We start from the raw sequence: 288,358 nt of genomic DNA, 5'->3' as shown, positions 1-288,358 counted from the left end.
TGCAACTCATGTTACGGAAGCTTAAAGCTGAGTGTCCACCTTGGAGGATGATGTGATCGTCCTAAAAATGGCAAGTCTCTGTTCAATCAATCAATCAATCAGTTTTTATAAAGGGCAACTACTTACCTGTGAGGGTCTCAAGGTGCTGGTGGTGGGTCTGGGCCTCATTTGAAACTCCATGTCTTGAGGTTCTTCCTGAAGCTGGTGAGTGATGGGCTTTTTCTGAGGGGCGTGGGTAGGTTGTTCCAGCTCTTGGCTGTGAGGTAGATGAAAGATCTTCCTCCGGCGGTAGTTTTCCAGATACGTGGAATGGTGCCTAGAGCCTGCTGGGTGGATCATAGGGGTCTGGTGGGGTTATGAAAAGAGATGTAATGATTCAGGTAGGTTGGTCAGATGTTGTGAAGGGCCTTGTAGGTGTGGGTGTGTAGTTTGAAGTTGATTCGCTTCTCCACCGGGAGCCAGTGGAGGAGTCTCAGGTGTTGGGAGATGGGTTCCTGGTGGGGGAGGGTCAGGACAAGTCTGGCGGTGTCGTTTTGGATGAGTTGTAGTTTCCTAATGTTCTTTGTCGTGGTGCCGACGTTGAGTGCGTTGCCGTAGTCAAACTTGCTTGTGGCTAGGGTGTGGGTGACTATCTTGTGCCAGTCGTCTGGGATCTATTTCAAGATTTTGCAGAATTGGCGGAGGGTGTGCCAGCAGGAAGAGGTGACTGCGTTTACGCGTCGGGTCATTGTTATGGAGAAATTGAGGATGATTTCCAGGTTGCGGGCATGGTCAGTCAGAGCTAGTGGGATGCTGAGTGATGTGGGCCACCAGGAGTCATCCCAGGCTGAAGTGGAGTTTCCGAAGATGTTGAGCTCGGTCTTGTCTGAGTTGAGCTTGAGGCAGCTCTCCCTCATCCAGGTGGCGGCAGCTTTCATTACGGTGTGAAAGTTCCTCTTGGCTTTGTCTCGTTCTTCAGTGAGGGATATGATGAGTTGCCTGTCACTGGTGTATGACACGATGTTCGTTCCGTGGCCTCTTACGATGGCTGCAAGCGTGGGCCATGTAGATGTTAAAGAGCATTGGGCTCAGGGAGGATCCCTGAGGGACTCCACAGCTGACTTCTGTTGGTTTGGATATGAAGGGTGGGAGCCTGACTCTCTGGGCCTAATTCAGACTTTGACGGGCGGCCGAGGCTGCCCGCCAAAGTCCCGCCGACAAATGACCGCACCGCGGTCAAAAGACCGCGGTGGCCATTCTTACATTTCCGCCGGCCCAGCGGAAATGCCCCTGCAACGAGGATGCCGGCTCCGAATGGAGCCGGCGGAGTTGCAGGGGTGCGACGGGTGCAGTGGCACCCGTCGCGATTTTCACTGTCTGCTTAGCAGACAGTGAAAATCATGGTGGGGCCCCCAGGGGCCCCACGACACCCGTTACCGCCAGCCTATTCCTGGCGGTGAAAACCGCCAGAAACAGGCTGGCGGTAAGGGGGTCGGAATCCCCATGGCCGCGCTGGAAGCAGCGCCGCCATGGAGGATTCCCTGGGCCAGGGGAAAACCGGCGGGAAACCGCCAGTTCCCCTTTTCTGACCGCGGCGTTACCGCCGCGGTCAGAATGGCCCAGGAAGCACCGCCAGCCTGTTGGCGGTGCTTCCTCTGCCCTCTGCCCTGGCGGTGTTACACCGCCAGGGTTAGAATGAGGGCCTCTGTGTTCTACCGGTGAGGAAGGAGTAAATCCATTGCAAGGCTTTTCTGCGGATTCCTGCGTCGTGGAGTCTGGTGCATAAGGTGTTGTGGGAGACTGTGTCGAAGGCTGCTGAGAAGTTGAGGCGTATGAGTGCTGCGGTGTGGCCGCGGTTGAGGAGTCTGCGGATGTCATTGGTGGCTGCAAGAAGAGCTGTCTCTGTGCTGTGTTTGCTGCGGAAGCCAGACCGGGAGGTATCCAGAGAGTTGTTATCTTTGATGAATTGTCGCAGCTGAGTTTATCGCTTTTTCAAGGACTTTGGCCGGGTAGGGTAGTAGCTGGACTGGGCTGGAAATTCTGTAGCTCTGATGGTTCGGCTGTGGGTCTCTTCAAGAGAGGGTGGACTTCTGCATGTTTCCATTCATCAGGGAAGGTGACTGTTTTGATAGAGCAGTTCAGTGCCTTGTGGAGTTCAGGGGTGATGGATGCACTGGCTCTGTTGTAGATGTGGTGAGGATAGAGGTCTGTGGGAGCTCTGGAGGGAATGCTGTTCATGATGATTTCAGTCTCTTCTCTGGTGAGCGTGAACCAGCTGTGGACAGTTTGGGTGGGTTCTGGGAGGCTGGGTCAGTTGTAGGTTCTGATGCTGCGTGGGTTCTGCGGGAGGAAGCTGTCATAGATGTCTTTAAACTTGCGGTGGAAGAAGGTGGCCAGTTTGTCACAGAGGTCTTGTGATGGGGGATGTTGGTGGCTTCGGAGGGAGGATTGGGGAATTAGTTGTTTACAGTGAAGAGTTCTCTTGTGTTGTGTTGTGTGGGGTGGTGTTGATGTGTTCCCGGAGTACAGCTTTTGTTGCATTCTGGATGCATCGGTGATGGGTGGCAGTGGCGGCTCTGAAGGAGATGAGGTCTTTGCTGGTTTTGCTGTTTCTCCATTTCTTCTAGAGGGGCCTGCAAGTGTGCTTGGATTGTTGGAGTTCGGTGGTGAACCAGCTGGCTCTTTTTGGGATGCGCTTGACTGAAGTTGATCAGAGAGGGGCGAAGGAGTTGGTGCATTCGGTGATCCAGGTGTTGAGGTTGCATGCTGTTGTGTTTGTGTCGTCGGTGAGGGGTGTGGGTGATTTGGCAATGGTTGTGGTGAGTTGCTCGTCTGTGATTTTGTTCCATTTCCTGTGGGGGGGGCCCTGGGGACACAGAGGCGGCTGATCAGTGTGGTGATGGCGAAGAGTAGGCAGTGATGGTTGGTCCAGTCCGGGATGGAGAAATTCTTGATGGTAATCTGGTTGCTTGAGGTGAACATGGAGTCTAGCATGAGCCCTGCGGCATGCGTGGGTGCGGTGATTAGTTGTTGGAGTCTGAGGGTGGTGAGATTGTCGAGTACGGAAATGGTGTTTTGGTCGTTGCGGTCCTTGAGGTAGAAATTCAAGTCGCCATGGAGGAGGAGGTAGTTAGTGGATGCCAGGGCATGGGGGGTGGCGATGTTTACAATGGCGTTGATGAAGGCTGGGCGGTGGCCGGGCGGTCTGCAGTCCAGGATGTCGTGGAGGGAGGAGTTGTGAGTGGTGTGGATCAGGAAGTGTAGGTGTTCCATTGTGGGACAGTGTTCCTCCTTGTTGACCGTGATACGGAATGAGGACTTGTGTATGATGGCCAGTCCTCCACCCGGACGGGAGGGCCGGTCCATCCTTAGGATGTTGTATCCGTCTGGGATTGAGATGGTGATGTCTAGTCCGTAACTAGGGTTGGTCCAGGTGTCGGTTAGGAATGCGATGTCTGGACATGTGGAATTGATCAGGTCCCAAAGTTCTGTGGTGTGCTTATGGAGGGAGCGTATATTTAGAAGGAGGTAGTTGATGAGGTTGTGGTGGGCGTCAGTGGTTACAGGTTTGAGGTCGTCCGGTTGTTTGTTGTGGCTGAACCTGAGGTTGCAATTCCGGGAGGAAAAAGGTCTGTGGCTGTCCTTAGGAGATGCGGCAGGTGCTGAGACGTCCGGTGTTCAGGTGGTGGAGGGTCTTGGTGTCATAATGTAGGAGGGCCAGGGAATGGCTTGTCGGAGATACAGGGTTCCTGGCGCTGGGCGTGAATGGGCGCAGACAGGCTTGAACTGCGGCTGCCATTAAGAATTGGAGAGAGGGGGGGGTCTGGTCAGCTGGGAGTTGGGAGGGTGGAAAAAAATGCTTCGTGGGGGAGAGGGGCAGGCCGCAGGGGCAGAAGCAATGCAGGAGGAAGAGGGTCAAAGAAGAGACAGAAAAAGAAGAGAAACAATAGAAAAAGAAAAAGAAATAAAACAAAGGGAAAAAAGGCAGAAGTATAAAAGCAGGAGAGACAGAGAGAGATACTAGGCCACCAGGAATGAGGTGCAGGCAGGAGGCTGTGGGTGGAGGCGGGCCACGAACTGAGAGTCAGGCAGGCTCTCAGTCATGGACGTAGGAAGTGTGGGGGACGCTGGGTATTTATCCCCCCCAGATTTTGGAGGTGGGGGGACCCAGGGGACAAAGGTCGGGGGGACAAGGGGGACAGACAACCCTAAAGTTTAAAAAGAGACAGTGCTGCAGTCCCTGTTTAAACTCCATTCATTTTTCAGTGCATCAAAAGCATAGAAACTGAAAAACGAATGAAGTTTAAATGGGCTGCTGACTTAAATACTGCAAGGCTCTTTTCCCGAATCCAAGCGCGCAACGCCTATTGCTCTACAAGTGCTCAGATCCCCTGCCCCACCCGCCTGCTGTGTTGTAGCTCTGGCTACTGCAGCTTCCATAACACAGAGGATCCTTATCTGATCTGTGACCTGGATTCTAGTACTTCACAGGTCATTTAAAGGCCTTTAAAATTAGAGGAGTCTTTGTGTTTTTATTTAATTGCTTCTTGTGCCACCTGCAGGTCTCGCGCTAATCTGGGGTAAATGGCTCCATTAGCATATCTTTCACCCTTTGACAAATACACTGCATTAGAAGCTTGTCCCACATTAAACTGAACATGCTTGGAGGTGAATATAAAGGCCTTTTACCTGCTTGAAGCACTAGGGCCCAAATTTAAGAGGGCCTAGCACCATTCCAATGTCACATTAGCGTAATTTTTTTGACGCTAATGTGGCGTTGGAAGGCTAAAAACTCTGCACCATATTTACAGAGTGGCGCAATGCTTGCATTGCACCACTTTCTGACCCCTTGTGCCACATTATGCCTACGTCAGGTATAATGTATACAAGGGGGGGCGTTCCGGCACTAGGGGGCCAAAACAATAGCACAAAAATAAATCTAAGATATTTCTTAGCGTCATTTTTATTGGCATTTTTAATGCCTGCTAAGAGCAGGCTTTAAAGGGAGGCTCCTATTGTTTTTATTGGGCCTCTGGGTGCTTTGCAGCATTAGCGTCATCATTTTTTACACTAATCCTGGGAAGCGCCGGGCTAGCGTAAAAAATTATGATTCTAGTACCCCTGACTACCGCCATGGTGCGGCGTATCTTAAATACGGCGCACACATGGTGGCGTTAGGGGGGGCACAAGAAAAGTGGCGCCGCACTAGGTGCAGCACAACTTTTCTTAAATCTATCCCTAGATTTGCTCCTCTGAAGGCTGGTAGCCTTCATATCACATTGAGCATTAAATTGGTATTAATGAGGTGAAAACTTTGCCCATACGGTGTTAGGATGTGAACAATTGGCTATATCATGAAGTAATACCAGCACAAATAGTATCACATTATCCAGAATAATGTGCTTTCTACTGCTGCATAATTTAGTCAGTACTGTCACATAATTAGGTCTTCCTGTCACATATTCCCTGTGGCCCTGACTACAGCAATAACTACATGTAAAATATAATTGCAGACACCTTAAAAGAAAAATAAATGCAAGATAAACTAATCTGTGAGAAATGCATTGCTCGGAGAGTAAAGCTCAGTTGTTTAACATGGATATGGGTGATCCAACAAATTTCCAGGGCAAGAGAGTCATAGCTGAGCCCAGGCTTGGCTCTTAGAGCTTGTGCACAAGCTGAGCCCTTAAAATGTTTGCAATGAAAATCACAGAAAACATCACTTAAAACATGATAAATTCTCTTCAAAATCCAAAAAGTTTATTTCATTAACATGTGGAAGTTTTGTCGTCAATATGTCATGGTATAGCGCTGCACTGAGAAGTATTTATTAAAACTGATAGTTTTCAAACATGAACTTAGAACCATTCCTGCCTTGAAAGGTGTCATGTAATGCGAATCCTTTATAAAATCCACATTCTTATTAATAGAGCAACATTACAGACTGTTAAATGAAACACAATAGGTTTTATACAGCTGGTACTCTGAACTCATGTTTCTGAAGGTCCTTTCAAAGCGATACTGAAGAAAAAGAAGATGGGTAAAATAAAACTAGTCCCTAAGATCACACAATTTGGTTAAGTGAGGAAGCCATGATTAATCCAGGTTTCCTTATTTCACTTTGTACAAATCAGCACTAAATTGGTATTTGTCTATTTTTTACGTCAAATATTAATGTTTTCTTATTACCTTCTATGCATGAGGGTAGAGTGAGGCTGGCAGGCAGAAGCCACATGAAAGCTCATCTTGTTATGGGCTTGAGGTTCCAACTGAAACCCGATCTGAGCCAGGCTTCAGGCTCAAGCCTGCTTGAGCAATCTGTGGCTGGTCCACTTCTACACCTCTAGGTTAATATGATTACTACAGATATCTGTATATATAACTGGTTGATGCACTGGGGACTAGTGACATGTGTGTTCATAGACCTATGAGGTCCAATCCTGGGAGTGAAAGCACTATGGCTGTCATTACAACCCTGGCGGTCAAAGACTGCCAGGGCTGTTTCGTCGGCAGCACCGCCAAAAGGCTGGCGGTGCTTCTCATGGAATTACGACCGCGGCGGAAGTGCCGCGGTCGCACCGCCGGGACTGACGGTTTCCCACCACTTTGGTCCCGGCGGTTGTAATCCTCCAGGGCAGCACTGCTTGCAGCGCTGCCCAGGGGATTACGAGTCCCCCTCCCGCCAGCTTTTTCATGGTGGTCTGAACCACCATGAAAAGGCTGGCGGAAAGGGGAGACACGGGGCCCCTAGGGGCCCCTGCCACGGCACCATGGGCTTTTCACTGTCTGCTGAAAAGCGCGACGGGTGCAACTGCACCCGTCGCACCGCTGCAACACCGCCAGCTCCATTTGGAGCCGGCTCCCGTGTTGTGGCTGACATCCCCGCTGGGCTGGCGGGCGGAAACTAGGTTTCCGCCCGCCGGCCCAGCGGGGATCTCGAAATTGCCACCGCGGGAGTGCGGCCGCATTGGCGGCTGCACAGCGGATACAACTTGGCGGGCGGAAAGTTGTAATGAGGGCCTATATGTAGGACAATTTCAAAATGTGTTACTGCACACAGTATAAGATAGACTGAAAGTATGAAGAAAGACTCAAGGGGAAATTTACTAAACTTTTTCACTAAGTTTGTGCCACAAAAACAGTGACAAAAACCAAGTGTTATGCTGGAATTTACTTTCAAACACACATCCTGATTTGCATTGCAAGGTACCCTAATCAATCAATCAATCAGGATTTATAAAGCGCAGCTAATCACCCGTTAGGTTATCCAGGCGCTTGCAGGTCCCTGAGGCTTATTCAAACAGCCAGGTCTTGACGGCCATTCGGAATTCCTGAACTGAGGTGATGGTCTGGAGGTGCATGGAGAGGGCGTTCCAGGTTTTTGCTTCGATGTGATAGAAAGAGCGTCCTCCACTTCTCCTTCAGGAGATGCAGGAGTATGGGCAAGTGAAAGGGAGGCAGAGTGTAGTCTTCTTGACGGTTGGTAGAAGTTCAGACGTGGTTAATGAACGCGGGTCCTTTATTTCTGTAGAGCATTGTGTAAGTGGGTCACCAGCTTGTATTGGCATTTCTTCTGTATGAGGACCCAGTGGAGTTGCCAGAGGTGGGGTGTGATGTGGGTTTGTTGGGGAAGGCCAAGGTTGAGTCTGGCTGTGGCGTTCTGTATGTTCTCTAGGAGGTATGCAGCGATTCCTACATAGAGGACATTGTCGTAGTCCAGTAGGCTGGTGATGAGGGCCTGTGTCACGTTGCGTCATGTGTGTAGGGGTAGCCACTTGAGGGTCCTATGTAGCATGCACAAAGTGAGGAAACAAGTGGAGGAGATGGTGTTGATCTGTGATTTCACAGTGAGCTTGTTGTCAATGATGATTCCAAGATTTCTGGTGTGATCGGAGGGAGTCGGTGCGGTCCTAGGTTTGATGGCCACCAGGAGTCGTTCCATGTGTTGCTGCTGTTGCCATGGATCAGTACTTTCGTCTTCTCTGTGTTCAGCTGCAGACAGTTGTTTTCATCCAGTCAGCAACGCTTGTCATGCATCTGTGGAAGTTGGTTCTGGTTGTGGAGGGGTCATCGGTGAGTGAGAGGATGAGCTGGGTGTTGCCTGCGTAGGAAATTATATTGAGACCATGGGATCTGCCGATGTTGGTCAGTGGGGTCATACATGCGTTGAAGAGCGTGGTGCTGAGGGATGAGTCATGGGGAACACTGCAGGTGATCTCCTCAGTTTCAGAAGTAAAAGGTGGGAGGTGGATCCTCTGGGTTCTTCCAGTGAGGAAGGAGGTGATCCATCTAAGCGCAACCCCTTTGATGCCGATGTGTTGGAGTCTTTCGATCAGCATGTGGTGGTGTAGTGTGGTTAGTTTTACGTATCCTTTGTGCATTAGCTTCAGGCTTTAGGCCTTTGTGCACTTTGCCCTGGATGTATTTTATTCATTTGCTTGCAGCTTAGAGCCTCTGTGCACTTTGCTCTAAATGCTTTTTATTAGGCTTCGTACTGTTATTTTTCAAATAGCCAGTTCTACGGTCTTGTTTTTTATTCATATCACACTGTTTAGCCTACTTCAGCACTGGAGTTCTCCATAACACATTCCTGTTCACTCTGTGCTTCAGTCAAGGATACAGTCTGGTACATTGCCGATAGACGTGGTAGGAGTTTAGTCTTTGGCATTCCTGCGTAGGGACATTTTGTGATCACGCTGACATGTTAGTTATAAAAACACTTCCTTGTCCCAGTACACGCAAGAGGGAGATTCCGACCAGGGAACCACAACTAGACGCTGACTGCCTTGTTGCAGATGCTGAACCAAGATCACAGGCCTTTGCTCAGGTATGAGGGCTGATGTCTCCCCAGGGATTCAGAAAGGCAAGTTAGAAGCTTAACATGCTGTGCTCGAAATAGACCAAGCAGAGGGAGAGTAGAAACTATTAGATACCATGATAGCTTTGTTCTTATGTTTTACTCTCCTGGTGACTATTTCAATCCTACGGTGTTGTATGGTTCTGGTTATTGCGGCTCACGCCTTATTATCTAAAATGCAGTCGTTTTATTAAAACATTATATAAAACTTATACTGCCTTTGTCATTTGTATATGAGATCATACTGTAAATGAGAGAGTTGGTTTGGATCTGAGTGACCACGACTTCCCTGAGAAGTTCCAAAGATGTCATGCGCTCGGCTGCCCAATCATCTCTTCCCCTTGGAAGAAATGAGGCCCTGCTAGTTAGCCGGAGCAAAAAACGGATTTAGGGTGACAGAGTTCCTTACACGTGGGTCCGACTCAGTCCCCCACACCGTGATCGATCCTTCTGCCTAGAAATCCAGTAGTCTCATTTAGGATAATGAGAGCCCACGCGACAGTGGGATACGATGTTGAAGACTGCTGAGATGTCAAGATGGATCAAAGCTGCTGTTTCTTCTCATTCAAGGATGGTTTGGTTTGTCATCAGTGGCTGCAATCAGGGCAGTTTCGGTGCTGTGATTTCTGTGGAAGCGGGATTGGGAAGCGTAGGTTAGCTGGTTCTGCTCCAGGTGTGTCATGAGTTGCTTCCTGATGATCTTTTCCAGTACCTTTGCTGGGAATAGGAGCTGGGAGATTGGCCGGTAGTTTTTAGGTTTGCTGGGGTTAGTGGGGGGTTTTGACTAGTGGTCTCACTTCGGCATGTTTCCAGGTTTCGGGAAATTGTTGAGGTAGTGATAGAGGTGCTGATTCTTTGGTTTCCAAAGTTGAAGATATGTTGCAGTCATGTGTCAGTGGGAACTCCAGAGTGGATGAATTTCATGGTGTAGGTGATGTCCTGGATGGAGACTATGTACCAGGTGGTCAGCGTGTGGTTTGTGTCAGTTACAGTGGTGGTGTATCTGTCAAGGAAGTCCGTAGGTGTGGTTTGGGATCAAAGATTCTGAATATGGTTGCGATCTTGTCATGGAAGAAGTGGGTGAGGTATTTGCACAGTTCCTGTGAGGGTGTTATGTTTTTGCTGGCAGTCGGGTTGGAGAATTCCTTAATGATGTTGAAAAGTTCCTTGGTATTGTTGGCGCTGTTTTGATGCATGCAGGAAGGCTGTCTTCTTTGTTTCCCTCAGCAGGCGGTGGTTGATGGTGAGGGAGGTCTTTAAGGCTGTGCTCTTTTGGGGGTGTCCATGCTGGTGCACGATCTCCTCTTCAGCTTGTTGCTGTCTCGTTTCTCTGTTCCAAGTTCCTGGTTGTGTCTGCTGGTCTTTTTGAAGGATTTTCTCTGGATGTTGCTCTTGATGGGGACAATGCTATTGGTGCAATTGGTGATCCAGGTTCAAGTTTTTCACTCCCTGTTTGAAGTTATTGGCGGTAGCGGGGTTGGAGGTGTTGAAGACATCCACCCAGCTAGTCTCTGAGATTTTGCCCAGGAGCCTACTGGTGCAATCATTCTGCGGCCTGCATTAAGTAGGTCCTGGGGTGGGTGGGGCTTCTGTTGGCAGGAAGAACGGTGAGTGGGAAAACCCAGTCTGCCAAATGTGGTACGTGCAGAGAAAGACATGACCATGTCATACTTAGTAGATATGGTCTACTCCCTCCTATTGATGCGGGAAAGCATCTTTTGTTACTGTGCTAAGTTGTATCTAAAATTACAACTTTGCCCCTCAATGTTTAAATTCTTACAGTGGTTATGAAAATATTTTTTTTAGTACAACACATTCAGACTGTACCTAGTGCAAACCTTTCCAGGATTGTTAACAACCTAAGAGTGCTTTTCAAAGAAAGAATACCTGATACGAGAAAGCTTCAAATGATTCTATGATTTAAAGCCGGGCTCCTTAGAAGACCTTAGATTTGCTTATTAACTAAGCATCACCCACACTCATCTCATTCTGCATATTTCACTAGACTGAATTTCTGTGAGCATCTTGGAAGCTGGTACCACAATTCTAATTGTTTCAAGCATCTTATGATGTAGGCTACTCTTTGTCTCACACAACAAGCTTCATGCATTTGTATGTCTTGTCAAACACACACTGTATCTTGTGTTGGCAAACTTTACACACAGAACACCCACAAACACACACACACACACACACAGCATCTTGTTTGAAAACATCTCACATACTATGCCTTATTTATCTGTTTCTTTCACATCAGGATTTTTCACATTTGTAAAGCATCTATCTCCAAAACAGACACTGTGCGTCGCATTTCGTGAGCATCTCATACAGAAGGCATGTTTTATGTCATGTTTGTCTGCATCGCCAGCTATTCGTTTTGTGAGCACTCTACACTCATGGCATTCATCTGCACTTATTCTTCCTGCAGATTAGGCAGCAAAAGTTTAAAGCTTTTTTAATGTGTTATATATTTTAGGTGGGCACACCGTGCCTCAGCGTCCACCTTCCAGCCACAGGAGAGCAAGCAATACACTTTAACAGTATGTACTAATATCCTCAACCCCCCTCCCAGCCCTGTGCAATGCTAAAGTAAATGGAAGCACAGTTATATGATGAAAATATAATTCAACACGGGCTCACAGTTTTCCAACAGGGAGGATGTGAATAATAATCATTTTTCCTGGTTCCACATTGCCCACAGCACTGCAGGTATGGTGGGGTGAGTTCTGATAAAAATGCCCAGATATTGCCTTCATAGACAAATGGCACTGTTGGGAGCCCTGTACAGATTTTAACGGAGTGGTTATTGCATCATACTTTTATTGAAAAGAAGAAGCTGAGATTAGAAATCTAATAATTCCTTGACTAAAATTTACACACAGGACCACATTTAGGAGAGTGGTGTTGTCTGTTACTCCAGTGAATTGCCAACCGGGGATCTGGTCAAGGTTTTTTTTAATAGCATTGTTTCTAAGCTCTATCATTCTTGACAAGCAGATGGTTAAGCCTCTTCTAGAGACCTTTGGTATTACTGAATGATTGACACTGTAAAACATTGCTTTTTTGATTGAGTGCAGTGAAAACCTGTCTCAAGCGACAACCAAATCCTGATCACAGTGAATCACAAAAGTTACTAAATTAACTTGTGCTTAACCCTCTGATGGCCTGGCATAAAAGCAGCCAGGAGTAACTTAGAGGCACTGTATTAAGTATTTATGCAGCACACAAACAGTAATAAAGTGAAAACTCAACACAAGAAAACCCGACACCAAGATAGAAAATACAGTAATCTTTAATAAATAAAATGAGACCAAAATGACAAACCTCCAATCAGTAGAATCAGAGATATGCTATTTTAGAGGTTTAAGTAAAAATAGCGCCAAGACGTAGAAAGCGCTTAACTGGCCATCTGGTCACCAGACCAGGACAAAGTCACAAGTTCAGGCCAGCCACAATGGAATGCGGGCCAGATACTGGGACTAGTTTAGTCCAGCTGAAAAGGTTACCTTTTCAAAGTCCTACGCACAGAGTTCAAAGCTCAGGATTTCACTAATGGCAACCAAGAGTCCAGGTACTGGGGAGGCGCCTCTTGGGGATCAGGAGCACACTCCAGCAAAGACCAACAGGCCTCAGGCAAGTCCAGACATGTCAAGTTGCAGGTCCAGGCAAGGCCAATTGCAGCAGATCAGCTGGACAGTTGCAAGGAGGTCCCTGAAGCTAGTTGTGTCTCTGTAGCTCAGAACAAAAGGTCAGCTACCTGACCATTGGAGTCACTCTGGTAGTCCTGGGTTCAAGGAGATAGTCCTCTCTCTTTCAAGCAAAAAGGTAGGTCTCAAGAAGCAGGGCAGTCCTCCAAAGAACAAGGCAGGCCCTCAAGTAGCAGGGCCATTCTCTGCAGAAGAAGGCAGGCCTCAAGCAGCAGAGCAGTCCTCTGGTAGCAGCAGGGCATTCCTCTAAGAATCAAAACAAATTTGAAGCAGCAGGATAGTCCTCTGAGAAACAAGGCGAGCCTCAAGCAGCAGGGCGGCCCACTGAAGTACAAGGCAGTCCTTCTGCACGTCTGATGATACAATATTTATACCCAGTACCAGCCTTTGAAGTGGGAGAAATCACTAGACTTCCCCCACTTCTGGTTCTGGAATTTCCTCCCTTCCCCTACCCAGTCTCCAAGGTTTCTGGGGTCATAATAGACTGGTGTCAAGTTCTTTGTGAATGTGTAGAGACAGCCCCTTTGAAATGTAATTGGGCAGGGGAACAGCTCTGCTCCTTCAACCCTGCCAACACCTAATCCACCTTTGTCTCACAGTCTGAGGGGAATTCACAAAGGTCAACTGCCAACAACACCCAGTCCTGTGACTCAGGACACAAGTTGTAGGCACCAAATAGTTAGGACACGGATATGCCAACTTTCTAAAAGTGGCATTTTCAGAACTGTGACTTAAAATCCAACGTCACAGTTTACAAGGGGTTTAAAGTACAATTCTTTAGACACCAAACTTGAAATTCCTACCTGTTCCCAATTGAAAGTTATCACTTATTACATGTAACAAGGTAACCCAATGTTATCATATGGGAGAGGCAGGGCTTGCTGTAGTGGAAAATAAATTTAAGAGTTTTTCAGTACCAGAACATGTAAAACTTGAAAGCACATGGCCAACTTTTTAAATACACTTCATCCTGCCCTATTAGTCATTTTGCACCTATCCTGCATTATAAATGAAGGTTTAGGCCTGGCAAAAGGTTTATTTTGCCAGGATGAAATGACATTTTAAAACTTCCCTACAGACTTGTATGGCAGGCATGAGACATGTTTTAGAAGTCTGCTTAAGTGGATGACACAATAAGTGCTGCAGGCCCAATTATAGCATTTAATTTACAGGCCCTGGGGAAATGTAGTACGACTTTTCTAGGGACATATAAATGAATTAAATGTGTCTATTTGATGTAAGCCAATTTTACCATACTTAAAGGGGAGAGTATAAGCACTTTACCAATGACTAGCTCTTTTGCTCCCACCCTTGTTTGCCTGGTGCATCAAGATGCAAGCTTCATGTTTTTTACATGTTTTCTAATTACTTTCCAGAATGTAATTGACAATAAAGCATAATTACAGTCTGTGACAACGTGCCATCCTTTCTTGCTATTTCACTTCAGAAATATGCAACAGTATGCATTTATCGAAGCATGTGGCTCTCAGATGACGGGCACTTTCTATAGGGTCAGTGAAAAATCTGCAAGGCTGTCAGTGTCCCCCACCCCAGGAAATTTAGTGTCTCTTACACCCCCGCTCTCAGTTAATTCCCAAAGCAAGGCAGAGGCAGCAGCAGCAGCAGCCAGAGGAGCTGGGGAGGGCAACAGACGCTGACCAGTAAGCCGTGAGACGCCCTCTTACAGTGCTGTGGCTGCCATTAAGAAGGGAAGGGAAGGGAGCGGGGGAGTCTGGTCAGCTTGGAGGCAGGAGGGCGGGAAAAGCGATTTGAGGGGAGCTGGAGGGTGGGGCCGCAGAGGCCGCAGCAGCACAGGAGAGGGTCAAGGCAGAGACAGAAAATGAAGAAAAACAATAGAAAAAGAAAAAATGACAAAATTAAGTGAAAAAAGGCAGAAGTATAAAAGCAGGAGTAAAGGAGAGACAGAGAGAGAGATACTTACTTGTAGATGGCCACTAGGCCACCAGGGATGAGGCGCAAGCAGGAGTCTCTGGGTGGAAAAGGGCCTATAACCGAGAGTCAGGCAGGCTCTCAGTTCGTTCCCAAGGCAAGGCAGAGGAAGCAGCAGCAGGAGGAGCTGGGAGGGCAACAGATGCTGACCAGGAGGTCACTGGAGTTGCTTTCCTCTAACTCCACTGGCTGTTCTGCTTTCCTCCACAGCAGTTCAGGAAGAGTGGGCAGAAGACACTAAAAATTGATTCTGTCACAATATCCTTTGGTGTGTTGGGTTCCTACAGGGTTCCAAAGCCTTAAACACCTTGGAATTCCTGGATGACTGGCTACATTCCTAGGACCTGGTGACTGTGCTTTCCCCATGGTTTGTGGTAGAACGGGCCCATAGCTCCTTGGCCTAGCGACCTCCCACAGAGCACCAGTAGGTCCACAGATTGCAAGAATACTAAGGGGGTCATTACAACATTGGCGGTAAAAGCTGCTTACCGCCGTGCAGAAGACCGCCAACACACCGACGTGGCCTCGGAATTCCGCCACAGCTATTATGACCCACATCCCGAAATCCGACAAAATTCAGACACCCACAGAAGTCCGCCACACCAAAGGTCAGTGATAAACTGGTGAAAACAAAACCTCCACCGTCACGGCAACAGAAATACGCCCATGCTATCACGACCCACGAATCCACGCAGCGGTCTTTCAACCGCGGTATTCCATTGGCGGTACACACCGCTGCGCTCAAAATACACACACATCTCCAAAACACCACCACATTGGACAATTCGAAAGACACACACCTGATACACATACACACACCACTCCCACACACTCAGTACTATATAAAACACACACCCACATCACCCACAAACCCCTACGACAAAAAAATCTGAAAGAAGGCCAGAGAGAGACACCACCATCCACAAACTAGCAGCCACAGGCACTCAACACCATCACCCACACTACTTCCACGCACAAAACACCACACACCACTACATATCACCACACTTATCACAACATACACCACCCCACACATCACCTACACCACCCCATGGCACGGCAAAGACACCCCAGGTTCTCGGAGGAGGAGCTCAGGGTCATGGTGGAGGAAATCGTAAGGGTAGAGCCACAGCTATTTGGCTCACAGGTGCAGCACACCTCCATTGCCAGGAAGATGGAGCTATGGAGAAGAATAGTCGACAGGGTCAAGACAGTGGGACAGCCCCCAAGAAATAGGGACGACATCAGGAAGAGGTGGAACGACCTACGGGGGAAGTTGCGTTCCGTGGTCTCCAGACACAACATCGCCGTACAGCGGACTGGCGGCGGACCCCCACCTCCTCCCCCACAACTAACAACATGGGAGGAGCAGGTCTTGACAATAATGAATCCTGAGGGCCTCGCAGGAGTCGGTGGAGGAATGGACTCTGGTAAGTCAAATCTTAACTATCATATCCCCCACCCTACCTGCATGCTCTCACAGACCCCCACCCTCGCCCCCACCCCTATCACTCCAACTCCTCACAAATGTACCAATATCACAAACCACCCATCCCAACACCAAGCCCTCCATGCAAAAACAAAGCATGGACACCCATCACTAAAGCATGCCCTCTGCACATACCCATAACACCCCCCTCAACCATCATCACACAAGCCCACACACAGGAATGCCAGCACTGGGGTACACGGTCACCCACCCATTGCACACCATGAAACACACGGATGCAATAATCATGCCTTTCCACCCCTGCAGGACCACTACCCAACGTCACCAGGCAGGAGGGTCCAGACATCTCCACCCCACCCACAGAAGAGGCCCACAGTGATGACAGCAGCTCTGTCCAACGGGACCTAGATGACCAGCCCGGACCATCGTGGGCCTCGGGACAGTCGGTTCCCCTCACACAGGCACAGCCCACCACAGACCTTCCACCCTCTGGTAACACCAGCACAGCACCCACCCAGCGGGTCCATACCTCCGTCCCCAGGACATGTCATTCAGCTGTGTGTCCACCACTACAGGGAACCCAGGATAACCCACCACCCCAACAACAACAGAGACCTGGGGGCAGTGGTAGTGAGCACACGGTCCAGGGGACGGAGGCCCAGGAACACAAGGGAACTGGGAGGGCTGCCGTGCGACAGGGGGCGGACAGGCCTAGGGAACCCACTCTCCACGAGGCCCTCTCCTCCATCATGGGAGCATACCACCACTCCCAGGAGACAATGGCGACGGTCCTGGCCAAGTTTCAGGAGACCCAGCGCCTGCAGGAGGAACAGTATATGGGCTTCAGGGAGGAACTCAGAACCATCAGCACCGCCCTGGGCACCATCGTAGGGGTGCTGAAGGAGATACTGAACACTGTGGCACTCCAAGAGGCCCCTGACACTAGCCAGGACGATGAACTGCTCACCACCTCCGCCTGCGCTAGTGGACAGGAGGCACTGCCACAGGACCACCACACCAGCACCCCACCCCCTGCAGACGGAGAACCACCCCGCAAGCGGTCCCTGAGAACCAGGAACAAGACAGAGCACGATGCCAAGACCCCCGCCAAGAAATAAGACCAGCCTGATTGTCATCCTACTGTCCCACTTTGTAACCCTGTCCATATTGGAACTGCCCCAGCTCCACTTCCTATGCCCATATGGGCAATGCACCTGTGAGACTCATAGACTGGACTCTGCCATGGACAGTCCTCCACCATCACCCCTCACCATTTTACAATCCCCCTCCAATATTTAGCACTTAAATAAACACCCTTGAAGCACAAAACAACTTGGAGTCAGTCTGTGATTTAGAAAATGTATTATAGCAATGACAGTGACAAAATGTGTTCTCAAATGTAATGTCAACATACCTATGTCACACATCTCAAGTCCATGAGGAATCTAAGCAGATGACACACGTTGGAAACCACACCTGTGAAACCGTAATGGAAATGTACAGCTCAGTTACCATATACTGGTTGAAATCGACAGACAGGATAGAGGTAGAAGTGTGAAAGTACCTGTAGTAGGCAGGAATGTATTCTCACCTGTGTGTCACTGGATGTATTGCTGGATAACTGAGTCCCTGTTGTCAATGTCTTCTTCCTTTGCTTCCTCCTCATCACTGTCCACAGGCTCCACAGCTGCCACAACACCGTCATCTGGACCATCCTCCTGCAGAAAAGGCACCTGGCGTCACAAAGCCAAATTGTGAAGCATACAGCAGGCCACGATGATCTGGCACACCTTCCTTGGTGAGTAGAATAGGGAACCCCCTGTCATATGGAGGCACCTGAACCTGGCCTTCAGGAGGCCGAAGGTGTGTTCGATCACCCTCCTAGTCCGCCCATGGGCCTCATTGTAGCGTTACTCTGCCCTGGTCCTGGGATTCCTCACTGGGGTCAGTAGCCATGACAGGTTGGGGTAACCAGAGTCCCCTAATAGCCACACCTGGTGCCTCTGGAGTTGACCCGTCACATAAGGGATGCTGCTATCCCGCAGGATGTAGGCGTCATGCACTGAGCCAGGGAACATAGCATTTACCTGGGAGATGTACTGGTCTGCCAAACATACCATCTGTACATTCATGGAATGATAACTCTTCCGGTTCCTGTACACCTGTTCACTCCTGTGTGGGGGGTGGGGACCAAATCTACATGGGTCCCATCAATGCACCTATGATGTTAGGGATATGTCCAAGGGCACAGAAGTCACCTTTCACTGTAGGCAAATCCTCCACCTGAGGGAAAACGATATAGCTCTGCATGTGTTTCAGCAGGGCAGACAACACTCTGGACAACACGTTTGAAAACATAGGCTGGGACATCCCTGATGCCATGGCCACAGTTGTTTGAAATGACCCACTTGCAAGGAAATGGAGCACTGATAGCACCTGCACTTGAGGGGGGGATTCCTGTGGGATGGCGGATTGCTAACATCAGGTCAGGCTCCAACTGGGTACATAGTTCCTGGATTGTGGCACGGTCAAACCTGTAGGTGATGATTAAATGTCGCTCCTCCATTGTCAACAGGTCCACCAGCGGTCGGTACAACAGAGGATTCCGCCATCTCCTCACATGTCCCAGCGGACAGTGCCTAGGAAGGACAACAGCGACCACAGAGTCAAACAACTCAGAGGTATGTACCCACAGTCTACACAGAACACAAAACATAATCCAAAACGTTGCCTGTATGCGTGTTGAGTCTAGGCCTAGGTATTTGTGACGCAGTTGAAAATGAAGCCATGTGGGCCCCTGAAATGGCGGCTGCCTGACCTCTAAACTGGGACAATGGGATGTGAGGTAACTGCGCTGGCATTGTACACCGTCGCGGTAGGCAGTCGAAGACCGCGGCGCAATGCTGCATTGGTTAACATTGGACCCTATGGGTCCCAGGAGCCAATGACGAAGTGCGCCGGCAGTGATGGTATACACCGCCGCGGACGTCACCGCCGCGGGCATGACCGCCATTTTCTATCTGTTCAATCACTCCATACCTGATCTTCGACAGGAGAGGACCTACACTGCAAGTGCTGCTGTGACCTCGGTCTGGAAGAGACAATGGCTTGTGCATCTGGGGAAAGGGCCCCTGCCTTCACTGCACAGGAGTTGGAGAAGCTCGTGGACGGGGTCTTCCCGCAGTACACGCTACTCTACGGTCCTCCAGACCAACAGGTAAGTACAGAGGGAGCACGTTGTATGGGCTATGCCTGAGTGGAGAGGGCTGGTTGTAAGAAGGAAGGGGCCACGGTTCTGCGTGCATGATGGACTGTGAATGCATGTGCCACATGGGAAGGATAGGGATGTGGGCCACTCACTTCGACGGTGCAGTTGCTAATGACTTCTCTTCTTCCCCTGTACATTTCATTTAGGTCAGCGCCCACCAGAAGAAGGATATTTGGCGTGCCATCGCCAAGGACATCCAGACCCTGGGGGTCCACCACAGACGGAGCACCCACTGCCGGAAAAGATGGGAGGACATTCGCCGCTGGAGCAAGAAGACGGCGGAGGCTCAGCTGGGGATGGCCTCCCAACGTGGGAGGGGTGCCCGTCGCACCATGACCCCCCTGATGTTCTGGATCCTGGCGCTGGCCTACCCAGAGTTGGATGGGCGCTCGAGGGCATCACAGCAGACACAAGGGGGTGAGTACAACATCTTTCTGCGGACTTTGCGCACAGTGAAGGTGTCTGGGTGGGGGAGGAGGGCTGTGGGTTTCCCTAGGGCAGGACGAGTTCCGTAGGCTAGGCCCCTCCGTAATGCAGGCCATGTGGCACTCCACCCCACCTCTGTAGAGTGCCAAGTACAGGTATACATGCCCCTGTGTCATCTATGTGTGCAGATGTTGACCATAGCCATGTAGGCCATATCCCAGGAACTGCATCTGTAGAGCCCAACAGCGCGGCGTAGTGCAGGGGGCTGCTGTGTCTGTATTGTCCGCCAACGGTAGCGGTAAGCCATGCACTCAACCTGTCTTTCTTCTGTCGCCCCCCCCTTTTTGTGGTCTCCCTGTTCTTGTGTGCATCAGCATCATCAGGCGGAGGTACAGTGGCACCGGAGCATGAGGGAGCTGCATCCGACATGGCCATGGAGGGCCACACCACGGACTCAGAATACACCAGTGGGACGGAGGGCGAGGGGAGCTTCACAGGATCTGCAACCAGCGACACGGACTCGTCCTCCGATGGGAGCTCCCTTGTGGTGGCGGCAAAATCCGTGCCCCACACTTCTACAGGTACAGCCGCCACCCCCCCTACCAGCACCGCCCTCCCAGCAGCCCCTCTGCCTTCGCCCCATGCCCGCTCACCCAGGAGGGTGGGCATCACCTTCGCCCCAGGCACCTCAGCCCCTGCCCCTGTCACCTCTGCTGCCCTCAGTGAGGAGGCCATTGACCTCCTCAGGTCACTCACTGTTGGGCAGTCTACCATTTTGAATGCTATCCAGGGTGTAGAAAGGGAATTGCAACACACAAATGCATTCCTGGAGGGCATTCATTCTGGTCAGGCTGCCCTTCATCGAACCCTGCAAACTCTGGCCTCAGCACTGATGGCAGCCATTGTCCCTGTCTCTAGCCTCCCCCCTCCAACTTCCTCCACCCAGACCCAATCCCCTGTACCCCAGCCTATCCCAAGCACACCATCAGACCAGCCTGCACACACCTCACCACACAAAGGAAGCTCAGGCAAACATAAGCACCAAACATCCCACAGGCACTAACGCAAGCATCACACACATACAGACACACCAACATCCACTGCCTCCCTCCCAGTCTCGTCTACACTCTCACCTGCATGCACTACCACTACAGCCACTAGGTCCCGCACAAGCACACCCACCACCACACCCCGTTCACGTACACTCACCACCCCCACTACCATTTACACGTCCCCTGTGTCCTCTCCCAGTGTGTCTGTGACGCCCCCTCCCAAAGTACACAAACGCAGGCACACAACCACCCAACATACATCCACCTCACGACAGCCTCCAGCACATGCACCTGCACTCAAAGCCACAAAAGTTACACCTCCTACAACCACCTCCTCTTCCTCCACTCCCAGACCCCCTCCAGCTACCCGTCCCAGTGTTCCTAAGAAACTTTTCCTGACCAAGCTTGACCTCTTTCCCACCCCCCCCCCTTCAATTCATAGGTCCCGTACTAGCACCTCAGCCAAAAAATCTCCGGGACCAGTGGTGCCTGTTGTTAGAGGTATGTGGAGTGCACCGGGCACTAGGGCAGCCAGTGTGACACGGAGCCACAGCACAGCCAGTCCCCCCCCTGTGAAGCACCAGAAGTTGGACAGTGCCCGGCGGGAGTGGGGGAAGACTCCAGGCAGCAAAGCCGCTCACAAGGGTCCCGGGGGGAATGTCCACTCAGCTGTGACTCCTCCCAAGGTGGGGAAGGGGCAGAAGAAATCACCAAAGTCTGGGAGGAGCAGCACGGCGGAGAAGACCGCCATCATCCCCGCTGCCCAGGAGGCCACCGCCAGCCCAATCGTCACTGGCCAGGAGGCCACCGCCAGAGTCAGTGCCCAGCCCAATTGTCACTGGCCAGGAGGCCACCGGCAGAGTCAGTGCCCAGGAGGGCAGCCCGATCGTCACTGGCCAGGAGGCCACCGCCAGAGTCAGTGCCCAGGAGGGCAGCCCGATCGTCAGTGGCCAGGAGGCCACCGCCAGCCACAGCCCAGCTGCCCAATGAAGGACCGCCAGCCCCAGCCCAGCTGGGCAATGAAGGACCGCCATGGCAAGTACCGCTGACAGGGCAAGCACCGCTGAAAAGGGCAAGGACCGCTAAACAGGGCAAAGACCACCATGGCAAGCACCGCTGAACAGGGCAAGGACCGCTAAACAGGGCAAAGACTGCCATGGCAAGCACCGCTGAACAGGGCAAGGACCGCTGAACAGGGCAAAGACCGCCATGGCAAGCACCGCTAGCCCATGAGCGGCAGGGGCAGGGACGCAACTGGGACCGTCACGGGGAGAGTGATGCACTCTGGGCACCAGTCCCCCTCCAGAACCAGTGGAGATATGCATCCACTACCTCTGTCCTTCACAGGATGAAGCACTCTGGGCACCAGTCCCTCTCCAGAACCAGTGGAGAAAGTCATCCACTACCTCTGTCCTGCACAGGATGAAGCACTCTGGGCACCAGTCCCCCTCCAGAACCAGTGGAGATATGCATCCACTACCTCTGTCCTGCACAGGATGAAGCACTCTGGGCACCAGTCCCCCTCCAGAACCAGTGGAGAAAGGCATCCACTTGAGAGACGGTGGCTTTGCACTCCCCAGGATGGTACAGTGGGCAACCTACCCACTGTAGAGACTTGAGAGACTGTGGCTTTGCACTCCCCAGGATTGAACAGTGGGCAACCCACCCACTGTAGAGACTTGAGAGACTGTGGCTTTGCACTCCCCAGGATACATCAATGGGCATGGAGCCCCCTCGTGTATCTGGCGTGGTGCACTCATCCGGCTGAGGTGCCCCCTCTTCCCTACCCCCTGAGGTGCCTGTTGTATTTGTATCTGATGCCCCATCAGTGTTCTCTCCGTTTTGATCAGGTATCTTGTGTGGGCCTCGCCCATGCATTTTGGGCCCAGTGGTCCACGGACAATGACTTGTGCATTACCTGCACTACTAATTGTGGTGTATATTTTGTTTAATGTGTATATATATATATATATATATATGTATATATATATATATATATATATATATGTATATATTTGCTTACTGTATTTTGATATATTACAATGGTTCCACTCATTTGCTTTTGTCTTTGCATTCTTCCGGGGGGGTTGGGGGTTGTTAGTGTAATGTTTGGATATTCATTGGTGTGTATGTTGTAGTGGGTGAGGGTCGGGTGGGGGTGGTGAGGGTGTTGCGTGTGTGTGTCCCTGTCTTTTGCTTCCCCCTCCCCTATGTCGTAGGTGCAGTACTCACCGTTGTCTTCGCCGCCGGCGTTGATGATCGTCGTACAGGAGCAGGAAGACTAGTGCAGGAAGGATATGGAGTTCTGGGTCCATGGTGTCGTCGTTCCTCGGGGAGTGTGTAGAGGTGAGCGTTTTTTTATCCACGGTGAATCTGCCCCGGAAAAGGTGGCGGATTGGTAGGTTGTGATACTGTGGGCGGTACATTGTCTTCCGCCTGTCTGTTGGCGGTGACTGCCGCGCTGTTTGTTTGTACCGCTGTGGCGGTTGGAGTGTTAAAGTCGCTGTCTTTGTTGGCGGTTTCCGACACGGTCATAATTCCAATTTTTTTACCGCTGGCCTGTTGGCGGTCTTACCGCCGCTTTAACACCGTCCGCCAGGGTTGTAATGACCCCCTAAATGTCAGAGACACCATCTTCTGAGAGGCCCTTAACCGTACTGACCTCAACTACGAAAACTCTTTTATAATATAATGGAGTTTGAGCGTCAAAAAATTACGCTAGGTTGGTTAGAGGCAAAAAAAATGCTGCCAACCAGCCTAGCCTCATTTCCTGTTGCACAACCATCCATAACACATGGCTCCTTTCTTATAAAAGACAGGAGTCATGCCCACCACCCCACTGGCCAGCACAGGGGACAAGGGTTCCCTGGGCATGGCCACTGCACCGAGTGCCATGTAGTGGCCCCCAGCACTTAAAACATTGTTTACAAATACTTACCTATACTTACCCTACTTACCTGGGATGGGGTCCCCATCCCCTGGTGTCCCTCTGGTGTGGGTGTTCCTGGGCTTAGTGTGGCAACCCATGGGCCCATTACACGGCGCTTAGCCATAGATATGGGTCCACAGGTCCCCTAATGCCTGGTCTGACCCAGGCGTTAAATAATGGCGTTAGGCTAGCTTAGTCCCATTATTTGTGTCCACCTCCCACCCATTGCGTCATTTTAGCAGGGGGGATAAATATGGCGCTATGGGGATAGCGTCATTTTTTGGTTGGGAATGCTAACCTTGCATCTCGTTGACGCAAGGTGGGTTCACGCAGCCAAGAAATGGTGCAAACTCCAATATTTTGACGCTAGATGTGTCTAGCATCAAAATATAAACATGGAGTTCAGTTTGCGCCACATTTGTGTAAAAAAAAAGATGCAAATGTGGCGCAAACAAAGTATAAATATATCCCTATGTGTGCTTAATCTCCAGTACATGCTCCTTTTCCCTGCAAAACTGAAGGTGTTTTTCAACTAGCAAACCTACATTTTTGAGATTCCTCTGCAGGCTTGGCAGTGGGCAGAGGAGAGAATGGGCTAGCGAGCCGTAACTAAGAGGGTGAGTCCTGGAGAGATGCAGGACCATGCCATGGCCTCACCGGCCACAGTCCGAAGCCACAAGGAAGAAACATACATGCTCTTATGAACCTCGCACCCATGCCTACGGCAACCTGACTCCTCGGGCTTACAGTCAGACCATACCATCATTGGAGGGAATATAAATGGTGAGCAAAGTTCCAGAAATACGGTTGCCCCTGGTCTGGGGGTCGAGGTTTCTAGGAACCACCTAAGTTGAATGCCTGACTGGTGCTTCCTCAGGGTGTGGGTGGCTACAGTCCTGTGATGGTCAAAGCTCACTGAATACTATGTTGAAGCGTTATATCATGGATGGAGGAGGTCCGCATACATTGCCTACACTCTTGTTTGATCTCTTCTTTTCATGGTTTTTGGTGAAGGATACTTTGAGGGAGAAAGTATGGGGTGGGGGGAGTTGGAGGGTTGTGGGGAGCTTGTTGAAATGTGTGTCCTTGTACTACACCATATCCACAGGTGTCCACGTTAGTTCCCTTGCTACAGCACACACAGTCTTAACCAGAAGCTGCTGTCGATGGCGCTCTCATCACCCCTGGCTGGTTAAGATTGTCGATCACTGGCTACCACAATAAAGGCCCACATGCCTCCCTTTAAGCTGATGTCCTGGAAAGTGAATGGCTTATTAGACTGTATTAAACGCTCCACAGTTTTGCCATATGCCAAGCATTTCTAATGCCCTGTTCTCATGTTGCAGGAAACCCAGCTATTAGGCATTCACTGTCCCTTCTTCAGATGGATCGGCTACAATATACTATATCACACTGGGTTTGTCCGAGGACCCCAGGGAGTGGCTAGTCTACTGCACAGGGGGTTCCCTTTGGCAGTCACTAGTACCCAGGAAGATCCCGAATGCAGATACATTGGGTTGAAAGACACCCTTAAAGGCAGACAACACAACTTTGTATCAGTATACATAACCAAATATCCATCCTCCTCTACCCTGATTGCGCTGACCACTGTGCTGTCCAGCTTACCCTTCAGTGCTACTGTTGAGGGTGGAGACTTCAATGCAGTGCTCAATCAAGAGGTAGATGAGACTGGCCCCTCTACCCCGGGAAGGTGTCTCCTGCACTCATCAGCTTGCAACCTGGGCTGATGCCCTGAAGCTCTGTGACGTGTTGTCACTTCCGTGACTGCACCTACACACACCTCTGCATCCACAAGACAGAGTCCTGGATAGACCTCCTCCTTCTACCTTCCCTAGACGTCCACCAAGTGACCAATCCTTATAACCTCCTGCAGGGAATTTGTCCCTCTCAGCCTGACTAAGGGGAGTCACAGACCGTGTCCAGAGGCCCATGTGGTACCTCTATGCCTGGTACATTGTTAACTCACACTGTACAACCTACCTAGAGTCCGAACTTCACTCATATTTTGAGATCAACCAAGAAACTGTGGACTCGGTGGGAATGCTCTGGGCAGCTAGTGAACCTGTAATTAGAGGGCTTGTGAAAGGGTTTATCTATGTTTAAGAAAGAGAGGAATTGGCACAAGTTACTGCTTTGGAGATCTGGTATGGTGCCCTAGAGCATCAGGGCATTGGGACAACCTTCCCTCGAGTTCGCTAGGCGTATGGCAGTGGCTACAACCCAGCTGCAACAGATTTAGTTGGACGAAACCAGCCGGTGTGGGGCATGGACGAGGACAATATTGGAACACGGAGATAAATCCTGGAAATTCCTGTATTGGTTGGCCACTCAGGATGTAGATTCTGGAATTACACCCTAGATCAAAGTTGTGGGAGGCCATCGACAAACATGCACTCCTGACATTCTGCAGGCGTTCGCTGCCTTCTACAGGGATCTCTAAGCCAGTAGACCGCAGCCCCCACAGGAACTAGAGCATCTGTTGCTGGTGAACATTTCACTGCCTTCGACCCCTCCTTTGCTAGCCTGAGACCAATCAACCTGTTACTGTAGATTAGATTTAAGCCTGCACTATGTGGCATGTCGATGGGCAAGATGTACAGTATTTACGGATTTCTGTAGAATATTATAGGAAATTCTGCACTGAACTGAAACCCTTCCTGCTTGCTTTATATGAGACCTTGCTGCTAAAAGGGCCTTTCCCTTGGGGCTTCTCATGACCTCCCTTGTGGTTATTCCTAAACCAGGCCACCCTTTCGGCCAGTGCTCCTCCTGTAGAGCTATTTCCTTAATTAACTCTGAGATCAAGATATTTGCCAAAATTCTAGCAAAACATTTTCAGTGTTATCCTGCCCTACTTGGTTACAGCGATCAGTGCAGCTTTATGCTGGGCTGCAGAACTTAGCATTGCATCAGGAGAGTCCAGGTGGCACTTTCATGTGCATCCCACTACTGCCGTCTGGCCATGTTGCTCCCAATAGACTTTGAGAAAGCCTTTGACACTGTGGATTGGTCCTTCCTACATAGTATCCTGAAGCGTGCCTGGCTGGGGATTCACCTTTGTAAACTCACTGGGGTCTTCTATTGCCAACCCCCTGTGCAGGTCCAAGTCAGTGGGTCCCATTCCAATCCATTCCTGATCTGTAGAATCACCTGCAAGGGTTGGCCCCTCTTTTGTTTGCCTTAGTATTCGAACAAGGCTATTTCGCTCTGATGCACAGTTTTGTGGATGGTCCTAGGATAATGGACCACAGGAAAGAACCGCGCTGTATGCCGACGATGTGTTGCTTTTCCAGACCGACTCACAGGCCTCAGGGCCCCGATGTCTAGCTCAGCTCAACGTATATAAAAAGGCCCCCTGGCTTCTGGATGAACACCTCTAAATCCCTACTGGTTCCAATTAAGGGCAACACTAGTGTCCACTCCTGGCAATCTGACATTCCAATGCTCTGTCTCTCCTTTAAGTATCTGGGGTCGATATTTCTCTGATTCCAGAGCTTGTGCACACATTAACTAGGCACCTCTAGTGACAACCATGAAACTTGACATTCAGAATTGGGCGCAGCTTCTGCTCCACGTTTTGAGTTTTATAGCCTTTTTAAGATGATCTTACCCTGTTTTCAATAAACTTTTCAAAAATGTCCCCTCCTGATTCTGAGCAAGTGGTTTCACGATCTCAATTCCAGCATTCGTTCATTTCTCTGGTCAGGTGGTTGCGCCCGCATCGTTTTTGCCAATGGTCAACAGTCCCTGTAAGAGGGAGCTCTAGGGATGGTTGATATCCACTGCTACTACTGGGCCTCACAGATGATAGTTATTAATGGTTGTGCAGCGGGTGGGACGACACATCCTATTGAGGTGAACTCTTCCTGTTGGGCCTTGCCAATATCATGGATGTACTATACAGTGCACCCATATTTCAGTCCCTACCGGATATTACCTACCTGGTCTTCTTGAGTCGGAGATCTTCTCTCCGCTCTGTTGGCTGGCACTGTAGAAATGACGCAGCTAGCCTCCCTAAAGAAAAGCAGATGGTTACATCACACAGAAGGCCTGGAGGGGTTTCACAAATGGGATAGTGTAGGCATAACTGTTCTGGGAGCGTGGGGGCAGGAGACCATATACTGACATTCCAGGAGTTGCAAGACCGATACCAAATCACCCAAACACAGTTTCATAAATATCTACAATTGTGTCAAACTCTTACTGCCAACATCCCTCTGAATATCGAGGTCCCTGAGTTCAGTCCCCTAAAAGCCAGATTATGACCAGGCGTATTGCCCAAGGCACCATTTACTACATTTATGTCTCCCCAATTACTAATGCCCCTCCTGGCCGCTTCAACTCATTTAAACAGCGTTAGGAGTAATGGATTGGGGAAATAGATGGCATACACTGGAGGGTCGCTACAATGGCCCCGCGGGTGCTTGATATCCCACACACTTTTGACTGACCCAGCTAAACAGTCTCCAACTGACGAACATGCCCCCCCATATAACTCGATTGCACCTGGAAAATACCCCGGCCCACTTGCTTAAGTTGTTCTCCACCCAAAGCCGCTTTTTATCATGTGGTTTGGGCCTGCCCTGTGATTGGTTGCTATTGGCAGGGAATACAACAACACCTCTCATGAGTACTGGATCAACTTCTGGACCTCTCCCGTAGAGTGGCCCTACTGGGCATACTGGATGGCCTTGGTGGCCCGCAGGCAGACCAGTCATATATTATGGTCACATCTCTGGTTGGCAAACATGATATTGCCCGTAGGTGGGACTCGCACACAGGACCCCACCTTGGCGGAGTTGAGATCAAGTGTGGACTGGTGCCCCCAAGTAGGAGAAGCCTAAATATGCTGCACGAGGCTGCCCACAAAAGCCCAAGAACATCTGGGGGGATGGGGAGAATATTAGGGTCTGTATTTATAACTTTTGGCTATGACATGTGTACTGTGCTGCTAGTGCAATGATTGTGGGGTACAGATTTTATTTACGTTTTTGAAAACACGAAAAACATGTTTATAAAAAAAAAACATTGACAAAGTCAGTAGATCTCGAAGGCAAGACCTACCGGCTTTGTCAACACTTATTCTTCTCTGGTTCCTGATCCATTACCTCTTCATCTATTTTTCCCTCCATCACCACCATTCTATACAATCCACTTCTGAGTCACCCTTCATATCTCAAGAGCTGCATTAAGGCTTCTGGGAGTTTCATTACAAATATTCACTAACTTAATGTTATGTAGCAGATGAGTAGGATGTACTGTCCTTATCTGACTATTGTGTCTCCATCAGGCGTGATTGGCTTGTGTAGGAAAGGAGACAGGTGGTAAGAAGGTGAGGGCTAGAGCCAAACAGAGCTTACAAGTTTGGAGTGAATAAAATGCTCAGATCAGACCTGCTTTGACTTGAGACTTGTGTGAGGCTGAACTTGCCTTACATTAATAAGAATCATATTGCCATTGTTCTTTATTACCAAGCTGCATCTGACTGGCGAGCTACAACGAGGGAAAAAACAGACTTGGGATGTTTGTGGGTTCAGAGAGGACCTTGCCTGGCAGTTCAGGATGGATTGTTCTTATAGAGGCAAGGTCAAGACTGATTTGCATATGGCTGGGTCCAAACTAAGTTGGGCTGGTGGGTAAATCAACAATGGGTTGGGAATGCTCCCTTAAGCAATTACCAGCAGTTAAACTTATTGCAACTAAACACTCATCACCTTTTGTGCGTTCGATGTAACAACCTACATGGTCAGGGGTATGCCTAGACGTGGGTCCTGCTCTCACTGTGCCACTGGAACTAAGCTGCACTTGACTGTCAAACCCCATCTAGGGCAAAGCAAGTCTTGGGTTCTTAGTGTTCTGGTTCAGAAAGGATGTGGCCTGGCAGTACGCTCCGGACTGTTCCTATTGAAGTATGCACAAGACTGCACATAGCTGGTCCAACTTGAGGTGGCATGATGGGCAAAAGAATGGTGGGTTGGAATACTACCCTGAGTGATTACAGTGATTGACTTATAACAAGCGTTCCACCCATTACCTTTTCTGTGTGTTCTTTATTAAAGAAGCCCAGCAGTTCCTGTCTGTATCAGTTGCAGACGTTGCTGAGCACGCATCCAGTCCTTCATTTATAGTGGGACTGGATAAAAACATACGAGACAAGGTGGATGCTGGAGGGCCATGGGGACCACAGACACATCCGTTCTGCAGAATACTGTGTCTTTTCTGTGAGGCCCGGTGCTCTTCAGATGGGAGCAGGGGACAGCACCGTCTGAAGCAGGTAGTCAATGGGTCAGAAACATGCACTGAATTTACTACTGATGAATGACTGCTTATCAACCTCCTTACTACATTTCAAGTCGGTGGGTGTTTACATAGCATGATTATTTTATATGTGTAGATATGTATGATGTAAAATAATTTTCTTAATCTGTAACAATACTTTACAGTATTTAATATACTGTTTTGTAGGTATATATAGAGGTATTTGTGGGTTTGGAAGTATGGCTTGCATTGTATACAGTGGGGCTCTATGGTGTCAAATTGTAATGGTACTGGGATGTGGCCAAATTTCACACTACTTGACGGTCTCTCCCAAAGAGGTCGCAACAAGCACTGGGCTTAGGTTCTGCATGAAGCAAATATCTGCATTGTCTTTAAATGTTAAGTTTCTCTAAAAAGACTGGCAAAAGGCACTTTCCTTTTGAGCAAAATTTAAGAATGTCGTAGGTTTACATCAACAGATTACATACTATCACCAACAAATCTTCACCCCTCATACATTCTCTTAAAATCCTGCATTGAAAAATTGACCTTGAATAAACTTTCTTTTTCTCTCCCTTTTTTATTTTGAATGAACCTCTCCCCTTCTACCTTAAGCATGCCACTTCTGTACATAGAATACTCTAAATTTGCTTGTTTGTCTTAATTTCTCTTTGTGAAACCTCATCCCTGCAAACTAACAATATTTATTAATTTCCGCATGCATCTGCTTCCCATATAGCCCCCTCTAATGATCACACCTAAACATACATGCCAACATTTTAGACGAGTAAAGTGGGAGATTTTTAAAAAATAATCAGAAGAATGTAATTTCCCCATTAACTTCTACTGAAGCAGGGGCGATTTTCGGTAGGAGACAGCCAAAATAAAGCTATCTTTGGCTTGAAAAATCAGGAGTATCCCGTCTGTATCCAGCCTATTGGCATGTATGAGTAAGCCATTAATGCACCACAAAGAAACTTGAGTAAAAGTAAATGGAGTGGTTTCATTTAGCATACAACTCTAACCCCAATAGGCAATGGACTGACCACTAACTTTTGGCTCTAGGTAGGATGCTACTTGCCGTTCAGCAATCCCTCTCTACGTTGTCATCATGTTCAGAAGTGAAGCGCGGGTGTAATAAAATACGGACACTAGTCATTGTTTTCCACTTTCATCCATTTGGAGCATGTATTCGAAAAACGCTGAAAACTGTTAAAATGATAGACTCTTCCCATAATAAGGCCCCTCGCGCAAAGCAGATTAACCGAATACTCGGAGCACTTCAGAGAATCTTATGTCTTCCCAAAAGAATATCACAGGCCCTTCCATCTGGACCTAGACGCTCAGGTTTCTAGCCTTTTGCCCTCCTTTATACCTGGTGCTTACCCTCTCCCAAGATGGCGTCGTGGCCTAGCCGATAATTAAAAAAGTCCGTCTTTTGTTTCAATGCCAGCACGTCAGTTTTTCTGTACGTTTTTCCTTTTCCCCATCGTTTCCGATTCTAAAATGGCGACGCCCTTGGGTCGTGTGATGTGCAGGGAAGGCTCAGGGCTGCGGAGGGTGCTGTACGGGGGACATCTCATGGTCATCCCGAAAAGGGGTAAGCAGCAGCGGGTACTGGACAGGACCTATCGTTTCAAGAGCACCGACATACGCGGTCTAACAAGTCGATTTTTAAAGCAGCTGGCAAACGGGAAAAGACATTGAAAACAGACTGTAAAGGTGCCAAAAGTAGAAAAAAGATGAGTGCAGTAAAGGGGCATAGGAAGAAAAGATAATGTATCAATACGATTAACTTGTGAAAACGGCAATGGCATGGAGCTTTGAGAGGAATGAGGAGTAGAGCAAGTAGAGTCATCACACCAGTGGCATGGGAGCACATAGCCCAACAGAGTCAGTGGCATAGACCCAGAAGCGACTAGAAGGAACCGTGAAGGGGCTGAAAGGCACGCGTCACTTTACGAAAATGAAGAGACAGAAGCTGGCACCATTTAGGCACAGCCTTTGGGAAACTGCGAAGAGGCATAGAGAAGACTCACAATAACAGTATTTTGTCGGGTACACTTTTTAGCTAGTTATGTATGTCTTTTTAGCCAAAGTTCAGTGCAGGATTGGATGTGTAGTGTTTTTACGTTATACGTATCACCCTACCAGTATGCAAAGTGCTGATGAGTAAAAAACATGGGTTGGACCATGGCGTGGGATTTGGCAACTGTTGTTTTCGTGCATATAAAAGGAAAGAATCATCGATTCTTAAAGTCAAAAGCCGGTATTTATACTTTCCATTGTAGACTGTGGCAATTGTAGATCTCTGCTCTGAACCACATCGGACATGCTGGCTTTGCTTTCCCCAATATGAATATTTTACCATAGTGGGCAGGGCTCTTTGCTCCTCATATGGGACAGAGAGAGAACACTACCAATTTGTACTAGCACTGTTGTTTTTGTTGAGATTATTTTTTTAGATCCCGCTCTCCCTACGCAAAAACATGACGAATCTGTCACTGCATTTGTCATAATGAATTCCCCCCTCCCCTTACTGCTGATGATTCCTTGCTAGGTAACATGCACAACTACTATATGTCTTATGACCCTGCTACCCTAGGTATTTTAGGATCTCCACTTAGGGTAGCTACTTCCCCGCTTTGGAACAGGTGCCTTTAACCTCTTATTTTTAAGTTCGGTTATATGAGTCCAGGGCCTCTCAGCATTTGACTGCAGGGAAGAAGGATCCTCTTGCAGCGTAATTTATAATCCTACCCCTTTGTGCGCAGTGGTCGGTTGTTTGTAGCTAGTTCTGCACTTCTGTGTACATACTGCAATAATTGCTGGACATATGACATTTAAACATCATAGATAACTGAAGACATCCGAGTGAGTCTAATACAGCCTTCAAGGCGTAATATTTTCTCATTACTTGTGAACATATTTTTAGTGGGAGAATCCTTTCAAAATCTTGCTAAAAAAGCCACGTTTTTGCCTTTTGTTAGCACAACCATTGGTCTTCAGCCAAAATTCAGATATTCTCCCACTCCTTTTCTTTTGACCTTTCCTAAGGAGGTGCTCATGGAACAGCAGTTAAAATGAAAAAGCAGTTTTTAGCTCAGACATACATTTTATAACTTAACATCACAAGCTTGATAATAGGTTCGTTTGTGGCTTTAATTCACACACGCTACTGAGGAAATTAGCAGGAAAAAGATTGACATAGCATGTGTACACGATTTGCAGTTTATATCCTTTTTGACCTCCGTGATTATCTTGAGCTATTTGACCAAGTAATCAATATGTCAAATGTGACTATCCCATTTGTATACTAGATGAAAGATAAATGGCAAATGGATCAAATGTGTAGCTTGAATAAAAACTACAGAGAAGGCAGCATTTTCTAGCAGAAGATTATATTAGAGGACCCACAATATAAGATTTGGGTGATCATTGAGGATGAGGCTGGGATGTAATGGTGTGGTGGTCTGGAAATTTAAGGGCACGATCACTACATTAAGAGATAGTCTGAAGTAAAGAATCACAAAAAAACAGAGTGGATGTTCAGGAGCAAGAGGTGACAGAGTGAGAGTAGATGATTAGGTGTAAAATGACGATGTTAACATTTATACAGTGCACAGTACAAAACATACCTAGATCACTATGTAGCCTGGACCTGGAACTGATATTACAGAACATCAGTTCAGAGAAAGTGTTACGAAGGATTAAACAACCGGAGATGGAGTAGACAAAAGCAGCTATTCGATGAAAGAAATCCTATGCCTCTCACAGCGCAAGAAAGAAGTTAGGAAATGTAACTTAATAAAACTGGCATTTCTACCTATGATGATTTCTTTTGTTTTGCAGACATCCGTTTCAGACTCGACGAGAAAACTGCCCACAGTAGTCTTGATCTCATCAAAAAGGACACAGGTGTTGTATATCGGATGATTGGGATTGATCCAACCAAAGTCCCCCAGAATCCTGAGCGGTTCCGCGATTGGGCTGTCATTTTAGGGGATACGGCTTTGAGTGGAGGAAAACATTACTGGGAAGTGACCGTCAAACGTTCTAATGAGTTCCGGGTTGGTGTGGCAGACGCTGACATGCCGCGTGACGAGTGCATCGGTGTCAGCAGCCGCTCCTGGGTTTTCGCTCATGCCCACCAGAAGTGGCATGCCATGCTAGGTAACAAGACCATCCCTATCACCAAAATCGGCCACCCGGAAAGAGTGGGCCTGCTTCTTGATTTCGATGGAGGAAAGCTCAGCCTAGTGGATGCAGAGAAGCAACAGCTGGTCCACACTGTTGGGGCATCATTCCGGGGCCCTGTGGTGCCCGCCTTTGCCCTGTGGGATGGTGAGCTGCTCACCCACTCTGGACTTGATGTACCGGCTAATCTTTAGGGATTGGTGTCGACATTTCAACTGTGTGCCTCTTCACCTAGGAAGGCCTAACTTAAGTTCGGATAAGCTTTGTTTGGAAATCTTCCAATTCGCAGGATAATGGGGCGGGGAGAAGTGCATTATTGTATTCAAATCACCCACATAGTCGGATTTCTACAGCATCCTAATCTTGGACCCATTATTTTGTGTGGGGCTGACTTGACAGTAGTGGTGTGCAGTGTTCTGAAGCTCCCAATTATTCATGCATTAACATATGTTTGTGAAATGGACAATGGCAGACACAAACTGTCTTATGAGCTGATGTTCTGTGTGATTGTCTCGAGACAATGCTTACATATCCTGAGAGCCATCAAGGTTTAGAAAAAAAGCCACTGAGAGTTAGCACACACTCATTCTTCTTTTGGAGTTACCGGGCATTTAGTCCAGAATCCTTGCGGTGTGTGATATGCAAGCAGCAGCAGGCAAACTTCGAGCACAGCCAGTAACAATCTGACAGAAGGCTAAAGCTCTACTGTGCTTCAAAAGTTCTAAATTGAGCGGGGTATGGGTGATTAATATGTTTACATGTTTGTTGTGTATTTTTGTATCAGAAAAATGAAATAATATATATTCAAGTAATTTGGGCGATTGCTACAAGGGTAAAAATAACTACTATTAAATGTAACAGCAAACTCTGCCCTTAGACTCTGTGTCTTTACACTAAGCAATCCCACGATTTAAAGGCAGACCCTATTTTCCTTCAGGCGCTAATTACCCATCATAGCTAAAATTCCATGAAAAGGAAAAGTTACTTAACTTTAACAGTAGTTCTTCATCAACGGTATTTTACCGAGTCTCATAACTTTAAGCTAATTCCCATCGATAGATTTAAAGAGCCAGAATGGCTGCAGCAAGCTATTCTAAGTAAATGCAGTAGGGGAAGATTTCTTGTGGGAGTACTGATTTATTGTCCTCATGGTGAATTACAAGGAAATTATCCGTCTCTTAAACGTGGTCTGGGGGCTGGCAGACATCTTTTAAAGACAGTGCAGACTTGATTTCATTTCTGGGTGAGTTTAAACTGTAGATAACTCTGCCTCTCAGAGCCCCGGATCTCTGATATTTGCATGCCACGTATTGGACAATCCAGCTCCTTGTCTTTCTCGTGAGATTTCAGCCCAGGAATGTGCTGGACGCTCCCTGTTCTGGACTGTGTACGCCCAGCTTCCTATTCTGTGGTGGCGCCTGGATGCCATGATTGGGTTCGAAATCATGTTTACACTGCCCTTCTTCAGAATGATAAACAACAAGCAAGGCTTATATTATTGAATCTTGGCAGCATCCAAACTTAACCCAGAGACTGTTCAACTAAACAGGAAACTTTCAGCTGCTGGTGGTCTGTGGTAAAGCAATAATCTTCTGCAGCAACATCCAGACATTTTCATGGTTGCTTAGTTGTCATAGATTCACAAGCCCAAAAAAGGCGGACTGTGGTTTAATAGTGAATTCGCTACACTCCTGCCTGTTATTAATGCAGGGTCTTGACTGTGTCTCCATTAAGTTACTTCCAGTGGTAGAAGTGATTCCCAGGTCTCTGGTATGCTGGCTTTTCACTGCCGTCAATCCAAGTACCCAACCCCGTGCCTCCGCATTACCAGCATTGTTTAGAATTAAATATGTCTGCAGAAAGGGCAACTGACTAACAATATCCCAGCACCTGTTCACACTGTTTTTTTTTCTGGCTGCGGGCTCATTGCTGTTGGTGGTGTGCTGCTCTTTTTGTGTGCAGAGCATGCGCTCCGTCGTTGTGCTTGATAAAGTCGTCAGTAGTAGGAATAGTACAGCAAAGCAATGTGCCGTTTAGTAACCAGTATTATGTGGTCCAACGTTCATTATCTTCAAAGTGATGTCATCGCAGAGGTTGGCTGTTGAAAATTCGGCGGAATATGCGTATCAATAAAAAAAAAATATATATATATATATACACACTATTGTAAATTAAGTTTTTTTTCATTTTCACTCGTAATTGTAGATGTAAAAGGAAAGTGATATTTCAGGAAGCATGTGTGCATACATTGCCTTTTTTTCTCCTTTCTTCTGTTCTCCATTGCCTTGGCATCACTAGCTAAAACATACATTTGACCAGAATGTCATCTGGTTGTCTATGGAGCCACCGGATCATCTGTTATTATGTAATGTGAAGAGGTGAGGTCCCCTTAGGCTCAGAACATGTTCATGTCAATTATAGGTAGGTCGTCCAGTCTTGGTTTTTAAGTTTGGCATTAGTCAACTATGTTGCATTATATATTCGTGGTCCCTCATTCCAGCAGCGTGGCTTTCTGGGACTTGTAGTTGTTGAATATAAATAAACAGTAATATACATAAATTTGTCAAATTATTACATCAGAATCGACTTCACAAATAATTTCATATTGAATCTTTGTGTTATGAAGTTGCATGACTGAGTTGATTAGTATAGGATCATTGCATAAATAGAACCTTCGCCATGAGACTGACCACCTGTTTATGCACAATGATTCAATATGATATTATGAAATGTATATCAATGTGGATGTTTTATTTTCGACTAATTTATGTATATTTCTGTTGATGTATTTTTAACTGCTACAGGTCCCAGAATGCCACACTGCAGGCATGACTGGCCATGAGTACATAATGAGACGTAGTTAACGGACTTGCCAACAGTGGCAACGATTGTGAGGGTCGGATCGTGTTGGTGTTGTGCCCGGAATAAAAGGAAATTACTTTCCAGTTCATAGTGCAGCGGATTATTTCTGTTAAGGAATATCTATATTATTATGCTTATAGAGAACCATCTTCGTTCATTGATCTGCTGTTGTTTTTCACATTTTTCTTTATCCCACTATAACATGGGGCAGTGGTTCAGCCCAATTTAGCTACTGATTGATGTCACTGTGTATGATGACATTCTGTTATAACTACATGTGATTTTTGAGACTACAAATATTTTTGTTTCTAGCCAGTGTTTAGTTTATATGTGTGTTTTTTTAAATTTTTTATATATATATATATATATATACATATACATATATAATCTACATGCGGCACTGCAGCAGCTCCCAAACAATGATTTTTTGTTGATTTTTTTTTTTTTAAATAAAAAGAACAAACCAGACATTGACAAAGGTAGAAGGCTGCAAGCCAGCACAATCCTTGTTGGCTTGGCCAGTGCTTGTCTTCTTTCACTGTGGAAGCCATTTTCATTTTTATCCCTTCAATGCAGATTACATGTACCAGAATGCAACAAAAATAGCAGTGGGTGTATTACTTGCCTGACATTGGCAGCTTGTATTTTCGACCTTCTAGATTGGACTAATTTTGCTTGATGTAAGCATTAGCTAGCCTGAACATCTGGCATGGGACATGCATAGATTAAGAGGAGGCTTTCAATGTCCATATATACACTGGAACTCAGTACCTGTCAAGATTTGGAGCGTTTACAGTTCAGAAGAGAGGTGAAAACATGGTTGTTCCCAAGAAAATTGCATCAGCCTCTTACTGAGAGATCAAACCTGCAATGATAACACGTATACGAATATAAACATATTACAGAGCTATTGAACAACCCCAATCAATTTTCCATAATACATGTCACCATATAATATCCCACAACTGTTTCTTACCTGATCCCTCATCATCACCGGGGCAGGTGTAAAATTTAAGAAATGACCTGTGGGTCATTGCTGGTAACTTGGATGGCCCAAATACAAGATAAACTATACTGCTTAAGTTACCACTCAATACTAACCAGGCAGGTCTGCCAAGACCTGCGATTTGTCACAAACTACCCCTGAAGGTCCCAAACTGTGACATACTCTGAAATATGACATCCTATAATGGGGAAAAAGAATAATTATAAAGCAGTTCATCTTGCCAAATATCTTCAGTTGACATCTCACAATTGCATGCAAATAAATGAGGACTGTAATGCAGACTAGTTTGGAAGCTCTCTGATCCTGTCTACTCTTTATTGATACATGTTACCTCTTGTGGGTGTGTAAGATCAGACTGGACAATGATCTACCACAACCAGCATTGAAAATCAGACTGAGAACATAAATGATGAACTACCAGCTCAGTAAAGGGACCGACCGAGCTCTTCACAGCTGCCAGCATAATACAAATTAGAACAAACACAGGTAAGGCCATATGGTCTGGCTTATAAATGAAAGTGACTTTTGTGTCATTGATGGGTTTAGGCACTCAACAAGTTATCATACGTGGATTCTGTCACTCATCTTTTCACTCATGCATCCATTCATCCACCCACTCATTCATACATTCACCCTCTGATAAAAGCACAGTAAAACACACACAAACTCAACAACATATACTAGATAAATTAAAAGAATACATGTAGAAAAAAGAAAACATGCTGCTGTCTGAACATGGTGGGCATATGCTTGCAATGACACTAAACAAAGCAGCATGTGTCAGTCTTGCAGTTGTAATGTGCATAGTCTGTGTTTAAAGTTCCAGTATGGCTTCCACATTTAGAACCAATGTGTTGTCCATTTTGAAATGGTAAAACAATGATTTGCTATGAACAGCAGCATTCCACAATGATTCCCTGGTTTACAGGAAGTGGCCAAAAGGGATGCACTGCAGATGAAATGGGCCGCAAGTAAGCACCCCTTGGCTCTGCCTGGGGAGTTGTATTATCCTCTTAAGAAAAATTAAAATAAAAGGAAGAGAAGCAAATAAGGGAAAAGGGAAATGCAAAAGAAGAAAATGTAAGATTAAAGGACTGGTCAACCTACCCTGACACCTAAGCATGCTTATTTTCAGGTGGATGTGCATGTGATTATAAAATGACGTCATTCACAAGGCAAGAGAGCCAATGAGGCATGTGGGTGGAAATATTACCCAATGTAGTAGGCAGTCATGGATGCAAGCACAGTGCACATAATACTTAGGCCATTGTCAGTAGAGAGCTGACCCCAAAGCCCTCTGTATTTATATGGATATATATGTAAATGTTGTTTAATGATTTGTTTTAATACAATATCCTGGAAGATGCTGGAAAACGTTAGTACAGTGCAGTTCTTTTGCCCCCAGTGTTTGTCAAATGGGGTACCAACACCAAAATCCTTCCCTACAAAGGTAATCCGTGAATTTGATTACAATTTCTTACTGTAGTATTTAACTGTAGGAGGCTGGCTTGGCTTGTAGTGGGTACCAATGGTACTTACACCTTGTGCCAGGTCCAGTTATCCCTTATTAGTAGAATAGAGGTGTTTCTAACAGCTTAGGCTGATAGAGGTAGCTATAGCAGAGCAGCTTAGGCTGAACTAGGAGACATGCAAAGCTCCTGCTATACCACTTATATCATATAGCACAATATCATAGGAAAACACAATACTCAGAGTTACTAAAAATAAAGGTACTTTATTTTTAAGACAATATGCCACAAGTATCTCTGAGTACCCTCAGTAAGAAGGTAAGTAATATACACAAGTTATATGTACACAAACCAAAAACAGGTAAGTAAGAGTCAGAAAAGTAATGCAAACAGTGTAGAATTACAATGGGTTGCAATAGGCAAACATAGGTCTAGGGGCAACACAAACCATATACTCCAAAAGTGGAATGTGAATCACGAATGGACCCCAGACCTATGGGAGCTTGTAGAGGGTCGCTTGGACTATCAGAAAACAGTCAGGGTGTCCAAGATACCCCACCCCAAGACCCTGAAAAGTAGGAGTAAAGTACACCTACTACCCCCAAAAGAGCACAATAGTAGTGATAGGGGGATTCTGTAAGAACAACAAACACCAACAGTGCACTAAAAACGGAGTCCTGGACCTGAGGACCTGCAAAGCAAGGGGACCAAGTCCAATAGTTGCGACAGTGTCCAGGGGGGGGCAGGAGCCCAGGAAACCCCAAATGAAGTTGCAAGGAAGCTGCCTCCGGATGGAAGAAGCTTGGAGTTCTGCAACAACGAAGAGGACTAGGAACTTCTCCTTTGGATGGAAGATGTCCCACGTCGCGATGAAGGTTGCAGAAGTGTTCCCACGCAGAAATACCGCAAACAAGCCTTGCTAGCTGCAAGGGTCGCGGTAGAGGTTTTTGGGTGCTGCTGGGGACCAGGAAGGACCAGGATGTCGCCCCTTGGAGGAGGAGACCGAGGGGGCGCTCAGCAACTCAGAGAGCCCTCACAGAAGCAGGCAGCACCTGCAGAAGTACCTGAACAGGCACTTAGAAGATTTATGAACCAGAGTCCACGCAGAGTTACAAAGGAGGGTCCCACGACGTTGGAGGCCAACTCAGAGGGTTGAGCACTGCAGGACAGAGTGCTGGGGACCCACGCTAGGCTGTGCACGAAGGAAATCCTGGAAGAGTGCACAGGAGCCGGAGCAGCAGCAAATCACGCAGTACACAGGTTTGCAGTCTAGCGTGGGGAGGCAAGGACTTACCTCCACCAAACTTGGACTGGAGGATCACTGGACTGTGGGAGTCACTTGGATAGAGATCCTGTGTTCCAGGGACCACGCTCGTCAGGATGAGAGGGGACCCAGAGGACCGGTGATGCAATCTTTTGGTGCCTGCATTAGCAGGGGGAAGATTCCGTCGACCCACGGGAGATTTCTTCTTGGCTTCTGGTGCAGGGTGAAGGCAGGTGACCCCCAGAGCTTGCACAACCAGGAAACATTCGAGAAAGCCGTCGGGATTAGGCGCTACAATGTTGCTGGTAGTCGTCTTGCAACTTTGTTGCGGTTTTGCAGGCGTGCTCGAGCAGTCATCGGTCGATCCTTGGTAGAAGTCGAAGAGGGAGATGCAGAGGAACTCTGGTGAGCTCTTGCATTCGTTATCTGCCGAATTCCCCAGGGGAGAGACCCTAAATAGTCAGAAAAGGAGGTTTGTCTACCAAGAAAGGTAAGAGCCTATCAGAGGGGGTCTCTGACGTCACCTGCTGGCACTGGCCACTCAGAGCAGTCCAGTGTGCCCCCAACACCTCTGTTCCCAAGGTGGCAGAGGTCTGGTACACACTGGAAGAGCTCTGGTCACCTCCCCTGGGAGGTACTGGTCAGGGGAGTGGTCACTCCCCTTTCCTTTGTTCAGTTTCGCCCCAGAGTAGGGCTGGGGGATCCCTGAACCGGTGTAGACTGGCTTATGCAGAGATGGGCACCATCTGTGCCCATCAAAGCATTTCCAGAGGCTGGGGGAGGGTACTCCTCCCCAGCCCTTCACACCTATTTCCAAAGGGAGAGGGTGTAACACCCTCTCTCAGAGGAAATCCTTTGTTCTGCCTTCCTGGGCCAGGGCTGCCTGGACCCCAGGAGGGCAAAATCCTATCTGAGGGGTTGGCAGCAGCAGCTGCAGTGGAAACCCCGGAAAGGCAGTTTGGCAGTAACCGGGTTCTGTGCTAGAGACCCAGGGGATCATGGAATTTTCCCCCCAATACCAGAATGGTATTGGGATGACAATTCCATGATCTTAGACATGTTACATGGCCATGTTCGGAGTTACCATTGTGACGCTATAGATAGGTAGTGACCTATGTATAGTGCATGCATGTAATGGTGTTCCCGCACTCACAAAGTCTGGAGAATTTGCCCTGAACGATGTGGGGGCACCTTGGCTAGTGCCAGGGTGCCCACACACTAAGTAACTTTGCACCCAACCTTCACTAAGTGACGGTTAGATATATAGGTGACTTATAAGTTACTTATGTGCAGTGAAAAATGGCTGTGAAATAATGTGGACATTTTTTCACTCAGGCTGCAGTGGCAGGCCTGTGTAAGAATTGTCTGAGCTCCCTATGGGTGGCAAAAGAAATGCTGCAGCCCATGGGGATCTCCTGGAACCCCAATACCCTGGATACCTCAGTACCATATACAAGGGAATTATATGGGTGTACCAGTGTGCCAATGAGAATTGGTAAATTTAGTCACTAGCCTGCAGTGCCAAATTTGGAAAGCAAAGAGAGCATAAACACTGAGGTTCTGGTTAGCAGAGCCTCAGTGATACAGTTAGGCACCACACAGGGAACACATACAGGGCACATACTATGAGCACTGGGGCCCTGCCTGGCAGGGTCCCAGTGACACAAGGACTAAAACAACATACATACAGTGAAAATATGGGGGTAACATGCCAGGCAAGATGGTACTTTCCTACATTAACATACTGCAAAAACAATCCATGCCTCAAAGGCCTTCTGGACTTAACATATGTGTTACAAAGTAAATAAATCAGGCCTACTGCCTTTGTTTTAACTATTCATAATAAACAGAGCAGAACTATGGTATCTAAAATACCGTTTCCTAGTGAACCAAGCAGGCCTATAGCTATTATTATTGGCATGTCACCACCTTCTATGTTTGGCATAAGCTACTCACAAGGCACCGTCAGGAATACCATAATAAAATTACAAATATTACAATATTGCAGTTATTAAAACAATATAAAATCACTGCTAAGAGAGCGTCATAAGGATTATTGTAGTGCTCATCTTCAATCCTCCCCAGTGTTTGTTTAGGTGGGTCACCAACACCAACACCAAACCCTGACCCATTATGGTAACCTGTGGGCTTCCATGTAACAAATTACGAGCATGTAGGCTTTAGCGCAGTGTAATAAAAGTCCATCCTTAAAACTATATTTCCTTAACACATGGTTTTCACAATGCGTAAATCGGGCCTACATGCTTAGTCATAACATGTTACAATACAGAGATCAGACATAAGAATCTGGCTTAATGTTTCTTAATTAACCGATAAAGCCTATTGCCTTTACAAGTGGCTTGATGCCATGACTAACTCAGGCCAATTCAAAGTTCACATTAACTGGTACCCATAATGCATACAGTTGTAAAATAACAAATATGTATTCAAATAGAAATTTCAAAACAATATGCAACCCTTCTCAATAGGGACTAACAGGAATCATCACAGAGCAAACCCCCAGATAACCCTCACCTCTGGCATGTACCTAAAGGAGGTGTGAAGCTATTTCTGGGGTAAGGCTACCCCAATTGTGAGCTATTTAAATGACATCCTTTTTGCAGTGTACATAACATAACTGTTCTTCAACTTGTGGCGTCACCATAATTCAAGAAGGCCTCCACACCTATAGTGCGTATGAGGTGTTTTCTGGGTGCATATAACCCAGGTTTGTAGGCATCTCGTAGATCTACATGGTGCATGTAGCAGCCATTTCTAGGGTGTTCTGTTTTCTACATAATCAGTTATTAAGTGCTTTCCCACCAGTTTAATTCTTGGTGCCAGAATACATAAACAGATATGCAACAGTCTGTAAAGTGTGAACATGACCGGTGCATGCAGCCATGTTGTTATTTTGGGTAAGCAAACATGCATCCACTTCTGGGTGTACATATTACAGACACAACGCAGGCCTGTGGACAGTTAATGTATATAGCAACTTTCAGGGCGTACGTTCTCAAATTGTCCGCCTTGGGTATTGAAATAACTGGTTTTGTGATTAACCATCAAACTATTAATAAAACGGTGTTCCTTTTTTAGGTCTAGCGCTCTGGCCCGTTGTAATCTATCTGTGGGCTTTTAACCACGCCAACCGCACGCCCATCACTATCACTCGTTCATGGTCTTGACTTTAAAAAAATATTTATCATCATTGGTAAATGCTTTACATTTGTCCCTCCTTGGGGCGGTTTTGTTACCGCCTTGTTAATATTTTTAATTAAACGTGTTTTAGTTGGGGCTTAGTCGCGTCTTCCTTTTTAACTTGTACCTGACACTTCATACTGTCATTTCGCCCCAAATGCACCTCATTTTGGCAGATGGGGTAACTGAGAATCGGGAGGAGATGTGGCCTAGTGGCTAAAAGTGCTGAATATGGAACTGGAAAAACAGGTTTGAATCCCTGGTTCGGCCTAACATCCTGTGATTCTGGGGAAATCATTTTATCTCCCAGGGCCTGAAAAATGTGTAATTAGTCTGGTTCTTTTGTAAAGAAAGCCTTCTTATGTGCTCGAGCCAAATTTGGACTCTATAACACTGAAAAAATACCCGAGACAGAACCAGTTAAACTGTCTTGCCCAGGGTCAAGTGCTTGTAAACGAGGGTATTTGTGATTCAAGGAAGGCTAAATGGGTTGCACGCTTGACACAATTTAGCCATCCAAACTCCCACTCGCTTCTGGTCGGTTTCAGGCTCCAATACACTTCTGTTAGTTTAAATTCCTCTCCCCCGTATAAGGACTTTTAACAAAAATCCAAAAAAACACTTAGCAGAAGTAGGTACTGCTGCCAGCTGTTCCCCGGGCAGTTCCTCACAGCTGTTTCGTCTCTGTGTCAAGAATTATAGTTTTTAATCTGGTTTCAAGCCTTTGCCGTATTGTCGTAGCTGAGCGCACACCCATGGGCTGACCATGGGCCACAGGCTGTGGCGCAGGCCCAGGAAGTATGAAGGCCTGTGAATGATCAGGACGAGATGCAAATTACCTGAGAGACTTTAACCTGCCAGCGGCCCCCAGCCCCACAAAACACATTTTTCGCTATGTGATGATTCGTGGTCTCTCTAGAAAAGACCACAAACATCGAGAAATGCATATGTTACCAGCCGTTATGGCGTTAAGCATGTACCAGACCTCAACGCGCCACCCCCCAGTAACGTGATCCAGTTGGCTAGGATGCCGACATAGGTGACCTATGATTTAATATTTGGTGACATCTTTGTCATGTTAATTAGTAATTTTGAAACCTTAAAAATAAGATTTCTATTTTTGGTCACAAAATGTGGCCAGTTTGCAGTTACCTAACCACGCCTAAAAGTGTTTTGTCATTGTACAAAAATATTGCAATTCTTTTAGTTCAAGTAATAAAATCGTCTCTTCGCCATCTCACCTCTTCTGCAAATTTGAGTGAATAGAAATAGCATGAGTACAAACGTCTTTCCTAATGCTCCTTTCTACCTTTGAGCCCCCTTGTTCATAAGTGTAGGAATAAACGTCACTGTTCCCGACAGACTGGATAGAAGCAAGCGAAGTGCTTTATCATTCGTGCAGGCGCTAGTCTTCTTGTAAGAGCCTCCACTGATGGCAAGAAAATTGCAATTTTGAGGCATTTTTTGCAGTTAAAGGAAATTATTTGGCACATTATGTTGCATATTATTTTGATGTTAAGGCATGTTTGACAAATATGAGTTACAAAATCAGTCCCAATGTTGTACAAAAAACGATGTTTCTAAAAAGTTAAAATACTATGAAATTCCGGTTGCTTTTATCGTATTGTTGTTGGTTTCCCCTAGGAAATTAACAGAGCCGCTCTCGCTATTGCTTTGCAAAGGTAAAACAAGCATTGGCAAAGCCAATAGGCCTTGTATATGTTAATGCCTTTTAGCCAAGAGCACACAACTTAAGTGTGTAAGTAAGTTTTTGGTATGCTACAGAAGTGACTTGCTCCTTTATCAAAACCTGCCTGGACTTAAAAAGCATGCTAGAAGGTGTAAAAATATATTATAGTTCATATAACTTCCAAGTCATCAAGTAAAATGTTTAACCGATTTCAAAGATAATTTCCCCCCAAAATGCAAAAAATTAACTACCAGAATGTCGAGTTTACCAATCAAGTGTTTAAACCACGAGCAGCACATTAAACGCATATCTCCCAAACAGCAGACCTCCAAACCAGCTAATGGAATTTACCAGCTAAAGTGAGCGAGCAAGAAAAAAACATAATCAGGAGATGGTGCAAACTTCTTGGAAAAGGGAAAAGCAAAGAAGGAGCCTACAAACTGTTTAAAGCAAAGACTGTGTGTCAGCAGCTGTTCACCAGGCATTTTCCGGTTAAAAGGCATGCGACCGAAAATTTGCATTTGAGGACACTGGTGGAAAAGTTATGACGAAATGAAAGAAAAAAGTTATAACTGCAAAAGAAAAGAAAAACGTTTTTAACAATTAAAAGAAATGAAGAAAAAATAAAGAAGCAGAGTGTTGTGTTTAACGAAATACTATAACTAATGAATATAAAGCTGGAAGCTGCAGGCTAGTAAATTATTTAGCAGCCTACATGTCCCCATCCCCCTCTCTGCTTCACAGTTATGAGGGCTGTTAAGTTACGAGGCCATGAATAAAGCAGTCTTGAAAATAGTGTAGGAGGCTGGCCCTCTATGTAGTGTACAAAATTAGGTACAGTGTGTAGGGGGTCCAGGCAACCACACATTGGTTTTCAGAGGCAAAACTGAGATCATCTAATGCTCCAATTTTTGAGGTAGCTGGTCGAGCAGTTAGACTAATCCAGGAGATGTGCTAAGCATTTGTTGTACTCACAATATCAATCATGCACCACACACACTTAATGAATAACTCGAGACAAGAATTTATAAAAATACTTCAGATTTTAAAATAATTTTAAAGACCAAATGGTTAAGATACTTTAAGTACTTTTTGAGTTATGATTTTTCAAACTTTTAATAAAGTTAGTCTTTCTGTGCGTAATTACGCACCATAGGAATCAATAGGCAGTCAATTTTAAAAATGCATTAAAAATCGTAGTTGAGTTACCAGTCTCTTCTTTTGCAGGATGGTCACTGAGGGTGGTGGGGACACTGTGCCAGCTGGAGAGCCTGGAGCAGCTCCCGGTTCCGGTGGGAGTGGAGCTAGAAAGTCTCTAGGCACAGAGCCACTCGGAGGGGCCACCTGGGAAAGGCGGTGGTTTGCAAGTTTAAAGGTGGTGCCTTAGGGTCCCCTTGGGCTGTCGAGTTCAAAAGGGGTTAGGGACCAGTGGCACACAGCTGGTTCTGCGATGCAGAGCTCAGGGCGACCAGATGAAGGGCGAGTTGGAGGTCTTTGAGGCTGTGCGCACTGGAGCCCTTTGCAGCCAGAGGTAAGTCTTCTTCTGGGGGCCTTGCAGGATGAAGAAGGCGCTCTGGTGGGAAGTCTTGGGTGTGTTTTTGAAGTCCCTCCACTAGGCCTTCCTTCTGGTCCAGTTGCAGCTCTGGGAGAGCTGTTTTTACTGTAGTCTGATGTTCACTGACCAGTACCTGGGGTATTGGCACAACTCAGCCACGGGAGGGTGCAGTGCCACCAAAGTGGGCACACTTGTAGGGCTCTTCTGGGCTGTCGTTGTTGTGTCATCGGGTCCGGGTGCGACTTCGGTTGTGGGTATATCGGCCGGTCGGTGAAGTGACCCTCTCCGGTTTGCTGGTTCTTGCTGGGATTTTCTTGCTTCTTGAGTGGTGCCTCCACTCAGGAGGGAGATCTCAGGCTATCTGCGAAGCCTGGAGGTCCTCTGAGTCTTTTGAGGTCGGTTCAGTGGTCAGCTCCTCCGCAGCGCCGATTGTCGGGACTCTGGTGCAGAATGCAGGTGTCTTGGAGCCTCTTCTGATGCAACAGATCCTCTGTTCTCGTGCTGTCGGGTTCTTTGGTGCTGCCTTCTTTTCTTCCTGATGAATCTGATTTCTTGGTCTAGGGGAGCCCACTAAATACTGAATATAGTGGGCGTTTTTAGGGGGAACCTGGTAGTGTCCAATGGGCCACTTACCCTTGGGTGGCTACATCCACTACAGTGACCACTTCCTTTGGGGAGGGTCACTACCCTAAACCTCATTGGCTATTTTCCTGTCATCCAACATGGAGGGAAAGGAAATGGAGGGTCCCCTTCACCTGCAAGCCCCTAGGGGTGGTGTGTGCTCAGTGAGACCACTCCTCCTACCCTTTGAGTGGTTTCCTGCCTTTGCTCCAGCCAAAAGTGGGGGTTGACAAATGGGGAAGTCATCTGGTGCTAGCAGCAGGCCTGGAGGCTCGGGTTTCAAGGGCAGTAGCCCTTTGAAGCTCACCACCAGGGGAATGCACATTCCTGAGGGGAGGAGGTGCTAGCTCCTCTACCCAGGAAGGGCACTGTCTTAGAAACCAGAGAGACAGGGCTCTCCCCCAGGGTTTGTATATTGGCTGTCTGGAGGTGGCATGCTGGATGGAAACAGTCAGCAACCATGCCAGTTAGGTTAGCTTTTGCACTGAGCACCTCTAAGGTGGCCCTAGGTACATTTAGGGATAAATCCAATACTGGTACCAATTTGGATTTTGAGTTGATACCAAACTACCCAGGGTGCAGATTGACCATCATGTAGCTGGGGAACACGTTTTTGACCAGTGTCCAGCACATGCATGTAAAACGGCTGCTCTGTTTAGTCACTATGTCCCAGGTTTGGCAAGAACACAGTGGGGGCATAGTGCTCCTGCTTCTTTGCTCTCACATTCAATATGGTGCACCCTGCCTTAGGGCTGAAAGGCCTACTAGAGGGGTGGCTTACTCATAGCATATGCAGTTTAGGGTTGATAGGTCACACAGGGCGTGTGCTATGTTGAAATTGTCTTTTTAGGTTTGCACCAGAACACTCAGCCTGCAATGGCAGTGCTGAGTGGATCTGGATGCAAGGCTCTGGAGGTGCTGGAGCTGCTGCCCTCAGGAGCCTACCCTTAATACCCTATGCCCCGGGTACATGGGTACCCATTTACTAGGGACTTACATTGATAGTTAAGAGTGCATTTAACTGTGCTAAGCATCCCAACAGATTTAGGGAAAGAGCTCTGGCCTAGGGAACCTGGTTAGCATAGTCCCTGGACACTAGGATACATCAACATCAGGCAAAAAGTGGTGTGCTAACCATGCAAAAAGAGGCCTCCTCTCACAAAGAGGGTGAACAAAAATGTACTACAGAACTGTTCCATTGTGCGCATACCACACATTTATCTACTAGGAACAGTCTTGGATAGGATGTGGCCTTATGGGCTGAGTTGCCGACATTGAAACTGCGGAACCAGGTTCTATTCTTGGCAACCTCTTGTGATTCTGGGAAAATCACTTAGGGGCATATTTATAAGCCCATAGTGCCACCTTGCGCCACGTTAGCGTCATTTAAAAAAATGAAAATATGGCCTAAAGAGGCCAAAATGCTAGCGCTATATTTACAAAGTGGCGCAACGCATGCATTGCACCACTTTGTAACCCTTTGCGCTACATTATGCCTGCCAGGCATTATGTATGCAAAGGGGGCGTTCTCCCTTTAGGGGGACGAACAAATGACACAAGGAAATTCAAGAGATTTCCTTGCGTCATTTTGTATGGCACTTTTAACGCCTGCTCAGAGCAGGCGTTAAAAGGGGGCTTCCATTATTTATAATGGGCCAATTTGTATTCTGCAGGAGTAGTGCCAATATTTTGGCGCTACTCCTGCATAGTACATCAATAGCGTCATGAAAATTGACGCTATTGCCCCCTACCCTGCACCATGGTGTGCCGTATTTTAAATACGGCGCACACATGGTGGTAGAGGGGTGCTAAGGGGCGCAGGGAAAGTTGCTCTGCACTCGATGCAGCACCACTTTCCATAAAACTGCCCCTTAATCTCTCTGTGCAAAAAACAAAAATGTATGTTATCCCCATGTACTGTAACTGGTGGTCATGTAAAGCACTATGATTCCTTTGGGTCACGTTTGTGCTGTTTAAAATTACAAAAATAAATATAATAGTATGATGTGCCCCTCAATTGTGTGGCACACCATGCATGATGTCGCCAATGTTCAATTTTAGAGCAATACTTTGAAAACAAGGGGTGGGCAGGGTCAAACAAGGACAGTGGTGTGGGGGAGGGTTTACAATTCGAGATATGATGGGGGTCAGAGGGAAGCAAGCAGCGATGGGAGTTGGGAGGGGGCTTGCAATGACAGGAGTAATGTGGGGGGGATGTGAAAAGACAGCATGTCTTATGGAGTGCTACACTGGAAAGTAAAACAAGTAGAAGGGGAAGGAACCATGACAGCTGTAGAATACGTACAAGCAGCAAAGAGGGAGGAAGTAGAGGGACGGGTCAAGCCGTGATGAAGGACGGGGTGTGGGGACTAGCAAGCAATGCCGGGACATTATTTTAAATGAAGGAATACTCTCACTTTGAAGTCAGAGAAAGAAAAGTACACGTGCCCTCATGAAAACAGCATTTGACATTCGACCTTGGTGTTTGGATGAACAGCAAAAGTGACAAGATAAGAACAAGATCAAAGCGAGTGAAAACACCAGCGCTCATGTTAAGTGCTCTTAAACAAAGAAAAAAGTAGTGCCTAAAACAGTTCCTAAAATGGGAGTAGTAGATGGATAGTAGTAATTGGTCCATGCTCTCTGGGAGGGCTAAACAGAGGAAGTGGCATGATACATGCATGCCATGGACAAATGTGGAGAAAGTACACAAGAGCGACCATGGAGCCAGCAAACGGGAAGCCTGTGGGCAGGCTGGAGCCCACATATTGAATAAAACAGTCTCTTCAGGACAGCGCAGTACATGCAGTGTCTAGCTGAGACCTAAAAAAACAAAAGCTCAAGAAATATACATGCAAGATTTTTTTGGGCTTTCCGTGTCAGGAGGGGACTATGACCAAAAAGGCCCAGAAAGTTAGCTTCAGGTGAAAAACCACAAACAGTGCATTCTTCACCACTAGATGGCAGAATAGTCAATGTTTGTAAATTTATAACTCCTGAGGCTACAAAATACATTTTGCAAATACTGCATGTCTCCGGGGGCATGTTTGTGTACCACCCATACAATATTGCACTCAGCAGAACTCAAACCTAAGTGTACATATTTCTTGAAATAATAACAATGCCTTTTTTTTTTTGCACATCCCAATATTTTTTAAAACCTGTCTTTTGGATTGCGTTGTGGGGTTTATTCTGTATTCCCTCTTTCCATCAAAAACTGCTCGACAGAACAATGCCATATATGCCAACATTTCGAAACGGGATAGAGAGATAAAAATGGGGGAATTTTATTTTCCTTCTTGACTAATATTGAAATAGGCAATTTTGCGAGGAGATAGCTACAACAAAAGCATTTTTGCTTTAATAACTGGGAGTCTCCCACCTGAATCGGGTCAGCTGGAATATGTATGTCATATGTTTGTTAAGCAAGTGGTTCACTAAGAACTATTTTTGAGAGTCAAGACATTGGAGCATGAAAAAGAAATGAAAAATGTTTGTATACAAAGAATCCCCTTAGAATAACTGCAGCTTTAGGAATATTGCAGTGGAAATCAGAATTGCAATCAAGAGCGAAACTAAATATTTTTGTGACGAAGAGTCACTGGTTCTTGGCATTTTCTTTTTAGGTCGAGCGTAAGCGAGTAGCCTCTTGTATACTTTAGTATACTTCTGTGGACTTAAAGTAATTTCATTTGTTCGTTTCAGTGTTATTTAAAAATCCTTGCTTGCTAGTAGTCAGTCATGCCTCTGTGTCCCTCCTTTTTCTCTTTGGGAACAGGAACTATCTACTGTATAATTACGCTTTGTCGTGTTTATCTGTTCTTTGGGGGACTTTTTTTTTCTTGGTTTCCTGCTCGTCTTCGGCAAAGCTTCCCTTTTCATTTGCAGAGCATTCGTGCTCTCAGCTAATGTAGCCATATTGTTCCTGTTTACATTTCACATGCTTTACTTAATCTAGCATTCTCTATGAGTGTTTGCTTTTTCCAGGATGTTGCTACTTATTTTTTTTCAGCCAGTGTATTACTCTTTTCTCTCCTTCCTCATAATCTGAATGCACAGCGTAAAACTTTTCACAAAATGGGCGCCGCGCTTTATTTTTCAGCACAGTGCCCAAAATTAATTGGTGATGAGGTGAATTCAAGATTGCAGGATGCAGTCCCTTATACGCCCAAAAGAGGTACCAAGGGGCACCTAGGGACAACCTGTGGTACTGCACCGTTTCCCTGCTTCGTGCACATTAGAACGGTAAATGTTGCAGATTTTAAGCTATAAGTCGTCCAGCACCACTAATTCACATAGATAAAGAGCTTGAAGTCGCTTTAAAATGTATACCCTGTCATCTTTTGTGGAATGGAAAGGTGCTTTTAGTCAGGTATGGTGCGGTGTCTGTCGGATTTCAACAGGAATTTTTACACACAGGCAAAAACGCATCCAAACTCTCTCCCTCTCTCTGTTTGGAAAAACGTAAATTTTTTTGGTCATTTCATAAAGTAATGCGCTTTATTCCACTTACTATACCTACAAATCTGCATTCCTTTCTCTTTCCGCTGTCCCTTAAGCCCCTCTCGTGCACCCTGCTTACCTTATAATAGTATGTTTCAGCCACTGAAAAGGGTGAATTGAAAGAGTGTGTTTACACAGATTAGTGCTTGTTACGTTGATTAAAAGCCACCCCTCCAGTTCCAACTTCTTTTTAGTAACAGCAGCGAGGAGATGTTAGCCATCATGACTCAATTTTGCCCCATGTAAAGCTCCATTTCTGTTGTAAACTCTTTGGTGAATGCTTTTCAGGAGAAGAACCCTCTTCATAAGCTCTCCCAGCTACCAACAACTGCCGCCTAATCCACTTCCCTACTTGTGCAACCACATTTATCATACTTTTGCTCTTGTTCTCCCCTGGGGCATCTTAAGGATTTTGGGGGCCCCTGTTCGTAACAGATTTAAACTTATGATCCAGTTACAGCTTTCTCACCCCCTTTGGCCAGGTCACTGACAATGCACAGGCATACCTGTCCAAATTCTTAATGTGTTTACATCTAATATTCAGCAGCTCACTAATACTGCAAATAAGCTCTGTGACACCCACCAATTTCTCATATGTGAGGTCCTGTTCTGGTCTTAAAGTACCTTTTTTTTATGGATGCTGCATGAAACAAGCAACATTTATCTGAAAATGTCAGTAACAGTCCTTCACATATCACCCACATAAAAAATGAATTGCAAGAAAACGGTACTAAAAGCAATCTAAGAAATGTTCAAGGTCATCGGGGAAAGACTCTCTGCAGTAAATGGAAGTGCTTCAGTTATATGCAGGGGCACTACAATTATGTGACCAAATTATGAGTCAAGGTTGACACATTTATGTGGCAAGAAGAGTCCAGGTACGCATTTACAACGCCAATAGCTCTAACTCAAGCAAATGCGAGCCTTATTGCATTGCAAATGCTTGTTGTACTTGGCACAAACAAGTCTTCTGTGAGACTTCCTCATGAGAGTTCCACGTGGTGCACATTTTCTATTGAAATCATTTCAAGTCGTATCTTTTAAGACAATTTCTTGCCTTCATTGAGGATAGGAGCATTTTCTTCCATGAAGAAAGTCCATGGGCAGCTATCTTGCACCTTTGGTCCCTGCCATAATGGATCTGCAACTTTAGGCATGTCCTGAGAAAATAGAGTTACAAACAAACTTCTCTGGGTGTGTAGTACCGCTTCAAAGGAACTGAGGATGAGCAATCCTCAGAAAAACCGAACCAGGGCAGAATGTCCCCTGCCTTTCAAGGATCCAGTGCAGGGATGTCCTGACCTATGCCTGATCTTCAGGATATCTACATGAAATAACATCCGTATGCATTGTAATATTTGCATTGTCGTTATCCTGAAAATATGGAGCAGATTTTCCTCTCTTGGTACTATATTGAACACCTGTGGTCTAGTGGTACACGTGCACTCTTTCTAGTCTGGGTGCCCTGGTATGGGTGTGGATGACTTAACACATACATGTGTTGCTGGTGTCATGAAATAACACTGCAATTTTACATGTGGGTTTGAGGCATTCCATTAAAACAAATGTGTGAACTACATATGTGCGCTGACTCTTTTTGTGACAGGATATAATGAAATGGTGATTACCATAGAAATTCTACATCATAAGGTTTGCGTATTCCATGCTCACCATAGACTGTGTGCAAGTCAGTTCTCCCTAAGGAAGTGTCAGGGTCTGTTCGTCATGATCAGAAATAATCTCTATGCCGCCCATTCAGACTGGAGTCCTGAAACCCTCATATTCTGATTCATGGTTAGTACAGATGTTTGTCCAGGTGGGATTTTCTTCCTCTTAAGCACCAGGTTCCTTGAGTCTAGTAAGGACATTGACTGATTTAGTTGTGGAGTGGTCTTTTGATGCCGGAGGATAATACTGCTATTTAGTGTTGGATCAATAATTATTACAATATTAATCTTAGTGTTTTTTTGGTAAAGGTAGTTGTCAATTGGGGAGTTTCTGTAATTGTCTCTGTGTTGTTGAGGGGCAGCTACATTTTATCAGATTTGTTTTGAAGCTGCCACTGTATATGTGTGTCCTTTGTGTGTCAATTTTTCAGCCTCTTTTGGAAACTGGATTAAAAAGTGAAAAACTATACATCCTCCAGCTTCAAAAATATTATACATCAATAAACTTGTGTACTTTGCAAGCATGAACCTGTTATGCGCATAGTCCAGCATTCTGTAGGTTAGGTCACTTTTTCCAATTTCACAGTTGTATTTAAAGCACAGAAGTGTTTCGGGATCAGGGACGCAGACTTGTGCCTCTTCTTTGAAGCCTTGGTCACTATCTGCTTACTGGGTTGAGGAGCATTTATGTGAGCTTGTCTGGAGACGGTGGCCATCTTTGCTCTTCCCATTTATCCAGTTTCTAAACTGAAGATCAGGTGGTATGATAGTTTTTTGGGACTTATCATTCAGTTTAAATTAATACATTAATCTTCCTCTTCTTTGCTTTCAAAGCCAAACCCACCTTCCGTGGCTCAGTCTGTTTTGTGGCCAGGTGTTTTCTGTAGAACCTCCTCACATACTTAGGTCATCGATGTCTGCTCAGATTGCATCATCACTTGGTTAAAATACATTATTAGCACAGTTGAAGAGGCCTATTAATCATTGCAGCACTTGTAATGTGAACACATTTTTAATGAAGAAATAACTACCATTTTGTTATTTTTATACACAACCATGAAAGCTCTCAAGTTGGGAGCCAGGTTTGAATCTTGGTCTTGGCTTAACATCCTGTGATTCTGGGCAAATCACAGAATCTCCTCTTGCCTAGAAAATATGTAGAAGTAACATTCTCTTGCAAAGCAGTTTGCTGCCTTCGTGCCAAGTTTGTGCTTTATAAAACTTCAAAAAAGGCTGCTGCAGTATACAACTTTGGTGAAGACACCCCCCCCATTAGAAGTTGCGATGAAATACAAAAACAGCATTGCTTGCTGTTTGTATTCCTAAATTGTATCTCTAGACAAAGCAAAGTAATTAGATGGTTTTGAATTGACAGGGAGTTCTTATAATGTCCATGGATCTCATTACAGATGCTGCGGAATTGACATTCACTGGCATGTTTGTTTGTGTGAACTTATTGATAATATTCTGTATCCCATCACTGGAAGGCAGGATTTTGGAAAGCATGTTTTAGAGAGCAAACATTATTAATAAAAATGTGCCACTAAAATATAATGTGTAATAACGTGTATTAAAAGGCCTAACTGAAAAACGTCTGCTATAAAAATAAACATGCAGCTTTCAAATTGATTGTCATGGTTGCCACCTTAAAGAAGTGCTATGAGAAATCATAAATGGTAATGAAAATGAGTTGTGATTCATTATAACTACATGCATTGACAAAACATGATTAATAATAGGTACTACAAAGCTAATGGCTGGACATTATTAAGAAATGTTTTATTCTTTGTGTTTAGCATTAGTTAAAAGACCCATGTTTTAGTATTTTCCAGGAGCACAATGTTTAAATGTCATGTTGATTTTACTTATTAGACATCCTTGCAGTGGAAAGCTAGTGCTTTCCCTGTCCTCCTTGTACTGCATTTCCTTGTGATAAAAAATGTAAGTTTTAACAATAGGCTTTCATTTTTGGCAGGAAGCAACATGCCATTTTTTTGTGTTGTTTTAAATTGTAATGTTTTCATGGAAGCTGTCGACCGGAGAGGAGCGTGATCTTGAAACTATCTTGGAAGGAACAAAGAAGAGATACAACTCAGGCACAGATGATATTTTATTGGCTGTGCACTAACCCAACTCATAGTCTTACCCAATAAAAGCCTAGCTAGTAACGTTTTGGGGCTTTAATATAGCAAAACATTAGGTGATGCAAGTCAGTTTAGTTTAGCTTTTCTTTCAGTTCCATGTAGTTCTGTTTTTCCATTCAGCTTTTTGTAGTTTGCTCTTATTTAACAGTTCATTTACTTTAGGCCCAACATTTCTGAACTGTTTTCCCTTTCATGTTCCTTATGCTGACTGAGGACCTGCTGCTCCTGCGCTCTGCTGATGAAGGCTCTGCAAGCTGATATCTCATTTAAGAGAGGTATAACCAATGTGCATTTATTTTTCTTTTGCGGGTTTTCCCCTTTAGAAAATCCAATTGCATGTTTTATTAGGGCCAAAGTTAGATGTTTTCCAAATTAAATGTGGTCTTATTTTTATATTTGCATGAGGCCCATGCATGCTTTTCAAATTAGAATTTGGTAGTTAGGGTGTCTGACACAATATTAATTTAAATGTTTATTAATTGTTTTTGATTCAACTGCAATGTATTCTGCTCCTATTCTTCAAATAATTCTGTTCTTGTTCTGCATGATTCATTTGGAGTGTTTAATGGTAATTGTACTTAATAAACTGAGAGTCATCAGAAGCTATGGCCAGCCTGTGTTGTTTCTATATTGTTATCAATTGGTTTTGAGCATTATTTGCGTGACTTTAGTATTGTCAATTTAAGGGCAATAAATGTTTAAACGTTACTGAATTGGTGTGGTGATTCATGGCCACATAGGTCATGGTGTGTTTGAATTACTGACTCATTGCATATTTTGATTTTTTGATGGCTATTGATTCTCATTGTTTAATTGGATGATTTCATACTCCTGTCTGAGTCAAAAGATTACGTGCCACCTTATCATAATAATATAAAATAATATAAGGTCTCACGCCCACACGTGTAAATCTGTAACAGGTTCCTACAACAAAAACCCATCTAACCTTTGATGCCACCCTATGCTGTCTGAGCCATTCCATTCAGTGTGTAGCCCAAAGCTTTGCTCAGAAGCCAGTGGTTAGTACTACTGTATATTGGAGTGCCGAATATAAAAAATTGGGAGTCTTCATTCCACATCTTGGTTCTTTAATCAACCACCAGACATCCTCTGCCCCTTCTCTGGACTCTTGCAGGCTCTCTTCATCCCTGCTTTCTCCCTTTGTCACAGTTTCGACCTTTCTTTTCCTCCTCCTGTCCCACGTGTCCGTTTTGCCTCTTTGCTCTCGGTCAAAGTCTGAAGAGGAAAAATAAGTGGGGTTGCCAAAAAGAGTGCTGGTGGGCCCCACCTACAACCACCAACTTAAATTAATCACCAATTCCAACCCTCAGCAGATTAAAATGTGGTACATCGTGCCTTCTGTTTATTACATAGTACAGATATAAATTATAGAACAAACCTCCTCCCAGCTTAGGTGATTGCAACAGATAAACTGGGTCCAAATAAAATCTTAAATTGTATCTCCCTGTAGTCTGGTCTTGCCAGGATTGCCTGTTGCATGCTCTCATTTCAGGTTCATCTTTGTCGATAAAAAGGCATGGTAGCTAAAGCCTGCATTTAGATGCCACTCCTTGTTGCACTGTGCGTATATATATGTGTTTCCAGTCGATCTGTCAGATACAATATACACAGTGGCGAGATTATGTGTTTCGTCAAGACAGTGTTCAAGAGTCTTATATGTGGATGGAAATGCCAGTGGGAAGGCTGTGCAAATGCAGCAGTGATTGCTCTCACACTGAAACGCTCTCTGGTAAGAGTTCAGCAGTCCTAATCATCTAGGAGTGGATTCCTCTCAGACCATGCTTTCGAGGTTCTCCTTCGAAAGGTCCTCCGGCTTGGGCAGAGAATGCTCCTTGGTGTAGACCTCCTGGTAATCACGCAAAACTTTCACCACCTCAAGATGGTCAAACTGTATGGCATCGTGGAGGGGGATGTTACCCCATCTGTGGAAAAGAAGACAACACTGTGACATCTGCACAAGGAGAAGAGGTTTCTGGATAGTGATGAGGGGCACTGCTCATTTGAAAATGCCCTTTCCAGAAATATCAAGTTACCCCCCAATATGTCAGGTGGGAGAAGTTAATCCAGTCCAAGATTTTTTGGTGCATATTTAACACTTGTTCTCCATGACAACATACTTTGAGTATTGAAATGCAACTAAAAAACAGGGACTGGGTGAGGTACTTGCACTTGACAAAAGGCACCTTGAGATACCCGGACTGGGAGAGTTATTTGCGGGAAGCTGATAATCATGGATGACACACAGTGATCAGTTCAGGTAACATTTATTCTAATAGAAAAATGTCCTTACACAAGAGTGCAGCCAGCTCCTCACCCACCAGCGTTCTGTGCCAAATGTCTTTTTCAACCACCCCCCAACATCCCAGCATTCGCTCTCTCTCTCTTTCTCTCTCTCTCTATATATATATATGGAAAATGTCACTTACCCAGTGTACATCTGTTCGTGGCATGTTCCGCTGCAGATACACATGCTGTGCATTATTCCTGCCATCTAGTGTTGGGCTCGGAGTGTTTCAAGTTGTTTTTCTTCGAAGAAGTGTTTTCGAGTCACAAGCTCGAGTGACTCCTCCTCTTCGGTTCCATTGCGCATGGGCATCGACTCCATTGTTAGATTGTTTTCCCGCAGAGGGTAAGGAAGGAGTGATAGAGTATATAGGTAAAAGATGAGAGATGTCCATGCTAATGCAAATATATATATACATATGTACAAATGTTTGTAACTTACACGGCTACAGGCTCCCAGGGAGGTGGGAGGGTGCATGTGAATGTGCAGTGGAACATGCCACGAACAGATGTACACTGGGTAAGTGACATTTTCCGTTCGATGGCATGTGTAGCTGCAGATACACATGCTGTGCATAGACTACAAAGCAGTTTGTCCTCCCACAAAAAATAGTGGCGGTTAGCCTGTAGGAGTTGAAGTTGTTTGAAACAATGTTCTGAGTACTGCTTGGCCTACTGTAGCTTGTTGTCATGATAAAACGTATACACAGTAGTGTTTAGTGAATGTATGTGGTGTTGACCAAGTGGCTGCTTTACATATTTCGGCCTTTGTTATATTCCCTAAGAAAGCCATTGTAGCACCTTTTGTCCTTGTAGAATGTGTTTTAGGAGTAACTAAGAGTTGTCTTTTGGCTTTAATGTAGCATGTTTGGATGCATCTTACAATCCATCTTGCTAAACCTTGTTTTGATATGGGATTGCCTGTATGAGGTTTTTGGAAGGCTACAAAGAGTTGTTTAGTCTTTCTAAATGGCTCAGTTCTGTCTATATAGTACATTAAAGCTCTTTTGATGTCTAATGTACGTAAAGCTCTTTCTGCCACAGAATCTGGCTGTGGGAAGAAGACTGGCAGTTCTACTGTTTGATTTATATGAAATGGTGATATAACCTTTGAAATAAATTTTGGGTTTGTTCTTCAATAGTAAAGGCTTGGATTTTACTTACTTTTCTTAAAGAAGTAATTGCCACTAGGAAGGCAACTTTCCATGTTAAGAATTGTATTTGGCAAGAGTGCATGGGCTCAAATGGTGGTCCCATAAGCCGCGTAAGCACTATATTTAAATTCCAAGAAGGGACTGGTGGTGTTCTGGGTGGAATGATACATTTCAAACCTTCCATGAAAGCTTTAACGACAGGAACTCTAAATAAAGAGCTGTGCTGTATATTTTGTAGATATGCTGAAATTGCAGTAAGATGCATTTTTATTGAAGAGAATGCTAAATGTGATTTTTGCAAATGAAGTAAATAGCATACAATGTCTTGTATTGATGCTGTAGGAGGGTCAATATGTTCAGATTGACAGTAATATACAAATATTTTCCATTTGTTTGCATAGCACTGTCTGGTAGTGGGTTTTCTTGCTTGTTTAATTACTTCCATACATTCTGATGGGAGTTGTAAATATCCAAACTTTATGACTCCAGGAGCCAAATTGCTAGATTGAGTGATTTGGGTGCCTGATTTGGCCTTTGTTTTGTGTCAACAGATCTGGTCTGGTTGGTAGTTTGGAGTGTGGTACTACTGACAGGTCTAATAATGTTGTGTACCACGGTTGACATGCCCATGTTGGTGCTATGAGTATCATGTGGAGTGAAGTTTGTCGCAACTTGTTGACTAGAAATGGAAGGAGTGGGAGAAGGGGAAAAGCATAAGCAAATCTCCCTGACCAATTGATCCATAGAGCATTGCCCTTGGATGCGGGATGTGGGTGTATGGATGCAAAGTTTTGGCATTTTGTGTTTTTGCTTGTGGCGAACAGATCTATGTTTGGCGTTCCCCATTGTTAAAAGTATTTCTGAAGTACTTGAAGATGAATCTCCCATTCGTGTGTTTGTTGGTGATTTCTGCTGAGGATATCCGCTAATTGATTGTCTATCCCTGGAATGTATTGGGCTAACAGGTGAATTTGGTTGTGGATTGCCCATTTAAAAAATTTCTGGGCTAGAAGGGAGAGTTGGAATGAATGTGTCCCTCCCTGTTTGTTTAGGTGATAAATGGTTGTCATGTTGTCTGTTTTGATAAGGACATTCTTCTTTGTGAGAAGAGGTTGAACGGCTTTGAGTGCTAGGAAGACAGCTAGCAATTCCAAGTGATTTATATGTAGCTGTCTGTGTTTGGCGTCCCATTGCCCTTGAATGTTGTGATTGTTTAGGTGGGCTCCCCAACCAATCATTGATGCATCTGTTGTAATTATGGTCTGAGGCACAGGGTCTTGAAATGGTCGCCTTTTGCTTAGATTTGTGGAATTCCACCACTGACAGGACATGCATGTTTGGCGGTCTACCAACACTAGATCTTGAAGCTTACTGTGTGCCTGTGCTCATTGTTGTGCAAGGCACTGTTGTAAGGGCCGCATGTTTAGTCTTGCATGTGGAACAATTGCAATACATGATGCCATCAATCCTAAAATCTTTATGACAAATCTGACAGTGTATCGTTGATTTGTTTTTATTTGTGTGATTACATTTTGGAATGCTTGTATCCTTTGTGTATTTGGACATGCTTGCGCTTGCTGAGTATTTAGTATTGCACCCAAATACTGTTGTATTTCTGTCAGTTGTAGATGTAATGTTTGGTAATTTATTTAGAACCCTAGTGTGTGTAAGGTTTGTATTACGTAATGCGTATGATTTTGCATTGCGTATGACTGTTTGATTTTATTAGCCAATCGTCCAGTTATGGAAAGACATGTATATGTTGTCTTCTTAGGTAGGCCGTGACTACCGCTAGGCACTTTGTGAATATCCTTGGGGCTTGTGTTATCCCAAAGGGCAACACTTTGAACTGATAGTGCTTTTCTTGAATGACAAACATGAGATATTTTCTGTGTGCAGGATGGATGGGTATATGGAAATACGCATCTTTGAGTTCTAGTGCTGTCATGAAATTGTGTTTTTGGAGTAGTTGGATAACATCCTGTAGAGTTACCATGTGAAAATGTTCCGACAGGATGTAAAGATTGAGGTTCCTGAGATCTAATATTGGCCTGAGGGTGCCATCCTTTTTGGGAATTAGGAAATATAGGGGGTCATTCCGACCCTGGCGGTCATAGACCGCCAGGGCCGGGGACCGCGGATGCACCGCCAACAGGCTGGCAGTGCATCCAGGCCAATTCTGACTGCGGCGGTAAAGCCGCGGTCAGAAAAGGGAAACCGGCGGTTTCCCTCCGGTTTTCCCCTGGCCTGAGGAATCCTCCATGGGGGCGCTGCAGGCAGCGCCGCCATGGGGATTCCGACCCCCTTCCCGCCAGCCTGGTTCTGGCGGTTTTGACCGCCAGAACCTTGCTGGCGGGAACGGGTGTCGTGGGGCCCCTGGGGGCCCCTGCAGTGCCCATGCCAATGGCATGGGCACTGCAGGGTCCCCCTAACAGGGCCCCACAAAGATTTTCAGTGTCTGCATAGCAGACACTGAAAATCGCGACGGGTGCAACTGCACCCGTCGCACCCTTTCCACTCCGCCGGCTCCATTCGGAGCCGGCATCCTCGTGGAAGGGGGTTTCCCGCTGGGCGGGCGGGCGGCCTTCTGGCGGTCGCCCGCCGGCCCAGTGGGAAACTCAGAATTACCGCGGCGGTCTTTTGACCGCGCTGCGGTATTCTGTCGGGGGAACTTTGGTGGGCGGCCTCCGCCGCCCGCCGAAGTCAGAATGACCCCCATAGTGAGTAAACTCCTTTCCCTATTTGAGATTGTGGTACCAATTCTATTGCTTGTTTGAGTAGTAGAGATTGGACTTCTTGTAACAGACTGATGTGTTCTGTGGATAGTTTGTGTGACCTTGGTGGTATATTTGGAGGAGTGTGCATCAGTTCTAGGCAATAACTATTGTGGATAATTGATAGTACCCAATTGTCTGTGGTAATGTTTTGACAATTTGTGTGGAACTGTTGTAGTCTCCCCCCCCACAGGAGAGGTGTGGAGTGGAAGGGATTGAGAAAAGTCAATGGAGGTTGCTTAGAGGTTTGAAATTTCCCTCTAGTTCCAGGGTACTGTCCTCTATTTGTGCCCCTAAAACCACCTCGTTGGTATTGTGGTTGGTAGGTTGTTTTTGCCTGTAATGTGGATGCCTCTGTTGTCTGTGGTCTGAACCCACCTCGAAACTGAGGTTTCCGAAAGGATCCCCTGTATGGTGTGGAGTATAGTGCGCCCATTGCTTTTGCCGTGTCTGAATCCTTTCTTAATTTTTCTATCGCTGTGTCAACTTCTGACCCAAAAAGATGCTTTTTGTCGAATGGCATGTTTAACACAGCCTGCTGTGTTTCTGGTTTAAAACCAGAGGATCTGAGCCATGCATGCCTGCGTATTGTGACTGCAGTATTGACACTTCTAGCAGCGGTGTCTGCTGCATCTAGGGCAGATCGAATTTGATTATTAGTAATGGCTTGCCCTTATTCCACTACTTGTTGTGCCCTCTTTTGGTGTTCTTTGGGGAGATGCTGGATTATCTCTTGCATCTCGTCCCAATGGGCCCTGTCATATCGAGCTAACAGTGCTTGTGAGTTGGCTATCCTCCACTGATTTGCTGCTTGGGATACCACTTGTTTCCCTGCAGCATCTAATTTCCTGCCCCCAGGAGGGGGCGCATCTCCTGATGACTGACTGTTTGCTCTTTTTCTGGCAGCGCTAACGACCACAGAATCTGGAGGTACCTGATGGGTTCTGTAATCAGGATCAGAGGGTGGAGGTTTATATTTTTTCTCTATCCTGGGTGTTATTATACATGTCTTAACAGGTTCACTAAATATGTGATCTGCGTGTTTTAACATGCCCGGGAGCAGGGGAAGGCATTGGTATTTAGAGTGTGTTCAGGATAGGGTGTTAAACAAGAAATCCTCTTCTAGGGGTTCTGTATGCATGGTGACCCCATGGTATGCTGCAGCCCTAGCTATAACTTGATTGTAGACCGTGCTATCCTCAGGTGGTGAAGGTTTAGAGGGATAGCTGTCTGGGTCATTACTAGGAATGGGATCTGGATCATAAAGGTCCCATGGATCTACATTGTCCTGTTGTGCGTCAAAAGAGTGAGTGGGTGACTGCACTGGTGTAGGACTAGTAGGAGGAGAGGTAGGCAGATGTGGAGAATGAGGAGAAGAATGAGGAGGAGAAGATTGAGGAGATGGTGGTTTCTCCTTCTGCTTTGGCACTTTTGCTGGAGACTGCATAGTGTCCAATTTCTCCTGAAAGGCTAGCTTTCTTTTTGGTTTCAGAGGAGGTGCTGTCTGAATTCTGCCTGTTTCTTTATGGATGTGGATCCTGGACTGCCTTTCATCCATAACTTCAAGTATTGGTTGTACTTGATACTCCTCTTCAGAGGTCTTTAAGTATTTTTGAAAGTCCATGCTACTCTGTGTATGCTGACCTTTTCGGCTCCGAAGCAGGCTTTTTCGGGATCGAAAAAGATGATGCTGTCGATGCTCTCAGCTCCGAAAGTGATTTTCAAATTTTCGACTCCGAAAAATGATGTTTGGTGGAGTCGGACACGGAGCTCTTTGTTGCCTTCAATGTTTTAGGAGGAGTGGCCTTTTTCGGTGCCGAACTGGTAAGTTGGTCACTGGTAGTCTTTTTTCGGACCGAGCAATGGCCTTCTGGCAGTGGCGTACCCAAGGCCTTATGTTTTTGCTTATGTGAGGGTACAGGGGCAGACGTACTCACATGTTGTCCCACTGTGACCGGTCTGTCTTCTTCTGATTCCTGTTCGGATTCGGAATCTTGAACCGAGACCGATGTTCGCATCATTTCTTCCTCCTCCACGTAGAGATGTTCGCTGCTTCTCAACACCATTTCCAGTCGTTGTGCCCTCCTGTCTCAAGGAGTCTTTTTCGATCGGAAGGATCGACAAGCCTCACAATTTTCTTCCCGGTGATCCGGGGTAAGGCAAAGATTGCAAACCAGATGCTGGTCAGTATACGGGTATTTCGCGTGGCACCAGGGAAAGAACCAGAATGGAGTCCGATCCATGAGGCTTCCATGCGGTCGGCCCGAATAGGCCAGAGTTGGGCGCGTGCGCCCCGAGGGGCGAGTAAAGTTGTTTTTTCCTGACGGTACCACTGTGTCAATGGAAGATATAAACCTGATCGATACAATACCGACGAAAAGGGAGTTTTTCAAAGCTTTTCTGAATCGACATCTCACAGCGACAGGAAACACATCCAAACCCGACGGCGGAAAGAAAACAATCTAACAATGGAGTCGATGCCCATGCGCAATGGAACCGAAGGAGGAGTCACTCGATCTCGTTTCTCGAAAACACTTCTTCGATTAAAAACAACTTGTAACACTCCGAGCCCAACACTAGATGGTAGGAATAATGCACAGCATGTGTATCTGCAGCTACACATGCCATCAAACACACACACACACACACATATATATATATATATATATATATATATATATATATATATATATATATATATATATATACACATACACACACACACCACCCCACACACACACACACCCCCAACAATAATATTTCGAAGACACATTACCATTTCATAGACCTCATCAGGCATTCATTAAACAGAAACATTCTATAAGGGATAAATCACCCTCTGCAATACATTATAAGAATATTGCAAATAACTGAGGAGTTCCATACCCATAGAAAAGAATGAGGCTAAGGGCTGAGATCCTTTATAAGGTTATGGAACTTCAAGATAACTTTCAATATTGTACGGCAAGGGGTATTGTATCTCATATATTGCATTGCCACGCCATCACCTTCCCACAAACTACTTAAAACTTTGGTGGGTACCTCTTTCACATGAAAGACCAAGCATGTTTGCAAACACGAAAAATAAAAGTAAAACCTCTAGTGCTGAATTAAATACATAAAAAACGGTTTAGATATTTGTTGCAAACAGATATTAGGAACAGTTCAATGCAAGTCATTTTTGCTTACACAAGCTGCAGTAACTCGGAATGTGTATCTAAGTAGTGCAAAAAAGAAACATGTTCTCCCTGCTTGTCATTGTAAGCTAGAAAAATAGAGCAGAAGCAAGAAAAGCAACATTCTGTATTTGTTGCTTTTAAACAACTGCTTTAATAATGCTCAGTGACTTGACCTGCCTTTCACCTGAACTGCTGGCAGCGGGCATTGTAACATCAGAACTCAACTGTAATAACTTATAATTAGGGCTCCCAGTTTTCTGCTTTTACCGATTTTTACTGATAAATACAGACAGAAAAATATTGCCCTGTCTGTATTTATTTTTAAATACAGAATAATACGGAAAATGGGGCTTCACTAGATAATTTATTTTGACTGTCAATCATGAGTGCCAGGACTGTAGGTGTACAGACTGAAAGTAAGGGAGATGAAAAACAGGAAATACATTTCCTAGTTAAGCTTATGTGCAGATCTACAGTCATTTATGTTATTATACAATGCAAGTGTTTTGCAAATAACGTTACTGCACCATATGATGCTGAAACCTTTTAGACATTCAAATACGAGTATACATTTATCAGTTAAGTAAATTTGGAAACATACCTATTGCAACTTCATTTATACCGTATACACAAAATAAAAATGGATAAATACAGAACAAAATAGCAAATATATATATGATAAATACAGATGCAAATGTTGAAAAAATAAATACCATAAGACAGGGAGCCCTACTTGTAACAGTTGAGTCCTGATTTCTTTTCCCTATAATCGGTGACCCGGTGAGTCACAAGTGGCCGATTATAAAGAAATTAAAGACAGGCATTTATACAGGGATTAGAGAATCCCACATATTATACAACTATAGTCACATGTGACATGTGTCAAACTGACATCACTAGCGTAGATAAGCTTCTCATACTGGTCAGTGGACTGCTTAAGATCTTAGTGAGGGAGAGCTAGTTACACCAGATGTAGGTCAGGTGGAGACCTATGGACTGGATGTGTGTTGTGATTTATTTACAATACAATATTGAGACTCATGCTGCAGTGCTCAAGCCTCCCTTTCTGACTCATGATCTTTGATTGTGACCCTGTCAATATTCTTTCTGTCATTTATTGATTTATTATTTGTATTTGCACTCCAGCACTGACAGGTGAATTGGAGTCCAGATTTCCCAAATGTTGGCCTTGTACCTGAAAAACAGCAGTAACCTTTGCTTCAGGGAGCTCAAACTATCTTGGTGGGTTCCAGAAAATAAATAGGCAGCAGTCCTTTTAACAAAGGGAGTTAACATTTGCATAGTCAGCCATGTTTAGTACATGTGGCTAACAAAATCTGGATGAGAAGCAGTCCTCTAAAGGGCAGACAACAAGTGGATTAGTAGTAGCCATTGACTAACGATATCTACATGGATGGTGGTCTTTCCTACAAAAGCCTAACAACACTTGAAGGGCAGACTCCCTCAAATTCTGGGCCATTATTCTGACACCTTATTAAGGGGTCCACAGGTCCAGACATCTGGTGTGTATCTGAAGAAGGATATCTTTAGTGCCACTCTTGTAGACACCCATAGCATCTGATTAAACAATACAAGAGTTGATAATAAGGCCAAATACAGCATCACACTTACCTATCTTTCATGAAGGGGTTCACCTTGCAACCTTCAATCAAGAACATGACAACATCCAGACGCCCTGTAAGCACAGTGAAAAGAGGGCATTAAACCCAAGCCAAGCAAGCCAACGAGGGCTAATGCACATTTCCACTTTTTATAAAGCCCTGGCAATTGGGGTCAGCCACATTTTAAGTATTCCCTACATTCTTACAAAATGGAACAGAAGCAAAAGGGAGGCAAAGTGTTTTGTTCAAAATCACACAATGCATTCAAGTGGGGAAAATGGGGATGACAATGCATATGTACCGGTTGTGGAACAGTGAAGCAAAGTACTAATGACTATGTTTTGGCGCAATGCAATGACCAAAATTATGTCAAAGTGTGAAAGAAAAACAGTGCAGTTTCTATTAAAAGAGCACTGTTTTTCTCCCAATGCCTTGGTGCACTTTAGCCTAACTTGCACCAACACACACAACCTTGCACCGTAGTGCAAGGGTGTGTGCACTCCCAAGGGCCCTGGGTCTCCCCCGGGAGCCTGAATGTTGTGTCTTCTGGGTGCCCCAGGTGAGCACCACAGGACTCACTTTAGGCCCCGGGGAATAGGGTCCATGAATGCTTGGTATTGGGGGTTGTGCTTTTCCTGTGTGGGGACCTGAGGCCTATAAAGGCATGGGGAGGGGGCTGCATGTCCCCTTCTCCTTTTTAATGAGTGTTGCCCTTGGGGGCTGTGCGCCTCTCTCCTTAAAAAACACACACACAACCCCTGGGGATGGGGTCCCCAGGGCCTGGGGTGGCTGCAAGCCCCCACACCTCCATAATTTGAAAAATAAAAAAAATATTTGCCGGCTCTTGCCAGCACCAAGGATAGGTGCTGGCAAGGGAGCTAGTAGGGCTGCGGGAGCCCTGAGACTTCCCCCATGGTCCCCAACACAGTGTAAGGATTTGGGTGCCCTAGGTGAGCACCGGGTCACCCAAAATAAAAAGAAACAATAAAGGAGCATTAGGATTTGATCATTTATTACTTCACTAGATCTTGCCAGGGGTGCTCCATAATGCCTTGCAAGGGCTGTTAAAACATTTTTACAGCCTGATGTTGCTCCTAGAAGGGATACCAAGCATTTTGTTAATGTTGTGGGGGGCTGCAGGGAAATCAGCACCCCCCAGCAACTTAAAAAAAACAGTAAGGCCCATATTTATACTCAGTTTGCGCTGAATTAGCATAATTTTTTTGACACTAATTCAGCGCAAACCTAACTTCATATTTATACTTTGGCGCTAGACACGTCTAGTGCCAAAGTTATGGAGTTCATGTCGTTTTCTGGAGGGGAAAACCAACCTTGTGTCAATGAGATGCAAGGTAGGCGTTCCCGCCAGAAAAAGATGATATGGCCTTTACGCCATATTTATCCCCCTGTGCTAAAATCAAGCACGGGGGAATGGGGGCCTTAAATAATGGTGTAAGCTTGCTTAGCGCCATTATTTCACGCCTAGGTCTGGGCAGGCATAAGGGGACCTGTAGGTATACTTCCATGGTCTCTGACCATGGAAATTGCTCCCAGGCGCCCTTCCCTGGCCCAAGAAACACCCCACACACCCCACCCACACCAGGAGGTCACCTAAGGATGAGGGACCCATCCCAGGTAAGTCCTGGTGAGTTTTCTTTTTTTTTTTTACACAACATCTCTCAGGGACCCTGAATTGGGCCCCCCTGCACGGTGCTGGCCATTCGTCCCCTGGGCATGGCCATTGGAGTGGTGTGCATGGTTCCTGTCTTTATTAAGACAGGAGCCATGTCCATGGGGGTTGTGCACCAGAAAATGACGCTACACTGCTTAGAGGCAATTTTTTATTTTGCCTCTAAACAGTGTAGCGCCATAATTTGGCGCACAAGCCCCGGTTCCCCCTAGCCTTCCCGAGCCCTGTTAGCGTCCTTTCCAAGGACACTAACAGGGCCTTAGCGACGTTCCATAAATATGGTGCCCGGCTGGCGTCATGGAATGGCGCTAAAGCTATTAGACCCACTTTATATATTTTGGTATTCTGACAAAATCAGTAGCTCTGTCATACGTAAAATAACACCCCTTATATTCAGCTATGTGTATACGCAGGAGTTTGGGTGCCAGGCCTTCAACCCAATCTCTTGCTATGCATGGCTTGGGCGCTGCAGATGGGTTGGGCATGAGCAAGGGTTGGGCACAGGACATGGCCTTCAGCCAACTGCTCCCCGCACACGGCCGAAGGTGGTGTTGGCTGCCCATGAGGAGTTGCACACAGGGACTGGCCAAAGGTCAGCCATGTGCAACGTGGAGTAGGCTGCCCACGAGGGGTTGATCGCAGGGTCTGGCTGTTGGCAAAGCCCTGCGGCCAACGCTATGCGGTGCATGGCCGAATGCTGTGTGTGGGGTGTGGTTGGCTGGCCACAAAGGATTAGTTGCAGGCCCTTCCAGGAGTTGGGGTTGGTGTTATGTATGGTAATAAAATACTACTTCACATTAAAAAAAACTCAGAAGTTCACTGAAAAAAACAAAGGTTAAAGTGATGTTAAAGTTAGGTATGGTAATAATTTCTTACTTTCCATTAAAAAATACTTCAAAAAATACTGAAAACACAAAAAAGTTAAAGGGCCATTATAGTCAGGTCATAATGTCAGTTAAAACATACTGTTTTAAACTAACAAAACCACTGAAATTCACCTGTTATAGTTACCTAAAGTAACTGTAATTTGTGCCCTAAGGTAGCCATAACTCGTGCCCTCGCCATGCACTGCTAATTACCCCACATATTACATCACTCATACCCTCATTAATAACATAACTGCAACATCTGAAAATACATCTTTGATGAAAACACTGTACATGGCGGGAGCAAGAGTTATAGTCACTTTAGGGCACGAGTTATAGTTTTTGATAGTCTTTCTAGTTTCCTTTAACATTTTCGTACATTTCGGTGAAAATTGCAAATAACCATATTCTAAGTCCTCAGATACCAAATTGCTAGAATGAGGGTCTTGAGATTCAGATGGAGCAGTTGGCTATATTGACCTTTCCTAGAGAAGAGAGTACTACTGTTGACAAGCCAACATTTGAGATATGAATGAGTGACACTGGTGCTTGCCTCATTTTCTGCAATAAATACGGGATCACTGGATGTGAGGGAAAAGTGCATGCAGGTGCCCCTGACCAGTCAAGCCATAGTGCATTCTGCAGAGACTAGGGGTGAGCGAAATTCATGTAATTTCTGTTTGCCTAAATAGTGGAAATTTGAGAAACATTATGTGAAATAATGTGAAAAGCAAATCTGTTATTTTACACTGTTTAGGTTTTGCACAAAATGCATCGTCATTGTAAAAGTTTACACAAGGAGGCACTTTGCACAGCAAAGGCACAAAAACACAAGTGAAATGAACACGAGACACTTGTTCAAATTCTCCTGCAATGGGATTTGTTCACCTGAGTGATCCCCGATAACGTCATGTGACACAACTACTATTATTTCACACAATTTCACGTAAAAGGACGAAATGCAGGAAATTACGTGAATTATATACTGTAACTTAAATTGTGTCCAGGCTTAGTGAATATTTGAAGGGAAAGCTTTGACATTTACATGAGCTGCAAACAGATATGTGTTGGGAGCCCTCAATGGTGAAAATGTAGATGTCGAATCTGATAAATGATCACCTAATCATGCATCTCCCAATGTTTGCTTATGAGATTGGCAAAGTCACTGTCTACTCCTGGCAAATGCTCTACAGGAAAGTGCATGTAATGCTGTAACAGCCAAGCCAAATCGCTTAAGCTATGCTAGACAGCTGTGGTCAGAGTGACCTCCATTATTGAATGTACTGCATAGCGGAAAGGTTGTCTGCTCAACTTTAGACCACCTTGTTGTGCAGCTCTGTATGTAAAGCTTTAGGGGCTAGCTAAACTGCCTGCAATTTCAACACATTGATGTGGTGGAGACAATCCTGACACGCTCACTGACTTTAAATAGCGAAGCCTGATGTGGGACTACAATAATCTAACTATTGAAAGATGTGGCCTGTTCCATCACTGTAATTTATGATGACCTCTGGACTCATCAACACTAGATCCTCCAAGTCGCAAATTGCTTGCCACCACTGGCTAAAATTTCTGCAGCAAACCTTTGAGTAATTGACCACTGGGCAACAACATCATGCATGATGCCAGCATTGGAAAAAGTTTCATTATCATTGTCAGAGGACGTCGTAACGTCTGATAAACTGGAAGTGATTTCTGAATTTCTGACAAATTGAGTGTGGTGCTCAGAAATGCATGATTGTTGAAGATACAGCCAGGATTTTTAAACATTGATTGTGAAGCGTACATGGTAGGGAAGAAAAACTATTGCGTGTTGGTGAGATACTGCGAGTCATCTACTTGAACAGTCAGTCATCCAAGATAGCATTACACAAGTATTTGTAGAAGAGATTTAATTTTACTGCAGCTAGACATTTGGGCTGATATTTATACTTTTTTTGCGCCGCATTGGCATCATTTTTTGACGCAAAAGCGGCCCAAACTTACAAAATATAATGGTATTTTGTAAGTTTGCGCTGCTTTTGCATCAAAAAATGACACAAATGCGGCGCTAAAAAAGTATAAATATGGGCCTTGGTGACTACTGCTGGGGTTGTGGAGACCCCCTAAAAGTTGGACTTTAAATTGATAATCTGTTCCACTTGCCATGAACCTCAAATTCTGTTAATGCACCCAATGGATTGTAAAGTGGCAGTAGGTGCGTGTTTGTTGTGTTTGTTTGTAGACTCCTTTCCAGAACAGGTTGTTTATTGTCAAGGGGCATGTGTCGCTGCTTTGTTGTAAAGGCACTCATACTCTAGTCAATTGTCGGCCTGGACAACCATTACCATGGAAATAACCACAATTGACTTGCCCTTGTTTATAATGCTTGTTGAGTTACACGGGAAAGGGAGGTTTCAGGCTGTAAGCCTCAAGCGGACTGGCTGTTCCACCTCTAGGTAAGCTGTTGTTTTGTTGCGGTGACAATTAACTTTCTGCTATTGGTTTAGGGCACCCAATGCCTTCACTGCCTGTTTCTTTCTTGATCTTCCCTAGAATCTGTCCAACTAGTGAGTATGTGCTTATCATCAAAAGGTAGAGCAATGAGATGCAGGTGGGCTTCTGGGCAAAACCCTGAAACAGTTATTAGGCATCCAATGTGCAGCAAATGGAGATTGCTTTGCAATCCTGGACAATCTTTTAAGCCTGTGTACGGTAGGCATGTCTTTAACACACATGGGCCCATATTTATACTTTTTTAGCGCCCCAATAAAAAACGGCGCAAACTTGCAAAATACAATAGTATTTTGCAAATTTGCGCCATTTGTGCATCAAAAAGCGGCACAAATGCGGCGCTAAAAAAAGTATAAATATGGGCCCTGCTGCGTGGTACTCCTAATAAACTGACCTAGGTCTCTTCTTTTAAGAGCTTATTGGTATATTGTCACTCTTCCTACTCAGGAGTTCCCTGACATCCCAAAGATTAGTACGAAGGGAGCTCACTCACGTATTGTGACATGTAATACGGTGGGCATGTGGCATACACTGCAATAATTCCTCCATCTTTTTCAGTGGTATCTGTTCATATCTATCGAATCTTACCATCAGGGCCAAAGAGTTGATAATATGCCACTGATTGCGGCATCAATGGCACCCGCTTGTGAGCTGCACTGGCTTTTTTGCTTCCTTTATCTAGAGGTGGGCTGTAACCTGTCCCTTCACAAAGCCATTTTCATTGCTGTGAGCACCACCAATGAGCTGTGCACCGGCAATGGGATGCGTGGGGCGTTTAAGTATTGCATGTGATACAGTATATCACATGGAGCAGGCTTGAACGCCTCTCAACATGTGGCGTGATCACTTGTGTTTGACAGCATCTTAAAAGTTCACTTTGCAGACTCTCTTAAGCAAATGCAAGAAATGATTAGCGTTTCAGTATGAGGGTCTGTATAAGAAACTCATCCTCTTCCTCCTCCATTTGTAGTAGAATATTTGTCTGTGTGTTGCCAAGAGGATAACTTCGTGATATGTTGCTGATTTATCAAGCGGAAACGTAATTATAGGGCACAGTCCCAAAGGTTCCACATGCTGGGGACTGACCTTTTAACAATGCCATAGTTCATCTCACCCTTCAGCTCTTCTAGCTCGTAGTGCAGAGGAGCCATAGACATGTCACTCTCTGTAGGAAGAGTTGGCTGTGGGGAAGCTTATGCTGAGACAGTAGTTGTATTATATTTTTAGGAATTGCCAAAGCCCTAATGTCATGAGATCTATCCTCCTCAACTGTAAGAACGTAGTTTTTAGGTGGAGTCTATGACACCACAACTGCCTGGTTGAAATATACCTACCGTCAGCTTACTATGAATTTACTGGGGGCTAAGGTCAGGCCACTCCTTAGCATTGGCTGGCTATATTGTCACTCCCACATACTTGCTTCTTTTTGATGGCTTGGCTTGTCCATCCTCTGTTTGTCCCTCCCCTGGAATATAGCCTTTTCACTTGTGTGCATCCATTGCTTACTTTTAGGGAACTACTTTTTCCATTTTTCTTAACCTGTCCCTGAGACAGCATGTGTTTTCCAGTTGTCTCCCTCTTGTGTTTCCTCTGCAATGCGTGGTTCTCTTTCATCCGTGTGCTTCCCTTCCCCCCGCACACTGTGTTGCTCTCTTTCAACTGTGCACTTCTCTCTCTTCCCACGTGGTCCATGTTGCTCTTTCATGTGCTTCTCCCTCCATCCTGTGTTGTTCTCTTTTGTGTGATGCTTTCCCGCTCCCTTGCCCACTCCCTGTTGCTTCCTATCCCACCCACTTTTCCATCACCCCCCACACACCTATTTTTTTTCAATTGCATTTAAAAAAATATGTTTAAACTTAATCTTTTTTAAAAAGAACTTTTGCGCTGCTACTTTTTTTTACTTGTATTTACCACTCTGAAACAAGAACAATAAATGACAGAGGCACTCATGTCATTTTAGAAACGCACATGCATAGTCACCCTTACGCTCTTGCATAATGATGCCTGTGAGAGCATACAAAATGACATGGTCATCAGTGGTTGGCTAATCACATTTATTTCTCCCTTTATTCATACTGTATGGTGTACATCATGAGTAAAAAACTTTGACAGAGCCAATCGATCTCAAAAGTGAGACCTATTTGCTTTGCCAATGGTTGTTATGATGTGGTGTCCATAGCAATATCAATAGTTGATGGTCATCGGGTGACATAGGTAGATCATATTCCTCCTCTTCATGTGCCAGTATTGTTGTTGTCCAAATGTTCCTCCTTCCCGCTGAATCCACATTATTGTTGCTCCTAGACGTCTTCAGCAACAAGCAAGGTGGAAGACCCCGCAGGATCTTGGCACTGCATCAGGGAGCAGTGCACCCACCTTCTGTCTGTTCGGTGACGAACTGTATTTTTTAGATTGCAAGGCCTGGCCTGGCAAGCTGAACACACACTCTTATGGTCACTCGAGCGACCAAGTTTACTGACCCTGTGTTGGTACAACCACATCAATTTGATGGTGCAACTGGGGCAAAATTCAAATTGTGTGTTTTTCACCACTGCCTCATAAACGAGTGGTCTAGGCTCCCGGTATTTAGCCTAGTCATGTCCTGGATAATGCTGGACAGGCTGCTAGATGCTGCTGCCGATCTTCTTGGTGTGCCTAGTCCTCCAGAGCGGCAAATCTTTCTGATGTGCAGCTCTTTGTGCTACACTCGACAGGAGGTCCAAATTACATGGTGGAAAAAACACTTTGAGGTGAATACTGTGCCCTAGCGCATTGTGGCCCATATTTATACTTTTTTAGCGCCGCATTTGCGTAATTTTTTTACGCAAAAGCGGTGCAAACGTACAAAATACAAGCGCTGTTTTTGCGTCAAAAAGTGACGCAAATGCGGCGCTAAAAAAGTATAAATATGGGCCTGTGTATTTTGAGTGAGGTGTCACGAGTCACCTCGCAACCAAAAACACTTGTTTGAAGGACAAGGGGTTCTATTATTTCAAATCCAAACCCAGATGGCAGGAGTGTGCACATCATGAGATCTAGAGCAGCACACACAGCAAACAAGTTATTTGATCATTGCAAAAAAAATCTAATATGCAGAATAAAATAACACAGCTGCTCAAATATGTTTTTTTTTGTATCTTGTTGTTGTCCTTCTGGCCTCTACCTGTGCTCTGACCTTCCTAGTTGTTTGTTTCTCCCTTAGGCAGAGCCACATATCCAAGAAGAACAAGCAGATAATCTTGGGCTGGTCACGCAAAATCATGCTTGGGGTGCCTCTGTCTCTTTGGACAAACTCTTCACTGTCACTGAGCACATTTGGGCGGAACGTCTCCTAGCTTTGACCCATCTGAAAGGATAGTGGTAGGATGAATCACACAATGCTGATGTAGGTCCTGGTGTGATGTAGCACTTTAAAGTTCGTGCTGGGGACAGGACCCTGGTCTGATCTAATCAGAACAGATGCTACTTTCACAATTGTGCTTTAAACGTAAGAGAACAGTGATCGATTGCCAGGCTTTTCTTTGAAACTGGTTCACTGAAACTGTTCTAAGAAAGAGCTGGACTTTATTCCTGCTCTCAGCAAAATAACAGGAAACATCTTCATTTTTCAAGAGTACAGAAAAGGTATACTTATTCCTCAGTCAAACTGCCACCAACTAGGCATACACCCACAGTCAACACTAATGATAAAAGGAGAAACATTATAGGCAGCAGGATTAAAGTCTGATGTGTGGCACATCAAGATTTATACCTGGGTAGTCTTATATCTGAAGATCATTTGGTTAAACCACTGCAAAGAAAATTATATTTCATGGGTAATAGTGGCAAACCACAAGGTGCTCTGGTCTTTCAGTCCTATAATCCACAATACCTGGTTTTCAGGGGAAACTCTATTTTAAGCGTTCCCAACCCTATTCTAGCTTATTAGTGCACACAGCTTTATGTTTGGTTGCCAGGAAATTCTGGTCCTAGGCTTTACTTTACATCTCAGACTGTGTCTTGTTGTATGTTTGTAACACTTCCTCTTCTGACATACCTCTATTGTGCTACCCTTCTGTGTCAATCACTCCTAGTAAGGGTTCCTCTCCACCTTCCACCCCTGGAAGCCCTCAATCTGTTTACCAATTTCACCCTATCTCCTATACTGCTTTTGGCACATAACCCAAGCATAACTGTTACCAAATCAAGAAACAACAATTCACCACACAGAACTCCTCAGTCCGAGCCGCTCACAAAGCAGCCCTCGGCAACTACCACTGGCACACCAAGGAAGCCAAGAGAACAGTCATCACAGCCTGCATCGATATAGTAGCCAACCATATGAAAGAACTCTTCAAAATAGTCAAGGAAGTATCCATCCTACAGACACGGAGAACACAATCCACCCCTCTCAAGAACTCTGTGACACCCTTTCGGACTACTTCAATGACAAGATTCTTACCATCTACAACAACTTCGATCCCCAAAAAACAGCTCTCAACCAACCAGCACACACCAGCCAAATGATCACCACTTGGTCCCCGCTCAACACCCAGACCACCACGGCCTTCATGTCATCCATTCACTCCAGCACACCCACCGATCCCTGCCCCCACCGTTTTTCATCCTTGGAACAGACGCTATTATCACAGAACTCACCACCATCATCAACACATTAATCATCATAGCAGCCTTCTGGGACAGTTGGAAATACGCACAGGTCAGACCCCTCATAAAGAAACCCTCCGCTGACCCCAGCGAACTAAAAAATTATCACCTTATCTTCCTGCTCCCCTAACCCGCCAAACTACTTGAAAAGGCCGTCAACAAACAGCTTACCGAATACCTGGGACAAAATCACCTACCTGATGCTTCCCAATCAGGATTCCGTGCCAACCACAGACTGAGATTGCCTTGATCGCTCCTACAGATGACATCAGAACCCTGCTCAACCACAGGGAGAGGGTGGCCCTGATCCTCCTTGACCTCTCTGCTACTTTCAACACTGTTTCCTACCACACCCTCATCAACAGTCTCTCTACAACATCGGCATTCAGCAAACATTCTTAAGTGCATCACCTCCCTGAATGCACGCAGAGCATCTGGCCGCCTCCCTTCACCGCCAAACTCAAGGACATCTTATGCGGCATACCCCAAGGATCATCCTTCAGTTCCACCTTGTTCAACACCTGCCTGACCCTCCTCACAGACATCGTCAGATCCCACAACCTCAACATAGTTTCCTATGCAGACGACACTCAACTCACCCTCTCGCTCACCAAAGACCCCTCCACCCCCAGAATCAACTTCTGTGATGCCAGGAGCAACGTAGCCAAGTGGATGAGCGATAACTGCCTTAAACTCAACTCTGACAAGAAAGAATTACTGATCTTCGGGAAGAATACCTCCATATGGGACCACAGCTGGTGGCCAGCAGAACTTGGACAGACACCCAGACCCACAGACCATGCAGGCAACCTAGGCATCATTCTGGACAGTGAACTGACCATCAAACGGCAAATCAACAGAGTCAAATCCTCCTGCTTCTACATCCTTCGTACGTGCTGTAGAATCTTCAGATGGGTCTCAGTCAACACCAGAAAGACTGTCACTGAGGCCCTTGTCACTAGCCTCCTCAACTACAGCAACGCTCTCTATCATAGCTCCTCAAAAGACTTGAGAAGATACAGAATTCTGCAGCCAGACTCATTCTGGACCTCCCCAAAAGGACCCACATCACCCCCCACCTCAGAAACCTTCACTGGCTCCCCATCCAGAAGAGATGCCAGTTCAAGGTCCTCACGCATGCCTACAAAGCTTTCCATGATCAAAGACCGGCCTACATCAATCATTGACTGAACTTCCACCTACCGACAAGACACCTGCGCTCCTCCTCACTAGTATATGAGTAGCACTCCTCGTGGTCGGCAGGACGTCCCCTAAATGCACTCTCTTTGAAAAGGTGGCAATGAGTCACACATGATATTTCAAATTTGTATGTAATTCTTTGAATCAGTATTCCACATTTCAGATCTGAGCTTCAAATAAAGGTTATATTTATTCCTTGATCATGGTACCTTCGTCTTCTTTCCGATGTATACAATATAACAACATTACATTGGGCTGGTCAAAGTTTCAGGTCACATCTTTCCATGCATTCCCTTCTCCCAATGCATTTCGGGCCTAGCCCTTCATCAGGGGAATAGGTTCCTGTAAAATAATCCATAATCAACTGGTTTATAGAAATAGGAGCGCGTACCACCATACAAAATGATATCTTTAAAAAAGAATTGCCTATATTCAGGTGAGCTAGCTGTTGATCATGCTACGTGATTGTCAACATATCAAGATGTAAACAATGCCTCTAATTGTGCTTAGTTAAAACCCAACGTGAAACAAGCCATGTGGGATCAGCCACTTGCCTAAAGTTTGTGTGTTCAGGTGGGATCACATAAGACGTGAGACCAGTGGTAAAACCAGCCATTTTCTGTTTATTGCACTTATTGATATACAGATAATCGTTAGGTAGTAAACCGTAATACTAAAAATCACTTCTAACAGTTGAACGATCAACACCAGTGCATAGAATAAGATAGTGAACATAACTATCATTCTGTTGACAATCTCAATTGCAAAGTCTGATGAACGTTGGTATAAAAACACCCACAAGATTATCATGATGCTAAAAGGACCCATTACACCGAACGATTGGGTGGACGCAATCAGTGTAAGGTAAATTAACGTAGTGAACATAGCTTTCTTACTATTGATAAACTAGTTTGTGAACTGAAATAAGCCAGCGTGGCTTTCCTGCTGTTAGTAACATGTTGACAGCAGCGCATATTATTGTTCCTCACTGCCTGATCCAAAGTATTTACCATCTGTTTCCCTTACCTCAAGGAAACCTGCACCCGCATGTGTGTAATCCCTCTTAGTGTCCATGATGGTCGCCATATTGTCCTTGCTATTGACCAGGAAGGTAAACATAAAGAACAAACCATCCTACGTTTTATTATACATGTCATCTTTAAACGGGGTAGATGTAGCGTGATATATGGCCCATGTATCCAAAACATTGCCTAAACAAGGATACACCTGTTGTAAACTGTATGTATTGCGCTTTGTCTCTGCTTATCGAGTCTAACAAGTGCATGGTGCTGAATGGTACCAAAATGCAGCCCCACCCCATTAGCAACACTCAGCTGACCTTACGCTCACGAATCAAATAACTTCTTCCCAGCCTCAGAAAATCACAAAAAAAAAATTCAGAGCATGTAGTCACAAGCACATGATAGGACAAAGCATCTGTTGACCTGTAAAAACGTTAACTTGTGAATCATTAATCTGAAGATACACATCAAATGTTAAGCAACATAAATAAATAAGAGATCTTCAAAGATAACAACTAAATTCCATGTGGTCATTTAAACCTTTGGGAATGACAGTGTCAATTCTTTTGATCCAGTATAGTTCTCTCCTAAGTAAGTTCTTTCTGTTGTCACATTCATCTCTAATGGGTACAGTTTCTAGGACCAGAAATCTCAATTGGCTGACAATATGGCCATAAGCATTGAAGTGTATGGCTATTGTGGACTTGTCATTTTTGTTGCGAATATTACTCTTATGTTCTATCAACCTAATCTTAATCTTCTATTCCATTTTTCCCACATGAGCTACCACGCATGGACATTTAAGGAGGTAAATGACATTCTTGGAGTCACAAGTAGCTGTGGTACGCAACTTGTTGGTTCCCTGGGACGGGTGAGTTATCTTGGTACATTCTATGATATTATTACAACTGCCACAATTAAGACAAGCTGACGTTCCCTTATGTCTTGTGTTGTTGTTAGGGACATCTTTACTGTTCAACATTTCTTTGAGGTTTTTGGTTCCTTGGTAGACAAATAATGGAGGTGAATTAAAAATTCAGAGGAAATTGTTTGCAGTCTGGAACATGTGCCAATATTATGCTTTTCAGTCTAGCACTCCTAGTTGAATATTTTGACACAAATACCATTCTTTCTGAATCCGTGTGAGTACTATTACATGTGAGAAGCTGAGTTCTATCCTTTGTGTCAACCCGTTCAATGGCTTCCTGGATGACTCTGTCGGGGTAAACTCGGTACTTAAATATGGTTACCATGGTGCCCTTTCCTGTATTGTAATGCCTGAGGTCAGATGTAATGCTCTTCATTCTTAATTGCTGAGAATAAGGAAGATTTTTTTAGTGAGTTCTGGTGAAATCTACTGAAGTTTAACAAATTGTTGCGATCTGGGGGTTTGTCATGTATGCTGGTTTCTAAGAAATGACCATTTGTGGTCACATTCACGTCCAAAAAAGTGATCTTACTCTCACTGATGGTTTCAGTGAAACCTAAGCAGTCATCAGTAGTGTTGAGTTTGTCACTGGGTGCTGCCAATTTGACTTTGGGACCCCTCCATATTAGAAAATATCATCAATGTATCTCCAGTTAGTAAGTAAATGATATTGCCATTCTGGATTGCTAATGATGTTATAGAGTTCAAACCTGTACACAAAGAAATTTGCGTAGCAAGGGGCCACACAGTTTCCCATGGATGTTTCAGTCTTTTGTAGGTAGTACTCATTGTTCAATGTAAAATAACTGCGGTATAGTGTGAAATGTAACAAGTCCAGTAAAAAAACTTTGAGATCCTCATTCATGTCCGAGCTCAGTAGAAACGACTCACTCACCTCTAATCTCAAATTATGTGGAATGGAGGTGTATAAAGACTTCACGTCCAAAGCACTCAAAATAGGACTGCTGTTTTCTTCAAACTGAATTAAAGAAATCTTACTCAAAAAGTCAGTTGTGTCTTTTGGATATGTGCTCATGATGAGTAGGAGGGGACGTAAGTGGCAGTTCAAGTATTTCCCAACTAGTTCATTTCTGGAATCCGTGTTGACACAACAGGTCTGAATGGTGTATTGTGAAGAATTGTAAGCTTGGAGTTTTGGGGTTGCTTTTTGTGAGGTATCGGAGATAGTTCCCACATTAGTGGATCTGTTGAGAATGTCAGGTAAGAACTTGGAAAATTAATTTGTGGGGTTTGACTCTAATTTCATGTACGCAAAACCATCTTTTACATGACTGTTGATGCTCTCAATGTAGAAAGAACTGTCCATGTGGAATATGGCACCACCTTTATCTGCGTTGCAGCACTTTATATCATCATTTATGGTAGTTTGTCTTATGGTATTCTTCTCTTTCATGGTCAAACTGGAAATTATGGGAATCTTACATTTGAGGAAGTTCTGAAATTCTTTCTGGACAATTACTTCGAATGAATACAACACCTTGTAGCTTACAGGTGCTAAAAAAGTGCTCTTCTTTCTTAAACCCATTAAAGTCTCTTTTTCTTTACTGGACCTCCTCTCTGCTATGTTCTCAAAAAAATGGTGTAATCTAAGATTCCTCATAAACTTAAACAGACTTATCTCTTGTTCAAGTTCATTAGAATGATATGTGGGCAAGAAGGATGTACAATTCTGTGTTGACCTGTAGTATTGTAAAATGGCATTTAGAAATATTAATAGCCAAGTTATCAGAACCTACGCCTTTTGACTCCTGGTAATTATCCTTTGTTCTTTTGCAATCAGTTGGGTCTTTCCTTTTCTTGCCATGTCCCCTCTGGCTTCTATGTTGATATCCGGGCCGTGTTCCAAAAATTAAGATGCACTAGAAGTAGGGGATGGAGCCCCAGTGTCATGTTTTTATATATTCAACTTGTCTCTTTCATTAGCATTTCTCGTTCCTAATCCCGCGTTGCTATCTGATGACGAGGTCTCTCTTTCTGTGAACTGTTAGAGAATGGTCTTTCTTATCTCCTCTTAGCATATGCTTCAGCCCAGCTGTAAACTTCACCGAGCTTATAGTTGATAGTATCACGTTTGAACTTTCTGATCTTTCATTAATCTCTTTTGTATATATCGGTCTACTTGAGAATTAATGTCATTTAAAGTCCTGGCCCATTCAACTTTGTCCATTTTACTAGATAGTTTATGTTTCAATTGGTTATTTTTCTTTTTAAGTCCTCCAATAACCTGGATAGTTCTTCTACAATAACAAGGATAAGGTCGAGTGAACACTTATTTAAGATGGCATTCCATTGTTCTGTGAACTTGGGCTTATTTTTACACAGTGTAGGTTTGAGTGAAATCCTTAAGCCTCTGGGTATTCTTTGGGCCCTGTGATACTTAATAAGGGTACTAGCATGTAATCTTTGATTGATCTCTCTCTAAGTGACATACAATAACTGTTTAATGTTGCTTTGTATGGATCCTGTGCTGTGGTTGCGGTCTCCATTTCACTAATCAGTGAGTATATCCGTTGTGCTTCTACTGCTGACCATTATGGACGCCAAGAGGAATTACACGCAAGTGGGTGCACGTTTCCTTGCGGTAAGGGAAAGAGATTTTAAATACTTTGGATTAGGCAGTGGGGAACAATAATATGGGTCGTTTTCAACATGTTACTAACAGCACGAAAGCCACTCCAGCTTATTTCAGTTCACAAACGAGTTTATCAATGGTATTAAAATTATGTTCACTATCTTACTTTACATTACACTGGTTGTGGCCACCCGTAGCAGAAAGTGCTCGTATTTCTATACTCTGGATGCTTATTGATTATTTTTCAGGAAACTATTCCCCTGATGAAGGGCTAAGCCGGAAATGCATTGGAACACGGGAATGCATGGAAAGATGTGACCAGAAGCTTGGAGCAGCCCACTGTAATGATGTCATATTGTATGATAGTACCATGATCAAGGAATAAATATAACCTTTATTTGAAGCTCAGATTTGAGATGTGGAATACTGATTCGAAGATTTACATAAGAATTTCACTTGTGAATCAATGCCACCTTTTCAGAGAGAATGCATTTAGGGGCATCTCTCCCGACCAGGAGGAACGCTACTCATATATTTCTGACTCATGCCCACGATCAGAAGGTGATTCCATGATGCACCCAGAGAACCTTTCGAATTAATTACAATTGATCAATTACATTGGTTTTACTGAGGAGTACAAACGTCTTTTTCTTTGATACTGCTTCTCACTAGCCCATGCGCGCACTCCCTGCATCTGCCGCAGCGGGGGTCGCTCCTTCATCACTGCCAAGACCAGGAACGACCTAGCCCGCCAACTTCGAACAGCACCCTCCCTGGTGGATTTCAGGAAGAAACTTGAGACCTGGTTCTTCAATGAAGATATCACACCCACAGCGCCCAGATACCCCTAGGGGTGACAGAAACACAATATACAAATACAGATTGATCGATTGATTGAAGTCCCTTCCCAATTGCCCAGGTTCCTCATCTTGATTACACTCATAAAAGACACCCTGCATATTCAACTTCTTCCTTTGAAACAATATATTTTCTACTTCATCCCACCTTTGCTACAGTTTCCTGTCAGGGTCACAAAAGGCAGAGAGTTTTTCATTTTTCATAGTGAGGGTCATGGTTTACAATGTATGGTACCTTCAGCAGCTGCAACATGCAAAGCTGTGCGCGAATCATAGTCCTTCTGCTCCATGTCCATTGCAGACAGTGCAAATCTGGTGGGGACAGAGAAAGAAAGAAAATAAGCACATCTGTTACAACCTCAAAAAAGAACAAAAACAAACAAAAAACACAGAGAGGGTGTTTTCTGTCCAGGTGGCACGTCAGTGCAATACCCAACAGGCAAATGTCTCTGAAAGGCGGCTGGGGGTAGTGCAGAATCAGTTGCTGGAAGGTGCAAAAATGACCTGTGACTGACTCAGCACAACCCCTCTACCCTTATCACAGGTTCAGAATTGTTTGGAAATGTCCCTGTTTTTTACTCTACCTCTGAAAATTGACAGTATACTCATATGAACCCAATCCTATTCTCACGCCTAAAATCCATACTTGCAATTTGTTTTGTCTTTTTCTGAGAAAAAAATTAATTGATTTATTCAATTTCATGAAAAAAAACAGCATCTGAGTGTGATGGCTCACAAAGAAAGGAAGAAAGGGAGTGTGTGTGAGAAGGAGAAAGGAAGAGAAATTCTCTATTCCTTTCCTTTTGGAATGAAGGGATATCCTGGATTCCCAGCTTCTCCTGCTCACATCTTACCTCCTGAGGGCAGACACGTCCCCACTGTAGGCAGCAAAAAGCAGGTTCACCACAGTCTTGTTCTGAAAAAAACAAAAATAATTTAACTGTCAGCTGTGCTAAAAGAATGGCTCCCCTCCATGCCCAATAATATATTTGAAGGCATAACATTATTCAGCCTGTGCAAAAGCACACTTGGGGGCATATTTATAATGCCCTAGCGCCACCATGCGCCACATTAACGTAATTATTTTTTACGTTAATGTGCCCAATGAGGCCGAAATCCCCACGCCTTATTTACAGAGCGGTGAAATGCATGCATTGCGCCACTCTGTGACCCTTTGCGCTACATTATGCCTGTGCCAGGCATAATGTATGCAAAGGGTGAGTTCCCCCGTTAGGGGAGCCAGAAAAATGACGTAAGGAAATCTATGAGATTTCCTTGCGCCATTTTTTATGGCACTTTTAACGCCTGCTCTTGGACAGGCGTTAAAAGGGGCTTCCATTCTTTAGAATGGGCCCTATCTACTCTGCAGGAGCAGTGCCACTATTTTGGTGCTACTCATGAACAGTACATCAATAGCGTCATGAACAATTATGTTATTGCCCCCTACCCTGCGCCATGGTGTGCCTTATTTTAAATACGGCACACACATAGTGGCGGTAGGGTGATGCTAAGGGGCGCAGGGAAAGTGCCGTGCCACTTTCCATAAATCTACTCCCTGGTTTCCAAAATGACACTGCTGCCACCACACAAGCTTTTAACCTATGAGAGGATGTGTACCACAATGAGGCTACTTAGCCTGCTATATATAGGGCCTGATTACAACTTTGGCGGAGGGGGTTAATCCGTCCCAAATGTGACGGATATCCCGCCCACCGTATTACGAGTTCCATAGGATATAATGGACTCGTAATATGGCGGGCGGGATATCCATCACATTTGGGACGGATTAACCCCCTCCGCCAAAGTTGTAATCAGGCCCATAATCTGTTCAAATTTACATCAGGTTATATAACCGGCAGAGGAGCACAAGGTATCCAAAAGTGGCAAGTGTCACAAGAGTCCCCAGCACAGCTTGTTCCCAATGGAGTCGAGCTGCTGTTAGACTATGGACGGATCACAGTGGATAAGGCAAGGAGCTAGATCATTTACGCTCCAAAACATTAAAGGAGCTTAGCCAGGTGGTGACTACAGCAGATATCACAGAGTTCCACCACTTCTTAGAAATTGCAGAGTTTCTATAGGATGGAGAAATACAGATTTACACCCAGTCCACAAACATTAGAAGAAGAGGCAGGCATACACAGGCCACTCGCCTTGACTTGGGGAGTAAGCCAGATGTGTGTACTAGATTTTTAGAGCATCTGGCAGTCCGGGAACCTTTCCAGATGCCATAATACACCAGTCCACCAATGACATCACCTTGTTTAACAACTCTCCCATACTTACCCTAACATCGCCTTCCTCCCGGCGTGGGTCGAGCTTCCAGGGACAGTGCCGCAAATTGTCATAGTTATGAAAGTTGAAAAGAGAAACGAGTTCCTGAGGAAAAGTGCAAGCAAGAGTCAAGACAAACAGCTTGCATCCAGGTTCTGGTACAGGACTGTCCAATGCACGTTTATATTTGTGCTAAGGCTTGCAAGTGTATAGAAAGATGTATGAACAGCTAGCATGTGCACGGACATGGCAGTATAAGAAGCACACTGGCATATTGTACATCCTAAAATAACGTCATAACACAGAAACAACAGGTATGCAAAACTTTACCCACAATTCCACTGACACCGCCCTACTGACATCTCCAGGAAGAAACTGTTGTTGCGGCATGATCTGAAGAGGGGCTCTCAGAGTAAACATACTTCTTTTCATGTATATACCTACCTTGCAACAACGAGCGTTTGGAATCCAGAAAATATACTCATGCCTTTAAATCAAAATATGTGTCAACCCGCTTATAGTTTAATCTCAATGAAAAAAAACTTTTTTTCTCCCTACAAACATTTTACTGGCAACATCCAAAATTAAGGGCCTAATTTCGAGTTTGGTGGACGGGTTACTCCGTAGGATATAATGGGATCATAATATGGCAGATGGGATATCCCTCACGATTGTGATAGAGTAACCCCACCCGCCTAACTCTAAATGAAGGCCAAAGTGAATTACACAATTCCTGCGCTAAAACCTTACCTGGAGCCATGTTGAGATTAATCATAAAAATTGTTTAATATATTTGTGGATGCCACGGTGCTTAAACAAACATCTACAAACTATACGTGGGCAAGTGATAAATTGTGTGAAACAGGCATATTAAGTTTGTCTGTATTTGTGAGTGCACAAACTGTATTATCTGGGCAGGTGTGTAAGCATATGCAAATAAATGCCTGTGCATATGAACCACAAGGAAGAGCACAAGCATGCTGATTTTTGCATGTAGGTGGGGATACCTTTCTACAGATGTGTATATGCATCTTCACATAAATGCAGATGTGTTAACATGCATATGCAAATCCGTGCAGCATGCTGACACATCAGTATAATATCCGGGTGTACTATTTGTTCGTGAGGATGTTTACATGCATGTGACATTTGCACACACCTGGCTGAACTTGACTCCTCTCAAACTGTTGCCAACTTTATCCACAGGCGGGGACCAGCAGAAGACCCCCATCACGTTGGGCACCACCAGAAGCACAGCCCCAGAGACGCCCGACTTGGCTGGCAGACCAACCTGAAAGGTAAAGTAATATCATAAGGCATTGTTAGTGAAGGGTAGGTATCTCTGGGAAGCCACCAGGCAATGTAAGTGCAGGGTCTGTATCTAAGTGCAGCCATCAGACACTGTAAGTGCAGGGTCTGTGTCTCTGTGGAGCCATCAGACACTGTAAGTGCAGGGTGTGTATCTCTGTGGAGCCATCAGACACTGTAAGTGCAGGGTCTGTATCTCTGTGGAGCCATCACACTGTAAGTGCAGGGTGTGTATCTCTGTGGAGCCATCAGACACTGTAAGTGCAGGGTCTGTATCTCTGTGGAGCCATCAGACACTGTAAGTGCAGGGTCTGTATCTCTGTGGAGCCATAAGGCACTGTTGGTGCACTGTCTGTATATCTGTGCAGGGATGAAAAGGTGTGCATACATGGAAAGTGTGCCCTCATGCCCACCCACCATGTATTTTTCCCCAGCAGACTCAGGGCCATATTTATACTTTTTGACGCAAAACTGCGCTAACGCAGTTTTGCGTCAAAAAAATTAGCGCCGGCTAACGCCATTCTGAAGCACCATGCGGGCACCGTATTTATTCAATGACGTTAGCCGCCGGCGCTGTCTGGTGTGCGTAAAAAAAAATGACGTACACCAGGCAGCGCCGGCGTAGGGGAAAATGGAGCTTGGGCGCCAAAAAATGGGGCAAGTCAGGCTGAGGCAAAATTTGTGCCGCAACCCGATTTGCGCCATTTTTTTTTGACCCCCAACCCCCATTGACATGACTCCTGTCTTAGCAAAGACAGGAGTCATGCCCCCTTGCCCAATGGCCATGCCCAGGGGACTTATGTCCCCTGGGCATGGTCATTGGGCATAGTGGCATGTAGGGGGGCACAAACCAGGCCCCCCATTGCCACCCAAAAAAAAAAAATACCTACCTGAACTTACCTTAAGTTTCCAGGGATGGGTCCCTCCATCCTTGGGTGTCCTCCTGGGGTGGGCAAGGGTGACAGGGGGTGTCCCTGGGGGCATGGGAGGGCACCTCTGGGCTCCTTCCGAGCCCACAGGTCCCTTAACGCCTGCCTTTTCCAGGCGCTAAAAAACAGCGCAAAAGCGGCCGTACGTCATTTTTTTTGTCCCGCCCACTCCCGGGCGTGAATTTTGCCCGGGAGTGTAAATACGGCGCACATGCCTCGGAGTCAATTTTTTAGACGGGAACGCCTACCTTGCATATAATTAACGCAAAGTAGGTGTCCACGCTAAAAAATGACGCAAACTCCATGGACTTTGGCGCTAGACGCGTCTAACGCCAAAGTATAAATATGGAGTTAGTTTTGCGTCAGAATTGCGTCAAAAAAACCGACGCAATTCCGGCGCAAACAGAGTATAAATATGCCCCTCAATATCTGTGATCTTTTGGAGGTGTTCGCCAGCAGAGGACAGAGTTTGTTGTCCCGGGGAGGACATCTAGAGCATATCTCCACCCACAGCAGGTGGTAACTAATATTACTCACCTAACTTCAAGGAGGCTGACTGCTGAAAATTTTTTAGTGAAGGGCACATACCTTGATACTTGCACACCTGGAAGAGGAGCGTACCTACTTCAGGTGTAACTGTTTAGCTTCCAATAACTGGAATCTTTCTCGTCCCCATGAGTGTGTGTTGTGTTTACATGGGTGCACATAGAATCCAAGTGAGTTATCAGTGGTGACCACTGGGAAGACGTGGCATGTGGCAAAAAACTGTGGTTCCCTGTATGCTTTTAAGCTACAGGGACTCTTATGTCCATGGTACAGCCTTGGGGGATAGATCTCAGAGACCCTATGTGGTGTATTGCCGCGTGCAGCCGGTCTCCACAGAGACGCTGAGTGTGTTTACCTCGAGCGGTCTCCGCAGAGAGTGAGGCTCGTGGGGAGGGAATGACGTGGCGCCGGGAACGACGGTTGATGGAGGTCGGATGGCTGGGGAAAGAAGTAATAAACAAGTGATACTTAATCCTTTGCTGAAACTTGTCCGTGTCTTCGGGACCCCATTTCACATTTAGGGGGTTATTCTAACTTTGGAGGAGGTGTTAATCCGTCCCAAAAGTGACGGAAAAGTCCATTATATCCTATGGAACTCGTAATACGGCTGGTGGTATATCCGTCACTTTACCGTCACTTTTGGGACGGATTAACACTCCTCCAAAGTTAGAATAACCCCCTTAGTGTCCCAAATGAACTCCTTTCCCTTCTTTAAGAGTCTTCTCATGTTCTCCGTCTTCTCTGACAAATTCCTGATGTATCTCCCATAGTACTCTACCATCCCCAGAAAGGAACTCACTTCATCCTTGGTTTGAGGACTTGATAATCTTTTTATTGTCATAACCAACTCAGGTTATCTTAAAGACTATGGGGGTCATTCCGACCCCGGCGGTCAAGGACCACCGGGGCCGGGGTCGGCGGGAGCACCGCCAACAGGCTGGCGGTGCCCCGCAGGGCATTCTGACCGCGGCGGTTTGGCCACGGTCAGAACAGGAAAACCGGCGGTCTCCCGCCGGTTTTCCGCTGCCCTCAGGGATCCTCCATGGCGGCGCAGCTTGCTGCGCCGCCATGGGGATTCCGACACCCCATACCGCCATCCTGTTCCTGGCGGTTCGCCCGCCAGGAACAGGATGGCGGTATGGGGTGTCGTGGGGCCCCTGGGGGCCCCTGCAGTGCCCATGCCAATGGCATGGGCACTGCAGGGGCCCCCGTAAGAGGGCCCCACAAAGAATTTCAGTGTCTGCTTAGCAGACACTGAAATTCGCGACGGGTGCAACTGCACCCATCGCACCTTCCCACTCCGCCGGCTCCATTCGGAGCCGGCTTCCTCGTGGGAAGGGGTTTCCCGTTGGGCTGGCGGGCGGCCTTCTGGCAGTCGCCCGCCAGCCCAGCGGGAAAGCCAGAATGGCCTCCGCGGTCTTTCGACCGCGGAGCGGCCATATGGCGGTTCCCGCCAGGCGGGCGGCTAACGCCGCCCGCCAGCCTCAGAATGAGGCCCTATGTCTTAAATTGATTGTAATTGTTCTATGGTATTGATAGGATGGTTTACTTTGTCTTTTTTAAGGGATAGTATTGCATTCTCTAATTGAGTGTGTATTGTAATTCTGTATGTATGTAACACAGTTTTTAATGTTTAATGTTTGTTATTATAAAGGGGGAGATGTGTGGTGTATTGCCGCGTGCAGCCGGTCTCCACGGAGACGCCGAGTGTGTTTACCTCGAGCGGTCTCCGCGGAGAGAGAGGCGCATGGGGAGGGAATGACGAGGCGCCAGGAACGACGGTTGATGGAGGTCGGATGGCTGGGGAAAGAAGTAATAAACAAGTGATACTTAATCCTTTGCTGAAACTTGTCCGTGTCTTCGGGACCCCATTTCACACCCTATACCCAAATGATCCTAGTCTGGATTTCTGACTGCAATATACAGTCAATCCAGAGAAGCGGGAGGAAGCTATGATGGGTTGAAAATAAATGGAAGAACATAGTCCTGCTGGACAATCTGATGACCCATTTCTCGGATGTGATGGATTGCAACCCTAGGAGAACATGTTAGATCCTGTCTCCCATAGGGCGGGTGTGCACTACTAAGGGCACGCAAATTGGCTTGGGGCAGGGTTGGACTGGGACAAAAAAAATGGCCAAAATAAAAGTGGCCCTCGTTAGTGAGACCCATAACTAAAAAGATGATTCACTTTGTAAACTATGTCAGTTTTTAACTTGTAAAGACACGCTGCATGGGAATTTTGCAAGATTTTGGAGATTGCATGCATTTGTGTTTGCTGCAGGCAATGTTTGTGGCTAAATCAGGAAAATTAACAGTAAAAATCAGTCCAACTAGCCAGAAAACTGAACCACAAAATGCTAAAATAACAGCCCACACATTGATTTGTCAGACGAGCCCATCAGGCACAGCCTGCCTGCCATATAGGCCACTCTGCCCCTGGTTTGGCAAAGATGTTGCAGGGGACGGGGCTGGGAAGATTGATGCCCCTGGTGACATACATGTTGCCTGCCTGATTCCCATTGCCATCCACGAAAGCATTGGGATCTGTCACTGCCTTTAAGCCAAATTTTTGGAGTACTCTCAGAATGGGTGGAACAATAGTGAAAACTGTCTGGCAGGGGTCAGAAGGCCAAAACAATGCACAGTGGCCCAATGTTCCTTAAAGTGCTCAGGGTCAGAAACACCTTTTCCACCAAACAGGTGTGATCTACCAAAAGGCATATCAATAATGGATGCCTGCACATCCCCAGAAAGACCTGTGGATGGTATTCATGTTGGAGCATCACACTAGTGCCAAGTGCTTGCCCCAAACAATTTTATTGTCCAGATCAGCCCAAATCACATATATTTGGCTGCATCCTACCATATGAACGGTTTAAGCCAAGGAGGTCCTAAACTCTTCCAGGAATGCTGTCAAGATTTTGCTGGTCATGTTCCATAGTGCATGCTTGTAATGGCCTACTAGGCAAAGTGCCCTGACCGACCTCACAGCTAGGCTGGCCAAACTAGAACAATCTTTTCTCAAACAACTCAATCCTTTTTGACTTCCTGACCGGCGGGGTCATGGGGAAAGAATTAGGATTCACTTTGCTGCTGGACACTTGGACCACCAGTCTGTGGTGCCTGGTAACCTACCTGTTCACCAGTGGGTGGGCAAGAGCAAGGCTTAGACTAAATTCCCATAAAAAGTGTCAGTTAAGGCTTCGTTGAATGGGAGCAAGGGTTCCAAGGAAGCAGCCCCAGGTTGGAGAACGTCTGTAAGGCAGTTTCGCTTAACTTAACTCAACAGAAGGTACTTGTAGGTCCAGAACTGCATTTCTGATTACTACAGCAAATGAAGCACCTCTTCCACCGGCAGCCCTGTGGGGGACATCATCACTCTATTAGGGGACGTATCAAGTCCATTGTCCTCCTGTAAATCCATGTATAAACTGTTATCATCATAATGGTCGGGTAATTCATTGTCATCTCCAAGTGGGGGCAAACTGGTCAGAATCTGAACCAAAAAGCTGTTGGAGCCTTCAAAGGATGGTTCTGTGGTAGGGCAAGTGCATTGCCTGACTCAGGCTCTCCAGGAACGGGGAAGGTTGGAGTGCAGATGGAGCATCACCTCAGTCGGGTCGAGATGGATTTGGCTCGGCACTTGTGCTGTCAAGGAAAGAGGGACCAGTACATGTATTGGAGCTGGAATGAAGTCAGCACAGGAGTTGGTGCAGAACCCAAGGTGGAATGTATGGGATCAGATGGCACAGAGGAAAGATCTGCTGGCAGTAACCTAACTGGAAACCTCTGCAGATCCTTGGGTGTCAAAGGCTGCACCAGTAGGATCAGCTCCTCAGCTGTAGATTGGGGTGAGATTTAGTGGCACCTTAACCCCCTTATGACTTACCAGATGACTTTGTGAGGAAGACAAGTCTCGAGATCAGCCTCAAGAGTGGAAACAGGTCAGTGCCCTTAGCTTGGAGCTGGACTTATGTGAGGTCTGTGACTTTTTTTTAATGTTCAGCAGCCTACATCTTCACTTCACAGTCCCAAATAAATTTTTGGTACATAAAGACACATTCATCTCACAATTTGGAGTCATGCTCCTGGGCCTAAACACCAAAAGCACACCTCAGGCGAGTCCATCACCAACATCTGTTTTCAACTGACATTTCATGGTTTGAACCCTGTAGTCGTAGGTGGGGATATCGTTCCCCTGCACACTGGAACTGAATTTGAAGAACTCAACCAGAGGAAAACGAGAAAGAAGCTCCAGATCTTCTTTTGAAGGTGTAGGAAGAAAGGAACTGATGTAAGCATGCAGGGGTAGCACTCAAATGCAGCTCTGCTCCATCACTTCAGGGGTGGAATGAAGCCCATGCAGAGTTGCACAATGCCACATAGCAGCACACCGGGCCATTGCTATGAAATTTTCCGGATCCAATCTGGCACCTGTAGAATATTCTAAAGGTGAGGAATCTGCAGTTAGAAAAATCAATTACAACAGGTTGAGCCATGGTTGCCCCATGTTCCAGGAGTCCCCTGGCTCATGAACAGCCATTCACAAGATGAGTCCCCGAAGTTGGTACCCTCAGGAGGATGTGGTGGCTACAGTCCACTTCCAGCACCTGAAGTTCCCTGTTGAATTTTGACTTTTAGGGACTAGCCAGGGCAGCAACCAGTGACAAACAGAGCCCTGTTAAATGGAGACTGCGTTTTTGGCTTTGGACCAAATCATTGGCACACAAAATGATACATTTTCTGTGGGCATGAATCACTGTTTTGTTGGGGAGAGAGTTTCTGGGCCTTTAAAACGTCATTGTTACTGTTCCAGCAGTCACAGCTGCATGCACTGCAAGCCCGACCCCACACCACATGGACAACTAGGTAACTAGATACATTTTCTAAGTCTAAGTAAAGATGAGCAATTTTTAGATGTGATTACTGACTGCATCACACTCTATCTAAGTCCTAAACCTACTACTGCTCCCCTAGAATAAGTCTTGACTGCTCACCCACACTACCCTTTGAAAGTCAAGCGAGTGAAAGGGAGTTGGTTGGTTATCCAAATGGATAGCAATGGTACTTGAGGCTCTAGGACACCAGTGCCGAATGACAGTAACCACCAAAAGTGCCACCCAGAAACCACTGACTCTGGTATGCACTTCAGTGTCTGTGTAGCTTCTCTTTTGCCACCAAGTGTTTAAATGCCATGAGGCAGCGAGCACCTGTAGTATAATAAAGTCTCTACAAAAGGCAGCAGCAAAGACATAACAGTACCTGTGCTTTGCTTACTCCTCAATGTGCTACCTAAAATCAGAAAGACTCTTTTTGTGCTTGCATCGACCCTGCTGTACTTCTGTAGGTGGGAGTAGGGGACAGAAGGAGGGTTGATCACAAATTGTTGAAAGGAGACACTTAGTAGGGGCTGGCTAGGAGATCTCAAGCAACCCGGCTGAATGCTACTCGCGCACCTATCAGCACTGTGAACATGAGCTAGGCGGACACACAGGCAGATGATACAGATGCATAACGGACAGATTGATTCACTGCCATACACACACACATATATATATATATATAGAGAGAGCTATTTTATGTATTCATGTTTCACCCACCACAAACTGGTGCCTCAGAGCTCTTAATATTAGGTGTCTTATTTTCAGCTTCTCCAAAGGCAAAGCTCCCCACAGACGTACATGGCCTGCAACTTACATGGAAGGCAAACTGTCCTGAGAAGTCGTACAAGCCACAGGAATGCATGAGACTTAGGGTGTTGCGGACTGCCTCAGCGCTCAGCACCTGCTCCCCGGTGATGGGACAGATCCCACCATTGGCCAGCGTGGCCGCCATGACGCTACCAGACTCACATGTCACTTCAATGGAGCAGAGCTGAAAAACAAGGACAGAGGAGACAATATGCCTAAGCATAAAATATATATCTTTTAATACAGTATTTGATTCCTATCAGCGAAACGCACTAAGGGGTTCTTGCTATCCCCAAACCTGCCAGCTCCATCTTACATCTTACATGGTAAGCTCCAATTCCCTTCATGAATGGTGGCACACAGGAGCCAGTTCCATAGTGCAATCTATGTAGAGATACACGATTTGGAGAGAAATACTTACCTGTAATAATCCTCCTCTTTGGAACCCACCCTCAGATTCCGTTGTTTAGAACATCTCACAGCTGCCTTGCTAGGCCACAGAACACTTGCAAAAACATTTTAAGCTGTAAACTCAACACACAAATTCTGTCTATTAATGATAATGTAATGTCTATTAAACATGACTTTCTTGAAACAATCAAAGTTGAGGTATGTTGCCAACAGTACAAAGAAGAAGGCAATTTCAGGAAAGGTCCTTGTTGAAACATCCATCCCTCAGGCATTGTGGATGCCAGTGTGGAAAAATATTGTAGAGTTTAACAGCTGATGAGAACAGTTTACCACTGTTAAAACCACAATTAATGTTACGGATTGTAAAATAAAATACATAGTTCCCAATTATGACACGGGCTGGTAAATGTGAAGTTACAAATTATTCTGCCTTGTTCTCTCTCTCTCTCTCTCCCTCTCCCTCTCCCTCTCCCTCCCTCCCTCTCCCACCCTCCCTCCCTCCCTCCCTCTCCCCCTCTCCCTCTCCCTTCTCTGTGTTGCTCCCAGTCCTTACACAACTTCAGCTCATCCTCTGTTTTTTTCTACACAGATTTGTTTAGAAATTGTATTTGATTACCATGGCCCTTATGTCAAGCTCCTCTGCTTCTCCGCCGCTAACTCCTCTTTGCTCCCTCATTTTGACTTCTTCTCCCCAACCACGCCCTTATCTGCTTCTCTGTTCTTCCTCATCCTTCCTGTCCTCAAATTACTTTCGGGTGGCTAAAAGCTGCAATTTTCTGCCAGGCCCAGACTGGGATACGGGCCTAGCAAAAAGGTTTAAACCAGCCCTGATTTCTCTCTCATCACTCTCTCATCTCTCTTTCCTTTATCCCTCTCTCTCTCTCTCTCCTGAAGCCCCTTGTCCCCCATGCCTGCTATAATTACCAAGGGAAGCTGAAGAATTTGAAAGAAGTAGCAGCAGCAGCTCCTGCCCGTAAAAACATCTTCAAAGGCTTGATCCCCCAGGGAAATTAAAACAACAGGCAGAGCAAGCCTATTTGCATGTGGGCCACCTTGATTCAAAATAGTGCTTTGCATAAGTGAAAATGATTTGTTTTTTTTATTGCTTCAGTGGCATCCCCTATCTTAGAATTATAAAAAAAAAAAAAGAGCAGCGCCATCCTTCTGCTTCCGTGGGCTTACCTAATGACAAATGCACATACATAATCACACATTCACACCCATACATGTGCATACAGTATCACACATATGCATGCATATGTCATCATGTGCCTGCCATCAGTGTCATGACAGATGCATACACATGTATGTGCTGTTCACATCATCACATTTTTGTTACTTTGCTACACAGAAAAGGCATCACTCCTGACTCCACCACCCGCACCCACACCTCACACATCACCTCACCCTCTCACCAGCAATTACACGCATGCATGCTCCTCAGCACCCGCTCTCTCAACAAGCATGCTACTAAGGTCTGGGACCTCATCCACTCCCATGCACCAGACCTTGTCTTCCTCACTGAGACCTGGCTCAGCTCTTTCTTTGCCATTTCATTGCCAATGCTTTCCCACGACAATACAAGATCCTGCACCAGGATCGAACCATAAAACCAGGTGGCAGCATGACCATAATCCACAGAGACACCATCAAATTCACTGCCACCAATGACTCAGAAACTACTCTCCTAGAACACCTACAGTCCAAGCTCAAGACGGCCGGCAAAATTACCATCAGGGAGATCCTCGCATACCGGCCTCTGGGATCCCAGAGCAACTTCAGCAACCTCATCACCCCATTCGCCATAAGCTCTAAAGACTTCTTACTCCTAGACAACCTAAACTTCCATCTTGATGACCCCACAGACTCCAACCAACACCATAGACCTACTAGACAGCCTACAAAACATCAGACTTACTCAGCTTGTGAAAGGGTCCATGCATGCCACAGGACACACCCTGGACCCCATCTTTACCTCAGCGACAAAATCAAGGTCAACAACGTCTCCCGGCTCACTTGGACAGAACACTTTATCATAAACTGCAACATCTGGACCGTACCCACCACACTGACAGAGAGGCTACACACCACCAGACACAGCTGGAAGAAGGTGACAAAAGTCATATGGCTCAACTCCCTCTAGCTCCAACCCCCTATATTATCCGCCAACTCCAGCAGAAATCTAGACTTTATCAATTACTTGATCTCCACCAGTTCCAACATCCTTGTAGCCCTTAGAAACGCCAACCCGAAGTGAACAAACAAGCATGCGAGCTAGTACACCGACGCACTCAGAGAGTCCAAGAGGTGATGCAAACGGAAAGAAAATGGAGAAACGCACAAGGGTTTGTCTCCAGGAAGCCCTATAAGATCTCACTCAGGAGCTACATCCCCAAACTAAAAGACACCAACTAGAAAGCTCTCACCCAGAGGATTGAAGCCAGCAACAATAAATATAAAGAACTCTTCACCATTGTTAAGGAATTAATCAATCCAGCAGCCACCTCCAACTCCATCACCCCAACACAAGGACTCTGCAACCAACTCTTTGATATATTTTATGGCAAGATATCTCAAATCTACAGGAACTTCGACCCTCAACCACAGTCTGCCTCACCTCCAACCTCTACCACTAAGGTCACTCTACTCACGGAGTAGACCCTGATGGCCAATGAAGACACAGTGGCTATAATGGCATCCATCCACTTGGGGGCCCCCTAGGACCCATGTCCCCACAGCTTCTTCAACCCAGGGACACCCACGATAAGCACAGCTCTAACTGTCAACAACATGTCCATCGCTAAAGCCACTTTCTCAGACTCTTAGAAACATGCAGAAGTCACCCCACTCCACAAAAACACATCTGTGGACCCCAGGTCCTCAGGAACTACCAACCCATCTCTCTGCTCCCATACATAGCTAAAGACATAGAAAAGGTCATCAACCATCACCTCTTCCACTACCTTGAACACTATGAATTCCTGGACAACTCACAATCAGGTTCTGCAGCAACCACAGCACCGAAACAGCCCTCATCGCAGCTTCAGGTGACATTGGCACCAAACTAGATGGAGGCCACACTGCTGTGCTCATTCTCCTGGACCTCTCCGCCCCCTTCGACAAAGTCTTTCTTAACGCACTCATCTCCAGACTACACAAAACTGGAATCCAAGGACCAGCTCACAAGTGGATAGCCTCCTTCCTCACTGGAAGAATGCAATGGGCCAAGCTCCTTCCATTCACCTCGGAACCAAAGGACCTCACCTCCGGAGTCCCGCAAGGCGCTTCACTCAGCTCCATTATCTTCAATGTATACATGACTACTCTAGCAAGCATCATTTGGAGCCACAGACTCAACATAATCTCTTATGCGGGTGACACCCAACTCATCCTGTTCGTCTAGGAAAACACCCACACCACCAAAAGAAATTTCAAAATACCCATGACCAACATGGCCAAATGGATGAGAGACAACTATCTCAAACTCAGCGCTGACAATATGGAAGTGCTGATATTCAGCAACAATAACTCACCCTGGGACTCCACATTGCGGCCGAAAGAACTAGGCTCCACCCCCTCACCCTCCGACCATGCCAGAAACCTGTGCACTATCCTGGGCGCCAACCTCACAATGAAGACATCAAATCAACGCTGTCACCTCTACATGCTTTCACATACTTCACATGCTCAGACAAATTGTCAAATGGCTCTCTCCTGACACCAGAAAGAACATTTCACAGGCCCTCATCATAGGCAGACTGGACTACAGCAAAGCCAGTGCTTAATTTGTAAAAAAACTAAAACACTAAAAAATAAATAAGTGCAAGGCTCTATTCAGGAAGCCACTGCTGCTTGCACTACACAATGCCCTTGCCAGTGCAGCCAATAATAGTACCAGCACAAATACTAACCATCACACTCCTAAAAGTGTGACAATTCAGACTATTCCAGACCCTCGAAGGCGTAAGAATGGCTTGGGAGGAAGGTAATAGTCATTTTCAATGTATTTTGAATTAATAAACAACTGTTGTTGTGCTCATCTCTGAATTAGATAGACAGCACCCCCATGTGGCAGACTGTCACAAGCACTGGTGTTGACAACAAAGTGTCAGTGGCGAGCAGCGGAATCCACCGGCTCAAACTAAGCACTGAGTAATGCCCTTTACTACGGCATCTCCGCACACCTGCTACAGAAGCTGCAAGCCATCCAAAGCGCCGCTGCCAGACTAATCCTCAACTGTCCTTGCCGCACGCACATCACACCTCATCTCCAAAAACTCCACTGGCTGATCAAAAAGAAACAATGCCAGCTCATGATGCTCACCCATGCCTACAAGGCACTTCACAACCAGAATCCCACCTACCTCAATCACCGTCTACATTTCCACCAACCAACCAGGACACTCCGCTCTGCATCACTTGAGCTCGCCCACATTATATCCATAGAAGCAAGACAGAGGTAGGCCATTCTCCTACCTGCCAGCCAAATCCTGAACAACCTCCCCCCACTACATCAGGACACACAACATTGGGACAGCCATGTAACTTATGGATTTATGCAAGAAAAGGAAAACCTAGCTCTTCAGCTAATTCTACTTGTAGACCCCACACCTACGCAGCACCTAGATACCCTCACAGGTTGCAGGTTTCGCACTCTACAAATCCATGTTAAATTACATTACAAAAACAAAAAGCAATGGCAAAGCCAATAGGTCAAGAAGGTAAAACATATTGCCTTTGCCAATGTTTTTGTTTAAATTGCTCATATCTGCTAGTTGTTTGGTCCACTGGCACTTTTACTCACAAATGTCTGCACACCAGAAAGCACCTAGAATCTGATTTAGAGTTTAGCGTATGGGTACTCCATTACAAATATGAGACAGATCCCGTTCACCTTATTACAAGTGCATTATATCCCAATACACTTGTTATAAGGCGGATGGAACACACATTAACTTTGTAACGGAGTACCCAGTCACTAAACTCTAAATCAGGCCCTAAGTTTCTATTACCATTAGCTTTGTTCTGCATCTAGAGGTGAGACTAGTAATTTGGGTAGTAACTGCCAGAAACAATGTTTTCCACTGGCTAGAAAGGAGAGAAATGGCAGAATTAACGGTAGCAACGATATTTTCATTTGGTAACTCCTTCATCTTTCTCTGACAGCAAAAAGCTGTTGGACATATCTCCAGGAATTTCTAAATGCGTGGTGTAACTGGGGTGCACTCCTGCATTCTCAGTCTATCTCCAGTAAATAATAGATATGTATTCCTAATGGTATAGAGTGGTAAAAATGTGTGGCCACCCAAAGTTTTTGGGCACACACTGTTACCGCCATGAACATAATTGTGGCCTTAATGTACACTGCAAATTAGGCTCACAAATTCCACTAGACCTCTATCTATTGTATTGTGAGAAATAACTTAATGAAGTTGCAGCCTATTGTAAAATGTTCATTAAAAACACATGAATGTCTGTTTTAGGGGCAGTAAAGAAAAAGGAACTGTACACGAGTACTAGTCTATACTACGATGTTGCAAATGGATGAAGCATTTACGCACAGTAATGGTATGGTCTTACTAAATACTTTATTATTACATTTACATTGCTGGAGCTAGTGTGATCCCAATTAATTGAAATTAGGACCGTATCCCATGTGGTCAATCTGGTGGCACTCAACTAGGCACGAGAACTTTGACCACTTAACTGGGCATCCAGGACTGCCTGATGCAGACAAAATCCCACAGTCGAGGAGAAGAAAGGAAGGAACAGGTCTCAAACACTCACCTGGAAGTAGAAGTCTAGAGCTGCCATCATATCTGCATCACCGGGGAAGCACTACAGAACCAAAGCAGCAAAAGAACAAAATGTTAATGATAGGCAACTACACATAATTCAAAGTTCTCTGAAAGAAAATGTCAAAGAAGTCCATCAATCTTGTTGCTTCATATAGTAATTATTTTATTCAGTTGTCTAATTTTCGATACAATTTCACTTTCTGGTAGCATTCTTTCAATTGTTTTCATAAATATTGCATGACTCAAAAAAGTAGACATCCAGCTAACACATATTTTGCAATATCATCGCTTCTTCAGGGCTGTTCTCACAAATTTGCCACTTGTACCCAACCTTTCAGATCGCCTTCACAATTAAAACTTGAGAATAATAGGCTGGACCTCACAATGTTAGTATCTAATTGACCCCCTATAAAACACACAAACCAAAACCCAAAGTTTCCAAACTAATCATCAATGCCCCATGATAAGAGTAGCTCCTCTTCACTGCAACACCACAGACCCATTCTGATCAAATTCTGATAGCAAATGAAAGACTATGGGCCTGACTGAGATATTGGCAGATGGGTTACTCCGTCACAACGGTGATGGATATCCTGCCCGTCAAAATCTAAATCCCATTGGATATAAGGGGATTTTGATTTCAGCTGACTGGATATCCCATTGGATGTAATGGGATTTAGATTTCAGCGGATGGGTTATCCATCACTCTGTATATATGGCACGGGGAGTTTGGCCTTGTTGAGCCACATTAACGTCAAAATAAATGACGTTAATATGGGGCAAGGTGGCGCTAGGGGCCTATAAATATGCCCCCGAATTTCCCAGAAAACATGTCCCAGTCTACCAATCACATCGTCTGCTCTAAATAACCATTCATAACATCCCTTCCTTTTCTTCACAGCTCAGTTAGTTGGAAGTTTAGGGTTAGCTTAACTGAGTGTTATTTGGCTGCTTATTTGATGTGGGTTTACTGTTTGGCATAATAATTTTTTTTTTTAACAGGTTCAAGATACCAGTGCATCCTGCTGCTGGCCCCTGCTGGGAAGCCATGGCCCCCAAGGTATCAATGCCAATGGGAGGTCCTTAAGTGGCATAGTGGTTCCGAGTTCGGCCTTCTCTAACACATGCACTAATTTTAGTGATGGATACTGGCTAGGGACAGCTGGTGAACCCTGTCCTCACAACAATGACGGCCTACAGGGGAATTGCCCTATGTTCTATCCACTCCTGTGACATCATCTTGCAGTACAATTTTAACCCCACTGGGTTAAACGCAATACAGTATCCGAGCACCAGATAATGGAAGCCAGTAGTAATAAAGGTAGAAGCTAGTGTTTGCTGTACCCATATACGTGCAATGGTGTTCCTGCCCTGATAATAATGCAGGTCTCCAAAGCCCATGAGTGTTCCCCATTCTATGATGGGGAGGAGGAAGACTGACACTGGGCAACGCCTGCCTGGTGAAGTACAGGGATCAATTTCTGAGGACCTTAAGCCCATCAGTGACCACATTAGGGGTCTTTATACAGGACTCCTTATTCTGAAGATTCTCCCCAATCCAAACTATTAATCCCTTTACAGACCTAGAGCTAGAATACCAGTGCCCCAAGAAAGTGGTCACAAAGTGTGAAGTGGGGCAGCTTGAAGGCTTCGGCAGACTATGTGAAATCTTCCGTAAGAGTGCATGCATTGTGAAACATTTACCCTCCCAGGAGGCAGTACTCTCTGAAAAGAGATTATGATCCCATCCCATCCCAGGGTCCCCCACATAAGCAGAGAGCAGTAAAGAGGGTGACGATTTTTCCTCAGATGGCAAACTTGGGTGCAGCAGACCATGGTGTCGGTCCAAACCCATGGGGGCCACTGGAAGAGAAGGTTCCCCAGTCTGATACGTTTGATCCTGGGAATCATTATTCCCCCCCTAGGCCATCAGAATGGTTCCCTGAGCAAAAAGTGGCAGACTATGTTGCCTAGAAAATCAGACTGCCTTTTGAAAAGGAGGTTAGTGCAAGGTTGAGAGTAGAATCTCCCAGTCACTCTATGGAGGGCAAAGTCACAGCAACACCAGGCATTGCTAAAAAATTGCGAACATATAAAATGGATTGATCATTCGGGGAGGGTCTATCTAGACTAGCACCTTGACTTGGCGGGCCCTCTCATGAAGATCATGGAGTTGGCAGAGGACGACAAGACTTTCGGACATGCCCCTATCGACAGAGACAGTCTTTGGCTGGGCAAAAACAGTGATCTGCATGTTAGGTAATGCTAACTGTGCCCTGTCAGCATAACAATGCACATCACTCCTAATAAAGATAGATCCCACATTAGGGGACCTGTCAATTTCAGAGGAAGGGGCCAAAACTCAAGGCAAGTTATTTAGAGATTATTTTTTCAAGGAACTAAAAGAAATTGTACCAAACGTCTCAGCCATAGACAATGTTCATACTTTCATTAGGAGGATTTTCTCTGGGAAGGTTTTTTTTCAGGGATGAAAGAGGCAGTGACTGCTTCTCTGGTCCATGTCTCCAACAAGGCTCATTTTGAGGACATGCAGCGGCTGGTACGAAGGCTGTCAAACAGGAACTTTCTTCCCTTCAAGAGTCTTCCCACAGACACAGGGGCTACAGAAACAACATCCAAAGCGAAGCTGATTCCCCAAGAGGATTTTCTGATAAGGATTATCCATTTTACCCTTGTAAAATTGGAGGGGGGATTGAGAGGGCTTGCGGACAAATGAAAGTTGATTTTGGCGGACCCACTGTTCTTAGAGATGGCTCGCAGATTTCACATAGAACTTTATGGTTCTCTGAAGAAAACCTCTTTCCTCAGACCTCTGCAATTTTTGGATGAGGAAATTATTCTCATAGATCAGGAGGTACGAGAACTAGAAGCAGAAGGAGTGATTCACATGCTTGCAATCAATCCAAGAGGTTTCTTGAATAACCTCTTTCTAGTAGATAACAAAAGTCAAGTGTTTCAGACCTATAATAGATTTGAAATACTTCGAGTGGTTGGTCTACCGTCACTTGAAATGGAGGTTATCCACCTGCTATGGGACTTGCTCTTGCCAAAAAATTGAATTATCAGACTGGACCTCAAAGATGCATATTTAATAGTTCCCATCTGTGCCCCTCACATTAGGTTTCTGCAGTTGTTTTGGAAGGAACAGGTGTACAAATTCCTAGCACTCCCCTTTGGCTTCTCATCTGCCCATGGTGTTTACCAAGCTACTGCTCCTGATGGTGGAACATTTAAAGTCCAGTGAAATAAGACAGATGGTCTATGTAGACGATATCCTCTTGATGGATCACTAGTGTCAACAGTTGCAGCTTCACATATACTCAGTGAATGCATCACTGAGCCTCCCAGAAATTAAGCTGGCGAAGATAAAGAAGTGATAAGGAAGGTCAGAAGATGGGACAAAGTCTCTCTCGGACAGCTTGCCAGGATTGTGGGCATCCTATCTCCATCAGTTCAATCAATCTATCCACAGCGGTTGCATTACAGTGTTTACCAAAGTCTCAAGGCATCATATTGCATGTGAGGGTTGATGTACTCTACTTAATTCCTCCATCACAGGATGTCAGTACAGAGATCCAGGCTGGATCGGATGGAGGCATGAAACAGGAGAGCGTCGGACTGGGTCCTCCCTGGACCTCATCATAGATTCGGAAGCCAGGAGATGGGGCTAGGGCGCAAGATGCAGAACAATTTAGATGGTAGGAACGGTCAGAAGAAGAACTGAATCTTTATATATATGGCCCGGAACGTTTTGCAAGATGCTTTGCTGTTACATTGATGACCAAGGACAGAGTCTCTTGATGTGTACTTCTAAAGATGAACAGCTTGACTGCTGTGAAATACATCAACAGATTAGTAGGCATGAGCTTATGTAGCCTGTTAGAATTGGTGAAGGGCTTCTGGCATCTTTTGCCTGGGACACAAAATCATACTAACATACTAACTGGAATATCTCCCAGGTCGACAGGTGAAGGACTGGATCTCCAGATAGAGTATTGTCGCCAATGATGTATTGGTCAGTCTTCAAAGCCTTGATGGAAAGGTGAGTATCATGTGACACGGGCCTCTTTGTGTCCAGGGTAAACAATCATCTACCAATATTCTTCAGCTGGAGACCAGACCCGGATGCCACAGCAACAGAGGCCTTGTTACAGGATTGGTCATCAGGCCAGAAATACAAGAAATACGCCTTTCCACCCTTTGCCATGATTGCCAGGTTGATGGCTTAGACCAGGACACAGAGACCAAATCTTGTTCTGGTGATTGCTGCCTGGATGTCACAGGTGTGGTTCCCTGTTCAAATAGAGCTGTCAGTGGACCTCCTGATTGTGATGCCAGAGACCCTGGCATCCTGTTAAACTGTTGCAGACAACCACATCCTATGGTAGTTCAGGAACATCTCAAACTGATGGCAGGAGGATTTCAGATGAAGATGGACGAACCATCGATTTTCGGAAGTTGCTTCACCAGACAGGCATTCTCCTCAAACACAGTTAAGAGGTATGGATCAGCATGGAAGAAATAGTCTTGCTAATGTATGGAAATATAACTGGATCCCTTGGGGACAGGGATTATTCATATATTGAACTTCCACTTGGAGAGGGGAGAGATAGGTTTGGCCTAGAGGATGGTGAACTCTCTAAGATCAGCCATCCCTGAAGGACATGAGCTGATCAATGGGGCAACAATGGGGGAAGATCCTTGAATATGCAAATTGATGAAAAGGACTAAACTTTCTAAACCTCCAGAACTCAGATACTTGTCTCTTTGGGACATGCATGTAGTGCTTAAGCTTTTTCTCTCTTAGCGGGACAATGATTTCCTCTCCAGGAAAGAATTATCAGCTAAATTGGCTATGTTCTTATGCATGATTTCTTGCAAGTGTCTGATGTGAGGGCTTTGGATATTTCCGACTGCATGTTTACTCTGGATGGAGTTAACTTTACTATTATTGCCAGTAGAACAAATTCAAATACTAGGGTGATTTCATTCCTAGCCTTTAGTGAGCAGGCCGAACTCTGTGTAGTGAGATGTCTGAAGGCACACAAGTGTGCAACAGCTGACATTGTACAGACAGGGGAGCTACTCATTACACTGAAAAAGCCCTTTTAAGTGTTGTCTTCACCATCTATTGTGTGGTGGGTACGCTAGACCATATCACGTTCCAATGTGAATAGCTCTGGGAGACATGGAACTAGCGGGCAATAATCTCTAAGACAGTTACAGTCAGAAGGAGACTGGAAGATATGAATGTGGTGGACTGGTCATCGAAATCCACATTCAAAAAAATTCTACATTAAGTCCAGTTCAGAAGCAGCAGCATTGGTCTTAAGTGCACTTTAAAAATGCATGATTCTCACCTCTGGTCCTGACAGGGAATATAAAATTTCCTAGCTTTCAAAACTGAAAGTTTCAATTATATTTTAGACATGGAGGTAAGGATTATCCCATCCAGGAATCTTTACAGAAGAATCAGATCTCCCACCAGAGGATCCAGCATTTATGTAACCAGCATTACTGTTCATTATTTACATGGATCTGTGATACCAAAAAGGCTTCTTTTTGTAACAATGTATTGTACTTATTTGGCATACTGGAAATTGCACTATGTATCATGCTGTTGGATGTTTATAATGCATTGCTAGATTTGAAAACAAACAAATATGTTAGGGGTGTTATATGTTGGTAGTGTTGAAGAACTGGATAACAGGTATGATATGATTTTTACTAGACAGAAGTGCGAACAATAGGAGGATCAATGGATGAAAGAATTGTGCAACTCCAGAGGAAAAGGAAGGGATTTCGAGCATAGTTATATTAGAGGAGACTATGTGATTGGTGAACTTGGTTGTTCTTTATTAATTCTTACTCCCTGTGTTTTCTGGGAATTTTAGTTTGTACTGAAGTTAAAGGAATGTACTTGGCAACTACTGCTACAATTAAAAATGAAGAAAGGCATGCATAATACTCCCGTTTGTGTCTTTTATAGAATTGAAGCTTTTCTTCCTAATAGCGAGGAAATGTTATATTCTTTATGGCAAAGTAAGACACCAGCGTTGGGGAATCATGTCGCTTTTTTTTCAGGGGCACAAAAGCTGACAAAATTCTATGTTGCTTAAAGAGCTATAAATTGATCCATCGTTGCCAATTAACATATAGCCAGATTGCAGGTGTGCTACCCTGAACCTCTAACACATCCAACCCAAAAAAATGTAATTGGTTTTACTTTATCACCAGAGTTTTTTGTTCAAGTGGTGAGAACTGCAATATTCAAATGTAAATAAATGTACAAATAGAACCACCCACAAAACGTATGTAAACAAAAGTTGCAGATTCCACCTGCAAACATCTGAAAACAAAAGTGATTTCAAAGAAAGAAGCCTACAATGATCTTGGAAATGTAGACAAACACAAATGTAGCTGAACAGATGTACATGTATGTGCATGGGCCCTACCAAGGGTACCGAAATTCTTGTAGTGTACCTGTGCACTGAACAGGTCACACCATTAGTGAAGGGGCAGCCAGGATTGCCGCGTGAGTGACCAGGCAGTTAGTACAGCCCGGATGTTGCGTCAGGGAGTCAATGCAAACATTGGCTAAACCAATAGGTTTTGCCTTTGTTTTTTCTTTCTGTCCAACTGGATTCTAAAATATTAGAAAAATGTCATAATAATGTTAGTTTTAAATTTGATAAACCGTTAATAATCTATCATATTTACAACAAACATTTTTATAACATGTTTCTAATATTTGTAATCCAGTTAGATAGAAAGAAAAAACAAAGGCAAAATTGATGGCATGTGGTGAAGAAGAAAGAAGACGGCAGTGAAGAAAGAAGGCAGATGACGACGTGCGGTAAAGAAGAAAGAAGACACCAGTGAAGAAAGAAGACGGCATGTGGTGAAGAAGAAGAGAGAAGATAGAAGGCGGCACTCGGTAAAGAAGAAAGAAGACGGCAGTGAACAACGAAGACAGAAGACGGCATGAGGTGAAGGAAAAAGAAGCAACCTGGAAGCTTCCCCATGCCTCCAGAGACACCTCTCATGGCGGAGGTTTTGGAAGACGCTATTTCAAAGACTTTCCCTCCTGTGCTAAAAACACGCTACACCCTTCAGCTGAGGAAAAAACACCTCGGGCACAACTGCAACAGGTGGCAACAAGGTAGCCCCCAAATTAATAAGCTCTGGTGCTGAAGCCAATGGCCTACTTAAAACTAAAGACACTGTGGGGAAAAAACAGAGGAGATTTCCGGGCTGCTCAAAGAAAGTATGTTAAGAGCAGCCATGCACCCTGAGCGCCAGGGAGAAAAGAAGACTGTCGACACAGGCACTCCTATGGAGTGCTAGGTGTCTATTCATTTTTTTTAAGCAAGGGGGAGTAATTTAAACATAAAGACTACTATCAGAAGCACCCAGGTGACAAGGAGACGGGTACTGGAAGTAGTACTTGTGGAGTAGAGTGATGTGGAGACCACTTGGCAGCCAGCCAATGACAAGTCAAGGTAAGTGATGGGTGGGCTCTAAGCCCCCTTTAAGATTTTTTTTTTTAACAAAAGATTCGGTGCAGGCGAAACCTGAAAGGAAGCTGCCGAATTCTGGACGGGTGTAAAGTTAAGCAATAAGCGCCATCCTTGAGTATGGACCATTCTTACCTGTGCAGTTCGGTTGCCACAGGCAGCTAATCACCAACCCCCAATTCTTTCACATTCACACGCTCACCACCCTTGCAGCTTTACAGTGCTTTTATGGTTGTACGCGCATATATGTGTCACATGTGTCTGAAATTAGGACTCAGACTAAAATGTCAACTACTACGTTCTAGAAAGGACAATGTGCACTCTCCATGGTGCTGAAATGCATACAAAATGTTCAAATGATGTGAACTTGTGCGTTACCTATGGGACTGACATTCAAACATTCAAACCTATGCACAAAAGTAGCTAGTTTTATGTAGTGTTGTGTGTTCCTACTCTATCGTTCGTATTCACATTTAGAGAAGCACAAACACAGATTCACTGTGGAGATTTGCACCTCAAAAGTTGGTGACATTCCACAACAGGGCTGGGGCTGGACATCTAGATAGCCGTCTGTATGTTTGTGTGCGCATGAATTGCCCCCTAGCGTCCAAAGGCAGACATACACAAATAGCTGCTTGGATCTAAAGAAGTCTGCCTAACTGTGAGCAAGATTCTTGATGACACCCAAAGACGTTGTTTACTGCTATGGTGTACTCTAGTGCCCACAATTACTTAAGTTTTCTCAGGCTCTCTCGAAACCCAAAACAACATCGCATTCCCATGCAGGCCTTTAAACTGGTAAGCAAATGGATGCTTTATTTCGCGAGCACCCAGCCTAAAGCTCAGTAAAGGTGGTCCATGAACTCGTGGCGCAGTGCAGTGCACTCAGTGCGAGGCCTGCACATTTTCCAACAGGGCCTCCTCCGCCTCGACTTACCTTCTTCTCCTTCAGGTAGTAACCGATGGCGTAATTCCGGTCCCCAGTCTCCTTCTCAGACTGGAACCTGCGTAGGGAATAAAAGAGGGGGAAGTTTCACTGGAAGCCCCAAGCTTTCACCACACCCATTCCCTCTGTATACACCCGCACTCCACCTTTTAAAGCTCAGGGTGGCCTAAAATAAAACACACACAACAGCCTGTGCAATTCTCACAGAAGCACTGGAAGGACACGCTGACTGGTAATTCATTAATGCCCACACAGTTGTCGAGGAAGAGCAGAGGAGGTGGTGACTCGCGTCAGAAAGTGAGAGGTACGTATGTTACTCTGCACTAGTGAGTTAGAGCGAGATTTAGGGTTGGGTGGTCACGGACAGATCTCCGGTTTCTGGGGGTAGTGCTCGGACTCCGTCCACGGCAAGTGTAGTCCGGTGGTGCAAATTTCACTTATGTGTTCTTCTCTGTATTTAGCACTTTCTCCAGAACTTAGATATTGTTTCCATTACCGCCCACTTCTAAATCAGACCATATTTTTTACATCACAGTAATAATATAGTGGAGGAAAATCCACCAGCAAAGTATCTTCCATGGTATGTATTTATTTCCCTAAATCAAATAATTTTATATTATCACCCAACTCTAAATCGGATCTGTGGAGAGAAGGCATCTTGGAAATGAGGGAGAGACGCGAGACCCCCCTTAGATAAAGGACCCACTAAATATATGTTAATGATTGCAGCTTAAAGGTCAGCACTGGGAAATAACTTTATTAAAACGTGTTGGTAACCCGATCTTGTCCACACCAAAGACCAAAGTAGGCTCGCTGGCTCCTCGTAAACTGGCACTTCAAGGAATTGCTTACGTGGGAGAAGGCAAGAAATAGCCATCCTTTAATTTCAGTAAACGAAGGTGACAAAACTATCTTAACAATATGCATCAGTCAGGCCTGGCCATTTGACTCAGATTGATTAATTGTATCTCTGTCAAATAGGAAGATCTTTCCCACCTCTCTGAGGCAACTCTGAGCAGAGGATGTGCATTTTGAAGGCTTTGGGTGGTGCCTGTATGCACTGGGCCTCACCACTTCCTAGGGAGCGGTTCAGACCCTCGCTAAAAATGGAAAGCAACTTCTTTTTATGATGTAGAAGGTAATACCCATCTGTTCTGGGAGTGCTGCAAGTCATAGGTGAGTCCTCGAAGGACTGTGAATATATATTCCCTCAGACTTGAACTTGGAGAGTGTTCATGGAACCAAATGTGAGCTGGAGTGGATTTACAAATACCTACTGGAAGAATGCGAATGATATGTATTTTCTTCAAGATGGGATAAGTGACATCTTGAAAGTGCAACCTTCACTGGCCCAGGGGTGTCTGGGTATGAATGAGGAAACTCTTTCAATTTTCCTCACCTTCCGGTGCAGAACCTAACCCACTCTCAAACTGATTTTTTTTTTTAACCAAAGGTTTGTTTTTCAAAACTCTTGGCAGCCTACAGGGTTGTCATGCCCAGAGGTGACAATGATGTTGGTAATGGATAAACATGTGGTGTTGTGATTCCAAGCATGACTTCACGTCCTGCAACCCAAAAGACATCTATGAGTTGGAAGCTAAACTCTAGGTTGCCAAACACAAAAATTAGGTTGTAAGACTCACAAGTAAGAATCGCAAGCGCAGCTCTTCAACATCCAGGCTCTCTCGAAAGAAGGTACACAGTCAGCATTCTAGGAACCCATGTCCGGCTTCGCCTTCCTCTTCAGAACCGATGATGACTCCAGGGCCGATGCTCCCTAAGTCCTCCTGACCACTACTGAATCTGCATAAAATTCTAGGCTTTAAGGAGACAAGCTGTAGATTTTCAACTTTACTCTGACTCCCTCTGGCACGCCTTTGGCTCCACAGACCCTTCCGGCCTCTAGTTGATCTCTGCCTGCAGGACTGTCGCTGGTGTATGATGACCTCCACTTGAAGGCGGCCCGCTCTGCCATCAACTCGGGGCCATGTCTCAGGTCCTCTGCTGCAGGCCTCATCAGCTGTTGTTCCACTTCTGGCATCTCCGGCTCCAGTGACCTTGGATCGTGATCCAGTTTTGGCAGTGGCCTTGGATTCGGATCAGTCTGTGGTGACAGTTCACCCTATGACATACTACACCAGCACAAAAACCTATCTACAAGTTGAAAAGGATTTCCCTCCAGTTCCTCTTCCTCAGCAACAGTATTTCAGAAAGACAGAAGACAATTTAGGCTAAGGTTCAAATGCTATAAATGCCCTCAGACAGTCCAACAAGATGATGATGAGGGAGGAGATCAATTGCTCTCTCTCATGTTATACTGAAGCCTGTATGTACCTTGATTTACAAAATGCCAGTGGCCTCGATACTTCACGTGAATCCACTTTTGATTTGATCTGTCACCCTGACCAAGAGCGCCTGCTTTGCTGTAATGGGTTGAAAGGCAATAGAGGTTCTAAATTTGCCAATCCTGATAATGAGACCTAACCTAACATTTTGAAAGAGCTACTTCAACCTGGGTACTCCACTTTGGAGCTTATGTTACAATTCAATGAGGCTTTAGTTGGCCCAATTTTGGTGGCCTGGTTGAAACCCCTTTGACTCTGGCATAGAGTGTCCCCACTGCTAGGTACTGTAGGCTAGCACCTGCAGGCCCGAGATCCTTCAGATAGCAACCTACACCTGCGAGCCTTGTGGTGTGAGCCCTCCATGTAAGGCCAATCTGAACGCCTTTCTGACCACTCCAGTAGAGTCTAACTACATTACCACAATAATCAAGAAAGGGCTATCCACATGCAGTTTTTCTGTATAAGGGACCCCAAAATAGGTCTTGTGCGGGGCCCCAAAACACCTTCGGGTGACAAGGTTTTGAGCTGTAGAACTTCTCCCTCAGTAATTCTCTAGGAGTCGTGTTCCCCCTTTGGTAGCACTTTAGCCTTCTGTATGCATTTCATGCTCTGGCTGATTTCACCGGCCCTAGGAAGGTCAGATGGGACGGAACACAGCTGAATGTGGTGGCCCAGGTTTGGACTCTGAGGATGTGATATACCAAACTCCTAACTGTAAGCCCTCAACTTCGACTACCTCTGTGGGAGGGTCCGCTGTATCAGCAGTAGGGTAGAGTACTACACCTGAACGTCAACAATCTACACATTCAAGCACGAGATTGAGAGGAAGCATCTGAGGGGGTTTGAACTTCCATTGAAAGTAGTGAAATACCTTCTGATTATCTGCTTCCTTCCTGCCAAGTCTATTCAGTAAGGCTGCTGGGCTATATTTGCCACTTTGTGAGACTCCCTACAGGCAAAACTGTTTGATATTCTTTCACTCATGCTGTCGTTAGTCTGGCAATGCTTTGTGGTGGCACAGTTGAAGATTACTTTTGAGCCCTTTTGGCATGCTCAGCCCTCGCAATTCAAATATCCTCTTGTGATGGTTTTATAAAATGGCTTTCACATGTTTTCTCCTGTTCCTTTTACTATGCACTGTTGGGCCCCTAATCCTTAATGTGGTCTTAATCTTCTTGATTTGTGCTGCTTTTGAGCCTCTTCATAGCTGTATGTTGTGACTATTGTCTTTGAAAACTATTTTTCGTATTGCAATCACTTCTGAGTGTTGCAACACTGACCTGCAGGCTTTATCAGTTCAGGTCAGTGGCGCAATGAAACTTGAGGACCCCCCCTGCAAAGTCCATGGAGGGGCCCCCTCCAACTCATCCAGACCAAGTCAGGAGCTCTCAGACGAAGGACCTGCCCTTGTGCATAGTGCCAGCCATACTGAGGGGGCCTCCTGGAGCTCAGGGGGCCCGCATTGTGGGGGCTACGCGGGCTAATGTTACCCCACTGGTTGAGGTCCATACACAATCTTTTTTCTTGACAATAAAGTACTTGCAACTCTTATATTCTCTCTCTACAAAGTGGTTATGGCACTTTATGGCATTCCATCGTGCCCCGGGCTTTCCTTTCCCCACCTCATACATCTAAAGAGGTCATACATTTAAAGAGGAGGCAAGGCTTCATAGGTTGGAACTAAGTCATCCTCTTTGCTCTATGTCGATCGGACTAAGAAGTACTCTGATGATGATCAGCTACTTTTGAGTTTCGTTGGTGTGAAGAAAGTAAACAGTCTAGAAGCAGGCCATATCCTGATGGACTGTCCTTTGTGTCAAAAGGTCCTATACCTTGGCCAGAAAGGATCCTCCTGAAGCTTTTGGAGCTCATCCCACCTGGGTAAAAGCCATGACTACAGTTCTAACTTGGTATGCATTTTGTGGACATTTTCCAGGCAGCCATGTGGGCGTCTGACAATACTTTGACCATGTACTACTGCTCTGTTTCGTAGGGATGGCCATTTTGCCCATGCAATCCTGCAGGACTTCCTGGTGTGGGTTTACTTCTCAGATCCACCTTCTAGGAGGAGGTGTCGCTTTTTGTATCCATGAGAAAAATAAGGTACTTAACTTCGGTAATGCTCTTTCTGGTGGATATCATATTTATCCACAGATTCCTCACCACACATCCATCTCTTCTTTTCTTTATGCGTCGGAGGGCATTGAGAAAAGGAGGCAAATTGACATCAGTGCTCAAGAGTGTTGCCAAAGTGCAGCTGCATTTTATCATGTCAAAGGGTCGAAGGAGTCCTGCTACATGCATGTGCACAGAATCCATTGCAAGAGATTCAGAATTCCATCTGCCTTTTCCAAAGTTTTACAAGGTGAGGCATATGCAGTAAGGTGAATTAACCACAAGAAAGAACCCTACCAAGATAAGTAACGTATTAAAAAAAGCCAATGGGCATTCCTACTCGGGTGACGGGGATTAGTTCTTAGTTCCAATTGCTGTCTCATCCCTCCTCTCTCACTGTGCGAGTAATAACCATAAAGGCGTATCCTTTAACCCTTTCCAATACATCATAGGCAAGTAAAGCATGAAAAGGTAATAGAAAGAGAAAAGAAAAACAACGAAAGGAAGGATGAAAGGAGAAAGTGATGAATAGTGGGAAGAAGCAAAACAAGCACAAAAAGAAGCAGGAGAATCATAAAAGGGAAGAACATAATCGCTTAAGAGGTTGCACCAAAGAAAGGAAGAAATTAAGAGAGAAAGTATGAAAGGAATAATGGTCTGAGTGGAAGATATATAAAGAAGAAATCATGTGAAAATTAAAAGGGCAACAATGCTAGGAGGAAGAAAATAATGAAAAAGAGAACGTTGAGAGAGAGGAATCAGAGAGAAAAATGAGACAGGAAATGAGGCAGAAAAAGCAAAGAGGAGGAATGAAGAGAGAAATAAATAAAGATAAAGCCCAACATTGAGGAAGCAGGAGATGGTGAGATAGGGACAGAGAGAAAAAAGGAGACATAGGAGAATGACAGAGACTAGGTAAGAGAGACAGCAGACAGGACAAGATAGAAAACGAGGGAGAGAAATAAAGAGAGCTGGAGAAGGACAAACAGAAGAGAGTGAAAAAGAAGCAGGTATAGAGCAAAAGAGATGCACAGAAGAGTGAAAGAGGCAATATGAAAAAGAGAGGGCAGTACAAGACAGAAAGAAAGAGAGACCAGGGAGGGGACTGGTGCTTGAGGAGATTGCTTCAGTCCGTCATTTATTTCATGATAATCCCATGAATATAACACTTGATATTGCTAACAGTATCTCACTAAATACCCAAGCAAATTAACTTTGAGGTAAAAGCCTATCAGGCCTAATGGTGTCTGTATTGTGCAACTGGTCAGCCCAATATGGTGTTACTACGGTTCCTCAAGGAGAAATGCCTACAAGATTGAAAATAGCCATAATAATACTAATTGATACCAACAAGCGGTTTACTAACAGCCTCTATGCTGAGTTCTTGCATGAACCCCTTAGGATGAGTGGATGCTGTGCCTTCCTTCTGCTCAGCAACTCGTCAATAAGTCACCAGATGTAGCACAGTTTGCTACTTTGCTCCAACACCCAGCAGCGGGGTTCCATGCTATCCTTATAAAGCAACCATCATATTCAGCCCAGGCGCACAACTCTACATGCCCTGGTGCCAGGCCCATCCCAGGGATACTATCCACCAGTAAACCACCGATCCGGGCATGTTGGTCACACCAAAGGACTTGGGGAAAGTTTTAAACAGCTCTGCTTGGATAAAAACTAAGGTAGGCTAGGGATCCTATTAACAAACCATAATGTTTGGTGCTTTCATACTTTTTTCTCTAATCTTGTTTAACTTTCCTAGTGTCTGCAATATAATCACAGTGATTCAAACCTTATTTGATACAATAAGTAAAGGTCTAATATACTCCCCCCCCCCATTATAATTGCAGGTTGCGAGCAAACTGATCTGGACTGGGGATCTGAATTGGACTAGGCTCTTCATGCAAGTCACCTAGCAGGCCTGTTGTTCCCCAAACGTCTCTCCTCCCCCACCGGCTGGCGGGAGGGATAATTATTCATTTTTTCTTTCGCTGCAAAGGGATTTCGATGCCTGCAACTCCGTGAGCTATGGAAATCTAAAAGAGCGTACCCCAGGATTAGGGATATGAAACATGAGAGAAGGAAAGAAAAGACAGAAAGAGAGAGGAATGAGATATAGAGGATTCAAAAACACAGGAAGAAAAGTTAACAGAGAGAGAGCAAAGAGACAAAAGCATATTGGGGGGGAGAAGAGGTAAGAGAGCGAGGGAAGAGAAAAGAGAAAGACAGAAAAAGGAAGAGAAAAAGGCAGCACTCATGAGTGAGAGCAGAGAGAAGGATAGATAAAGAGGGTGGTTAAGATAGAGAAAAAATAGTGAGCAAGAGAGAAAGAAACAGAGAGAGACCGGAAGAGAAGGAATGAAAGGGTCAGAGAGAGAGTAAAGCATAGGAAAGTGAGATAGTTAGAGAGACAGTAAAATTGATCAGAAGTGACCAAAACTACATAGAAAATTGAGAGAAAAGAGACACAGGGAAAAAGAAGGACAGGGGCAGAGAGTGTGACAAAGAGTGAAAGACAAGGAGAAGTAGAGAGAAAGAGAAAAAAAGGTGGGAACATAGCAAAGAGACAGTGACATGGGGAAAGAGAGACAGTTAAAGCAGGGGGAAAGAGAGAAAGGATACATCTAAAGACAAAGAGACAGGAAAAGAGTATTACAGATGTTCAGAGATACAGAGTGAGAGAGACAGTGATAAAGAGAGAAAGTGAGAAGAGATAAAAGGCAAGAGAGGGAGATCAAATGAGAGTGACAGAAGTAAAGAGGCATAGGATAGAAGACAGTGAGAAAGTGAGTGAAAAGATAGCATGAAAGGGAATAAAAGAGGCAGAGAGAAACAGAACAAAAGAAAGAGTGAGAGGGAGAAAGAGAGAGAGAGAGAGAAAGTGACAGCTAAGAAGATAGAGAAAGGAAGTGATGGAAAGAAGAAAACGTTACCATCTGTAATGAAATTTCTGTCCGATACATAGGGCTCAACTTAGAGTTTTGCTGGACAGGTTACTCCGTCATCAACATGATGGATATCCTCTTCAGGTTAGTACATGTGACATAGGACAATGTGGCTACAGCTGTGACTTCTCTTACCAGGCGTGACAACATTGGACTATAGTAAGCATCATCTAGTGTGCAGGTGACAGTTCTTAGAACTTTTTCCACACTCCATCCAGTCTTGTGGATAGAAATGGACAGAGCATCAACAAGAGTGACAGTAACAGTGCCTAACTTGTTAGCATGCCTTATAATCTTACGAAGTTAACTAACTCATCTGCAGAAAAGGGAGGGAGGCTACGAAACAGTAGGGAGATTATGCATCCACCACAAATATTATTACCAACAGTAATTAACTTTTTCTTTTGATGGTTACATCTTCCCACAAATTCCTCAGCTTATAACTAGGTCCCAAAGCAATTCCTCAGTGTTGTATGTTTCAGTGGTGCCAATTAAACCAGGGAGACATAAAACACAGCTCTGGCAAAGTAATCATTGATGCGTGACTGAGCTCCGTATGCAGGGAAAATCACACAGTCACCAGAACTTCTCTAACGCGAACCAGGAAAATAGCCACTGCTAGTGAAGTGGGGCCATATGCCCTAAGGAGGGTCTTTTTTGTCTAAGACGTAGCACATGATACAGAGGATGACCCAACGTGCATTTAGTCACTGCCTTGCAAAGCCCACAAACAACTGATTATACACTCTATTCTGTGAGGGTGATTGATATAATTGGACAAAGCACATCGGGGTCAGGTCTGTTTGGTTGCTCCTCTTCTTTGAAATATAGAGGATGAGGGAAAAAAGGATGGAATAGTAAAAAAGCAGCCATCACCATGAGTAAGAAGAATGGGCAGGTGTGAAGCACAATGTTATCCAGCTTGAAAACTATGAAAGGCAGACTAAGTGAGAGCTTGATGCTCTCTGACCCTATAAGCTGAAGCTATTGCTACCAACAATATTGTCTTCAAAGTGAGAAGTCAAACTGGGTAACTATGCATCAGCTCAAATGGGAATGCAGTTTAGAAAGTCAACACAAGACTCAAGCCCCAGTGTGTAACAATGAATGGATTGGGATGAAACAAGTAAACCTTTTTAAAATGTTCTAGTAGACGTTACTTAAACAAGGATGGCTGGTCAGGAAGACACATAAAGACAAACAGGTCACCCAATAGCCTGCTGTGGAAGAGAAAGTGCAATTGCAGAATGTCAGACAGGTGAGATTTACAAGGATGTAGGCCATCTGTCTCGCACTATTGAACACATTTGTTCCAGCGACTCACATAAATTGATTAATGAGCGGGGCTCCTGATAGCCAAGTAGACAGCTCAACTTCATCATGAAGGCAAAGGGACCCTATTTGGCACCTTACATTCTCCATGCATGCAGCCACAGCATTTGGGGATTGGAAGAAGGATGTGACCTTCCTACTGTGACGGCAGGTCCAGCCAGTGTAGAAGAGGAAGAGGTGGCTGAATGCTGGATGGTAAATGATCAGTGTATCAATTCCTCTTTGCCAAATCTGGCGTGATTAGTGCCAGCAGTGCTTGATCCTCCTGTACCTTCCGCAGGAATTTCATCAGTAAAGGAATTGGCGGCAAAATGGCCATGAAACCATTTGTACCTGAAGATAACCCCCAAGGAACAATTCAGAGGGATGTGCATGGCTCAAAACTGAGGACACTTCCTGTTATGGGCAGTAGCTAAAGATCTATGTATAGAAAATTTCAATTTGGAGAATATAACCTAATTCGCTTTGTGGTGTGGCGTCACTCAGGGTCCATCAGTGAGAGGGGACTAAGAATACCCACTTTGAAGTTGAAGGAAACTGCAATTTAGTATGTTACCAGTAAAAATTCTCAGTTGCAGCACCCGCTGCCATAGGCGAATTGCGTCCCAACACGGGTTTTACAATCCCACACAGCCCTGCCTGACGAGATAATGGATGGTGGTGGTGTTTTCTACAAGTGCCTGAATAGGAGCTGCATGAGACAGACTGGAAAAATGCCTTCATGACAAGACAGCAGTTTTATGTGCAGACACTGCTTTGAGGCCACTCCAAGGACTCATGCCATCATGTTGTCCATATGTGCCTGGCAGCCCAGTGAGGAGGTATGTGTGACCACGGTAGCATATGTCTGAGAGGGCTGAAGGGATGACCCACCAGATGGTTGGAAGGATCCATCAATCAGTGCAGATCCAGATAACATGATTGTAATGTATGCACCTGTGCTGAGAGGCTCCCTTGATGCTGGAGTTCCTGTTGCTGCAGGCGCCACTTGAGGGCCCTCATCTGATATCTGGCGTGTGTCACCAACAGGATGCACAAGGCCTTGAGGGCAAGCAGACACAAGACATGCAGAACCAGGAGCTGTGCCTGAGTCAGAAATCTTGGAATCATCTCTGAATATCTGTGAGTCTCTGAGGAGGAGAAAAACATTACAGATGCTTCTATGAAGGTTAACCTTTGTGATGGAATGAAGTGAGACTTCTGGCCATTCATAGTAAAGCATAAGGTGAAGAGAAAAGTTGTCATGCTCTGAAACTGTTTCTCAATAGTACCAGGAACTCTGCTTTCACCAGCCAGATCTCCTAGTATGGCATTACATGGATTATTGACTATCACCATGAGAACACCACATCTGCAAGCACTTTTGTAAAGAGACTTGGAACAGTCATCAGTCGAAATGGTAAAAATGAACTGATAGTGTGTGGCCTTCAAAGTGAGTCTAAGGAAATCCATGTGGGCTGAAAGAATTAGCAGATGAAACTATGTGTCCTGAAGATCCAGGAATGCTAACTAATTACCTGCATTGAGGGTCAGCAGCACTTGGCTCTGGGACAGCATCTTGTGCATGTGCTGATGAACGAACAGCTTTAAGATTAGGACTCAGACTTCCATCCTTCTTGGGGACCAAGAAACAAAGGGAATACAATCCAGTGCCTCTTACTTCCACAGGCACCACCTCTGTGGCCTCTTTGTTCTAAAGTGTATTGACTTTGCCTTCCTAAGTAGAGGTGTGTGTGTCAAACAGCACATCGTGGGGAAAGGAGGGCAGATGGAGGGAGGGGCAGCAAGGGTAGAAGATAGCCCTTGCGGCTTTGCTGAGTGAACCAGCATACGTTGTGGTCATCTCCCAGTTGAATTAAAAGTGAGAGACCCCACAGCACTATAAGATGATGGTATAAAGGAGGATTCAGAGAAATAGAAGTTAGAGCCAGCAGAGGAGGACAGGGGCTGGATCTGCTTCTGCATTTGAAAGGATGCCATAGATCCCCCCTGCCTCGAAAGAGCAATACATTTGTGGGGTATCTGTCTCATTTAATAATGTTGCCTCAACTCTGAACAGCCACTCATCATTGGAGAACATGTACTTTAGGGTTGCTGGGACTTCTCCTGAGAATCTAGGGGAACACATCCAACTGTGGCAATGCAGCATGATGACCGCTCCTGTAGATTGAGCCATGGTGTCTGTAAAGTCCATGTTGAATTTCTGGATCTGCTTGTGGGCATCCGAACTATGTTGACCAAACTGGAGAATGGCATTTTCACCTGATCTGGTGTTGTTGAAGGTGGCACCATAGGAGCCTCCAAGAATAGTTTCTGAGTGGGTACTGAAGAACGGTCCAGCTGAGTGGAAAACAGTTATTTGGCAGGCTTTGACTTCTTAAGTGCCAGGAAGGAAGCATGTGGAGACGCAGCCTTGGTAGGTGTTAGAGTTGAAGGCGCCAAAGTTGCAGTATCAGACCCACCCTTAGGTAGTTGCTGAGAGGGAACAGCAACTGTACTGAACAAATCCAGCATCATGAGCCAGAAGGCATTGAACGGTGCAGGTTGGCTGATGGAGCCTGGCACTTATAACTCATCTTTTCCAACATCTCAATTTGCTACGAAGACAAGGAAAGATTTGGTTTGGGGGAATGTCATTGAGAATTCTCCTAGGAGCAGGATCACTTCATTGTGTAATAACTTGACTTCTCCTTTCTCTGGTACTTTTTGTGTTTTTTTGCTGGAAGATGTTTTTGGAGATCATCCTCTGTCAGGAGATTTACCTAAAGGTGAAGGAGAATGCTCTTGTGTATCCTTTAGGGTCTCAGCTAAAAGTAGTTTGGCCTCCTCTCTGATGGCTTTTGGGTCCATTAAAGCACAGGAGTCACACACAGCAGCTTTTTTTCCAAGCCTACACACCACATGCAGATATCACATGGGTCTGTTAAGGTTATTTCTTGGGGCATCTGTGACAAGGTTTAAATCCTGAGATTTTTAGAGGGGACATTTGAGATAGTGGCTGTAAATTGCTGAGGAACTTTTTTAACTGAAGCACTGAGCGAGCTCCAGACCCACATCGATGAGTTAAAGAAAAGTAGGAGCTATTGCCAGTCCACTGGTTGATACCTAAAATGTTCTGATGTTGTCAAATCCAGTGGGTTGAGTCCCAGCTGAAGCTGCACTGGGCCACTTGGCGACGCTGGAGAGCTACTGCTGGGGAAAGGTTTTCCAGATAAGTCTGGCACCTGGAAGGATAGTAATAAAATCAAGGGTCTGCGGGAAGGTATATCCATCAGAAACAGAGGAAGAGGTGATGGGAGTAAGAGAAAACAGAAAAAGAGAGATGGAGAAAGATACTTAGATGGAGCAAGAGAGATGAAAAAGAGATGGATAGAAGAAAATAAGAGCGGCCTAGTGTGCAGTGTTGTTGAAGGGTGGAACATCTCCTTCATGCAGTGTGAGGATGTGTGCTCTGTGCCTTGTCAGAAAGAGAGGAACCCTTACGTTGTGTTGCTGAATCCAACATATTCGTCCCCGGACATCTTTTTCAGGAACTGCATCACCTGCAGAAAGGACAAGTGCAATCTCAGCAGAGACCTTCATCCACGGTTAGTACTCTCTAGCCAGCCCCCTCTCTTATACCCTAGTCCTGCAGATCCCCCTCTGAGCCTCTGAGCTACCCTTACTACTGAAGCCCAGCTGAATCCCATCTCGCTAAATACCATACTCCTGAAATCTCTCTCTTCTGGCTACCTGATCCCCGCAGTTCCCCATTCTAGGTTACTCTAAAATTGCAGTGCCCCCTAACTAGGATGGTCCTTCGCCAAATCTACTTTAAATGGCTTCCTCAGCCCTGGAGCTTCCCCTTTGAGGTATACCAATCTTCTTTAGGTGGAACTCCTTCCTGAGTTCCTCTGCCATTTTGGGTGGACACTGTCCACAACCCACCTTGGTGCTGCAGGCCCTCTGACAACCACAGCCGTTGACGACTATCTAATTGCCCCTTAAGCATTTACATGAAGTCCTGCCTATTTAGTTTACTTCGAACAAAGGCAAAGAAACAGCAGAACGTTTTTAAAATGTGAAAATAATGATAACTCAAATTATAATAACAGAAACTATAATAATAGTCTTGAATACCTTGAAAAGAAAAATCAAGAGACTTACATAATCAAATTTCTCTGCCTTGTTTGAGCCCCTCTGAAAGAAAGATCAGTTAGAGATTTACTGCAAAAATCTTCCATTTTTAGCATCATCTGGCCAGCCAAGACTAGTGGCTGATGGCTTTTTAAAATATTACGAGAGCTCAAATATTTCAGAAACTGATAATTTCATATCTAGTGCTTCAGCGAAGTAAACAAGTCTCATGCACATTTCCTACAACAGAGATCCCAAGCTGCCCATGCAGTGTGTGAGTAGCTCACTTGGGGCCAGATGTATGTAGAGCTAGTTGCGAAATAATGGTCGCAATTTGCAATCAGTATTTTTGTGACCAGTATTTAATTTTGCGAATTGACATGTGTTAATATATTGGGTCGCAAAAAAAACTATTCACAGTGAATCGGAGTTCGACCTGTCTCTTGAATATTAACGAGGTAGGTTGCAAATTACAACCCACTAGGATTTGCCGCCATTACAGGGATGATGGCCTGCTGAGGTTAGCAGACCATAAATCAAATAAGGTACACACGGTTCCAAAAATGCCAGAAGGTTTTCTTTCAAACTAAGTGGTTCTGCATTCAATGGAAACCAAAATATTCGAAGCAAATGCCCTCACTCACCTTCCGGTGACATGCTTCATCATAGGGCCAAGCTCCTCGTCAGGCCGGCACTGCAATGCCTGACGGGCCCCACACGGGGCTCTTTGCCGGAGATCTTTTGAGAGTGATGCACAACCGGTCAAAAAATAGTGAAGGATTGGTATAAGAATGGTTAAAAATGACTAGAGATAACTGATTTGTAAATTTATTCTAATGCTGAAACCTCTGACATGATTAAAAACAATACACAGGGATATGGTAGATTAATGTCTACACTCCCCATATAAAAGTAAGGTTAGTATAATTACTAAATCTCGTGATAGAGAGTAGTAAAAAAAGAAAGTAAACACAGGATCCCCTGTGTTACTCTATATCATAGGTCAACATGTTTCTCGCCTTTTTTTTATCTTAATGCGATTCGTCAGGACCTTAGTACGTACCTAATTCTTTAAGCAATTAGGACTCCCACAATAAGGAAATCAAAAAACCTAGAAAAAACAGGAAAGAAAGAAAACAAACGTCAAAGCATCTCACAATAGTCAAAAGTGGTGTGTTCACAATATCCTGAGATATTACCCCATACGTTTGTGAGGAATCCCAAAGGAGCCATGTGATAAAGGTACAACATTAGTAAAGTAAGAGAGCCAATTTGGCAAAGACACCACAATGCTTACCCTCCAAATATTAAAGGTAGGGCCTCATCGGGGAAACATCAGCCTTTGGAAAACCACTATGGTCTAAATATATACACAAAGAACAAAACCTTAAATGATACATTAGTTCAATAAGGAGTCTGGTTGTGTAGTGCGATCAAAAGACCATAACAGGCAAGGTGAGTTATCAAAAACAAAACTTCTATCACAGAAAACAGTTACAAGACCTCTTGTTGTGTCATAGCAAGATAAAGCTAAGTGCAAAAGGACATAAGGGCTGACGGATGCTGCTGAAGTAATAATAAAGTAGAAGTGAAGTCAATATGTAGCAGTGTTAAACTCTGTACGTATAGGTATGTACACTATGTCGTCAAAAATGTATATTATGGTATATATAAAGTGCTCCAAAGGAGGGAAATATCAAGGTTACGGATGGAAAAGCTGTACCACACTTGTCAAAAATATCACTGATATGTTTACGAAAATAGGGCACAAGAGTATCCCAAAGACACGGAATGCACATGAAAATTCTAGCATAGGCTATTACTATAAGGTATTATAAACAGCCAGGGAGGTGCACTTAGTAAAACAATATATGCTGGATAGGCGCGAGACTCATAGCGCATCCCAGCTTGTAAAGAAATTCAACAACAGACGAGTGAGCGCGCGGAGATCCCAGCGTGTCTAAACACGTTTAGTAAATCAGTACCGGACAAGTGAGCGCGCGGGATTCTCAGCGCATCTCTGCTCGTCCGATTTTCAATAACAGGGACCTCGTGGAGTATAGTAATCCGAGCTGGGTAAACGCAAGACTTGAAGCATGTCCCAGCTCGTAAAAGAAACAATAGTAGATGAGTGAGCGCGTGGGGAACCCGGCGCGTATCGCCTCATTTAAAAATCTGTATCATCCGAGTGAGCGCGCGGAACACTCAGCGCGCTGCAGCTCTTCTGACCTTTAACAATGGGGACCTCGTGGTGTCCCTGCTACAACCCATATAGAAACGCGGGCAGAGATAAGCCGCAAAAAGAAAGGCGGCTCGTTTTTCTTAGACGCCAGTGAAAGAGTCAAACTCGCGTCTAGAGGCAAGTAAATAAGATGAATTATAAAAGCCCCCGAAAGGGCACTTACTTCAAGTGGAACAAAATGTACTGGACCACCAACGCCTGCTGATAGTCCCCGGAACTCGGGGGGCAACCAGTCACACAGCTTTTAAAAAGAGGAGAGAGGTCAGAAATGGAAAATGGACTCACAGAAAAAATGAAATGAGGGACAACAAACTGGGTCGGCCATCTTAAAGAGGGTCTATATAAATGGTGTCAGATATACCATACAGTAGAGAGGGCAAGAACCCAATCCTCATCCTAAGAATGAAGTTAGACCCACGCCGGAAAATCCGCATATTGGAGAGGGAAAAGAGTTCCGGTATAAAAGAAAAGTGCCAGAACAATATAAAAAAACAGAACGACTTGGTTCTCAGTGGATAAAACTCGTCCACTGAATATCGCCGTTGAGTCCAGATATATGGATCTTGAGCCTAAAGACCCACTGCTGCTCTTTCTCAAAAAGTCTTGCCGTACAGTCTTTGTTGTCTCTAATAGTTTCTAGAACAATCCAACTCATGTCATCGGGAGTATGTTGTTTCTCAATGTAATGATTGGTCAATTTTGTAGAAGACCTCTTGCATCTAATAGTGCTACGGTGTTCGTTGATTCGGATTTTCACCATCCTGGTCGTCATACCAATGTACTTCAGATTGCACGGACATGTAATCATATAAATACAGTCCTTAGTGCGGCAATTGGTATGGGATCTCAATTGCCATGTTTTGGGTTCGCCTCTGTCCACCTCTTGAGTACTCCTAGTCATCGGGCATACATTACAACCACCACAAGGGTAGTGTCCCTTAACTTTGAGCCATTGACTGGGACCGGTGTTGTCAAGGGGTCGGTGTGTTGTGGGTCTCGTGTGGACTACTAGGTCTTTAATGTTATGAGTTCTCTTGAAGGCAAATAAAGGGCATTCTAGTGTTTCGCCTGCACTTGTGAGGATGGGCCAAAATCTACAAACAATACCTTTAATTTGGTTGCTTAAAGGGGTGAATGTGGTCACACAAGTCAGCCTAGATTGTTGTGTTCGGATATTAGTAGTCAGTAATGTTTCCCTAGGTATATTGCTGGCCCTCTTCTTTGCTTGCCGTATAGTCGCGTTCGCAAAGTCTACGACACAATGTATTCGCTTGGGTATGGAAATCACTCTTGTCTGAGCAGTTACATCATATCCTAAGGAATTGGCCAAAAGGTAAGTTGTCTGGCAGTGCCTTAGGATGATGGCTACTGTAAAGTAACAGGCTATTCCTATCAGTGGGTTTTTGGAACACAGAAGAGTGAAGATAACCATCTCTGAGTATGATTCGTAGGTCAAGAAAGGATACCTCTTTATCGGCGACTATACGGCAAGCAAAGAAGAGGGCCACGACTATCCAGCAATTAACATCCGGCAAGCAAAGAAGTGGGCCAGCAATATACCTAGTGAAACATTACTGACTACTAATATCCAAACACAACAATCTAGGCTGACTTGTGTGACCACATTCACCCCTTTAAGCAACCGAATTAAAGGTATTGTTCGTAGATTTTGGCCCATCCTCACAAGTGCAGGCGAAACACTAGAATGCCCTTTATTTGCCTTCAAGAGAACTCATAACATTAAAGACCTAGTAGTCCACACGAGACCCACAACACACCGACCCCTTGGCAACACCGGTCCCAGACAATGGCTCAAAGTTAAGGGACACTACCCTTGTGGTGGTTGTAATGTATGCCCGATGACTAGGAGTACTCAAGAGGTGGACATAGGCGAACCCAAAACTTGGCAATTGAGACCCCATACCAATTGCTGCACTAAGGACTGTATTTATATGATTACATGTCCGTGCAATCTGAAGTACATTGGTATGACGACCAAGATGGTGAAAATCCGAATCAACGAACACCGCACCACTATTAGATGCAAGAGGTCTTCCACAAAATTGACCAATCATTACATTGAGAAACAACATACTCCCGATGACATTAGTTGGATTGTTCTAGAAACTATTAGAGACAACAAAGACTGTACGGCAAGACTTTTTGAGAACGAGCAGCGGTGGGTCTTTAGGCTCAAGACCCATATATCTGGACTCAACGACGATATTCAGTGGACGAGTTTTATCCACTGAGAACCAAGACCTTCTGTTTTTTTATATTGTTCTGGCACTTTTCTTTTATACAGGAATTCTTTTCCCTCTCCAATACGCTGATTTTCCGACGTGGGTCTAACTTCATTCTTAGGATGAGGATTGGGATCTTGCCCTCTCTACTGTATGGTATATCTGACACCATTTATATAGACCCTCTTTAAGATGGCCGACCCAGTTTGTTGTCCTTCATTTCATTTTTTCTGTGAGTCCTTTTTCCATTTCTGACCTCTCTCCTCTTATTAAAGGCTGTGTGACTGGTTGCCCCCCCGAGTTCCGGGGACTATCAGCAGGCGTAGGTGGTCCAGTACCTTTTGTTCCACTTGAAGTAAGTGCCCTTTCAGGGGCTTTTATAATTCATCTTATTTACTTGCCTCTAGAAGCGGGTTTGACTCTTTCACCGGCGTCTATGAAAAACGAGCCGCCGTTCTTTTTGCGGCTTATCTCTGCCCGCGTTTCTATATGGGTTGTAGCAGGGACACCACAAGGTCCCCGTTGTTAAAGGTCAGAAGAGCTGCAGCGCGCTGAGTGTTCTGCGCGCTCACACGGATGATACTGATTTTTAAATGAGGTGAGACGTGCCGGGTTCCCCACGTGCTCACTCATCTACTATTGTTTCTTTTACGAGCTGGGACGCGCTTCAAGTCTCGCGTCTACCCAGCTCGGATTACTATACTCCACGAGGTCCCTGTTATTAAAGATCGGACGAGCAGAGATGCGCTGAGAGTCCTGCGCGCTCACTCGTCCGGTACTGATTTACTAAACGAGTTTAGACACGCTGGGATCTCCGCGTGCTCACTCGTCTGTTATTGAATTTCTTTACAAGCTAGGATGCGCTATGAGTCTCGCGCCTACCCTGCATATATTGTTTTACTAAGTGCACCTCCCTGGCTGTTTATAATACCTTATAGTAACAGCCTATGCCAGAATTTTCATGTGCATTCTGTGTCTTCGGGATACTCTTGTGCCCTATTTTCGTAAACATATCAGTGATATTTTTGCCAAGTGTGGTACAGCTTTTCCATCCGTAACCTTGATATTTCCCTCCTTTGGAGCACTTTATAAATACCATAATATACATTTTTGACGACATAGTGTACATACTTATACGTACAGAGTTTAACACTGCTACATATTGACTTCCCTTCTACTTTATTATTACTTCAGCAGCATCCGTCAGCCCTTATGTCCTTTTGCACTTAGCTTTATCTTGCTATGACACAACAAGAGGTCTTGTAACTGTTTTCTGTGATAGAAGTTTTGTTTTTGATAACTCACCTTGCCTGTTATGGTCTTTTGGTTGCTCTACACAACCAGACTCCTTATTGAACTAATGTATCATCTAAGGTTTTGTTCTTTGTGTATATATTTAGACCATAGTGGTTTTCAAAAGCCTGATGTTTCCCCGATGAGGCCCTACCTTTAATATTTGGAGGGTAAGCATTGTGGTGTCTTTGCCAAATTGCCTCTCTTACTTTACTAATGTTGTACCTTTATCACATGGCACCTTTGGGATTCCTCACAAATGTATGGGGTAATATCTCAGGATATTGTGAACACACCACTTTTGACTATTGTGAGATGCTTTGACTTTTGTTTTCTTTCTTTCCTGTTTTTTCTAGGTTTTTTGATTTCCTTATTGTGGGAGTCCAAATTTGCTTAAAGGATTAGGTACGTACTAAGGTCCTGACGAATTGCATTAAGATTTAAAAAAAGGCGAGAAACATGTTGACCTACGATATAGAGTAACACAGGGGATCCTGTGTTTACTTTCTTTTTTTACTACTCTCTATTACGAGATTTAGTAATTATACTAACCTTACTTTTATATGGGGAGTGTAGACATTAATCTACCATATCCCTGTGTATTGTTTTTAATCATGTCAGAGGTTTCAGCATTAGAATAAATTTACAAATCCGTTACCTCTAGTCATTTTTAACCATTCTTATACCAATCCTTCACTATTTTTTGACCGGTTGTGCATCACTCTCAAAAGATCTCCGGCAAAGAGCCCCCGTGTGGGGCCCGTCAGGCATTGCAGTGCCGGCCTGACGAGGAGCTTGGCCCTATGATGAAGCATGTCACCGGAAGGTGAGTGAGGGCTTTTGCTTCGAATATTTTGGTTTCCATTGAATGCAGAACCACTTAGTTTGAAAGAAAACCTTCTGGCATTTTTGGAACCGTGTACCTTATTTGATTTATTGACTGTCGGGAACTTTACACACGGGACCAGGAGTACTTCCTCCGAATCTCCCACGTTTGCCCCTCCTTGTTGTTGTTTTTGAAGAGGCTAGTAGACCACCATGTCTGTGATTGCTTTTAAATAATGCAACTTTTTTTTAAATGCAGCCCATTTTCCTTAAAGCAAAATAGGATGTGCTTAAAAAAAAACTAAAAAAAAAGTATAACTAACGTTTTTTTAAAGTAGGCATTGGTCCATGGGATCACTGCCTACTCTTAAATATTTTTTTCTCAACATTTATAAATAGGAATGAATCCATTTGAGACCTCTTCCAATTTGAGGTGGGTGTAAAATATTAATGTTTTGCAATCAGAATTTGGGTGCAAAACACTAATACATACCGCTGTGATTCGGTATATGGAAGGGACAGCCTAAACACACCCCTTCCAAATCCCGAATAGGTACTAGATCGCAAGCCCAAATTGTAGTTCAGGGCCACACATACAAATATCAGGTTTTGCAAACCACAAATTGCGAGTCCCAAAACCTGATGTACAACAGTGTCAATGACACTGCTTTCAATTCCCAATGGGGTCACAAATGACCTACCTCATAAATATTCATGAGGTAGGTTGCAATTTGCGACACCATTGGCCGCAGTCACAGGGATGGTGGCCTGCTGGGGACCGCAGACCACCATGTCTGTGACTGCTTTTAAATAAAGCAGTGTTTTTTCAAATGCATCCTGTTTTCCTTAAAGGAAAATGGGATGCATTTTTTAAAAAAAAGAAAAGTTTTCTTTCCATTTTTTAGAGCAGGCAGTGGTTCGTGGGACCACTGCCTGCTCTGAAAAAATATTTTTGCATCCATTCACAAAGGGGAAGTGGTCCATTGGGGACCCCTTCCCGTTTGTGAATTGGGTAGCACCAATTTGAAATTGGTGTTATCTGCGATTGTTTTGTGACCGCATTCACGGTCACAAAACAATCAAACATCGCACTGAGCCTCGCAATTATGAAGGGAACGCCCTTTACTAATTGCGTCTCGCAAACCCTTTCTGAGGTTCGGTAAAGAGATTACAGAATTGCTAAATTGGGTTTGTGCGTCGCAAAATGCTTTTTTCTTGTTGTAAACGGCCCGGTTCTGTGAATCGGGCCGTTTGCAATGAGAAAAAAAAAAGCTTTGTACATGTGGCCCTTAGTAACTTGTTACCGAATCACAATTGATGGTTTGTACATGAGAAAAAGTATTTTTGCAATTGCGTTTGCGACCTCAAAATGCTTCGTACATCGTGCCCCTAGTCTTCTTTTCCCTGTAGGTTTCTGATATTTGTGTTCCTGAATTACTCAAGAGAAATGCAAATCTGCAACTAGCGGAATAATAATAGATAAATAAGAGGTAATGAGATACTCACACCTCATCAGTGTACATCTTACAGCTCTGGTTAAAGAAAAGAACAATAATGCAGAAAATGCGTTATTTAACAGTTTCCTTTACACAGTGAAAATACGCAACACCGGAGTCTGTAAGGCAAAGGTCACCATTTACTTTACATACTGTCTCCCCCCAGCCCCCTCCCAATTAGTTCCTTCTTGTAAACCTTCCACCATGTTCCAAATTAGGCCCTCGCAGCAATTGAACTCACTCTTTTACTTTGTAACTAACCACTGAAACTGCGTGGCGTAAATTATCCCCAAAGGACGGGGCGCCCCTGCCCCCTCAGCATCAGTGGCTGCTGACAGTAGCGCTATGTAGCAGTGGTGGATGGAGCAGTTCTCCAGTTTATACACTGAGCCATTGAGACTCTTAGCCTGAAATGTTACTTTCTCCAGAAGGCGTGGTATTTGCTGTGGTTGTGAAGGTGTGGGTAGTGGTGGAAACTGGTGTTGGGTGTGGTGGTGAAAGTGGTGGCCGGAGAGGTGCTACCTGAACCGGGCTTGGGGAGGGCTTGGGGTGTGGAAGTGGTAGCTGTTGTATGGTGGGCGGTGGCAGAAGTCATGGCTGCTTTGCCGGAAGTGGGCATGTGCCGGAAATTGAGGTGAACGTGATTTGCTCATCCCACAAATAGGACTGGGTAAGCTTGTGGACATGGGCATCGGACAGCTGCAGTCCTTAACAAAGAGCAATTGTTGTATTGTTCTGCAGCATTTAAATATAGTGCTTACTCCCCTATGTGGGGCGCTTCAGAAGAAGAATTTTCCAGAGAGGGGTTGGGTTTGTGTGCAAGTTGGGAAAAGTGGCAATAGCTGTCTTATAGTATCGAGTTAGGCGAGATTCGCGGTGGGTTGAAAGTTTTGTGGGGTGCATTAAAATCCGAATAGGGTAACATAGGGCCTGATTACAACTTTGGAGGACGGTGTTAAACCGTCCCAAAAGTGACGGATATACCACCTACCGTATTACGAGTTCCATAGGATATAATGGACTCGTAATACGGTAGGTGGTATATCCGCCACTTTTGGGACGGTTTAACACCGTCCTCCAAAGTTGTAATCAGGCCCATACTGTCCACTAGGCTATGGGCTGTGGTGTTCAGGAAGATGTGAGCTGTACACGAGATGCGACCACCAACCCGATCACGATGGTTGTACATTTATCACTCAGCACGCCGGCAGCCTCGTGCTGGAGTTCATCGCGCCAGAATTCAGCTGTCGCCATGTAAAACCCAAGGCTCTTTGTAGGGCGGCCCCGGGAGTGAGACGGAATGACACCACCCTTCTACCATGACCGTTGTTTATTACTGTGGGTTACGCAACCGACGCCGGATTGGATTCTGCGGGTGGGAGGGGGAACGAAGTTGCTCAACACAGTCTAGTGAACTCGCACAGCCCCACAAGCAAGTCACGGGGTACAGGGACGGTGCGTTTTTTTACTGGTGTCTAGGATTATTACAGATTTCTAAAAAGCAAGGCCAGGAGTTCCAACGGAAAGTCAGAACTACTTTTGCTTACACTCTTACCGAGGCACCTCAGCACTGCACTACGAACACCCTGCTATTAGAGTACGGGACTGAGCACACATCATCCACTCTGTTATTCCAGTACTGGCACCCAGTGCGCATCAACCCTGGACTGTCGCTTCTCTGCGATTCCAGTACCGGGCCAAAGACGCCACGCTGCACGTTCACTAAAAACGAGTGGACTATTTCTGTGTAGCACTCCGGGTGATTTAAGTCGTGACCTGCAGCCCCCCTGCTATTCTAGCACTGGAATCCACAGGTAGCTCTGCCGACGTACCTCGCACCTTATCTGCAGCTCCCCCACTCCCTGCTCTTAGAATACTTTCTTCTATCTGCAAACAGCTCTGATAATGCACCTGACTGGCGGCCTGGGTAACAGCACTGGGGGTAACGGGGTTGAAAGTGATGCTCCGGTTTGCAGTGAGCTGTGGTAATGGGTGTTAATGCCTCAATCACTTACTTGGTAATTGCACTACTCCATCACTTCAATTCATGACAGATTGAGGCAGCCCTGCCTCCCTAGACAACCCACCCCTTTTAATTATGTTATAAAAGCCCCTCCCTCCCGTTGCTCCTCCAGTTTAGTAGTGAGGGAACGCGGGAGGGATGTATGAACTGAAGCGAGGGAGTAGTACTCGCAGTAAAGCAATCACCAGGTAGGTAATGGAGGCATTACCCCCTCGCCCTTCCCTCACTTAAATTGCTTCGGAATTGAGAAGCCTGCAAGCAATAAGACAGACAACTGAGAATTCTGTACAATCCCCACTCGTGTATTTAACAATGACGATAAACAATGAGGCTCAGACAAGGACAATGTACTATTACTCCATAGAACAAGGCACCTTGGTTCCCTACACCTCAGCCAATTCCACACCCTGAGAAGTCCTGAAAGTGGAAGGAGAAGACCATGTCACTGCACTGCACATCTCTGCAATGGAAGCTCCCTGAACTTCAGCCCCTGATGATGACAGAATGCGGGTGGATTTACCCTGAATCCCAGGAGGGGTAACCTGACTCCTTACCCAAAAGCTAGAGGAATAAGTGTCCTCACCCAAACACTTCGAGAAGTAGTATAAGGTTTTTAACTTCCTTTGTGTTTCTAAAATGAACAAAAAGAGATTCAGAAATTCTGAATGGGGCAACATTTTGCAAGTATATTAGAAGAGCTCAACTTATACAGCTAACACATATAGCTTCTACTCCTTCTCTGAAACAGGAACAGGAAACATCTCAGGCAATATCAACTCCTGGTACCTATGAAGTAAAGAGTCAATTTTTTGAGTAAAAGAAGGTAGCAGCCTTATAACTATTCTGTCTGGAAAAATCTTACAGTAAGGAAATTTATGAGAGAGAGCTCTGAGTTCTCTCAATCTTCTTGACGTTGTAATGGCGACTACAAAGAAAATCTCTAAATCATCATCCATCTCTTTCAGAGGCTCAAAAGAAGAATCAACCAATTCCCCTAGGACTAGCTCCAAATTCCATGTCGGACACTGCTTATGGTGGTCCAGACTGACATTAGAAATACGCTTAAAAAGGCAAAGAACCAGATCTTCATCATCCTTCAAATTACCGAAAAACCAAAGAAATTCTGAACACTGTGAAAGCAGCCTATTGATCCCTCAAGGAAGCCACCTCCAACCTCATCAAAGCTCCATCTTTGAGAAACTGCAGAACCTGAATGAAATCAACCTTTGTGGGATATAACTGCCTATGCGTGCACCACACAAAGAAGGATCTCCAATGTTTAGCATATGACCTAAGTGTCTAAGGCTTTCTTGAGGCCTCCAAAGTGAATGCTAGCCCATCTGATAAACCCTTCTGAATCAGACCACCCCTCTCGCCTTCCAGTCTGTGAAATGTAGTCTGCACACAGTCTGATGATTCAGGAAAATAAATGATATGAGAGATGGGACTACAGGGATATGCCACTCTCTTTCAGAGTCATCAAAGGAGGATACCAATTTGCTCAGGCCAAGAGGAAGCTCTTAATATCACCTGAACTGACAACCCCCTGAGCCTCACTAGAATGGACTGGATCAGGGGAAATGGGTAAAAAGCACAGAGGAGGCGGAACGGCCGTCTACACGACAGTCAGTGGTGGGCGGTGACATATAATAATGGAGGGACGTCAGTGAGTAAATTGAATTTTAACCCAGTGACAGGCTCTGCGACGAACCAGTTTTTTGTTTATAACGGGTCATGATTGAGAGCTCTGGAGGGGAGGCTGAAGGCAATGCAAGTTTCTTAGAGTGCCTGTCAGTGGGTCCAAAAAGTAATAATGAAAGAGATAAAATGTTTACCTACCCGTGCATTCTCAGTGTTCTCTTCTGCAGTCCAAGCATGAGTCCTGGAGTCTCAGCCAACTCCCCTCTACCAATCCAGGAGCTGCTCTCATGCTGCTGATAATGTTAGGCAGCATGAGAGAAGTGCTAATATCGGTTTGAGGCGGGCTGACTCGACACTCCCTCAGGCACTGGGGGTCTGTGCCTGCTTTCCAGCCAGCTTTGTAAGACAGCTCAGGATGAAGAGGTTTACAGTGTGCATGCCAGGCTGGCAGTCGCACGACAACTGGCCGCATTTTAAACTCGAGTGAGCACCATTCCGCCCCTGCTGCCAGTCAGCAGCACTAGTCTTGCTCTCAAACACTGCTCAGGCCAGCAGCAGAGAAAGATAAAATGTTGAGAAATTCATTTGATTACGATTTAAAGTTTTACCTTTGGTGCGCTTGCAGCCGGAGCGAGGGGGCACGCTGCTCTTCCCAAATAGAGGAACTGCCACTGCAGAGAGTTCACCGCCCATACAAGTCTTTGTTTCCCGAGTGCTGGAACAAAATATCTTTACATTTGCATTGCTTGCTGTCGCAAAAAGATCCAACACAGGCATTCCCTTTTTCTGAACCAGTTGTGTGAAAATTGAGGATGAAGAGAAAAATGAGTCGATGATGGGATCTCTTGACTTAATGCATCTGCCATCACATTGCTGATCCCTGGAATGTGAATGGCTCTTAGTGTTTTCTGAGCCTAGAGAAACAGACTGTCTGAGGTCACATCCAAAGCCTGAGATCTTGTCCCTCTTTGCCTGTTGACAAGGCTTGGCTGTAATACTGTCTGTTTGAATCAGAACATTTCTGACACAAAAAACGGGCTAAAGTTTCAGAGGTCTGCTGACGCTTCCAATTCTTGCCAATTTGAGGATTTCTGACTTTGTGTTACGGTCCAAAACACCATAATCTGTCTCACTCCTAGCCATGCTCCCCACCCTGATAGACTTGCCTCTGTTTATCATCACTACTTATTTTCCTAGAGAAATCATCAAAACCGCCTCAGCAGATGCAGATGGAATTTGGGCCAGGGAACTACAAAGACTGTGGCAGCTAGGTCTCCCTGGATCTGCATCACGGAAGAAAATTTGGGAGCGTCTTGAGCAATGAGATCCCTTACGTGAGACTGGAACTTAAGTACTGAGTGTCTGAGAGAGACACAATCCCAGTTCTGTTTGAAACTTTGCTTCTATGAAACATAAATATTAAGTGGGTTCCAACTGTGACTGTTTCCAATTGATGAGGAACCCATGGTCTTGCAATACTGAAGGGATTCTTTCTACATGTGTTGATACAAGATCCCTTGACTGCCCTGAATAAGCCAATCATCCATATATAGATAAATGTAGATCCCTTCCCTGTGCAGAAAAGCTGCCAACAGATCCAGCATTTTTGTAAAGACTGATTTCAGCCCAGAGGGCAGAACCGTGAAATGGAAATGGTGATCCTCAATGGCGAACCTCAGAAATTTCTGATTAGATTTTCTGATGGGCATGTGTAGATAAAAGTCTTGCAGATTTACAGAAGCACGAAAAGCACCCTTGTTGACCATAGGGATTATTGCATGTAAAGTCACCATCCAGAAATATGTAGTTTTCACCCATGTATCTACCCACTTTAAGTCCAGTACTATTCTGAAAGAACCCGAAACCTTTCAGACCAAAAATAGGATTGAAAACGTTCTTCTGCCCCTTTCTTCTTCTGGGACTAGGACTATTGTCTCTTTGTTTAACACAACTTGAATAATGTCTTAAAACGCTTCTTTCTTTTTTTGGATCTTTTGGAATGCAAGTCACTAGGGGTCTTGTACGTGGAGACCAAATCAGAAAGTCTATTACATATCCGTTTTGAATCACATCCACTACCCATCGGTCTGAAGCAGCATTTTTCCATAAGTGAAGAAAATGACAAATCCTTGCCTGTATTGGAAAACCCAGATCCCCACGGTTTTCAGGATTTTGTCTTGGTTTGTAACACCTGTTTGGAGAAATCGCTCTTTACATAGGACTTCTCTTTCTGTCCAATCAATTCCTTTTATCGCCTTTAGGAGAGGATCTTAAGGAATAGTTCCTCTTCTTTTTAACAGATGAGGAAAACTTTCCTTTATGTTGGAAGGGCATGCATACGCTTCTTATAAGTCTTCATATTGATACTTTCTAATTGTTTCCCAAACAGTATAAGAGCATCTTCAACAAAGCTACCTTCTCTGCTGGATCAGCTTTCCAAGCTCTTGTCGGTAAGTGTCCGCATGCAGAGACCATCACACTTGTAGCCCTGACAGTATCAGACAAAATGTCTGCCAGCAATTTACGTTGTTGCTCAATGGCCAATAACAACTCCGTACAATCCGTACCCTTTCAAATTGCCATAGAGAGATTGTCAAAGTCTTTAACCAATGACTGAGCAACATATGTCGATTATGCGCTTGCTCTTAAGGCCAGATTTTCTCAAGAAAAAGCCTTTCTTAGCACACCATTCATCTTCCCATCAGTGGTCTTAGATGGTGTGCAATTGTCAGGATTAATGGAGTTTCTTCCAATCAAAGTAGCAAAGATGGCATTTACCTTAGTACAATGTGTCAAGGTATTCTCGTTCTGCTCCGTCATATATAACTTTTGAAGGAATCTGGGAATGGATGCCTTATTCAGTTCCCTCCATTCATATACAACCAAGTCCTTGAACCCTACAAGGGTGGCTCCTCCGCCAGCAGCAGCAGGAGCTGCGGAGGGTGGCTGTGACATTCAGGTAAGATTATTTATTTGTTTCAATTGTTTATTTTCGTTTTATTCCCCCGCCCCTTTTTCAAGCCGCCAGCAGCAACTGCCTGCTGTGAAGGGCATTGCCATGAAAGAAGGTTTAATACACTGCAGAAACAAACCCTCCTCATTTGTTTCTCTTTGGAAAGGAGGGAAATCCAAATATTGATTTACATAAGACAAAACATCCATCACTTTCTCTCTCCTCACGTACTTTCCAGAAGAGGTTTCAGCATCCGACTGGAAAGAAGAGAGAGGGGAGGAGATCTTGCTCTTTGTGATCCTTTCTTTAGTTTGGACTGAGCTGCCAAAACCTTCATAACTACCAAGTCAGTCATCTTCTGGATGCCCGCTGGAGTCATGGAGGTCTCAGCATCGTCAGGAGGAGGCTCCGTACTGTGCGACCTGGATTTCCTCGCTGGAATCAGACCCTCCTCATCTGAAATTGATGAAAGAATATGCCTCCGTTTGAAAAGTCGATTAACCTCCATGTCTGGTCCACAAGTGACAGTAAAAAGAGGCAAACACCTGGCTAAATACCCCTAAATTGCTTCAGGAATAGCCAATCACAGCCACAAATGCCATACAACTGACCAATGCAAAATGTACTTCCTTTTTGACCTACTGGTTAAATTCACGCAAAAACCTTGGATTAATAGAAAGGGAATGGATGAGCCACTTCAGGCTCTTATCTGGAGAAAAGCTGAAGGCAGCCGTGCTGTGGACCAGACTTCAAAACCAGCAGCATGTCACCCTTCACCTGGACATGCACCCCGATCCACCCCTGAGCAGGACGGACTTCATCTCAGCAGCTCAGGAAGATGCAAGCAGTTCTGCACGCTAGTACACCATTACAACATAAATAAAGAAGGTTCCTGTGACAGCCTACCCTACAAGGCTGCGCTATCACAGACCACACAATAATAAACAAGCATTTGCAATGCAATGGGTCTCGTATTACGTCGAGTTAGAGCTATTGGCGTTGTAAACTCCTAACTGGACTTTTTTTCCCACATTAAATGGGGAAAAAAAACGACGCAATCGCGCTGTTAAAACACAGTGTGATCGCAATGTGAAATAAAGTGAAAACGTAGTCCAGAAACCATATGGAAAACATGGAGCCTCGTATGTTTCCAGTAGTTTACTGGTGCGCTCGAGGAGGGCTAAACACCGGAAAAGGCATTACATAAGCATGCCTTTTACAAATGAAAACAAGCAGATTTTAAAAGGCAAGCCACGAACCAATGAAAGTGACTGACGTAACATGGGCATGGTTAAAATGCCCCTAAAGAGAGATTAGAAGAGGGACGGAGCGTTTTGCGCTCGCCCCTAAAAATGATCACTCTGAGCAATCTCGAGGCTTGGCAACCACCGACAGGTAGGGTTGGTCCAAGACAGGAAAAAACAAGAGGAGCAATGCAGGGAGGGGATTTTATAACATGATTCAAAGGGCTGGTGTGTCTATCGAGGCAGGACTGCCTCAATTTATTATGACTTGAAGTTAGGGAGGGACGAGGGGGTAATGGAGAATATGGTGGGTGTGTTGTGCCTGGTGGAGGTGCTGGAAGTTGTGATGATGGTGGAAGTGGTGGTAACGTGACAATCGTAATCGTGGAAGTTGTACTATTCGAGAAAACAGTACTGCTTGTCATGGTGGAAAAATGTGGAGGCAATAGTGGTGGAGCTGATGAAAATGCCAGAAGATGAGTTGAAACAGGCAGTGGTGTGCAAATGGGTTCAAAATTGCTTATAGTTGGGCTGTTTGTAGTGGAAATGGTGTAGGAAGTGTAGGTGGTGGTGTACTTAGTGGGAACATTGAAAGACTGGTGAGGGAAGTGGTGTTGCAAATAGAAGCAGTGGCTGACCTTTTGGTGTGGGTGGAACAGGTGAAGTTGGATGTAGCTGTGGAATGTTGAATTGGAGGTTGTGCTGGTGGCAGAAGTAATCCATGTTGCAGTGGTGGTGATAGTGAGGTGGCAGGTGGAGGATGGTGGGGAGATGGTGATAGAAGTAGTGGAAGTGGAAGTGGAAGTGGGAACGTGCGTAGTAGATATTGAGGTTGTGGAAGTGAGTGTGGAGTGTGAATGTGGTGATGCTGGTGGTGGAAGTGATCCTGCCAGTGGTGGCAGTGGTGGTGACAGAAGTTGGTGTTGCAATTGTGGTTGTGGGGTTGTTACATGGCTAGCTCTTACCTTAATCAGAGAGCAGATGACTATAGCTCCAGCATTTATCATCGGGTTATGTGGTTTAGCTGAGGAGAGAAGAAAGACTGTGTTGGTGGACCCCAGGCACTGGTACATAAAGTAGGGGCGCAGGGCCCAACGACTGCAAGGACATCCACAAAAGACTCAAGCAAGAACAAAGCAGCTGCCGAGCACAAGTATAATATTATGACTTCTGTACTTGCTCCCCAGTTTACCGTCCGGGGGAAGGTTTAGTAAAAGTCCCAGTGATAGTCATAGTCAGAATAGGGAGGTCCCCGGGTCTTTTAAAGGCTAAGGGCATCTTTCTGAGAGAATTTCATTGTGCAGGTATCTGCTCACTACACCCCAACCCCAGTCCATATCATCACTTCCACAAGTGCAGCCAGATAGTTGTTTTGTATGTGATAGCCATAAATGGCTCAATTTGGGTCTGGCACACAAAGTATACATGTGAGACTATTGCCCCATCTGTGAACTCCTGCATTAAAACTCAACTGCTGGGCAAGTCCACAATGGACATAGGGAGGCTGCAAGAGATGCAAAAGGAAAAGTTACTTACATGAAATTCCAATTCTCCATCTTAGGTATCTTCCATAAATGAAAAACACTGTATCTCAAGTTGCGTGAGGGATCTCTTAAACACTGTCTAAGGAAAAACATATTAAAAAAAAAAAAAAACTATTCGTATCTAAGCTTTCTCTTTTGGTTATTGACCAAGATTCAATGAACCCTAAATGCAAATTACACCAGATTAGCTTCACAATATTTCCTAACTCCTGTTTTAAATGAAACGCCACCAGTGTTGAGAGTAGGCAGACAGTAGTGTCTGGTAGATGTATGGCCTGTCCTCCAAGTGGCTGCTCTACAGATCTCACCAATGGGTGATCAAAAGATAACTTGGATCTGGAGCCTCAGGCCTGGAAGGATGTGCTGTCTCATTTGAATCATCTTCAGAAAGAGGCCTGTGGTAAGCAAGATCCAGTCTTGTCGGGAACTCCTGTCCAGTGCCTTAGGGAGACCCCCCTTGTCAATATCTGTGTCCTGGCCACAGTCTAGATCAAGCAGAATCAGCGTTTTCAGAGCTTTCTTTAGTGCCCTCGGCTGTGACTGACCTTGAGGAAGTCTCTTCAGTTAATGTTTATACTTGGAGATCTTTGAAATCGAGCAACAACTGAGCTTTGAGTTAGTTGTCGCTTTCAAGCACCTTGATGTCATATGGTGATGGCAAAGAGGGATCCTGAATATCTCCCAGAGATGTCCCAAAACATACCAGCAAGAACCATTATGGGAACATGAGCTATCCTGCATCTTATATTTCAAAAGGAATTCTGGAGCACCCAGAAGTACCCAAAAGCTTCCCTTTAATCCAGATTAACTTTCTGTACCTCAGTCTTTCAAAGGACGTTTGTCAAATCAGACATGCAACCACGTAAGGGCTTTCCAGAAGAGGCATTAAGCAGACTCCGTGGTTGTCTATTTCAGACTTTTTCCCATCACAGACTGCACACAAGCCACAGAATACTAACATGGTCACTGGGATAATAGAAGTCAATTTCAAACACTAATATTGAAGTTTAAATAATCAACTATCTAACGGTCTAGTCCATCTGGGAGCGACCCTTGCTTACGGAGCAGAACGTTGGACTAAATGGCTGCAATGCACTGTGTGACAGTGATGCAGCCTGGTTGCTTTAAAGGGCAAACTCCAGTTCCTAGAGACAAGGTGATCTATCTGTGCCTTTCTCCGTTTTTAACCTGCACATCTAAGCAGCTACAGAAGTTAATGGAGCACTTGCAGTGTCTGACCTGCTTTAGGTGATGGTAAGCATTAATGCAGGATACGTGCACATTAGTGATGTCGTTCTCTTCTACAATAAGTCAACATTTCAGAGGGTAGGCTTTCCTACCATGCCACAGTGCTCTTAGCCTTGTAGAAGGAGTGCTCTGAAGTGGTTGTGCATTGTTGTGGCTGCAGGAAAAGCGCTAGCTCACCAGTCTCACTATGTCACTGTTTGTTTTACGCTGCCAAACAAGCTCACAGGCTACAAAATGCCCTTTGTTGCTGCTTGTTTGACATTGCGAGAGAGGCACCTCGTCACTGTGCCTGATGTGCCACAGATTTGTTTGGTATTATGAAATCGATAACGTGCCTCTAATTTGCGGCCATGTTTGACTTTGTGGATCGAGGTCCTACCTCACTGCGCTTCTATGACATTGTACAATGAGTTTTTAGGTCAATGCTCTTGCGATGACGTAGCTTGCTTAGCATTAACAAAGATGACAGAGGTCACCAAACCTTATAATATGTCACTGCTTACCAGCCAATAAAGAAAGAACTATTGGATGAAAACACAATCTCTGTTGATGCGCGTGGTACCCTGCAGCTTGGCTGGCAGCGTAGAAGGAGCTCTTATGTCAGTGTATCTCTTTTGTAACTTCTATCTTGGTGGTTTTCTAGTTATTTTGGGGTGCAGTACCAGCAGTGGCAGATTTGTAAAGGAAAACCTATACAGAAAAAGATGGGGAAAGACCTCCCTTGCCCTGGAAACTGATTTGTTTGCAGCTCAAGCCAGAAAGAAAGGTGGCTTGCTCCTTCAGTGACACGCTGGCCCTCAGAAGCAGAGCGTGCCTCCCCCCCCCGCCAGCAGCTGCAAAGCTTTTCCCCAAAAACTATAATCAACAATGTTGATTATAGTTTTAGGTGAAAAGGGGTGGAGCCACGGGGGTGACGAGCAAAAAGGGGGAGTGCTCAGCACTCCCCCTCACAATGCAGGTATGTTTGGCCAGCCGTCTTAGGCCGGCCAAACACACATGCACAGAAGGGTCTCCCCAGCCGAGCAACATGGTTGCTGGGCTGGAGATTGCCTGCATAGGCACCCAGTCTGCCTGGGAGCGCCCTTGCTGGGCGCTCCCAGCCAATCCTGATGCTGCTCTGAGCAGCATCAGGATTGGGCGCAGGACAGGCTGGGAGCCTGTGGAGGAGTGAGACAGAAGAGGAGAGGAACGGTGCGGTGTATCGCGGGAGCAGAGGTACGTTTTTTTTATATATATTTTTTAAAATTTTATGTTGTGCCACCCCCTCTCCCCCTCCAGCGCCTCGCCCACCCCCTCGGAGACCTGCGAGCCGCTACTGGATCTACCTTAGAATTCTGCATGAAAGGAATGGAATTAACAAACCTGGAGAAGTACCCATGTTTAAAGCTACTCAACTAAAGGCCCAGATCTTCAGACAACACCTCATCATTACCCCATTGCTCAATTCCTGCTTTTTGCTTTTATCGCATCTTTCAGTGTCATCCCCACGGATGTCCATCTTTCTTTCAGTTTTAAATAGACAGAACGTGGCTCAAATGCATTAAAGGGCTTTAACAGAGAGCCTGGTGTTACATATTTTTAAACAAAGGGAGATTATAGGATTTACCCAGGATCAGAAAATGTTAACAGAGGCTGGGATTTGAAGTGGGTTCCCCACACTTGAAGTCAGCAGCTCTGACTGTTGTGCCAAATATCCTTTGATCTTCCCTGTACTACGTTGCTTTATAGCTGTATACCTACATACATGCCTGCGTTGATACACTAGACCAAGGACTCTGAAGTTTGATCAGTCGAGGCATAGGGTTGTGCAAAGAAAACACTAGCAATTTAGTTGTGTCTTTTTTAGGTGAAGAGGAGAAGAAGTGCACAGCTGTGTGCTATTATCAGTTTTGTTGGGTCTTTACAGGGAGGCCTGCTTTACAATAATCTAGGGCTGGCCACAACCACAGCACAAGTAGTGCAATGTGCTAGGGTAGGCTCCATTGAAGGACAGTTAGATTGAGAGACATGTCCTATGTTACGTAATTGACCTAGCAAACCAAGGTAAATGAACCATGGAAAAGGACACCTGTTTTGCTGACATTTGGCCTGAGATAGGACAGGGGGCCAATTGTTGGAAGCATTGGTGTCTTTCATAGATTCACATGCTTGAATCAGTCCTTGTTGCCTGGCTGAAAATACGTGTTACATTTGTAGATATACTAGCAAAAATGAGCACACTTTTAACACTCTATTACTACTGTCTCAACCAACTCATAATTTTGGTCACAAATATAGTCACAAGCTATGAGTCCCACTGCGCTAGAGGCCACAGTTCTACAAGTCTTTTAGCACAACTATATAAGGTTTGTGAGAAAAACCTTCACAACAGAGGAACTTGAAAGTCACATGTGAATCAATGAAAGAAACAAATGTTGGAAAACTGTGGTTACAGGCAAGTAACCTTTTCTGCTCTGTTGTTAACTTTTTCACAGATTAAGAAGATGGGATCAAGAGTAGTAAACATGTATCCTGTGTGAAAGGGTGAGTGGGAGAGGCTCGCCTTATTGAAGGAAGCCCCTGCACACTGCTTGTCCAGCCCTTAATTATTTTCTGGCTTATACATCCAAACAGCAATATTTTGAGACGTGGTGACAGGTCGGTCATATTGTCAGCTTGCAAATGTCCCGTGAAAGTGCAGTTGTTGCTGCAACCCCTCTCATGAATTGTGCAGCAAGCCTGTGTATGTGCAGCTTGGCTAGTTTATTATGACAGGCATGATGAAGGCTGAGATCAGGGTGCAATGACGTTATTCAATATTGCTGCCCCTTGTTGGAGTATTTGAAAGACTTAAACAAATGTGTTATATTTCCTGTATGCGGGAGCCTGGTGAAAGCAGAACTGCCCATGATCTATACTATCCTATAAGTTTCTCGCCATTGAACTCAAATGTAAAACCTGGCCACTGGAAGACAATCCTGAGAACAGAATGTCACAATTTAATAGCTAGATTCCGAGTACTTTTGAACTTCCCACACAATTTAAGCCTTTAAATTTAAAAGAAAACAGTGTTCAGTACCTTGGGTTACTTCAGAAGTGCAACCTCTGAAATGTTTTTGTATGAAAACAGAGTATTAGGGGTCCATTAGCTATGATCTCTCACTGATGTCACAATGCAAAGCTTAACTTAAAATGTATAGAAAACACTACCCTGTACTAGATGTGATTATTACAGATCATGAATCCCTTAACAGAATTAAGTCGACTTTTGACACTATGAATGAGCTTAGTTGCCCACATGCCCAAGGGCGGTAGTGACTGCTTCTAAAGAGCTTTGAGGATTCCCTTGCTGAAATCTTCAAAAACAAGATGGAAAAGTTCAAGAATCGTTTTCCCATCATTGACACTTCTTCAATCCATCCAGCACTTACCAAATAATCTGCAAAACGAATTCCTAAAGAGAATCTTAGCCATTTACACCTTTTACTGTTGAAGAGATGTCCTCTAGTCTTTGCACAATCAAATCAGGCTCTCCTCTCTATCCCGGTCCCCCTCCAAACCTGAAAATTGTAGCTCATATTGTTGAGCCCACTCATGTACTTAATCTGAATTGCTTTTTGACCACCGCCTATTCTCCAGTTGACCTACTAGTTGAGGTAACTCATCTGATCCTGTGTCTAATTTGCAATAAAATAAGAGCCGGGGCCGTCGTCAGGAGGCTACTGCAGCTTGAACCACTCATTGCCCCTGACAGCACTGCCAACAGCAGTACGAACAACACTACTAACCATCACAGTCCTACAAGTGTGACAATTCAGACTATTCCAGGCCCCCAAAAGCTATAAGAATGGCTTAGGCAGTGGGTATTTGTCTCTTTTAACGTATATTGAATTAATAAACAACGGTTGTTCTTCTCACCTCTAAATTATGTAAACAGCTCCACCACGTGGCAGACTGTCAGAAGTGCTGGTGTTCACAATTAAGTGCTGGTGCCGACAATGGAAAACACCGGCTCAAATTAAGCACTATTGTGATTGTGGGACACATGCTGGTGGGTGCGCAGTCCTTAAATCCTTCTATGGAGGTCATCTGTCACAGTGAAAGGGAACAAAAGAAGACGACCGACCTGCTGCACAAGTATTGAAATTCTATGGTGAGATTGATGCTGTCCTTAGTAAGCTCTTTGCCCACTTCTACTAGAATTAAATAGTATTCACCTGATTGTGATTTGAAAAGGTTAAGCCCACATTTGTTGCATACTTCTATATCTGCTACCTCTAAGATTTGCATGCAAATTCAGCTGGTCCATTGATAAATTGAAATGTGCTTTACAGGTATGAAGACACAATAAGCTGAAGTGTGGAATCTAAAGATACTAAAGTATTTTGACAACACTCTTGTTTTCAGAGCCCTTTCAATTGAGTTATTTTCTTTGTGAATATGGTGTTGTCAATAAGCAGGTCTTTATCAATAAGGTTGGTGTGGTTAAAGAGTAGGTGCTTACTGAAGATCTTATCAATGAACATGTGGTTAACAATATTATTCTCATCAGTAAAGGGAAAATCATTGATGAGGTGGAAGCCTGCTGGACTCCTGTGCATAGTGCAGGTTTTGGTGGCTGAGAAGAGCCTTGTAACTTTATTGACAATAGAGAGATCATTTACAAGACTACAATGGCAGCAAAAGAAGGGTGTTGGACCTTTTTAGTGGCCAGAAGGTCTAACTCTAACTTAGGTTCAAGAGGATTGGATTAATGTCAAGATGAACACATAAAATAAATGTACATACAGTGAATAAAATGCAACTCACTATTGGACCTGGTCCTCTCTGAAGGTTCACAGCCAAACGTTTAGCCTTTTACCCTCCACTTTTTTCTGAATTCGTTTTTGGTGACCTTAGGACTCTGTGCACTTTACCATTTAACAAGTGCTATAGTGCTTGTGCTCACATCCCTAAACCTGGTTTAATTGGCTTACACCTGATTGGCATATTTAATTTGCTAATAAATCCTTTTTAGTGTGGTATATAATATACCCAGGACCTGTAATTTAAATGTTACTGGTGGGCATTGCAGCACTTATTGTGTCACCCACGTAAGTAGCACCTGAAACCATGTCGCAGGCCTGCCATTGCAGCCTGAATGCAGTTTTTAACTGCCAATTCGACTTGGCAATATAATCCCCTTGCCAAGCCTTTAAAACTCCTCTTATTGCATATACATCCCCCCAAGATAGGCCCTGGGTAGCCTATAGAGCAGAGTGCATTGCAATTAAAAGATTGGATATGTGCTTTTAATTTGTACCTGTCCTGGTAGTGAAAAACTCCTAAATTCGTTCCTCACTACTGTGAGGCCTATCTGTTCCATAGGATAACATTGTGCTACCTTATTACATTTATTAAGTGCTAATTTTTTTATTAAGACCAGATAGACAGTTCATATTTGTTGTATATGAAATTGTAATAACAAAATTAATGGTAAAGTCAGATTTTATACTACAATTTTGAAAATGGCACTTTTAGGAAGTTGGCATTTTTCTGCCCTTAGGCATTTGGTGCCTGCAGCCTCTCCTGGGCCCCATGACTGCGTATAACTGATACCTAGACTTTATGAATCCCTCCCAGACATTTACTCAATAGAGTGATTAGGTATGCCTACATGGGCCATGTTCTGGCAGGATGGGGAACGAAGCTTGCCGCCGCCTGCAATGCAATAGGCTGTGCTCTGCCTTCATATGAGGGGCTTATCGCCTCCACATTGTCACTGCAGCCAGCTTGGACCCAAGGCAGAGGAGCCAGGAAATTCCAAGCATTTTAAAGAAAAAAAACTCTAGACAATTCTCCCAACTTTAAAGAATGCACTTGGTATAAAAATAGGACCTTCAGACCACTCTTTAGTTCACTCCTGAACCTGTGGAAGGACTCTCAGAGGATGCCCTGCTGCTATGACTTGCTGTGCACTCTGCAAGGCTGCTTTCCTGTACCTGGAAGGACTGTTTTCCTGCCTGGAGTCTGCCTTGAACCCTCAGAAGCCTGTGCTGCTGTTGAGCCCTGCATCTTCACCCGAACCCAGGACTACCAAAGTAACTCCGAGGGTTAGGTTGCTGGCCTCCTATTCAAAGTAAAAGGAACACAAAAGACTCCCACTATCTTGAACCCACACCAGGCCAAACCTGAGTGAGTCCTGAACCCCCCATGTGGTGTCCTACCAGACCTGGACCCTTGATTGCTGTGCTAAAGGCACCCAGATGGCCAAAACCCAAATCTGAGGGCAAAGAACATTTTTGGTCATAAGCTGCTCTGAGAACCAGGAGATGAGTCTTCCCTGCCTGCCTATAAGCTTGAGGTGTGTCGCCGGTGGTATTGACTTCACAGCTTCTACTGCTACGTTCTTCTCAGCACCAGCAAACCCTGTTTACTGGCCTTTCCCCAAAAGGGATATCCGAACCCCTGAAACTGTATTTGGCTATAGCCTTCTGCCTCATCCTGCTAAAGATTTTTGACTTCCAAAAAAGAGACCAAGTCCGAACGTAGAAATCTGAAGATTCCCTGATGACGGCGCTCCCTCCTCTGTCAACTGCTGTAAGCCTTGCCCCACAGAACTTTACCTTCTCAGAACATTTTTCCCAAAATTTCTTCTAAGTCAGAAGGTAAGCGCTGATCGGGCCCAATACACTTCTTGTATCCGAACTGCGCTTCATTGCGGTCAGCCATAATTTTTTTACTTTGACCCAGTCTTGCACTACTAGATGTCTGTGTTTGGTGCTTTTATCTTCTAGGTGATAGTTTTTACTAAAAGTTTTAAAAATTCATAACTATGGGTCTACTGATTTGATTTTTGTCTTTTTTATGTCAAATAATGTATTAAAATGTGCTCTATTTTTCTAAATTGGTGCAGGTTTTTTATTTTGTTGTGTTTTCACTGTATTACTATTTGTGTCCTGCATACATACTTTACATATTGCCTTTAAGTTAGCCTGACTGCTTTTTGTGCCAAGCTTCCGAGGGATAAGCACAGGTTAATTTAGTGACTTTTTGGGGTTCAACCTGCAAGGGATTGTGACTGTTGTTTGAAGAAGGCTCGTGCCCCAGTCAACCAACCATTCAAGATCCAGAGCTCGAGTATGAGGGATTCTCATATTCCTGGCGGGCAACAAACTGGACAAAGCATGGGTCAGTGTGTAACACTGGCTGCCCCTGCATTAATTACCAGAGCCAATCATGGTCAACTGACCTTCGTAGTTCAGAGACAGCTTGTTGAACTTCAGGCCGCTGGGCTCCTTGCCAACATACCGGTGGATGTAGTCTGTGCCCAGGTCGTTCACAGAGATGGCATACTTCAGGGGCTTCACGCAGGACTGCAGGCAGAAGGGCACCCTGGTGTCCCCAATCGAGTGTCTAACAAAGCAAAAAGACAGACAAGATGGTGGTGTAACGTGTCATATCAGGAATAGGGTATAAAGAGGGATTGAACATGGACAAAGAAAGAGAACAACGGTATTGATACCACTACTATTCATAGGCACAGGCCCTTGCTATAATCAGGGCCACTGGAATTATGCAACAGGAGAAGACCAATTTATGCTGCAGCGTTCAATAAATTATGCAGCAACAAAAGGCAAATTATGCTGCATAATGTGGCACATTTTTAATAGTATTACTTCATACAGTGTCCGAGTATTGGTTGCACCTTATTAGTACCAGTTTAACACTCGAATATAGTAATAAGCAACAAAAGATGACCTGCCCAGCTTTGCTAAAGGGCTTTCCACTGCCAGGCGAAATGTGCCTCTGTATTTTTAGTAACTTTTGAACCACTGGAGCTAGAAACAAAATATTTTGGTAAAATATGCCGCACAATCGCATAATTCCGGTGGTAATAATATTGGGAGGGCGTTTGGATTGTGTTTAACGTGTCTTTGTAAGTATATTGATAAGCATCGGTAATGCAACACAGCCACTGGTTTCTTGAGTACAGATTATTTTTCTACTGCTAAACGTGCTGGTCAAAGAAATACACCAATAAAGTTTTATTTTCTTGTTTCTAAGGGTGTGGAGAAGCCAGTTTCTGGCTAAGAATACTTTGCTAACCTCTCGAGATTGGGCATCACGGACAAACAGTGCCCTCTAGTGGCCATTGGATTAATATTCTTGCAGGGGCAAACAGGCTTTACATGAAACTGTAATTTTCCCCGGAAAATCCAAAACAGAATTCCGTCTAGCAGGCCTTTTCACGTTCCATTTTATATTACGAAACGTTGGGTTGGAAACGCTTTAACCTGCTCAATGACCGTAAGGGGGAGGACACATTACGTCAAACATCGTTGGGCCCTTGGCAGGCATGGCAAAGACACAATCTCCAGGAAAGTGCAACAGGGGGGCCCCAGGGCATGATACTGGAGCGCCGCAGCATCCTCACTGCAGCAGGGACGCATAGTCCTCCGGCTCTGACTGCGCCGCATGGCAGTCGGCACGAGCCGAGGTAGCCAGCAGGTGGCGGGCGTACAGATGCGTGTACTGTTGCCGGTAGTCCCCCAGCAGGCGATATCACGCTGGGACTGCTCCCAGAAAGTAGTGGAGGGCCGTGAGGTGGACGAGGATGGTGGCATGGGCCCCCTCGCCGCCAGTGTAGAGTGGGCCCCAGGAACGACACAGCCAGACAGGATAACAGCAGCTCCTTTATCACTCCGCGCTTTATAACTCCACTCGCGCGCTTCCCTATTACATTTAGACCTTTTTCGGCTGCTGCGTCGGCCCAGCCATTCTTCTTCCATAGAGATGGTGGGTGCTTTCCCTCTCCCATTGACCACATCATGGGTTAGCCCAAACCCAGGCAAACGCTACAGAACCCTCTGCCTTACTTTGTCCATCTTTTGGTTTTTACTTTCTTTTTAAACAAATACTGTTTTGCTGCTTTTTAAAATATGCTTTCTTGGTTTTTCTATACTAAAAGACGTTTCTCTGCACTGCTTAGTTCCATTAAACAACTGGATAGCCACAAAGTATGGGCTAAAGGTTAATAGACAAGACCTTTATCCTTGCTAGGCCAAGCCGGGTAGCTTGGGGTCTGGACCAAAAATTGGCTGTTGTCCAAAGTGAGACAATGAAAAAACAGATAATTTGAGAGGCTATCATAGAGAGCTGAGAATGGGTCACAGAAAAGGAAATATTAACACAATAGACCCACATAAATAATGAAACAAGAAAACCTTTCATACTCAAATGTGTGTACTTTTACAAATACAGTAGGACAGGCAGAAATGGGGAGTGGTGCGCACGCGCACTCAGCCTTTCATCCTTCAAGATCGATACAATGAATACCACTATGTCAGGACAGTATTTATACCTTTTATTTACACTGCTACAAAACGGAGAATACGTTATTCTTATGATTAGTCCTTACCGCTGCCCATCCACTGTGCAAAGAGAAACGCCCCAGAGGCTAGGGTCGAACTTGGCCAACTGGGGAATGTAATTGGCGACCTGGAGAGAATGAGCGAAATGTGAGTGAATTAATGAAACAGAGGGGAGGAAGTGTGTCATCTAGGGTAGGCGGTGGTACACCGAGGGAGAGAATTAAAAGATAGGAAGGGATGAAGGATGAGAGGGAAAGCAAGGAAGGGGTGATAAAGGACGAGAAATAAAAATATGTGGGGAGCAACAGTGAAAGAAATAAGCGAAAAAAGTTAGGCATTGAGCAAAAAATGAGAAAAACAAATGTAACAAGACAGAGCTTACTTTTTATAACATCCCTAAACTTAAGATTTAGTCGGAGAATTACACAGTTCCCATCAATCTCTAAAATAAAACTCTCACTCTCTCTGCTGCAGACCAACATGCCTATGCGAGAGCTATTGGCTTTGTCAAAGTTGTTTAGTTATGATGTGCAGCAGCTGGGCTGAAAGTAAACAAAAAAAAGTGTTATTATGCATTCAACACTGGCTGTGTCATAGAGCTTAAAAAACATTGACAAAGCCAAATAGTAGAGCTATTTGGTTTTGTCGCTGTTTTTTTTGGCCTTATTGCACTGCGTCATAGCCCTTTCTGTGTTTTTTTACTTTCAACCATACTGCACAGCAGCCAGGCTACGGAACAACATGGCACAAATAAAATTGAGAAAGCCAAATCGCTGACTTCTTTTGAATAAACTCACTGGGGTTCCTTGCACAACAGCCCTTGTGATGGAAGGATAAATAGCTCTACTCACTGGCACCACAGGAAAACCAGGTATAAAACAGACAGCTTCTGTCTCGCTCGGACTCAACTCGTGTCGCAGTGATACATAGCAGATGCTTGAGAGGGTCTCATCACCTTCTCCCATAATTCCTTATTTCAGTGCTTGCTTGGCTGCATAGTGGGAAACAAACTTACTCAATAGAAAGTGATTATCTTGGTATTCGATGGGGCTGGCTGTACAGGTACAGCGGCCTGAGTTCAGTGTTGCTGCAAAGGACTAACAAAGGGGCTGAAATATACTCTGGGGAAAGAAATGGCAGCGCATAGATAAACTGAAGACGAACGCCTCCGGAGTATACCTGGAGTTCGGTAGCTGTCATCCTGGTTTTAGATTTGAAATTTGAAGCAAATACATGAAATAATCGAAAAAATGACTACTTTATTAGCATTTGTTTAAATTGTTTAAGTTAATTGATTGAGCAGCAATTTAACTATGACGGTGACACCCTGTGATTTTGAATCAGTTACAAACAAGCAACAATGGAATGCCGGAGGGGGTGAGGGGCAGGGCAAGCAATGGAAGGTGGGAGGGCTTGGGACGGGTGGGAGGGGGTGCAAGTAACAATGAGGGACAAGTGTTGGTGTGAGACAGCCTGCAAACGCATGCAGTCTTATGGAGTGCTGCAAATACAATAAAAAAGTACCTCTGAAAGTGCCTGAGCAGTGGAAGGACACTGGACACCGTCAGGAAGGAGTAATTGGTCCATGCTCCAGGGAAAGGACAAACAAATGAAGAGAAAGTGAAACCAGTGCACAGGGGCACATGAGAAGTAAGCAAACAAGAGTGACAATGAAGCCAACCAATGGTAAGTAATGAGCAGACTCTAAGACCTTTTAATCTAAAACAAAATGTCTAGCAAGTGACAGTGCATGCGCACTCAGGCAAGACTAAAAAGGGTGTCCTCTACTGGTAGTGGATGCCCCATGCCATCAAACGAAGGCTCTGCATGTTACGGACAAACACTAGGATGTACGCACCTTAAGGGTCATTCTATCATAGACAGAAAATGCTACAAAGTGACCATTTGTGGGCTTAGATGGTATGAAGACTGCATTTTGTTGGGTCCTCTGCAAAAAAAACTCTAAATAAAAACACCAGGTCTCTTCCCTGGGTGCAGAAGCTTGATGACCCAAATCGAGCCACTTCTGTCCCACCACTAGGAGCTCCCGAGACTTAATGGAAGGGCTATGGTAGTGGTAAGGACAGGAAATTCAAACTTATGACATATCACGATAAGTTCCACAGGGCCACGGTGATGAAATGCAGTGCTTGCAGACGGAGGGAAAACTATCCTCCACAGAAATAGCATTCTTTGTGCTCTGTAACATGAGATTCTAATGTTAGGTGGTGGAGAACAAATTACAGCTCTTCTGAGCTGTTTGTGAATTTGAAAAAACCCTTGCAAGGAACGGGGGCTTTCTTTATAGCAGGCAGTCACCACACATTGGATGGGTTTTGAGGCAGTTTTTGGTGAGCGGTGGCCCTCAGGGCCTAACTTGGAAATGATCAATTATTTGTTAGGGAATTCCATAAATAGCTCTTTCTCCCTGAAAGAAAGATCCACCACATCCTCCTGTGCCATTTATCATAGCACAAGCAACTTCAACAAAGCTTAAAATGCTTTGTTCCTCACTGGATTCCTACCCTGGCCAGCAGGCCACAGTGCATAGGTGGGCAGAGAAATACTCATCTGCTGGTCCTCATTCTGTGCAGCGTGGAATTTATTGGATAAGTCAGAAGGAATATTTGACAGATTCCTCTACAACCTGTTCTTAAATTCCGATAAGAGGATGTAGTAGTTAGCCAGTTTGGGGTGAAAGAAGCCGTTTCGATACAGTAAGCATCATGGTCTGTGATGATCAGGAATCTTGCCTGATTATCTAATGGCACGGAGGGCCACAATGCTATGGCATTGCCTATTCTAAGTGCCCTTTAACCACAGAAGACTGCACCTAACAAAGAGATAATCCATAGATAGTTTCCTCTGGAATGGATCTGTCTTGGTATCAGCCATTGCTGACCACAGGGAGGGGCGGTACATCTGCCATATATGATTGGCCACCGGCATTGGAAGGATCTTTTGCGACTAAGAGCTGTGTGACTACTTTCCACCTCACTGCTCTACATGGCCAACATTATTCGCAGCATCGCTATCATGGCTGTTTTTGGTTACCTAATTAATCTACAATGACCTGACCCTTCCTTCTTCTCTGTTTAGAGTCGAGCCTGCATGTGCAAGCACTAGCGCATGCCTTACTTGAGAGAACTTTTTGTTTACAAAAAGGGCTAAGATCCTGCCTATTGGTTACCATTTGTTGGCATCAGTGCCCTTCCTCTTTGCAGCCTTCTAATTGGCCAGTGTACTGCAAAGGTCACATCCATTCCTTACAGTGGAGCAGGAACCAAGCACAGATTAATTCAATTTATTATGTGCCCGTCTGCTGCTCCCACTATGATTGAGGCACTATTTTGTTTATTTTTATTAACTTTTATTGCCATGCAAACAGAAGGCATGTGATGGGTAAAAACTTGCCCAGCAATACAAACAAAATTGTAAAGATTTATTTTCTATAGTTAACTTTCTTTTATTTTGCCAAGTCTTCTTTTATGACTTTGCACTCATGTTTTCTTTTGTTTTTGCTCGTGGCCACTGCTTTCAAAAGTTGACAATTATTGTGTTCTAAATATTGCAAAGCAACATTATTTCTTTCTTATGTGTAATTTCTGAAATGATGCTTTAACACATAATCATGCAATACGAGCTAATCCAATACATCCACCCACTTCACCCCACACCAATCCACTCTACTCAATCCTAACCAGTCCACTCCAATCCAAACTCAACTCAATATCATCTACTCCGATCCACCACACTCCAATCCTCCCAACCCACTCTAATCTGCCCCACTCCAATCTGCCCACTCAATCAAAAACAATCTACGCCACTCCAATCCAAAACAATCTGCCTCACTCCAATTTCCCTCACTCCAATCTGCTCCAATCCAATACAATCTGGCCCACTCCAATCCAGAACAATCCACCGAACTCCAATCTAAAACAATCTGCCCCACTCCAATTTTCCCCACACAAATATGCCCCACTCCAATTCAAAACAATCTTCCCACTCGAATCTGCCCCACCTCAAACCATCCCACTCCATTCTGTTCCACACCAATCTCCTCCCCACCAATATGCCCCCACTCCAATCTGCACCACTCAAATCACCCCTGATCCAATCCATTTCACCCCAACCCACCTGCTCCATCCCTGTTCACATCACTATAATCCACTCCACTCCACCCCACCCCACCCCACTCCAATCCAATCCAATCCAATCCACCTCAATCCGGCCCAGTCCAATCTATCCCACTCCAAACCAATCCATTTGACCCCATTCCAACTCAACCCAATCCAATCCACCTCAATCCCCCCACTCCAATTCAAAACAATCTGCCCCACTCTAATCTGCCCCACTCAAATCTGACCCACACCAATCTGCTCCACTCCAATCCTAAACAATCTGCCCCAATCCAATCCAAAACAGTTCACCCACTCCAATCCAAAACAATCTGCCCCACTCCAATCCAAATCAATATGCTCCACTACAATCTGCTTCACTACAATCTAAAACAATCTGCCCTACTCCAATTTGCCCCAATCCAATCTGCTCCACTCTAGTCTGCCCCACTCCAATCTGCCCCATTCAATTCAAAACAATCCGACCACTCCAATCCGTCCCACTCTAATCCGCACAATCCAATCCAATCCACCTCACCCCAATCCACCTATTCCAATCCACCCCACTCCAACCCACCCCGATCCAGTCCAATCCACCTCATCCATGTCCCCCTACTGCATCCCAATTCGCCCCACTACAAATCACCACAATCCACCCCACCCCACTCCAATCCAGTCCACCCCAATCCAGCCCTATCCAATCTACCCTACTCCAATCAATCCACCTCAACCTAATACAATCCACCCCACTCCATCCCATCCAACCCACTCCAATCCACCACAGTCCAACCCACTCCAACCCAAAACAATCTGCTCCTCTCCATTTTGCCCCATTCCAGTCCAAAACAATCTGCTTCACTTCAATCCAAACAATCCACCCACTCCAATCTGCCTCGCTCCAGTCCAAAACAATCTGCCCCACTCCAATGAGCTTCACTCCAATCCCCAAAAATCTAACCCTTGCCACTCTGCCCCACTACAGTCCAGAACAATGTGTCCCACTCCAGTCCAAAATAATCTGCTCCACTCCAATCCAAAACAAATCATCCCACCCCAATCCAAAATGATCTGCCCACTCCAATTCGCCCACTCCAATTCACCCCACTGCAATCCAATCCAGTCCACCTCATCCCATTTTAATTCACCCACTGCAATCCAGTCCAACCCACACCAATCCAATCCACCCCACCACACACCAATTGAATTCACCCCAACCCAACGAAATCCAATCTCTGCACTCCAATCCATTCCACCCCATCCCAATCCAATCCACTTCAACCCAAACCACCCGACCCCAATCCAAACTACCCAACCCAATCTAGCCCACCCCACACCACATCACTTTACTCCAATCCAATCGACCCGATCCAATTCACCCCACTCAGTCCATTCAATCTCACTCCAATCCAATCCATCCACTGTAATCCAGTCTAATCATTGCCAACCCACCCCACTCCAATCTACAGACTCCATTCCATTTCACCTCCCTCCACTCCACCCCACCCCATCCCAGTCCAATCCATTTTACCCCACTCCAATCCACCTCACTTCAATGCAATTCACCCCCACCTTATTCCACTCCACCCCAATCCAATCCACCCCACTCACTCTAATCCACCACACTTCAGTCTACCCCACCCCACTTAAATCCATCCCATTTCAATCCACCCCATCCAATCCACCACATGCCAGCCACCCCACTCAGATCAACCCCAATCTACCCCAATCCAATCCACTCCACCCCAGCTCAGCTCAGTCCACCCCACTCAATCAAATCCATCCAGCCCACTCCAATCCAATCCAATTCACCCCATTCCAATCCAACTCAAGCCAGTCCAGTCCACCCCACTCCAGTCCAATCTACCCCACTTCAATCCAATTCAGCCCAGTCCAATCCACCCCACTCTAATCCATCCAACTCCAATCCACTCTAATCCAATCCACCCCACTCTAATCCATTCCACCCCCTCCAGTCTTGTCAAATCTACCTCCTCCAGCCCGCCCCACTCCAGTCTAATTCGCCTCACTCCAAACCACCCCACTCTAATCCAATCCACCTCACCCCAATCCAGTCCACTCCACCCAGTCCTATCACTTCAATTCACTCCCCTACCCCAAACCAATTTAATCAACCCCACTCCAATCCACCCCAATCCAAACTACCTCACCATTTCAATCCATGCCACCACAATCCAGTCCTCCCCATCCAGTCCGCCCACTCCAATCCACCTCACGCCACTCAATCCAATCCACCCCACTACTTCAATGCACTCCTCCCTATTTACCCACTCCACTCTACGCCACTCCACTCTATGACACTCTACGACACTCTGCCACTGAACTCAACTCCCCTCTACTCAGCTCTATAACACTTTACTCCCCCTCCTTCATTCTACGGCATTGTACTCCAACAAATCCAGTCTAAGACACTCCACTCCCATTCTCCATGCTAGGACCCTTCACACCACTAATTTTCAGCAGCCACACTGGTGTACAACAGGGAAAAACCACATTGCCAATGCCAATAGCTCTTGTATAGGAGAGACCTATTGGCTTTGCCAAAGCTTGTTTTATTAAGCCCTGACCCTAGCCTGCCCAGACCCAACATCGTACTGAGCACCTCTAAAAGTGAACAGCGGTAATGATGAGACTTGGCTGGTAAACGAGCAGTTGTCTTTAAAACAGGAGGCCAGGCTTAGGTCGGAGAGCAAAATCAGACACAGCACTGAAAATAATTGTTGGAGCATAAAAAAGGGCAAACAAATAGAAAAGGAAGCAAAACAACAAGAGGAGACCCTCATACTCAGTGCCCTGCACAGCAGAGGCTAGACCACCCCTCAGACATTACAAGCCGGAACCGTGAGATGGAAGTAGAAGGTGGAGCACAGTGGGGCAGTCGGCAGCAATCAGCCACTGTGAACCCTGCCCCCGATTGCCAAGCACCTCATTAAGGGCGTTGCTCACCTCAGGTGTAAAATGCCCACCCCTGAGCAGGAAACAGCTGTAGAGTGACAGCTACAGCTAGCGGAGCAGGAAATGTACATCTTTCAGGCAAAGTTTCCAATCTCTGCCCTTTGTAAATGTTGCAAAGTTTTGCCACCTTTCAAAACTTCACTTGCAGAGACATTTTCCCAAAATAATATTTTAGAAGAAAATTCTCTTACTAAAAATGAGGTTGTTGGGTCGGGCTCACTATACTGCCTGCTTTACATCGCGTGACAATTGTGTAACATTCACGGCATTGCCCTAATCGCTGTATTGCATAATAAGAATAGTTCAAAAGAGCTACAAACAGTGGTAGGCTATACAGTGGATGCAGTATTACTGTAGGCTATTATCGACCTCGTTATAATTTTATACACCCAGCTTCCGCTGATTTCCCTACGAAACCTACATTTGCTGAACATATTTTTTGCAAATTAAATTTTGCAATCTTCCTGAAGGTTGCAAAGCTTGCAGGGTTTTAAATTAAAAAAAACCTGGAGGGAGGTGAACGCATAGTGTGAGGGGCTCCATGTGTTTAATACTGCTTTTATGGCATATCGGAGCATGGATCTAGAGCCTCCTTGAACTGTAGCAGAGGTGGGTAAATGTGTGACGCCCACATCTCATTTTATTATTAGTGCGCAGTTTTGGGTTGACATAGAGCTATCCAAGCCAGCCTGGAAAGGTAAAAGCAGTTTCTAACCGGTAGAATTCTTAACAGAGTTCACCAAGAGAAGCATAGTTTCATTCAGGTAACTTGTCTAACTCAAAAGTGTTTGTTTGAAAGCTTTTCTCCACACTTCTGTCTACCCCACCTCAATTAAATCCATCCCATCGGATTTCAATCCACCCCATCCAGTCCACCCCACTCCAATCAACCCCAATGTCACTTCCCTAGCTTGTCGTGGATGCCAGTTATGTGGCTGATGTTATAAATGTACTCTGTGAGAAGGAGAAGATCTACACCTAACAGTGGGGAACAACCCAGAGTTCCCTAACATGGTTCGGATGCTTCTACATACCTTGCAATTACCTTGCAAATCTTCCTACTCCTCTAGGATTCCTTTCCATGCTCCCACCGAAGTGTGAATGTGGCATGTGGCACCTGTATCCCTTCCTGTTCCACATTCAGGTTTCCTGTAACTTCCACATGCATAACCATATCCACTCTGTGATGCTCATTCCTGCTCACATATCCCTTACCATCCCCTCGCTGATCTTCCTGCAACTCTCATACAGCTTGTCCACGCTCTTGGTAAAGTCTTCGAAGTCGGGAATGATGAACTTCTTGCGGAAAGCTTGGGTTAGCAGTACAATGTTGCCCCTGACACACCTAAAGTGAGAGGAAAGGGAGTTAGCAGGATTAAAAAGGTGGAGGTGATCATAATAGGCGACAGAGAGGAGACGAAGAAGAAAAAACAAGAGGAAGAAGAATATTGAGAGGGAGGACTGGAGTTCATGCAATGACAAAGCAACCAATTTTACAATCATACAGCACCACATAACCTTCAGTGCATTTCAAACACCCCTTGGCTGGATCGTGTAGTGAAACCACCACTCTAGGTAGGCACTCCAGTCACCTTAAGGCTGAAGAGTGTAGTGAAATCAAATAGTTATATTTGTCAGGACACTACTTAGTAATGTTTTTCATACTGTAACCACTTATGGATGAACAGCGTGGTAAAACTGAAGATTGATTGGTCAGAAAGGCTCATGTGGCCTCCAATAAACTGCAATCCGGTGTGTGCTTGTTGAAGGAACGGAAGCTTAGAAACGATTACACACATTCTGACACAGATGAGGATAAGGTGGAGGTGAAGGTAGTTTGTAATGTGGACAAAGGTGACAGTGACTTTAAATTGAGACTGTATAAGGCTCCTAAATATGAAAATAAAATGAATGGTGCGAAAGTGCATGTGTGGGCTGATTTGTGTTCACCTTACATGTTATTTGACAAAGCAGTGTGGAAAAGTATCAAAGGTTCTACATTGATTCATAAAGATGTAGAACAGGAGAGGTGCTACAGAGTTAAATTACCTATAATGGGGTATTTCTTTACTGAACTGAAATGTAAAGGGAAGAGAACATGCCCCAGAGTGTATGTTGTAGAAAAAGGTAAGACTCTTTTGGGATGGAGAGAACAGAAGTCTCTCAGGATTATATTAGATCCCAATCACCCTGACCAGGTGTTGTTGAATGTTATAGAAAGGTGGAGTTATCAGTTTCCTAATCTGTTCGGCAAGGAATTAGGTTGTCTAGAAAAATGTTTGAACACCACATTATACTAAAGTAGAATACAGTGCAGAAAGTTCGCAAGGTTCGCAATATTCCCCTGGCTTTGCGAAGACAACTAAAGATGGAAATGGATAATTTGTGCCATATTAGGGTTACGAAGCCCAATGAAGTTTTGAAATGGCTTAGCCCTTTTTTAATTGCCTAAAAGACCCACGGCATGATATGAATGTGTGTCAATTTCAGTGATCTGAACAGTTGCATATGGGTGGATTTCCATCCACTTCCCCACATCAATGAACTGTTAATGAGTGTAGGAGGGGCAAAATGTTACACCACGCTAAGTTGTCCAGTGCATACCACCAGATACGCCTGGATGCTGAATCCAAACACCTATCCTCATTTAATACAGCTGAATGAGCGTATTAATTTATACACATGCCTTTCAGATTGGCATGAGCATCCGCAGTGTTTCAGAGAGCATGGAGACTGTGGCTGAGTGGGTTTTCAGACGTCAAGACGACATGCTGGTGTGGGGAAGCAACAAGAGTGAACATGATGCTAGGTTAGAGGAGGTATTGGTAAAGTTGGAGCAAACGGTACTAATGATTGCTTTAGAAAAATGCAAATTTGAGGTTAGTGAAGTGGAGTACCTTGCAAATTTTGCAGAGAAGGTACATGTTCTGAGAGCATTGTTGAAGAAAGGTGTGCAATACGAATGGACCAAAGAATGCTGAGATGCCTATGAAGTCATGAAGAAATCTATCATTGAGGCACTAGTATTAAAACCTTTCGACCGTAACGAAAAAAAACATAGTGGTCACTGATGGTAGTGGGTAAACGTTTGGGTGCTCGATTAATGCAGGATTGTGAAGGGTGTGAAAGAGCTGTGGGATTTGCATCCCATACTGTTAAAGGAGCTAAATCCATTTACTCCACGTTTGAGAGAGAAGCCTTAGCAGGGTGGTGGGATGTACAATATTTTCGTACATAGGTTTGGGGAAAACAATTTGAATTACAGATTGACCACAAACCTTTATCAGACTTCTTTTCCACCAAGGGTGCTGGGAAGGCCACACCTTGTATAGCCAAGTGGGTATACAAATTACAAGAATTCACGTTTACAATGCACTATGTGCCAGGTAGTAAAAACTTGAGTGCAGATTGTTTGTCAAGGCTATTGGAAGAGAGTGAGAATGTCAAATATTAGGAATGGGTGTTGGCGGAAGTAAATGAGATGTGTAAGGGGGCTATTGGAAGGATGAATGGAAACAAATGTTGGGTGGAGATCAAAGCAGGAAATTAATTGTGGAAAAGTTACAGAGTAATTTGGGAGTACGTAAAGATGAAAGAGAAAAACTGAGTAGTTACTTACCTGCATGGAGTGAAGTCTTGGTACTGAATGTTATTGTCAAGAGGAGATACAGATTAGTGGTTCCAGAGGGCTTGCGCAGCTAATTTTTGGAATTATGGCATGAAGGTCACAGAGGAATATCTCACATGAAATCTAAAGCATGTATCAACTTCTGGTGGCCGGGAATGGATCAAGATGTAGATACATTTGTGAGGGATTGAGTACAATACACTTGCTGTGACAAGTCTCATCCAGTCACTGACACCCCTATTGTATCTACCACTTTTCCCAAGCGACCTTGGGAAAGGTTAGCCACCGATATCTGTGGGCCATATGAATGTTTAGGACAGGAAAACAGATATGCTTTAGTGTCAGTAGATTATTTTTCTATGTGGCCCGAGGTAGCATTAACAAGAGAGATCAAAGCCACTCATGGAATCTCTTTCTGAAAGGAAATTTTCAGGAGGGAGGGTTATTCAGAAACCTAGATATCAGACAACGACCTGCAATTTACATCAACGGAGTTCACAGATTTTTTTTAAGGATGGAAGGTATCAACCATTATCGAATTGCTGTGTATTGTCCCAGTGAAAATGACTTGGTGGAGGAGTGTAACTGTGCATTGAGTGAATCTGTACAACTGGCTATATGTGCAGGTTTGAAGTGGAAACAAGAAATAAAGAATATTCTGTGGAATTATAGAACCACACCATGCTCAGTCACAGGAGAAACGCATTTTTTCCTATTGAAAGCAAGAGTAGCTTGTACAACTGATGTCCATGCATGGATGGAGAGGACAGCTAAAGATAAAGTGGATCTTGAGTTATTGGAAAAGGTCAATGATTATCAAGATCAATATGTGCAAAGGCATAATGTAAAAGTAATAAGGACTTCAAGAAAGGAGAGGGGGTAAGAACACATATGGAAGGTCATAAAAAGGGTTATTCCAAGTGGTCATGCCCTAAGATAATAAGTGATGTGAAGGGAAATAAAGTTTTGTTAGAGGAAAAATTGTGGCATATGAGGACGTTGGTCAAAAGTCATGCTATTGAATCTGGCATATGGAAGGGTGAGAGTCAAACTAAGAGTGGAAGTCTATTGCATTCTTATCTTGGTGTTATCAGAAATGTTACACCACAATTCAGGAGACCTCCTAAATATCTGGAAGATTGTGTATGCACCTAATAATAATAATACGAGACTTCTATTGTCAATTGTTTAACATGTATCAATATCAATCTAGAAAAATGTATTTATTTAACCTATCATTTTTTGTGGTTGATTTCACTTTATTTATTAATATATTGATGATGTTTATTGTTCAGAGTTTACTATGTATGTTTATCCATTTAAAGTTATCTTATTGTGCTTGAAAAAAATGAGATATGTTGTATTGTGTGAGCACAATTGAGGTCTCTGGGCAATTGTTGCCATGTGACACAATATAGAACTATGACATTCTGGAATGAGGAGACTGAGCAGTGATTTTATGTCAAGACAGGAGGCTAGCATGATGCATCCATAACCTTTTATTCACTACTTCTGTCTGAGCAACATCTTTAAAAGCTTGCAATAGAATGTACACACACATCACAATGGAACAGAATTTTGAGTCCCCTGAGCATAGTTTGTCCACTATTTTCTCCTTCTTTTGTTTGCTGCTTCTGAGCAGATAAGTACTCTTCTTATGTTTAGTTTAAAATGTGTGTAATGATACGTTTTTGGTAATATATACTATGAGATAAATTGTATAGTTGTTTCTTCATACCCAATTTATGGGTAATGTGTATTAGGAGTTTCAATATTCTCAGAGTTGATCATTTTCAAGTGTAGATCTTAGAGATTTTATATTTTTGATAAATGTGTTGAAAAGTATTAATAAGGTAAGGAAACACAAATTCTATGGCTATTTATAATGTAGGATTTTTTTAAATTAATGAAAAAAGGGAAATTACTGTTATTGAGCGTGTGAGTCCTATGCTCACATTCTATTGTCTCATGAGGGCAAACATGTGTGATGAGTGTAAAAGACTACACTGTCATTTCCAAGGGGAACAAGTCTTTCGGGCCTCTTTTTGAAGGCAAAAGAGGTTGGTTTTGACGTCGGGCACACTGTGCCAAATGCGTCTATTTCAGAAGGAGATGGGCTCTTTTTAAACAGGAATGAGGTTTTCTTTAAGAATTTGGCGCCAGAGCCCATTTCCATGGGAACAGTTGTAGCAATTTGCAATCAGGTGATGGTTCGTAACAATCACAACCATATTTTTTCACAATAGAGCATCAAAAAGGGTAACAGTTATAATATACTTATGACATTGCCTATTTGGCTATAATCAATAAGGAAATACAAAGTTGGTGCAAGGCTGCCATTATGATTGAGCCTAGTGGGGAAAATACTTCACAAGAGGAAATTATTAGGAAAATTCTAACTAAGGAACTACAGTCTGTAGTTCAGGAGACTATACAGCAGGTGTCGAATCAGACTAGAGAGAAAATACATTTTGAAGAAGAATATTATTCAGTATCAGAGGGACTATATTAAGTCAAGATTGTGAAAACTTTAGAGAAAGAGGAGAGAAATGCAATGAGGGATGAATGCTCTCAACCAGTACTTGATGGAAAGGTTACGATTACTCCTACTCTGGATTCTGATTTGATTACTTATTTGTTTAAATTGGGAAAAGATAACAGGAAAGGAATTAAGACATTTTGGGGGTCATTCTGACCCTGGCGGCCGGTGACCGCCAGGGTCACCGACCACGGGAGCACCGCCAGCAGGCTGGCGGTGCTCCCGAGGGCATTCTGACCGCGGCGGTTCAGCCGCGGTCAGAAAGGGTAAACCGGCGGTCTCCCGCCGGTTTACCGCTGCCCCATTGAATCCTCCATGGCGGCGGAGCGCGCTCCGCCGCCATGGGGATTCAGACACCCCCTACCGCCATCCTGTTCATGGCGGGAAACCCGCCATGAACAGGATGGCGGTAGGGGGTGCCGCGGGGCCCCTGGGGGCCCCTGCAGTGCCCATGCCAATGGCATGGGCACTGCAGGGGCCCCCGTAAGAGGGCCCCGCAAAGTATTTCAGTGTCTGCTTTGCAGACACTGAAATACGCGACGGGTGCAACTGCACCCGTCGCACCCCTGCAACTACGCCGGCTCAATTCTGAGCCGGCGTCCTCGTTGCAGGGGCATTTCTGCTGGGCCGGCAGGCGCTCTTTCGGAGAGCGCCCGCCGGCCCAGCGGAAATGTTTAAATGGCCGCCGCGGTCTTTTGACCGCGGTGCGGTCATTTCACGGCGGTACCTTGGCGGACGGCCTCCGCCGTCCGCCAAGGTTAAAATCACCCCCTTTGGCTCTATGGAGGATGCGCTCATTAAGGGCTCAAATCTAGATATTATTTCTTTGCGAAGTTGGTGCCAACAAGCAATATGTTTCCCGGGGAATGCCAATGCTGGATTAGTATGTGAAAGGTGCAAAACAGTGTTAATGTACATTAACCCGAAATTATGTGATTTATCAAAAAAGAGATTTCGAATGATGCAAGAGGTCTCCTGTTTGGAGAAGGGATGGTTAAGTCCCTTTCTGAGTAAGTCCAGACCGTTAATAGTCCGGACAAGGCGCAGTATTCAATAAACAGAGTCTTTAATGACAATAGTTTTAGTGGCAGCGTCGGATGGAGAGGGCACCCATCCTGCCGCAGTTATGGACGAGCCCAATATCATACGCAGTACACAGGAAAGCAAGCATATGGTTCGTTTAGGAACCAGAGTGGTACTGAATTCTATCCCCAAAAAGGGAAAGGACAAGGTAGATCGAACAGTGGTAGAGGACAGAGTGCTACCCAAAGTCAAGGACAAGGTGAGTATGAAGATTATTTCCACTTTTATCCCTACAAGTGTGGGAGGAAGACTGAAGTTTTTAAGGAAAGAAAGGGAGAAGATAACCCAAGATGTGTGGGTTTTGCAGTCAGTACAGGGTTACGGTATAGAGTTCGATCAAGAACCTTTCCAAAGACAAGAGCCAAAAGAGTTGGGCCCGTATTTATACTTTTTTTGCACCGCATTTGCGTCGTTTTTTTACGCAAAAACGGCGCAAACTTGCAAAATGCCATTGTATTTTGTAGGTTTGCGCCGTTTTGCGTCAAAAAGCGGCACAAATGCGGCGCTAAAAAAAGTATAAATATGGGCCTTGGTGTTTCAAACGGAGTTGGAAAGCATTGCACAGAAAGAAATAGCATGTATGTTAGAGAAAAAAAGCTACTGTGGAAGTAGAAGAAGCGGAAAAGGGTTTTTTGAGCACGTTATTCATGGTGGAAAAGAAAGACAAGGGCTGGAGCCTTTCATAAACCTGAGGGAGTTGGATCAGTTTGTATCATTCTATCAATTCAAAATGGAAGGGATACATTTGCTACAAGATGTTCTTCAGGATTTGGACTGGATGGTGAAATTGGATCTCAAAGACGCATATTTCACAGTTCCAATGGCAAAGGAGAGTCAGAAACTTTTACAATTCTGTTGGGAAAAAGGTTATATCAATGTCTTTGCCTTCCCTTCAGGTTATAGTCAGCACCATAGTGTTTTACAAAAGTTGTGAGACTAATTGTAGGATATTTAGGAGAAAGAGGAGTAAGGTTGATTGTTTACTTGGACGATTTACTGGTAATGAATCAGGATGTTTGAGAGTTACAGCGGTAGTTGAGGATGGTGATAGAATTGTTTCATGATTTGGGTTTCATAATAAACACATCAAAATTCATTCTAGTCACAACAAGAAGATTAGAATTTTGTGGATTTATGGTAGATACGGAAATAAGTCACTTACTATTACCAGTCAAGAAAGTATGAAAGATAAGAGGGGAGGTCAAAGTAATGTTGAGAAAGGAGAGTGTGATGCTGAGAGATTTGGCTCGAGTAATAGGTCTGTTTTCCTCTTCCATTCAAGTGGTATTTAGGGGACCCTTACATTAAAGAGCTGCTCAATGTTTGAAGGCTTCAGGTCAGATGAGAGGTCTGTGGTATTGAGATACATTGACCATGACAGAGGAAGCACAAGAAGAGTTGCATTAATGGAAGGAGAATTTAGAGGCTTGGAATGGCCGTGCAATTTTTGGAATGAATCCGGATTTCACTGTAGAGATGGATGCAAGTTCCCTAGGATAGGGTGCAGCTTGTTTGGATTAGGAGACAGGTGGAATATGGAGTTTCTCAGAGAGGACAGAACACATAAATTGTCTAGCGATGCAAGCGGGCAGTTTCAGAACGTTTTTGATGGGGAGCTCAGTATGACTAAAAATGGACAATGTGACAGTGGTAACATATGTAAACAGGTTGGGAGGCAGAAGATCCAGAAGGTTGACAGAATTTGGCAAGAGAAATCTGGGAGTTTTGTTTCGAACACAAGACAAGATTGAAGGCAGAGTATTTTTCAGGGATTCTCAATGTGAGGGCGGACTGGTATTCACAAAATATAAGGGATTTCAGCGACTGGAAACTGGAAGAAGTCTTGTTAGGGATGATTCAGATGTTTTTAAGACCTTTGGGAGTGGATCTGTTCACCTCAAGGCTAACTTATCAGTTGCAGAGTTATGTCAGTTGGAGGCCAGACCCGGGTGCAGTGGCAATAGATGCATTCACTCAGGATTGGTCAACAATGAAAGTTTATGCATTCCCTCCTTCTTCAACGATACAGAGGGTGTTAATCCAGGTGAGGAAACAGAGATGTCTTTTTGATCTTGTCACTCCTTTTTGGAAGACTCAAGTATGGTTTCCAACAGTTATGAAAATGGCTGTACAAATAGTGTATCTTATATACTCTTGCAGAGGTCTTCTTGTGGAGTAGAAGGAAAGGAACATCCTTTGGTGGAAGCAGTTGGTATGGACCTTTTAGTATGGAAGATATCAGGTATTCCAGAAGATTCACATGCTTTTCCAGAACAGCTTCTGGATTACTCCATGAATCATGGGCACCAGGAAGAAATATAGGGGTGCATGGAGAGTATGGACATGTTAGTGCTTGGACAGGGATTTAGATACTGTGGAAGTTGATGAGAAAGAGGTGGCAAATTTTTGGGCGGAATTAGTTGAAAAAGGTCTGTCTTATAGAACGGTCAATTGTTAATAGATCCACAATTGCAGCTAGTCATTCTTTGCAACCGGGTTTGTCAATTGGAAAGAGTCCATTAGTGTGTAGATTTATGAAAGGGATTCGGTTGAGGAGACCTCCTAGAGCTAAATATCTGAAAATGTGGGATGCTGATTTGGTTTTACAATATTTCAGGTCCTAGCCACATAACAGGTTTCTGGAAATTAGGAAGTTATCTATGAAGTTGGCAACTTTGTTATGTTTAATATCTATTAGGAGAGTTTCAGATGTGCAAACTTTAGAGATATTGCATAAATATTTTCAACCGGACGGAGTGATGTTTCAAGTATATAGAAAAACCAAATGTATGTCTGAATCGATAGTCTATACAAGATTTGATGACTTTCCAAGATTGTGTGTGGTGGGATGTTTGAATGAGTATGAAGTTAGAGTGTCGGAGAACAGGAGAGCAGGTGATACTCAATTATTCATTTCATATATGAAACCTTTTAAACCTGTGGCAAATGTGACCATTCCTAGATGGGTTAAAACACTTATGAATGATGGTGGAGTGGATTTGACCAGATTTACTGCACATTTGATAAGAGGTACAATAACAAGTAAGGTATGCATCAAGGGATGTCATTTGGAAGACATTTTGAATGCGGCGGATTGGTCAAACGCTGAGACACTCAGGAAGTTTTATTTCAAAGAAGTTGAGCATGTTGGAAAATGTGCTTTGCAGAGCTGTGAACATTGCATAATGCTAGCCTCCTGTCCTGACATAAAATTGTGATTCTTATAGGTTTACTGAACAAAGAATCAGTATTTTATTATGGACAAGAAGGCTAGCATTATCCCACCCAGCCTGGGTGGGGTACGATATGTGTTTTAACTTACTTGTAGGATGTTTATAACTGTATATGTGGTTGCATATAACATGAGGTTAATGACATTTTAAAAATATTTTTTATGAAATGTCTCAAATAATTGTATTTTGTAATTTTAAGGAAAGGTATTATAATATATATTTCAACATTTTTCAGATTGATTATCACGGTTAAACATATGATTACACTATGGATTACACAAGGTTAACGAGGAGAAGTCAAACATAGAGGGAGGAAATGGTGGACAAGCTATGTTTATGGGACTCAAAATTCTATTCCATTGTGATGTGTGTACGTTCTTTTGCAAGCTTTTAAAGGTGCTGCTCAGACAGAATTAGCGAATTAAAGGTTATGCATAATGCTAGGCTCCTTGTCTTTAATAAAATCCTGATTCTTTGTTCAGTAAACCTATAAGAATTGCAGTTCCTTCCAGGGGTTGATCCATCATGCTGCTCTTAATAAAGTACCTTTCCTTTACATTGTGAAGTGTCTATTCTTGGAAAAGAACCTATGTTATGACTTGAACGTGTAGTGAAAACAAATGTTCCCTTTGTCCAGACACCATTGCGTGACACTTACCTCTCCAACATCCTGCAAATACTTTATGACTAAACAAATTGTCATACAACTGAAGCTTCTTATTGGCTAGGCAGTATCATGTGACCTACGGCATACTACCAGTCAGCTTGTAAAGAAAACAATGAAGTGAACTCAAAGGCTATAATTGGCCAGACACTGTGAGGGGGCCTCCAGCATGCTTATGATTGAATATGTAGTGAAGCTAAAGGCTCTGGAGGAGCAGGAACCATTTAGTTATCTCCAACAATGTGTATTATAAAAAGAAACCTTGTAATATAAAGAAAGAACAAGACAGTAAGGGCTCATGCCTGCGTTTTGCTTATTGCATGTTTCCTTAGGAAAATATGATCTTTCTAATTTGTCAGTTATCCCTGACTCAAAAACTCTACTCCTTGTCCTACCACGAGAATTAGTAGGAGCATGGCTTTTCCTTCTCTAGCAGTAACAATCTTTTGCGGCCCCCTCACAGGTTTGCTTACATTTCAGCATCACTTGATTTATCAATGTTATGCACTTCCTCGCATGTCTTTGGGTAGTGATCCTTTCAGCTAAATCTGTTATTCCATAATTCATTTCATTTTGTGCATTTGTAGAGCTTGTATACACCTTCATAGCACTATCATGTATCATCACTCAACAAGGGGAGGTCCAGGGCCAACCATCTCAGGGTGCATTTGGTGTTTGTTTTCACCGACTATTTGTGGGATGCCACAGATGACCGCCTGAGAACCAGACTTCCATCGCGGTCTGGTGAAATATGCATTGTTTTCTACAACACACAGAGCAGAACCCCTTTGCTTCTGGGTGCATTTTGATATGGCTAGGATTGTCATAAGGGTAGGATGGCCATGGTTACAATGAACTCCCTTGGTTCCGATACCACAACAACAGCCTTTATGTGATTGGGAGTAGATAGACATGGTCACAATGACTTCTCCTGCTCATGAACATTGCATAATCACGACGAGGTATTTCATAGCCAGCCTATGTACATCAGAGGATAGAGAGTCCAGATAAACAATAACAAACAAGATAACTCAGTTCCTTCAAACAGCTGGTCCATTACACTGCTACCTGTCCTAGGTAAGGTGATATAAAATACAGTGCCAGGGAAGCTCTCGGTTTACCTTGAAGAGTCAACTGTACAGGACCTCTGGCATCTGGACTTTTGTCCTGGTAACAGACCAGCAGACAAATGTCAGCACTGATCAGTGAGGTGAAGTCCTAAGTTCATGCTTGTGCGACATCCTTAGATTTCAGTAACAGAACAATTAGAGACTGGGCCATGGTGCATGCAAATTGACCATAGCTTAGGTTCTTTTAAAGGTTTAGGACATGTAGTGCAAGCAGCTCAGCATTCACCTGGTAAAAGTCAACACCAAGGCTCCCTTGAGCTCTGGTTTGGCCTGCATTAAGTGATTTAGTGTCTGTGTGCACCTCATCCATATCCAGGGCCCTGTCAATGGATGCACAATACTCTTCTAAGAGTTCTGGTACGTGAGCATAAAGGAGTATTGCTAAGTATTTTAGAATTTGTATAGCACATATTATACCTGCCATGGCCGCAAAGCACTCTGATTTGCATCAAGATCTTGGGCGCCATTGCAGAGTGTATGGTTGATATAGTGTTTGGTTTTGGTAAGACCTATATTATTTATGAGAAGTCAAGGTATCTTATTCAATACAAGCTTTCTTTAGAAAGTTACCGCAATACAGGGGATTGGTCGCAGTCCACATTCACCCATAAATTCTTCACTTTTGCTCATTGTTGGACCTGGTTCTTATGATGATCAGATGGTGAAACGTGGACCAGTCGCTGCATATCAGCAAGCTGTTTTCAACATATTTAACTTGAGGTGCATCTATAGCATGCAGCGATTTGCCACTTATAGGCTTTACCCAGTGACACGAGTCAGGATTCCAAGACTTCCAAGACTTCACACGATGTGCATGTCATCTGCAGGGTTGTAGCTGTTGAGTCTGAAGAGGGAAAGCAGGACAGCTGATTGGTTGTGGTAAGTAATGAAAAGGAGGAGAACGGCCAAGCCTTGAAGGACACTGGCCGCGGACTAGAACGGAAGGGAGGAAGTGAATGATGAGGGATCTGCCAATGAGGAAAAACTTCATCCCGGACCTGACAGTTCGTTGAACTTCTATATTGTCCAACCTCTGTAGCCCCTGGAGTGATGAACAAAAGACAAAAACACAAAGACAAAAGACAGGCCCAGGAGCAGGAGTGTTGCTACTCCATTTCAGCCACGTGGCATCAGTCCTGCTTCAGCGCTACTGCCAGTCTGAAGGAAGGTTATGAATGCTAATTTAAGTGCAACTGTGGGCCTAGTTAGATGGATCTGTAGGGTCAAGGCCTTGTAAAGCAGCAATATCAGTTTTGAACTTAGATATCTCTGTGCAAGAATAGATTCATAAAAGCTGAAAAAACTGTTGTAAATATTGGTTTGTGATATGGTGGTCTGTCCCGGAAGTGTTTTGATCCCTTGGAGAGGAACGACCTCTTACCTTCAAGAACCCAGATCACCACCTCCCTGCCATCCTCAGGAAACCCCCAGACTCGTGCTAGGATTTATCCTGTGCTGGATTCAGCTCAGATGTCGATGTTACAGCATCAAGAAAGGGAGAAACAGGCCTTATTTCAGAACTGAGTGTTTGGATATCAGAGCTTTCTCTCCTGAGATACAGATACTGTCCATACAGCACTTTAAAGCTCCCTTTTCTGCTCTGCTCTAGGTAAACAAGGAGTCCAGCAGGGGCAGTAGCATCTATGGTGCAGAAGGTGCAGTGACACCTGGACCCAGGATTGTAAAGCGCAGACTGCTCCCCAATTATAGTTGGTTTATTACTACCGAATACAGTGCAAAGGGGCATTTTATCCTTCCTTGCACTAGGTCTCATAGCAACATTGCTACTCCAGTCCAGGTTAAAGTATCTCTGGTCTGCTTCTTGTGTGCCTGGTCCAGAACTGTGGAAGCTCAGAATTTCCTATCAAGCCTCTTAAGGCCAAATTTGATTGACTGGTGATCAGGCACAAGGCAGCACAGGTCCGCAGCATAAGATAGTATGGAGAAGGAACAGAACAGGAAGGACTGCCAGGCACCATGGAGGGGCCAAGAGTACCGATGTAGGGTGGGATGGGATTACATGTATGCCAAAGTCTGTCACAACAGAGCTCTTCGAGGTCTGATAGAAACATGTCTGGACATCTAGTAAAGAGTAATCCAGATGATGGCTGAACCAGAATACCATTAAATGAAACAACAGGAGTAACCCTTAGAACCAAGAGGACCGGGTTAAAAAATATAAAACTACAACACTGTTCTGGTAGGTGTCATTTGTGGATGTGTTTAGTGTTTGTATAATACCGCATCAATGTATTATTCAAAGCCCAAAAGGTCTATATGAAAAAAGAATTGCAGGATATCTACAAAATCATAACTTTTATTACAATGAAAAAAATGATTTACAATTACAATTAGAGGCAACATATAATACCATTAAATGAATGTGCCATGAGCTCGGTGTAATCTGAACACACAGGCCCTTATTACAAGTCTGGCGGTCCTGGGACCTCTAGACTCGCGGTGGCAGTCCGACCACCGGCAAAGCAGCGACCTGGTCCCCACATTAATGCTGTGGCAGAGCTGCCACGGTCCGACCACCGGCACCGCCAGGTTGCCGCTGGTCGACAGCCTGGCTGCGCCAGCGGTCTTAATCCCCTCTCCGGCGGCTCTTGCATGGCGTTTCAACCGCCATGCGAAGGCTGGCGGAGATGGGGTGCTAGGGGCTCCATGTGGGCCCCTTCATAGCCCATGCACTTGGCATGGGCAGTGCAGGGGCCACAAAGACAGCCCCCCTGAGCTTTTCAGTGCCTGAATTACAGGCAGTGAAAAGCGCAGTGAGTGCTGTTGCACCCGATGCACTGCAACAGTGCCGCCGGCTGGTTTACGAGCCGGCCTCAATGTTGTGGCATGTTTCCCACTGGGCCAGCGGGCAGAAATGCTGTTTCCACCTATTGGCCCAGCGGGAAACTCGTAATAAGGCCAGTGGGCGGAAAACTGGAGTGTCGGTTTTCCGGCCCAAAAAGTTTGGCGGGTGGCATCCGCCAACTGCCAAACTCATAGTGAGGGCTACAGTGCTGAAAAGATCTCATGCAAAATGGCATAGGGGGATTAAAGGGTGATCTTTCGAAAATCCATAAAATGAGGGAGGGGTCGAGAGATGGGGGATACGGTTTTCAGAGTAAAAAACATTTTCCCGGTTGTGTAAGCAAAGTCGAATCCCCCAAAGGAAGGCTGTTCTGGGACTAGCGATAGATTTGCACCAGACAGATTCAGTTGCCAACTATTTCTCCAGAGGTGTTGGAGGCAGAACTGTACACATGATGGAGCGACAGGGGTTCATAAAGTAGTGTGGTGAATGGGTGTGTGTAGGAGTCTGATGTAGAGGCACACCAGAGACTAGAGCTCCTACAGGAAGAGTCCAGCTGAAACTGCCAGGCCAGGTCCCCTCCAAATGGGAACACAAACAATTCTAAGCCAGTTTCAGTCTACATGGGCTTCATTAGTGAGGCACAGCTTGAGTCCTGCGGCACAGTGAGCATGGGGCTCATTTCTAGGACATACTCATCATACGTACAACATCTGCTGTATCAAAGAGCCACGTGATGGAAAGATTTGCATATGGCTGGTATCTGTTTAGAGTGGCAGATTGGGCAAAAAATGACAGACTGGAATGTAGCCCTGAGCAAGCCCCAGTGGCTGAGATTAATTCAAACATTCCTTTCATCACTTGGTTGTGGCATGCATACCGACTTTAGATTTGGGTCCCATGCGCGATGCAACGTAGAATTCAATTATACTTGGGGGCACTGCAAACACTGTAAAATTTGTTTTAAAGCCCTAAATGGTTGGACAATCACAGCCAATTAAAGAATATTTTTTTGTTAATTTGTTCAGCAATTGTCAAACAAATGAATTAAACTTTGTGATAGTACGTACGTGCACTAAACTTTATGCAGATAGCCCGATTCGCCAACTTAAAACACGGATAGCTATACACTTTAGGGCCACAGACAATGAAGCCGTTAAATATTCTGTTACTTTACATAGACATATGAATCATAATGGTAATGCAGCCGGCCCGAAATTTCTGCCGCTGGAAAGTTTCACAAGATCTTCGCAGCAGTGATACAGAATGTGTAGACAGAAAGAACGTACATACACTCTGATTTTAAAAACCCTGGAGCCGGGAGGTTTAAATAATGACTTGGAGCTTCTAGTATTTCTATAATGGTACACACATATGGCATTTATTAATTACACCACAATATATTTTTGATGTACATTTTTTTTTAGTTTACCAAAGGATGTCAAAAGATGGCCTTATTAACAATGTTAGAAAGCATCATACCTGCTCCAATGAGATTATTGTAACTGTCGTAATAAAAACATCCAGGAGATCGTGAAAGGAGGTTAACAACGCATTGGACCTTAACTTTTGTAAAAACTTTGGATAAACTTTTATAGAGTTGTAATTAATCTGTTGGAAATGTAAAATGACACAGGGTTGAATGAAACATTGTAACATTTGTATTAGAAGCACTGATTGGCTGAAAGACAGAAACTCCGACGGGGGGGGGGGGGGATTGGGGTGGCGGCTTCTACACCAAAACACGTTGTGTTTGCTTGGAGCAGATTTGATGGATTGTAGTTTTAAATTGGATTGCTGTGAAAGATAATTCACATATATGAACAAAAAAAGAGAAGATATTTTTAAACCGCATAAAGACAGATTAGGGGTTGGCGTGTGAAGATATTATGGGGTATGGGTCCCCATTACTATATCCTTCACCTGCTCACAGTCAGACCTCTGAGGATACTGTTGACTGGAGTGTGTTATTTGGGCATCGCGGGTAAATGAGACTGCTGATAAAGAAACACCATAGCATTCAAGGTGCACCTCACTGATGAGGTCCAACTAGGGTGATACCTGTCTGTGGTTGCTTGTGGTCCCACCTGGAAGGGACCTGGCTGGGCAAAACGACTGGACTGATATTATACTAGAAGGACCAAGACTAATTTGAATATGGCTGGTCTATTGAGTGGCACAGTGGACAAAAACCGATGGACTAGAATGTGGCCCACGCAATCGTAAGTGGCTAAGATTAATTCAAGCATTCCTTCTGTCTTTTAGTTTTTTTTATGATATCAGTCCGATTGCATCACTCACTCATTAGCAAACTCCATATCAGCAGGGTGATAGTTAAGAAGCTAGATCCAGGGCCTTATAATGAAGGCCGATTGGGTCTAGTGTAGTGCCAGGGCAGTGATCACCCGGGTCAGCAAGGCCTGGTGAAGGGCAATCAGTGGGGCTACAGGAACTGTCTGCTTGTGCCTATGTGGTGGGTAGATGCTGAAATCTACAGCCCAAACCATGAGTCTATTCTCACAACTTAAAACACAGCAGAAGGGTAAAGGAAAAGAGTCAGCTGCAACACGGGGGGAAAGGGGGGCAGGAGAAGGGCCACAGTGTGCACCCTACAACATTAGGTGCCCACATCACAAGTCAGTTCAGCAATGACACCATTGGAGGCCAAGGATCTCACCCTTCGTTACCTCATTTCCAGGTGGGCGGTCCAGCACAAATCAAGCAAGTGGCCTTGCTCCTATAGGCAATTAGAATCCCCTGGGTCAGCAGATGGGTTTCAGTAAGGGTCAGGCAAAGGTGACAGCACCCACCTCTTGTGAAGCAGTCATGATTGGTACAGTCCAGCCTTGCACAAGCACCCAGATCAGCCACCACCTCAAGCCATCCCGCAGGACCCTTGGGTGCCCTGGTAGCACCAACCATGATCCAGAGAGAAAGGGACCAGGTGTGTTGCACAGCATCGCTCCAACTCTAGGATATCTGCTGGTCCTGCTACCAGAGAGATACCACCATCATCAGCTACAGAAGCCTGCACAGCCTCTGGAGTGGAGGAAGACTTCTAGTGGATTAAGTCACACCGCAACCTCCCTCCTCCTGGAGTGACTCCTCTAAGCCACACATCAGGAACTGGAAGAGGGGGCTGAAAACACTGACATCCCCCTCAGCAGGCAGCACGAGTGTATTACAGGGTGGCCTTAAACCTGAACGCCAAGGTCCTTCAACCAGTGTCATACTGTTAAAGCATTGTTGACCGAATAATATATGGGAGAGTGCAGACCTGCACACTGGAGCCCGCACAAGACACACAGCATACAGAGTGGTCTCTCGGCTTGTGTTTGGCATAGGCCTCTGTCCTCATCCCTTCAGAGAGCGATGGGAGAACAAGACAAAGCCTTCATTCTCCCTACTTAGAGAAGAAGTTAAGACGATCCTCGATGTCCAGCATGAAGGAGTTGACTCCAAAGTCTACTCTTGTTGGAATGCAGTATGCTCTAATTCAGGGACCAGCCCTTCCCCACGTGAGAAGTTGAAAAGGATGTACAAGGTAACCCAGATCAGTGAGCTACGGCCATAAAGAGAAGTGTGAAGCCAGAGAGTAGCCCAGACCTTCTGAGGCCAGTGGAAAGGAAGGCTTTGAAAAGTCCAAAGGGCGGACGCCAGAGTAGGGCATGGGCACTGAGCTAGACTGAGAAACCCCAAATAGAATAATGTCCAAGGCACTTGTATATATTAAGAAATTTCAGTCCACAGGTCCATAGGTGAAAAGTTAACTTGTATTTAATGCAGCTTTCTTCTCCAAACACATCCAAAACAGCCAACACATGTTTCGTCACGCGACCAATACTCGCATTGACTTCATCAAGGCTGCAATTAATAAATTAAAATACCCATATAATATCAAACAACAAATAATCAATACATTTAAAATGTAAAATAGTGATACCCAGTGCTCACACAATGGTGCTCATGATCCACTATTCAATTCCAAGTGCCAACAATGAAATAGCACAACCAAATGTGAAGACAAATGGTGGGCAATGAAACCATTAGTGATACCAAATGATAAATACAGTCAAAAAACACAAATAATGAAGAGTGGTGCAAAATATTGCTCACGTGCTGAATCTATGAAAAAATGGCACCCACTACACCAAAATACTACATACCTTCCATGTGTGAAGCTAAGCAAAACACAAGTGAAGAATAAACCATGTAAACTTGCCTCCACCGATTGAGTCTAGTAGAAAAGCCCCATTGTTTCCAAAATTTTCAAAATAATCAATACACCAGTGTCTTGCAGAACTGTCTGGTGCGTAGTCATTGGAAGCCCAGTAAGTACCTAAAGTCCATGCCAAAATTCAAATGAATAAGAACTATGTTGCAGTCAAGAAAAATAAAGCTCAAGGGAAATATTTGTACACTTAAATATGAACAGGAATATAACAAAACACCAAAAAATTGCTGGTTAACCTATTCTCAATAAAAGAAGTCCCCCGCATCCCATTGGCAATAATGTAATAACCAAAATACGTAGTGTAAAACTCCCTATTATTAACCCGACCTTCAATAAGACATTCAATTCATTAATTATAAAGGAATTATTTCCATTCTGCAGCACATATTAGCCAATTAGAAACCCCAAATACCTGCCTTGTTTTAGCTGAAATTAACCAGATGTGGAAAATTGATTTAGAATGATCCAAGTTTTTCCTTTGAAAAGTTTGGTCTAGATTCCTTGGGAGTGACGGTGTTTATAGGCCACCACAAATCGACTTAAAGAGGGGATCTTAGATGCTGCATATTTGGTTGATTTCTGATGCCTCAATGTGGGTAAATTCCACTGACAAAGAGAGGATCTACTGTGAATATCTACAAAAATGCAAAGCGGTACTTAAACATTCTTTAGGAGACCACACAGTTCTGTTATAATGTCTACCTTTGTGTTGCTTCTTTCAGTAATACCTCAGATGTGTTTGCTTTTGGATTTCTCTTGTTAATGTGGGAGGTGTGCGCCTCAGTCTCTGGTTCTCTGGCGCGTGAAGAACTTCCTCAGCTCTAATGATGTTGGATGCCTTGTTTGTGAACATCTGTGGCCTTGAACTGAAACGACTTGTTGCTCGTCCTGGAAAGTATCCAGAATTATTTCGTCTGCTTTTCAATTTCGAGCATTAATAAATGATGGGCAACTTGGGTGAGACAGTCTTTTCTGGGGACCTTCAGTAAATGTTTAGCGAACAGCAGGTGCACGTTTCCCCTGGGGTAATGTCCGCCTTAGGTGAAGGAAAACAGAGACTCTCTGCATCCAGCTGAACATGGAGCTTTATCCTGGTAGCATCGAATGGCCACCTGGTCTATTCTGTCACTTCGAGGCACGAGTGAAGTCTCCAGAGGCAATGAATAATGTTTCCAAATACATATATGTTATCTGATTGTGAGATTGATATTCTCCCAGTTTATCGTATGATCCCGTTGGCTGGATGTTAATTTGGAATTTTTCTGGAAATCTATGAGTTTGATTTGTTTGTTTTCAAGCACAAAATGTTTCAGTGGTTATGTAGTAGACTTGCGTTCTGCTGCAGGTCCTGCAAGTGGAGGAGGCCACGTAATATCCACAAAGCAAGTAAATAATCGCAATAATAAAAGCACTAGTTATATTATATTGTTACTAATTTATAGCATGAACTTCGGTCCAGGGAGCATCAAAGAGCCAGGGCTTTCTCAAGTTTCTTTGGTATCCTATGTGTGGTACCTTTTTGCCACCTCTCCATCAACTTTTTTGACTGTGCCACTCCAGACCTGCTTTAATACTCTGTAGGGCAAGATGCTGCCGATGCCAGCAGTAGCCCCAAGGGGGTGCCATAGGTGACCTCCCATGCGGCTATGTATACAAACTTCACAGCAGAGAGAAACACATTCCGTAGGTAGCTCTGGCAATGAAAACAGGGTCAGGAGCGACAGTGGGATTGTTAGTACTCCAACCAAAACATTCGGCCTCCCTGAGACTCACACATACAGAGCAGATAAAACTGTTTTTCAGGCATTCAGCACCAAGTTGGGCTCCGTCAAGATCCTACCTTCACTGGTATAACGGAAGTTCCTACCCTGGGTAGGACACATCTTTAAAGTTGAGTGTGTGAAGCCCATATCAACACATTAGTAACCGTGGGCGTCATTTTGTAGCGTGGAAAAGGATCTGTTAGTAGGAGAGCTCCAGCAAGTAACAACCTGCTGGTATGCATGCAATACAGCCTACCATGCTGTAATTGTAGGGAAGTAATTTATTTGCAAAGTTTGATGTTTTTACTGCCTCAATAAATGTTGAGGTACTTACTGAGGTACTTATCCTCCATAGAGGATTAGTGCCCAAGATCAAGGCCACGCATGAGGGGAATCGTGGTGGGAGCTAACAAGTTTCTTTTGACAATGGGTGCAAATTATACCATGAGTAGCATGCCTGAGACTCAAAATGGGGCAATCCTATGGTGGAGTCGGTATGCTGCAGCCTGAAGAAGTGTGGAGGTGGACTCATTTGTGAGGTCACCCTACAAACTTTTGAGAGGTTACCATATGTTAGACCTGACAGCCTTAGGGTGGTCTTCCCCAACATTTTGCCTATCTCCCTCCCTTTTTCTGATCTTCTTTTAGGACTCTGCACACTTTACCACTACTAACCAGTGCTAAAGTGCTTGTGCTCTCTCCCCTAAACATGGTAGCACTGGCTCATACCCAATTGGCATATTTAATGCACCTATAAGTCCCTATTAAAGTGCACTAGATGTGCCCAGGGCCTTTAAATTAAATGGTCTGTGCTGGTTGACAGCTTCCCTTATGCATTCCACCCAGACAGCCATAAACACAGGACACTCAGCTGCATTTGCATACTGATGGGTCTTCCTGGGTGGGAAGAGTGGAGGGCCTCTCACTTACACTTCAAAATCTAGTGGCCTGACCTCACACAACGGATTGATCACCCCCACAGATCTCCTGGAAGGCAGGGCTGGGTTGAAAGGGGAACTTGTACACTTCATAACCACTCTTTGAATTTTCCTCCATCTCAAATGCCCACGTGGTCATATATACTGGGTCTGTGATCCCACCAAATCAGGCACTTCTGGACCTGCAACTGGACTCTGTCAGAGGGACTGGAGTGCTGCCCAAAGGGCTCATCTGGACTGCTTTGCTGGAAAGACTGCTCTCCTGCATGTTGCCCTGCTGCTTGCTGGCCCCTAACTCTGCTGGAAGGACTCTGCCTTCCCCCACAAGTGCTCTCCAAGGCTTGGGCTGAGCTTGCCTCCTGTTCTGAAGTCTCAGGGACATCAAAGACTTCACCAAAGATAGGAAATCCAGTGTGTCAGGAAATTGTCACAGCATCTGCCCCTCCCTACCAGCACATTCTGGATTTTCCATGCATCGTCCCTAGGTGTAAAACTATCCCCGCATCCCGCATCACAGTGAGGAACCAAGGTTGTGCTCCCAGAGACCTTGCCACGTAGAAATAAAGGTTACCACCTTTGCCTCGCCTTTGCCGCGCTGCAAAAACCAATGCATCACATTACTTTCTGGCGAATCTCCTCCTATGCGGCACTCTGCGTCGTTATTTTTTACGCATCCCAGGTACTGTGTGTTAAAAGAATACAACCACTGATTCTTGTAGACTAAGACTCATTTAAACCTTTAAAAAGTGATATCTTGAATTGTGAATATTGTATTTTTTTGGTCATTTTGGTCTTATTTTATTCAGATAAATAATATCTACTTTCCTAACCTGGTGTGGAGTACCTTTTTGTGGAGTGTTCACTGTGTTACTGTATGAGTTATTGCACAAATACTTTACACATTGGCTTCTATGTTAAGCCTGCCTGCTCTGTGCCAAGCTACCAAAGGGTGAGCACAGGATAATTTAGGTTGTGTTGTGACTTACCTTGACTAGGATTGTGGTCACTACTTGGACAGGGTGCATACCCCTGCCAACTAGAGACACAATTTCCAACACCGTAGATACACAATCAGGTGCGTTCATCCATAGCTGTGCCTTTGTTTGACAAGCTCATGTCATGGTGAACAAGGATAGCAGGAGAAGGGTCTCTGATTGAAAAGAAGACGAAGGAGTGAGTAAGCGGTAGAATGTCTAACAGGATAAATGTGACCCCCTTCTTCAGGAGTAGTTGGTTTACAGTCCCCAAGTGAGTCATCATGTTTACCCCTTTTGTGTGAGACATTTTTGAAGAGGATGGTTTTCAGCTGTCTTGTGATGATGATGATGATGATGATGATGATGATGATGTCAGGATACAAGGTTTAGGGCGAGGAGAAAGAAATCTCTGTGCTTCATATGTATATTAATTTGTTTAGTGCAGACCTAGGTAAAAACAAAGGCAAATCAAACTGAGGTTTTGTGGGGGGGCTGTCAAATATTTCAAAGATCTCCCCAGACTAATGAAATGATTCCTATTTAAGTTCAGGGTTTGCAAAAATATTGTATATGGCCATCCATTTATGAGTAGCATGGACACCCCTGCAATAAGATAGAAGTGTCCTGCACAAGACAAGAACTTGGAAAGATCAAGACTAGGACTTCCTGTTTGCATTTTATATGTGGAGTGGCTTCTGATGGTGATTTTCCAGTGCTTTCCTCATTTTGGGAATTCTTTTTGTATTGTCTTTAACATAGGAAGCATGATTTTAAAACCACATCATGAAAAGTGCTATTATCTATAAAGCCGGAACTGGCTGAGAGGGTCACTTAGCAGTTATGAGAACAGCCACTGTGCTATGTTGGTCTGTGGGAAGGGTATGTCATGCTTTCACTACTGTCCCGAAAAACAAGAATCCAACACACTTTCCTCAGGTTTCTTTCCTTGCACCACTGTAGGAGGCTGGACTGGCTTGTAGTGAGTACCAAGGGGTACTTGCACCTTGCACCAGGCCCAGTTATCCCTTATTAGTGTATAGGGTGTCTAGCAGCTTAGGCTGATAGATAATGGTAGCTTAGCAGAGCAGCTTAGGCTGAACTAGGAGACGTGTGAAGCTACTACAGTACCACCTAGTGTCATATGCACAATATCATAAGAAAACACAATACACAGTTATACTAAAAATAAAGGTACTTTATTTTTATGACAATATGCCAAAGTATCTTAGAGTGTACCCTCAGTGAGAGGATAGGAAATATACACAAGATATATATACACAATAGCAAAAATATGCAGTATAGTCTTAGAAAACAGTGCAAACAATGTATAGTTACAATAGGATGCAATGGGGAAACATAGGGATAGGGGCAACACAAACCATATACTCCAAAAGTGGAATGCGAACCACGAATGGACCCCAAACCTATGTGACCTTGTAGAGGGTCGCTGGGACTATTAGAAAATAGTGAGAGTTAGAAAAATAACCCTCCCCAAGACCCTGAAAAGTGAGTGCAAAGTGCACTAAAGTTCCTCTAAGGACAAAGAAGTCGTGTTAGAGGAATAATGCAGGAAAGACACAAACCAGCAATGCAACAACTGTGGATTTCCAATCTAGGGTACCTGTGGAACAAGGGGACCAAGTCCAAAAGTCACAAGCAAGTCGGAGATGGGCAGATGCCCAGGAAATGCCAGCTGCGGGTGCAAAGAAGCTTCTACTGGACAGAAGAAGCTGAGGTTTCTGCAGGAACGAAAAGGGCTAGAGACTTCCCCTTTGGTGGACGGATCCCTCTCGCCGTGGAGAGTCGTGCAGAAGTGTTTCCCGCCGAAAGAACGCCAACAAGCCTTGCTAGCTGCAAATCGTGCGGTTAGCGTTTTTGGATGCTGCTGAGGCCCAGGAGGGACCAGGAGGTCGCAAATTGGACCAGCAGAGAGAGGGGACGTCGAGCAAGACAAGGAGCCCTCTCTGAAGCAGGTAGCACCCGGGGAAGTGCCAGAAACAGGCACTACGAGGATGCGTGAAACGGTGCTCGCCGAAGTTGCACAAAGGAGTCCCACGTCGCCGGAGACCAACTTAGAAAGTCGCGCAATGCAGGTTAGAGTGCCGTGGACCCAGGCTTGGCTGTGCACAAAGGATTTCCGCCGGAAGTGCACAGGGGCCGGAGTAGCTGCAAAGTCGCGGTTCCCAGCAATGCAGCCCAGCGAGGTGAGGCAAGGACTTACCTCCACCAAACTTGGACTGAAGAGTCACTGGACTGTGGGGGTCACTTGGACAGAGTCGCTGGATTCGAGGGACCTCGCTCGTCGTGCTGAGAGGAGACCCAAGGGACCGGTAATGCAGCTTTTTGGTGCCTGCGGTTGCAGGGGGAAGATTCCGTCGACCCACGGGAGATTTCTTCGGAGCTTCTGGTGCAGAGAGGAGGCAGACTACCCCCACAGCATGCACAAGCAGGAAAACAGTCGAGAAGGTGGCAGGATCAGCGTTACAGAGTTGCAGTAGTCGTCTTTGCTACTATGTTGCAGGTTTGCAGGCTTCCAGCGGGGTCAGCAGTCGATTCCTTATCAGAAGGTGAAGAGAGAGATGCAGAGGAACTCGGATGAGCTCTTGCATTCGTTATCTCAAGTTTCCCCAGAGACAGAGACCCTAAATAGCCAGAAAAGAGGGTTTGGCTACCTAGGAGAGAGGATAGGCTAGCAACACCTGAAGGAGCCTATCACAAGGAGTCTCTGACGTCACCTGGTGGCACTGGCCACTCAGAGCAGTCCAGTGTGCCAGCAGCACCTCTGTTTCCAAGATGGCAGAGGTCTGGAGCACACTGGAGGAGCTCTGGACACCTCCCAGGGGAGGTGCAGGTCAGGGGAGTGGTCACTCCCCTTTCCTTTGTCCAGTTTCGCGCCAGAGCAGGGCTAAGGGGTCCCCTGAACCGGTGTAGACTGGCTTATGCAGAATTGGGCACATCTGTGCCCAACAAAGCATTTCCAGAGGCTGGGGGAGGCTACTCCTCCCCTGCCTTGACACCATTTTCCAAAGGGAGAGGGTGTAACACCCTCTCTCAGAGGAAGTTCTTTGTTCTGCCATCCTGGGCCAGGCCTGGCTGGACCCCAGGAGGGCAGATGCCTGTCTGAGGGGTTGGCAGCAGCAGCAGCTGCAGTGAAACCCCAGGAAGGGCAGTTTGGCAGTACCAGGGTCTGTGCTACAGACCACTGGGATCATGGGATTGTGCCAACTATGCCAGGATGGCATAGAGGGGGCAATTCCATGATCATAGGCATGTTACATGGCCATATTCAGAGTTACCATTGTGAAGCTACATATAGGTAGTGACCTATATGTAGTGCACGCGTGTAATGGTGTCCCCGCACTCACAAAGTTCAGGGAATTGGCTCTGAACAATGTGGGGGCACCTTGGCTAGTGCCAGGGTGCCCTCACACTAAGTAACTTTGCACCTAACCTTTACCAGGTAAAGGTTAGACATATAGGTGACTTATAAGTTACTTAAGTGCAGTGTAAAATGGCTGTGAAATAACGTGGACGTTATTTCACTCAGGCTGCAGTGGCAGGCCTGTGTAAGAATTGTCAGAGCTCCCTATGGGTGGCAAAAGAAATGCTGCAGCCCATAGGGATCTCCTGGAACCCCAATACCCTGGGTACCTCAGTACCATATACTAGGGAATTATAAGGGTGTTCCAGTAAGCCAATGTAAATTGGTAAAAATGGTCACTAGCCTGTTAGTGACAATTTGGAAAGAAATGAGAGAGCATAACCACTGAGGTTCTGATTAGCAGAGCCTCAGTGAGACAGTTAGTCACTACACAGGTAACACATTCAGGCACACTTATGAGCACTGGGGCCCTGGGTTACCAGGGTCCCAGTGACACATACAACTAAAACAACATATATACAGTGAAAAATGGGGGTAACATGCCAGGCAAGATGGTACTTTCCTACACAACCCCCCCCCCCAAACGAAGGACAATAAGACTAGCCATGACCTGATGAGTCTTCATTGTCTAAGTGGAAATATCTGGAGAGTCCATCTGCATTGGAGTGGCTACTCCCAGGTCTATGTTCCACTGTATAGTCCATTCCCTGTAGGGATATAGACCACCTCAACAATTTAGGATTTTCACCTTTCATTTGTTTTAGCCAAAGTAGAGGTTTGTGGTCTGTCTGAACAATGAAGTGAGTGCCAAACAGGTATGGCCTCAACTTCTTCAGAGCCCAGACCACAGCAAAGGCCTCCCTCTCAATGGCAGACCAACGCTTTTCTCTAGGGGTCAACCTCCTACTAATAAAAGCAACAGGTTGATCCTGGCCCTCAGAATTAAGTTGTGATAGGACTGCCCCTACTCCTAATTCAGATGCATCAGTTTGGACATAGAATTTTTTAGAGTAACAAGGGCTTTTCAGGACAGGTGCAGAGCACATGGCCTGCTTCAGCTCCTCAAAAGCTTTCTGACAGTTTGTTGTCCATAATACCTTTTTAGGCATTTTCTTGGATGTGAGGTCATTAAGAGGGGCTGCAATGGAGCCATAGTTCTTAATGAACCTCCTGTAATACCCAGTGAGGCCTAGGAAGGCTCTCACCTGAGTCTGAGTGGTAGGGGGAACCCAATCAATAATTGTTTGGATTTTCCCCTGAAGTGGTGCAATCTGTTCCCCACCAACAAGGTGTCCCAGATAAACCACCTTACCCTGCCCTATCTGGCACTTTGAAGCCTTGATAGTGAGGCCTGCCTTTTGCAGAGCCTCCAAAACTTTCCATAGGTGGACCAGGTGATCATCCCAGCTGGAGCTAAAGACAGCTATATCGTCCAAATATGCTGCACTGAAAGCTTCCAGCCCTTGCAGGACTGTGTTCACCAACCTCTGAAAAGTGGCAGGTGCATTTTTCAAACCAAAAGGCATTACAGTAAACTGGTAATGTCCTCCAATGGTAGAAAATGCAGTCTTAGGTTTAGCATCTTCTGATAATTTGATCTGCCAATACCCTGCAGTCAAATCAAAAGTGCTTAGATACTTGGCAGATGCCAGTGTATCTATGAGCTCATCTGCCCTGGGTATAGGGTGAGCATCAGTTTTGGTTACCAAGTTGAGACCTCTATAGTCTACACAAAACCGCATTTCCTTCTTTCCATCTTTGGAATGGGGTTTTGGTACCAGTACCACAGGAGAAGCCCATGGACTGTCAGAGTGCTCAACTACTCCTAGTTCTAACATTTTCTGGACCTCTTGCTTTATGCAGTCCCTGACATGGTCAGGCTGCCTATAGATCTTACTTTTGACAGGTAAATTGTCTCCAGTATCTATAGTGTGCTCACACCAAGAAGTGGTACCTGGCACAGTAGAGAAGAGTTCAGAGAATTGATCTAGGAGATTTATGCAATTATCTTTCTGCTCAGCAGTAAGACAATCAGCCAAAACTACACCTTCCACAAGAGCATCTTGTTCTGTGGAAGAGAAGAGATCAGGTAGAGGATCACTGTCTTCTTCCTGTCCCTCATCAGTTGCCATGAGCAGGGTGAGATCAGCCCTGTCATAGTAGGGTTTCAGGCGGTTGACATGGAGCACCCTAAGGGGACTCCTGGCAGTGCCTAAGTCAACTAAATAGGTGACTTCTCCCTTCTTTTCAACAATTGTGTGGGGACCACTCCATTTATCTTGGAGGGCTCTTGGGGCCACAGGCTCCAAGACCCACACTTTCTGCCCTGGTTGGTACTGAACCAAAACAGCCTTCTGATCATGCCATTGCTTCTGGAGCTCTTGGCTGGCCTGAAGGTTTTTACTGGCCTTTTTCATGTACTCAGCCATCCTTGATCTGAGGCCAAGTACATAATCCACAATATCCTGCTTAGGAGCTTTTAAAGGTTGTTCCCAACCCTCCTTTACAAGTGTGAGTGGACCCCTAACAGGGTGTCCAAAAAGAAGTTCAAAGGGGCTGAAGCCCACTCCTTTCTGGGGTACCTCCCTGTAGGCAAAAATGAGGCATGGTAGAAGGATATCCCATCTCCTGCGGAGTTTTTCAGGGAGACCCATAATCATGCCTTTGAGAGTTTTATTAAATCTCTCCACCAGTCCATTTGTTTGTGGATGATAGGGTGTTGTGAACTTGTACGTTACACCACACTCCTTCCACATGGCCTTTAAGTATGCAGACATGAAATTGCTTCCCCTGTCTGATACCACTTCCTTTGGGAAGCCCACCCTGGAAAATATTCCCAGGAGGGCCTTTGCCACTGCAGGTGCTGTAGTGGTCCTTAAAGGAATAGCTTCAGGATATGTTGTGGCATGGTCCACTACCACCAAGATAAATCTATTGCCTGAAGCAGTAGGAGGGTCAAGGGGGCCAACTATGTCAACCCCTACCCTTTCAAAGGGAACCCCAACCACAGGCAGTGGGATAAGGGGTGCCTTTGGGGTGCCACCTGTCTTGCCACTGGCTTGACATGTTTCACAGGACTTACAAAATTCCTTTGTGTCCTCAGACATCCTAGGCCAATGAAACAATGGAACCAATCTGTCCCAAGTTTTCATTTGACCCAGGTGTCCAGCTAGGGGAATGTCATGTGCCAGTGTTAGGAGGAACTTTCTGTACTCCTGAGGAATCACTAATCTCCTGGCAGCTCCAGGTTTAGGATCCCTATGCTCAGTGTACAAGAGGTTGTCCTCCCAGTAAACTCTGTGAGAGTCACTGACATCCCCATTAGCCTGTTTGACAGCTTGCTGTCTGAGACCCTCTAATGTGGGACAGGTTTGCTGTGCCACACTCAGCTCCTCTCTGGCAGGCCCCCCTTCACCCAAAAGCTCAGCAGTGTCTGCTTCCAGCTCCTCTGGTGTAGGTTCTGCACAGGGAGGGAATTCTTCTTCCTCAGAAGTAGAATCCACTGTAGAGGGAGGGATAGTAGGAAGTGGTTTGCTTCTACTAGCCCTAGCTTTAGGGAGCACTTGGTCCATTGTTCCAGGATCCAAGCTTCCCTGTCCTTTTTGCTTTTTGGCCTGAGCCCTTGTCAAAGCAAAAATATGCCCTGGGATGCCCAGCATTGCTGCATGGGCCTCCAACTCCACATCTGACCAAGCTGATGTCTCCAAATCATTTCCTAGTAGACAGTCTACAGGTAAATCTGTGGCTACCACAACTTTCTTTGGACCAGTAACCCCCCCCCCAGTTGAGATTAACAACAGCCATGGGGTGGCTAAGTGTGTTGTTGTGAGCATCGGTTACTTGGTACTGGTGACCAAGTAGGTGTTGTTCAGGGTGGACCAGTTTCTCTATGACCATAGTCACACTGGCACCAGTGTCCCTGTAGGCCTGAACCTCAACACCATTTATTAGGGGTAGTTGCTTGTACTTATCCATATTAAGGGGACAAGCAACTAAGGTGGCTAAATCAATAGCCCCCTCAGAGACTAACACAGCCTCTGTGGCCTCCCTAACAAGGCCAACCCCAACTAAGTTACCAATAGTGAGCCCAGCTACTCCCTTGGATTGGCTATTAGTAAGGACACTAGGGGTAGCAGTAGGGGTTGTAGTGGTAGGAGCATTGGTGCCTTTCTTTGGACAACTGGGATCTGTTGTCCAATGGCCTTTTATTTTACAGAAATAGCACCATGGTTTCTTTTCCTAGTTCTGATTAAAAGAGGATTTGGGCCCACCAACCCCACCAGAGTGTTTTTGTGGGCCTGATGAAGACTCATTTTTAGATTTGTCCCCACCCTTGTCAGAAGACTTACCATCCTTCTTTTTGTTGCCATCTTTGTCACCCCCTGTATGAACTTTTCTGTTCACCCTTGTTCTGACCCATTTGTCTGCCTTCTTTCCCAATTCTTGGGGAGAGGTCAGATCAGAGTCCACCAAGTACTGGTGCAACAAATCAGACACACAATTATTAAGAATATGCTCTCTCAGGATCAAGTTATACAGGCTTTCAAAGTCAGTAACCTTACTGCCATGTAACCACCCCTCCAAGGCCTTCACTGAATGGTCAATGAAATCAACCCAGTCTTGTGAAGACTCCTTTTTGGTCTCTCTGAACTTTATCCTGTACTGTTCAGTGGTTAAGCCATAACCATCCAGGAGTGCATTCTTAAGAACTTGGAAATTATTAGCATCATTTTCTTTCACAGTAAGGAGCCTATCCCTACCTTTTCCACTAAATGATAGCCATAGGATAGCAGCCCACTGCCTTTGAGGGACATCCTGTACAACACAGGCCCTCTCAAGTGCAGCAAACCACTTGTTAATGTCATCCCCCTCCTTGTAAGGGGGAACTATCTTGTGCAGATTCCTGGAATCATGCTCTTTTGCAGGATGACTATGGGGAATACTGCTGCTGCCACCATGGGTTTCTAAACCCAGTTTCTGTCTCTCCTTCTCTACTTCTAAAGTCTGTCTATCCAAATCCAGCTGTTGCTTCTTGAGCTTCAGTCTGGTTTGTTCCACTCTCAATCTATTGAGCTCCCTTTCTAACAATCTGTCATCAGGGTGGGTGGGAGGGACATGTCTTGAAACAGAAGTATGGTGAGAATGGACAGAAGGAGACCTGTCCCTTACAGAAGCCACCCTAACAGCTTGGCTAACAGAAACATCACTACCAGTATGGTGAGAATAAATGCTTTTGCTATGATGTGAGACAACACTTTTTATATGGTGTGGCTCATCATCATTACCAACTATGCTAGACTGTCTAGTAATGGGCAGGCTAGGAAGTTTCTTTCCTGAATCTTTTCCTGGGGGAGTCCCTGGATCAGATTGAGAACCATTAGCTACTTTTTCACCAGATTGGGCACTTATGGCCTTATCCTGTACTCTAAGCATGTTAATTAACAGTTCTAAGGAAGGATTCTTCCCTACACTCAAACCTCTCTCTATGCAGAGATTCCTTGCTCCTTTCCAGCTAAGGTGATCATATGCAAGTTTGGACAGATCAACATTTTGGCCTGTGCCAGACATTTTTAGAGAGAGTTAAAGTGATAGTAAAAGATAAAAAGTTTGTCAGAGCTTTTAGAAAGACAGAGAAAAAAACTTTTAAAACTTTTTAGAACTTTTTAGAAAGTTAGAAGTACTTTTCAGCACTTAGAAAAGAGTGAAAGGAGGAAATGCAAAACTTTTTGGCTATGTGTATATACACTGACCTTGTTTTGTATATTTTTCTCTTATGAAAAGTACAATGACAAGAGTGGTAAGTAGTCTCAAAGCACTTATCCCACCACTGCACAACCAATGTAGGAGGCTGGACTGGCTTGCAGTGAGTACCAAGGGGTACTTGCACCTTGCACCAGGCCCAGTTATCCCTTATTAGTGTATAGGGTGTCTAGCAGCTTAGGCTGATAGATAATGGTAGCTTAGCAGAGCAGCGTAGGCTGAACTAGGAGACGTGTGAAGCTACTACAGTACCACCTAGTGTCATATGCACAATATCATAAGAAAACACAATACACAGTTATACTAAAAATAAAGGTACTTTATTTTTATGACAATATGCCAAAGTATCTTAGAGTGTACCCTCAGTGAGAGGATAGGAAATATACACAAGATATATATACACAATAGCAAAAATATGCAGTATAGTCTTAGAAAACAGTGCAAACAATGTATAGTTACAATAGGATGCAATGGGGAAACATAGGGATAGGGGCAACACAAACCATATACTCCAAAAGTGGAATGCGAACCACGAATGGACCCCAAACCTATGTGACCTTGTAGAGGGTCGCTGGGACTATTAGAAAATAGTGAGAGTTAGAAAAATAACCCTCCCCAAGACCCTGAAAAGTGAGTGCAAAGTGCACTAAAGTTCCTCTAAGGACAAAGAAGTCGTGTTAGAGGAATAATGCAGGAAAGACACAAACCAGCAATGCAACAACTGTGGATTTCCAATCTAGGGTACCTGTGGAACAAGGGGACCAAGTCCAAAAGTCACAAGCAAGTCGGAGATGGGCAGATGCCCAGGAAATGCCAGCTGCGGGTGCAAAGAAGCTTCTACTGGACAGAAGAAGCTGAGGTTTCTGCAGGAACGAAAAGGGCTAGAGACTTCCCCTTTGGTGGACGGATCCCTCTCGCCGTGGAGAGTCGTGCAGAAGTGTTTTCCCGCCGAAAGAACGCCAACAAGCCTTGCTAGCTGCAAATCGTGCGGTTAGCGTTTTTGGACGCTGCTGAGGCCCAGGAGGTCGCAAATTGGACCAGCAGAGAGAGGGGACGTCGAGCAAGACAAGGAGCCCTCTCTGAAGCAGGTAGCACCCGGCGAAGTGCCAGAAACAGGCACTACGAGGATGCGTGAAACGGTGCTCGCCGAAGTTGCACAAAGGAGTCCCACGTCGCCGGAGACCAACTTAGAAAGTCGTGCAATGCAGGTTAGAGTGCCGTGGACCCAGGCTTGGCTGTGCACAAAGGATTTCCGCCGGAAGTGCACAGGGGCCGGAGTAGCTGCAAAGTCGCGGTTCCCAGCAATGCAGCCCAGCGAGGTGAGGCAAGGACTTACCTCCACCAAACTTGGACTGAAGAGTCACTGGACTGTGCGGGTCACTTGGACAGAGTCGCTGGATTCGAGGGACCTCGCTCGTCGTGCTGAGAGGAGACCCAAGGGACCGGTAATGCAGCTTTTTGGTGCCTGCGGTTGCAGGGGGAAGATTCCGTCGACCCACGGGAGATTTCTTCGGAGCTTCTGGTGCAGAGAGGAGGCAGACTACCCCCACAGCATGCACAAGCAGGAAAACAGTCGAGAAGGCGGCAGGATCAGCGTTACAGAGTTGCAGTAGTCGTCTTTGCTACTATGTTGCAGGTTTGCAGGCTTCCAGCGCGGTCAGCAGTCGATTCCTTATCAGAAGGTGAAGAGAGAGATGCAGAGGAACTCGGATGAGCTCTTGCATTCGTTATCTCAAGTTTCCCCAGAGACAGAGACCCTAAATAGCCAGAAAAGAGGGTTTGGCTACCTAGGAGAGAGGATAGGCTAGCAACACCTGAAGGAGCCTATCACAAGGAGTCTCTGACGTCACCTGGTGGCACTGGCCACTCAGAGCAGTCCAGTGTGCCAGCAGCACCTCTGTTTCCAAGATGGCAGAGGTCTGGAGCACACTGGAGGAGCTCTGGACACCTCCCAGGGGAGGTGCAGGTCAGGGGAGTGGTCACTCCCCTTTCCTTTGTCCAGTTTCGTGCCAGAGCAGGGCTAAGGGGTCCCCTGAACCGGTGTAGACTGGCTTATGCAGAATTGGGCACATCTGTGCCCAACAAAGCATTTCCAGAGGCTGGGGGAGGCTACTCCTCCCCTGCCTTTACACCATTTTCCAAAGGGAGAGGGTGTAACACCCTCTCTCAGAGGAAGTTCTTTGTTCTGCCATCCTGGGCCAGGCCTGGCTGGACCCCAGGAGGGCAGATGCCTGTCTGAGGGGTTGGCAGCAGCAGCAGCTGCAGTGAAACCCCAGGAAGGGCAGTTTGGCAGTACCAGGGTCTGTGCTACAGACCACTGGGATCATGGGATTGTGCCAACTATGCCAGGATGGCATAGAGGGGGCACTTCCATGATCATAGACATGTTACATGGCCATATTCGGAGTTACCATTGTGAAGCTACATATAGGTAGTGACCTATATGTAGTGCACGCGTGTAATGGTGTCCCCGCACTCACAAAGTTCAGGGAATTGGCTCTGAACAATGTGGGGGCACCTTGGCTAGTGCCAGGGTGCCCTCACACTAAGTAACTTTGCACCTAACCTTTACCAGGTAAAGGTTAGACATATAGGTGACTTATAAGTTACTTAAGTGCAGTGTAAAATGGCTGTGAAATAACGTGGACGTTATTTCGCTCAGGCTGCAGTGGCAGGCCTGTGTAAGAATTGTCAGAGCTCCCTATGGGTGGCAAAAGAAATGCTGCAGCCCATAGGGATCTCCTGGAACCCCAATACCCTGGGTACCTCAGTACCATATACTAGGGAATTATAAGGGTGTTCCAGTAAGCCAATGTAAATTGGTAAAAATGGTCACTAGCCTGTTAGTGACAATTTGGAAAGAAATGAGAGAGCATAACCACTGAGGTTCTGATTAGCAGAGCCTCAGTGAGACAGTTAGTCACTACACAGGTAACACATTCAGGCACACTTATGAGCACTGGGGCACTGGGTTACCAGGGTCCCAGTGACACATACAACTAAAACAACATATATACAGTGAAAAATGGGGGTAACATGCCAGGCAAGATGGTACTTTCCTACAACCACGCACTGAATGGCCAAGCATGGGATGACTTCCATGAGTCCTGCCTTTGTATACTGACTTTTAAGCAGGGATATTTGAGAACCAGTTATTTTTCCAGTGAGTCACAGAATAAAAGCAAGTACAGTAGAACAGAAAGAAACAAGCATTGTTAAAGCCAACAGGACTCGCCTACGTGAGAGCTACTGGCTTTGCCATTCTCGCTTATCAATTTTGTGCACCAGCGTGGCTGCTGTTCAGCGTGGCTTAAAATTAGTGGTGTGGCATACAGTATCATGGCTTGGAGCAGAGGCATGAGTGACAGAGAAGAATGGTGTTGTGAAGATGTAGCGAGGCATAGGGTAGAGTGGCATAGAACAGAGTAGAGTGGCTTGAAGTGGAGTTGCATAGAGGAGATTGCTATAGTATAAAGTAGAGTGGGCTGGCATAGAGTGACAGAGTAGAGTGACGTACAGTGATGTGGTATAGACTAGAGTGGAGTGTCTTGGAGTGGCACAAAGAATGGAGTAGCGTAGAGTAGCATAGATTAGAGTGGCTTGAAGTGGAGTGGTGTACAGTAGAGTGGCATAGAGTAAAGTAGCTTAGAGTAGAGTGGCATAGAGTGGAGTGATTAGAGTATGGTAGAGTGGAGTGGCATGGAGAAGAGTGGTGAAGAGTGTTGTGGTGTAAATTGTGTTGGAGTGGCGTAGACTGGCAAGGAATACAGTAGGGAGGGGTAGAGAGGCATAGAGTAGAGTGGCATAGAGTAAAGTGGGGCAGTGCTGTGTATAGTAGTTTAGAGTAAAGTGACATAGGTTAGAGTGGCTTGAATTGGAGTGGTGTAGAGTAGCATAGAGTAAAGTAGCATAGAATGGAGTGGCTAGAGTAGTGTAGAGTAGAGTGGCGTAGAGTGGAGTGAATTAGAGTGACATAGCATGGAGTGGTGAAGAGTGCCATAGTGAGGCACTGTGTAGAGTTGGGTAGAGTTGTGTGGAGTAGCAAAGAGCAGAGTTTATAGGTGTACATAGTAGTAGTGTAGAGTGCCACAGATTGGAGTAAAGTGGAGTGCCATAGAGTAGAGTGGCATGGAGTAGCATAGAGTAAAGTGAAATGGCATATAGTGGCACAAAGTAGAGTAGAGTAACAGAGTGATGTAGAGCCAAGTGGTGACGAGGTTAGTGGAGTGGCATAGAGTGGAGTGGTGTAGAGTGTGAGTAACTACAGTGTCAAGATGGCAGATAGGGTGAAAACAACAGAAATAAGAAGCCTATGTCAGTGTTAAAAGAAGAAAAGCACACTGCACACCCGGGAATAATAACGAAACAAGTATAACACAAATAGTGCACTGCAAAAAGACAAGTAAGAACACATGTACTTGGCTCATGCTCCAGTGAGGAGCTAACATAAGAACGTAAGGGAAGACTATGCGAAGCTAAGCAATCAAAAGATTGCAAATGAGAGTGACAACGAAAACAACCAATGCTATGCTGTGTGCAGGCTGTAAGCCCAATGAATATGTCTCGCAGTCCAGCCCATGCTGTGTAGGTGAGACCTAAAAGGGAATCAACATGTTTTTAGTGCGATTAAAAAAAACACCACAATGCAATTAGACTATTCTGAGCAATTCAACGGTGATATGACCTTACTTGACATATACACTTTGTATTGACTCCTTCAGTCAAAAACCAAATATAGCACGTTCTGTTTCTCCCTCCATTATTAATTGCTATTGTAGTGCCTTTTAAGTGCATTCCTAATTATATGAACATGCTGGAATGTGTGTGGGTGGAAAGCATGAAGCATGGAAGTTCGTGGATCTGATAATCCATCTACGTTGCAAAATGGCTGCTTCATTTCTCTTGCGTTTTACTGATATGTATGGGCTTAAACTGAAGATAGGAGCCCAGCAGAGAGGCCGACAAAGATGCTGATATGGAGGTCACAGATGTCAGTGTTCTGAAAGGCTTTCTGATGTACCTGGAAGGTGGAAGTCTCTGTGCTATATTGTGGCCTCAAACCTGATTGGTGCTCCCAAAGTAGTGGGTCTGTCCTGATTTCCGCATATAGCTGGGTAGCAGCAGGCTCTTAATAATCCTCCACAGGAAAGGAAGATCAGTGATTGACTGGGATCGATAACGACTATTTTTCTTTGTTGAACAGAGATTTAAGTGATCCATCGATGATGGCCTTCACCACAGAAATTGGAGCAATGTCATGTTTAGAAGAGGTGGCCCTCAGAAAGGGAAGGTGTATTGAGTGGTATGCAATGGTCAAGGGTTTGCAGTATGCCCATCTGTGCCTGTTGTAAGTTGCTTAAAGAGGGATTCTGGCTTGTGTGAGCTTGTCAATATTATTCATGATGAAATTGCTAGTAATGCACGTTTCTGCCTCTAGATGTGCAATGTGGCGTGGTGGTGGTGGTACAGGGTTGGCTTATTCTTTTATGACATTAAACAAAGCTCTCTTTCTGTTGGGCCAACTTGTAATTATGAAATGTTTCCATTTACTTTCCTAACTCCGGGTGGCATTTTTGCTCTCCAGGAGCGCTTGGTGCAATATTTCTGGGGGTTAGATTAGGTACACAACCCTTCATTGGTCATGGACATGCAACTGCGTAAACTAATGTGAGTTCTCATGTTTGCGGATGGGTATGTGGTAGCTGCATTGGGGAGAGGGTCGATGCTCATGTCGTTCCACGCTGGTTCAGGCTGCAGCATACTGAATCCACTAAAGGATTGCTCCATTTTGGGCCTCGGGCATGCTTCTCCAAGGATGTGTTGCCACATTGTCAAAGGATACATGCCAAGTCTCACCACTGTCCTTCTCATGAGTGGCTCTGATCGTTCTAAATGATATTGATGGACAAGTGTCTGAAAGAGCAGAGTTGGCGGACTGGTGTGGAGCATGTCTCATATTGTGGTGGGTGGCAGGCAAAAGCACGAAAGAGAAAGGATCCAGGATGCTGAAACTGCTGTCTTAGCATGGTGACATGTGAGGCTGCTGATTTGTCATGTCCTCTGTGGATTTTGTGGCTGCATCTCCTGTCAGGTTGAAGCCGCAGAGGAATATGTTCAAGTGTCTTCTGGATGCTAAAGTTGGAGAATTTGGAAGAGTGAAGGTAGCAGACTGAGTTCCTGATAGCAGGAAAAGGCTTGTGTAAGCGATACAAGTAGAAGCGCTGCTGACGTGAGTAGGCTGATAAAGATCTGTGGATGACAGCAGTTCTGAGGGGAGAGCTGATGCACCAGACACTGCACTCTTGAGAGCCCAGGACGCGGAGGTAGAGGAACAATAGATGTCACGGGGGGGGGGGGGGGGGACGTATCAACGCGGAGGTAGAGGAACAATAGATGTCACGGGGGGGGGGACGTATCAACGCGGAGGTAGAGGAACAATAGATGTCACGGGGGGGGGGGGGGGACGTATCAAGGTGAAATGTGGTAATGTTGTCTGCAATATTTGCATGCAGTTATACATATGGACCGAGCACTGATGACCATGAAGTGAATATCAGGTTCTATGTTGTGTTATGGTGGTGGGGGCTAGACTTGTGCGGCAGGAAGCACACGATGTGACATGATTTGTGGTGGGAGCTCAGGCATGAGCAGAGCGGGGGCTCTGGTCCTTGGCCACTTCAGACCCTAACGGGACTAAACAAGATTTAGGTCACTTTCAGGCCACGGATTGTAACTGGCTCTGCTGCACTCTCAAGTGAGGGTCGCTCACTCGTGCCATGCCAAAGCATCAGTGCTACGCCACAGCCAGCAGTAAAAAAGTTGACAGTGACCCCCTTACCTTTGCCAACACAGGGATGTAACTTAACATTAGGGTTGTTAGTTTTTGCATTGATTAAAATCTCCTTCTATCTTCTGACCACAGCTTTGATGCCAGCCTGTGTGGATACATTACAAAAAGATTGCTCATTGTATGATTATTCCAGTGATTTTGGTGACATATTTAAGGTTGCCGCTCCTTAGCTCGTACCTTGCCTTTAAGAAACACTGCTCAAGGCCTGATTGCGTAAATGAGTGGCTACCTGTAATCATATGAAACATCATGCCATTTTTATCCAGCATACGATTCCCCAGTATAACAATTTTGAATGTGAGATTACCGTCAACAAGGACTTGCGCGTGACTGTGCTATCAGGACCCATGCACTCTGATTCCCAGTGAAGTCACCAAGTGAGCTAGGATCGGTGATCCCAATTCAAGAGGGCCAGAATGAGCAATGGATCACAGATTCTGCCCGTGTACCTCGGCTTAGACATTTTCATTGTGTAGTCCTGGTCGTATATTTTCTACCCAGCCGTAACTATGGGCACTTGCAAGGGCAGGTTTATCTCCAGACAGTGAAAACATATCTGGCTCTTCCTCTATGGATGACAGTGCAAACTTTAAACAGTGGCCATCTATCAGGGCAGACAGGCCTCTCCCCTGTGGGGGCCTGGATAGATGCTGTAAAGGAGCTCTGCTGCCAGATGAGCAAACACAGATTCCAACAAGTAGGGGTAGGTAACAGGTAAGCAATTGTAGGGGCAACAGTAGCAGTAGAAGGTAGGAGTAGGTGAAAGAAAGAGAAGACATAAGCAGAAGTAAGCAAAGGAGAAAGGGTAGGGGTAAGTCTAGAAATAGGAGTAAGACTATGAATCTGTGTAGGGTAAGAATGGGGTAAGTAGAGGTAAGAGTTTGAACAGAAGTAAATAGGATTGATTGGGAGTAAGATCAGGAGGGAGTAAGCGGGAGCAGGAGTAAATGTAAGCATACATTTGAGAAGGTAGAAGCAGGTTCAAGTAAGAGTGGAAGTAAGTAAAATAGGTGTAAATAGAAGTAATATGATGTGTGAGCTTGAGCAAAAGTAGGTCTAAGTACGAAAGTAGGCATGCGTAGATAGAATAAGTGGAAATAAAAAGTAAGAGTAAGAACAAGCTTGTAAGAGTATGTAGGAGGAAGAAAGGGTAATATTAGGGATAAGGTGGGCTAAGAGTAACTGTAGGAGTATAAATGAGCAGGACTAAGTAGACATACAAGTAGGACTAAGATTATGTGTAGGAGTATGAAAAGGAGCAATTAGGATGAAGATTAGAAATAATGAAGAGCAGTAGTAAGCAAAAGTAAGATCAATAATTAGAGGTAGGTAAAGGTAGGTGGGACTAAGTAGGACAAAGTCGGAGTGAAAGAATAAAGAGTTAAGCAAAAGTAGGGGCACACGCATGAATAAGTAGTTATGTAGGAGAAAGTAGAATAGTGTGAGAAAAAGTAGGAGGAAGTAGCACAAAAGATAGAAGCAAGTAAGAGTTTACAGGAGGTAGAATGGGAGTAAATAGCAGAGCGTAGGAGTAAGTATGAATAAGAAAAGGCACATGAAGGGCTAAGCAGAAGAGCTGAAGTATGTAGATGTAAAAGTAGTAGAAGGTAGGTTCAAGTAGGAGTATTTAGGAGTAAGAGTGTAAGTAGGAGTAGGTAGGACTAAGCGTAACAGTAATAAGGGCATTGGAAAATACAGTAGTAAAAGTAAAAAAAGAAAGCATAGCAGCAAGAAGAGGTAATAGGAGTAAGCGGAGAAATGAGTGAGAACAGGAGGGAATAAGCATAACAGATTGTAAGTGGAAGCAAGACTATGTAAGAGTATGTTGGAATAATAAAATGTAAGAACAGATACAAAAATGGGGTGTAAGGGAAAGAAGTAAGTAAAATTAGGAAGTTAAGTAGCAAGGTTAGAGGAAGCATGAAACATATGAGTAGAAACAAAAATCAGTAGGAGTATCTTTAGGGGTAACAGTTGGCATACGTAAGAAAAGTTGATGCTAGTAGAATTAAGTGCAAGAGTAATGGAAGCAAGATTGAAAGAGACAAAGATGAGAAAAGAAAGATGAAAAGACAGCAAATCCTTTCATATTCCTCTATGACTCCAGTGCCAACAAAGCCTGACATGCTTTTCATTGTATGTACACATCAGGTGAAGAGCAGGGACCCTGCATTAAGCACTATTGTAACATGCTTCAGTTGGTCACTTGTGCGCAGCTGAAATAAGTACCATTTGTGTGTTTTATAGCGCTCACAAACAGCAGAAGCGTGTTACTTTGTGCTATTTGAATACACGTTACTGCTGTGCCGCTGGCGGAGGTACAATTTCTTTCAATAATGGGTTGCATACAGCCCTGGTTTCTGTAACGTGCTGTGTGATGGAGAAGTGCAAGAAATGATTTCTCAATCCCATGTGAGCAGCACTTCTGAAGTGTTTGGATCAAGCTGAGCCAATGCCGGGAGCCGAACAGTGATTTTTATGGGCGCGTGCAAAGCGCTCCGTCCCATTCTGTAATCTCTCTTTGAGCTTCAAACCACGTCCATGTCACGTCAGTCACTTACAATGGTTCATGGGCTTTCCTTTTAAAATCTGCCTCCTTTCATTTGTGAAAGGCATGCATACGTCATGCCTTTTCAAGTGTTTAGCCCACCTACACAGCACTGGTAAACTACTAAAAACATACGAGGCTCGATGTTTTCAGTATGGTGTCCGGACTACTTTATCTGCTTATTTTCCACCCAGCGCAATTGCGCTGCATTTTACATAGAGTGCTGCCGCTGTGTTTCTTTTTCTTTACAACGCTAATAGCTCTAAATCGAGCTAATGCGAGACCCGTTGCAATAAAAATGCTTGTTATAAGTCTGTCACCCAGTAGCACTGCGTTTAGCCAGAGGGCCACATCATGCATGTTTCACTTGAACTCACCATTGTAGAGAGAATGTTTATAGTAGGTAAGCTAATCTATTGACGCATGCAACAAGGGTTGCCAATCCCTGCCCCCCTCTCTGCTCTCCCTAGCACTGGTGGGAGGTGGATAGGAAGGAGCCCTCTCTCCTTCCAACACAGCATTACCACTGATCAGCACCAAAACAAACGGCTCCTGGTAGCTCAGTTCATATGCCCTGGAAGACGTGAGGCTCTGAGCTGATGAGTAAGAGATTTAGAAGCAGAGTGAGGAAGCAGCAACATATAGTGGGGTGGGGCCACAGTGCCGAGCCATCTATAGCCATGGGGGACAGGTCTTAAGCACGAGGCCAGCACGTGGGAGCCATGCAGCCTTTGCTAATGCTTGTAAATCAAGTAATCAAGCACTGCAAAGGCAAAATAAAACCAAGCTAGTGCCAAATACCTTGAATGGTTGGACGGGGGTGTTTAAGGGAGATGGGCAGTAAAATTGGGGGCAGGAGGGAACATATCCTACACTGGGAAGTGTTGTGAACAGAGAAAAGAGACAGTGACAGTAAGGAGGAGAGTTTACAGCTGAGCTGGGACTAATTAGAGTCCCAAGTCTGCACAAACTGGGCTGGGTAAAAACATCACAAAGAAGATTGGCCTTTTAACCAGTAAGAAACCATCCCACACAGTGAAAACAATGCCTGAAATGTTATTGTCCAGCGAAACTTAACATAAGGCTTATGTGCCTAGACTCACGGGGCAGAGACTTCACATACCGGAGTCATTGCACTGCCCATGGACCAGCTGTGGACAGGCGCCGCACTGATAATTAAAAGGCATGCGACGGTGAAACATGAAAGAAGCACTGTGACAAGATTTACAGGTCTGTTTTCAATGGCGCTAGAAATCAAAAGGTAGGGGGAGCAGTTGTGCTGAAAGGAGTGTCTTCCCATGCCCCGTAAAGAAACAAAAGAAGAAAATAGTGCAGGAACAAGCCTAAATAAACACAAGTGGAAGGGTACAAGTACTGGGCAAATGCTTCAGTGGGGGTGAACAACCAACAAAAAAGAGAGGCAAATTAGAAAGATAACCACTAAGAAGCAAGGATTTTTAAAGGACACTGAAACAAAGAAATGACAAGCAAGAGGCGGACTTGAGGCCCAGAGTACATTATATACAAAGTATATACAACAGGTCTCGAAAGCTCAACCTAAAAACAGTGTGCAGGCCTGGCAGAGCTGAACTAAGAGTGCACACCACTCTCGTTCCTCTTCGAAAGAGCATGTCCTGGTGTTATTTTAACTCTGCATTCAATCGAAAAGTAATTTTCTTGAGCCTCAATGTAGCATGTGCTCATGAGATACCATCTTGGTGGCATCACTTGGCATTTTCTTGAAGTGAGTGCCACATGGAATAGTTTTACCACTGTAGTTTGTAGTCTAAAGCTCTAACAGTGAGGAGGGTGGAGTTTTTCCAACCCTTGCAATAACCCCTGTTTACCCAGATTACACATTATGTTGAATTTAGTGTCACGGACAATTACCAGGTGCGATAAAGCTCTTATCCTTCATTAAATTCCAGCTAGTGACACCTGCCAGAATTTGATAGGAGAAAGGTGTCCCTATTAACTGTGACATATTGATTTTAGTGCGGTAAGCACCAAACTCTGCATGGTATTAACCCAAAACTCGAAACAGATGCGTTTATCGTATCCGATAAATGCCTAACCCCAGCAGTTGGATTGTACTGGGTGCAATGAATTACAGCTACCCTCCAACCCGCTCATAATGAGGGCCTAAAAATATGGCTACTTAGCCGTTTCATTAATGATGGTTTCGTGTCGGGGTGCTTAGCCAGCTGGTTCTGTCAGGGACCCCAGTAGGTCTGCTGTTCTTACAAGGGCCTCCTGTGTTTCCTGTCTGCAGTGTTCCACTATTTTCGTAGATTTCATTTGGAGAAAGACGTTTTTACGCATTCTTGTCTACGACGCCTATTTTACCCCCTGCTTAGTGACTACTGTTCCGTTATTCCTTTATTGTTTATTACTTATTTAGTTGTTTGTAAAGATCATATAATTCCTTTCTTTCATTCATTCGCCTTTCCTGTTGTTTTTATTGCCTCTTTTTTCTGTAATTTCCATTCTTCTTTCTCAACATTTCTTTCTTCCTCTCCACCACCTTCCCTCCCTCGTTGTCCATTTCGTTCCAGAACTTCTTTCTCAGTCCCACTCTTTCGCTTTAGTGCTTCTCTTTCTCACTTGCATCTGCTTCTCTTTCTCCTCTCTTCTTTGCTTGCTCTCTCACTTACTTCTTTATTTCCTTTTTCTTTCTCCCGACTCTCCCTCCATTTTCTCTTTTATGTTTTTCTTTCATTTTCTCTTCCAACAATGCACACTTCTCTTTCCCTTTCTCGTCTACCATTTTCTTTTCTCTCCTTCTAACCCTCTACTCTCCCTCTCCCTTTTCCCTCCCCTCTCTGTTTTTCTCCTGCTCCCCTCCCATTCGCTACCGCCTCATATTCACCTCTAAACCTAAAGAGCTGGGGCCACCGCAGACGCTTAACAGGTTTCTCGGACTGTGCCAACTCAGGCTAAAGGCACCTGAGCCCACCCCGGTGGCGTGGAGGGGTGTGTCAGCTCCACCAATGGGACACCGGAGCAGCCAGCACTGACCCCTCGGCCACTCCTCCCCTCCTCTCTCTGGGGCCATATTTCCAGCTTAAGCTGTCGTCCCATGAGTTATTGCACAGCACCTGCTGCAGTGCGGTATGCAAACACAGGCGGTACGGAGGGAGGGGAGGACCGCAAATACTGGAAATGTGGGTGAGAGACGGAAAGGATCAGTACATGCACCGGCAGAAGCGCAGCAAGCACTGGCAAAGCCAATAGGTCTCGCCTATCCAAGTGCTATTGGCTTTGCCAATACCTTTTAGCCATGTGGTACACCAGCTTGCCTACTGTTCAGCTTTGCTAAACGTTAGTGGTGTAAAAGAGAGTGGCGTTGATTGTCATGAAGCTGTGGAGTAGAGTAGGGTGTTATGAAGTGGCGAAGTGAGTCGTGGAGTGGTCTGGAGTGGTGTAGAGTTGAGTACTGTGGAGTGGAATGGAGTGGAGTGTCACAGACTGGAGTGGCTTAGAGTGTTGTGGAGTAGCATAGAGTGGAGTGGCATAGATGGTGCTGCACAGAGTAAACTAGAGTGTTGTAGAGTAGAGTGGGGTAGAACAGAGTAGATTGTCGTAGAGTGGAGTGGCATAAAGTAACGTAGAGTGGAGTGGCACTGAGTGGAGCTGAGTGGCGCAGAGTACTGGAGTGGTGTAGATTGGAGTAGTTGAGTAGAGTGGAGCAGTGTGCCGTAGAATAGAGTGGAATAAACCGGCATGAAGTGGCATAGAGGGGGCTGTGTAGAGCATCACAGAGTGGAGTAGAGTCGTGGTGCAGCATAGAGTGAAGAAGAGTGTCAGAGTAGAGTAGAGCTACTAGAGTACAGCTTCATAGATTGGAGTGTTGTAGAGTGGAGTAGAGTGGCCTAGAGTGAAATGATGAACATACAGTGGTGCAGATTAGATCAGCATAGAGTGCAGTCGCTTAGACTGCAATGGTTTTGAGTAAAGTGCAGTAGAGTGCATTGGCATAGAGTGCAATAATGTGGTCTAAAGTGATGCAGAGTTAAGTGCAACAGAGTGGAGTGGTGCAGTGTGGATTGCAGTGGGGTAGAGGGCAGTTGTGCAGAGTGGAGTGGCATAGGGTGGAATAGAGTGGAATAGAGTGCAGTGGCTACAGTAAATTGTAAGGTGAAATGGTGCAGGGTAATGCGAAGTGGTACAGGACGGAGTACGCAGGTGTAGATTAGGGTGACGTAGAGTGTAGTGGTGTAGAGTGCATTGGCGTAGAGATGAGTGGTGCAGAGTACAGTGCAGTGGCATTGGGTGCAGTGGTGCTGAGTAGTGTAGAGTAGTGTAGAGTTCAGAGGCGGAAAGTGCAGTCTTGCAGAGTAGAGTATCTTAGAGTGCAATGATGTAGAGTGCATTAACTTAGAGTGCATAGGTGTGGAGTAGAGTGTTGCAGAGTAGACTGTTGTAGAGAGTAGTCACATACAGTGGTGCAGAGTAGAATAGATTGGCATAGAGTGCAGTGACGTAGAGCGCAATGATGTAGAGTGGTGTAGCGTGCAGTGGTGTAAAGGTAAGTGGTGGAGAGTGCAGTCTAGCAGAGTACAGTGTCTTAGAGTGCAGTGTTGTAGAGTACATCTGCGTAGACTGCAGTGGCATAGAGTGTTGCAGAGTAGAGCGCTGTAGAGAGAAGTGGAATACAGTAAAGTGTTGCAGAGTACAATAGAGTGGCATAACGTGCAGCGGTGTAGAGTGCAACGGTGTAGAATAGAGTGCTGCAGAGTATAGTGGGGTAGAGTGCAGTGGTGCAGAGTAGTTGCTGTAGAGTGCAGTGGCGTAGAGTGCACTGGTTTTGAGTAACGTGATGTAGATTACATTGGGTAGAGTGCAATGGTTTAGAGTATAGTGGCGTTGAGTGCAGTGGTGTAGAGTAGAGCGGTGCAGAGTAGAGTGGTGTAGAATGGTGCAGCGTAGAGTAGATTGTTTCAGAGTAGAGTGAAGTGGCATAGTGGAGAGTAATGCAGGGTAGAGTGGAATGGTGCAGGGTAGAGTGGAGAGGCATAGAGTAGTGGTGTAGAGTGCACTGGCATAGAGTGGAGTGGTGCAGAGTAAGGTACGCAGGTAGGGAGTGCAGTGGTGTAGAGTGCAGCGGTGCACAGTAGATTAGACTGGGTTAGAGTGGTGCATTGGCATAGAGTGCAGTGGCACAGAGTAGGGTGGCAAAGAGTTCAGTGACGGAGAATGCAATGTTGCAGAGTACAGTGTTGTAAGGTGCAGTGGTGTAGAGTGGTGTACTGTGCATTGATGTAGAGTGCAGTGGCATAGAGTAGAGTGGTACAGAGTCAAGTGACGTAGAGAGCAGTGGGGTGGAGTGCAGTGATACAGAGCAAAATTAACTGGTGTAGGGAGCAGTGGCTTAGAGTACATTGTTTCAGAGTAGAGAGCAGTGGTGCAGAATAGATTGTTCCAGAGTAGAGTGAAGCGCCATAGAGTGCAGTGGCATAGAGTAGAGAGATGAAGAGTGCAGTGGCATAGAGTAGAGCGTCAGAGTGCAGTGGTGCAGAGTAGATTAGAGTGTCTTAGAGTAGATTGGTGTAGAGTGGATTGGGGTAGAGTGGATTGGCAAAGACTGCAATGGCGTAGAGTGATACAGAGTAGAGTGACATAGGGTGTCGTGGCACAGAGTGCATTGGCAGAGAGTGGAGTAGAGCAGAGTGGTGCTGAGTTGAGGCCAGTAGTGTAGAGTGCAGTGGCTTAAAGAAGAGTGTTTCAGACTACAGTGCAGTGGCGTAGAGTACCCTGTTTCAGAGTACAGTGCACCGGCATAGAGTAGATTGTGTCAGAGTAGAGTGGAGCGGAGTAGAGTGCTGTGGCAGAGTGGAGTACAGTGGTGCACAGTAGATTCTTTTCAGAGTAGAGTGAAGCGCGTATAGTGCAGTGGCATACAGTAGAGTGCTGTAGAGTGCAGTGTCATAGAGTGCAGTGGTGCAGAATAGATTAGAAGAGCTTAGAGTAGAATGTCAGAGTGTAGTGGCATAGAGTGGAGCGATGCTGAGTGCAGTGACATAGTGTGGAGTGATGCAGAGTAGAGTGGCATAGAGTGAGTGTAGTGGTGTAGAGTGCATTGGCATAGAGTGGTGTAGGACAGTGTGGTGCATAGTAGAGTGAAGTGGAATAGAGCAAAGTGCTATGGAGTTCAGCTGCAGAGTGCAGTATTGCATAGCAGACTGTTGTAGAGTGCAGTGGTGTATGGTAGAATGGTGCAGAGTGAAAAAGAGTGGAGTAGAGTGCTGTGACGTAAAGTACAGTGGAGTAGAGTAGTGCAGAGTAGAGTGGCACAGAGATCAGTAGTGTAGAATACAGTGAAAAAGAGTCACATACAGTGCAGTGACATAGAGTACAACGGTGTAGAGTGCAGTGTCGTACAGTGTTGCAGAGTAGAGTATAGTGGGATTGAGTGCAGTGGTGCAGAGCAGATTGGCATAGAGTGCTGTGGCGTAGACTGCATTGTTTTTGAGTGAAGTGGTGAAGAGTTCATTGGCATAGAGTGCAGTGGTAAGAGTAGAGTGTAGTGGCGTAGAGTGGTGCAGCGTAGAATGCAGTGGCGTAGAGTGCAGTGGTGTAGAGTAGATTGTTTCAGAGTAGAGTGAAATGAGGTAGAGTGGAATGGTGCATGGTAGATTGGAGTGGTGCAGGGTAGAGTACAGTGGCATAGAATGCAGTGTCGTAGAGTGCAGTGGTGCAGAGTGGAATGGCGTAGAGTGTGTGGTATAGAGTGCATTGGTATAGAGTGGAGTGATACAGAGTAGAGTGTATTGGCATAGAGTGCATGGTTTCAGAGTGGAGTGGAATGGCATACATTACAGTGGCATAGAGTGCAGTGATGCATAGTAGAGTGGCATAGAGTGTAGTGGTGCATAGTAGAGTAGATTGGCACAGGGTGGAGTGGTGTAGAGTGGAGTGCCATGGAGTGCAGTGATGCCTAGTTCAGTAGAGTGCATTGGCAGAGTGATATAGAGTAGAGAGGAGTAAAGTGATGTAAAGTAGAGAGGTGTAGAGCGATGTAGGGTAGGGAGGCTTAGAGTGAAGAGTGAAATGGCGCAGAGTAGAGTGCAGTGATGAAGTGTGGAGTGGCACAGAGTGGAGTGGCGTAGTGTGGAGTGGCGTAGCGTAGAGTGCAGTGACATGGAGTGGTGTAGAGTGGAGTGGGGTAAAGTGGAATATGCATGGTGTTGTAGCACACTGCCATTGCAGACAACACATCTTCAACTGAAATGGCCATTACATTTGTTTTGATGAGATACAAATATTTGTTTCCACCTCACTTTAGAACTACCTCCACTAGCCAGAGTGATTGTCACATAAACCTACTCACCTTGAAGTCAGAAAAAGAAAAGTAGACAACAAGCTCTCTCACAAGACAGTTTGACATTTGACCTCTGTCTTTGAAAGCACAGCAAATATGATGTGACAAAATAAAAACAAGCTTTGAAGGCATGTTTACAGAAAATGAGCACTGTAAATAAGGTTTTGGGAAAGGACAGCCTGAAACAAATAAAGCCAGCAAATAGAAAGCAAGAAAATGTGAGTTACAAAGTACAAACCAAAAAGCCAATTGTAAGGAACGGGCAGAATGCATTTCCAGGGAAGCTTCTGAATGTCCCCAAGATGTTGTTACCAAACCAGACAGCTGTGCTGTCTGGTAGGCTTCGACCTAAAAATAACACATTTAGGCCCATATTTATACTTTTTCACGCAAAACTGCACTAACGCAGTTTTGTGTGAAAAAGTTTACCGCCGGCTATTGCCATTCCAAGACGCCGGACGGGTGTCAAATTTATGGTATGGCGCAATCCGGCACAAAAGGTGGGCTAACGTTATGGTAAATGACGTTAGCAGGGTGGGGGTGGCGGTATGGGAGAAGGGGGTTTAGCACCAAAAAATTACATTAGGCTGGTTAGAGTAAAAAAAGGTGACTCTAACCAGCCTAAAGCATTTGTTGATGCTAAACCTACCATACCACATGACTCCTGTCTTATAAAAGGCAAGAATCATGCCCACCACCCTAATGGTCAGCACAGAGGCCAAGGGTCCCCTGGGCATGGCCACTGCTCCCAGTGCCATGTATGGGGACCCTTTTTAGGGCCCCCAATGCACTAAAAGAAATTCAAACATACTTACCTATACTTATCTCTACTTACCTGGGATGGGGTACCCCACCCCCTCGTGTCCCTCTGGTGTGGGTGGGGTGTGTCCCTGTGGCCTGGGGAGGGCACCTGTGCATTTATTCCATAGTGTTCCACCATAGAAATAGGCCCACAGGTCCCCTAACGCCTGCCTGTCCCAGGTGTTAAATAATGGCGCTAAGCAAGCTTAGTGCCATTATTTAGGCCCGCCTCCCCCATGCACCATTTTTGCATGGGAGGATAAATAAGGCGCCTGGGCCTTAGAGTCATTTTTTGCCCATCTCATTGATGCAAGGTACTTTTCCGCTAGCAAAAATGACTTTAACTCAAAAACGTTGTCGCTAGACGGGTCTAGCGCCACAGTATAAATTTGAAGTTAAGTTTGCTCTGAATTAGCGTAAAAAAATGACGCTTATTGAGCTCAGAGTATAAATCTGGTCCTAAAAGACACTTGCAGCACTTGCGAGCTGTGTCGTAACGCAAAATGATGGGGGCCGTCATACAGAAAGTGATGAGGGGCACCTGATCTCCCATATCTCAGGAAATTCATCAGCCTTTAGCTGAATGAAACCCCCTGAAGGGCTAGGGCCCCCAAACAGTTGAGGCCACCATATACTGTAGGGGACTGTGTTAAGCCTCTAACTGGGAGTCCATGAAGCTTTAGCAAATCTTGAAAGCAGAAGTTATAACAATAACATAAAGCCATTTAACCTAAAAGTGAGTGTGAAAGAGAAAAGGGAGGGGGAAGACAGTGCAAGAGAGGGCAAGAGAGGGCAAGAGAGTGTTTCTCTTTTTTTCCATCAGGTTTCAGCTATAAGGCATCCCACTGTAATTTGTTAAGTGATTGTGGGTCAACAATCCTTGAATCTGTATTTTCTTACATGGATTCTTAGGGCTGTGGAGGGAGGAACACAGCACAGCGTTGTGTTCTTTGTACAAACCTGAAAAAGAGATTGCTGGAGAAGAAAGAAAACGAGAAAGAGGAGTAACAAATGTGAAAGTGTTAGATCAAAGAAGTCAAGACATCCAAAAGTAAAGAATGGTCTATAAAAAGATGTCGACAGTGAGGTGTGGCGAGAGAGCATAAAAGAAATGACAGCGAGAGAGCCAAGAAACGGAGAAAAAGTAGACTAAGAAGACAAATGAAGTAATACAGGTGAATAAAAAGTAGAGAAAAGCCAGTGCTTTAGGTTTTGTGAAAAAGCCGGGAGGGGGGGCATTCTCTAATAGACGTGGGCCAAAAAAGTGTAACTAGGAATCCTTTCCAAGAGGTATGGTCTATGTCAGTGGTTCCCAACCTTTTGATTTCAGTGGACCCCCACTTTATCATTACTGCTACCCAGGGACCCCCACTGAATCATTATTGAAATCCGTGGATGCCCCCTCGCTGGGTCATTACTGAAAGCTGGGGACCTAATCGGGTAATATTATTTAATCTTCTAAGCAGTCGTTGACCCCCTGAGGAGGATTTGCGGACACCCAGGGGTCCCTGGACCACAGGTTGGGAACCACTGGTCTGTGTAATCGAGGGCTTCACACAGCATGCCTCCCGGCCAGGGTTTGGGAGCTTCTCTGGGACTTTTCTGTTAATGCGTTCAGACATTTCACGCAGCAACAAGCCAGCGCTATTTGCGTTACTGATGTTTGTTAGCCATTTCAGATGAATAACAACAACACGGATGTGAATAATTAGAAATTACAATGTTTAATTTCCCAAATGTGAATTAAACATCACTAAGGGTTGTGTGGGCGTAATGGTCTTCAAAGTGTTTTAGTCACCTCCTTCACACAATTTTCTTTAGTCTCTCATTTAATTAGTCTCATAAGCTCTTCTGCTGCCCGCATCTTTCTTGTTATCATTAATCTGCATATCTCACCCGTCCTCCCCTTCTACTCATAGTTGTCTTTCCATTCTCCCCTTCACATTCCCCGCCCTCTCTTTTTCTCACAGACACATCCACACAGCATTTTCTGTCCTTTGATGCTGTCAGTTTTTCAACAGCTGTCTATCTCCTTCATACACTTTCACATAAAATTGTAATCGCTGTGTGTACTTGGAGGGCAGAAGCTCTGGATGAGCAGGTAGTGGGAAAACCTTTGGTCCCATTGACAAGCACTGTGAGAAACCCACACTGCCTTCAGCCTCAGTTCCAGAGCGGTCAATCGTAGCCCGCCTCGAACACCCATCAACATCCAGAGCTCACCTAGGGCCAGATGTATGAAACTTTTTTGCACTCGCAAACGGTGCGAATCGCAAAATTCGTCCGTTTGCGAGTGCAAAAAAGTGGTCAGCGATGCATGAAAGGCATTCGCAGACCAAAAATAAGAAATCGCAAGAATTGAGATTTTTTGCGTTGTGACCTGGTTTTGCGAGCCACAAATTGCGATTCGGTATTTCCAGTAGGAAATTGCGAGGCGCAAATTGCGAGTTGCAAAATCCAAGTCGCAAAGAGATGCATCAAAAAAACGCAAATTGCGATTTTACGCAGAATGGCATTTTGCACATGCAAAATACCACTAAGTGAAACCAGGTGGTAACCAGGTGCAACCTATATAAAGAGGCCCCGAATGCCTCAGACTCTTTTCCACAATGGCTGCACTCTACGTCATAGCAAGGAGGATGAGGATTTTGGCATGTTTGAGGAGAGGGCGGAGGAGACAGGAGCGCAGTTTCAGAGTGCGCATTACACTTTTTAACCTTACAGAGGAGGAAATATATGAGAGGTATAGGTTGAACTCAGCCATGATACTTGATCTGATAGCTGAGCTACAACCCATATTGCAGCGCAGAACACTAAGGACTCACAGAATACCCACCCATGTGCAGGTATTATGCTCCCTCCACCTACTCGCCTCAGGGAGCTATCAAGGGGTCATAGTAGCAGCTGGAGGGGTCTCACAGAGTACCCTCTCCAGATTTGTCAATGCATTTATCAACGCCATGCTGAGCAGGATACACCAGTACATCCGATTCCCCCACACCCCACAGGAAATACAGGAGACAAAAATTGAATTTTACCAGATAGCACAGTTCCCCCACATCCTAGGTGCCATAGATGGGACACATGTTGCAATCTGTCCACCATCAGCCACAGAGTATGTGTACCGCAATAGGAAATACCAACATTCAATGAATATACAGGTTATATTTAATGCCTCCTACATCATTACTGATCCCGTGGCCAGATACCCAGGGAGCACACATGATTCGTACATCTTTCGCCACAGCGGCATTCACACAAGACTGCTAGCTGGGGAGTTTGGTGAAAGATATCTACTACGTATTGTCCCTCTATACAATGGCGCATTGATGGCGTGCTGATGTCAGATGGCCCACTTCTTATCATACCCTCTGTCCCTTCCAGGAGACAGTGCTTACGCAGTGCACACCTACATGATGACACCCTACCTCAATCCTGCAACACCAGCTGAACGGAGATACAATGCAGCACACAGGGCAACCCGCAATGTGGTGGAGCGCACCTTTGGACTGCTGAAGAGTCGCTTCCGGTGCCTCCACAAAAGTGGAAGGGCACTACAGTACAGTCCAGAGACGACATGTAGAATAGTGGCTACTTGTGCTATCTTGCACAATATAGCTACCACCAGGGGCATACCTGTAGAATTATGTGATACTGAATCTGATGAGGATGACGATCCCATACCACCCTTACATCCAGCAGACAGGACCAGTGCAGCAGAGGGAAGGCAAAGGCGTGCCGACATCACACACAACCATTTCAGACGTGAGTATAAATGACACAAATCCTCTGACAACTGTACCTGTAGTGAAATAAATTTATTACCTTAAGTCAGGTAATGTTCGTGTGAGGAATAACAAAAAAAGGTTAAGTGAGAAACTCAAAACAATGAAGGACCTGAGTAATGCACTATTACTTCATAGTGAAAACATAAGTCCACTGGCAGCTAGAGTCATTTTTTGCGGCCACGGACACCACTCAGGTGCCCAGTTACCTCACTGGCACCTCTATTGTCCGCCTCAGTGATGTGCCTGGCACTGCGCCGTCTGGTGTCCAATGCTGGTACAGCTACACTGCTGAGGCTGGAACTGTCCTCAGTGTCCCTCAGTGCAAGCTCACTCGGAGTGGCTGACCTCGGTCCCATAATGTGTTCGATCACATTGGTGATCTGCACCAGTCCGTTCACAACATCCCTGCTGCTGTGTGCTGCCTCCACTTGCGCAGCCACTGCACGACGGGCAATCAGTGCAGTTGAATTTGCCACCCTGTTAGAAGAACGACAGAAGCTGCCAAACATGTTCCTAAATCTGCGCTCCTGTCTGCGCTGGCTCACCCTCTCATGGCACAGCTCCTGGCACAGTTCACGGACAGCACTTGTGAGGTCTCTGGTGTCCTGTGATGCCTGCACCTGTCCCTCACGCAGCTGTTCTATGTTGTTATTGAGGGAGCCAAGTTGGCGATGCAGGTCCACCATGTTGTGGTTATGTTTGCGCAAATTCTTTTCTAATTCCAGGATCCTCTTATTTTGTAGGCGCTGCTGCTGCAACATAGCAGCTTCCAGCCCACCAAATAGGGAGGGACCCTCACCTGCCTCATGCTGCTGTGCCCCGGAATTTGTCACCATCCTGCGTGGTGCTGTGGCCTGCTGACACCTGACCTCCTGCATCTGGCTGCGCCTGCCTGTTGCTGATGGGGAAATAGGCCCTTCCTGCTGCTCATCTGAGTCGTTGCTGAGCTCTGGCAGTGGCAGTGCCCTGGGCCTGTGTCGGACAGTCGCAATGTTGAGAGACCCACTGGTGTTTGAATCGGAGGCCAGATGGGTGTCAGTCTCGCCTATCCGTGCTGATGCTGTGGCTGCTGGGCCTGGCCCACCTGCAGCGACAATATGCAGAATGTCAGTTATGTTTGTTACATTTACGGTCAGACAATGGTAATAAAGGTACAGGTACTTCTCTACACTGTGTTGTGTGTGTTGTGTTCCTCTGGGTGTCACTCTACTTAAATACATTGTATGTGCTACTTTCAGGTCTGGGTTGTGGACTGCCACTCCCATAATGCATTGTTGTGCTGCTTCTAAGATGTGGACTGGACTACTTCTCACAATGTTTAACATTACTTGCTAATTCCTAAGGGGCTTTTGTGCATACACATATGGGGTTACAAATCAATATTGCACTTACCTTGGCTGGTACTCGGTGTGCCGGAGGTGTCGACCTCTGTGAACCCTGTCACAGCTTCAGGGAGGAGTGTGGACTCGACTAGGTCCTCTAATGGTGTGGATGGTGCCTCTGTGGGTGGACCGCCTCCTGTGCCCCGGGCCTCCTGCACAGGTCATACCACCTCTTCTTAATTCCTTCTACGGAGCGCTGTTCCACTCCAATTGCGCAGATTTTTGATTGTATATCCGCCCATAGTCTCCTTTTCTCACTCTCAGGCACCTGGAGGGAGCTTTTTCCAAAAAGGCAGTCATGGCTCCTGACCACCTCCTCAGTCAGCACCTCAAGCTCCTGCTCGATGAATTTTAGCTTGCGCTTTCTTTCTCCCTTCTCCTGTGCTTGGCCTGGGGTGTCCATCCTTGCTCAGGTGTGCTGCCTCCTTCTGAGTGCTGCTCTGTGTGGCTGGGCTGCTCTCTCTCAGGATGCTGGTTTGGGTGTGGCACCTGAGACTGCCTGGGATGACTCATTTCCTGCTTATGATGTCATTAGGCTCCTCCAGGTGTGCTTTCTCAAAATTTCTCGCAATTTGTGATTTTTTACTGAATCGCAAAAAAATAGCAATTTGCGAAAATGCAAATTGCGATTCAGTAAATGGGCCTCGCAAACCACAAATATCGATTTTTAAGAAATCGCTAATTCCGAATCGCAATTTTGTTACATGGCCAATTGCGACTCGGAAATAGCGATTTCTTAAAAATCGCTATTTGCGATTTGCAAGGCCATTTTTTCATACATATGGCCCCTGGTCTCCTAGACGAGACTCACTACACAGCATGCAGTGCACAAGACTCACACCCAGCATGAAATCAAAACTACAGAAAGACAAAGGCCCTCATTCCAACATTGACGGGCGGCGGAGGCCGCCCGTCAATGTTGCGCGTCAGGAATACCGCTCCGCGGTCCAGAGACCGCGGAGGGTATTCCAAGTTTTCCCCTGGGCTGGCGGGCGCCCGCCGAAAGGCCGCCCGCCAGCCCAGGGGAAAACGACCTTCCCACCATGAAGCCGGCTCGTAATCGAGCCGGCGGAGTGGGAAGGTGCGACGGGTGCTACTATACATTTTGGGGCCCTCTTACGGGGGCCCCTGCAGTGCCCATGCCGTTGGCATGGGCACTGCAGGGGCCCCCAGGGGCCCCGCGACTCCCCCTCCCGCCATCCGGTTCCCGGCGGGAGAACCGCCAGGAACTGGATGGCGGGAGGGGGAGTCGGAATCCTGCCCTGCGGGGCACCGCCGGCCTGTCGGCAGTGCCACCGCGTCCCGCGGCCCTGGCGGAAGTAATCCGCCAGGGTCGTAATGACCACCAAAGTCTGGATCAATCAAATATTCCCGTAGAATTCAAGGTAAAGTAAAACGTGAAATGTAAACAGGGACTGCATCAACGACAAAGATTACCTTAAGGGTTTTTAGTCATTGTTATGAAATCAATCCTTGTTTTTAGCTGTAAAGTTAAACACTTGAGTATACGGATCCGTAGAGACCCGTTTTAATGTCAGGTTTAAATAACTACCTGATCTGATACCTGACAGGACCTGCCCAACCCAAAGCCCCTTGAAAAACAATTACCAGAAAGAAAGCAAAAGGTCCCTGGGCCAGACTTTAGCTCCTTTTAATCCATGACATAAAGGGCCTGTATTAGATTAGATTATTCACCACTCCTCATCGCTTCTACAGTGGACCGGTCTCTGCATGAGCAGGCGAGTCCTCCCTGCTGCTGCCGCTCCAGGCAGCTTCTTACCCTTTCTTTGGGAACATGTCTGGTATGGTATAAGAAGAAAGCATACACAAAGAAAGTTATAGGTAAAGAAATGCTAAAAAAATAAATAGAATATGAAAAGACATACATCCAAAACACCTATCCCTATCACTGTCTGTCCGTCCGCCTATCTATCTATCTATCTATCTATCTATCTATCTATCTATCTATCTATCTATCTATCTATCTATCTATCTATCTATCTATCTATCTATCTATCTATCTATCTGTTGGTGGGGGGAGCACACAGCCTGCCTGCGCCAGTCCTCCTAATGCATTATGGTAAATGCAGTTCTCAATAGTTTTGATGTTGACGCTCAAGTCATTCAAGTCATTGCCAGCCAGTGTTGGCACAACTAGCGCTGGACGGTGTTGGGCACTTATTTCATGCTTATTTGGCACTCAACAGAAAGAAGCGATCCTGTCTGGGGTGCGTGAAAAGCTGCTTTCGGTATTCCAAGTTCTGTACAACACCAAGCACAAAGCTGCATCCCTAGCGTTCATCTGCCGAACAGATTTTAAACAGTGGGGTTGGAAGCTCACTGCCTGCTTGCCTATCGCCACCGGTGTATCCAGTGCAACATAGTAAACGCAGTCCTCAACAGTGCAGATAATCAGCGGCGGCTCCTCCGCTATGTGGAGGAACATCGCCCCACCGGCAGCAGCAGCAGCTGCAAACTTTTAACAATAAAACGATAATAAAGTATGTTTATTATTGTTTTCTTGTAAAGGGGTGGGGCCATGGGGCGTGACAGAGACGGAGGGGGAATGCACAGCACTCCCCTCAGTGCGCTTGTGTGTTTGGTTGACCGTCTCGGGCTGGCCAAACACACATGCGCACTGAGCTTTCTCCAACCCAGCATTGTGTTGCCGGGTTGGGGACAGCAGGCAGAGGCTCCCAGTATGCCTCAGGGTGCCAAGCAAGAGTGCTCCAGCCAGTCCTAATGCTGCTCTCATGCTGCCAGCAGCATGAGAGCAGCGTTAGGATTGGCCACAGGGCAGGCAGGGAGCCAGTGCCTGCAAGTAGAGCCAGAGGAGTGGCGCGGCGGCTCACAGTAAGGTATGTTTAAAAAAAATAATAATAATAATGTTGTCCCATTTGTTTTGTGTGATCCGCCGCTGCCACACTGCCTGCCTGCCATGCGCTGCCCCTCTCCTTTACCGCACGGCGAGCTGTACCTGTAGATAATCACTGCCACTCAAGTTGTAGCCACACAGTGTTGGCAAAACCAGTGCTGGACACTCTTTGACACGTGTATTGTGTTTAGTTGGCAAGAAGCAATCAAGTTTGGGTGCCACGCCATGCTGCTGAAAGTGAATGTGTCCAAGTATCGTTTAATACTGTAATGGGAAGATCAAATCGCAGCGCTGGAGCTTCTTCTCAATCATCAGACTTTGCTCCCTGCTGGTCCTCAGCACGTCTTCACATTCTAGAACTTTCCAAAGAGCTGCACCTGCGTGCCTGGTTTGTGCCACGCTGGTTTTATCATCTGCAGTAGTTACAAACAGTGATATGTAGCCACAATGGAAGCAGAGTGAAATGGATTATGGCGCCAGTTGTCTTCTTTTGTTAGGTGGTTCTGGATTAGAATATGAGAAATTAACCTGCATTTTCTCATAACAGGTAACCTGTACTGTGGAGTTAACATGGAATTTGGCCTTTGCACTGTAGGAATAAACAGAACGTGTTTATTAATACACGTGTTCCAAATTCCGTGGTTTATGCCACATTTGTTTCTCTGGTGTGGCATAAACATGTATATAAATGGTTTGGATGCCTTTATTGCACAACATACCGTGGGATTTCACATAATTCCTGTGAAATACGTTTTTCAATCATTTTAAGGCTTAATCTCATCATGGCATCCAAATAATTAGAGCAGGTTTCTGACTCAGTCGGAATTTGGCCTGATATTTCCCCCACTATGGATTTACCCATGGCAGGGCATCATTAACTTTTGTTGGCAGAAATACTCTGTTATGGGTCTTTGGGGAATAAATGCGGGGATCGGTGTTTCTACACCGATTTTCACATGTTTCCCCCATTGTTTCACCTGGAAAGTTTGACTGCCTTCCCGCTGGGGCTGGTAACTCATGTCCTAAAAAACAGAAACAATTTCATGTTAAGGTTAACACGAAGAGAAAGGATAGTGTTAAAATCCATATCCTAAAAAAAATCAAATTCACATGTTAAGGCACTACTTCTAGCAAATCTCACCCCACAGCCACTATATTGACACTGTTGGGATATTAATCTCGCCTTCCATCTTGTGGAGAGAGAGGAGCTAAGCAATGTTTTCATTTTATCTCTCTAGATATGTGCAGGAAAGATAAATAGAAGAAAAATCGAACTTTTTGAATAAAATTGGATCCTCCAGTAGATGGATAGTAGGCATCTTATTTTAGCCTAGTATGGGCAAGGGCGGCGGGCTAGTGGGGTTGAGTGCATTACTCTTTTTTATCTTTGCCAATGCAGGTGTTTTTAGTCCACCACCATTGCACAATGCTGCGGTGGGGTAATGGTCCTTTTTAAATCCCTACATTGACCAAGGGTGAGAGAAATGTGTGCCTCCCCCTAACCTCCTTAAGCAAGGGTGGCATATTTATTCCCCATGCCTTCAGAAAAGGTAGGGTTATCCCTTTGCTGCTACCTTGCCGAAAGTCCTGCCGACTGTGAAGTTGTTTGGTAACAATTAGAGCAGCAGCTTGTGAACCACGCACATCTACATCGAGAAGGCACATGTCCAGAGCTGATTCACCTGCCACTTCCTGCAATTTGTTTCACTATTTCTCCAAAAGTTCCCCTGTTCGTGGTTACCTAGATATTTTCAAACCACAGAGGATGCCCAAGTTGAGTTCCAAGGTGACACCAGGCTGAGTTCTAGGCTGTGCCTTGTTGAGTAGAACCTAAGCTAGTCTTTCTTATGTCTAAACTGGCTAATCCTTTTGAACTACTCAAGGGGTGATGTCCTGATTGATGACAATGTATTAGAAGAATTACAGCATATTAGCTGCAGTTCTGGGGGAGGCCAGCAACCAACTACCTCCAAGAAAAACACATGCACTCCCTAAGAACATTACCTTCCTTTCACTTTTATCCATCTGATAGACATGGTTAAATTACACTAGTGACTCCTACTCGAGGGGTGGATGTTGGAAAGTTGTGTTCCTTATCAAAGAGTCAGCCTGTAAATGTGACCTTCTTTAAATAGCTGCACCTCAATTGATCGACCTGGAAGTAGATGGCCTATCTGTGATGTTTGCTGTTGAAAGCGACTTGTCTGTTCTCAGGTATGAGAGTTCTGCTTAAATTGATTGGAGATGCATATTAAAGAGTAGCACACCCACACGCTTTCAATGACCTACACCTGATCTATTTGCTTACCCCAAACCACAGGCCTCGACGTTAAGTTGAAAGAGAGGACCAGCAGAGGATGCGACGGAGAAGCTGATTGATTTAAGTAGAACAACAATGACAATTAAATAAGTGCAGGTGAGAGACCTGTGAGTAATGTCAAAATGTGGAAGAGAGTAAGTTTCCAGGGTTCTGGATACCCTTTTGCATTTTGGAGCCATTTATACAACAGTACACCACTCCACCTTTGAGCCCAGGACAGCACCCTACTCTTGTGGTGTGCTCTAGGAATGCTTCCAGAGAATATTAGGACCCCTTTAAGAACCTTGGTGTTGAGGTCCAACACGTCTGAATCTGATACCAGGTCTAGTTCTGGCTTTTTTGCCACTTTCGAGGAACCTGATATCCATCTCAGATGGGAGCACCAAATACTCTGTAAAATGTTTCACTAACCTTTGTGCATGAAATAGCAAAATAATTTTACAACAGCCTGACTCCTGGTATTATCGGGTGCCAATACATTTTGGGTGAAATAAAACAGTTCTTAGCTGTGGGCCCTGAAAGAAGAATAGGTTCCCCAAACACTAACTTCCAGGCTCCAGTATATTTGAGCAACACCAATGCAGTGGCCAGGTTTAAGATATTCAAACTTTTGTCTGTCGTATCTTAGAGCATAGTGTTTGCAAGAATGAAAACCTCTAAATGCCCACTGAAAATGTCTCCTGGATCTAAATCCTTGTGGCTACATAAATTCCTGCATGAAGCCTAATGATGATAGTAAGATCTCAGAGTAGACTGCCTCATAAAACCTTGCATTTGGGATAGGCAGTTCTTTGGACAGACTTGATGGCCACACCAGCTCAACTTCCAAGTTGATAAGCGGAGGCTGAAAAGAACAGAGACAGGATCACAAATTTGATGGGAGCTGAAAGAGTTGGAAGTACCCACTCCTTGCAAGTCGTCATCTGGCATAGAAGAGGAAACAAGAGAAGTGGAACTAATCTGGAACAATCAAAATCAATATGGCTTTCTTCCTCCTGATGCATTTTATTAATTTTCACATCAGCAGGAAGGTGGAAAGGCTTGTAAGATACCCTGTAGGCAAAGGCTAGAAAGAGTGTTCACTTCATATGCACCTGATACCTGAAACGTGAAACAGAACTAAGGAACTAGAGGCCAGATGCAGGAAGAAAGCAAATTGCGACTTGCAATTTGCGAGTCCGTGCGACTCGCAAATTGCAAGTCGCAATTTGCTATGCAGAAAGGTGTCTCAGACACCTTCTGCAACTCGCAATGGGGTCGCAAAGACCCACCTCATAAATATTTATGAGGTGGGTCGCAGTTTGCGACCCCATTGCGAGTATAGGCACTCGCTAACATGGAGGCCTGCTGTAGTCAGCAGGCCTCCATGTTAGCGACCTGCTTTTAAATAAAGCAGTTTTTTTTTTTTTTTTATATGTAGCCCGTTTTCCCTAAGGGAAAACGAGCTGCATTTCAAAAAATCCGAAACCTTTTGTTTCGTTTTTTTCAGGGCAGGGAGTGGTCCCTTGGACCACTCCCTGCCCTGAAAAAATGTTTTGGGGTCCATTCACAAAGGGGAAGGGGTCCCATGGGGACCCCTTCCCGTTTGCGAATGGGTTACCATCCACTTCAAGTGGATGGTAACTGCGACTCCATTTGCGACCGCATACGCGGTCACAAATGGAATTGCATACCATTGCGAATCGCAAATAGGAAGGGAACACCCCTTCCTATTTGCGATTCGGAAATGCATTTTGCGAGTCGGATCCGACTCGCAAAATGCATTTCAACATAGCAAAGTGGCTTTTGCGAGTCGCAAACGGCGTTTTTCGCCGTTTGCGACTCGCAAAACCCTTGCTACATCTGGCCCTAGGTAGTTTTCATCAGCTGCAAACAGACACAAATCCCCCATCTCTGGCAAATCAAATAAAACTGGTGGGGATCTGGAATTCTGGAATGATGGGAAGATTCTCCTTAGTCTGACCACTTCCACACTGTCTACCCCAGGAACATGAACCACACTGAGAGAGATCAGAACCTTCTCTACCCACAGACAAATCTAACCTGTTTCCTTGCTAATGCCTTTGAATAGGTCCTCAGTTGTCTGTTGATATATAGGACTTAGCAGTCTTATTGTCTGTTGTGACATGTCCTACTTTCCCTTTTAAGACAGTTGCAAATCTTAACAAAGCCAAATGAACGGGCTCCACCTAGTTCCAAAATCAGGAATGCCTGTTTTCCTGCATTGACCATGAGTCCTGCAATATCATCTTCTCTAAAGTTCCCTTCCAGATGAGACCACAATTGGCATCTGTTGTGATGATTGTGGAACTCTGATTGACAAGAAATATCTCTTACTTTAGATATTGACTCCCCAGTACCTAAGACAGTTCCTTTCTTATGGTCTGGGTTAAAGGGATTTGCATCATAAAAGTATGTGATGTTGGTTTCCACAGCAGTAAGTCTCAATTTACCAGAGGTGAAATCTGGACTCCGGCACTATTGGCATGCCATGTCCTCCAGAACCTGGAATCATGCTCTTACTATAGGAGAATCTTGCCTCAGAATAGCTACGAGGTAAGGACTGATCTTTTGTAGGCTCTGATTCTGAAGAACAGTTGGACAGTAGGCTCTGATGTACTGTTTGTCCTCAACAGGGATTATTTCAGACTTCTTCCTGAGATCACTTCCTGCATATCCTTTACTGTTTGATCCACTAAAGATTAATGAATTATCCAATTGTCGAAGTAAAGGAGTAAAAGAATACCCTCTCTTGTGAAGAAGACTCACCAGAGGTGCCATTACCTTGGTAAACACCCTGGGGTGGATATGAGGCAAAAAAGCAGGACACAGAATTGGTAATGTTGAGTGTACTCTGCAAACCTTAGATATTTCTGAAGGGTGAGAGACATTGGGATATTACAAGATGCATCCTGCGGGTCTAAAATCACCATGAATTCACCTGGGTGCACTAAGTGAATTTTCTTTAAGCCAGGCCATCTTAAACGAACATATTCCGATCCAACTGTTGACTCTTTTTAGATCTAGTACTTGATGTTTTTCTTGTATTACTTTCTCTCCAAGAAATAAGATAGAATAGACCCCTTTTCCTCTTTCTCCTTTGGGAAGTGTGACTACTTTCTTCTGCATCAATGTTTTGATACCATATTTTAACGCCTGGCCTTGCATTTGTTTTTGTGAATAGGCCTAGAGATACACCTCGACTCTGGAAGCCAAGAGACAATGGGTCTGATTTAGATGTTAGCGGTAACTGTTGAGTCATCGGTTTTCTGTCTGAAAACCCGCCTGCCGCCATGACGGTCCACTCGCCGTATTTAGATGCTGACAGTCCCATAGACTTTAACTTTCTAGAGTCCCGCCAACTCCACCCAGGAATCCCATCCGCCGCCACAACGCCATAGGAAAGAGTGTCTGATGGCGTGGCTTCAACCACACTTACCGCTCAGCAGATTTGGGTATGCCATACCAACAAGCAAAAAGTGGCAGCCAAACCTCCACTTCTGATTTGTCAGTTTAGGGGGAAAGGAGTGAAAACTCACATTTTCTCCTGATTCAACTTCCATTTTCAGGTGGACACAAGTAGACAGGACCCTCCGTCGCTGCTGCTATGGGACCCCAGAGAAAACATGACCCCCTCTGTCGCTGTACACAAAGGTAAGCAACCCACATGGCTGTGTACATGGGGGCCACGTGGGCACAGGACCATTGCAGACATGTACATGTCACTGTATTTTTTTTAAATTACTGTGACATGCATATGTCAGGGACATGGGTGGGCCAGGCATGGGTAGGGACACACTGGTACACAACACATATCGAACACACACACAACTGTCATTATGACGTCAGTGTACATTGCCAAATGAATGCTGGCACTACAATGATGGTACACTCACACTTGTCAACTGTGCCAATGTGTGCACATCGCAAGAGGACATGTACCTATCATGTTGTGCTTGCGTTGTGTGTGAGTCAGTGCGTGTATATGTGTGTGTGATGTGATTGGCTGGGTGAGGTGGAGAGAGATGTAGTGGGTGATGTGCCATTTGCATATGGCGTGGATGTTGTTGTGTAGGTTGTGTTGCTGCGTGCAGAACTCAGGTGCATGTTGCTGTGTCTAGGTCACTGTTGTGATGTGTGTAGTTGTGCGTGTGTGTGTTTGTGTAGATGAGTGTGTTGGTTGTTGTCGTTGTGTCATGTGTGGGTGCAGTGTCACTAGTGTGTGTATGTTGTGTGAAGGATGTATGTGTGTTTGCAGCATGTAGGTGTTGGTTGTGGGGTAATGGCAATAGAGAATGGTGTGTATGTATTGTGTTGTGTTGTGTTGTGTGTGATGCAGGGGGATGCATATGTGAAAGGTAGAGTGTGTGTGTGTGACTTACCTCTTTTCCAAAGCCACTGGCATTTTCGTTGTCCACTGGATCCAGCAATGTCTTCCCACCATCAGCAAACCGCGGCCAATACACCATCTGTCCAATTGTAACAGCTAAATACGGCTGGCGGGAACCCACCTGCCTAATGGCTGGGGTGAGCACTCCGTCTTGGTGGTCTTCGGCTCAGCCACAATACTTCTAAATACGGTGGGCAGAAGACAGTCAACTTGGCAGGTTTCCCAGATCTGCTGCTGACGCCACTTGGTGGTGCGACCGCCGAGATCTAAATCAGGCCCAAAATGTTTAACACAGCATTCTTGAACCATATCCAGAGAACAACAATCTGAAATGTATGTTTACTATCCTGTCACAATTTGTTGGACAGCTGCCCTCAGTATCTACAGTTTCCACTGCACTACAGTAGTCAGGATCGCTGTTGTTTATTCTGACCAGAGGATGTTTGGGATCTATTAGTCTTCTCTTATGACTTCCTGGACTGGACATGTATTATACTAGAAGTTTGAGAATAGCACAAGGAATACTTGTTTGATTCCTATCCTTCAAAGTAGGAATAGCCAGCTGAATTCTCAAAGCATATTTTCTATCTTTGAAAGCTTTGGTTACAATTTTGCCAGCTGGTATCCAAAATGCTTAATGCCTAGGAAAGGAATCTTTCACAGTACTAAGGGCCAGACGTATCAAAGGGTTTTACCCATTCTCTGTCTATGGAACAATGTGTTTGTACAAATGGCCCTAAGTTGTCTGCACTATCTTCTGTCCAGTCTCTTATCCACTTGTGCCTTCTAGCTAGAACTGAAGCTTCAGATGCTATAGCAGAAGCCCTTAGTCCTTTACACTTATTATCTGAAAGGAAACTAGCTTACTGGTGTATTTGAACCAGAAGATCAGAACAGTCTTCTACTACCTACACAGCTAAGCCAGGAGGGCCTGTTCTCCTGCCTCACGCTCTTCGTGCTTTGCAGTCAGGTAAAACTCTAGTTTTCATTTTTTCTTTATTGCTTCATAAAGATAGAATGCCAACCTACTGTACATTGCTGCATTCTCTTTGCCCAGAAACATTTCCTAACATTTCCAACATTAGGCTTGAGTGAGCTGAAGCCTCGCAGGTAGGGAGGGAAAATTAAATTATACTGTTGCATTAGCAGCTCTCCAAGCAATCAGAAACCTAAGCAGGGCCTCAATGAACCCTGCCCACAGGATTATGGGCCACTTGCCCAAAAGACAGACGACAACAAACAGGATGTCTTCTGTGTAAGTGATCCAGAAATAATTACTTAAAAGGGTCGCAAGTGGTTTGTTTATCAGTAGATTGGGCACTGGAGTGCCTGCTTGGGGGAAGTGGACTCATTTCCAAAGCAAAGAACGAGGAGCCATGGGATGAGAAACTATACGTTGTCAATTGATTAATGTAAGATCACTAAAACAGCCCAATCTTGTAAATAGGCTGTCAAAATGCTGACCTTCCACTACAAACCATAGATATGATTGTTTTGATACATTGGGACGTGGAAATATGAATAACGCAGGTCCAAGGTCATCTTGAATTATCTTGTTAGGATTTAAGGAAATATTTTCTGCACCACCGAAAAATAAATAGAATGGATTAGTTCTCCCTGTTCTTCTATGAGAAGTGGCACTTCTTTCTTCAACGTCAGTGTTCTGTTACATTCTGTTAAAGCCTGGGCTGTGCACCTGTTTCTGGGAACAGGTGTAGGAATGCATTCAGAATTTGAAGGCATAAAGACAGTCTATAAAATAGCCATCTCAAACTACATCCAAAATCCACTGGACTGCAACATCTTACCATGCAGCCAAAATTCACTGGATACGTCTGCCCACTGGATCTCCAGGCTTCACCACACTTCAGGAGTTAGGAGTGCTTCCCTTCATTCTTTTAACAACATATTTGGGATGTACTAGTTGTCTTCTCAGAATAATGCTTGCTTGATTCTCACCTTTTAGATTGGGAAGAACCAGATTACCTTCCTTGATAAGGCAAATCATGCTTCCTGTCTTTGAAGACTTTTGTGTTCATTTGTTCCAACTGGTCTCCCATAAGCGTAATGTTTACAAATATAAACTTTAGTAGTGCTGGCTTGTCTGCACTAACTGCTTTTCAATTTCTAGCCGACGTGTACCTTCTGACTACCACTGAACCTTCAGGTGGTAAAGCAGAAGCCCTTAGTCCATCACAAGCAATATCTGAAGCTGATCTTTCTGTTCCATCTGAGGCAGAAGATCACAGCATTCCTCTCCTTATTGCATAGCTCTAAGCTAGACACTGGAGATCCTTAAACAAGGACTCTGCTGTTCCACATAATTTCCCCATCTCCATGCCTTGTATTCACTTCTCAACCAGATCCACCAGAGAGCATTCTTCTGGGATTTAGAGATGTTCTTTCTGTCAGGGTCACCAACACAGAGCATCTTCCATGACATACATCTTCTGCATGAAGTGGGCAACAGTTAGATGAACCAAATCATGCTAGGCTCTTTGAATAACAACTTTTATCCAACCATGCAAATCTACAGCTGGACGAGAAAGTTTATCACATTGAGGAAACAGTATTGAGCTGATTCTTCCACAGACACCATGTCAGGAAAGCCCAGATACTCTCTTAGATGTTCCAGAGTAGTACAGATTTCTTCAGGACAAACAAATTTGCCACACTAGGAGGGCCGGCGTCTTCTTTTAAAGACCTGGACTAGGAATCATTTTATTTGCAACTGAATGCAATAAAACAATTAATGTTTTTTTTAAAAATGTTCAGGCTTCTGAGGATGCTTAGCCACGGAGAAAGTATAAGTCTGCACCTACTATTCGCTCATTAGAAAAAGCCAAGAAGTCCCCTTTTAGCAGCTCTTTCTCCATCCACTGCCATCTCAATACTAACAGGAAAAATAATCTGCGCAAAAGTGTTAAAAGGTGCCTTCTGGTCAAATTGGAGACAAACTAATATCCAATCAACAAATAGTAAGCCATCTTTAGAGAAGACAGTAAAAGCTGGGAAATGTAGCCACTAACAATTCTTAAATTCCCTTTTTCAAGAGATCAAACTCCTGAAACATTCTCAGGAATGGGATAGAGGTCATGAATGCTACACTTTGGAGTGTTCTTCCTCCACTACATAAAACGCACCACTCACTGTGCTTACCTGCTGATGAAATGTGAAAATCAAAAGCTTACCACCACTGCCAGGATGTTTGCTCCACTCTTCTTCTTCACTGGAGAATAACAACCCAGAAACAACCAGGTGCAAGGGACCGCTCTGCCTCCTATATCTCCACGGCATAAGGACTGGAATGAGGAACTGAACTGGGAGGTAATTTCCATCATTAGTCCAAGAATAGGGGAGAAGACCTTCCAACTCACATGGTGCCATCTTGAGTCACATGATATTAACTCTCTTCACACGGTCACATGATGAAGAGCCAATAATACATAGTTGAACACAAGGTGAGCTGGAAACCCCTGCTCTGAGTGGGTTGCCAGCCTATGCTTGCAGTCTGTGCGCAGCCAATGTCCATTGTGGGTTTTGAAACCTCCCCAGGACATCAGTGGTAGCCTCAGAATCCCTTTGCCTCTGCGCTGTATTACAGACACAGGCACAGAGGCAAAGAAACTGTCAGGAGGCCCCTAATGGCAACTCTCTGGAGGGTGAAAGGGAGTCCTATGGACACCCCAGACATCCCCTTGCAGGCGGGGACAGTCATCCTCTTCACCTGCCTCTAATGCCCCTTAAAAGTGCAGATGGGTTGCCACCTGCACAGTAAAATATGGAGCGGCTGCTTCAAAGCCGCCCCCTTTTTCACTTGAATGCGCTGCCCTGGGGACAGCGTGAGTTTGCAGCTGCCTTGGGGGCAGTGTAGTCAAACTAATAAGGTGCATTCTCCTTGTTTGCGCCGGACGCACCTTGCAAAAGGTGCGCCCAGGGCAAACAAGGAGAATGTGCTGCATTGTTTACTACGGCTCCTGGTTGTCTCCATGCTAAAATCCTTGCTAGGGTTGATTACTGAGCACCAAAGACAGCCCGTTTTGGTACCTAGTATGGGTAGTTCCAAAACAAATGGCCTTATCAGCAAATCTTGGCACCTTCAACCACACATGGATCCTAGATAGAGAAATTAGAATTCCACAATGTCACTTCCCTGTCCCTGCTTTACATATTTATTTGGGAAATATTTTCTGGAATGTTGGCTAAAAGTGCATAACCTCCTCTTGAAAAAATGTAAATTATGCTTCCTCAGAGATGGGACATCATGATGGCCCTTCACCACTCCTTTTTGACAAACCATGTAGGTCTCACCTTTTTGACATATTGGGGGTTATTCTAACTTTGGAGGAGTGTTAATCCGTCCCAAAAGTGACGGTAAAGTGACGGATATACCACCAGCCGTATTACGAGTTCCATAGGATATAATGGACTCGTAATACGGCTGGTGGTAAATCCGTCACTTTTCCGTCACTTTTGGGACGGATTAACACATCCTCCAAAGTTAGAATAACCCCCATTGTCTTTGCTAATGCATTTTGCCATTGTTGTGCAAGTGGCAGCTCTAGGCTCTCCAAAAACATGAATAATGCATTTTTTAAGGGGCACAAGAGGTTGGGGAGCAATGGAGGAGCAGGTAGAGAAGACCGATAGCTGCCGGGCCTTCCAAATTTAATTTCTTTTTTAAGGACAGCAATGGTTGAGAGAGCAAGGGAGGGGCGTGTGGGGTAAAGAGGTGAGGGGAAGAGAATGGGATGGAGGATGGGGGAGCAATGGTTGAGCTTGAGGTATAGGGACAATAAAAAGAAAAGCCAGACAGTGGGAAGAAATGGGTGGTAGAGAAGAGAGCTACATGGAGCTTGTAGAGTGAGCAATTGAGTGAGGGGAGCAGGACACAGGAGAGAGCAAGAAAACACATGCACTCTCACAGAGTGCTTAAAGAAAAAGACTAAAAGTAGTTCCCTAAATTTGAGCAGGATGGTTAAGAAGCTATGATCAAGTTGAGGGACAAAAACAAGAAAAGGAAGGCAGTCATTGAATAGGAAGTGAGTGGCAATAAGCAAATCAATGGTAAGCAAATGGCAAGCTCTAAGCCCAGTGTAAGTTTTTGGTATGGTCCATAAGAGGCCGATCGGGCAACAGCCAAAAATGCTTCGCTGAAAGTCATTGTTGTGAGCAATGTAAAGGGATCTGACAAGATGAAAATGATTGAACTAACAAACCGATTCAAAGATTTAATTTACACAAAGCCTTTGAACCCATGTTGGAAATTTTAACACTGTGTTACGTGAGGGCCTGTTAGCCTCACTTAGGCTGGTCACCTCATCAAAATACAAATGCAAGGTTAGAGAGTATTTATGGAGAAACACTTTACCCTTGTGCATCCAGGGTGTCACCCATTTATGTGACAGCGTAGTAGAATTCATACCTTTGAAAAAGGTCTCGGTCCAGTAGAGCCCCGCTGCTCAAGTCTTGGACAGTTTCATTCAAGAGCCCCATGCAGTCCCGCAGTCGGGGGTCATTGGTCCTTAGTCCCGTGGCCTCCAGCGCCTAGGAAAAGGAAAGAAACCCCTGACATCAGAGACTGCAATAATTCAGACCTAGATTGCTATCCATTGTGGTATCTGAGTATTAAGACCTTGCCGCAGGACTCTTACCGTACTGTCTGGTATGGTAGCTGTCTGCCTACCCCTTTTGGCTAGCTAGCAGCACCTCACCCAAACCTAGAAGTAAAGGTGATTTGTGGTAACCTGATGCATGACACTCTGTGACTCCTCAAGGAAGTTGTGGTTGTTAGATCCTGCACCTTTTACTGGTTAGCACAGATCTCACATGCACATAGGCAAACAAAAAGATGCAGGACTGTTTTCAATGTATTTACTGAAAAGACTGCAATCTATGATAAAATATATGGGCTGAGATTATCACGAAGATGAAACATAGCACAATCAGGATTGTTATGATGAGTGAAAAGAAATAAACAACCACAGCATAACGTAATAAATATGTGCCTAAAGAATCCTACCCATACATCTAGCTTCTCAGCAAGAGCATAGCGGTGGTAACCCAAATTTGGCTGTACTTAGTGCATGGAAGGAACACCTGGACCCACTGCCTGAAAACAGATGCTGCCCGGCATCTTCTTGGTTGGTTACTGGGACAGGGGTGGGGTCAGCAAAGTAGCAATGAAATGGCATACAGCATAGATGGATCTTCTGTGATATTTTTATAGTAAAATGTGTTTGTGTTCTGAGAAACAGGCCTGACGTGATCATGTGTCTAACTGTCAGGCTGTCTTCATACTCTTGTTGCAGCAATACTAGATAGATTATCATGTACAGCCCAGAACAACCATGGGCAGAGGTACATGATGAAATGTCATGCACTGAGAGTAATAACAACGCTTTCACAGAATAACAGCTGATTAGAGAAAATACAACAGCCCCGCTAAAAGCAGGTTATGCTAAAATGAATTAAATCTAATATTGCAACATAGAGCTTATAACTAGGCAAAAGGGCGCAGTCCACAGGTCTAAGCTAAAATATGTGTGCCCAAGCAAGGCTCTAAAATAATCCCATGACAACCTCACTCATTTTAGTTATGACTTTCACATTTTGAGAGTGTTGTATGTACCAGCGTAGATCTACAACTCAAAGAGTACTGTATGGAGATGATGATTCCAGTTAATTTTGCTTCACTAAATGATCATCTATAATGCAGGGGCTTTTTGCATCCGCTATACTCCAAACATCAAATATCATTGGAGAAATGTCTTCAGAAACAAAGTTGATAAAAAGGTTGAAACAATGACATATCTTGGCTAGAATATTCAAAATGGCTGATATCTTGATGGAGCAGACAGCGGCGCCTGGTAGTTAATCACATTTAATCATTTCATGTAGATAGTTAATGATTCATGAGAACAGACAGACAGACATCAGTGCAGCAGTGATACACAGAATGGATTTAAGTTTCTTAATGTTGGCTGAGATCGTTGAGGGACCTCACTGCCCAGTTACATAATGGAATTAGCTGAGCTCCTGAAGGAGAAAGAAAGGAGAGCAGCAGTGACACCTCTGGCCAGTCAGTGTGCCACTTGCTGAATGAAGCTGCCATATGGGTAAGATAAGATACATTAAGTGACAGACGAGATGTCCCATACTGTGGTAAAGGGACCCTCCCGGAAGGAGGCAGTCTGGAGATATAGGGAAAAGGGTCTGTTTTATCTCAGTGGGAAACCAACAAAGGGTGGTGGTGATGTGCTGATGCAAGGTAGAAGGCAAGAAAAATCTTGCACCAATGGAAAGATCTCGGGGGTATCGAGGCCATGAATAGATTGGATAGTATCATGCCATGCTTTGAAGGAATGGGGGTACCATCACACCGAGGAGTGCTGGCTGCAACACTACTAAGATGTGTTGGGAGCGCATGCGGTAGACTCTGGTGTAAATAATTTGGGTGCAGAGACCCAGCAGTGATTTTAGAGAGTAAAGATAAAGGCTTAAAAATTGGAAAATGGGTTTTTGGGAAACCAAGAGTGGGGAGAATATAGTCTGACTTGCATTTGTTTTATCTCAGAATGCTTCTATTTGCAGCATTGTTGAAGACAAATGTTGAAATATGTGACTACTGCACCACCCACCATTCTCTCTGAACTGTGTTGGACAGGGTCAAGAGACAGTCTTAGGCATCAAAAATGAAAAGTGGATTATGTCCACAAATTGTGATTCAATATTTTTTCCCAGACCCCATTTGGACAGTACCTTGGTGAATACTTTTGAGAAAATGTGTAGCAAGTAGTTCATAATAAACTAACCATTTAAAAAAAACACTGCCCACCTTGGCCGCAAGAATAGCTCTTAATGGCCTATAAAGAATCTAGTTGGCCTTTTGGGCCAGCCCTCGTCGGGACAGCCCTAGCCTATCTCCGAATCCCATACTCGGTGGGATGGAGTAGGTCTGGCTAGACGTAAAGACAAGAATGTTATATCTTACCCGTGTGAACTTATAGATGGGAATGTGCTCCTCTCCTTCGCCGATTGTGTAGAAGAGCAGGTCCCCCAGCCGCTCCAGCATGCTGCTCCTACTCATGTCTCCCCTGATAAAAAAAAACACAAGAAAAATAACAGCCTCAAACCACCATTAGAACCAATAGCGGAGTGTGGGCGAGTCTTGGTGGTGTTGGTGGTGGCAGCGTAGAGAGGAGTGAGTTCATCATTCTCATCTCTTTGTCTTGCCTGTCCACCCTTCTTCTTTTTCTCCCAGTTGCAAAACTCTTTCTCCCACTTTTTCACCCACTTGCTTTTCTCTTTACCTCTTCATCCACCCTCTGCTCATTTTCTTTCCTCCACTAGCTCTTTTTTTTACATTTCAGTGGCTTCACCTATATAATTTTAGTGTGGGCTTTCCTCATTTATAAATAAATAGCAATTTGTTGACTCATTTGAGAAGCCCATAGATAAGCTACACGATAGTGTATAAATTGAAAAGCCACCAAGGCCCACCTGGTGCACATCCATAATGCATTCTAACACAGCAGTTCTTAACCTTTACACTTCTGTGGAGCCTCACTGAATAAGCAAAGTCTGTAATTTGAACATAAAAATAACACACAACAGCACAGACAAAAATACATAAACCAAATACACAAATTATGAAAAGTTTTAATTCACAAACAGAAAATATACAAAAATCGTAAATTTAATTTTATTGGGAATATTGGAGCTTATAAAAATGTGGTATTATTTCTAAAAGCAAAGCAATATGGGAGACACTGACATATAACTTCGACTTTTTGCTCCTAATAAATGCTTTCTTTTTGTTACTTATCACAGTGCTTGAATTGAGGCGGTCAAGAGTCTATACTAGACTCTCCTTGTTGTACTTGCGCTACTTCCATGAATCAAGCTAACCATCCCAACTTCATTTTTAGCCTCCAGTTTCAATGTCCTACACATTTATAGAGCATTTATACATTTTACATTTGCAATTTTGCCTTTTTATGTATATATACACGGACGTCGATTCACCAAAATGCCAGGGGTAGCGGACGTGACATCACATGCTGTATCACACCCAAATTATGTCACAGCAAGATACATCACAGTCCCTTTCACATGGTGACATCACAGGTCAAAGGACATGAGAAGTAAACTGTGGACTGCTGTGACATGACCAGAGGAGGCACTGCATGATCTTTTGACCCAGTGCCATCACAACAACTGAGCTGAGCCTTTGGTTAGTTACATCCAGAAATAGTTTGGAAAATCTCTAACAGATACAAATGAGATACTCTATAAATAAACGCACTTCTAGATACAATGTCGGCATCAATCTGTATCTTCAGATATAGGGTTGAGATAATGCAACAACGTTTAAGAACCTTTTAAATAGTGTACAACAATGAAAAATATGTGGCTCATGTTAAAATAAACGTATATTAAATATGAGTTATATAGTGCGTCGATAAGCATATAACACTTAGCACAAGTTTACTTTGCCATTTGTGTGTACCATATAATGAAAGCTCAGTCTGTGAAAATAGGTCACAGTGCTATTTAATGCAGGTCACGTTCTCCCAGCAACTTTTTTTCCACAACTTGGTATAAATCCGTGCCCAGGTGAGGAGCCATTGCAGGCTTAGTGGACAGCAAAAATATGCTCAGCTGGTGGGAAATCTAATGGAGGCCTCTGGTGCTTGACAGCATGGTAGATGTTGTTTGCAAAACATACAATGGAGAAGTGAGCAGGTGTCTCGACTTAAAATCACTAAAATATACATTTTATTCATATAAAACAGCTCATTGGTCAACACTGGCTAAAAAATCGCTATTCTTTCCAGGCAAAAAAGTGACACCGACCAGCCAACTCATTACATTATAGTCTGATAAACACCACACACAATGGTTCCCTCCGACTACGCCACACACAAGGATACTCATAAGACAAACCAACCTTCCTCAAACCACTCTCAAGCCTGCTTAAAATCAGCAAAGTCCAACACAAGACAAATGCCAATAGCAGATGAGGACTATGCAAAATTCAACATGTAAAGAGTGCAACAGAGCTAGAACTGTTAGTAGTTGAAGAGTGGTCACATCTTGAGAATCACAGTACTTACCGGCTGTGAATGCTTTTTATACTTTGTGTATTAAAATCATGATTTTAACTTCCCATTTCAAAAACAGTTGAAGAACTAACAGCAGAGGTCAAATGAGAATGAAGGAGGAAGGTGAAATAGAACCAGTGGGAGGAGAATGAGAGCATCATCACATCTGGATAAGATAATAAGGAAAAAAGAGAAAAGCAAGAAAACAGAAAGAATAAATGAGAGGGTCACAAGCGGAAGACGGTGAGAGAAGTCAAGGAAAGGAAGCAGTAGAAGGAAGAAACATGAAGGGACGGAAAAGGAAGAAGGTAGAAGTAGGAAAGCAATTATGAAGAGGGGAGCGAATGATTGAGAGAGACAGTGAGAGGCTGAGATAACGAAAAGTTGAATGTGTGAAAAATAAAGAACGGAAACAGTGAGCGTGAGAAAAAGAAAAGTAATGAGTGAGACTGAAAGAGACAAGGGAGAGAAATAAGTGGCAGAGACAGACGTTTCAGAAAGAAGAACTGATGGACAAACAGGAAGTGGAGAAAAGAAGAGAAGGGGTGTCAAAATGAAGAGTTGGGGGAAACAGGAGTAAAAGAAGAGATGAGTTAAAAGAAATGAAGTGTGGAGGGGCAGAAACAAACAGTGTGAAAAGACATGAAGAACAAGGAAAAAGGGGGGGACAAGAAACATAATGGAGCCCGAAACTCTAGGAAAGTGAGTGAGATTAAAGGGGAGAGAGATACAAGTGGCAGACAACAGAGAGGAAGCAGAAAGAAAGGTTTGGGTGAATAAAGAACGGTGCCAAAGCATCAGTCAGAGAAGCTTGGAATGAGAGAGGAGAGGGACAGGCAATGGAACACAGAATATTATAATATTGCCAGGTTCAGGATATGCTCCGCTTTTCTGACCTTATTGCACCTTTGGGTCCATGTTGTAAAAGGAAGCAACAGGATACAGGTACGTTGTTCGGGCAGTGAACTGGTGTTTTTCCTACACACGCATTATGCTGCTCGAAGTGTTTAGAAGTGGGTTTGGAAGGGTGGCCATTGAGGGAAAGGGACATTCTTTTCTTATATAAAGTCAAGACACCTATTTTCTCAACCACCTCCCAAGGCATCAGCTTGTTCATTTGTAACACCTGCATACTGCACAAGGAGGACAGCAGCGACACTGCCACATCCAGGGACACCCAAAACTTTCAATAGGGAAATCCGAATTATCCATTTCAAGTCATTACCTCTTAAAAGGCAGGTATGGATAGTGAGAGACAACTCTACAAATGCCTATTCAGTGTTCACCAGCAACTCGGTACCTCGTAGTAAATGTACACAAACGTCATCTTACTGAAAAACGATATCCAGATAAAATCAATGCATGGTTATCAATGTCTTTAAGCACTCAGTGGGGGTCTGTGCCACAGAGAAATAATTGTATTTCTTTACAAAGACTGTCCCTGCTGGAGTCAGACGTTTGACAACTTTATTAATGCAGGACCAGTATTGTGCTCTGCTACACGTGTTCGGTTCAGTCTACATGAGTGGGGAAACAGAAGGATAGTAATTGCAATTATACACAACAATTCCTCTGAGTTGGCCTCTGCACTGAAAAGCCATTTTCAAGGATTTTGAAATTTCTACCCAAACTCCCTTGGCCAAGCACTGTTAGTTTAAAGTGGGGGTTCAGTGAGTCTGCAGTGTGCTCTGAACTGAGGCTCTGGAAAGGAGACTGAACAGAGCAGATATGTGTGCTATTACCTTGATCTTGCACCAAGAAGCTAGAATGTATAATAATTGTGTTTCAAATCAGTATAATCCAGCAAAGCACACCGTCCTGAGCTAACCTTTGAGGTCACTTAGTTTGACTTGGACTACATTATCATGGGTCTGTTTGCGATCCTCCACCTCACTCTCTTAATTGTAAGCATTCTATTTACCTTATAATTTTGCACCAGTATTTACACACCTTCGAGTTCTTCTTCAGAAGGTACTACTTCCATCAGCTGCACCATACAATAAGTGAATGTCAAGTGAGTGCACTAGCAGGACATGCATTAAATGAGATTAAAAGGTGCATGGTTGAATGAGCGTACCTAGGGATCCTTTACAACAGGACACTGTAATTAAGGGCAGGGTGTAGGAAATTGTCTTTTTGCAGGATTATCCCCAAACCTTTTGCCTCTGAGCTTCTATTTTTGACTGTGTGCTGCATTTTGTTTTGCTGGCTTTAGGCACTTTACCATGGCTGACCAGTGCTAAAGTGCAAGTGCTCCCTGTCTAAATTGTACTGGTGATTGGTTTATCAATGATTGACATATTTGATTTACTAGTAAGACCCTAGTATAGTGCACTATGTGTGCCCAGGACCTGTAAATCAAATACTACTAGTCGGCCTGCAGTACTGATTGTGCCACCCACTTGAGTAGCTCTGCAAACATGTCTCAGACCTGCCACTGTAGTGTCTGTGTGTGCAGTTTTAAACTCACATGTCGACCAGGCAAGTGCACCCACTTGCCAGGCTTAAACCTTCTCTTTTACTACATGTAAATCACCCCCAAGGTAGGCCCAAGGCAGTCCCATGGGCAAGGTGCAGTGTATATAAAAGGTAGGACATGTACTAGTGTGTTTTAATTGTTCTGATACTGAAATACTGCTAAATTCACTATTACAAGGCCTATCTCTCCCATAGGTTAACAAACATGGGGATTGCCTTGAAATACATTTTAGGGATAATTTCCCATAGGGAGCAGATAGAGATGTGGAGTTTGGGGTCTCTGAACTCCCAATTTAAAAATACATATTTTGGTGAAGTTGGTTTTTAAATTATAAGTTTGAAAATGCTACTTTAAAAAAGTGGGCATTTTCTTGCTTTACCATTCTGTGCCTCTGCCTGCTTGTGTATTCCACGTCTGGGTCAGACTGACAGCTGGGATGGTGTGAATTTCCTCTAGACAGTGACACAAAGGGAGCTGGGGCACCTCTGCCTGGCTGTGGAATACAGATCTGGGGCAGGATGACAGTTGGGCTGTTTGTGAATTCATTCTAGACAGTCACACAAAGGGAGATGATGTGTGCCTTGCATATCCTGATGGGTCTTCCCGAGCAAGAGTGGCAGGAGAAGCTGACACTTGCACCTGAATAGGGCTGTGCTTGTCCTTACATAAAGCAGTCTGCAACCTCCTGGGGTGTGTCTGGGTCCAGGGAAGGGTCTTGTGCACTACAAAGACTTTTCTTTAAAGTTTGCCTACTTCAAAGGCAGAAATGGGTATAAGTACTGGACCTCTCACCCCACAAAGTTAGAATCCTTCTGGGCTGAGGACATTCTGCCAGGAAGAAGAGCTGGATGCTGTAGGGGGGACTGCCACTCTACCTGTTGCTTTGTTGTGCTGGCTCGCTGCTTGCTGCTTCTGTCCTGGGAGTGAAAGGACTGGACCCTGCTTTCTACATCCTGATTTCCAAGGTTCTCCAAGGGCTTGAACTGAGCTTGCCTCCTGTTAAGAAGTCTCAGGGACATCAAAGACTTCATCTACCAGTGCCTGGACTATTCTGCTGAGAGTACTGGCTTGCCAATTGGTGCCAAAACTACAGTCCCTGGGCCCGTGGAAGTGTAAGCTGGTGGCCTGAAGGAGAAAATTCATGCCCGACACAGAAAAAAATCGATGCAGTCTCTTCCCTGCAGCTGGAGAATTGATGCAGCATCTGATTCGTGACTGCGGAATTGATGCAGTACCTGTTTCCCTGCTGCTCCATCAACACAGCCCGTCTGGATTTTCTCATCGACCACGCACCGCAGTAAAAAGCAGAGACTGCATGTCCAGAATTCAACGCTTCCTGATATGGTCTGGTTTCAAAATCGCCCTACTGAAAGCTCTACTGAAAAGAACTAGGCATGTAAAAAGGGACGTCATGCACTGCAACACATTTCTTCCTTTTACACCCATGACTCCTGCACTGTTTGCCGCACAACCTTTGCTTCCCGAAAACAGGTAGACATTCATTTAGGCTAAATGGCGTGCTTTATGTGTGCAAGCTTAGACGTTCTTTTTAAGAGACACATGCTTAAAGAGCATGCTGACACACTAATTAAGTTATTTTATGTTTTCCTTCCTACCACTCATATCTTACTGATGAACTCAGACTGTGAAGCTGGCCTGAGCATTAGTTACTTGCCCCAGTTGTGAACTGCTTTCCATCAGGCGCCATTGCACATTCTGGACATTACTCCTGTAAACCTCATCAAATTTAAAACGTCTCAACTTCAAAGCTGTAGTGAGTGCCTCCTGATAGTGAATGCTAATCCAACCTGAATTCGCAATTAATAATTGATGGGATACATGTGAACACGGGACAGAAAGAGCACATATTTTGTTTTAATTAAAGGGGAAAAGAAATCTACATTAGGTATTCTATATATGGCCATTTGACGTCTACAGATCGCAGCATGAGGCGAGAGCACTACTGCACATGTAAAGATGTATTCAGGCTCTCATTATGACCTTGGCGGTAAGTACCCAATACCGCCATGTTCACTGCCACCAGCATACCGCTGCAGAGGCAGACATTCGTCCGCCACCTCATGACACATACATACAAAATCGACAGAAAACAGCCACAACAACAAATCTGCCAGACCCACTGAACGTGATAAACTGTCGGTGCAACCACCAATACCGTTATGCCGCCAATACCAATAATGACCCACCAATTACCACAACAGACATTCAACGATAATAATCCATTGGCAGTGAACACTGCAGCGGCGGATAAGGCCACCCAAATACAAAACAAGACAATATTGGCCAGAACAAAAAACCCACACCTGACACAAATACACACACCCTACACACCCACCAACAGCACTATAAAACACACACTCACATCACCCACAATCCTTTGCAAACACGAAAAGACCGCAATAGCTAGCCACACGAATCACAGAAACAACTTCACACGCACACACACCCCAGCCACCCATTCATCCGTCACGCACCACACACCCCATACCCCACCACATTACTCAACACCCTCTGCACAACACACACACCACACAACATCCATGTGCCCACAAAGGCACCCCGTTTCACTGATGAGGAGTTGCGGGTCACATTGAGGAAATAGTCAGGGTAAAGCCACATCTGTTTGGAGCACAGATCCAGCAGATATCCAGTGCCAGGAAGATGGAGCTATGGCGGAGGATCATGGACAGGGTACATGGTGTAGGACAGCATCCACGAACAAGGGACGACATCATGAAGAGGTGCAATGACCTACGGGGGAAGGTTCGCTCCATAGCAGCATTGCACCAGCTTGCAATCCAGAGGACTGGAGGTGGACCCCTCTTTCTCCCCCACAGCTGACAGCATGGGAGGAGCAAGTCCTGGCAATACTGCACCCTGAGGGACTCAGTGGAGTTGCAGGAAGACTGGACACTGGTGAGTCAACATTTACTACCTATCACCCCCGCATACCTGCATACCACCCATCACTCCACTCCATCCCACACAGTGCACCACCACAATTAACAAATCTAAATGCCAAGCCCTGCGTTCCATACCCACTGCATGCACATCCCTTCCAGCCCTGCATGTACACCCACCACCAATGCATGCACAGCATGAAGAACTAATAATCCCACAGTACATCACCATACACAAACAAAGGTGGCGGGGCAACAGCAACAATATAGGGGAAGCTAGGGATGCAGAATATGTCACAGACATGTAGCATAATACACCACTTACATTGCCCACAGGTGCCCCAGCCAATATCAGAAGCGAGGAGGCGCCAAGGCTACCCAGTCCCCCACCAGAAGATGCCCCCAGTGATGGCAGCAACTCTGGAGTTCTGGATCTGGATGATCTCCCTGGCACATCAGGGACCACTGGTCAGTCAGCTACTCCAGCCCACACCCAGTCCACCAGAGAGCCTCCCCCCTCAGTATCCAACACCACAGCAACCACCCAACCTCCCCAGACCTCTGTCCCCAGGACACGTCAATCAGCAGTGTGCCCACCTGTACAGGGACCCCAGTCTACACCTCACCGGCAAGACAAAGAGGGTCCTGGGGTCAGTGGGCACACCATTCAGGGGACACAGGCACAGAGGGCCAGGGACAGTTGGAGGACAGCTGTGCACCAGGGGGAGGACAGGTCCAGGGAACCAACTATCCAGGAGGCTCTTACTAATGTCCTGGGGGCTTACCAACAATCCCAGGACAAGATGGGTCAGGTGATAGACATCATGCAGGAGAACCAGCGGCTGCAGGAGGAACACCACCAGGAGATCAAGAAAGAATTGTGGCCCTGAACACCACCATGGTCTCCATTGCATGGGTGCTGGGTGATATAGCCAGCATCATGAGTGAGTACACATCACACCAGCGGGCCCCTTCCACTATCCAATCTACTGACCAGCCCTCCATATCTACTGCAGCTAGTGGACAGAAGGCCCTGCCACAGGACCCACAGGCCAACAGCACTCCTCCCCCTGCAGAAGGTGAACCACACATCAAACGGTCCCTGCGACCTAGACAGACACCAGAGACACTTGCCAAGACCAAGACCACTGCCAGGAAATGAGCCCCTCCAGAATGTCCCTCTTGTGTTCCAGTGTGTCACCCTGTTCTCTTTGATCTGCCATTGCTGCCCTTCCTATGGCCCCTGGGCCTGTGCTACAAATAGACTGGCCCACTACACTGCGCTATTCCCAACCATCACACCACTCTATTGCACTTCCCACAGTAGAACAATTGTCAATAAACACCCTTGGGCACAACTTGAGTAATTGTGCTTCATCTACAGGTAATGTACAATGTAATGAGCTGTAATGAACTGCATGATCCAATAACATGTTGATCCATCCAACAAATATTTCTCAGCAGTCTGTACACATCACAGCAGTACACTGTTGGAACAAGACCAACGACTGCAATAAGGGAAGGCATAGGTGACAGTCAGGTGGGATGCAAAGGGAATGACTGGCATTACGCTAGTCACACAGTACAACACTAAAATGTAGAAATGTTTAGTTAAACAGTCTTACCTGAGTGTCATTGGAAGTACTGCTGGATCAATTGTGACCTGTTGTTCACATCCTCCTCCTCTTCCTCACTGTCAGCGTCCACTGCTGCCACAGCTGCATTGTCACCCCCCTCTTCCTCCAGATAGGGTACATGTCATCTGAGGGTCAAACTGTGCAACATGCAGCACACAACAATGATTCAGCATACATTATCAGGTGAGTAGCATAGGGATCCACCTGTTAGATGTGGTACCTGAACCTAGCCTTCAGGAGCCCAAAGGTCCTTTCTACAATCCTCCTGGTACACCCATGAGCATCATTGTACCTATTTTCAGCCCCTACTCTTTGATTCCTAACAGCGGTCATGAGCCATGACAGGTTTGGGTAGCTAGAATCACCTGCAAGAAGTAAGGGACACACATTAGCCCTGCACAATGGCATGGGCTATGACTCCTGAAGGCATACACTCACATACATTGGGTGGGGACTCAGGGTCACCTATTAGCCACACTCTGTGCCTCTGTAGTTGTGCCATCAGCTGTGGGACACTGCTATTGCTCAGGACAAAGACATCATGCACCGACCCTGGATGCTTGGTAGTGACGTGGGAGATTTACTGGTCAACCAGACACACCATCTGGACATTGAGTGAGTGGACACTCTTACGATTCTTGTACACTTGTTCATTGGCCCTGGGGGGGACTAAGGCAATATGGGTCCTGTCGATGGCCCCAATAACATGAGGTATATGTTGCATTGCAAAGAATCCAGCCTTCACAGTGGGTAAATCATCTACCTGGGGGAATGCAATGTAGCTGCACATGTGTTTGAGCAAGGCAGACAAAACCCTTGCAAGCACAATAGAGAACATTGGCTGTGACATCCCTGCAGCCAAGCCCACTGTCACCTGGAAAAAGACAGTTGCCAGGAAATGGAGCACTGAGAGTACCTGCACAAGAGGGGTGATTGCTGTGGTGCTATGGATAGCAGGAAGCAGATCAGGCTCCAATTGTTTACACAGCTCTTTGATTGTGGCCCTGTCCAGACGATAGGTGAGTATGATGTACCGGTCCTCCAGTGTAGCCAAGTCCACAAGGGGCCTATACACCGGTGTGTGCCTCCTCCTATTCCTCTTCAGTGGTTGGTTCCTAGGGGACCCAAATGTAAGAAAGGAGTGACAACAGGAACTATGAACACACTACAGCAGTGTACACAGAGCATGCTTGTATGATGGACACTGAAATTGTGTAGGTGAGTACATTCAACTACAATGATGTACTAATTACTCTGTACATGTGTACCAGGATTAGAAAATGGCACCCGCCTGTCCTGTATTCATCGACAGGTGGAAGTGACCTCAATCTGCTGGCGTTTGCGTCATGGCAGAAGGCGGTCTGCACTGCCGTGTAATTCCTCATTTGCTAACATGGCCCTCTATGGAGAATGAGAACCAATGATGATCAACGCCGGCAGTGATGGTGTTCACCTCCGCAGACGTGACCGCCGTTCCATTTCTACCACTTCACTTGATTCCTGACTTTCCACAGGACATCTCCACTTTGTGTGCTGCTGTGACCTGTGTCTGGAACCTGTCATGGCTTGTGCAACAGGGGAGAGGGCCCCAGCCTTCACGTCGGAGGAGTTGGAGTGCCTTGTGGACAGGGTCTTACCCCAGTATGGGCAGTTGTATGGGCCTCCAGACCAACAGGTGAGTACAATATGCTACGATGCATGCGACATGGCTGCATGGAGATGTGTGTGTGTGCTGGCAGTGTGTCAGGTGCGGGGGTATGGCTGGTGGCAGCATTAATGCAGGGGTTTGGGTCATGTGTGTGCCTGATGAGGGGAAAATGCTTTTTGTGGGCCATGATTGTCAGGTTCATGGTGTCCCGCCTTCTGTGTTTCCTCTGCTGGTCAGAGCCTATCAGAAGAAGGGGTTGTGGAGTGCCATCGCCAAGGACGTGTGGACCCTGGGGGTCTATAGCAGGTGGAGCACCCACTGCAGAAAACGGTGGGAGGACCTGAGACGCTGGGCCCGGAAGACCATGGAGGCCTAGCTGGGAATGGCCTCCCAATGAGGGAGGGGTGCCCGTCGGAACCTGATCCCCCTGATGGCCCACATACTGGCGGTGGCCTACCCAGGGCTGGATGGGCCCTTGAGGACATCACAGCAGCCACAAGGGGGTGAGTACAGTGTGTCTGTCAACCATCTCTGTTGCATGGCATGGGATTTGGGTGCAGGGTACTAGTCAGTGGATGCCCCAATATGCCAGTTCAGACATTGCTGCATGGTGCAGCTCAGGTTAATAAGGTGGAAAGCATGGATTAGACAGCTAGGTAGGTGGCTTCCCATCTCAGACAGGGCTTAGCTGGTCCCAGTTGGTGTGTAGCTGGCAGTGTTTGGCTCCTACCTGCTGTGGTACTTAGCCAATAGTATGCCAGTGTGGTCCATACTGCCCATTCTCCATTTCACTGTGTGACAGTAATGTGTCTGCCATCTGTGCTGTTGGTGCTGAGATTGCCCCTGTGCTCCCTTTCTCTCTCCCCCTGTCTCCTTTTGTCATCCTGTACATATGTGCATTAGCATCATCTGGCGAAGGAGCAGGGGCACCGGCGAGTGAGGGAGCTGCAGCCCATGGGACCCAGGAGGCAGAGTCCACCGACACAAAGGGGACCATTGGGATGGTGCACGAGGTGCCTTTTGTGATTTCAACACCACTGGCTCTGATTCATCCTCCAATGGGAGTTCCCTGGTGGTGGCGGACCCCTCTGGGACCACCCCAGCTACAGGTTCTACTGCTACCCTCGTACCAGCTCCACCCTCCCAGTAGCCACCCAACCGAGTTGCACGTGCCCGCTCACCCAGGAAGGTGGGCATCTCCTTCGCCCCAGGCACCTCAGGCCCTGCCCCAGTCAGCCCTGCTGCCCTCACTGAGGAGGCTATTGACCTCCTGAGATCCATCTCTGTAGGGCAGTCAACCATAGTGAATGCCATCCAGGGGCTGGCATCCCAGATGCAGCAATGCAATGCCTACCTGGAGGGCATCCACTGTGGGTTGGCGGCCCTACAGAGATCGTTTCAGGCTCCGGCCTCTTCACTGATGGCAGCCAGTGTCCCTGTTTCATCCGTCCCCCCTCTAAGTACCACTACCTAGTCCCAGTCTCCTCACACCCAACCCGTCCCACACACACATTCTGGCAAGCATGCACCCAAAACAACACACAAGACTTGCACAGACAAACACAAGCAGCACACTTCAGTCCACAAGCACTCACACAGCCAACACACAGATACACACACAACATCATCCACTGCCTCCACTGTGTCCCGCTCCTCCTCCTCCTCCCTCAGTCACATACTCACTCACACCTGCATGCTTTGCATTAACTGTCCCTGAACCTGCCACCTGCACAGTCTTGCCCAGTCACCACAACAGCAGACCCGCAGACATGCACCCCACACACCACATGCGCAGTCACATCACCACTACCTCATGCAGCACACCCACCTCACTTGCAGACACCACCACATCCATCCACATGTCCTGTTTGTCCTCCCCCACCCTGTCTGCCCCCCTAGAGACACATACACGCTTGCAATCAGACACCCAACAGCCATCCACCGCATCACCCGCACACTGTCCATGCACCTACACCCAAGTCCAGCACACCTCCTCCTCCTACAACCACTCCCTCTACCTCTACTCCCATCCCTCCTCCCACATCCTGCCCCATTGTCCCTAAGAAGCTTTTCCTTGCCCGCCTTGACCTCTTCCCTCCTCCTCCCCCCACCCATCCTGCCTGTAAGAGGAAGGTCCCACCACACCCAGCCCAGTACCTCAAGCACCCAGTCTGACGCAGCTCCACCCCCAAAGTCTCCAGCTGCCACTAAGCGGCACATGAGTGCGATGCCGGACACCCGCACCAAGGACACTCCTTTCCCCCAACGATGAAGGGCTAAAGTGCCGCCCCCTCCCAAACAGACTGGCAAGACCATGGGGCAACCTCCAAAACCTAGGGACAAGGAGGCACCACCCAAATCCCAGGACAAGGAAGCGCAAACAAAACCCATGGCCAAGGAGGCCGCAACAAAATCCAAGGCCAAGGAGGCCCCAACAAAATCCAACGCCAAGGAGGCCCCACAAAAATCCCTGGCTAAGGAGGCCCCACAATAATTCAAGGCCAAGGAGATCCCAACAAAATCCCTGGCCAAGGAAGCCCCACAAACATCCAAGGCCGGGGAGGCCCCACAGAAATCCAAGGCCAAAGAGGCCCCACATTCATCCAAGGCCAAGGAGGCCCCACAAAAGTCCAAGGCCAATGAGCCCCACTCGAAAGCATGGCCAGGGAGCCCCCACTTAAAAGGAGCCCCATCTGGAACCAGATGCCAAGGAGCAGCATCTGGAAACCAGAGGCCAAAAAGGAGCATCTGGTACCAGAGACCAAGGAGCAGCATCCAGAACCAGAGGCAAATGAGCACCATCACTAATCAGTGGGCAGGCACCCCCCTCCAAAACCAGTGGGCGGGAAGCCCCTTCCAGAACGAGGGGGCAGGCAGCCCCCTCTAGAACTTGTGGGCAGGAAGCTCCCTTTAGAACCAGTATGCAGGAAGCCCCCTCCAGAACCAGTGGGCAGGAAGCCCCCTCTCAATAGGTGCCTCCCCACAAACCCCCGCACCCCCTGAGGTGCCTGCCCATTTCCAACATGATGCCCCAGAACAGTGGAGTCCTGTTGTTGTCAGGAGTCAGGTTAGGGCTTGGACTTTGCCCTGTGGGCATTTGTGACTTTGGACTGGCCGTTGGGCCTGCATGTATTTATTTCTGCATTTGTGCATGTTTTTGCACTTTACATATTCATACAACAGGAATACAGTTGTTGGAACCGTGTATGTGTCCTGGGTTTCTTTACTCTGGGGTTCTGTTACTGTTATTTTCCTGTGCTTCTGGTTCTGGGTGTGTGGTGTGTGTATGGTGTGTACTGTGTGTGTGTGTGACACTCTCCCCCAATCCCTTGTATGCTAGGTGGCTGTACTCACCGTCGTCGTCTTCTTTGGTGCTCCAGGACGGCCATGGCGTGGTACAGCATTGGGAAGACTTGCAGTTCTTGGTGGCCGCTGGCTCCTGTGTGTCCCTGGAGGTGATTGTCTTCTTTTAAATTATGTGTTTCCGCCAGGCTTATGGTGTCATTGCTACCGCCCCGGAAATAGTGGCGGTGTATTATGTCATAATATGGTGGGCGGATCCTTGTCTTCCGCCTGCCTGCAGGTGGCTACCACCGGATTCGGTGTTCCTACTGCGCTGGCGATACCGCCACGTTATCCGTCATAATGACCACCTAAATTTGCCGCAGATCAAAATAGCTTTGTTCTTCATAAAAAAACAGCTTTGTTTATAGATTCAAACTAGACATTTTGGTCATTTGTGACAGCAGGATATTGAAACACGCGGGCATGCGATTCAACTTTACACTAAAGCAGAGACTTTGTACAATGATTGAATTATAAATGCTCTTCCTGCACCACGGCCTACCTGCATATGCCATTAGCAGCGCGGTACAGACCTCCAGAGCTAAAGGGTAGGGACACTGCTTCAGAGCCAGGATAGGGCATAGACGTCAAGTAAAGGCGAACATCATGCTCCAGCTTGAATAGTGGTGTTGGGAATCATCAATGCAGAAGGAGGCTGCAGCAGGCCCTCTGCTCGCTGGCAGCAATGTTTAAAGTGCGGGTCAAGCTAAAGATGCTCCGGCAGTCAGCATGCCCATACATGCACATGAGCACAAGTAAGTGCATGCTGCAAGGTCCGCCTTCTTGATACCATACTCAGGCTGGCGCCGATGCTGCCCTCCAAGTTCAAGGCTATCTTATTCAAGATTTTTTACTTATGGCATTAGACATTAGCATGAAATGCATAGTATTTTAATGAGGACAGTAATCCTACTGGTGTCCTGACAGATGTCAATTGGAGCCAGGGGTCACAAGCAAATTGCCTGGGGTTGCAACAAGTTGCTTAGGGATCGCAGGTGCGACCCCTGGCGAAGGCGACCCCTTATTTTGATGTCCATATTTATATAGTTGAATAATCTAACATTATTTAATTTTCGAAACCGATGCAATCCCCCTGAATAGGTGTCACAGAAGCCCAGGATCCACAGACACCAGGTTAATAACCACTGTTCAAACACAAAGTATTATTTGGCACTGTGAGCATAGAGGCCTCTCCTAGTGACTGTGGAGGCATTTCATCCAAGCAATAAGGCACTTTTTTGCTTGTGGTAAGGCACAGTAGGGAAGGAAGGTGTTCCACATGGTTCTTAGTAACAAAAGTCAAGACCATTTATTTTTAATCTCCTGATGTCCCGGCAAGGGAGGAGGTTGTTTTCTGCTGGTGTTAAGTCATCACTGGACCTTCTCTTCATCTTGGAGACCTGGCTGGGAGAAGGTGCCTCGTCTGTCATATGTGATTGAGCCCATTCCTAAGGGATACCTAACCCCATTTGAAAATTGTCAAATCCAGAATAGTGGGGAAGGAAGCGTGGGCGGGCATAAAACCCTCTGCCAATCACCACAAAACACACACACAACTCGGGAGTGTGCTTCATTCACCCAGACCAACTTTCTCTGCCTCGTTTCCACTCATCTATCAGTCTTCCCCTCACACCAACACTTTTCCAAATACCTTTCTGGATTCCATCACAGACATTACCATTGGCCATCAAAATGGAGGTGCCTTTTGTGATTTCAACACCCAGCTCGACATTGCACCTGACATCTCTATTTTGTAAGCTCTTGATCACCAGCAACAAGCCACTGGACCGACACAAACAACAGAAGCTCACCCTTCTTATTTTCTGCTACCCTTTAAAAAGACAATATTGAATGATAGCATATTATTCACCATTGGTATAATTTAAAAAATGCCGAACCTCACTGTGACAGTCGTACAGTTGCCGCCTCGGGCGGTGAGTCTGTGGGATGGCTGGCACAGGTGCATGCACCCGCCACCTGACGGATTACCCAGCGCTGGCAAAGTCCCGGATGCAGCCTCGGGAGCGTAAAACACCGAGGCACCGCCCAATTAGTGATGTTCTGCTGTATCACCAATACAGGCACTCCCAATTGATTTAGGCTTAAGGCCTGCAGTGCCCGTGGCTATCAATAGGGGAATCACCTCATGTTCTCATTTCCTTCTCATCACAGCCTCAGGTGACGTCAGGATCTTCACTTACCCCCGCCCCCACTTCGTGACGGGATGGCCAAGAGGGCAGTGAAAGAAACACAAGATTGAAAGGTGAGGCCTGTCAATACATGGGGAAGTACTGTGCAGGCCTCAGCTTTCAGTTTCCTGCCTCGGAGCCTGGTTCAAGAGGCAGGTGTGCACCCTCCTCAAGGGTCTGTACACCAGCAGCTGCAGAGCAAAAGTGGGCCGTGGGGGCATCTGATAGTAAGTAAAAAAATGCTCTCAAATGTGTGCTTGTCTTGTGTGAGGGTGAGGGACCGTGAGTGTGAATGTACTTGGGTCCGAGTCCTAACAAGCTTCAGACTTGGTTTTGTGAGGAGGCCCTTGGGTTTCCCCATTGGCCAATTTGATTTAAGTAAAGTGCTAATCTGCCCATGTGATGAGTCCTCCTCTCAGAGTCTGCTTCATTTTATCCTCTTTTGTCACTTTTACATTTTCTATACCAAGAGGTTTTTAATTCCTATTTTAAGAAAGAGTGGTTTGAGAAGATGTGGTGAAGCGCTGACTTATTTGAAACAGTTAAACTCCCCCTCTCTTTGTATTAGCATTTGTTCTTTTTATAAAGGGTGCCATCATGAAAAGAAAATGGATGCTATTTTAGTCACTAGTATTTCTAGTTGCACAGGATCACTTTATTAGATGTCCATTTTGGGCTTGATTGCCAGGTTGGTGTGCGTACATTTTGGGAATTTTTATTCTTGTAGGACGTGCACTTAGGTCATCTTATATAAACGAATTTTAACTAATGTATTATTTATTTTTATTTTTATGTGTTTTACTTATTTGTTTTTTTGTTTATTCTGCAAGTATGTCATGATGTGATAATATTTGAGTTATTTCTGTGTTGTGTTTTTTATGGCTACTCTTGGAGCAGAAATAAAGTATTTGACACAATGATAGGAGTGTGTGAATGTGTGAGTGAATGATAGTGAGTTTGAGAGTGAGACAGTGAGGGGGCAGATTATGAACGAGGCTGTGGGTAAAACAGTGAGAGTGAGAATGTGAAACAGTGAGTGAGCATGACTGAGGCAGCATCTAGGTGTGCAAGGCATTGTGGTAGTGGGTGAGCATGCAAGTGAGTGCATGAAACAATGTGTGTGGGGATGTGACAGTGTGTCAATGAGCCAGTGTGCGTGTGAGACAGTGTGAGCGAGACTGTGTGAGCACATGAGATGGAGCAAGACAGTGGGATATGAGTGAGACAGCATGTGAGTGTGTGTATGCTGTGTATGTGTGAGTGAGAACTAGTGAGGATAAGTATGACTGAGGGAGAGTGAGACAGTGAGTGAGAGTGAAAAGGAGTATGAGTGTGACTGAAAATGAATGAGTGTGAGTGAGAATGATTGTGACTGAGAATGAATGTGAGCGAGTGAATGTAAGTGAGCATGAGTGAGTGAGAATATATGAGTGTTACGCTAGTGTGTCTGCTGCTGGCCCAAGCATACTGAAGGCAATTCTTGGCATATCGGTTACCCTTGGCAAAATACTTGAACTGGCATTTTGAAGGCAATCATTGGCATATGGGGTACCCATGGCAAAATGATGCCACTCGCATATTAAAGGCAATTCTTGGCATAAGGGGAATGCATGGCGAAATGCTAGTGCAGGCACACTTGAGATAATTAGTTGGCATTTGGAGAATACTTGCTAAAACGCTGGCACCAGCATACTGGTCGTAATTTTGCCATAAGAGCCACCCATGACAAAATCCTGGTGCTGGCATACTGGACATAATTCAAGGGCCACCCATGGCAAAATGATGCCACTGTCACACTGGACCCAAGCTTTAGCTTTAGGGGGACAACCTTGGCTTATAAAGTTGGGTGGGAACAAGGGTCAGGAAGCCATTAAAAAATGCTGGCTCAGACATACTAGAAGTACTTTTGACATATTCAATGGCGGGATATGGATGGCATCAATGGAAAAAGTCTGACACTAGTATATAGTATGTAATTTCTGACATAAGAAGAACCCTTTTTCACATAGGGCGCACCCATGACAAAATGCTGGCACTGGCACAAGAAAGGTAATTATTAACATATGGGTGAGGGACACCCACTGCACTTTTAAAAACAAATTTGATCAACTCTAGGGGCGTGTCAGGCTTGTTTGACTTGGCACACCATGAAAGTGCTTGACAATTTAGTAAGTGTCCTTTAAGAGCCTATGGCTTTTGATGACATGTATGTGAAAATGTGCTATAAAATTGAATGTTTGGACCCATTTCCATTTTCTTCAAACATTTCTCAAGGGAGAGCCCCCCAACCCTCATAGAAGATCTCAAGTTCTCTAGTTTTGCTTGTTGGAACTCAGACCAAACATTATGCCGCACCTCTTTCAAAGATCACCAGACACAGCTGCTTGGCTGACTGCATATTTGATGAAATGATAGCCCATAAGAAAATATTCTGAGTGGGAGGAAACCTCCCCAGTACCCGAAGAAATCCTTAAATCATGAATCTCAACTTTTACATCACCCCGCCCCCCATCCACAAGCCACCAATGCAAATATACTGGCCTCCCTATGAAATAACCCTAGATGCATATTAGATTGAGCTGAATGTTAAGCGACAATTGGATCACCATATGACATTTAATCGTTTCTACCAATGCCTCTCAGAGAACTCTGGCAAAGTGATTTCCCTCAAAGCCTCAAAATCAACATCATCAGCAGGAACATGTGCTGGCTCAACTCAGATTTAAAATTACAAAGAACCATGACTAGATGCCTGGAACGACATTAAAGACGAACTCATAACTCTGTCAATAAAAACACCTTCAGAGACAGTACAAAATATAGACTGCAGCCCTGAAGAAAGCTAAGACAGCTTGGATGCAGCATGCCAAACTAAGGAGTTCATAACAAATGTAGCACCTCATACCAGGAGAATCATTTGCAATAGCTCTGCAGCTCACTGCCTGATCAATTCATTGAAACAGCTAACAGCCTGAAGGCTCACTTCCAGTTTAGGACAGTCTGTGGCAGGCCCAAGAAATATTCAACCAAAACTCAGCATGTGCCATGCACTGTCTGTAAAAGACGCTGCAGACATTACTGAAATCCATCTCTATCGTCGGATGTTTAGCTCACCCATGCCATCAGACGTATTCATGAACATCTTAACAACATCTGCTGTCATCACACCCATCATGTACATTAAGTCATTTCTCTCAACCAGAGAGTTCCTCAATTGATCAAACATTAAGCCAACTCTTAAGAAGCAAGGACTTGAGGACTCCAACCCAGCAAACTACAGATTAATAGTCAGCTACCACTCATAGCGAAGGTCATAGAAAAATCACCCTTCACACAAATCTCTGAATTCTTCACACAGAAGTACCTGCTATCTGACAGGCAGTCTCATGTCTGCCCCAGAACAACACTGAATTGCCATTCATTACAATCTTGGATGACCTCAGAAAAATGGTACATTCGAACAGTGTGACTACCTTGTTCCACCTGGACCTGCCATGAGCATTTTTAGAACTGTGGCACTTTGTTGTTGCTTCTGGCACTCAGTGACATTGGAATCGAAGTCACCACTCTCAAATATATTAAGGTCTACCTGGCAGAAAATGTACAAACCGTCCCACTCCCTCTTTTGTGAGCACCACTGTTTGTTAATCAGTTTGCTGTTGTCTTGGGCTCAGTAGTTATCCTCTTGTTTCTTAATGTACATGCCCGCACTCCTAGACATTTTCAAGCTTACTTGCAACAACTAAGCAGGTATCTAGAAAGTTAGGTCTTAGCCAGTACATCAGGTCAATACACACTTTGATGCGGCAGAATCATCTGAAGCCAAACTCCTCTCAAACATAGATTGTTACTTGTTGAGCTTGGCGGACATACAATCCCGCCGCCTTCTGGCCTACAAAAACATAGACCGACCTCAGACACCTCTTTACAAGGGAACAATCTAGGAGTAATCTTGTGCTCCAACCTCTCTCTCCAACCGTAGGTCCTCAAAGAGACAAAAAAATCATTCTTCACAATGCAAATCTTAACCGGGATCTTCCTTTGCCTTGTACTCTCTCACAGACCTCCAAATGTGTCCTTCATTGACTATTGCAATGGCTTTTACACTGACCAAAGTGGACCCATCTTCCTATATCAGAAGTCAATACTTACTGCCAAAAGAGGCTCTCAAATGCTGAATGCCACCAGTCCTCATTAGTCCAACTTGTAAATTAACTCAAATGGGCAGGGGATCCTTTAATGTATAGATGTCTAAGGTTTGAAACAGATTCCTGAAGAAAGCATGGATTATCAACAGCCACCTTGGGTGCAGAAAGGCTATAAAAACGGGCCCTTTCCTCAAATCTAATACGGATTTGACTAACATTAGAAACACCACTGGTCAGTATGTGCGAGCTGCGATCTGCCTCTCAAACGTCTCTGCTGCACTTCTCGCCTGACTCTGTGCAGCAGTGAGAAACCCCTCCACATGCTTAAACAAAGCAATACTCGAAGAAACGTGATCGCCCCACTCTCAAGCACTTCACCCAGCATGCACCTTTTACACCTCAGTAAATCCTACACCCTTTCCACCAGCCGCTTTGAAAGGTACCTAGCAACGTGAAGTGCTCTGCGACCTCAGCAGAGATAAAAAGTGCTACATAATGACCAGCTACGTCGCTTTCTATTTATCCACTGGGAAAGCACTTTGGGACTCGGAAAGAGAGTGCTATAGACACCGGTATGATATAATGCAATACCATGTGTATATGGTGGCCCACCTCTGTAATGCTGATGGAGAGTACATTGTTTTGGAGGGGGATGTCCCTAGAGTGATAAACAGTGATTCAGGTTGAATCAAAGCTTTCATCATTTTTTTTCTTGACTAACATAATTCTAGATCACACTGGAGAAGGGGAACGGGGGTGATGTAGCTGATATGTCGGGGCTGTTTATTTCTGAAGGGATTCTGAAGATAATGTCAGAGCAAAGGCCACTTGCTCTGTCCCCAAAACGTGTAAACAGTTTAGTAAGTTGATCCAGACAGCAGGTTGCTCTGCAATCATATCTTATCCTGTGTACACAATTGTGTCACTTAGTGTACTTTCACGGGGACACCATCTGTTGCAAAACAAATAACCACAGTGCTAAGTAGATAAGGTTAATTCCAAAACTGAAATAGCTTGTAGGTGGGAGTGGGGTTTATGGACTAAAAGAGTCACTGTAACGAAGGTAACAGGGTCATTATACTGAACACAGGTAAGGAATAAACATCAGACAAGGGAACCTGGCTACTAGTCCTTGTCAACAGGTCCTGAAGAGGCCATTAGGTACTGGGCAGTTCACTGACCACTAACTGATGTCTACTACTGCTGTCCCTGGCCTGAGGACGACTCGTTACTTCCCACATACTAGTACTCTAGTCTGCACTCTCCAGAGTACGCACACAACTGTACTTACTTATTTATCTTTTTATTTATTTATATGAATGTGCAAAGCACTTTTATCCCCAGCACTGGCAAAAATACACTGTACAAGATGGCAGAAGCAGCACAAAAAAACTAAAATATCGCTCCCCCGAGTGTAAAATGTCTATTAAATAAATGGGGCAACGTTTTGGTGGATAATATGTAGGACACAACAGTTTGGTAGATGAAATATAACCAATGTTATTCTGGCACAGCGCCGCAACAAACAGACCAATAGTGGGAAGCAAAGTATCTTAATGCTTTTTGCAATAAAGGAATAATAGTTGCTGATTTAAGGAAGACAGAAAAAGCAGATGATAAAGAAATATTAACCAAGATAACATGACGAATCAAGAGAAGTGGGTAGACAGCGTAATAGAATTGTAGGAAATGATCCAATGGCGAAGCTGGAGAATTTGTCACTCTGGCAAAGAGCAATTAGGGTCCAGCCTGTCTCGTGCTCTGACATTAATACGCACAGCAGAGCTTGCACCCACAGTGACGTCTTTTTGGGGTGCCAACCTTCACAGGCCCGTATTTTAAGAGAGACCAATGGCTGTCTGGAATTCACACTCCACTGCAGATGAAATGTACATTCTTAGGCTTTCCTTTTTCTTTGCTGGCTTTTGCAAAATGGAGGGAAGTTTATGGCACTATATGGCCAAGTTTATGTGGACTGGCCTTAGGATGGAGTCACTCGGCTAGGGCCTCCTCGCTGCTAGGAGACATCTAGTAAAGGAGAAGGAGGGAGTAATACTCGGGTTCTGATGCTGGCCCGGCAAAAGCTGCCTATTGATCCATCAGGCAACCATATACAGAAGCCAGGAGCGAAGGTCTCAAGTGCAGGAAGCATGCTTGCTGCAAGCACAGAAGATGAACAATGACAACTTGCAAGAGAACCACCATTTTGTATCAGCTCCCGCCAGGTGCTCCACAGGATATAATCCACCCTGCACATTGTTCCTAGTCACACACAGAGAATATTAGACATGCAGAGCACAGTATACACGCCACAAGGGAAAAAGTAAGAACCCCATTTATGGGGACTACATGTGTTGTCCCCATAATAGGGGACAACTATGGCTAATTCGCCTTTTTCCCTCCGGCACTAAGGGTAAAAAAGAAAGACCCCCTGATCTATAATCAGCAGACACCACCCACCAGTCCTTTTCAAGCCTGACATCACGGGGGAGTAACCATTCTTGACTTGAGGTGGGGTTAGGAGCCTGTCCATCAGAGCCTTGTGTTCTGCTGCCCAATCTTTTCCATATTGTAGAACAAATTAAGATACTTCTGACTGAAAAAACACAAGTCAGTCAAAAAACATAAGTCGCAGTGGAAAAACATTCCTCAGCATTCTAGTGCTTAGAATGGGTCTTCCTGCAGTCAGCTGATGGCAAATGCACCACAACAATCTGTACAGCATCACCTTTCCTAATAGAAATCTCCTTTCCTACTTCTTCCAACATCTACCTCAACAAACATTTTTGCCCCTTTAGGAACTGCTTAGGAAGTGGATGGGGAGGTAATGTTATGTCACCAATGATGTCATTTAAGATGTCATCTGAGACATCGGGCCTGATTCAAAAAGGTAAACTTACTTTTTTGTGTATCTTTACAAATTCTAGGTTTTCACAAACTACAAGTTTAATTTTACTAAGAGTAATTTTACGACTCCGGAGACTTTGCAGACCAGACAAAGAACTCCGCACATAACAAGATAGGACAGGCCTATCTTTTTATGTGAGGAATCTCCACCAAGAATACGAGGTCTCTGCAGTCGAAAAATTACTATCAGTAAAATTAAACTCATAGTTTGGGAATACCAAAAATAGGAAACTTACGCGAAGTGTAAATTACCTTTGTGAATCAGGCCCATATTTTATGTGAGATCTTGAGAAGATCTTTGGGGTGAGTTTGGTTTGCACAGCTAACAATAACAGACCAATTTCAGTGAGATTTTAAGTTTTGTTTTGTAACTATAATGTCATTTTAATTGTGTTTTGTTTGATGGTTTCTGAGGTTTTCTAAAACACGTTAATGTCTTATAAGCGATAAATTACCTTTAACGAAGTTATTTCCGTATTTTTTTGTAGATATACTACATCCAACATCCATGCATCCATGTTTTATATTTCGCTATTCCTATCCCTCTGTGCAGCCAACCCTACTGTACACACCCTTTGGCTTTGTGTTTTGGGACTGGCTAAACAGTGGGCACATCAGACTATGATATGAGAAGGAACAGTGAGACATCAGTACACATGATAAGGAAGCTATATCAGTGCCTTGTCCGAACCTACAACCTGGTCCATCAGAACACAAGTCTGCCAACCTTGCAATTAAAACTGGGGCTTTTTATATTTGGGGGGTAGTACCTGCCCTTCAGGGATGACCCCACAACCTCGGTATGATCAAGGATACTCTGCCTGCCCACTTATACCACCCTTATATCAATTCTATCATGTATTTCCAAGATACCTGGCATTCAGTACTTGCTATTGCAACAAATATTTTAAGTTGCTGCCAGCCAATCAAAGCACTCAGACCCGCAGAACGATACCAAATTTATAATCTAACCAAAAAAGCCTTTTTAATGGAAACTGTAGATTAACTATAACTAGACAGTCACTATCTCCAACCAAGCACTCCCAATGGTGGAGCATGCTACCCATCTGCTAATACACTTTGGCACCTCTTCAGGGATACGAAGCACTATATAAGTACAAATACAATTTATTATTTGAGCTAATGGCAGTAGGAGGCATAGAGAAGGCAACCATGGGTGTACACTGATGCAATATGAATCAAGCCTTATCGTGGAATAGAACACAATGATGCCACAAGAGCACAATTCTGATAAAGAACTGTGGGCCTGATTACAACTTTGGAGGAGGTGTTAATCCGTCCCAAAAGTGACGGTAAAGTGACGGATATACCACCAGCCGTATTACGAGTTCCATAGGATATAATGGACTCGTAATACGGCTGGTGGTATATCCGTCACTTTCCCGTCACTTTTGGGACAGATTAACACCTCCTCCAAAGTTGAAATCAGGCCCTGTGTGTTCTTCTGTGAATGGAAAATTACTGATACCATTAATAATTAAATGCAAGCATTACAGCATCATGAGAATCGCCAGTGCAAGAAGCAACAAGTTCATAACACTGGAGGGAGAAGTCCATAAATAAGAAATGAATGACAGCAACAAATAGAGCAAAACACAGAATAGACAGAAACAAAAGATTTAGCTTTCCCTAGGGTAGCAGTTCTTAAAAACAATACACACAAATACCAGGAGTGGCTCCTCCATAAGGGCGGAGGAGCATTGCCCCTCTGTGCCAGCAACGGCAGCTGCAAATCTTTTTCCCAAAAACGATAATAAACTTTGTTTAATATCGTTTTCGGGAAAAGGGGCAGGGCTACAGGGGTGACGAGCAATGAGAGGGAGTGCTCAGCACTCCCCCTCAGAACGCTTGTATGTTTGGCTGGCCGTCTTGGGCCGGTCAAACACACATGTGCACAGGGCTCTCACAGGCTCCCAGTCTGCCTGGGAGTGCCCTAGCTGGGCGCTCCCAGCCAATCCTGACGCTGCTTTGAGCAGCGTCAGGACTGGCGCAGGGGAGGCTGGGAGCCTGTGCCTGCAGGCTGTCAGCAGAGAAGAGGAGCAACGCAGTTGTGAAGGTGGCAGCGGCACAGGTAAGTGTTTTTTTTTGTTAATTATTTTTAATTTAATCCCTCCCTCCGTCCCCCCGTTAATCACCCCCTCCGTCCACCTGTGCGCTGCCCCTCCCCTTCTGCGTCACGCGAGCCGCGACTGAAAAAATACAGAGGCAAGTACCAATCAAACAAATACACAATTTATTAAATATTTTATTTAGTCCACAAACAAAAAATATACAAAAATCTAAAGTTTAATTTTAGTGGGAAGGTTGCAGCATTTCAAAAATTACTTATATTTCTAAAAGACAAAGCAATATGCTTGACTGTAGCATATGACTTGTGTTTTTTTTGCTCCTAATGTCTGCTCTTTTTTGTCAGCACATAACAGTGCTTCCATTCAGGTGACCAATCTTCCATACTAGATTCAATTTGCTGTACTTGTGCAGCTCCCACTACTCCAAATAAGGATACAAACCTAATTTTTACCCTACAATTTCAAACTCCTTCACATTTACAGAGTTTTGTAAAAATTTACATGTATACAATTTTGCGATTTTATGTGTATATACTCCATCATCTGCTTATCTTACTGACATTTCTAAACAGCTGGGACCCCCCTTAGTAGCCATAGGGGGCCCCAAGAGTCCATGGATCCCAGGTTAGGGACCACTGCTAAAGGGAGACATTTGATGATAAGGAAGAAACTCGGGTACAATGCCTATTTCAATTTAGGGTCATGTTGATCAGACTAAAAAACATCAGCTGAGGTCCAGCAAAAACCTAACAGTGTACTGACTTGCACAAATACGATTTCCGATAACCTTTGACCTTAAAGTACTACCACAGAAAAGGAAAAAATCTAAGAAACAGGATCGAACCGAAAGCTGTTAAAGGGAAACGAACCTATCAATGTGGCAGAGACTGACACTAGACCTGGCGAAAACGCTTGGGGAGCAACAGTGGCACTGATGGGTTCCAGATGAATTTATGTTTCCAACCATGAACAAAGAAGGTATGTATGAAGGGTGGAACTGATTAGTTATATAACCCATAACTCACAAAACTAAACACATTAGGCATTACTTGGCAAAGCATGCTGGGAGTGTGGTTGCTGTCTTTGGAGAGAAATGACCTGAGACGTCAAATTTTGAAAAATGCGTGTGTAGGAATAATGAAGTGTGGATTCTATGTTTCGGTTATAGTTAACGAATACTTACACTGAGCTTCTTTGTTTTTGCTGATCTCATTCTTACCCCGTCTGCAAGAAGAACCGAGATTTGTAATCAGGAGACCACGTTCTAGATGCCTCCAGCTTTTGCTATTTATGGGTGTAGTGGCGTCCCACGGGTAGCTTCTCTCCTTAGTGATTGCAAGGAGACTCCACCCACTTGTTCTGTGATCACTCCTTTTTTTAATAATTACAGTTTGCTGCCTCAACCTAGATGCAGAGTTCTCAAGTTTGCTTCGACACCCCGGTATAATGCATAACTTTGTTATATTGTTTTTATGTTTTGTGTACAACCATGCAAGTGATAAAAATAAGTGATGTGCAATGAAAATTGTTACATTTAGTTATCAAATTACAAAGCCTCTTATAAAAAAAATGCTAAGCTTAGAAAAATCCTCCACATGAGAAAAAATGTCATTACATGTATGTGCTATTTGCATGGATAGATAGATCCTTGTCTTTCAATGCTACACTTGTAATATTTATTAAATAGCCCAATATGATTATGTTTTGCACAGAATTAATGATAGTTAGTAAACATCATTGCGGTTGTAAATATGCTTCTAGCACTTATTTTTATGTAAAAGGATTACTAATAGGACCCCACCTATCACTCATTTCCATTGCTCCGTTTTATTTTGGCATTCTGTCTGTCTCTGGAAATGTCATCACGTGTCCTTCTATAGAAAGGAGTATATGGGCCTCCTTCAGAACATGAACTATTCAAACAAGAAAAGAATCCTGTAGAATGATGGGTGCTGTCATGCTAGTGTATGCTGCATTCAGAGGGTCCAAGAGCAAGTGGCACACCCACAGAACCTAGGGGTTGAAGCCAGAAAAGACAAGTTACAGCCAAAGACCGTAAGGGGCTGCAGTCGGGGGGGCGTTAGAACAGGACAAGCGCCCAGAGGCTGAAGGGAGCTGCAGCCAGAGAATGCAAGAGCTGGGATCTCACTGAGAGGCACGCGTGTGACAGCCGGGGTTGTCAGTGGGCTGCAGGTTGTGCAGGGGCTGCAGTCAGACAGCATGGGAGAGGGAGACACGGAATCAAGACGACTGAACTCAGAGGGTGCACGAGGCTGCCGAGGTGCGGGGACTGTAATAATAGCAGGTGCGGAGAGACACAGAGCGTGGCATTCATTCTCACACACATGCCCCTAAAGTGTTTATTCTAAAAGAGAGTGAGTCTGTGCGACCCCATCCCTCCTCACCCTCCTGACCTACACTCCTGAATGCAGCGTCATGGTGCTGGGCTCAGTGCCAGAGTCGTAAAACATGTTTCTTTCACTCATGACAGAACAAATGTCACACTCTATGTTTAGGATGATAGTTCTATACTTAGGACAGCTCGAGATACATGGAGGCTCCTCCCAGCCGTAAGTGTCACTCACGCCCACACTAGTACATGCAAGATCCTAAAACATCCCACAAGTTAATATAACTTAAAATTAAATGTCCCATCTATTGATATCTCAAACATGGAAACTGATAAGTGTGCTGGAAACTCAAGTCTGCTATTAACTGACTGAATACTTGTTAACTGATGTGTTAAATCTTGTGCTTTGGTTATTGTGGTCTATTCAGGTGGTCGAAGACGTACTCCACTGGCATGGTTGGGGATGGCACCTTCTGGCGCAACTCGACATGTAGGCAGCTTCTGAAAGTGCTGAACTTCTGGCCCTCCTCTCTGCACTCTGTATCTCATATGTTTTAGGTCTGGCCTGACAGTTCAGCTATCTGCAAACCTACTGCTAACAATTTACAGGTTGTTCTATATGGGCTTCGGCTTTGTCGAGAGGAGTAAATCTCTCGCCTCATTGCACTGGCTGTTTGATGTATCATTCTTCTTTTGCAAGACGAACTATTTAACACCTCACATGCACACAGAATCAATACAAATTAAATAATTTATATCATACATGTGACGTATACAGAAAACCATCTTGTATTCATTTTCTTTCACTGCAAAAAGGCTTTTTAACGGTTTTAGTCACTACTCTCATTCAAACAAGCTTCGGCGAAGTCATAGGTCGGATTTAATTGCCAGCTCACGTGTGCACAAATGCTGTTTGCATACATTTGCATGGGAGAATCACCCTGCTATTGCCTGTAGGGCTGCATCCTGGGCCCTATAAACCAGCACATTGTTAGGGTGACCAGGCGTCCCGCTTGCCGGGACAGTCCAGGTTTTTCACCGCTGTCCCGGCAGATTTCGAGAAACTGAGCTAAGGCCCCAGTTTATAGAGAGGGTCGAATGAAAACGGCGGGGTGCCTTTTTATGTTTTCCAAAGCAGGGATAGCTAACAACTGTTATAAAAGAAGGAAATGTAAATAACATACACGATACTGGCTTTAAAAATTACATTGTTTTATGTCCTTAGTGCCTCTCATGTAATTCTGTGCTGATGAGCGCTGTCATTCTGTGCGCGGTCCAAGAAAAATTGTAGTCCTTCTTCTATGCCCCTACCCTTTGTGTCAGTCCTAATAAAGGTACACTTAGGGACAGATGTAGCAAAGGTTTTTACCCATTCTGTGTCTATGGGAAAAAGTGTTCGTACATATGGCCCTTAATTCCACTTCATGGGAGCACTCTTTTCAAAAGATGCTGCGACAGCTTCAAGACCACTGCTCCTTCGAAGTCAGACTATAGAGTGAACAAATCACCAACTCGGAGCTAAGCCGTGTCCTGGGAGAAAAACCCCAAAATATTAGAAAGCTTTCTCGGTGTGCGTCACAAGATTCGAATTACCCCTAACTCTCCACTGTTATATCATATACAGTTCGGGGAGGCTGAAAAGATATCTATTTGGAAAGTTCTTTCTCAGCTCATCTTGAAATTTCTGGGCACAATACTGCCCTTTGCACTTTGACCTGTCCACACTCCCTGGGTCCCCCAGGTGCATGTTGGGTAATCTTGCATGCTTATCTGACCTTGTATGCGACTGTGTTTACAGAAAGGCTAGTGAATGAGCATTGCATGGAACTCTCCTTCCTCTGCTCGCGCAGCACAGCTCACACCATAATCAGGGGGCTGTGCTGAGAATGTATGTGTCTGTGCATGTATTGTACCGTTTCTCTAGCGCCTAGCACCCCTATGTGGGGCGCTGAATCACCTACGCACACGGATAGCAAGCTATGCATGTGAGTGGCACGTGTGGAAGGGTGATGTGTTTGCTTCGAGCCTTTGTGGGAAGGGTTTCCATGTCGTGCAAGGTCACCGAGGTGGAGCTATCATGACCTTGGACACAGCACCAGGTGGTGCGCTAGATGCATTATTTGGTGCGCCTGTTTCACCCTGTCTCTCACATCCAGCGTAAATGGTGAATGAGTTAGTCAGCCCCACACCTTAACCGAGCCAGGCCCGAGGTGACAAGAAAAAGAGATCCGGAGCTTTAATGGGGGCTCGCGACTGCTTTAACCAAACTAACGAACATAAGTGGAAAACAGAACTCTCTCTTCGGGCATTACTTTGTCCTTGTGTGAGCGGCGATCAGGCACCGCTCACACAGAGACCCCAAAACAGTCATCTGAACCCCGTTCTATGCACTTACTTTATTTTGTCCGCCTTTGTACAACATTCCCCAATGTTGTACTTGAGTTAGTAGATTTGCTTACCTACCTAGATAGAAATCTGTTTCCATAAGATATCCTTACAACTACTGTCTTTTTTTAAAATAAAAAAGATCAATTTTAACACGTCCTAGTTAGAAGGATAAAAACGAAACAGAAAAGTAATATAGAATAAAAAAATGTGCCAGGAGAAATAAATAATGATAGAGTACATGTAGGGCTCGCTGCCACCCCATAGCAGTTCGGTAACACTGCAAACAATAGGTGCTGCTGCAGCAGGTTCACGACCCTCCTGCCCACTTAGCTCAGAATGTAAAGATATAACATCCTACATATATATCAGTAGAAACTGTACAGGAAAAGGAGCCCAAGGATAGGAGCCCTGCATCTAAGTGCAGCACCCATCTTACAGCTATACATCCGATAGCTTATGGCACCTTTAAAAGGCCCCCTGGAGCAGAACCTACTGGGAAAAAATAACAACACCATAATCTGTTAATCATTGTCTTGCTAGTTTGTTTGGCTCCTGGTGGAGCTCTGGACAATTTTAACAATTCAGCAACTGGGCTGTAAAGCACAATCGTTTGTTATTGCGCTTTAGGTTACACAATATGTTTTTATTTGCAGTTGCCCTTTGTACCTGGAGACCTGGGCCCAGAAATGAACACATGGATCTTTTCACCTGGTTCTTTGTGTACACTGCAACACTTAAAAAAGTATTCGTAGTTTGGATAAAAATAATGTGGTTTCAGGAACGTGTTTTCTGTGTGATATTCCAAATGTTTTATTTATTGTCTTTCACAATGTTTCTTTACAAATTAATGTGCAGTTGTGCCCCTTTCACTGAAATGTAACAGCTATACTAACAATACTTTGGGCCTGATTTAGATCTTGGAGGTATTATCACCAATCCACTGCAGCAGCAGACCCAAGCACGCCATCAAGTAGATGGTGTTCCGACCGCCATATTTAGATGTATTGCGGCTGATCCGTTGGCTGCCATGATGGTGTGCTCGTTCGAGCCGTCAGGCTGGTGGGCTCCCGCCAACCATATTTAGAAGTGACAGTCCTGCAGGCGGTGTAGTGGTAGTGGATTGTTGATGGTGGAAGGCCGTTGCAGGACCCGATGGACATCGTACAAAGGCAGCGGCTATGGAAGAGGGGTAAGTCACACACACACACTGCCTTAACCATATGTGCCCCCCTGCACAACACACTACACAACACATCACATACACAGTGATATCCATTGCCATTCCACCCCAACACGTACATGCCGAAAACACACATTGCCTTACATCCATGACACAACATACACACACTATTGACACTACACCCACACAGGACACAACAACTAACACAACTACACACTCATCTACACAAACACATTCACACAACGCCACAACACACATCACAACAACCACACAACAACCACACTCACCTGAATGTTACACAAAACAACACAACCAAACATACACAGACCAATCTGCAAATGGCACACAATTTTACACAACCACATCATCCACCTCAACTCCCTCCACCTCAACCAGCCAATCCAATCCCAAACACACATAGATGTATGACTTACACACACAATTGAAAGCCCAATATCAAAGGTACAGGTCTCCTTGCCATGTGCACACATGGATATAGTTGACCAGTGTGAATGTTACATCATTGTTGCACCAGCATTCATTTGGCAATGAATACTGACACCAAAATGACATCTGTGTATGTGTGAAATATGTGCCTTGTACCACTGTGTTCCCATCCATGTCTGACACACCTGTGTCCCCAACATATGCATGTCACAATCATTTTATAAAATTACTGTGACATGTATATGACTGCAGTGGTCCCGAACCCATGTGCAGTGGTCACAAAACTTAGACTGGCAATGCGGATTGCCTAACATCTAGTCTGATGATTGGGGTGGGTGTTGTTTGTCTGTGGTCCAGTGGCAGAGGCGAAGGAAGGTCTTGTCCAGTCGAAAACGAAAGTGGAATCAGGTGAAAAGGTAGGTTTTTACCTCATTCCCCCCCCAATCTGGCAATTCAAGAGTGGAGGGAGCACCGCCACAGTTGGCGTGAAGGCACATCCAAATCTGCTTGAGAGGAAGGGTGGCTGGAGTCCCACTGTCAGCCGCTTTCTCCTACGGCACTGTCAACACGGTTGGAAAGTTCTGGCGGAGTCGGCGGGACTAGGGCAGATTATCGTCTATGGGACTGCCAACATCTAAATCGGTGGGTGGACCACCTAGTAGTCAGATGGGTTTTCTGTCAAAAAATTGACAGCTGGACTGTTACTGCCAAGATCTAAATAAGGCTTTTTATCTGGCTGGCTGAGTAGGTTTCAGAGTGAGTGCAATCTGTTTATATTCATAGTTAGTGTTTCTGGCTTAGGCCATAAACATCTTTTTAGGATGTACAGGTCCTGGACATATCTGTGATCCAGAATGATGGATTCCCTTCCTATTAGTACATAATCTAAGGACTCCATGTAATATTTCTACTTTTTAGGATGTGTGTTTAATGTCCCTGCTGGATCAACCTGTTCAGGCAGGCTGTACAAAGTATACTATAGCACACGCAAGGCTGCCCTTTGGTCCAACAGCACCCCGGGTGCCACAACAAATTGTGCCCATGTGCTGCGCCTCTTAAGCTTCGCCCTTGCTTGACAAATATCCGTTTATGTCACCAGAAGCAGCTCATTGTTCCAAAGATAAAGTTTAGCCCTGACCATTGTGGTCTTTCCACAGAACACAATTTCCCATATGTTTTAAAGGCAAAACGCTGACACAGACAATAGAGCTGTTTTTCTAAAAATGAAAAGCTTTGTTGGGACGAGTATGAAAATGTGCTGTTAAGTTTGTTTGTGTATTGTGCGGGAGGGGACTTTCAGTTGTTGAGGGGGGGGTCAGGAGTGAGGACGGGAGATTCCACTCCGTGGCCTGGCATCCGTTTTACCTACCAGAGCTACCAGGGCATGTGTAGGGCACACTGGTAGGAAGTGGAACCTGTGATTATAAGAGGATCACGACGCTGCCATACTTGGAGTGGGTCAGAGCCAGGACTTCTGAGCATTGCTCTTTTAAGGTCTGCGGTATTTGCACTGGGGCAGAGAGGGCACTACTCACCGTGGATGCCACTCTGAAAGTAGCACTTCTCAGCAGGGTGAAGTGGGCACTACTTGCACTTCGTAGCAGGGTTCTTACACTAACTGGGCCAGTACTGGCACGTCCAGGAGCGATGTTGGATTTTAAGGGGAACCATATGGGGGTTGTCAGCAGGAGTGCAATGCATTTATTGGCCAGTTCCCACACTCCACAGCAGCTCTGCCACACCTGCAGTGGGACGGTCCCAACTTTTCCTAGGAGGAATCTCATGTTCTATTAGGACCATTTCCCAAACTGCCTCAGCAGGACTGCTATTCCCTCAGTCTGGCATGATCAGCTCCTCCCAGCAGTCCTGCCATACACTGAAGAGGGCAGTACTGTCACTCTTGAAAGTGAAGGCCCAGCTGTAATGGGACGGTATCAGAGCGCCTGGGAAGGAGTGTTACGGTTTCGAACTCAGTGTCAGAAGTTTTCAGCAGGGATGATATATTGTTAATGCCACAGGAACCCATCAGCATGGCAGGTCTTCTCTTAATTTGGAAGTATTAGATATCTGAGAAGGGGCGCTGTACTTTAAAGCGCTGCTGGTAGTTGTCTGCAGTTTCAGCAATAAGATATTTCAACGGGGACTTCTAACAGCAGGAAAAAGAAGGAATTCATTCAGACATCGCAGGTACAGACACACAGACACACAGGTCACTTAGAGTGCAGGGGCAGTGCTGCTGGACTCAGACATCACGGGCACACACAGGCACATAGCACAGGTCATTGACAGTGCAGGGGGCAGTGTTATGTGATTCAGGGATTGCAGGGCCAGGCACACACAGGTCACTTACAATACAGGGGCCAGTGCATCTTTTGATTCAGACATACAGGTACGGCCACACACAGACACACCGACCGCTTACGGCGCAGGGGCAGCAGTGTTTGATTCTGACATCACAGGCACACGCAGCACAGGTCACTTACAGTGCAGGGGCAGTGCTGTTTCAGACATCGCATGTACAGGCACGCACAGACACATAGGACACTTACAGTGCAGGGGGCAGCAGTGTTTGATTCTGACACCACGGGCACACGCAGACACACAGCACAGGTCATTAACAGTGCAGGGGCCGGAGTTGTTCGATTCAGGCATTGCAGGTCCAGGCACACACAGGTCACTTACAGTGCAGAGCCGGTGCTGTCTGATTTACACATCGGAGGTACACACGGACACACAGATCACCTACAGCAAGGGGACCAGTGCTGTTTGCTGCAGACATCGCAGGTACCAGCACACAAAGACACACATCACTTACCGCACGGGGGGCAGTGTTGTTTGAGGCAGACATCACAGACACACACGGACAGGCAGATCACTCACAGTACAGAGCCGGTGCTGTTTGGTACAGACATCGCAGGGACAGGCAGCAGCAAGATGTGCGCAACACCATGACAGATGTGAAAAGTGCGTCCTGCAGGCCAGTTGATTCCTTTGCACTTGCCTTATACGTCATGTTTGGGAGAAGCCTTTAAATAGCATAACCGCGCGAACCCGAACGCACAGATAAAACAATTATTAGAAATGCAGAAGTGCTACAATGCAAATTAGGATCAGGGCACGAAATCCTTGGCACGACCAGCTTGGCTGAACAGAAAACTTATTTCAGATATTTGTATTTAAAATAGGGAGTGACTGGGTAAAGTTGAAATAATAAAAACAGCATTACTTAGTGGTGTCCTCCACTTTGTGTCTCCCTGTTTTCAGGCAACAGCTGAGTAGACAACAGACGGAGTGAAGCTTTAGGCTATGACTGGCAAAAAGCTCACACCCATTTGTTAATGATACAAATGTTAGTTTGGGTGACTGCTGCTGCCCCAGAGCTCTGCTCCCAAACACTGCTCAAAACGCACTACTCAAAAAATGAGAGAACAGAAAACTGAGAATGTCTGACAAGCGTCCCACCTGCGCTGAAACCTTTTGGGAGAAGGGTTAGGTATTGCAGAACACCTGAAAACAGCCAGAAAACCAGAGATTTCCTGCCTTCTTTTAACTGCAGTGTCTCGAGCCTGTGTGCACGTGTTAATGTACGCAGAGACACGTGCCAGTGTGGTGGAAAAGGTAACAGGATCACCACGTGTTCAGTGGGGGGCAGCGTAATCAGTTTCTCAGACCTGAAAGAAAGAACAGTTCACCTGCTGGAAGGGGGAAGACCCAGGAAACCATTTCTTTGTGAAATAAATCGAAATATTCTGCAAGGGCAGGATGAAAGCAGCATGGCCCGCCTGTTCGGAGTGTTCCATACTTTCCTGGAGTGTCCTGGTAACAGGAGCCTGAGTGGAGAGTCATCAGGCGAGAACCCACGCATCGTCTACCTGATGCTATAGATCCCACGCATAATGTATTATTATGTACATATTCATGTGGGTGGTGCAAGTTTCAGTCGTTGTGTGTGCTGGCGTGTAGGATATTTATACATGTAGAGCGATACCAGAAATGATCTACACGTTAGTGGAAGGTATGTTGTTGCCATGTAGTATGTTACCGGGTGCATCTACATACCTTACCTACTTGTAGGAGATATGAATATATGTATCTCATACATTAGTGTGAGGTATAGCTCCAACACATAACGCACGTGTTAGTGCCAGAAGTACGGACCCCATAGTTTACATGCTAAAGCGAAAGGTATGGATACCATGCAATAAGTACGGTACTATAGCCTCATATTAGCCATACTTGTAGACCACAGCAGTCTGCACGCGCGCTCCTTACTCTCTGGGGAGCTGCTCGCTCAGCATCCTCCAACCGGGTCCTCTGGGCCCCTGGGGGCTCCCTCCAGCCCATGCCCAGCCTCCCCTGTGCTTCAAACCTGCCGGCACAGCTCTCAGCAGGCGGCAGCAGCGCATCGCTCTTTCCTTCTCAGCAGCCGAAACAGGCACTGCTGCCCCCGGCTCAGAGCAGGCAATGCTGCCGGCTCCGACAAGCAAGCACAACAGCGCGCCAAAACAAGCCAAATAAAAGAAAGCCAAAAAATGTCCAAACTACACAACGACAGTATTAGGATAGACAAGTGAAGCAACTTTGCAAAGACCGTTTTGACTGCGCAAACAGGAGCTAGCAATGGGCTGGCATCGGAAAACTCCCACCCAATCAAAAGCAGGGTCCATATCTCCTTGTTTTACCATTCGCTATTTAGTTTAATTCTATGTTTACATTGCCAGATTTGTTTTTTTCCTATTTTAAGACGTTGGGCTCCTCTTGGGCCCTGCTGATCTGCAAAATGTTTTGCCCTGTGATGGGCAGTGATTTTCGTTGTTGCTCTATGAGGTTTAATTTTCCGAGTTTTTATTGTTTTCTTCAATCAATAGCATAGGGAGCAGAGCACAGGATCTATACAGCATGTTACATTACCTTGGCGAACACAGCTTGTTTTGGACGGTGACTACAATTACCAATTCATATTTTTACGACTGAGTATCGTCCCCATGGTGTCACCTGAAGCATCCATGTGAAACAATTTCCTCTTCTGGATGCTCTTCATGGAGTGTTGCTAGGCCTACGCTTTCTAGGCGCTATAGAACTCAGCCAACATAAGGTTTCACAGTCACTCCCTCACCTGCTTTTCTAAAGTATGAACCGGATGTGTTACTCCACCCACAACTAGTAGAGGATATTTCTTGTGAGCCGCCCAGCTCACTGAAGTCTTCCATTGGCGCCGCAAGCGGATTAGGACTACTCTATGGCCCATATTTATACTCGGTTTGCGCCAAATTATCATCACTTTTTCTGATGCTAATTCAGTGTAAACCTAACTCCATATTTATACTTTGGCGTTAGACACATCTAGCGCCAAAGTTATGGAGTTTACGTAATTTTCTGGACGTGTAAACCTACCTTGCGTCAATGAGATGCAAGGTAGGCGTTCCCGTCCAGAAAATGACGATATGGCCTTAGCGCCATATATATCCCTGTGCTAAAATCTAGCATGGGAAATGGGGGCCTTAAATAATGGCGCTAAGCGCATTTTTTTTCTTTTTTCCCGCTCGGGGGTCCTGACTTGGGGCCCCCTGCATGGCGCTGACCCCAATGGCCATGCCCAGGGAGTATGGCCATTGGGGTGATCTTTACTAAGACAGGAGCCATGTCCAAGTGGGTTGTGCGCCAGGAAATGGCGTTACACTGCTTAGAAGTATTTTCTTGCCCTTAAACAGTGTAGCACCATTATTCTGCGCACAAGCTCCTGTTTCCCCTACGCCTCCCCCACCCGGTTAACGTCCTTTACAAGGACGCTAACAGGGTATTAGCGCTGGCTAGAGCCATTCCAAAATTTTGGCAACCGGCTAGCGTCCAGGAATGGTGCTAGCCAGCCCTATACTTTTACACGCAAAAGTGCGCTAACGCAATTTTCATAAGAAGGGTCTCATACACACCAAAAGCTCTCAATGAAACCCAGAAGACAGCAACTATTTCAGATGCCTCTCCATATCTAATACAGTCATGAAGATGACCCTCAGAGTTATTCGTCCCAGCCAAAACATACATTTTTCATGTGGCATCAAGAGAAATTAAGGGTCTAAATACTTAGGCCATCATTACAACCCTAGCGGTAAATTCCGCTTACTGCCGTGCCGACGGCCGCCAACATACCGTGACCGCGGCGGTATTCCGCTACGGGTATTATGAACCACACTGAGAAATCCGCCACTATACAGACACACACACAAGTCCGCCACACCAAAGGTCAGTGATAAACTGGCAACAGCAAAACCCACACCGTCACGCCAACAGGAATACGCCCATAGTATCATAACCCACGAACCACCGCAGTGGTCTTACAACCGCGGTAAATCATTGGCGGTACACACCACCATGCTCAAAATACACACACATTTACAAAACTACACCACATTGGCTAATTCAAAATACATACACCTGACACACATACACACACACCACACCCTCACCACTATAAAACACACACCCACATTACCCACAACCCTTTCCACGAAAAAATTAGAACAAGCAGAGAGAGAGAAGCAAAGACCACACCTTCACCCAGAGGTACAGAACACCATCACACATACACCATCCATGCACATCACATAATACATCACAACACAGCACCCCACACATCACCTCACACATCACCCACACATCATGGCACCTCAAAGACACCCCAGGTTTTCTGAGGAGGAGCTAATGGTCATGGTGGAGGGAATCATCCGGGTAGAGCCACAGCTGTTTGGACCACAGGTGCAGCAGATGTCCATTGCAAGGGAGATGGAGCTATGGCAGAGAATCGTCAACAGGGTCAACGCCGTGGCACAGCTTCCAAGAACCAGGGATGACATCAGGAAAAGGTGGAACAACCTACGGGGGAAGGTACGTTCCGTGGTATCAAGACACCAGTTTGAGTACAGAGGACTGGCGGTGGACCCCCACCTCCTCCCCCACAACTAACAACATGGGATCATGCATCCTGAGGGCCTCGCAGGAGTAGCAGGAGGACTGGACTCTGGTAAGTCAAATCTTTACTACTTTATCCCCCACACCCAACTTGCATGCCATCACAAACTCCTACCCCTACACTCACCCCCATCACTCCAACACCTCACATATACCCCAGTAGCACAACCCACCCATCCCAATACCAAGCCCTGCATGCAACAACAATGCATGGAGACCCATTACAGACCTGCATGGACACCAATCACCACAGCATGCACACTAGATAGACTCACCCAGCCTACCTAATCACCAATCACACAAGGCCAAGGCGACAGTGCAAGAACATTTATACAGGGAAACACACCCATTGCACAAGATGGCACACAGAGATACGATAACAATGCATTTGCATCCCAACAGGACCCCTACCCAACGTCACCAGACAGGAGGTTCCAGCACTATCCAGTCCCCCCACAGAAGAGGCCCACAGTGATGACAGCAGCTCTGCACGCCTGGATCAGGGTGACCAGCCTGGCCCATCTGGGACCTCTGGACAGTCGGTTTCCCTGCCACAGTCCTAAACCACCACAGAGCCCCCCCCTCAGGAAACACCAGCACAGCACCCACCCAGCGGGCCCAAGCCACTGTCCCCAGGACACGTCAATCAGTAGTGTGTCCACCACTACAGGGACCCCAGGCAACCCCACTAACCCAGGACGATCAGGGACCTGGGGTCAGTGGCAGTGGGCACACGGTTCAGGGGACAGAGACACAGGACAACAGGGAAGCTGGGAGGACTGCTGTGTGCCAGGGGGAGACAGGCCCAGGGAACCCACTCTCCAGGAGGCACTCTCCAACATCATGGGAGCATACCACCATTCCCAGGAGACCATGGGCACGGTACTGGCCAAGTTTCAGGATACCCAGCGGCTGCAGGAGGGACACTACATGGGGATCAGGGATGACCTCACCAAAATATACACCATCCTGGTCACCATAGCAGGGGTGCTGGCTGATATGGCCAAGACCATGAGGGAGGCAGTGGCTCAACAAAGGGCCCCTGACTCTAGCCAAACCGGGGAATAGCCTTCCACCACCGCCGGCGCTAGTGGACAGGAGGCCCCGCCACAGGACCAACAGGCCACCAGCACCCCACCCCCTGCAGAAGGAGAACCACCCCGCAAATGGTCCCTGCACTCCAGGCAGAAGACAGAGAACATTGCCAAGACCCCACCAGGAAATAGGACTCTCCTGATTGTCACCCTCTGTCCCACTCTGTCACCCTGTCCACCTTGAACTGCCATTGCTCCCCTTCCTATGCCCCATTGTACAATGCACCTGTGATACCAAGAGACTGGACTCCACCATGGACCTTCCTCCACCATCACCCCAGCCCCTTGCACATACCCCTATACCCATTAGCACCTAAATAAACACCCTTTAATCAAAAACCAATCTGGAGTCAGTCTTATCTTTCACAAATGTATTATCACAACATTAGCAAAAAATTGTAATGTAAATGTTCATTTACTCATACCAATGTATGACAGTTGTTGGGCAGCAGTACACATAGCAGAAGGCAGAATGGGGGACACAGATCTAAAAAAAAGGAAATTCAAAGGAAAAAGACAGTGTCCATAGACAGAGGTTAAGAGGCTGCCATGTACAATGTCCTAAAGTATACTGAAATGTGAAGAGCAGTTACAGTCTCCTACCTCTGTGTCACTGAAAGTACTGCATGATTATGTTCGTTCTGTTGTCAATATCTTTTTCCTCAGCCTCCTCTTCCTCACTGTCCACAGGCTCCACTGCTGCCACAAGATCATCACCAGGCTCATCCTCCAGCAGAAAAGGCACCTGGCGTCTCAATGCCAGGTTGTGCAACATACAGCATGCCATGATGATCTGGCACACCTTCTTAGGTGAGTAGTACAGGGAGCCACCTGTTAGATGGAGGCACCGGAATCTGGATTTCAGGAGGCCAAATGTCCTCTCAATAATACGCCTAGTTCGCCCATGTGCCCCATTGCTGCGTTCCTCTGCCCTTGTCCTGGCATTCCTCACTGGGGCCAGTAGCCATGAGAGGTTGGGGTAACCAGAGTCACCTGCAAATTTCGAGGGATACCTGTTAGATACACACTAATCCTTAGGGACTACCCCATACCCAGACTCCTACTCATACTGTGTGGGGACCTTGGGCTTCTCTATTAGTCACACCCTGTGCCTCTGGAGTTGGCCCATCACATAAGGGATACTGCTATTCCTCAAGATATATAAGTGTCATGCACAGAGCCAGGATACTTGGCATTCACATGGGAGATGTACTGGTCCGGCAAACACACCATTTGCACATTCATCGAATGGTAGCTTTTTCTATTTCTGTACACTTGTTCATTTCTGCGGTGGGGGGACAAATGCTACATGTGTACCATCATGATGTTGGGAATATGTCCCAGGGCATAGAAGTAAACTTTCACTGTGGCCAAATCATCCACCTGGGGGAACACGATGTAGCTGCGCATGTGTTTCAGCCGGGCAGACAACACCCTGCTCAACACGTTAGAAAACATTGCCTGAGACATCCCAGATGCCAAGGCCAATGTGGTTTGGAAGGAGCCACGTGCCAGGAAATGAAGCACCGACAGGACCTGCACTAGAGGGGGGATACCTGTGGGTTGGCAGATAGCTGACATCAGGTCTGGCTCCATTTGGGCACACAGTTCTTGGATTGTGGCACAATCAAGTCTGTATGTGATGATGATGTGTCTGTCTTCCATTGTCGACAGGTCCACCAGGGGTCTGTACACCGGAGGATGCCGCCATCTATGGAGGAGAACGGTGAGCAGAGGGTCATTTACCACGTAGGTAGCACAACTGTGTCTGAAGTCATGTTAGGGAATCCGTATGTGAAATCAGGAGTCCCTATAAGTGCCAATATGTGCTGTGACGCAGTTAGGTGCCATGCCATGTGCACCCCTGAAATGACGGCTGCCTGACTTGTGAGGAGGGACAAGGGGAAATTAGGTAACTGCGCTAGCATTGTGCAGCGTCGCGGTAGGCGGTCGAAGACGGCCATGCAATTCTGCATTGGTTATCATTGGGCCCTATGGGTTCCAGGAGCCAATGGCGATGTATGCCGGCGGTGATGGTACGCACCGCAGCGGACGTGACCGCCATTTTCTATCTGTTCACTCACTTGATACCTGACCATCAACAGGAGAGGACCTACACTGCAAGTGCTGCTGTGACCTGAGTCTGGAAGCGACAATGGCTACAGTGTCTGGGGAAAGGGCCCCTACCTTCAGCACGGAGGAGTTGGGGAAACTCGTGGATGGGGTCCTCCCCCAGTACACGCTACTCTACGGTCCTCCAGACAAACAGGTGAGTACACTGTGACCATGATGCGTGGGCAACGCCTGTTTGGAGTGGTGTAAGGCACATGTTGGGGGTGGGCTGAGTGCTGCATGTGAGGATGGTCAGTGTATGTGCGTCAGGGCATGGGTGGGAACTGGTGGGCAATGAGTATGATGGTCTGGACAGGTGAGTAATTTCCTTTCCTCCTGTACCTTCCCTCTAGGTCAGCGCCCACCAGAAGAAGGGTATTTGGCGTGCCATCACCAAGGAAGTGCTCTCCTTGAGTCTATCACAGACGGAGCACCCACTGCTGCAAGTCATGGGAGGACCTGCGCCGCTGGTACAAGAAGACGGCGGAGGCCCAGCTGGGGCTGCCCCCCCCCCAAACGTGGAAGGGGTGCCCGTCGCACTATGACCTCCCTGATGTTCCGCATCCTGGCGGTGGCCTACCCGGAGTTGGATGGCCGCTTGAAGGCATCACAGCAGCCACGAGGTGGTGAGTACAGAATCTGAAAGCTGACTTTGCGTGCATTAGGAGGTACCTGGGTGGGGAATGTGGGCTGTGGGTGCCCCTAGGCCGGGACGAACATGGCAGGGTAGGTCCCTTGATGGGCAGGCTCTGAAGCACACCAACCCCAATAGTGTTAGTGGGCATCTACTACTGGGCGGGGTCCTGTGGGTTTCAGGTGTGCAGCTAATGGAGTTAGGCATTGTACCCCATGGGCTGGTGACTATCTTAGTAACTGGTAGTGCATGGCCTAGTGCTTAGGGCTGCTCCCTGTGTGTTAAGTTTGCCAACAGTAGTGATGCTGCTGGCATTGACCAAGTGTATCCTCTGTCTCTCCCCCCCTTTATGTTTTGTCACCATGTCCTTGTGCATTAGCATCATCTGGCGGAGGAGCAGAGGCACCGACGACGGAGGGAGCTGCATCCCATATGGGCCTGGAGGTCGAATCCACTGAGGGTGAAGGCACCAGTGGGATTGTGGGCGAGGGAAGCTCCATGACAGGGACAGAAGGGGATATCAGCGACAGCGGCTCCTCCTCTGATGGAAGCTCCCTGGCGGTGGCAGACACCTCTGTGCCCACCCCAACTACAGGTACAGCTGCCACCCCCCCCTACCAGCACCACCCTCCCAGCAGCCCCTCAGCGTGTTTCCCGTGCCCGCTCACTCAGGAAGGTGGGCATCTTCTTCACCCCAGGCACCTCAGGCCCTGCCCCAGTCAGCCCTGCTGCCCTCAGTGAGGAGGCTATTGGCCTCCTGAGATCCCTCATTGTTGGGCAATCAACCATTCTGAATGCCATCCAGGGTGTCAAGAGGCATTTGCAGCAAACAAATGCATACCTGGAGGGCATTCATTCTGGCGTGGCAGCCCAACAGAGAGCATTTCAGGCTCTCGCCTCAGCACTGATGGCAGCCATTGCCCTATGTCCAGCCTCCCCCCTCCAAATTCCACTACCCTGACCCAATCCCCTCTACCTCAGCCTATCTCAAGCACACCTTCAGACCAGCATGCCCACACATCAACAGACAAAAGTGGCTCTGGAAAACATAAGCACCACACATCACACAGGCACTCACACAAGCACCATACCCATGCACACATACCAACATCCACTTCCTCCACTGTGTCCTCCTCCTCCACGTCCTCCACCTCCTTCCCAGTCTCGTCTACACTCACACCTGCATGCAGTACATCATCAGCCACTGCCTCCATCGCCAGCACGCCCATCACAACACACCACTCACGTGCAATCACAACCCCCACTACCATTCACACGTCCCCTGAGTCCTCACCCAGTGTGTCTGTGAGCCCTCCTCCCAAAGTATACAAATGCAGGCACACACCCACTCAACAGCCATCCACCTCACAACAGCCTCCAACCCATGCACCTTCACCCAAACTCAGCAGACGTACACCTCCTACAACCACTACCTCTTCCTTCACTCCCACACCCCCTCCATCTTCCCGTCCCAGTGTGTCTAAAAAACGTTTCCTAACTAACTTTAACCTCTTCCCTACACCTCCCCCCGCCCGTCCCCTAGGGCCAGGATGTCTATATCCCAGCCCAGCACCTCAGCCACCACATCTGCGTCTGCTGTAATCCGTGCAAATCCGGGTGGATCGAAGGGGGAACCCATCAGAGCTGCCAGTGTGCCACCTGCAGATGTGAAGGAGCACCCAATTCTGCCACCTGCCAAGGTCAAACGAGGGCCGGCTTCCAGCAGGGGAAAGTAGTACCACCCACCCAGCAAGACTGCAGCAAAACACAGAGAGGACAGTGCCAAGGTGCCAGCAGCGACTGCCAAGGTGGGGAAGGGACACAAGACAAAGGACAAGTCACCTCAGGGCACGATGACTCCTGGTGAGGGGCTGGTGACCACCATTTCCTCAGGAATGCCAGCGACCTGTACCACAGTCACCACCACCGCAATGACCGCCACCTGCACCGTCACTGCCACAACGTCAGTCTGCAGCATCCTCCCCAAGGATCAGCCATCCGAGGCTGCCGGAGATGGTATGGTGTCTGCCTCTACCACAACAGACACCTGCAGCACGGTCTGCACCAGCAGCATCTTCGCCGCAGCCACCGCCACCTGAACCACCATCTACACCGCCACGTGCCCAGCCAGTACCACTAATCGGGTGTCAGCAGTATCACCAATGGGCAGCCGTCCGAGGCTGCAGGTGGCGTCCTGGACACGCCACTTGAGGCACACCACCAGCACTGGCACGAGCAGCAGTTGGCAGCCTAAATCGCCGCAGGATGGAGTGTGTCTCTGCTTCCATGGAGTATCATGCTATCTGTTCCATGTACATCTCGTGGCTCAGACACCCAAGTGACAGGAGGGTAACTGCCACACCCCAGGTGCAGCATCACTGGGCACAATGCCCTCTCCAGAACCAGTGGATAAATGCATCCACTTCCCCAAACCTTGGCAGGATCAAACACTCTGGGCACAATGCCCCCTCCAGAACGAGTGGATAGATGCATCCGCTCCCCCAAACCTTGGCAGGATCAAGCACTCTGGTCACAATGTCCCCTCCAGAACCAGTGGATAGATACATCCACTCCCCCTATCCTTGGCAGGATCAAGCACTCTGGGCACAAAGCCCCCTCCAGAACCAGTGGAACATGTCACCGACTTGAGAGACTGTGGCTTTGCACTCCCCAGGACCAAGCAGTGGGCAAACCACCCACTTGAGAGACTGTGGCTTTGCACTCCCCAGGACCAAGCAATGGGCCAACCACCCACTTGAGAGACTGTGGCCTTGCACTCCCCAGGACCAAGCAGTGGGCATGGAGGCCACTCAAGGGGCAGTGGCGTCGTACCATCTCTGGCAGAGGTGCCCCCCCTATCCTTCCCCCTGAGGTGCCTGTGTTTTTTTCGACCTGATGCCCCTGCAGTGTTCTCTCCATTTTGAGGCAGGTGTCATGTGTGGGCTTCGCCCATGCTTTTTTGGAACACGGACATTTACAAGGGACAGTGTACGGCCTTGTGTATATAATGTAAAATTTGTATATACTGTTTTAAATTCTACTGCTATATCTGAATGTTCCAATATAACACTGGTTAGACTCATTTCCTTTTGTCCTTGCGTTCTTCCAGGGGGTGACGGGGTGTATCAGTATTGTTGTTGGATGTGTTTGTGTGTATGTTGTTGTGGGTGAGGGTGGGGGTGTTGTGTGCCGCGTGTGTGTGCCACTCTTTTTTCCCTCCTCCCCTCCCTGTGTGCTAGGTGCAGTACTCACCGTTGTGTCCGCCGCCGCCTTCTTTCTACTTCGTGGTGTATGAGAAGATATACCAACATGGGAGGATCTGCAATTCGGGCTCCATTGCATCCTGGTTCTTCGTGGAGTGTCAAAAGGTGAGTGGTTCCCCTTCGATGTACTGTTTCAGCCGTGCTTTTGATGACGTTGGTACTGCCCTGGAAAAGATGGCGGATTGGCCTCTCAAAAAAGTGTGGGCGGTACATTGTCTTCCGCCTGTCTGTTGGCGGTGACCGCTGCGGTGTTTGTTGCTACCGCCCTGGCGGTCGGAGTGTTAAAGTGGCTGTCTATGTTGGCGGTTTCCGCCGTGGTTGTGATCTCATTGATTTACCGCCGCCCTGTTGGCGGTGTTACTGCCATCTTTATCACCGACTGCCAGGGTTGTAATGAGGGCCTTAGTTACTTAACAGTTTTTGAGACCAAATGGGCACTAAGAGTTGTAGACATGCTTTACATGGCAAGAGGATCAGTGACAAAAGTCCTGCAATAAACTGGAAGAAGCGCTCAAGAGAAGAGACAATTGGAGACGAATACTGCTAGTGCCTGGAGAGCGAGAGGGAGCTGGAGGAAATAGAGGAAATGGAGGAAGAATCAGGAGTGGGGAGGACATGGAAGCCAGTATGGAGGACAACAAGAGAGTGGACGACACGAGAGAACCCGGATGGTAGGAAGCAAGCAGCAAGGGTGGGGAGGGCAAGGGAGGACAAAAGCAGGGGTGGAAGAAAGTAAGGGAGTAACAGGACGAACTGGGAGATTGAAGGAGGGAGAGGATAACAATGGAAGGAGAAGAGGTGAAGGCATTGGAACTAGGCTAAGTAAGCAATAAAAAAGAAGAAAGAAACCAAAGTAAAAAATCTGGAGTGGTATGGGAGGCGGGGGGCAAGAAGGAAGTGGTGAAATGTAGAGGAGTTGGCATCAAAGGAGAGGTTTTATGAAGCAGGACAGGGAATGTTAGTACACAGAAACCAGAATAGAGTAGAAGAGAGAATAGAGGCGCATAGACCTATTAGTGGCTTTACATCAGATCCAATAGGGCAGCTGCATTCTAAAGAAGTGAGTCTTTAAAAGACAGCAAAAGGACTCTAGGGTGATTTGGTCATAATCACACGGCGTGAGTTCCACAGGGGCAAAACCAAAAAACATCATGCCACTTTTTGCCTCTATCGGGCCCATTGTTACCTTTCTTTGCATATATTTTCTTGCTAATCACAGAAATGTGTTACACATTTTCACTCTGCAAAATCATCCACAGATGTGGTCACTTCATCTTTACCACATACAATGTATGGATTAGGTATGTTGATCTATTTTTGTTGTCAGGTCTGAGTTTTGACAGAACAGATCTCAAGCAGACCTACTGCTAACAATAAAGGTAGGGTGGGTTTTGAGTCCATTCCTTTGAACTACTGCCTTTCTTCAATCAGCCTCATTCTGCTGCTGGCTTGAGATTTTGTCAAATACATTTTGTCTCGCCCAGTAGAGCATTCATCATTCATCTCTCACCTATTGCTTATGGATGGTAGGGCGCATTCTTTCGCCTCCACTACAATGCTTTCTTTGGACTGCATTAGGGACTATTTCCCAATTATAGTCCTTTTCATCCGTTCATGCTGGGTTCTTCCAGTGTATCTCACTCTGAAGTACTAACACTGCCTGCATTAACACAGTAAACTCAGACCTTTTGGCTTTACCGAAGCTTGTTTGGTTTGTTTCATTTTCATTAGTTCTATTAATTGAGCGATGTGATATATTATTGTGGTTAATATTAGAAATTCATCATTGAGTTCTATTGTTTGCATACTATTGAGCTGATCCATACTTTTTAGGGTTGACCCTGAGAGAGCATATACTAGTGCATGCATCTTGCTTGCAAAACACTTATGTTAACAAAAAAGGTCTTGGAGCCCGCCTATTGCTTACCATTTGTTGGCTTGCCTGGCACTCTTTTTTGCAGCGCTCTTTTTTGCAGCCCCGTAATTCGTCACTGCAGGCCTGCCATCTTTTCCATTCGTCTCTGTTGAGCAGGGACCAAGCATTGATTGATTCAACTTAATCAGTGCCCGTCCCCTGCTCCCGACGAAACTGAGGTACTGTTTTGTTCTTTTTAACTTCTAGTGCCGTGCAAACAGTAGATGTGTGACTGGCAAAAAAGTGCCCAGTAGAACAAACCAAATTGCTGTTATTTGCCAAGAACAACAAGCAAGAAACACTACAAACCCAGCACAATGATATTAACTTTGATGGCTTTGAATCCCATCTTTCACCAAATGCCTAGTCATTTGGAGTCACCATTGAAAACAACCTCACTCACCTGCAAGGACCACATTGCCAAAAAAGACAAATATGGTCTGGTATCAACTCTGTTCCACAGAAAGTGAAACAATTACTTCCAGAAAGCACCTTCTTTGACATTGTATAGAGCTATGCGTACTTTTGTCTAGGTTTGGGCTATACAACTATCACATACACATATACAGAGTGTAAATACACTATGGTAAACTTTTACATTTTAAAATTTAAATACAAACTACAAGCAATCAATTAAACAATATGACCTGCATCCTGAGTGATTAACCAGATCACAGTCAATAAATGGGATGGGTCCCAGTGAATTTCTCCTCTTTTAGACACACAGTGAAATCAAATACATTTTCAGCCTCTGCTTTGTATAAAGTATTGCAGGTGGATACTCTCCCCAAGAACAAGTCTCACAAGCAAGCACTTTGGTGGATGAACAGTGGCGGCCGGCAGCTTTAGGAGGGAGAGGGGAGGGCGGGACACACACACACACAAACCAACACACACTCATTCTTTCACACACAGACATGCATGCACGCACGCACGCACGCACATCCATTAACAACACTCAAACCATTCAAACATGCACGCACGCACCAAACATTCATTTTAAAAGATCGCACACACTCATCCTTTCACACACACACGCACGCACACACATCCATTAACAACACTCATAACACTCAATCATGCATGCGCACACAAACATTCAATTTAAAACATCACACACATACACACACACACACTTAACTTCAGCCTCCAGGTCCCAGGAGGGTTGGGACTGCTACCTTCCCTCATTGGCTGGGAAGGCAGCATTCCCAGCCTCGTCACAGAGTGGGATGGGGTCAGTGAGACTGCTGACCCCACCCCACTCTGTGACGAAGTGTCACTGATTGACACTCGCATTGGTCAATTCAGGGCTCAAACTGAAGCGCCCAGGGAGAGTGTCACTTGGTGATGCTTTCCTCGTCACCCAGGGGAGGGCTTCGAGGCACCTTTGCTGAGCCGATGAGGTCATGCCCATAGGAGCTGTGACCTCCTCAGCCCAGAAAAGTTCAGCTCAGTCAGCCAGGAGTCTGCGCAAATCGTGCATGTCTGCTCCTGGCTGCCTGAGCTGAACATGGAGAGTGTCTGTCAGGCTGACCTTTGTTCAGCCTGACAGACACTCTTCATGAGGGGCAAAAGGTGGGGGGGAGTGGCCCCTCCGCCCTAAAGGACAGGCCGCCACTGTGGATGAACGACTTAATTTACTAATTAGTATGCTGACAAGGGGAAATATATCACACCAGAACTAAATCCATTCTTGATTTGGGGCTAGGAGATACAGAAGACAATTTACTGTAGGTCACATTGGTCACCAGTTGAAATGCTGGCGTTAGGGTCCTCGACTTCGGGAATAGCAGCTGTTCTGACGTCCCTGGTCAATCCTGACCAGAGCAGTTGTCTTCCAGAATGTATCACGTCACCTCATCCTAGGCTTTTTTTCACAAACAGGTAGAAATTTCGTATGATAGGCCTCTTTCCTTGGACACTCATATGGAAAACAACATTTGACACACTAAGCAGCATGGGCTACTTACATGGGTTTTTCTTCAAAGTGAATTTTTGCGTAGAAGGAATATGGTGGATGCCACTTATGTATACAGAGCCAGTGGCCAGAGTCTGGACTGGAATTGTTTATTAGAGGCTTAGAATGCTAAGCAACACATCATATAGTATGCTGCTCTTAGGTATCCTTTACATGATCTTATACTCATGAGAGAAACCACTGAGGATTTTAGTGTGATGCCCCATCTTAGAGTGATCAGGGGCAAATCAGGGCTGTTGCCTTCAAGTATGGTGAGTAAATTAGAACTGAAAGAAATGTAGCTCTTGACTCTTGTCTGGGCCCATCCACCTTTAAACAATTACCATTTGGAATATACCTTCTTGAAGACTCTCTTAGAGCTGGAAACATCACAAAAGGCACCAAGAGCTATTGGGAGCCTGATTTTCTGGCAGGAAGTAATGCACCTCAGGTTAAAGTGGTGGTTCTTCCCGACTGCCTCTCTTATTTTTTTTAGAAAATAATGGTGAATCTTAAGCCATCTTTCTTTACAGATGTGATCCATTTCCTTACTGCCTGATGTGATGTGCTGGTAGAAGAAGAGTAGCTACTGATAAATTGTGGATAGCGCTGGGTGGGGCGGCCTAGCATCTCATAGTTGTATGATGTAGTAGGACAACATCAGTTTGCAGCATCATGGATATCAGACAGACAGGGTTCAGGGAAGTACTTGAGGGACAGTATTTGACCAGTTTATTTGCTGATGGTGATTCTCATTGGTAGGGACCCTGGTTTCTCCCCTCTGGCACTGGTGGTAGTGGCATGGGTATTGAAGATGGTGGTTGGAATGAACAAAGATGTCTATTTATCTGCTTTTCGTCTTATAAGTTTGCCCTCATTGGTTTATGGGTTTATGGTTCTCAGGTTTTGATGTGATCCTGAGCCAGAATTCCTACACTGGGGAGGTGTATGACACCGATGTACTGTTTTATATGATGATTAGCTAATATGACTAGTCAGATGTCCTTATTTTAATATTTTAATCATTTTAATATGTTACCATGTATATCACAGTGGTGCTTGTGTTTGTTTAATGTGCATTTATGATCTTTTCTTGGAGGTCAAATAAAGATATTCAGCAAAAATATGTTCCTTTATTTGGTAAGCTTGGAATAAACTGCAGTGGACTGTATGCAACCTCGCATAGAAAACCTTTGGAGATTTTATAATAACTGTGTCACTGGTAATGCCATTAATGATGCCATTCTGATCATCAGGGGCTTCAGAAAAGTACGAAGCTGCCAGTCTGCACACTAAAAGTAATGTTAATTGAAAACAGTGTAAAGGTTGCACTACTGCGTTTAATGTGCAGAATACCCTGAAATGGTGCACATGAAAACAAAGTTGGATTTCGACTGTTGCTAAACAGATGTGGAAATTTGATATGGTCAGGGCTTACTTACTATTAGACTTTTCCTCTCTGAAGGGAAGGCAGGTCCCAGCAGACCTTTTTTTTAGTTCGAGCGTGCAGGGGCTTTGGACTGTTTTAAGTATTGTGGGCTTTAAACCACGCCTACCGCATGTCTGTCACACACACTCGTTCGTGGGCTTGCCTTTCAAAAATCCTCAGTTATCATTGGTAAATGCTTTATGTCTGTCCCTCCTTGGGGACGTTTTGTTACCGCCTTGCAGACTGACCCTGTTACATGGATAATTGCTTGATTGCCGATATGTTTTACTGTGAGCAAACTTCTTTTTCCTTTTGTGTCTCTCCTTCACACTCATGGCAGTCGTGGCGCTTTGAATCGGCTCACTTATGTCAAATAATGTTTTACTTTTCATTTTCAATTTATGTGGCAAGAAAAGTCCAGTTAGGAATTTACAGCGCCAATAGCTCTAACTGGAGAAAATGCGAGACCCATTGCATTGCAAATGCTTGTTTGAAATTGTGTCAGTGGGCTTGGCAGGAGCCCCCTCCCCAGCAATGTCTTCCCAAATGGAAAATATATATATTTTTCAACTAGGGTCGATCCCTTGAAGGACCACAGGCTGTTTTTAAAAGTAAAATAGCAATTCAAACATATGGATGGTGTTTTTTGTTTCTTCCAGGACACCATCGCTGTGTTCACTGCCAGTCACAGAAAGTCGCAAACAGCGACCTGGAAACCCCTGCGACTGAACTTGTGCCGGGTTCTACTGTCCATAAGTCACATCACAAAATTATCAACAGGTTGCAAAAAGTTGGGGCGCCGTTTGCACCCACTATTTGCGGCCTCTCTGGTTTTACATGTGGACCTGTCTAATAGTTTTTCCCCTTCACGTGAAAGGTGTTATAAAAAATCGACGAGCGATAAAGAATGTGCTGTAAATTATTAACATTCCGCTGTTAAAGTTGAAAAAAGTGAGAGAAGTTCCACTGAGGACAAAAGTGACTGGATGGTGGTGGTATTTTGTTTTTGTGGGCCATTCAAACGTGTTGGGTGGAACTTCCCTGGATTCGCCCAGTGAGCCCTGTGGTGTGGGGCCTCTGCCTATAGTGGGCAGTGCAGGAGGTAAAGTTAGGGTGCATGAGATAGCCAATGTCAAAGGTCCCTGGTGTCTTTTGTCAGGCTCTCACTTTCCTTCTGTCCACTTCCTCTCCAGTGCGTCCACGTGTCTGGCCTTCTGACACACTTCTCAATTTCCCATTTGCTGTTCATACCCCTGGACATACCTAGCCACAAACACACTTCTCCGCCTCTTTTCTGTTAAGTTGTACTCCTTTTGTTCAAGCCAGGACTCTCTCACACTCTTGTCCCTTCTTTCATTTCCTGCCAAAGAAGGCATATGGTCACTAATCTCATTCTAATACCCCCCGTTTATATTCCAGTACATAGTTAACAACTATCTCTGATTGCATGTTTTTCTATTCCCTCATGCTTACTAAGCTCACAAACACCCCTCCCGTTTTCAAACGTTTCCCCTTTACCAAGAGCACCGCTACCCCTCAAGTTGCCCCCTAACATCCACCCACCTCATAAGAAGTATGTCTTGCCCCCATTTTCACCAGGTGTCTCTCTATTGCTCTATGAGGGAGAGGGCAGACAATGTAGAGAAGGATGGCATGCGACACACGCGCATTGCTTAATTTGTGTCAGGGTCCAACTTATCTGAGAAAACTACAGGGACTTACACTCTCCACTGCCCCATTTAGATCTGACAAATGCCAGTTCCAGCGATTAGTACTAACCACCACACTGATACAAGTGTGACATTTTGCACTATTTGAAGCCACCTTGATCTATAGGAATGAGCTAAGTGAGCTAGTTAATTATGACTTTTTTTAGCGGCTATCAGTGCTTGAAATGGAAAAATAGAAGTGCAGGTACTCTGTACCAGAGTACCTGCTTGTTTCTGAGAAGTGCAGGTACTCTCCAATGAAAAGTATTATGTTTTTCTTGAGAAGTGCAGGTACTCTCCCTCTCAAAATGAAAAAGTGCCAATACTCCGTACAGGACAGTAACGGCCCATTCAAAGCACTGGCATCTATGCAACTGTAAAACACTTTAGTGGTCTTAAAAAATCAGATAGTGCCACCATGTGGTGGACTGTCATAACTAAGTGCTGGTGTTTATAAATGAGTGCAGGTGCGAAGCACTGGCAGACACCACACAAATTAAGCATTGCACTTAGGCCTATCAGATGTGACCCCTGCCTCACTCAAGTAAGCTCTCAAGTACCCCCCTTCCTGTTGGTGCTATCCTGTGTGGTAGCACACACCTTCAAGGCGGAGGCAACATCTAAAGCTGCTCAGATGGTTGGACAGGGTAAGACTGCTGCTGTTCAACTACCCCAGGGTTCTGCAAAGTCGGTCATGGGGAGCCGGGTCCATGCAATATTTTTAGCATATCCACATTTAGAAACATGTAGATTTCTGAAACATCTTTTTTCTAAATGTGGATATGCTAAAAATCTGGCATGGACCTGGCTCTCCAGGACTGACTTTGCAAAACCCTGAACTACCCCATCCCAAACTAAGATTAGCTCACCAGAGTGAAACACCTATCTGGGAGCACCCCCGACTTCACACGGCCCGTAAACTTTCAGCAGCCTCTTTTGCGGCCTAGAATTTGAGAAACTTCTGGTGGGAACTGAGGGTGATATGCTGAGACAGAGTCGGGGGAGCATGTTCAAGGGCACATGGTGGGAGATACCTGTGATCAGGGGCGGCTGGTGTTCAAGGGCTAAGGGGCTGCGCCCCTTGCCTTTTCTGGCCTCTCTAGTGAAGCATATATTTAATTACAGGATGAAAGTAAAACATTTTCTGCACAACATTTTCCGAGTGAAAGTTGTGCACTTTCAAAAGCCCCACTGCACCTGCGTGAGTATGTGGCTGAAAGCTGCACAGTAGGGCTGAAAGGGCTTGCCCATGCAAAGCCCTTACGTTTTCTCAGAACGCAGTGATGTCCCTGGCTTATCTCCTCCTCCACCAGAAGCCCTGATAGTAAACAGCCTGGAGTGTTTTTTGTTCAGCCCGGGTTTCTGAAAAATTCATGCCACTCTGATATTATTATCCACCATTTCCTATATACTCAAATTGTGGGGTGTGATCAGAAGGCCTTACTGACCACACCCCACTATAGCATGTTACGTACCAGAGGTCACATTTTATTAAAAGAATGTGGTATTGCACAAACAAAATCCCCTTTTCCTGCATTACAAGCAGTCTGTGGCAGAGAAATGGAATAAATACAATAAATAACTCCATCCAGGGCTCTCTGTGAGACAGGAGTGTGACCTGAAGACCTCAAGTCATAAATATTCCAAAGACAACCCTGCACACAAGTAAGTTGGAGCTCTATCTTTTTTACAGACAATAAGAAAAAAATCTGTTCTCTCAGCTCTCTTCTCCCTTCCGTTCACTGCCTCTGTAGGTGATTTCGTCTCTCAAAGCCAGTAATGGTTCCAGTAATTTATCATGGCTAGTTATGCTCGTTTTATTTCTTCTGCAGACTAATGACGTGATATGTCATATTAAACATGTAATCTGCAGCTCAAATAAACGTGTAGCTTTTATCACTGAAACTGTTGGATACTGGATGGCTGAGGCAATGTGTGTTTGTTTGAATAAGTGTTTGCAGGGCGTGACTGAGTGGCTGAGAAAATGTGGGTGTCTGTGTATGAGTTGTGTGAATGGCAGTGGATGACAATGTGGATGAGTGAATGGGTAGGCGACCAAAGGCAGTAGGTGAGTAGGTGAATGGAAATAAGTGGGTAGGGAGGCTCACTCACAAGGTGCGATTCCGTCTTGTATTTGTGCCCCCCACTGCTTTCAGTCACCAGCCACCACTGCCTGTGATCCACAACTCACATATACATCCAGCAAGCACCCCAGAGACTTCAGTGGGCAGACTAAGTTGATCAAAGGAGTCGAACAGTATAATTCACTCCCACCATGGATTTCAACAAAGAACCTGTGTGTGCCACAATGGTAACGCAGAGCAGCCTTACCTTTATTAAATTATGGCCAAGTTAACTGTACATGTGTTTTACAGCTCATTCACCATGTGTAATTTTTAAGTTAGTACCCGCTCAAGTCAACAAATATATTTTACAATCTCTATTTTTTTCAATTTGGCATCAGCAAGGATAATGACAAGGCAGTTACAGGTTCAAACCTTCCAACATTTAACAGGGGAAAAGTGTTTCTTATAGACCGTACCTTGGTGATTTTCATGTGTTAAGCACAACAATCTACATGCTGTTCCACAAAAACTGGGCAGTGGGGCTATTTATCACCCGATAAATAACATAGTCCAAGGTATCATTGTCTGTTTGATGCTGCCAATTGCATCTATTCGGCTGACCAGCTAGGAATCGGGGCCTTAATATTGTCTGTTACATTCAAAATGATAATGCCTGGATCGAGGTCAACTGAGAGACAGTTTGCTCCTGACAAGGCCTAAAACTCTATTTTCCAAAATGGCAAAATAACTTGATTTTATACAAACATATTTGCATATAGAGCTAAAAGTCATTGGACATCTCCAACAAATTCAATTCAATTCTGTATTTTAAGAAGGTGATATAGAAATAAAAAGAGACACATAGTGTTGCACTTTAAGTTGGAAACCAGTGTAATGTAGTGCTCCTTGTAACGGTATGCTATCAGAGGGCTGGGCGAGAATGGCAAATTCGGCCAGCAAGACCATTTAAGGGCCCACTGTTTCATGCCCTCTTCTAGGTCTTGGAAAAAGACGTTCAGACAGCAAAGGGTTCAATCCTGCAAACAACTGATACAGTCAATGGGTGACCAAGCCTATGAAGCATCAAATACACTCTTGAGTTGAAAATATTGGAAGAAATCTTAGTGAGGACTTGAAGGTGTTATTGCCAAATTACTGATGGACAAACAAGAGCCCTGCCTAAAACAAGGCCTTGTTTGCCTCTGTGGCACAGAAGTCATGGAAGGATGCTAATCTGCAGGGAGAGCACCATGGGACACTGAGTAATCCAGTGCTATTTCAATATATTGTTACTGGCATGGGCTACATCCTTGGCAACTTGTACTTTACTTTCTTGATGTGGCACTGATTACAGGCCGCTTTTACCAAGAATGAAAACAACATTTCTAGTTCCATAAAGATGTCAGAAAATAATGGAGTGGGGAAGGCGTGGGCTATAGACAACTTAAGTTTCCTACATATTCAAACAGGATAGCATGGCCCACAATGATGCAGGGCCCAGATTCCACCAACCCCGCCCCGGCTGAACAGACTGGCGTGGTCCCCTCTGATGCCACATAAAGCATATCCTCATAGAGGTGAATTTGGCAAAGTGTGGGGGGCACCACATATGGATAGGAAATGACAAACACAGGTGGATGGTGTTAGCAACTAGCACCGTTTTAATTAAATCAAACAAATATTCCCACTTACTGTAACTATTTAAAAAAAATATTTGTATTGTATATTGTATAGGTAAGTCACAACATACAGCTCGGATTTCTAGGAGTAATAAAAAAAGCACAAGCAAAAAAATGAGAAAAAATATGATTGCCACATCACAGCACATTACGCTTTCAGCAGTTCCAGGACAAGTTATTTCAGAAATGTGAACGGCTGCAAGGGATAATGCCCATGATGTGCTGAGTAAGGGGGTGGTCAGTATCGCTCGTTTGAGCGCGCAGCTTCGCCAGGGGTGTGTCCCAGCTGGATGCTATGGGCAGTGCTTTAAATGGGAAGGTACTGTCCGGTACTGAGTACCTGCACTTCTCCAGTTTGAAATGGAGAGTACGTGCACTTCTCAGCACCCCTACAATACATTTAATGGGAGAGTACTGGCACTTCTCTACAGCAAACAGGTACTCTGAATATTGAGTACCTGCATTTCTGTATTTCCATTCAAAGCACTGGCTATGGGGTATTTACACAGGCCCTTGGTATCCTAGCGGTGCAATGCTTGACTCTCAGCTTGCGCCGGGCTTCCATGGAGATCGCCCAAATGGAGAGAGCGGGAGAGGGTGACTTCCACCTGCAGGTGATGTGGCACTTGCCAAGGAGGAAAACCAAATCTATGAACCTTGTCACTGCTTTGTTTTTTTAGTTTGTGGCATCAGGCACACCTCCCAAGTATGTAGTGCATGGTGTCCCATGCAACCCGTCATGTGAGATGTAATTCTTAGCCAGTATTGGGAGAGAGATGGTCACTCCCAGAACATATGTAGGATTAGGAAGTCAGTGTCAGGTGTATGACAGCGGGGGCAGGCAGCATCCGTGTGGTTAAAGTAGCCGTTTATTTTGTGGGGAGTGAGGTAAGCCCTATGTAATACGTAGTATTCTATAAACCTGAAACGGGCATTGCGGGATACCACCGCAGGGTATGCAGGATGGGGCGGCCTAATTAGGTGTCCCACTGTTGCCACAATATAGTAAGTATTGCTGAGGCATGCGGGTGCAGGAAACCAGCTAACCATTGCATCAGGTGGGGGTCCTCCCCCATTACATCAGCTTATTGGATTGTAAGGTTCATATCTGGTTCCTGCTGTATGTCACCCTAGCGCACCCCCAGCGGCCGGAGGATTGAATTCTACAACAAAAACTGCCCTGAAGGGAGGCCTGTCTCAGCTACGAGCTCCTCCATGGAGAGGAGTACACCCTCTCTGTACAAATCCCCCAGGGTATGGAGCCCCTCACCATGCCAGTGGCCTAGATCCCACTGGGAGATTGTGGCGCTGCCAAGGAGTGGCAGCACTGGCGCATAAGATGTTACTGATCTGGTGAAAAAAAGGCTCCTGCAGGAGCATCGATTCTCGTATCATGGGAGACTGGGGCAGTGACACCCTGGAATGTGGGTGGAGCAGGTGTAATATGCGGGGAGACCCCAGGGGGTGAGGCAGTTGTGGTGTCCTCCAGTTGGCGGCCTGCCAGAAGTCTGGTCACCCACTACAGTTGCGAGGCTAGAAAGTAGTGCTTGAAATTTGACACACCCAGACCACCCTGGTTGGCCGGGAGGTAAAGCTTAGCAAAAGGTGCCCTGCGGCACCTAGCATGCCATATAAAGTTACCAGTTGATTGTTCAAGATAACAGCAGGATCTGCCAGAACGGCATTTGTGATTGGAAGGAAGTGACCATACAGGCGAAATTGCCATCCAGTAGATCAGGTGGGGTGTGGTAGATATAAATGCCTAAGTTATAGAATGTAGTGGGCTGCCATGGTAAGGAAATTCCAAAGATCTAAAAGGCAGGGTTAAGCGTGGTAGCAACAAAGGGGAATAAGCACGGCTTGGTCCAATTAACCCTGGGACGGGAAACATCTGCAAACCTGTTGAGTGTGTGTGCTACAGTGTCCGGGATATGCTGGATGTCCCTGAGGTATATGGTTGTGTCATCTATATAGAGTGATGCAGAGTGGACGCCATTAATGAGCGGTATCCCTCAACAGGCCCCACTCACAGGAAATATGGCTCCATCACTAATGGGAAGAGAAGCAGGGACAGAGGGCATCCCTGAGTGGTGCCCCTGTGAATATGTAACAGAGTGGATATGAGTTGTCCTGTTTTGACACTGGCCAAGGTGGATAAAATGGGTCCCCAAGCCATAGTGAGGGAACACCTCAAATAGGTAGGGTCGCTCCAGGGAGTCAAATTAGGTCGAGTACTAGTCATACTTCATGCTGCCACCCGACAAGACCATATTCGAGTACTTGGAAAAACCAGCATAGGTTCAGGGAGGTACTTCTGGCTGGCACAAATCTGTTTTGGTCTGGGGCACTAACTGCAAAACCAGGGGGCCAGTCTGTTAGCCACAATTTTAGTGAGCATTTTGTAATCTGTATTG

General features: G+C 45.4%; 2 protein-coding genes across 2 annotated transcripts; one reads left to right on the top strand and one right to left on the bottom strand.

Annotated features, from left to right (window-relative positions):
* Positions 1-31,395: 31,395 nt before the first annotated feature.
* Positions 31,396-36,253, top strand: SPRYD4 (SPRY domain containing 4). Its single transcript, XM_069230694.1, has 2 exons — positions 31,396-31,497; positions 33,750-36,253. The coding sequence occupies exons 1-2, from the start codon at positions 31,404-31,406 to the stop codon at positions 34,286-34,288; spliced, it is 633 nt and encodes a 210-aa protein (XP_069086795.1). The 5' UTR covers positions 31,396-31,403; the 3' UTR covers positions 34,289-36,253.
* A 20,894-nt stretch (positions 36,254-57,147) lies between these two features.
* Positions 57,148-265,599, bottom strand: GLS2 (glutaminase 2). Its single transcript, XM_069230693.1, has 18 exons — positions 265,393-265,599; positions 229,279-229,381; positions 226,711-226,832; positions 158,089-158,218; positions 149,830-149,909; positions 147,661-147,824; positions 138,624-138,682; positions 121,729-121,761; positions 121,066-121,124; positions 108,840-108,906; positions 100,354-100,404; positions 94,163-94,339; positions 86,839-86,970; positions 85,692-85,784; positions 84,260-84,321; positions 83,641-83,717; positions 67,120-67,183; positions 57,148-58,019 (listed from the first exon to the last, which is right to left on the bottom strand). Exons 1-18 carry the CDS (start codon positions 265,524-265,526, stop codon positions 57,869-57,871), a joined length of 1,758 nt encoding a protein of 585 aa, XP_069086794.1. The 5' UTR covers positions 265,527-265,599; the 3' UTR covers positions 57,148-57,868.
* Between the last annotated feature and the right edge of the window lie 22,759 nt (positions 265,600-288,358).

This window comes from Pleurodeles waltl, chromosome 4_2, assembly GCF_031143425.1.
Source record: "Pleurodeles waltl isolate 20211129_DDA chromosome 4_2, aPleWal1.hap1.20221129, whole genome shotgun sequence".
In the NCBI taxonomy this organism is placed as follows: Eukaryota; Metazoa; Chordata; class Amphibia; order Caudata; family Salamandridae; genus Pleurodeles; species Pleurodeles waltl.
Note: the sequence above shows the minus strand (reverse complement) of the source record. Positions and strands in the feature narration are given on the sequence as shown.

Coding starts and splice junctions, on each gene's coding strand:
- SPRYD4 (XM_069230694.1), top strand. CDS start 31,404: ATGGCGACGCCCTTGGGTCGTGTGATGTGCAGGGAAGGCTCAGGGCTG. Junction 31,498..33,749: donor CATGGTCATCCCGAAAAGGG/GTAAGCAGCAGC, acceptor TTTGTTTTGCAG/ACATCCGTTTCAGACTCGAC.
- GLS2 (XM_069230693.1), bottom strand. CDS start 265,526: ATGCGCTGCTGCCGCCTGCTGAGAGCTGTGCCGGCAGGTTTGAAGCAC. Junction 229,382..265,392: donor AGCGAGCAGCTCCCCAGAGA/GTAAGGAGCGCG, acceptor TTTTTTTATCAG/GGGAGACATGAGTAGGAGCA. Junction 86,971..94,162: donor CAGGACAGTTTGCCTTCCAT/GTAAGTTGCAGG, acceptor TTTACCTTTCAG/GTTGGTCTGCCAGCCAAGTC.